The sequence below is a fragment of the Giraffa tippelskirchi genome, chromosome 10 (genome assembly GCF_054371585.1).
Source record: "Giraffa tippelskirchi isolate mGirTip1 chromosome 10, T2T-mGirTip1v1.2.pri, whole genome shotgun sequence".
In the NCBI taxonomy this organism is placed as follows: Eukaryota; Metazoa; Chordata; class Mammalia; order Artiodactyla; family Giraffidae; genus Giraffa; species Giraffa tippelskirchi.
In genome coordinates, this window is record NC_137284.1 from 56,968,369 (window position 1) to 57,207,174 (window position 238,806).

Genomic DNA, 238,806 nt, shown 5'->3' on the forward strand with positions numbered 1-238,806 from the left:
AAATTAGGGAATCAACAAATGTAATCTGGACATTAACAAAATAACAAGTTTTTTTTAAGCTATTACAGAAATGTTTCAAGATAAAAATTAAGTCACTCTTGTAAAGGTAAATCAGCAAACTTTATAATCAAAATCATATCTGTAGACTGAGATTCTATATTTTAAACTAGTAAATTAGGATATTTTCTTTCAAAAAGTGGTACTATGTCATATCTCAGTTTATTTGTCAATGTAGATGTCATATTCAATTCCTTCAAACACATTAGGTCTTTCAAATGTTTAGGTAGCTTTTATTAAATCATTGCTGCACAATAACAAATGATATTCCAGTTATTAGATTAGAAACAGAAGTTTGTGATGATTTTTGGTTGACAGCTTATTCCAAGAGACTCTAGCAAAGTTCTATAGCCTGCTATACACACACATACCTACACACACACACGCACACACACACACAAACACACACACACAACATATTCAGAATTACCTTACATATCTTCAAAGAGGTGAGTTCTCGTCCTGATTTCTTGGACGAATAGAAATTCATGTGACGAGATATATGTATATATTATCCATCACATTAATTTATTTGTGTATATTAATTTTGGGGATATAGAAAGCATTCAAATATTTCATATTATTTTGCCCTTTTTAAAGTGGCATAGACTTTACATAAAATCTTTGTTAGACATTTTAAAGATGCAGAGAAAAGTCATACTCTGTTTACCATTGGCAATGGAGGTTTTTTGCAAATACATACTGTGATGTAGGTAGCCAAAACATTATCTTCTGAGTTATAGAGTTACATGGGTACTTGCAAGACTAGGAAGTATATCAGGTATCATGGAAAATTGGAATCATGCCTAAATTCTCTCAGTTGACAAGGCATCTGACTTTCCAAGAGGGAGATATTGTGATTAGGTCCATAAGTCACCATTCAAAATGAGTGCTGAAACTGGTTAGAATTGTATGCCATATTAATTCACAAGCGATCAGCTGCCTTTGTGTCCGTCTTTTTAGAGGTCCAAACATTAGTAGCCAAGCATAAACAAAATGTTTCACTCAAATCCAGCACAAGCCATAGCAACTAGGGGCAATTTCCCTAAGAAGGGCATTTTAAGTGTTGTTCAGTCACTAAGTTGGGTCTGACTTTTTGCAACCCCATGGACTGCAGCACACCATGCTTCCAAGTCTTTCACCATCTCCAGGAGTTTGCTGAAACTCATGTCCATTGAGTCAGTGACGGCATCCAACCATCTCATTCGCTGTCGTCCACTTCTCCTCCTGCCTTCAATCTTTCCCAGCATCTGGGTCTTTTCCAATGAGTCAGCTCTTGGCATCAGATTACCAAAGTATTGGAGCTTCAGCTTCAGCATCAATCCTTCCAATGAATATTCAGGGTTGATTTCCCTTAGGATTGACCTCTTTGCTGCCCAAGGGACTCTCAAGAGTCTTCTCCAGCACCACAGTTTGAACGCATAAGTTCTTAAGCTCTCAGCCTTCATGGTCCAGTGCTCACATCTGTACATGACTACTGGAAAAACCATAGCTCTGACTGTATGGACCTTTGTTGGCAAAGCTATGTCTTTGCTTTTTAATATGCTATCTAGAATTATCATAGTTTTTCTTCCAAGAAGCAAGTGTATTTTAATTTCATGGCTGGAGTCACCATCCATAGTGATTTTGGAGCCCAAGAAATTTAAGTCTGCCACTGTTTCCATTTTTACCCCATCTATTTGCCATGAAGTGTACTATAGAGGGTATTTAATATTTCACAGCCTCTTGGTGAAAACAGAAGAGACACTGCAAGATTATTTGAAATTTTCTTTCAGATTCAAAACTAAGTGTATCTTGACTTTAAAAACTACTTGGACCCTTGATACAACTCTTTGAGAAACTCATTTAGATTATGTTCTGTGACTACTTGGTGTCATGAATATCCTTGAAGATCTGAAGTTAGTATATATTCTCTTCAGTAATCAATTGCAGTATCTTGGATTATAGGCATATAATTCCATCTTGGTAACAGTAACATCTTAGTTTCTCTAACACTTCATTAGGCCACTTCAAACAAGTTCTGATTTCAGAAGTCATAAATAATCTTTTGAAACCTTAAAATTTAACCAAAAAAGTCCTCAGTTTTATTTAATACATTCTGGAAGCATGTATTTATTCCTTTCAAACTCAGGTACTGATTTTGTTTGGAGGAGCAGCTTAACGCAATGCAGTAAGACAAATTGGGGCCTGGGAATAATTCTGGGTAGGACTTTTGCTCCCTAACCATGGAAATTCAGGCAAGTCACTTAACCTCTTGAGCCTTCAGTTTCTTATTCTGCAAAAATGCTCCCTCCTATTTCCTTTTCATATATTTTCACCTCTATTAATAGGTAAAAATAATCGTTTTTGGTTTTAGGGTTTAATGTCTCCTTTTTCTTCAGTTCAGTTCAGTTCAGTCACTCAGTCGTGTCCGACTCTTTGCCACCCCATGAATTGTAGCACGCCAGGCCTCTCTGTCCATCACCAACTCCCAGAGTCTACCCAAACCCATGTCCATCGAGTCAGTGATGCCATCCAACCATCTCATCCTCTGTCGTCCCCTTCTCCTCCTGCCCCCAATCCTACTCAGCATTAGGGTCTTTTCCAATGAGTCAACTCTTCGCATGAGGTGGCCAAAGTATTGGAGTTTCAGCTTCAACATCAGTCCTTCCAATGAACAGCCAGGATGGATCTCCTTTAGGATGGATTGATTGGATCTCCTTGCAGTCCAAGGGACTCTCAAGAGTCTTCTCCAACACCACAGTTCAAAAGCATCAATTCTTTGGCGCTCAGCTTTCTTCACCGTCCAACTCTCACATCCATACATGACCACTGGAAAAACCATAGCCTTGACTAGATGGACTTTTGTTGGCAAAGTAATGTCTCTGCTTTTAAATATGCTATCTAGGTTGGCCATAACCTTCCTTCCAAGGAGTAAGCGTTTTTTAATTTCATGGCTGCAATCACCATCAGCAGTGATTTTGGAGCCCATAGCTTAACCCTAATTGCAAAGGGTACTAGCTGCATTTGCAAAATAAGTTCAGTTGTATGTCCCAGAAATATCTGTCTTGTGATGACTCTGAAACTGTATATGGATTTCTGGCATTGTCCAAGTGTCATTTAGCAATTGCTTCATGGGGAGCCCAGGGAGCACCTGAGTGGGGAGTCGGGAAGGGGGAAGAGTTGGAGTTAGGACTACGGAGTCAAGCTAGGGCAGATTAGGGAGGGCCTTGAGTGACAGATTTAGGAATTTGAAGGTCCTTTTATTGTGCAGTAGGAAGTCATTTTATAATGGGATGACAGTGATAGTTGTGTTTTGGAAGGCTAATCTGACAGACTTCTAAGGACTAGAAGATAATGGAGAAGAATGAACGTGATATACAAATTGGAGTCTTCTGAAATCTTCAAAATGTAAGATAATAGGGGTATAATCGACCATGTGGGCGGTGGAAAAAGAAAAACTGGGAAGGAATCAAGATGCCCTGGGAAAGAAAGCACAACAGGGCATGTTCCTGATATATACGATGGAAGAGGTAAAGAGGAATTCAAAATGTCTTCAAGGTCTCAAGATGAAGAGACTAGAAGAAGAAGGTCATTAACTGAAGTAGAGATGCTTAGAAGTGTTACTCCTAGATGGAAGATTCTTGAGCATAGTTTTAGGCAGGTTGCATGACAAGTGATGGTGAAGCATGCTCAGTGGAAATGGTAGGTGAATGTCTTCTAATTAGGGAAGGAAAGCCATGAAGATAGTCATAGATGAAAGCTTTCTCTGAATAATTTTGAGATAACATTTTATTACCATAGGATCATGTATCTGGATACTCAGTGTTTTGTATTAAGTTTGGAAAAATTCAAGGGAATAATCAGTAAAATCCATGGTGTTTCTGTTTTACAAGAACTGCTTTTGAAAAATGAGAAAGATGTATACCTGTTTGTAAGGAATTACTGATAAGGCATTACTGATTCATTTTAAATCTGACTCATTTTTAAATGGCTTGTACAACAAAATACAGAATTCACCAGTGGGTGTGGTGCTTTAAAGAATAGGGTTGAAATTCAAAATACATTAATCATGTGGTATTGTTATTAAAGTATGTGTGACACACAAATAGGAATTAAGCACATAGGAAAACCCAAGACAATTGTACTATTGTGAAACACATAGTTCAAATATTTAACGAAAATCACTTGGTTAACTTAAATGAATTATATAGGATTTTGCAAATATCCATAGAATGGCAACTAGAATGACCAAACGTATTTCAGATAGACCTTATGAGAAAGGGATAAGGAAAAAGTATGTAATCCATAAGAGAAATGGCTAAAAACAAACTGTAATGTTCCTCCTCCTGAATTTAGGAGGAACCTTTTTTCCAAGACAATATAAAAGAGAAAAACCATTAAAAAAAAATACAGAATGTAAGGAATTGCCTCAAGTGCTGCTGCAGGTTTTGTGAAGTCAAGGTCTATTGATAGATACTGGCTTCTAAATGAGATGGCAGGCTGCATCTTACCAATTTGTGAAAGATCGAATAACGTGAAATGGCAATTACAGTATACTGGTTGAGGTGGGGGAAGGATGGGCTTCCCAGGCAGCACTAGTGGTAAAGAAACCCACCTGCTAATACAGGAGCCGCAGGAGCTGCGGGTTCGATTCCTGGGTCAGGAGTGGCAACCCACTCCAGTATTCTTGCCTGGAGAATCCCATGGACAGATGAGGCTGATGGGCTACAGTCCATGGGGTCACAGAGTCGGACCCAACTGAAGCGACTTGGCCGCTTAGTGGCAGCAGCAGGGGGGAAGGATGGAGAAAACTTCTCCAAATATGATTTGGCTACAGGTAGAACAATCTTTTGGAAATAGGTTGATATGATTACAAAACTCAAGATTCAAAAGCTGAGCTGAGTTATATGGGAGATTATCTAAAGGTGTTGATTTTCTGTCAGTGAAAATTCTTACACTTGGAGTGACAATAAAATGTTTCCTGAAAGACAAATAAAAATAATTTAATATCTCATTTGTTGTTCAGTCACTAAGTCATGTCCAGCTCTTTGCAACCACATGATTGGTGGATTAATCTTAACTTTCAATTTTAATACTTGGCCTTGACTAAGGAAGCTCTTCAGGACCATTTTTAATTTAGAAAGAGGGGCTTTGTCCAAAGGACATTCAATGGTAACTATGTAAGGAAAGGGCTTCCCTGGTGGCTCAGACAGTAAACAATCCGCCTGCAATGCGGGAGGCCTGGGTTCAATCCCTGGGTTCATTCAATCCCTGGGTTGGGAAAATCCCCTGGAGTAGGGCATGCAACCCACTCCACTATTCTTGCCCGGAGAACCCTCGTGGACAGAGGAGCCTGGTGGGCTACAGTCCATGGGATCACAAAGAGTTGGACACGACTGAGGCACAGCACAGCATTTAAGGTAATTCTCCATGATGGACCCTCATGATTCATTTCAATGAAATATTTTAAATTCTTTGGTTATAAATACTAAGTCTTTAAAATCCAGTGTGTTACACTTATAGCATATCTTAGTTCAGACAAGCCATATTTCATATGTTCAGTAGTCACATGTGGCTAATGGCTATCGTGTTGGACACCATGGCACCAGACGATCTCATCCAAGCCCTCACCTTAAAATGCCACCTATATGCTGATTATTTTCAAATCAATATTTCTTGCATGGACCTCTCTTCTGAACTCCAGACTCAGATAACCAGAGCTATACTTGACATTACTCCTCAAATACCTAATACATCTCTCTAATTTATCAAGTTCAAAACTGAACTCATGGTCTCCTCCAAATTTACTCTTCCCCATTTCAGTTATTGGCAACTCCATCATTTCAGTTACTCAGGACAAAAACATTAGAGTCAACTTTGACTCCTCTTTTTATCTCAAATTTCATATTCAATCTACAACTCCTGTGGCACTCTTAGTTCCATGTTTAAGATATACCCAGAATCTAATTCACTACCGCTACCATTGTCCAAACTCCTAGTATCTGTTGTCTAGATTATTGCAGTAGCATCCAAAATGATCCCCTATAGTCCGGTCTGCTCTTAGACAGAGGTCTTTTAATAACATAAGCCAGAACATTTCACCTATCTGCTCAAAATTCTCCAATGGCTCCCAGTCTCACTTAGTGTACAAGCCAGTCCTTAAGGACCTTCAGAACTCTACAGGATCTGGCCTCCTGTTACTTCTCTGATCTCATCTCCTACTGTTCTCCTCCTTGCTTACTCTACTCTAGCCACCCTTGCCTCCTGCTTTTATCAAGACAGTCATGATCTAGCTTCAGGATCTTTAGACTTGCAATATCCTCACCTTTCTCCATGGCTCATTCTCTCATTTCTTGCAATTCTTTGCTCAGATATCTTCTCAGGAAATGATGTGAATGAATGATATCACTTGAATAGTTGCCAGAAGGAAGTGTTTGAGCACTAGTGCCACATGTTTGCCCTTGTAACAGAAGTCAATATACAACTTTCAACATTTATTGAGCACCCATTGTATATTAATATAAGACAAACATGTATGATTGGCTGGTCTTAGTAATGGGAAACACTGAAATAATCTTATTCCTTTAAAAGATTCTTGAACATTTTCAGTGCATACTGGAACAAATATTTCTTGAATGGTTTCAGCACATAGTGGAACAAACAAGTGAATTCCTTAGTTACTGAAAAGCAGCATCTATTAACAAGCAGGAATATCTTGTCAGATATGATTGGCTGGTCTTAGTAATGGGAAACACTGAAATAATCTTATTCCTTTAAAAGATTCTTGAACATTTTCAGTGCATACTGGAACAAATATTTCTTGAATGGTTTCAGCACATAGTGGAACAAACAAGTGAATTCCTTAGTTACTGAAAAGCAGCATCTATTAACAAGCAGGAATATCTTGTCAGATATTATAGGGCTTCCTCCTCCTAGACAATCAGAACCTACAAACACAATCCCTCTGTCCGGGCAGTATTTAAATCACTGCACTATTAGAACACTTAGTTCCAGTCTTAGTTTTACTCTCAGCTAGCCGGGTGACAATAAATCATCTCTTTTATTGTTTGAATTATTTATTCCCATGATAAAATGCTTAATCTCATCCACTTCTCAATTCAGGTTAGGAAAACAGGGCGATATATACTTGGGTGTTACAAGCTGCCACAATTATGTATGCATTATGGGGTCTGAGAAAAAAAATATTTTTTTTAAATCTAAGAATTTCTAAACCAGGACTATTCAAAACTGGACTTCAGTTTGTGGTAGATTTAAGATCTTTACTTTTCTTCTTTTTCCTTTTTTTAATCCAATTTTCACTCAACACCACTTGTATGATTGAACACATAGCTTATTCCAGTTCACACATACTAGTTTTTCAGTCCAACCTAACCCAAAACAAAGGAGAAACATCATCAACCTGAGAAATCAAAAAGTGTAGTTAGTTGGTCCATCCTAGAAATAGATATGAAGGTAAGATGGTGGGGAGGAAAAAGGAAGTAATGAGGGAACACATGAAAATAAAGGAAGGAGAGTCATGCTAAATTTATTAAAATGTCTCAATTCAATCCAACAAGTGTTTATTGAGTGTGAAGCATTTCGCTGGTCTTTTTAGTAATGCCAAGGTGAGCAAGACAGTCTTTGCCATTAAGGAGTCGGGAGTAGGAGGTGAATTAAGAAGGGCTGCTCCTGCTGCTGTTAAGTCGTTTCAATCACGTCTGACACTGTGTGACTCCATAGATGGCAGCCCACCAGGCTCCGCCGTCCCTGGGATTCTCCAGGCAAGAATACTGGAGTGGGTTGCCATTTCCTTCTCCAATGCATGCATGCATGCATGCTAAGTCGCTTCAGTCGTGTCCGACTCTGTGCGACCCTGTGGACAGCAGCCCACCAGGCTCCTCCGTCCACAGGATTCTCTAGGCAAGAATACTGGAGTGGGTTGCCATTTCCTTCTCCAATAAAGAAGGGCACGAGTTATTAAAACATCATGCAGAGTACATAAAGGAAATACAGGGAGAAGAGAACTGACATTAAGGATATTTTAATATACCAGGGACAGTCACATATGTTAACAAGCCTTGCAAAACTTCCAGGTAAGCTAGAGGAGGATAGGTAACTTGTTCAAGGTCATTTAAGCGAAAAAGTCTATGCTGGCTTTGTCCTCAACCCAGGTTGCAAAGCCTAGGCTCCTTTCAGGACACCATAGCTAAGGGGAAGCTCCTAGGAGGCGTGGGAGGGGATTAAGTTAAGATTGGAGGGAACAAAGAGATCAGAAAAACTATTCAGGGCAGCGAGTGAGGTGGGCCTTGAAGATGAACAGGCGATTGGGCAGCCTCACGTGAGAAAAAAGGGAGGCACTTTCAGCTAAGGATGGAGTGAAGGCTACTGGCCGCCCTGCCAGTCCTCCGGGTTGACCAGTCAATCTAGGCTGAAAAACTGTCGTCCGGTGGGTCCCTTCCCCAATCCAACTCCCTCTTCGCCCCCGTCTTTTCCTTTGGGGGTTTTCAGCGTTCACCAATTTCACCGTTAGGCACCTGTATTTTCTCCTTTGCTTTGAAACTTGAAAAATCTCAAATGTTCTAAAAACGACCACTGAGTCCCTTGGACAACGGTGGGGGTCCGAACAGTGCCCCAGACACAGTCCCCTCTCCCCCACCTCCTCAGCCAGGGCGCCATCCGGCAGCGGCACTCGTCCTCGGGAAAGCGTGGTTTCCGCCAGGGGGCGCCGCGGGCGGTAGGCCGGGCGGGGGCCGCCGCAGCGGCGGCGGGGCCGAGGGGGGGCCGCGGGGGGGCCGCGGGGGGGCCGCGGCGGGGCGGGGCGGGGCGGGGCGGCCGGCGCACCTGCCCGGCGCGGCCGGACTCCCGGCGGCTGCGCGGATGACGTGTTCCCCCCGCCCGTCCCGCCGTGTGTTTACGTGGAGACGAAGATGGCGGCGGTGGTGACGACGCTGCCCGTGCGGCCTAGGGCGGCCAGCCAGTGAGCGCGCAGACTGGTTCCACTCCGGGAGGGGCGAGCGCCGGGCCCGGCCCTGCGCCCTGCGCCGCGGAGCTCGCGGTCCCACCCCCGTCGGAGCCGACCTTGCCTTTCTGTCCCCGACCCCCCTGCCTGTGTTCCCCCAGCCTTTCCCGCAGAAGCTATGGAGGACGAAGAGAGACGAAAGAAGCTGGAGGCTGGCAAAGCCAAGGTGAGAGAGCTGGAGGCCGCTCGGCCTGCGCTGGGAGGTGGTGGCTGCGGCGGGTTGGGAGGGGTCCTGCGAAGCGGAGGCCTCGGCTCAGCAAGCCCCGCGCGCTGCCTGGGACAGAGGTCCTGCGGCGTCTGCTTTTTCCCCTTGCCCTCGTCTCCCTTTTCTAATTGAAAAAGCCTGGTGATGCACTACCTAGCGGTTATTTCCGTGATGCCTGGGTGGTGTGGTTCCTTTCTCGTGAATGCCTAAATCCTCTCTTTTTACTGTATAAGCTGATATAGCTTGCTTCTGAATCTCCAACCTTTGACTTGTTTTGAGGGAGTTTTTTGGGTTGTGCAGACATTGTGCTTTTCGCGGGGGGGGTTGTGATTTGGGGCTCTTCTTTATTCGGCTGGGGATTTGTACGCTCATCATCGGCTTGGCTTTCTTAGGTGGCACGCTGGCACACTTGAGTGTGTGATTGGCCTGTGACAGCTGCCTCAGTCGTGGCTTGAGTATGCCACAAGTGCCAGCTGTGAACTTCGCTGTAGGGGCGTTTTTCGAAGCATGGCTTTGTATGTTTGTGTTTGGAGGTCTTTGTCATGGCATGCGCCTTGTATTGTGTGGAATGTTACTGCAGTCTGTGAATGGAACTTCTGGGGACGAAAGGGTCCATATTCTTAGCATCACCTGTAGAATTCTTGCTTTCTTGTCGAGTCCCTATCTTATATGTGTGTATGAAAAAGACTGTAAAGCAAACAATGGAAAAGATTTTATTATTCACTGAGTTTCATGAAAAATTTGACATAGACGAAATATAAATTAAATAGAATATTTCTTTTTAAAATTACGTGCTTGAGCATATTTTTTAACTGGCCAAAAGGACCCTTTCCTCCCTATAATGAAATTACAGTTTATAGACTGTATGTTGTTTTATTAGAGATGATTGTTCACAGTCGTACTTGTATCTCAATTAAATTATAATATAGTTTGACTGTTTCTTTTCCTCTTCATCTCCTCCCTCCAAATAAGCAAAACGAGACAGGGTCTGTGATTTCAGTAATCACTGAAGAACCACACTGCAGAGATACAATCGTAGATGCTTAACATACGTTTCTGAAATTAATATAAACATATAAACTAGCTCTGTATTATCTAAGGTCAAACCTTAAGTGTTTGTATCAGGTAGATTGTTATTTTAGGATCTATACACAGGGAAAGGAAATCAAGGCATCTTTAAGATCTCAAAGTTGCTTAGATTTCTGCAGTCTTGGGGTTCTGAGTACAATCTGTGAATCCAAGAAAGTGGAGGAAAAGTATGCACATCCTTCCAAAAGCATTGAAGTTCTAATTAGACGTTTGCTTGTTACCTCAGTATTTTTACTATCTGCCTCCAGAAGTATCTTTCCTAAGTATATATGAAGCAGTCCAAAAAACAGTTTACTTTGGACAACACCTCTCATAATAGAGGATTTATGTAAATTGCTTTGGTTTGGCAAAAAGGAATTCTAGTTTCTTTGTGTGTATGTGTGGTTTTTGTCTTTCAAACTTCTGCCTATGGGATAAAAATCTTCTCCTTTTAACATTCACTTTCATGTGAAAGATTATCTTCTAGAATTGAGCTGAATTTTTCTATTCAGAAATAAATTTGAGACATGTCAGGCAAGATATGTTTGCTAGAGCATTGGCACCAAAATATAAAAACACTGGGACAACCTTCAAAGACAATGTTAGGAGAATCACTTTCTAAACTATATTATTTAAGTATGATAGAATATTTTTCAGCCATTAAGGTTATGAAGACTGATAGGAGCATGGACAATAGGAACATGGACATCGAAAATAGTGTATATGTTACTTCTTTTGTATAAATGTATGCTTTTGTATTAGGACTTAAAATCTTTGGGTTGTGAGTGTAAGGTCGTTAAGCAAACCTGTGTCAAACTCCTGTTTTACACTAAGAGCTGGAAATACAGAGATGGTGACAGTCTGTTTTCTGAAGTTGCTCAAAGTTTAGCAGGACAGATACTGGGTAATAAGTACAGTGAAAAGAGGTGGTATTGTAGGATTTGTGGCAAATTGTTTCACTTGTTAAAATGTGTTAAATGTTGCTACCTCATTTTTAAGACTGTTTTACAAAGAAGGTTGTTGATATTGATATTTAATGCAATCTAGCCTGATACCTATCAAATAGTAAGTATGCAGTAAATATTTCCTTAGTGAATGCATGAGCAGAATGACTATGAGCTGTTAATGTGTGCTGCTTGACCAGCATGTTGTAATTTAATAACAGTAATTCAGAATTCTCTTCATTGGAAGTCTCATTGCTGGCATTAGAAGTCACTTAAAATAACCATTTCTAAAACTTTATTCAGATACTTGGTTCTCTAAATGTCTTGTTTGTTCATTGAATTTAAATACTGTATTTGCTAATCTAGTTTTACAGACCACAACTTGTAAATTTTCTTCTTGGTGTTTGGTAAACTATTCATTGGAAAACTACTTCCTTTCTGTATCTATAAATAATCATTTTTTAAATGACCTGTTGTGAATACAGTATAGTATACTTTATAAAGTGTGTTATACCAACCAAAATTCACAATGATAGGAGAATAAATTTGGTATGTGTGCTGTGCTTAGTCACTCAGTCGTGTCCGACTCTTTGCGACCCTCTGTCCATGGGGATTCTCCAGGCGATAATACTGGAGTGGGTAGCCATGCCCTCCTCCAGGTGATCTTCCCAACCCAGGGATCAAACCCAGGTCTCCCACATTGCAGGTGGATTCTTTACCATCTGAGCCACCAGGGAAGCCCAAATTTCTATATATGTAGCCATTAAAATAATTCTGCAGAAACGTTCTGATTTGGGGAAATGCCCACAAATAACACCAGATTGGTAAAAATGTTACCAAAAAAAGTATATATACAATCTTTATACATGAAGACACCTGAAAAAAAATGCGCCAAGATATAAATGATGGTTCTCTTAGGATGGTGGTTATAGGCAGTTTTAATTTCCTTTACACTTTTAGTATTTTCCACATTGTCTGCAGTATATTTCCTTTATGACCAGTAAAAATGTTTAAATGCCATTTTTAGAAACAATAAGAGCTTATCAAATATAGTATGTTGAAGAGAATGTTATATTGTTTGATCATTATTCAGAACAAGAAGATGAGGTTTCCCAAGGGCCCTTTCATTGGTGTAGTTCTGGAACTATAATTCTTATTCCAGTGCTGTTTCTGTTATGTAGTTGGGATCTCTATCATTAGACATTTATATATCTCCTTTCTGGCTTTGTAGATCTTATCCTTTTTCTCTGTCGATTGTCATTGCCATGAACATGCCTATCTTGCGTTACTCCATCTCACCTGCCTCCTCCCCTAATTTGCTGTTTTAGATTTGCTGTGACTGGAGGAACCAGTAACTGAGCTTGAGGGGGTGGTCTGTGATAACCAAGCCCTGATGGAGCCCTGTGAATGTGCTTTATGACAATTTCGTTCTGCTGCTACTTGTTGGTTTTTTTCATTTGCTGTTGGGTCCTCAGTTACTTCCTCAGTACTGATGTAGTAAGAAGCATGACCCATGAAGACATGAGACGTTACTGCATTAAGTAAATATTTTCAGAACCAGGCTAACCTCATTGCAAGGTGCTGTCAAGGACAGTGCTACACAGGCTGTCCTTGTGTTGATCCAGACTTCTAACTCCACTTTGAATGACTTCAGTTTTTTCCAAGTAAAATTATCTACAATTTTAGGTAAAAGAAAGTGTTGTAATATTAGCAAACAGAATTAGAGGACAGTTGTATATTTAGTATAAGATTACTTCTGCATATTCACAGTATGTATACTTTTTAACATTCTACTGGCAGAATTCTGTAAAACCAAAGTTTTTATCAGCTATTCAGCATTTTATATAATTGGCATTGTTGAATAGTTATAAAAATTTTTGCCTGTAGGATTCAGTAAGTAATAATTATATGATTGTTTAATGAGCATTTTCCATTTGAGAAATAGTGCCAGTTCTATACAAAAAGGACAGTGCTCTCTGCAAGTTGTATATTAGGTTATTGATAATAGGACTTTTCAATCATTATTTCCACTCTGATAGACAAAGTTAGTCATGGTGTATAACTGTTCTTTTTGCATATTTCAGACACTCCCCTCCACCACTAAGAACATTGCTCTCCATCCCTGTTTCTTTTATACTTTCTAGTTTTTTATTCTTATCAGGGACATAGCTTGCTTAGCTTTCAAAGTAGATACTGCAGTTTGATACCTTCAACATTTATTGTAAGAGTGGTGCATTATCTACGATTTAAAAACCAACTCATGACCTTTAGTGTTGAAAGAAAAAGCAAAACATGATTTTTAGTTTATGAGCTTTAAAGAGAGAATATGGAGGAAAGAATGGGCAGAACAGGTTTCTCGAAGTATATATTGAAGAGAGGTTTTGAAGGCTAATCCAGGGACATGGCAGGAACAGGGATAGAGCAGTGGTTGGGTAAAGAGCGTCAAGATCCGATGAAGAGAGACTTGGTAAGGAGGTATGTGGTGTCCTGTTAGTGAAACTGAAAGTTGAATAAGCTCATGAAAAAGAGGAAGTGAAAAAGACAGGATCTATCCAAGTGACTGGAATATGACAAGATTAGAGCAAAAATTGTTTTTAAACAAAACACTTCTTATTTTTATATATAAAAAGTTTGTAGTAAGAAACTATGACTGTAAAATATTTATCTGTTGTAGGCTACTGATTATTGAACTGTGAGTGAGTTTCTTCTAATACGAAAGCTAGAAAAGGTTCTCATGGTAAATTGTTGAACATTAAATGATAAGGAACGTTTTTTTATCTCAATTCAGTTATACTGAAATTGAAATTGGGTATCTTATTTCATTAGTTAGCATCTCTTTAAAAACTTTAATTTGGAAAGCTTCAGAATTTTTCAAAGTTTATTTATAAGCTTATAAAAGGGCTGTTTTGCATTTGAAACTTCTGTGTGTATTTATATGCTGTTTGTTGTACAAGAAAAGACATTTATTTGCTAATTTGTTCAACCAACATTTTTGAACGCCTACAGCTGCAGCTATGGACTTTTACTTGGCAAGCACTTATTTAAATTATGATGAATACTGTGACTTATTGTCTGTGGGAAAAATCCTGTCAGAGTCCATGACTCTCAACAGGTGTTTTGAAGAAAAAATCTGTTAATGACTGAGAGCTTTTTGAGTTCTTCTGGTGCTAGATATAAGAAGCTATGATTTTTCTTTTTTTTCTTTACTTGAGGTGGAAGTCATATAAAAATTAACCATCTTAAAACAATTCAGAGGCATTTAGTACATACACAGCATTGTGCAACTACAACTTCTGTTCAGTTCCAAAACATTTTTATCATCCCAGAATAAAGCCCTGTGTCCATTAAGAAGATGTGTCCATTAAGATATTCTTCATTCCCTTCTTCCCCCAGCCTCAAGCAGCTACCAGTCTGCTTTCCAGTTCAATAAGTTTACCTATTCTAGATATTTCATGTAAATGTAACCAGACTATTTGACCCCTGGTGCCTTTTTTTCACTTGGTGTAATGTTTTCAATGTGCATCAGTATTGTATATATCAGTTTTTCATTTCCTTTTATGGCTAAATAATATTCTGTTGTATGTATATACCACATTTTGTTTACTTATTCATCGATGGGCATTTAAGTTGTTTCTACCTTTTGGGTATTGTGAATAGTGCTCCTGTGAACATTCATATATAGTATTTGAGTACCAGTTTTCATTTCCCTTGGGTATATACCTAGGAGTACAATTTCTGAATCATATGGTAATTCTATGTTTTTGAGAAACCACCAAACTTTTTCCATAGTGGCTATACCCATTCCCAACAGCAGTGTAATAAGAATTCTAATTTCTCCATATCTTCACCAACACTTACTGTTTTCTAGTTTTTAAAAATTATGGCTATTCTAGCGGGTGGGAAGCGGCATCTCATTTTGCTTTTGCTTTTTAATTTCCTAGTGACTAAGAATGTTGAACATCTTTTCATGTGCTTATTGCCCATTTGTTTGTCTTCTTTGAAGTGTCTGTGCAAGTCCTTTGCCCATTTTTTAATAGGGCTGTTACCAACTTCTTTTGCATAATATTATTATTACTTGTATTTATATTACATATATATTTTTGTATACTGAGAGGGTGGAAGAGTGACAAGCATGCACTCGGGCAGGTGATAGAGACAGAGAGATACACATCTTCAGTAAGATTATCTTCCATCTTTTTTTTTTTAGGCCTTCTGCTCTCTGCCAAAATTTAAACTGGTCCTTCCTTTCAGTTCTTGGTTTGACTAGAGCATGATGCTAAAGTTTGAATTCTGTGTGGACCAGTGAGTAATTTCATTCTATGGCCAGCTGTTTAACAAGTGCATGCAGTTGGTCCAAGGGGCACCTGTTGGGTTTTTGGCTTCATCATTACCAATCCTTTTTCACTGTGGGAAAAAATAACCTAATCTTCTTTAGCAACAAAAAGATCTGCCATTTGCATATGTGAACACAATAGACTTGTACAGATATTTTACTAGCCTTAAGATATTTTTGTTATCATAGTGACTCCCCTTTTACTTCTAGAGTTTTTGTGGTCATGGTCACCAAAATATCACTTAGGATACTTAAAGCTCATTTAGGTATGTTGCATAAAGCTGTGGTTGATTTGCCCATGGATTTAGTGCTATTCAAAAATTTAGAATTGTTCCAGAAGTGATTTTGCCTAGGTTATTTATTTAAATCTATAGATTCTTTTGTACCATGAAAAATTCCTTTATCCCCTTTGTTCATGAACAGTGTGCTGTTTGTTTTCAGTTGCCATCAGGGTTATGATTCTTACTGTGGTTGCTATTCACTGAGATTCTTATGTGGTATAAAAGTTTCTCTCTAACTTTTTTTTTTTCCTTTTAAGAAATCATTTCTTAAAGCCCCTGGAGTGAGTTCTTTCCTTTTAAGAGATCATTTCTCAAAACCTCCAAATTATTATTTTTACTAATAAGAACTGTACTAAACTTTAATATTCAAAATCCTCATCTATAAAGATTTGAATTTATAAATTGTGTTAATTGAATTAGCTTCTCCAGTTACAGAGCTTTGAACAACTAACTGGGTATAAGGTCAAGAATCTCTTTCCTTCTTGATATTGAGCATACAGAATTTGTAAACAAAATTCCTTGTTTTCTAAGGATCATTCATCGTGGACTCTGATTAGACAGTATTTATTCCTCAGGGGTCTCACTATTTCAAGTTGATATTGCCTTACTGTTTCCCCAGGGAAAACAGGGACAGGGACCAATTATAACTAAAAATATTTGCTGGAAATTTCTATGAAATAATAGGTTTTGGCTGAAAGTTATAGAAACTTTTCAAAGATAATTTAAAATATTGGGTATATTTTAATGTAAAACCATCTGTATTTGCCAAACTGATATTTAATTTTTAATTTATATAAATTTCTCTCCTGGGTGTGGAGAAAAGGGAACCCTCTTACACTGTTGGTGGGAATGCAAACTAGTACAGCCACTATGGAGAACAGTGTGAAGATTCCTTAAAAAACTGAAAATAGAACTGCCATATGACCCAGCAATCCCACTGCTGGGCATACACACCGAGGAAACCAGAATTGAAAGAGACACATGTACCCCAGTGTTCATCGCGGCACTGTTGATAATAGCCAGACATGGAAGCAACTTAGATGTCCATCAGCAGACGGATGGATAAGGAAGCTGTGGTACATATACACAATGGAATATTACTCAGCCATTAAAAGAATACATTTGAATCAGTTCTAATGAGATGGATGAAACTGGAGCCCATTATACAGAGTGAAGTAAGCCAGAAAGAAAAACACCAATACAGTATGCTGCTGCTGCTGCTAAGTCGCGTCAGTCGTGTCCGACTCTGTGCGACCCCATAGACGGCAGCCCACCAGGCTCCTCCGTCCCTGGGATTCTCCAGGCAAGAACACTGGAGTGGGTTGCCATTTCCTCCTCCAGTGCATGAAAGTGAAAAGTGAAAGTGAAGTCGCTCAGTCGACTCTTCAAGACCTCATGGGCTGCAGCCTACTGGGCTCCTCCGTCCATGGGGTTTCCCAGGCAAGAGTACTGGAGTGGGGTGCCATTGCCTTCTCTGCCAATACGGTATACTAATGCATATATATGGAATTTGAAAGATGGCAACGATAACCCTATATGTGAGACAGAAAAAGAGACACAGATGCATAGAACAGTCTTATGGACTCTGTTGTAGAAGGTGAGGGTGGGACAATCTGAGAGAATAGCATTGAAACATGTATATTATCATATGTGAAACAGAATACCATTCCAGGTTTGTTGCATGAGACAAATGCTCAGGGCTGGGGCAATGGGATGACCTAGAGGGATGGGATGGGGAGGGAAGCGGGAGAGGGGTTCAGGATGGGGAACACATGTAAACCCATGGCTGATTCATGTCAATGTATGGCAAAAACCACTACAATATTGTAAAGTAATTAGCCTCCAACTAAAATAAATAAATTTGAAAAAATAAATTCCTCTCCTAATGAAAATATTAATAGATGTCTGGGCATTTTTACCCAGTGCACTTCCCTTTAACAAGAGAGCTCTCGTATAATGGAAATAAAAGCAAAAAGAAATTAATAGGATCTACTTAAACTCAAAAGGTTTTGCACAGCAAAGGAAATAAAACAAAAAGACAACCCACAGATTGGGAGAAAATATTTGCAAATGATGTGACTGACAAGGGATTAGTCTCCAAAATTTACAAACAGCTCATGATGCTTGAGTGAGTGAGTGAAAGTAGCTCGGTTGTGTCCGATTCTTTGCGACCCAGGCAAGAATACTTGAGTGGGTAGCTGTTCCCTTCTCCAGGGAATCTTCCCAACCCAGGGATTGAACCCAAGTCTCCCACATTGCAGACGGATTCTTACCAGCTGAGCCACCAGGGAAGCCCTCGTGATGCTTAGTAGCCTCAAAACAAACAGCCCAATCAACAAATGGGTGGAAGACCTAAATAGACATTTCTCCAAAGAAGACATACAGATGGCCAAGAGATACGTCAAAAGATGTTCAGAGTCACTAATTATTAGAGAAATGTAAATCAAACTACAATGAGATATCACCTCACACCAGCCAGAATGGCTGTCATCAAAAAATCCACAAACAGTAAATGCTGTAGAGGGCGTGAAGAGAAAGGAACCCTCCTACACTGTTGGTGGGTATGTAAATTGGTACAGCCACTATGGAGAACAGTATGGAGGTTCCTTAAAAAACTAAAATAGAGCTGCTATATGACCTTTCATGGCAAACAGATGGGGAAACAATGGAAACAGTGACAGACTTTATTTCGGGGGGCTCCAAAATTACTGCAGATAGTGACTGCAGCCATGAAAGTAAAAGACGCTTGTTCCTTGGAAGGAAAATTATGACCAACCTAGACAGCATATTAAAAAGCAGAGACATTACTTTGCCAACAAAGGTTCGTCTAGTCAAAGCTATGGTTTTTCCAGTAGTCATGTATGGATGTGAGAGTTGGACTATAAAGAAAGCTGAGTGTCAAAGAATGGATGCCTTTGAACTGTGGTGCTGGAGAAGACTCTTGAGAGTTCCTTGGACAGCAAGGAGATCCAACCAGTCCATCCTAAAGGAAATCAGTCTTGAATATTCATTGGAAGGACTGATGTTGAAGCTGAAACTCCAATAGTTTGGCCACCTGATGGGAAGAGCCAACTCATTGGAAAAGACCCTGATGCTGGGAAAGATTGAAGGCGGGAGGAGAAGGGGATGACAGAGGATGAGATGGTTGGATGGCATCACTGACTTAATGGACATGAGTTTGAGTAAACTCCAGGAGTTGGTGATGGACAGGGAGACCTGAGGTGCTACAGTCCATGGGGTCGTGAATAGTTGGACACGAGTGAGCAACTGAACTGAACTGAAGTATCTGCAGAGAAGACTGAGATGCAAACTATTTACAAAGCTAGGAGATGATGATGTCTGTGAAACTAAGGAAAGTGTTTCAAGTAAGGAGTGGCCGCTTGTCAAGAATGAGAAGTCAAGTGTGATGAAGACTTGAAAAGTAACCTTTAGCTCTAGCAATGGTTGGTGTGAGTAATTCAGGTTATTGTGAGATGGGGAATGAATGTGAATCAGGAAAGCATGGTGAATGCTACCTACTTTTTCAAAGGTTTTTTTTCCTTTTTTTGTAAAAAGCATTGTAATACTAGTGGTTATGAGCTTGGACTAGACCAGACAGTCTGGAATCAAATCTTGGCTCTGCAGTTTACTATCTTTGTGACTTTATGCAAGTTATTTAACCTCTCAGCACTGCTCTTTCCCATCTCTAAAACAAGAACAGTGATATTATCTGCATTGGGATTGTTGTGAGGATTCAGTTTACACATATAAAGCTTTTAGAACATTGTCAAATTAGAAGAACTTTACAGGAAGTATTAGCCATCATCAACATCATCATTCTCATGCTGGAGCATAGAGAATTAAACTGTATAGCAGAGAATTAGATTGGAGAAGTAGTCTGGGATCACATAATGAGGAGCCATATAAGTCAGCTGACAGAAGGTGGATTTTACTCTAAAAGTAGCCAGAAACTGTGAAAGAATGTGTATGTCACATGTTTAAGCTCTGAAGAGATTATTCATTTCCAGAAAATGTTATATGCCGTCTTCAGGTAGGTATGCTGCCACCAGGTGGCACGTATGTGTTATTGCTATACAGGTGAAGCAGTAAAACTGTGTGTGTGTGTTTTAATATGAAATATTAATTGATTCAAATAGCTAAATGTAAGCACCCTAATTCTAGCAGGGCACTTTCTTCCCCAAAACTGATGAATTATGTGAAGGAGAGAAAAAGAGGGTAATTGAAAAGATAGAAAGATTTCAAAGGAAGCTAAGAGAAGTATAGTTGGGCCTCATCTGAAACTGGAAAGCCGTTTGGAATCAGTGCATTCTGCCATCCCTTATTTCACTCTCATAATATCTGACACCCTTCTCCTTGCAAATCAACTTCCTCTCCTTGTACCTCAGTTTGTACAAGACAAAAAATTACAGGATGAATCCTCAGATCTGTTCTATTCAGTGGAATTGTTTTCCACGATGGACACTTAAAAGAAGAGGAAAAGAAAAATTATTTAAATAGTGTAACCAGATCAGTTCATAGAGTAAGCATCTAACTTAGCGGTTCCCAGACTTTGCTGCACAGTAGAAGCATCTGGAAAGCTTAAAACAATTTCAAAGCCTAAGTCACACTCCATCCCCAAATCAGAAAATCTGGGGTGCGAGCCAGGACTCACTATTTTATAAAGATCCTCAATATGCAATAAATTTTGGGTCCCACTGACATAGCTGCTTTGCGTGATTCTGCAAAACAAAGTTGATTATACATCATGAACTCTTATATGCCAGCTACTTAACTTGGTGTGCAACTAAAGAAGTGTGGATGATTTCATGTCAGAAGGAAAATCTGGCTTTGTTGATAGAGAAAAAAAATATTTCAGTCTGCAACATGATTAGTAGGTTGATACATAAATGTACTTTGTGAGTGATTTTAGGGATATTTATTTGATGATTGCTTTATGCACTGATTTTATTTTTTATTTATTATTATTATTATTTTTTAAAATAAATTTATTTATTTTAGTTGGGGGATAATTACTTTACAATATTGTAGTGGTTTTGCCATACATTGACATGAATCAGCCATTGGTTTACATGTGTTCCCCATCCTGAACCCCCCTCCCACCTCCCTCCCCATCCCATCCCTCTGGGTCATCCCATTGCCCCAGCCCTGAGCATTTGTCTCATGCATCAAACATGGAATGGTGTTCTGTTGCACATATGATAATATACATGTTTCAATGCTATTGTCCCAGAACGTCCCACCCTCACCTTCTCCCTCAGAGTCCATAAAATTGTTCTATGCATCTGTGTCTCTTATTCTGTCTCGCATATAGGGTTATTGTTACCATCTTTCAAATTCCATATATATGCATTAGTATACTGTATTGGTGTTTTTCTTTCTGGTTTACTTCACTCTGTATAATGGGCTCCAGTTTCATCCATCTCAATAGAACCGATTCAAATGTATTTTTTTTAATGGCTGAGTAATATTCCATTGTGTATATGTACCACAGCTTCCTTATCCATTCGTCTGCTGATGGACATCTAGGTTGCTTCCATGTCCTGGCTATTGTAAACAGTATGCACTGATTTTAAAATCCTTCAGTAAGATTCATCTCCTCCCTGTTAATTTCTAGACATCTTTTCTAATTCTTTGTTCTCTAATTCCAAGAGAAAAATCTCATCAACTGCCTCTTTTCTCATCAAATCAAGAGTGGGAGGACCAGCTGGGGTGTCCTGGGTGGTAGGGACTCTGAGCACTGGCCAGTTTCCTCAGCAGGAAATTCTGCATTCTTCAAAAATTCATAAATATGTTTCACCTACAAAAGAATACATGTAAAATATATGGATGAGAAAATGATTTTTTAAAAACTACCTGTCTCATACTACTGCAAACAGCCTCTAATGCCTGCCAAGGTGAGATCTAGGATTGAGTTCAAATCACACTGAAGATCCATTCCCACCCAATACTCAACTCTCTCCTGTGAGCAACATGGCTGTGGAGGAGTCCTTACTAGTTTTCAAGAAAAGCTTCAAGACACACAGGCACCTAATTTCCAGGATCAGGAGCAGAATACTAAAGGAGGACCCAGCAGGCCCCCAGTTCATCCCACCCTGAGCCCAGCACCAGGAAGGAGAAGGAAACTTCAAATCTTCATCATCACACTCTACACCAAGATTAAGGCAGAAGAACCTCAAGCAATGCACTGTGCGATGGTGGCTCCTGAAGCACAAGAAAGCAGGTGGCCTTGCTAGGACTAAGAGAGGGAACAAAATGAGAAACTGGAAGTTTTGATGAAAGATTCACACTTGAGAAAATGAAAATCTCATAAAGTTTTCCCTCCCCTTCTGTAATTTAGCCTCATTCTAGATAGACCTCAGTCAATGCCCTGATATTAATCCCGAGTAGTATCTAAATGAAATCATCGACCTGGCCAACAACTGAACAGTCATGGTAATTGATATGCATCCTAAGCTGGGCCAATAGTCGGTTCATTTCTCTTTCTGCAGCTGAAGGAAAATGCAGGATTTCCTCTGGGAGAACCAGAAAAAAATAAAAATAAAAAAAAATAATAAAAACTACCTGTATGCCTATCACCCAGTTTAAGGAATATGCACGTTTAAATACATCTGAAACCTTTCCCATCCTAATCTTACTCCCCGCCCCACCTCAGGTAATCACAATTCTGAATTTTCTTTATTAGTGCCTTGCTTTTCTGTACTACATATGTTTACTTGAACAGTGTATTAGTTTTGCTGTTTTTGAATTTAATGGTATTATAAGCAGTCAGATTTTCTTTTTGTTCAGTGTTACGCATACTATTCCATTATTAAGAATTTACCTCATTTAGCATTCACATACCAATGAGCATTTGGGCTGTTTGCAGTTTTTCTCACTGTTACAAACACTGGTGCTGTGTTAACTTGAGCTTGTTTTCTGATGCATAGCATGTGCCAAGGGCCGAGAGATATGCAGAGATCATAATCCCATGGTCCTTCAGGCCACAGAGAGTAGTGACTGTGTTGTGGAATGAGATGGGAAGAGGAAATAGAACCAAAGGCCGGCTGGTATTTGTATGTTTCTTGTGCACCCAGCTTCATCACAGATGAGCTCTGACATGTCCCTGGGAGCTGTTGGTGTGTACCGGATACCTGACAAGGTTGGGCATTGAAGTGACCAACTATGGCAGTTCTTTTATTTTTTTAAGTCGCTATTTCCTGCAAAAAATGTGCATATAAGAGAGATTAATAGTCCATTGTTGTTTTTCAGTCACTGAGTTGTGTCTGACTCTGTGACCGCATGGATGGCAGGACGCCAGGCTCCTCTTCCTTGGTTATCTCCCTGAAAGTGAAAGTTGCTAAGTATCTGACTCTTTGCAACCCCATGAACTATACAACCCATGGAATTCTCCAGGCCAGAATACTGAAGTGGGTAGCCTTTCCCTTCTCCAGGGGATCTTCCCAACCCAGGAATAGAACCCAGGTCTCCGTGTTGCAGGCAGATTCTTTACCAACTGAGCTATCAGGGAAGCCCCAGTTTGCTCAGATTCATGCCTGTTGAGTCAGTGACCATCTCACCATCTCATCCTCCGTCTCCCCCTTCTACTTTTTCCCTCAGTCTTTCTCAGTATTAGGTCTTTTCTAGTGAGTCGGCTTTTCGCTCAGGCGGCCAAAGTATTGGAGCTTCAGCTTCAGCATCAGTCCTTCTAATGAATATTCAGGGTTGATTTCCTTTAGGATTGACTGGTTTGATCTCCTTGCAGTCCAAGGGATTCTCAGGAGTCTTATCCAACACCCCAGTTCCAAACCATCAGTTCTTCAGCTCTCAGCCTTCTTTATGGTCCAACTCGCACATCCTTACATGACTACTGGAAAAACCATACCTTTGACTATGTGGCGTTTGTGGGCAAAGTAACGTCTCTGCTTTTTAATACGCTGCCTAGGTTTGTCATAACTATTCTTCCAAGGAGCAAACATCTTTTAATTTCATGGCTGCAGTCTCCATTATGCAGTGATTTTGGAGCCCAAGAAAATAAATTCTGTCATTGTTTCCCCATACTTTCATAACCTATAAGTAATTACTGTTGACAGTTTGTTTGTTCTTTGTTTCTGTGTATATTTTTAAACTTAACTTGTGTCATACTCTATATGTAATTTTGGCTTCTGTTCTCCCCCAACTTTATGTTGAGAGCATTCTCTCACATTAAATTTTTTGGGAAAACATTGTCTTTGTCAGCTGCATAATATTACTTGTATGATTGTACAGTAATGTAACCATGGACCTGATATATCAGTTTAGGTTTTTTTTTTTTAAGGAATAAACCTAAAATTATTGCTTATTGATGCCTCTGTTTTGTAAAAAAAAAAAAAAAAGTATCTTTTTTTTTTTTTTGATTCAACAGGTGTTTATTCTCTTATTGAGAATAAACACCTATGTACAAGCACTGTTCGAGACTTAGAGTAGCCTTTGATTTTGATGAAAATTCCTACCCTCCTGGAGCTATCTTCTGGTTATTTGTTCTGTGGTAATAATTTGACATCATATACTTCATATATATGAAGCCTAAACAGTATTTTCATAATTTTATACACTTAGAAGTTTGGTCTAAACTCTGTAATGTAATCATTCCACTTTTTATTCTATATCTTTTTTTTTCCATTTGGGATCATTTAGTGATAGATACTGTTTATTGAATTGCTTTTTCAAGCAATGGTTTAAAAATCTTATTATAATGTAGAATTGTAGTTTTTCTCTTGTATAATTAAGTGATAGTACAGGGAATAAGAAGTAAAAGAAACAATTGAAAAAATTTTTTCTAAAATAGACATTAAAAACTGAAAGAAATTTTATTGATCGACACATAGTTGATCTACAATGTTAGTTTCAAGTGTGCATCATAGAGATTCAATATTTTTATACTCCACTTAAAGTTATTGTAAAATCCCGGGTATACTCCTTGTGCTGTGCGGCACATCCTTGTCTCTTACCTATAGCAGTCTGTACGTTTTTTACCCCTACCCCTGTATCTGTTCCTCTCCCCTCTGGGAACCACTGGTTTGTTCTCTGCCTGTTTCTGTTTTGTTATATTCATCTGTTTGTTTTATTTTTTAGATTCCACATGTAAGTGATGGCATAGGGTATTCATCTATTTCTGACTTATTTCAGTAAGCATAACACCCTCTAGTCCATGCATGTTGTTGCAGATGGCAGAAGTTCATATTTTACGGCTCAGTAATATTCCAGTGTGTGTGTGTGTGTGTGTGTGTGTGTGTGTACACCATTTTCTTTAGCCAGTCTTCTGTTGATGGACACCAAGGTGGCTTCCATATATTGGTTGTTGTAAATAATGCTACTGAGAACATTGGGGTGCATGTATGTTTTTGAATTAGTGTTTTTGTTTTCTTAGGATATATCACTTAGGCGTAGAATTGCTGGATCATATGGTAAAACTGAAAGAGATTTTAAGAGATCCTTCTAGTTTCCTCTTCATTGTAAGTTGAAAAAGCTGAGTTCTCTTCATGATAAGTGGCTTGTCCAGTGTCATATAGCTAGCTTATTAGAGTCTGTATAGACACAGCAGTCCAGTACTTTATTATATGTAGTCTGTATTCTTTTTGAAATATTATTTGCATTCAAAAAAGTATCTGGGCCTACTATGTGGCAGACAGTGAAATATGGTAAAATGTTTAAAATTAAGATAACTTTTTAGGCTGCAGAATCTTTGTTCTTAGAATGAAAGTTTTCTAAAACTTTAAGAAAAATTCTGCACTGAATGAGGTTATAGGATGTAAATAAGACTGTTGGCTCCATAAGGTGAAGTTCTGTGGTCTTCTTCATATCTGATTTCCTCGGGTCTGTTTGGCACTGTTATTTTCCAACAGTTTGTATCTTTGTGATATTGTTGGAAAATATTCTTCAGAGCATCTTTAAACTGTCGCCTTTGTCCTCTTTGCTTTCAGTTGCCCTACTTCAGCTCTACATACAAATTGTCTTTCCATCAACTGTGTTAATCTTCTTCTTGTTTTCATAGTTAAGCCCGTGGAGTTTTGTTGTAATAGCTTCTACAGCATGCTTATGCAACATTCATTAAGGAATATCACAAAGATTAAAGACCATACTGACAAGTACAAATAGTCACCATAATTAGAATTAATGATTTTTTAAATTTTCTACAGTAAAAATATAGAAAATAACTCTACTTACAGCTGTTTTTGAAAACTAGAGAAGGTTGATAACATTTTTAAAACACTTTATAATCTTTTTGATGTGTGTATGTGGGGGGGTGTGTGTCTATTTTTCCCCTAGTGTTGTCAAAAAAGTATTTGTTGTTTTGGTAATTTCATTTGTTGAGTTGCTAAATCGTGTCTGACTCTGCGACCCTATGGACACTAGGCTCCTCTGTCGTCCACTTTCTCCTGGAGCTTGCTCAAATTTTTGTCCATTGAGTTGGTGATGCTATCTAACCATGTCATCTTCTGTTGCCCCTTCTCCTTTTGCCTTCAGTCTTTCCCAGCATCAGGGTCTTTTCCAGTGAGTCAGCTCTTTGTGTTACGTGGCCAAAATATTGGAGCTTCAGCTTTAACATCAGTCTTTCCAGTGAACATTCAGGGTTGATTTCTTTTAGGACTGACTGGTTTGATCTCCTTGCAGTCCAGGGGACTCCCAAGTCTCTTCCAGCATCACAGTTCAAAAGCATCAATTCTTTGGCATTCAGCCTTCTTTAGAGTCCAACTCTCATATCCATATATGACTACTGAAAAAGCCATAGCTTTGATTACGTGGACCTTTGTCAGCAAGGTGATGTCTTTGCTTTTTAATATGCTGTGTACGTTTGTCATAGCTTTCTTTCCAAGGAGCAGGCATCTTAATTTCATGGCTGCAGTCACTGTCCACAGTGATCTTGGAGCCCAAGAAGATAAAATCTGTCACTGCTTCCTCTTTTCCCCCCTTCTATTTGCCATGAAGTGGTGGGATCAGATGCCATGATATTAGTTTTTTGAATGTATAGTTTCAAGCCAGCTTTTCCATCCTCCTCTTTCACCCTCATCGGAAGGCTCTTTAGTTCCTCTTCACTTTCTACCATGTGAGTGGTATCATCTGCATGTCTGAGGTTGTTGCTGTTTCTCCTGGCAGTCTTGATTCCATCTTGTGATTCATCCAGCCTGGCATTTTGCCTGATGTGTTCTGCATATAAGTTAAATAAGCAGGGTGACAGTATACAACTTTACGTTCATAGAATCATAAAAAAAACGAGAATTCCAGAAAAACATCTACTTCTGCTTCACTGACTACTCTAAAGCATTTGACTGTGAATTACAACTGTGGAAAATTCAAGAGTTGGGAATACCAGACCACCTTACCTGTCTCCTGAGAAATCTGTATGCTAGTCAAGAAGCAGCAGTTGTTCATAGAACTAGACATGGAACAACTGACTGGTTCAAAATTAGGAAAGGAGTACAAGGCTGTATGTCACCTGCTTATTTTAAGTGTTTTTACATTTAATGACAAATGAAGGAAAAGAATGAATGCATGTAATACAAATTGGTATAATGGAAAGAATACTGGATTTGGAATCACATGTTTGTGTTCTATCTTGCTCCTTACTCTTGGAGAAGTAATTCATATTTGTCCTCAAATCTCAGCTTTCACATTCTTTTCTCAGTAAGATATTTCATGACTCCTCCCTGCATTCCCATACAAATGTTTTTTCTGTTTTAGACTTTCTTTAGTACTTACACTTTTTGTTCAGAACGCTTTCTGTCTCTTGAAATGATACATTTCTATATTTGTCTAGATTTGCTTATTTGTTCTTCCTCCTTGGATTACAATTCAGAGGAGTAGGGCTTGTATCCATTTCATCACTACCTCCTTTGCCTTTGGCACAGGGCAGACGTGATAGGCAGTCCATAAATATTTTTTAAGTAAATGAACTACTCACTACTGTCTATCATATGCCAAGTTATTTCCTTCACAGCTATAAAACTGCAACCTCGCCTCTTATAGAAAGCCTTCTTTGAGAAAATCAGGACAAGAGATGTTCCTATACTACCTCCTTATAGATATATAGGACTGTTGAGTGTGCAAAATTGTACACCAACTTTTCTCTTGTTTCTCACAACTCAGTGAAATATTAGGCTGCTGCTGCTAAGTCGCTTCAGTTGTGTCCGACTCTGTGTGACCCCATAGACGGCAGCCCACCAGGCTCCTCTGTCCCTGGGATTCTCCAGGCAAGAATACTGGAGTGGGTTGCCATTTCCTTCTGCAATGCATGCATGCATGCTAAGTCGCTTCAGTCGTGTCCAACTCTGTGTGACCTCATGGACAGCAGCCCACCAGGCTCCTCTGTCCACAGGATTCTCTATGCAAGAATACTGGCCTAGACTGAAAGATCCTACAGTTAGGACTGTATATTTTGACTTATATCTGACATAGTGCCTCGCACATACATATCTGACAAAGACTCAAAAAATAAAACAAGTTCCAATTAGTACTTTTTTTGAAGTGACATTTATAAAAACTTGGCATTTTTTTAACGGCATTTTAAAATCTCCTTGTTTTATTGAGAATATTCATTTATAAATAAAAATTGAGTTTATGGAATAAATTCTTATTCATTTTTATTTAGTCATTTATTCATGTTCTGGTTAGGGTAAGACATTTGCCTGAGATCCGAGTTAGTTTTGAAAGACAAGTGTATATGGACATAATCTCTTTCCAGTAAATCTTGCAGCTATTTCCATGCCTACATATGTTACCATTTTTATATTTGGCTTCCAGATGACAAACACAGATGGCTGTAGTCTGAATTTCCAGCATGTTTTAGAATAAATGTTTTTCCAGTAATATAAAGTGTATCATTTCAGTATCAGATGATTAGCAATTGAACAGAGTTTTTGATTTTTGCTTATCTGCCATTTTTCAAGTTTAAGATAAAAAATAACTTTGATAGCTATTTATGATGTGATCTTGTTTTCTTTCTCACATTTTTACAAAACAGAAGTTTTCCTAAAAGGATATTATGGGTATTATTTTTCTGAGAATTTAATTTTGTTGTTTGTTTGGTTTTTCTATTTGTTTTCTTTGGTGTAGTAGAGAGATTATTGTGAGAGGGAATATTTTGTGTTTTAATTCATTTAATTACCACTTTGAATTCTGAGACCATGGAACTTTTTTAGGTAGTGGAATCTTTTATATCATCTTAGAGGGAATATTTTATGTTTTAATTCATTTAATTACCACTTTGAATTCTGAGACCATGGAACTTTTTTAGGTAGTGGAATCTTTTATATCATCTTAGTTCTTAGGTTCTGTGGAACAGTGCTTAAAATGATTCCTTTAATGTTAACTTTTCTGTAAAAAAATGCATTACCTTTTTTTCACTCAACCTTTATTTATTGAGTACTGCTCTAGGTTTTGAATATATAGCAGTGAACAAAAGTTCTTACCTTCATGGAGTTTACCTTTTGGTTAATTGTGAAAAAATAATATGACTTCATTTAATCAATGACATAGACCTGAAACAGTGTTTGGTAATTTTTTGTCCTTAGACGTAATTAGTTCTAACACAGTAATAAAACTGTTTTAGTTTTTATTCCATATCTTTTATTAACTTTTTCACTAGGTTTATTTAATAATGGATACTGTTGTCTCAGACAGAGGTTTGTTTGGTTTTTTTAAATCTTTTTATAGTGCAGGATTTTAACAAAAATTTTCTATTGTTATGTATTTGTGAGTATAAACATTAAGTATAAATGTTATATATAACCCTACAGAGATGGAATTTTAAACAAAATCTTCATCTTCGTCCTGATAGCCTCTGCTGTCTGAATAAATTTTTAAATATCAAGAATGTCATTATTTACACATTTTTGCTTTTGCATTCTTTTTGAGGGATCCTTTTAAAATGATATGCCTAGACTTCTGATTCTATTTACAGATAATATATAATAGTGTTTCAGTTGGTTTATTTTTAAGAATGAATTTCCTATCCAAAGTAGTTTAAATGCATTCCAGCAGCTTAATAATGTACAAATAGAGGCAACTAGTCTTGCATCTGTTCCTTAAGCAGATAGCAGAATAACTGAATAGTTGCTAAACAGCTGGGGAAAAATTTTTAATGTGATGTATCTTTATGTTCTACAAGGTCAGCGATTAGATATTTCTCACTTATTAATTAGACATTTGTTAAGTAAATCAGTCAGTTCAGTTGCTCAGTCATGTCTGACTCTTTGCAACCCCATGAATCACAGCACACCAGGCCTGCCTGTCCATCACCAACTCCCGGAGTTTACCCAAACTCATGTCCGTCGAGTCGGTGATGCCATCCAGCCATCTCATCCTCTCTCGTCCCCTTCTCCTCCTGCCCACAATCCTTCCCAGCATCAGGGTCTTTTCCAGTGAGTCAGCTCTTTGCATCAGGTGGCCAAAGGATTGGAGTTTCAGCTTCAACATCAGTCCTTCCAATGAATACCCAGGACTGATCTCCTTTAGGACGGACTGGTTGGATCTTCTTGCAGTCCAAGGGACTCTCAAGAGTATTCTCCAACACCACAGTTCAAAAGCATCAATTCTTCGACGCTCAGCTTTCTTCACAGTCCAGCTCTCACATCCATACATGACCACTGAAAAAACCATAGCCTTGACTAGATGGACCTTTGTTGGCAAAGTAACATCTCTGCTTTTTAATATGCTGTCTAGGTTGGTCATAACTTTCCTTCCAAGGAGTAAGAGTCTTTTAATTTCATGGCTGCAATCACCATCTGCAGTGATTACTGATCTATTAACTTTTCTTTATCTACAGAAAACAAAAGTATAACATATGCTATATGTTATTCTAATATCTGTCGCATAATTTGATAGTTAATGATATCAACATTGTCAAGATTCCTTTAATACTTTATATCCTAAGACATTTACTGACCGTCTTTGTAATTGTTCTAATTTATATATTATATAAATTCATCTAAATTATATAAGTTCATATATATTATATATATTATATAAGTTCATCTATTTCCTCTTTTTAAGGCAAAAGGGCTTACACTTGTTCTTGTGCTTTTCTCTCAGAATGACTGAGTTCAAATTAAATTTAGGAAGTGGTAGTTAATAGTTGCTTCATATAAAATTTAGAAAATTTACTGCAGCAAAAAGGAAATTTCATGTGAGCATAAGGAAAAATAGCTATAATCTCTAGAGATAGACCAAAGTTGTTATGGTTATATTCTTCCAGTGTTTATCCATGCCTATATATATAATGTTATTAAAATTTAAGGTTGATATAATTGTTGAAGGCTGTGAGCCTGAGGCCTCTCTTACCTTTGTTAAAAGAGATGCACATAAGTTTCCTCTTACTAAAAAAGGTTGTTTTCTTATACCTACTGCTGTGTCATAAACATTTATTAATAATGATTTATATTAATATTTTAATATTAATAATGGTTTACATTGGTATTATTTTAATTAATCCAGTATTGGCCAAAGTGTGTAATCTATACTTCTGATTTAGATAGTGATGAGATATTTTAGGTGATATATTGTTGATCTAGTATTAAATAAATAACAGTAGATAGTATTGTTAAAAAAAAAGGTTGACTACTTTCCGGTTTCTTTAAATCTATCTGCTTATGACAAGCCAAAAGTCTGTCTGGTACTAGTAGATTCTTAGCACCCTCTAACACTTGTCTGTTTTTCTTAGAACCTTCAGCAATGTCTAGCTAAAATTTTAATAATATAGTTTTATTTTTTATTGTATTCATTTTTGTTTCTATTTTTTTTAATCAAATGAATTGTCTTTTAATTTATGTCAAGGATTCAAAGTCTCCTTTTAAAATAAATCTGAATAAGAAAAATACACTAGTTAAAAGATATTAAGTAAATGGTAAGTCTTGGTGGCAACTGGAATGTGGCAGAAACCGTGAAGATGGTGTGCAGATGATTAAGGGCTGGGAGGCACTATTGTTTGATACTATTTGATACTATTAGTACTGATAAAAATATTTATAATTTTTTCCCACTGTAAACAAGGCTGCATTGATCATTGTATATCTAAAGCTTTTTGTATGAAATAATTACATTTACTAGAATATGTAAGTAGAATTTGCAGAAATTCCACAGAGCAAATGCATTTAGATTTCCTGTATTTTCATATAATCTCATATCCAGAGATTATAGTTTTACTGAACAATGAATGAGGGCACCTGGTTTTTGTTCTTTTTATTCTCCCCAACTCTGGGCTAGTTTCTTTCTTTAGACGTGATATTTTCAGTTCTCAATATTTGAATGACATTCGTTCGGAAATACCTGCTTTCTTTGCAATTCAGCAGTCATTCTTATATTAAAGACAGTATCCATTGTCCTTTATTTTGTCATCATTTTAGTGATGGGTTGATCCTTAAAGAAAATGACTCCAAAGCTACTTTTTTGTTAGTGGTGATAAACAAAAATTATCTTTGACAATAATGATTTTTTTTTTTCCTGTAGCTTGCCCAGTTTCGACAAAGGAAAGCTCAGTCTGATGGGCAGAATCCTAAGAAGCAGAAAAAAAAGAGAAAAACTTCAAGCAGTAAACATGACATGTCAGCATACCATGCTGTAAACATTGAGCAATCACAGAGTGATGAGATGTGTGTAAATAGTTCTCAGAGATCAGGAGCAGCCGTGCCTCCTGAATCCACGATAACGAGAACTCTACACAGTGGAGAAATAGTTCGATGTGACCAGGTCTTCTCTGTTGAAGTGAGTATTCATCCGGATTTTTAAACACCAGCATTCTAAGTATAAAGTTACTGTAATAACATCACTCATTAGTATCCTGTGTGATTTTTGTGAGCTTGATTCAACACACATTTATTGAGCAACTGTAATATACCAAAGATTGAGCACGAAGGATACAAAGATAAATATGACAGTCTCCGTACTTTAGGAAGGTCAGTCTAGTGGGGAAGGTAGACGTAAGACAGGTTAAATAGTCTGATGAGAGCTGTGCTAACAACAATGCATATGGTGCCCTAAAGTGCCATGATTTGGGGGAATGCCCAAATTAGTCTTGTGTGTGTTACTTGGGAAAGTTTCCTGGAAGAGATAATAGAACCAGGTCTTGAAATGTGAGTTAAAATTAGCTAGAGGCAAAGAAGTAGGACAGACAGCCTCTGTGCTAAAGAATCAGCATTCTCAAAGACATGAAACAGTGTGATGTGTTTTGGAAGCCTTAAGTAGTTTAGCTTTAAATGGATATCCAAGTGACCCCGATAGGGTGGTGGTAAAGGTGAAGCAGGGGAGATTACACCTGGCCCGTAGGAAGTTTTCCTCAATAAATGCTAATTTTCTTCCCCCCATTAATGATGGAATTTCCAAGAATAAGGAGATGAGGGAGAGGTTAAGAGTGGATTGGGTGGTGGGTGGAATGGTGATACTCCAACTAAGACCGAACTTGAACTATGGGATGCTTAGGAGGAAGAGTGTTGGCCAAGGCATATGATGATTATAGTGTGGGTTGTGCGCTGGCATACTTAGCTGGAAATAGGATTTAGATGTATAGGCTTCAGTCAAGAGTCAGAGATGTCATAGATATTTGTTGTTCATCATAGAAGTGGCTCTTACTGAGTTTTTCCTGCTTAGAGTTTTTTGAGCATTTTGGATACATAGATGAATGTTTTTCATCAAATTTGGGAAGTTGTCAGTCATTATACCTTCAAATACTCTTTCTGACCCTTTCCTCTCCTTCTGCGTCTCCATTATGCATATGTTAGTACGTTTGGTATTGTTGCATAGATCTTTGACGATCTGTTCTTTTTACTTACTTGTTTAAAGTATTTACTTACTGGCTGCCTCGGGTCTTAGTTGTGTCACGCGGGCTTTCTTACTGTGGCATGCAGCTCTCCACTTGCATCACACGAACTCCAGGGTGCACGAGCTTGGTTGCCTCACAGCATGTGGGATCTCAGTTTCCCTGACCAGGGACTGAACCCACGTCCCCTCCATTGCAAGGTGGATTCTTAATCGCTGGACCACCAGGGAAGTCCCTGTTCTTTTTATAAAAAATTCTTTTTTTCCCCTCAAACTGGGTAATTTCAGTTGAACTTTTTTTGAAATTTGCTGCTGCTTCTTCCTCCTCAGATCTGCTGTTAAACCCCTCTAGTGAATTTTACTTTTCAGTTATTTTACTTTTAAATTCACAATTTCTGTTTGTTTTTTTATATGTTCTTTTTTCTTTAATATCCCGTTTAGTGAGGCATTGTTCTTATAATTTTCTTTAGTTTTTTAGGCATTGTTTCCTCCATTTATGTGACTTTTTAAGAAATATGTAACTTAAAATCTTTGTCTAGTAAGTGCAACATCTGTGTTTCCTTAGGGACAGTTTCTGCCGACTACTGTTTTTCTTGTGTATGGGCCATGTTTTCCTTTTTCTGTATAATTTTTTGTTGAAGTCTGGATCTTTTATGTAATAAAATATGACAACTGTAGTGCTTGATTTGATTTGAAGAATAGTTTCATTTTCTGCTGGACAAATCAATACATGGGCCCTTCCCTGGAATTTAGCGTTTCAAGTGCAGAGTGTCTTGTTCACCATTTGATCCTCAGCAGCACAGTTTTTAGTACACAATATGCATGTAATCAATAGTCCATTTAAAAGACTTTAGTGAGTGAACAAACCAAGAGGGCATACATCGTGAAAGTATATTAGATTTAAAAGAGGGCCGCGTAAGTCAGTTACAGGATTTTAGAATAGGAGTTAGCTTATTATTTCTGTTCCTGGCATCAGTTACTACATCAGCGAGGAGATGGACTTGAAACTTGGTCTTGAGAGCTGAGTAAAATTTCTCTAAGTGTAGGTGAGAAGGGAGACAGTGATGGTTCGTATTTGGTTGTTTATGGGTTTTGCATTCTTTGGTTGTTTAGTTGTTTTGTTTTGGGGTTTTTTTGCGGGGGGTCATTAGACAGATACTTTGTTATCTTTCGCCATTTTGAAGGAATACTCTTCAGAGTTCAGTGTGTATATAGATCATGTCTGTGATCTTTTTATTATTATTATTATTATTATTATTTTTATAAATTTATTTATTTTAGTTGGGGGCTAATTACTTTACAATATTGTAATAGTTTTTGCCATACATTGACATGAATCAGCCATGGGTTTACATGTGTTCCCCTTCCTGGACCCCTCACCCACCTCCCTCCCCATCCCATCCCTCTGGGTCATCCCATTGCCCCGGCCCTGAGCCCTTGTCTCATGCATCGAACATGGAATGGTGTTCTGTTTCACATATGATAATATACATGTTTCAATGCTGTTCTCCCAGAACGTCCCACCCTCACCTTCTCCCTCAGAGTCCATAAAATTGTTCCATGCATCTGTGTCTCTTATTCTGTCCCGCATATAGGGTTATCGTTACCATCTTTCAAATTCCATATATATGCTTCACTCTGTCTGCGATGTTTTTAGAATGCAGATTTCTAATTCAGCAGGTCTGGGTGGAACCCATGAGTCAAATTTTTTTTTAATTGAAGTATAGCTAATTTACAATGTTGTGTAGTTTCTGTTGTACAGCAAAGTGATTCAGTTATACATATATATTTGTGTATACTTTTTAATATTTTTTCCACTGTGGTTTATTCAGTTCAGTTCAGTCGCTCAGTCGTGTCCCACTCTTTGTGACCCCATGACTTGCAGCACGCCAGGCCTCTCTGTCCATCACCAACTCCCAGAGTCTACCCAAACCCATGTCCATCGAATCGGTGATGCCATCCAACCATCTCATCCTCTGTCATCCCCTTCTCCTCCTGCCCCCAATCCTACCCAGCATTAGGGTCTTTTCCAGTGAGTCAACTCTTCGCATGAGGTGGCCAAAGTATTGTAGTTTCAGCTTCAACATCAGTCCTTCCAATGACCACCCAGGATTGATGTCCTTTAGGATGGATTGATTGGATCTCCTTGCAGTCCAAGGGACTCTCAAGAATCTTCTCCAACACCACAGTTCAAAAGCATCAATTCTTCGGCTCTCAGCTTTCTTCACAGTCCAACTCTCACATCCATACATGACCACTGGAAAAACCATAGCCTTGACTAGATGGACTTTTGTTGGCAAAGTAATGTCTCTGCTTTTAAATATGCTATCTAGGTTGGCCATAACCTTCCTTCCAAGGAGTAAGCGTATTTTAATTTCATGGCTGCAATCACCATCAGCAGTGATTTTGGAGCCCCAAAAAATAAAATCTGATACTGTTTCCACTGTTTCCCCATCTATTTCCCATAAAGTGATGGGACCAGATGCCATGATCTTAGTTTTCTGAACGTTGAGCTTTAAGCCAACTTTTTCACTCTCCTCTTTCACTTTCATCAAGAGGCTCTTTAGTTCTTCTTCACTTTCTGCCATAAGGGTGGTGTCATCTGCATATCTGAGGTTATTGATATTTCTCCCAGCAATCTTGATTCCAGCTTGTGTTTCTTCCAGCCCAGCGTTTCTCATGATGTACTCTGCATATAAGTTAAATAAGCAGGGTGACAATATACAGCCTTGACGTACTCCTTTTCCTCTTTGGAACCAGTCTGTTGTTCCATGTCCAGTTCTAACTGTTGCTTCCTGACCTGCATACAGGTTTCTCAAGAGACAGGTCAGATGGTCTGGTATTCCCATCTCTTTCAGAATTTTCCACAGTTTATTGTGATCCACAGTCAAAGGGTTTGGCATAGTCAATAAAGCAGAAATAGATGTTTTTTTGGAACTCTCTCCCTTTTTCGATGATCCAGCGGATATTGGCAATTTGATCTCTGGTTCCTCTGCCTTTTCTGAAACCAGCTTGAACATCTGGAAGTTCACGGTTCACGTATTGCTGAAGCCTGGCTTGGAGAATTTTGAGCATTACTTTACTAGCATGTGAGATGAGTGCAATTGTGCGGTAATTTGAGCATTCTTATTACAAGGTAGAAAATATAGTTCTGTGTGCTACACAGTAGGACCTGTTTTTTATCTGTTTTGTATATAGTAGATTGTATCTGCTAATCTCAAACTTCTAATTTCTCCTGCCTTTTTTGGTAACCATGTTTGTTTTCTGTGTCTGTTTTGCTTGTTTGAGTTTGCTTCTGTTTTGTAAATAAGTTCATTTGTGTCATTTTTAAAGTGATATCATATGATTTTTGTCTTTCTCTGTTTGACTTACTTCTTTTGGTATGATAATCTCTAGGTGCATCCATGTTACTGCAAATGGTGTTATTTCATTTTTTATGGTTGAATAATATTCTGTTATCTGTGTATGTGTGTGTATATCAAATTCTTTATCCATTCTTCTGTTGATGGATACTTAGGTTGTTTCTGTGTCTTGGCTATTGTAAATAGTGCTGCTGGGAACATTAGGGATGCATGTATCTTTTTGAATTAGTGTTTTCTTCAGATATATGCCTGAGAGTGTGATTGCTGGATCATATAGTAATCATCTAAGTATTATGTTGGCTGTGGGTTTGTCATAAATAGCTTTGATTATGTTGACATCTGTTCCCTTTATACCAACTTTGATAAGAGTTTTTATCATGAATGGATATTGCACAAAAATAAACTCAAAATGGATAAAAGATCCTGAATATTAGATTGGGTACTATAAAACTGAGGAAAATGTAGGCAGAAATTGACATAGATTGTAGCAATATCTTTTTCAATCTGTTTCCTAGAGGAATGGAAATAAAAGCAAAAATAAGCAAATGGGACCTAATTAAGCACAGAAGCTTTTGCATAGCAAAGGAAACCATACACAAAACAAAATGACAAAATACAGAATGGGAGAAAATATTTGTAAATAATGTGACCAATAAGGGATTAATATCCAAAATTTATAAACAGCTCATTCTACTCTATCAAAAGACAAACAAACCAATTGAAAGCTAGGCAAGGGACTAAATAGACATTTCTCAAAGAAGATATACAGATGGCTAAGAGGCACATGAAAGGATGCTCAGCATCACTAATTATTAGAGAAATGTAAATCAAAGCTATAGTAAGATATCACCTCGTACTAGTCAGAATATAGCAAATTATAGTCACTAAGTCTATGAATCTGTTTCTGTTTTGTAAACAATTCATTTGTATCATTTTTTTTAGGTTCTACATAAAAGTGACATCATATGATATTTGTCTTTCTCTCACTTCACTTAGTATAATAATCTCCAGGTCCAGCAGTGTTGGCATAGATGGCATTATTTCTTTCTTCTTAGTGATTGAGTAATATTCCATTACATATATGTACTTTATTTTCTTGGGCTCCAAAATCACTGCAGATGGTGACTGCAGCCATGAAATTAAAAGACGCTTGCTCCTTGGAAGAAAAGCTATGACCAACCTAGACAGCATATTAAAAAGTAGAGACGTTACTTTGCCAACAAAGGTCTGTCTAGTCAAAGCTGTGGTTTTTCCAGTGGTCATGTGTGGATGTGAGAGTTGGACTATAAAGAAAGCTGAGCGCCAAAGAAGGGATGCTTTTGAACCATGGTGTTGGAGAAGACTCTTGAGAGTCTCTTGGACTGCAAGGAGGTCCAACCAGTCCATCCTAAAGGAAATCAGTCCTGAATATTCATTGGAAGGACTAATGCTGAAGCTAAAATTCCAATACTTTGGCCACTTGGTGCGAAGAACTGACTCATTTGGAAAACACCCTGATGCTGGGAAAGATTGAAGGCGGGAGGAGAAGGGGACGACAGAGGATGAGATGGTTGGATGGCATCACTGACTCGATGGACATGAATTTGAGTGTACTCTGGGAGTTGGTGATGGACAGGGAGGCCTGGTGTGCTGCGGTTCATGGGGTTGCAAAGAGTCGGACAAGACTGAGCAACTGAACTGACTGACCAGATCTTCTTTATTCATTCCTCTGTCAGTGGGCATTTAGATTGCTTCCATGTCTTGGCTGTTATCACTTCTAGTAAACATTGGAGTGTATGTATCCTTTGAACCATGGTTTTGTGCAGTTATATGCTCAGGAGTGGTATTATTGTATCTTAACGGTAGCTCTATTTTTAATTTTTTAAGGAACCTCCGTATGGTTCTCCATAGTATCTATACCAACTTACTTTCCCATAAACTGTATAGGAGGGTTCCTGTTTCTCCACACACTCTGCTACATTTTTTGTTTGTAGACTTTGTGATGATGGCCATTCTGACTAGTGTGAGAGGAAGCAATAGATAGAGAGTTTGGGAGAATAGATAGAGAGTTTGACACGTACACTCTGCTACATTTAAAATAGATAACCAACAAGGGCCTACTGTATAGCACAGGGAACTCCGCTCAATATTCTGTAATAACCTAAATGGGAAAGAACTTGAGAAAGAATGGATACGTCGGTTTGTATTAATATAACTCAATCACTTTGCTGTATATTTGAAACTAACACAACATTGTTAATCAACTATAATCCAATATAAAATAATAAAAAAAATTAAAAAAACAGAACAGATGTTGAATTATATCAGATGCTTTTTCTGCATCTGTTGATATGATCATACATTTTTTGTCTTTTTTCTGTGATGTGGTGTATCACATTAATTGATATGCGTCTGTTGAACCATCCTTGTGAATCTGGGATGAATCCACCTTAAACATGGTGCATGATCCTTTTTAATGTGTTAGTGGGTTTGGTTTGCTTGTTTTGTTGAGAATTTTTAAATTTATAATCATCAAAGATCAGTTCAGTTCAGTCACTCAGTCGTGTCCGACTCTTTGTAATGCCATGGGCTGAATAAAGCATGCCAGGCCTCCTTGTACGTCACCGACTAACGGAGTTTACCCAAACTCATGTCCATTGAATCGGTGATGCCATCCAACCATCTCATCTTCTGCCATCCCCTTCTCCTCCTGCCTTCAATCTTTCCCAGCATCAGGGTCTTTCCCAATGAGTCAGTTCTTTGCATCAGGTGGCCACAGTATTGGAGTTTCAGCTTCAACATCAGTCCTTCTAATTAACACCCAGGACTAATCTCCTTTAGGATGGACTGGTTGGATCTCCTTGCAGTCCAAGGGACTCTCAAGAGTCTTCTCCAACACCACAGTTCAAAAGCATCCATTCTTCAGTGCTCAGCTTTCTTTATATTCCAACTCTTACATCCAAACATGACAACTGGAAAAACCATAGCCTTGACTAGACGGACCTTTGTTGGCAAAGTAATGTCTCTGCTTTTTAATATGCTGTCTAGGTTGGTCAAACTTTTCTTCCAAAGAGCAAGCATCTTTTAATTTCATGGCTGCAGTCACCATCTGCAGTGATTTTGGAGCCCAAGAAAATAAAGTCAGCCACTATTTCCACTGTTTCCCCATCTATTTGACATGAAGTGATGGGACTGGCTGCCATGGTCTTAGTTTTTTGAATGTTGAGTTTTAAGGCAACCTTTTCACTCTCCTGTTTCACTTTCATCAGAAGGCTCTTGAGTTCTTCTCTTTCTGCCATAAGGGTGGTGTCATCTGCATATCTAAGGTTATTGATATTTCTCCCAGCAATCTTGATTCTAGCTTGTGCTTCATACAGCCCAGCATTTCTCATGATGTACTCTGCATATAAGTTAAATAAGCAGAGTGACAATAACAGCCTTGATGTGCTCCTTTTCCTATTTGGAACCAGTCTGTTGTTCCATGTCCAGTTCTAACTGTTGCTTCCTGACCTGCATACAGATTTCTCAAGAGGCAGGTCAGGTTTTTTGGTATTTCCATCTCTTGAAGAATTTTCCACAGTTTGTTGTAGTCCACACAATCAAAGGCTTTGGTGTAGTCAATAAAGCAGAAGTAGGTGTTTTCCTGAAACTCTTGCTTTTTCGATGCTCCAGTGGATGTTGGCAGTTTGATCTCTGGTTCCTCTGCCTTTTCTAAAACCAACTTGAACATCTGGAAGTTCATGGTTCACGTACTGTTGAAGCCTGGCTTGAAGAATTTTGAGCATTACTTTACTAGTGTGTGAGATGAGTGCAATTGTGCTGTTGTTTGAGCTTTCTTTGGGATTGGAATGAAAACTGACCTTTTCCAGTCCTGTGGCTGCTGCTGAGTTTTCCAAATTTGCTGGCGTATTGAGTGCAGCACTTTCACAGCATCTTTTAGGATTTTCAATAGCTCAGTTGGAATTTCATCATCTCCACTAGCTTTGTTTGTAGTAATGCTTCGTAAAGTGCACTTGACTTCACACTCCTAGATGTCTGGCTTTAGGTGAGTGACCACACCATCATGGTTGTCTGGGTCATTAAGATCTATTTTGTGTAATTCTTCTGTGTATTCTTGCCACCTCTTCTGAATCTCTTTTGCTTCTGTTAGGTCCTTACCATTTCTGTCCCTTATCATGTCCATCCTTGCATGCAGGATGATCTTGAGATCTCCAGTTTTCTTGAAGAAATCTCTAGTCTTTCTCATTCAATCATTTCCCTCTGTTTCTTTGCGATATTCACTTAAGAAGGCTTTCTTATCTCTCCTTGCTGTTTTCTGGAACTCTGCATTCAGTTGGGTATATCTTTCCCTTTCTACATTACCTTTCACTTCTCTTCTTTCCTCAGCTACTTGTAAAGCTTCCTCAGACAACCACTTTGCCGTCTTGCATTTCTTTTTTCTTTGGGATGGTTTTGGTCACTGCCTCCTGTACAGTGTTATGAACTTCTGTCCATAGTTCTTCAGGCATGCTATCTACCAGATCTAATCCCATGAATCTATTCATCATCTCCACTGTATAAGGGATTTGATTTAGATCATACCTCAATGGCTTAGTGGTCTTCCCTAGTTTCTTCAATTTAAGCCTGAATTCTGCAATAAGGAGCTCATGATCTGAGCCACAGTCAGCTCCAGCTCTTTTGCTGACTATATAGAGCTTCTGCACCTTTGGCTGCAAAGAACATGATCCATCTGGTTTCAGTATTGACCATCTGGTGATGCCATGTGTAGAGTTGTTTTGTTGGAGGAGAGTGTTTGGTATGACCAGTGTGTTCTCTTGACAAAATTCTTAGCCTTTGCCCCATACACCAAGGCCAAACTTGTACATTATTCTGGATATCTCTTGACTTGTTACTGCATTCCAGTTCCCTGTGATGAAAAGGACATCTTTTTTGGTGTTAGTTCTAGAAGGTCTGGTAGGTATTCATAGAACTGTTCAACTTCAGCTTCTTCGGCATCAGAGGTTGGAGCATAGACTTGGTTTACTGTGATGTTGGTTGGTTTGTCTTGGAAGTGAACCAAGATCATTCTGTCGTTTTTGAGGTTGCACTGAAGTACTGCATTTCAGATTCTTTTGTTGACTCTGGGGGTTACTCCATTTCTTCTAAGGGATTCTTGTCCACAGTAGTAGATATAATGGTCATGTTAATTAAATTCACTCATTCCCATCCATCTTAGTTCACTGATTCCTAAGATGTAGATATTCAATCTTAACCATTTCCTGCTTTATGTCAGCATATTGTTTAGTCTCCCTATAATCATTTTTTTCCCTTTTCCCTTTCTGTGAATGATTTTTAGTTTCATGCTGTTGTGATAAAAGAAAAGATGGAGTTGATATCTAATTTCATGCTGTTGTGATTACAAAAGATGCTTGATTCTGTCCTCTTAAATATGTTTAGGCTTTAGTTCAGTTCAGTTGCTCAGTCTTGTCTGACTCCTTGTAACCCCATGGGCTGCAGCACGCCAGCCTTCCCTGTCCATCACCAACTCCCAGAGCTTACTCAAACTCATGTCCATTGAGTTAGTGATGCCATCCAACCATCTCATCCTCTGTCATCCCCTTCTCCTCACACCTTCAATCTTTCCCAGCATCAGGGTCTTTTGAAATGAGTTGGTTCTTCTCATCAGGTGGCCAGAGTATTGGAGTTTCAGCTTCAGCATCAGTCCTTTCAATGAATGTTTAGGACTGATTTCCTTTAGGATGGACTGGTTGGATCTCCTTGCAGTTCAAGGGACTCTGTCCCTTGTCCAAGGTTACCATGTGTCTTAGTATGTGGTCTGTCCTAGAGAATGCTTATATGTGCTTAAAAAAGAATGTGTAGTCTGATTTTGGAGATGTAATGTCCTGAAAATATCAATTAAGGCTACTTGTTCTGTTGTGTCATTTATGATTTCTATTGTGTTTTGATTTTCTGCCTGGAAGATATGTCCATTGATGTCAGTGGGGCATTAAAGTCTTCTATTACATTCCATCAGTTTCTCCTTTTATGTATGTTAGTATTTTTTTATTTATTTCAGTGCTCCTATATTGAGTGCATGTATGGTTTGTATTTGTTGAATGAAAAAAGGAAATATCTAGGTCTCTTTTCTCACTTCTAAAATTAGATTCATAGACAGTGAAAGCAGTGAAAGTTTGGGTTTTCTCCTTGACTCTTCACAGTACTTCTAAGCTGAGGGAAGCTTGGAAAAGCCACTCACTTCTTACCCAAATACCAGGGATATAAGGATGAAGCAGAAATGTCTTAAAATTTTTTGTAACCTGCAACAGTGTTGTTAACAACAGAAGTTGGTAATTTTTTTCAAATTGTTACTATTTTTCTAGCACCAAGGTTGATGATTCTTTATCTTAAAGAAAACAAACTTTTTTGAGTAATACTTGAGGACTATTTTATTTAAAAGAAGTACAGGAATTAGAAGGATGATACCTTATTTGGTGCTCTTTCCTTAGAAATGATTTATAGTATGTCAAAAACCTTGTATGAGAGTGCATCTTGATACTTTTATACTTAGAAGATTGTGTAGTCATAAATTTTAGATGTTATTTAGCCATAGTGGTTCATAATCAGAATAGAATTTTTTAAAAATTGAGTAATTTTTTCTTGGTTTTTAGTGATATTTTTTGAGTTTTCTTTAATAAGTTACCAATAGTAATGGGCTAATAAAGTACAGTATTTGGAAGGGGAGTTTTAGAAAGACCTTAAATAATCAGTTTTTGCTTTCTTTTTTAGCCGGAAAGTGAAATTTCAACCACAGCTGATGATTATAGTTCAGAGGTAAGAATAAGTAGCATTGTGATTGACATTTTATATTTTTTAAAATGATTGCTGATTGTTAGTTTTTTATTACTTACAACTCACATGCTTTTATGATTTTATAAATATAATAAGAATTTACACCATATTATGGTGTAAATAACCTAGAGAACTTGAAGTTTATGTTTTTCTGAGTTTTTTTTCATATTATTAATTAAAGTCTTAAATCTCTTTGAATAACTTGGTCCTTAATTAGATGGAGATCTTGTTTTAGTTTCTAGGAAAGTGTTTGAAATTGAGTTTTGTTATAAGGTATCCATATTTAACACAGTAAACCTTTCATAATATAGGGTGTTTTATTTTGTGTAATGTTTTTACAAATACTTGAATTCTAGTTAATTATATAAATCCATTTATTGAAATTAATGGTGCAGTAGTGACTTTTAATTTAGGTGATATAGGCTAATGTGGGCATTGGGCACTTTAGGAGATACTTTCTTTATGTGTTAATAAATGTGGTGTTTATTGTTTTCCTTTAGATATGATTGTCATTTATTTTTGTTCCAATATTTGAGGATATGGAAAACTTTCTTACTCCAAATGGTTGAACAACTCAGTATATTCTATAAGTTTTTTTGTATGTATTTATTTGATAATTGCTTTACGGAATTTTGTTATTTTCTGTCAAACCTCGTATAAATTTTGATTTATCGTAGTTGTCTAACAGAAAAAAAAACCTTCATTTTTTAAATGAAATTATTACTGTTTTGGGTTGCTAATAGTAAGAACTGTTACATTGAAAACTGGGAATATATTTATTAGTGATTCTCATCAGGAAAATAACTAACCAATGTTAAATGAATAAATATTTTCCCAATTTAGGCTACATAAAGTTGCCTTTATGGGTAATATCTCAGTTTTAAATTACAGGTTGCAATTGAGAGAATCTGCCCTGTGACTTCAAATATGGATCTTAGATATGAAAACATTGCTTTCTCTTCTATAATACCTTACTTCTTAGAGCTTGTCTCTCAATTGAAAGTTTAAGATGGTTTGATGCTTGAACCACTGGAGACCTTGGGGCAACCTAGGATTCCACAAAGTGCATTTTTTTCTTTATCAGTTCAGTTCAGTCGCTCAGTCGTGTCTTTTTGTGACCCCATGAACTGCAGCATGCCAGGCCTCCCTGTCCATCATCAACTCTCAGAGTTTACTCAAACTCATGTCCATTGAGTCGGTGATGACATCCAACCATCTCATCCCCTGTCATCCCCTTCAGTCTTTCCCGGCATCAGGGTCTTTTCAGATGAGTCAGCTCTAGGCAGCAGGTGGCCAAAGTATTGGAGTTTCAGCTTCGACATCAGTCTTTCCAATGAATATTCAGGACTGATTTCCTGTAAGAAGGACTGGTTGGATCTCCTTGTAGTCCAAGGGACTCTCAAGAGTTTTCTCCAACACCACAGTTCAAAAACATCAATTCTTCTGCGCTGAGCTTTCTTTATACTCCAACTCTCACATCCATACATGACTACTGGAAAAACCATAGCCTTGACGAGACAGACCTTTGTTGGCAAAGTAATGTCTCTGCTTTTTTAATATGCTATCTAGGTTGGTCATAACTTTTCTTCCAAGGAGTAAGCATCTTTTAATTTCATGGCTGCAATCACCATCTGCAGTGATTCTTGGAGCCCAGAAAAATAAAGTGAGCCACTGTTTCCATTCTTTCCCCATCTATTTGCCATGAAGTGATGGCTATGACCTTAGTTTTGGACCAGATGCTATGATCTTAGTTTTCTGAATGTTGAGCTTTAAGGCAGCTTTTTCACTCTACTCTTTCACCTGCATCAAGAGGCTCTTTAGTTTTTCTTCACTTTCTGCCATAAGGGTGGTGTCATCTGCATATCTGAGGTTGTTGATATTTCTCCCAGCAATCTTGATTCCAGCTTGTGCTTCCTCCAGCCCAGCATTTCTCATGATGTACTCTGCATATAAGTTAAATAAGCAGGGTGACAATATACAGCCTTGATGTACTCCTTTCCCTATTTGGAACTAGTCTGTAGTTCCATGTCCAGTTCTAACTGTTGCTTCCTGATCTGCATACAGATTTCTCAAGAGGCAGATCAGGTTGTCTGGTATTCCCATCTCTTTCAGAATTTTCCACAGTTTTGCTGTGGTCCACACAACAAAGTCAAAGGGTTTGGCATAGTCAATAAAACAGAAATAGATGTTTTTCTGGAACTCTCTTGCTTTTTCGATGCTCCAGCGGATGTTGGCAATTTGATCTCTGGTTCCTCTGCCTTTTCTAAAACCAGCTTGAACATCTGGAAGTTCACAGTTCACATATTGTTGAAGCCTGGCTTGGAAAATTTTGAGCATTACTTTGCTAGCGTATGAGATGAGTGCAATTGTGTAGTAGTTTGAGCATTCTTTGGCATTGCCTTTCTTAGGGATTGGAATGAAAACTGACTTTTTCCAGTCCTATGGCCACTGCTGGTTTTCCGAATTTGCTGGCATATTGAATGCAACATGTTTACAGCATCATCTTTCAGGATTTGAAATAGCTCAACTGGAATTCCATCACTTCCACTAGCTTTATTTGTAGTGATACTTCCTAAGGCCCACTTGACTTCACATTCCAGGATGTCTGACTCTAGGTGAGTGATTACACCATCGTGATTATCTGTGTCATGAAGATCTATTTTGTACAGTTCTTCTGTGTATTCTTGCCACCTCTTCTTAATATCTTCTGCTTCTGTTAGGTCCATACCATTTCTGTCCTTTATTGAGCCCATTTTTACATGAAATGATCCCTTGGTATCTCTACTTTTCTTGAAGAGATCTCTATTTTCCCATTCTATTGTTTTCCTCTATTTCTTTGCGTTGATCACCGAGGAAGGCTTTCTTATCTCTCCTTGCTATTCTTTGAAACTCTGCATTGAAATGGGTATATCTTTCCTTTTCACTTCTCTTCTTTTCACGGCTATTTGTGTGGTCTCCTCAGATAGCATTTTGCTTTTTTGCATTTCTTTTTCTTGCAGATTGTCTTGATCCCTGTCTCCTGTACAGTGTCATGAACCTCCGTCCATAGTTCATCAGGCACTCTGTCTATCAGATCTAGTCCCTTAAATCTATATCTCCCTTCCACTGTATAATCGTAAGGGATTTGATTTAGGTCATACCTGAATGGACTAGTGGTTTTCCCTACTTTCTTCAATTTAAGTCTAAATTTGGCAATAAGAAGTTAATGATCCGAGCCACAGTCAGCTCCCGGTCTTGTTTTTGCTGACTGTATAGAGCTTCTCCATCTTTGAATGCAAAGAATGTAGTCAGTCTGATTTTGGTGTCGACCATCTGGTGATGCCCATGTGTAATCTTCTCTTGTGTTGTTGGAAGAGGGTGTTTGCTATGAGCAGTGTGTTCTTTTGGCAAAACTCTATTAGCCTTTGCCCTGTTTCATTCTGTACTCTAAGGCCAAATTTGCCTGTTACTCCAGGTGTTTCTTGACTTCCTGCTTTTGTATTCCAGTCCCCTATAATGAAAAGGACATCTTTTTTGGATGTTAATTCTAAAAGGTCTTGTAGGTCTTCATAGAACCATTCAACTTCAGCTTCTTCAGCGTTGCTGGTTGGGGCATAGACTTGGATTACCATGATAAGGAATTATTTGCCTTGGAAATGAATAGGTATCATCCTGTCATTTTTGAGATTGCATCCAAGTACTGCATTTCGGACTCTTGTTGACTGTGATGGCTACTCCATTTCTTCTAAGGGATTCTTGCCCACAGTAGTAGATATAATGGTCATCTGAGTTACATTCACCCATTCCATTCCATTTTAGGTCACTGATTCCTAAACTGTCAGTGTCACTCTTGCCATCTCCTGTTTGACCACTTCCAATTTGCCTTGATTCGTGGACGTAACATTCCAGGTTCCTATGCAATATTGCTCTTTACAGCATCAGACCTTGCTTCCATCACCTCTCACATCCACAGCTGGATGTTGTTTTTTCTTTATACCAAAGTGAATGTTTTATAATCCAAGTCATGACAGATCTGACCATCTAATACATGCCTGTGAAATTTGTTTAAAATTTGTATAGCCATTTTCTCATATTGGGATAAGAAAACAAAATTTAACTTTTATTAATATAGATTCAAAACTGAAGACATCAAAAATGTGATTTTCAAGTTCTTTATGAAAATCTAAATTAATAATATTGGAAATTCTTATTACTGTGAATTTTTGCCTAAATATTTTAAATTTAAAAAATTGGTGGGAATTATCATTAGGTCCAGAAAAGTTTATTGAAACTGTATATCTGATATCTAGTAAGTATGATGTGTTTCAAAGTTAGGTAAAAATAATTTTAAATGTAAGTTTTACAGATAAAAGAATATACTGACCATGTTTCAACAATAAGAACTATATTTTACATACATATATAGAAGTAATTTTATATATTTACATATGTATTACATAGGCCTTCCCTGGTGGCTCAGACAGTAAAGAATCTGCCTGCAATGTGGGAGACCTGGGTTCAATCCCTGGGTTGGGAAGATCCCCTTGAGGAGGGCATGGCAACCCACTCCAGTATTCTTGCCTGGAGAATCCCCATGAACCAAGGAGCCTGGCAGGCTACAGTCCATGGGGTCACAAATAGTCGAATACGACTGAGTGACTTAGCACACAGGTATTACATATTGTATATTTATATACATGAATATAAATTTGCACTCATCTCCCATGCTAGTAGGGTCATGCTTAAAATCTTGCATGCTAGGCTTCAGCATTGTGTGAACTAAAGAACTTCCAAATGTCCAAGCTGGGTTTAGAAAAGCAGAGGAACCAGAGATCAAATTGCCAACATTCGCTGGATCGCTGGATCGTAGAGAAAACAGGGGAATGTTACAAAAACATCTACATCTGTTTCATCGACTATGCTAAAGCCTTTGACTGTGTGGATCATAATAAACTGTGGAAAGCTCTTAAAGAGATGGGAATACCAGACATTCTTACCTGTCTCCCGAGAAACCTGTGTGCAGGTCAAGAAGCAACAGTTAGAACCCTGTGTGGAACAACTGATTAGTTGAGGATTGAGAAAGGAATATGCTAGTGCTGTCTGCTATCACCATGTTTATTTAACCTATACGCTGAGCACATCGTGAGAAATGCCAGGCTGGATGAGTTACAAGCTGGAATCAAGATAGGTGGGAGAAACATCAACAATCTCAGATATGTGGATGATACCACTCTAATGGCAGAAAGCAAAGAGGAACTAAAGATCCTCTTAATGAGGGTGAAGGAAGAGAATGAAAGAGCCAGCTTAAAACTAAATATTAAAGAACTAAGATCATGGCATCCAGCCCCATTACTTCATGGCAAATAGAAGGAGTAAAGGGGGAAACAGTAACAGATTTCCTCTTTTTCGTCTCTAAAATCACCGTGGATGGTGACTGTAGCCATGAAATCAGAAGACAATTGCTTCTCGGCAGGAAAGCTATGACAAACTTAGACAATGTGTTGAAAAGCAGAGACATCACTCTGCTGACAAATGTCCATATAGTCAAGGCTTTGTCTTCCCAGTGGTCATGTACAGTTGTGAGAGCTGGACTGTAAAGAAGGCAGAGTGCCCAAGTATTGATGCCTTTGGCTTGTGGTGGTGGAGAAGACTCTTGAGAGTCCCTTGGACTGCAAGGAGATCAAACCAGTCAATTTTAAGGGAAATCAACCCTGAATGTTCATTGGAAGGAGTGATGCTGAAGCTCCAGTATTTTGGTCACCTGATGAGAACAGCGAACTCTTTGGAAATGTTCCTGATGCTGGGAAAGATTGAGGGCAAAAGGAGAAGAGGGCATCAGAGGATGAGATGGCTGGATGGTGTCACTGATAGAGTGGTCATGAACTTGGACAAACTTCGGGAGATAGTGAGGGACAGGGAGGCCTGACGTGCTGTAGTCCGTGGTGTCTCAAGAGTGGGACACAACTGTGTGACTGAACAAAAGCAATATATATGAATAATTGTGCACATAATATACACCGATTCATACATATATTTTTTTTTAAACCAAATTTTCAGGAAAAGCTACTTTTACTATGTGACCAGTCCTCTGATACTTTTTCTGATGCTGATCACTAAAGCTCAATTAGGTGATGTATAATTTGAAAAAATTTAGTGATTTAGAAGTTTACATTGAAAGATAATTATCAAATAATCTGTGACAGATCTGAATCATAATCCTTTTAATATTATCCATTTGGGGCCTCAATTCATGATGGATTATACTTTGAAAAACATGTATTTTAATTTGTCTATAGAATATAGTAGAAAAATTAATAATCTGTGAAATATTTGATGATGTCATATCAAGATTGCTAAAATGGATACTGGCTTCAATCCATGATCCTCTGGACTAAGTTTGGGTCTCTAGCCAGTTGATTTAATAATATTGGACTGATCTGAACAAGATAGAATTTCAGGGAATTTCTAAGCCATATTCCCTGTGTTAGAAGACAGAAAAATCTTCAGTTTTATAAACTAAGGAATACGCAACATGGTAAATTTAATGCATTTCAGTAAAAAATAAACAAACCAAGGAATAAATCTCACATTATAATACTCTTCATATTAGAACTCTTAGAGATTACTTCTGAGTAATACCCCTCAAAAATGAAATTCCTTTTTAAGCAACACATACTGTTACTGCTACTGCTAAGTCGCTTCAGTCGTGTCCGACTCTGTGCGACCCCATAGACGGCAGCCCACCAGGCTCCCCCATCCCTGGGATTCTCCAGGCAAGAATACTGGAGTGGGTTGCCATTTCCTTCTCCAGTGCATGAAAGGGAAAAGTGAAAGTGAAGTCGCTCAGTCGTGTCCGACTCTTAGCGATCCCATGGACTGTAGCCTACCAGGCTCCTCCGTCCATGGGATTTTCCAGGCAAGAGTACTGGAGTGGGGTGCCATTGCCTTCTCCAAAGCAACACATAACTTCACTACAAATTACAGATTTGCAAAGTTTAATAATGTTGGCTGCTCTGGTTTGCATTTGATTAATTTTAAAATTTCAAAACTATGTAGTTTTAATCATAAGACACATAATTATCTTATATTTTGTCTAAATATCACTGTCGGTTTTCTTCTGCATAGGGAAATAAGGTGATATAAAAAGGCAGGGGCTTTGGAGCCCAGAAAGTGTGTGTTCAGATTTCTGATTTTTGAGCGGTTTGAAGCTGGATACCTCACTTAAACTATGAAATACAGTTTCGTTACCTGTAAAACGGTGGAAATAGTATCTATCTCACAGAGTTGTTTTGAGGGTTATGTGGTGATCTTAATATAATGTTTGATACATGAAAAACAATGCGCAAAAAAAATTTTTGTACAGTGCTTCAGTGGAAGTATCCTTTTCTTCACACTAAGTTTGTAAGAAACAAATGAATTTTTTTTAACAAATTATTCTCAGAAGCATTTCAGATTCCAATTATGTGTTTAATTAAAACTAGCTTGGAAATTTTATTTTGGTAGATACGGTATGTGCTTAATGTTCTTGGCTTCTATGATTAGTATTCCTCTTGGCTTAAAAAATGGATTCAGGTCTTGAAAGCATTAGTCAGATAATTTTATCCTATGACCTACCTAAGATCTGTTCTGTATTAAAATATATCCAGTTATGTGTACTAGCGAAATCAGGCTAAATGGAAAATACCCTTTTTACAAAATAATTCAAGTTATAGATAATCTTTTTGGTTCTTGGAGAAGGGACATTTCATATCTCAAGTACCATATTTACATAAAATATTTTTATTGATACCCTTTGAGCAGGGTTATTTGGGAAAAGTCGGAAATGCTACAGGCAATACATAGAGATAAAACAAGTAAATAAATATGCTTTGCTGTGTGTAGAAAGATGAAATGATAGGAGAGCATACAGTCTCATTATGGATTTCATTATTCAGATTCCATTATTCAGTACTTGTTAACCAAGTCATTTACATGACTCATGACATTTTTGAAATAACTGACTGGGATTGGAGACATAGACTATAGCCAGCCATTGAGTAATGTAAACTTAGCCTTTCAACTTTGACTTGGATTTCTTTCTTTCTTTTTTTTAACTTCACTATTTTTTAAATTTTCTCCCTGCCTGCCTCTGCTCTGTTATGGTATAATGGACAGTTTAAAAGTGTGTTTATTGAAGGTGTACAGTGTGGTGCTTGATACTTAACTTTGAATGAATGATCTTAAACTCCTTCGTTTCTTGGCTCTAATCCAAGAGTCAGCTAGGCACACTGAAGTCTTGTAATTTTTATAAACTTTTTGAACTCTCAGATACTATTTTGTATTAAAACATCCATTATTCAAATTTTTGTACATACGTCAGATTAAGTATAAGGATAAAGTATTAATCATTAATAAAAGATAAGTTATTCTTCTGTTTTTGAGCTGATGTTCACTGAAAAGTTTTTGTGTAAAGAACATTTTATAGTTATAAAATAAGAGTGGTCTTTCCTCTGATTTTTTCTGAATAGCAGTATTTTTAGGAAATAATACCCTATAGAACATTTTAAAATTTAGAATGCACCTGAGGTACTTTCCCAAATCTTCAGGTTGTCTACATAGGTGAAATAAATTGTGAATTCAATAAGACTATATTAGTATAACCTAAAGGTTAAATAATTTTGACAGATGCCACAGTGAAGAAGGACATTAAGAAAAGTTAGCATTTTTTAGTTGAGGGAGTCTGTTCATCTAATCTTCATGTTCAAGTTATTAATGTACTTTCATATTATGGTTTACAAAGTGTTGTTTTAAAAGGCTACTGTAAGAGGATGAGACAAATGCTCTACCCTCTAGGTACCAGTGAAGTAATTATCTAGATTAAAAAACATGATAATTTATTGCTATTAATGATCCTAATATTCTGAGGAGTGTTTCTGTTTTAACTTTGAAATAATAGTTTTAGTTTAGTTCTGGTGTATAACCTTTTATTATGCATTTACATGATACTAAATTTTTAAAAACTATTAATATTGACAGGATTTTTATATTTATTATAATAACACAATTAAGTTTTGAAAAGTCATGTAGTATTTTATGCATAGAAGCCAATGCATATGAGTAGCTCAAGTATAAAATGTGCTCAACTTAGAGAAGATTTAGGCTGAATGTTGGCTATGTAGTGTGTTTGTATATACCATTAAAATAAATAGATAACTAATTTATGTAATAGTGATATCATCATCATTTAAAGGAATATCCTTTGCTTAGTATGATATTTGAAAATAATCATAAAATCCATTTAATTACTCTGTTACCCTAAAGGAAAAGTTTTAGTAGACATTTATCAAAGTGCTTCATAACGGGTGGGGAGGAGGTGGAAGATGGGTTTAGAATGGGGGAGAAGTGTGTATACCTATGGCCAGTTCATGTTGATGTATGGCAAAACCCATCACAATACTGTAAAGCAATTATCCTCCAATTAAAATAAATAAACTTTAAAAAAATCAAGGAAAGCTAGTTGAAATTTAGATGAATTTAATTGAAAGTTATTGCAAGTGATTTTATTAATAATCTTAATAGAGTTAGTACTGCTGTGTTCTGATAGTTTTCACAAATTGCAATAATGTGTAGCCATAAAGGTGAATTTTTTTAAACTTTGGTTTTGTTTTCTGAAATTATCCTTGGCAAAAAAGCATAGGAATCAGACTTTATAGAGAACTCTTAATTAGGATCATCCCCTTTTATAGTGTTGTGATCCATATAAATCTAATCCTAATTCTAGGATATTCTATGTATTTCAGTATTAAAAGCTTCATAACTTGGATTCTGTTAACATAGAATGTGAAAAATTGAGATGTAAGCAAGAATGAAGTTCAGTTGTTTGCTGTTAGGGGGAAAGAAGGGATTATTGAGTAAATTAACTGATCTGAAATTAATCTGACTCCAGATCAGCCTCAGAGACCTATTCTGCCAACTTTCTTCCTCCTACCACAAAATGTCAGTGATAGAGGCATTTGTATTGTGGAGAGTCTCCACGTCTCTCAGAGTTGGCAAGGCTCTCATAGTAGGCCCAGGCGAAAGTTCTTGGGGGTTTTCTTAGCTCTTCATCTCCTCTTCCGTCTTCACTTGCTCGCCAGTAGACTTAGACCAGTAAACAATTTTACTTTTAAATGAATAGGGCTTTATCAAAAAACAATTATTTACATGATTTTAGGTGTTTTGTAGAGGAGGATCTAGGACAAAGAGAAACTGTGCTTAGAGCTTTAATTCACTTAAATGGAGATGTATATAGCACAGTGTCGTTTTCATTGTAAGCACTCAAATGTATGAGGAGTCAGTGGCATTTGAAAGTCATAACATCTTTTAGATGTTTAAATTTAATCACTATGTTTGTTTTTGCCAATGTGGCATTTTCCTTAGGCATAAGAAAAACATGAATACAGTTAGCACAAGTTAATTTTTAGCTTTAAATAAAAGTCTAAAATCATAATATTTCAGGAAATTGTTTTTGTACAGGTAAATGGTTGCAGTTTTGTGGTGAGAACAGGAAAGCCTACAAATTTATTAAGGGTACAGTATTTAAAACTACTTATGATACTAATGTTTTATTCTGTTTAAAACTGGTTACTAACAAAGCTTTTTCCTGCATGTACTTCTTTCTGTGTGTGATTTCTAAATGCTTTTAATGTGTAACAAAACAAAATTAGCCACCTTTTGTTATAAAACTCAGTTATAACAGAATTTGCAGATATCTTGTTTTTGCTCTTGTATTTATCACATTAACAACAAAGTAGGTTGTCATGCTGGTAAACTCCCAGGTGATGAGTGATGTTTTAAAGTGGACTTTGCTGTGGGATTCAGTTTTTGAATCTCTCTTCCTGAGAAAATGTTGCTAGTACTAAATTATTTAAAATCTGGGTTGGCGTAGGAAGAAGAATTTGGTGTTGATGATTCTTACTCTGAACATGGAGCACAGTACAATCAGACCCACCTAGAGATGATGGAAAATGAATTGGCTGGGAAACAACATGAGATTGAAGAACTCAACAGAGAACTAGAAGAAATGAGGGCTACCTATGGGACTGAAGGACTGAAGCAGGTGTGTTTACCTTATGTGGCTTTTGTTTTGTTACTCACAAAACAAAAATAGGAAATTTGAATGATAGTATAGATACATTCTTTAAAGATGGGGTTTTTAAATGGTGGCTTAGAGTCACCTCATGATATTTGTCCTTATATATATCATAAAAAGCATTGCTTAAAACTAGTCCATTAGTGGGAGAAGGCAATGGCACCCCACTCAGTACTCTTGCCTGAAAAATCCCATGGACAGAGGAGCCTGGTAGGCTACAGTCCATGGGGTCGCTAAGAGTCGGACACGACTGAGCGACTTCACTTTCACTTTTCCCTTTCATGCACTGGAGAAGGAAATGGCAACCCACTCCAGTATTCTTGCCTGGAGAATCCCAGGGACGGCGGAGCCTGGTGGGCTGCCGTCTCTGGGGTCGCACAGAGTCGGACACGACTGAAGCGACTTAGCAGCAGCAGCAGCAGCAGCAGTCCATTAGTAAGCATAAATATAATATAGATATTTTATTAAACTTTATGAGCTAGCTAGGATGAAATCACTTCAGTATGGATGGATGTTTTTGTAATCAGCCTGAGAGAAACTTATATTGTAAACCATGTCAATATATTATGACTTAAACTCATTAAACCTGTCAGCAGGTCTTTGTAGATAACTTTTTATAGTTAAAATGACATGTTAGTTTGTGGCAGTCAGTTATGAAAACAAGGTGAAATAAGACATTGATGAGGATGACAGAATATATTTCAGTTTCACCTTCTCTAGAAACAAGTAAGGCTTAAGCATGGCTATCATGGTAATACCTACAAACATTGGAGCATCCCTAAATAGAAAGACAGTTGTCCTTCCAGAAGTAGATATATGGGTAATTCAAATCTGATGTATTTTGTTCCCTAGTTCAGATAACCTTTTTAGAGTTGGTTTGGAAGTAAAACTAATTGTTGCAAGATAATAGCTTTCAAATATGGAAAAGATTGCTTACAAATTGTAATAATTCTGCCAATGCATTTTGAATATCTTATTTTTGAAGTTACCTGTACTAATATTTAATTTTGTTAAAGAAATAAGTGTAGCACTTTTTAAATTTTCACTGATGTCTTTTAGTTGCAAGAATTTGAAGCTGCCATTAAGCAGAGAGATGGCATCATAACCCAGCTCACTGCGAATTTACAACAGGCAAGAAGAGAAAAGGATGAGACAATGAGAGAATTTTTAGAGTTGACAGAGCAGAGCCAAAAATTACAGATTCAATTCCAGCATGTAAGTATTACTAATAGAAGAAAATTTATTAAATTTTTAATAATGAATTAAAAAACTTTTTCTCATATTTTCTAGAACGAATATAAATTTCTTTAAAAGTCTGTTTGCTTATTAATATATTATGTTGAAAAAACTAGTAAATATTTGTTATATTAACTAGAAATTTAATTCATACTTCTTGAGTGGTTTTATGCTATTAGTTTCTTTATACTTCTTCCTCATTTATATTTTAAAATCTTATAAGTTTGATAAGGTGAATTTTTGCAGAAATTAACCTGTAGTTACATCCTTTGTCTAAAGGATGTCCAAAGTCATACCCTGGTATGACTTTATTTTAGTTAAGTTCTGGAATGTAACTCGAATGTATTCCATTTACCTTTAATAAGATCCATAGGAAACTAGTTGTATTCATCAAGGTTTCTGATGATGAGCAACAGAAAATAGTTTGAGATAAGGGAAGAAGAATCTGTCAGCTTAGATAATGGAACCATACTCACCTGATCAGCTATGGAAGCATGTTGGCTGGAGTCTTAAACCTCTGAATCCAGCACAGTTCCCAGAGAGCAACTATGAGCCGAGCAACACCCACAAAGGATGTCCATTCCTTGGTGCACTTGTTTAAGAATGTAATATATTGGGGTTTCTTTATATTTTCAAGTTACAGGCTAGCGAAACTCTGAGAAACAGCACTCATAGTAGCACAGCTGCAGACTTACTACAAGCCAAGCAGCAGATCCTCACTCATCAGCAGCAGCTGGAAGAACAAGACCACCTATTAGAAGATTATCACAGAAAGAAAGAAGACTTCAAAATGCAAATTAGTTTCTTGCAAGAGAAAATTAGAGCATATGAAATGGTAAGTTTATTTTAAGGAAGTCAACCAGTGTACAGCAACTTAACAGTTAACTTTAAAGTTTTTTTTATCCAAGTGTTTATCTTTTTGTTATACACATGAATCACAAAGTTTCATAATTGGGAAAAGTTCTTTAAGTATGAAAAATAATTTATTTCAAAAGCAATTGGGAGCCTTCCAGTAATAGGTATTAAGATAATACTCATTACTGAGTTCTTCGAAAGTAATCAGCTTATGTTAAACTGAGTCCTCAGGAGAATCTATGTGTATAACCAGAACTTCTGTCCTTTTTTCTTTTTCATCTAAAGATGTTTCTACTCATTTTAGCCATGGTTATGTAATTCTATAAATATTTTCATGGCAAAATGAAATTTTATGGATTTTAGTTAGAAAAAGGGCTTCCCTGATGGCTCAACGGTGTAAGAATTGGCTTGCAATGCAGGAGACCTGGGTTCAATCTCTGGGTGGGGAAGATCCCCTGGAGGAGGAAATGACAACCCACTCCAGTATTCTTGCCTGGAAAATTCCATGGCAGAGGAGCCTGGCGGGCTACAGTCCATGAGGTTTCAGAGAGACAGACATGACTGAGCGACTGACACACACTTTAATTAGAAAAAAATACAGATTCTCTTTATTTGTGGTAGTTATGTGTTATAAAGTTGCCTGGAACACTTATTCAACAATTGATGCTCCCAGGGTGTGTGTGTATATACACATACACACACACATATATACACACACACGCACACACATACGCACAGATCATATAGATTTTTTTTTTACTCTTGCCACTGCATTTTATTTTTTAATTTTATTGAAGTATATTTGACTTACAACATTGTGCATATCATACAGATTATAATATTAAATCCTAAAAAGATTCTGGTAGATTATAGCTTGTTTAATTTTCAAAAGAGACATGAAAGTCAAAAATGTTAAGTGACTGGTCTAAAGGTATCACCCCCCTCCTCCTAATTGGGATTAAAACCCTATTGGGCTAGCTCAGAGCCAGAAATTTTTACAGTACATTACACTACTGCCTACCATCTCCATGCTCACGGTCTCCATCCTTGTTATCTCACCTGCTCATCTTCCTTGACATCGTCTAAGCTTGAATCATGCATGTCTAGCAGCTCAAATTTTTTACCACTCTGTGCATTTCTACAAATGACTGTGAGTATTGATTTTGGGGTTATCTGTATATTTAAACAAGTAGGCAAGTTCACACATTTGGAATCTTTGAATAATGAGGACAGACTATACATACAGTACAGTACTTTCTATAAGTTTAGGCAGTTCTTCTGCAAGATGTTGAGAAATTAGCACAACAAGACTACTGTTTGAATAACAGTAAAAGTATTAGGTAACATTTGTTTTTGTTTACTTGATATCAGGAAATGCTCAAAGCATCTTACACATATTATATTATCTCATTGAATCATCACAACAATCTTATGAGGTAAATACTATTATCACCCCCATTTTTCAGATGAGGAAGTTAAAGCAAGATGAAGTAAATTGCCCCAGGTATACAGGTAATACATTGGTAGAGCCAGCTTTCAAATATATGTAGTCTGATTCCAGAGACTCACTTAGGGAAATTAGAAATGTACAATTTTAAGATACTGAAATTACAAAATGAATATGCTTTAAAACCAAAGTAATTTAAAAATCACTATGTTGATGTTTATAGAACCCTTGTTTTGCATCAGCCTCTTGCAAGAGATTAGTTCAGTTCAGTTGCTCAGTTGTGTCCAACTCTTTGCGACCCCATGAATCGCAGCACGCCAGGCCTCCCTGTCCATCACCAACTCTCGGAGTTTACCCAAAGCCATGTCCATTGAGTTAGTGATGCCATCCAATCATCTCATCCTCTGTCGTCCCCTTCTCCTCCTGCCCCTAATCCTTCCCAGCATTAGGGTCTTTTCCAGTGAGTCAGCTCTTCACATGAGGTGGCCAAAGTATTGGAGTTTCAGCTTCAACATCAGTCCTTCCAGTGAACACCCAGGACTGATCTCCTTTAGGATGGACTGGTTGGATCTCCTTGCAGTCCAAGGGACTCTCAAGAGTCTTCTCCAACACCACAGTTCAAAAGCATCAATTCTGCAGCGCTCAGCTTTCTTCATTGTCCAACTCTTACATCCATACACGACCACTGGAAAAACCATAGCCTTGACTAGACGGACCTTTGTTGGCAAAGTAATGTCTCTGCTTTTAAATAAGCTATCTAGGTTGGTCATAACCTTCCTTTCAAGGAGTAAGCGTCTTTTAATTTCACGGCTGCAATCACCATCAGCAGTGATTTTGGAGCCCCAAAAACTAAAGTCTGACACTGTTTCCCCATCCATTTCCCAAGAAGTGATGGGACCAGATGCCATGATCTTAGTTTTCTGAACGTTGAGCTTTAAGCCAACTTTTTAATTCTCCTCTTTCACTTTCATCAAGAGGCTCTTTAGTTCTTCTTCACTTTCTGCCATAAGAGTGGTGTCATTTGCATATCTGAGGTTATTGATATTTCTCCCAGCAATCTTGATTCCAGCTTGTGCTTCTTCCAGCCCAGCGTTTCTCATGATGTACTCTGCATATAAGTTAAATAAGCAGGGTGACAATATACGGCCTTGATGTACTCCTTTTCCTATTTGGAACCAGTCTGTTGTTCCATGTCCAGTTCTAACTGTTGCTTCCTGACCTGCATACAGGTTTCTCAAGAGACAGATCAGATGGTCTGGTATTCCCATCTCTTTCAGAATTTTCCACAGTTTATTGTGATCCACACAGTCATAGGCTTTGGCATAGTCAATAAAGCAGAAGTAGATGTTTTTCTGGAACTCTCTTGCTTTTTCGATGATCCATCGGATGTTGACAATTTTGATCTCTGGTTCCTCTGCCTTTTCTAAAACCAACTTGAACATCTGGAAGTTCACGGTTCACGTATTGCTGAAGCCTGGCTTGGAGAATTTTGAGCATTACTTTACTAGCGTGTGAGATGAGTGCAATTGTGCTGTAGTTTGAGCATTCTTTGGCATTGCCTTTCTTTGGGATTGGAATGAAAACTGACCTTTTCCTGTCCTGTGGCCACTTCTGAGCTTTCCAGATTTGCTGGCATATTGAGTGCAGCACTTTCAAAGCATCATCTTTCAGGATTTGAAATAGCTCAACTGGAATTCTATCACCTCCACTAGCTTTGTTCGTAGTGATGCTTTCTAAGGCCCACTTGACTTCACATTCCAGGATGTCTGGCTCTAGGTGAGTGGTCACACCATTGTGATTACCTGGGTTGTGAAGATCTTTTTTGTACAGTTCTGTGTATTCTTGCTGTCTCTTCTTAATATCTTCTGCTTCTGTTAGGTCCATACTATTTCTGTCCTTTATTGAGCCCATCTTTGCATGAAATGTTTCCTTGGTATCTCTAATTTTCTTGACAAGATCTCTCGTCTTTCCCAATCTGTTGTTTTCCTCTATTTCTTTGCATTGATCGCTGAGGAAGGCTTTCTTATCTCTCCTTGCTATTCTCTGGAACTCTGCATTCAGATGGCAATATCGTTCCTTTCTCCTTTGCTTTTCGCTTCTCTTCTTTTCCCAGCTATTTGTAAGGCCTCCTCAGACAGCCATTTTGCTTTTTTGCATTTCTTTTCCATTGGCATGGTCTTGATCCCTGTCTCCTGTACAGTGTCACGAACCTCTGTCCATAGTTCATCAGGTGCTCTGTCTATCAGATCTTGTCCCTTAAATCTATTTCTCACTTCCACTGTATAATCATAAGGGACTTGATTTGGGTCATACCTGAATGGTCTATTGGTTATCCCTACTTTCTTCAATTTAAGTCTGAATTTGGCAATAAGGAGTCCATGATCTGAGCCACAGTCAGCTCCTGGTCTTGTTTTTGCTGGCTGTATAGAGCTTCTCCATCTTTGGCTGCAAAGAATATAATCAGTCTGATTTCGGTGTTGACCATCTGGTGATGTCCATGTGTAGAGTCTTCTCTTGTGTTGTTGGAAGAGGATGTTTGCTATGACCAGTGCGTTCTCTTGGCAAAATTCTATTAGCCTTTGCCCTGCTTCATTCGGTACTCCAAGGCCAAATTTTCCGGTTATGCCAGGTGTTTCCTGACTTCCTACTTTTGCATTCCAGTCCCCTATAATGAAAAGGACATCTTTTTGGGTGTTAGTTCTAAAAGGTCTTGTAGGTCTTCATAGAACTGTTCAACTTCAGCTTCTTCAGCGTTACTGGTCAGGGCATAGACTTGGATTACCATGATATTGAATGGTTTGCCTTGGAAACGAACAGAGATCATTCTGTCGTTTTTGAGATTGCATCCAAATACTGCATTTTGGACTCTTTTGTTGACCATGATGGCTATTCCATTTCTTCTAAGGGATTCCTGCCCACAGTAGTAGATATAATCGTCATCTGAGTTAAATTCACCCATTCCAGTCCATCTTAGTTTGCTGATTCCTAGAATGTCAGTGTTCACTCTTGCCATCTCCTGTTTGACCACTTCCAACTTGCCTTGATTCACGGACCTAACATTCCAGGTTCCTATGCAATATTGCTGTTTACAGCATCGGTCTTTGCTTCTATCACCAGTCACATCCACAGCTGGGTATAGTTTTTGCTTTGGCTCCATCCCATCATTCTTTCTGGAATTATTTCTCCACTGATCTCCAGTAGCATATTGGGCACCTACTGACCTGGGGAGTTCATCTTTCAGTGTCCTATCTTTTTGCCTTTTCATACTGTTCATGGGGTTCTCAAGGCAAGAATACCGAAGTGGTTTGCCATGCCCTTCTCCAGTGGACCACATTCTGTCAGACCTCTCCATCATGACCCATCTGTCTTGGGTGGCCCCACACGGCATGGCTTAGTTTCATTGAGATAGACGAGGCTGTGATCCGTGTGATCAGATTAGCTAGTTTTCTGTAGTTATAGTTTCAGTGTGTCTGCCCTCTGATGCCCTCTCAAAGCACCTACCATCTTACTTGGGTTTCTCTTACCTTGGACGTTGGGTATCTCTTCACTGCTGCTCCAGCATAGTGCAGCCATTGCTCCTTACCTTGGACAAGGGTTATGTACTCACGACGGCCCCTCCTGACCTTGAATGTGGAGTAACTCCTCTCGGCCCTCCTGTGCTCACGCAGCCGCCGTTCCTTGGACCTGGGGTTACTCCTCTCGGCCGCTGCCCCCGGCCTCCGGCCCGGGCTAGCTCCTCTCGGCCGCCTCCGGCCCGGGCTAGCTAGAGATAGTGATGCTTAAATGTGCTTTTTTCTTCACTAAAACTCATGGTATGCAAGGCACCCCAAAACAAGGCTAAGTATGGATAAAAAGTGTTTTGAAAATTCTGGATATGTCTGGCTTCATAAGGGAAGTGATTCAGGGTAGGCTTAGCAGGGAAGTGATATTTGAGGTAAGTCTATAAATTAGAACAGTTCCCTTTCATTGTATTTTGTTTTCTTCATAATTGGTGCAATATATGACACACAGCATCTCCTCAGTACTTATTTGGTAAACAGTGAATAAATTATAAATCTGAACTGGTAAGAGGACATTTTAAACAGTATGGAGTGTGCATAAAGACCGAGGTTGAACCATGTTAAAAATGTTTTATCAGCATCAAAAAATAGTTTGATTAGAAAACAATAGTCTTTGAAAATGAGTCTTTCCAGGAGGTGAGAAGAGAAAGGCAGTTTAGGCCTAGTAGACTGCCAGAAGGGAGTCTAGGCCAGGAGGCTCAATATCAGCAATAATGCCTGGTGACATTGATGGGGTATGTGATACCAAGCCAAAGCCGATTAGGCTGTGATAACCTCATATGTCCATCTCACAGTAGGAATGGCCATGCTTTTGGACTGAAATTCTTAATTGTGTTTACAGCAGCCCCCTACCTTGCTTTCTAGGTTAGGTGTGATTTTTCCCAGAGGGATTAGAAATGTCAAAATCTCCTCTACCTTGATTCTCTTTCCTGAACCATTCTTGAATGGGCACTACCACTATTTCCCTCTTAGACTTTGTTTTTCGCTAGGCTTTAGCATTCTTTTTTCTTTTAAGGTAAGTTAACACATCCATTTGAGGTGCCTTTAAGTCCTCTTGACCTGGGACTTTTGTCTTCTGAAGGTGATTTTAACTACTTAAGTATATTCTGATCTGTAAATTTCACTGTTTTTTCTTTCCTTGGGACTGCAGCCCTAACCACTCAGGCAAGTAAATGACCGAGACAGAACTTTGTCTCCAGGGCTTCTACTTGACTCTCTTATGCTGTGACACTTCTGTGCATGATTAGGGACATGCCTTGGCATGTGTTTTGGGTTTCGATTTATCTACAGTTCCAAAATGAAGTCCTAAATCAGAACAGGGGTAAAAAAAAATCTGTCTTGCTTTCAAATTTGTATTTACCCCCAAAATGTAGAATCAAATTGATATGCCCTAAATAGCATAATTGTCTTGCATGTCACTTGCAATTCAACCACTTAAGCATGGCATATCCCTGAACTTCTGATTCATTTAGCCTTAGGAGTGATGTTAAGGCTGATCTTTAGGAGCCTGTTTTTGTTGTTTTGCTGTTTTCATAGCACCTGCCCACCAAACCTTCAGGTCACTAAAATACTGTATGGGAGGAATGTTGATTTATTTTTAGGAATATCTCGGAACTGTAAAGAGTATGTAGTCCTCTTGCAATTACAAATACCAAATACTTAGAATGTTGATCAGTTAATAAGAAAGAAGAAAATACAATGGTTTAGACACATTTTGATCTTACTAAATTTTTTATTAAAACATTTAATCATAGCAATGCAAGAAAAATTTCTTACCCCCAAGAAGACCAACATTGCTATGATATTTGCTCATAGGTAGTGTTGGCTACACAAGGTCTGTGTCTCATTGATATAAGAAAAATGAAGGAGTGGGTTCAGCAGTTGCTTTTTATAGAATCATGTAAAAAGCAGTTTTCTATCAATTTTTTTGGTAATGGGGTTAAGGGGTATAAGTAACCAGAAACTAAAAATGCCATTTTTATGTTTTCATTTTTCTTTATAAAGGAACAGTATAAAAAAGTAGAAAACTCAAATAAAGAAATACAGGAAAAGGAAGCAGTCATTGAAGAATTAAATACAAAAATAATAGAAGAAGAAAAAAAAACTCTTGAGCTAAAGGATAAAGTAACAGCTGCTGATAAATTACTGGAAGAATTACAAGAGCAGGTTGTACAGAAGAACCAAGAGATAAAAAATATGAAATTAGAACTGACTAATTCCAAGCAAAAGGAAAGACAGTGTTCTGAAGAAATAAAACAATTAATGGGGACGGTTGAGGAACTTCAGAAGAAAAATCATAAAGACAGTCAATTTGAAATGGATATCCTACAAAGAGTGGAACAAGAAACAGAAAGAAAGTTGGAACAGCTCCGGGCAGAGCTGGATGAGATGTATGGGCAGCAGATAGTACAGATGAAACAAGAGCTAATAAAGCAACACATGTCACAGATAGACGAACTTAGAACACGACATAAGGGGGAACTGGAGAATGCTTTAAGATCACATCCAAGTATTGCAGTTAATGAAGATCAAATAAAGTTAATGAATATGGCAATAAATGAACTGAATATAAAATTGCAAGATACTAACTCTCAAAAGGAAAAACTCAAGGAAGAAATAGGAGTAATTTCAGGAGAAAAGTCTGCTCTCCAGAGACAGCTGGAAGACCTTTTTGAAGAACTGAGCTTTTCAAGGGACCAAATTCAGAGGGCCAGACAGACAATAGCAGAGCAAGAAAGTAAACTCAATGAAGCATACAAGTCCCTTAGTACAGTGGAAGATTTGAAAGCTGAGATTGTTTCTGCTTCTGAAGCCAGGAAAGAACTAGAATTAAAACACGAAGCAGAAGTTACAAATTATAAGATAAAGCTTGAAATGTTAGAAAGAGAAAAGAATGCTGTATTGGACAGAATGGCTGAATCACAGGAAGCTGAGCTGGAGAGGCTGAGGACACAGCTCCTGTTCAGTCATGAGGAAGAACTTTCCAAACTGAAGGAAGATTTGGAAATTGAACATAGAATAAATATTGAAAAGCTTAAAGATAACTTAGGCATTCACTATAAACAGCAGATAGATGGCTTACAGAATGAAATGAGTCAAAAGATAGAAACCATGCAGTTTGAAAAAGACAATTTGATAACTAAGCAGAACCAACTGATTTTGGAAATTTCAAAGCTAAAAGATTTACAGCAGTCCCTCGTGAATTCAAAATCAGAAGAAATGACCCTTCAGATCAACGAACTGCAAAAAGAAATCGAAATACTCAGACAAGAAGAAAAGGAAAAGGGTACACTTGAACAGGAAGTTCAAGAATTACAACTTAAAACTGAATTATTGGAGAAACAAATGAAGGAAAAAGAGGATGACCTTCAAGAAAAATTCGGACAACTTGAAGCAGAGAATAGCATTCTTAAAGATGAAAAGAAGGCCCTTGAAGACATGTTGAAAATACATACTCCTGTTAACCAAGAAGAAAGATTAACTTTCATAGACTCTGTTAAATCCCAATCCAAAGACTGTAGCTGGCAAAAAGAGATAGAAGTACTTACAGAGGAAAATGAGGACCTCAAAAAACAATGTATTCAGCTAACTGAAGAGATTGAAAAGCAAAAGAACACTTTTTCATTTGCTGAAAAAAATTTTGAAGTTAACTATCAGGAATTACAGGAGGATTATGCTTGCCTTCTCAAGGTAAAAAGCGATTTAGAAGACAGTAAAAATAAGCAAGAAGTAGAGTATGAAAGTAAGCTTAAAGCACTTAGTGAAGAGCTTCATCATTTGCAAAGAATAAACCCAAGTATAGTGAAAATGAAAAGTTCAGTCTTTGACGATGACAAGACTTTTATAGCAGAACCATTGGAAATTGGTGATGTTGTTGAGAAAGATACAACAGAACTTATGGAAAAACTTGAGGTAACTAAGCGAGAAAAATTAGAGCTGTCAGAGAGACTGTCTGATCTTTCTGAGCAATTAAAACAGAAACATGACGAGATAAGTTTTCTAACGGAAGAAGTTAAATCTTTAAAGCAAGATAAAGAGCAACTTTTATTGAGATGTGGAGAGCTAGAAATCATAATTGACCAAAGTAGGACAGAAAATGTAAATGTGCATGATGTCCATTTAAGCTCTTTGAAAGATGGAGTTTCAACAAGCAGGGATCCTGGAGGGTCAGTTCCTAAAATAAATAACGATTTTGATAAAGAACTAAAAATAATGGAGGTGAATAAAATTCCTTTTGAAAATACGACTCTCGAAAAAGAAAGCAAACAAGAACAGTTTTCTGCTCACTTGCCGTCAGTGACAAATAAATCACCACGTGGGACTACTGATCCAGGTGAAAACGATAAACTTCAGCAGGAGCTCAGCATACTTAAATCAGAACAGGTATGTTTACTTAACGTGTATACACTAAAGTGTTTTTCATACTGAAAGTTTTCATCTTCATCCAACATAAATTACCCTCCTTACAAGAGAATGAAAGTAAACCCTGTGATGTAATTCTCCCTTAAACCTATCATTTACATTTCTTTTATCTGTTTTTTGTTAAACCATGTTACATCTCTTTTAGTTAATCTACTCAGGAAATAGAACACATTTTCTTTGAAAAAGCAAGTTTAAATAACTTTGCTGAGAGTCAGAGCATTAAAATAATTATTTTGTAATATTTTGTTGCAATTCCAAAGATGGTTTCAGAGTTTCCTTTTGTATTGGTGTTTTCAAGGTTCACTGAAAATTAACTCTTAAAACTTTTTAGTACTTCATGTAGTTGTTCAATAGTTATGAAACTCTATTTCCCTGAGAAAAAGATATTGATTTAAATCCTAGTTTTCTCAGAGTCTTGTTATACTAAAGGGGGAAAAATATTAATTCTAAATACAATTAAAGAATACATATAATGAGTAATACTAGATCACTCCTGACAATTTATATTTGATAGACACTGAAATTAGAAATAGCAGGAAGACCCCACTGGGCACATTGTATAATGGGGTGCTAACTAGAGCTTTTTCTGTGTTTCTTCATTTCTAAACAAGTATTTATCGAGTCTCTTGCCAGGTAGGAATACAGTGGTGAACAAGAGTAAGAACTGGTTCTAACTCTCACAGAGCATATATTTTAGTGAGGGAGGCAGGTAGTAAATGAGGAAATAAGTAGAAGAGTTAAGAAATAGTGATGTTTTATAAAGAAAATAAAAGAGATAATGTGATAGAGAATGGTGGGTAGTCATTAAATAGGGTAGTCAGGAAAGGGGTCTAGGAAGAATTGACATTTGAACTGCCATCTGAATGACAGTGAGGAGTCTACCACAGCGAAATTAGAGCAACTGTGATGGCAGAGATAAGTTTGAGGAACAGAATAAAGACCTGTTTGGTTGAGTTTGAGGGAAAGAGAGTGGAAGAAAAAGAGTTTGAAGAAAGAAAAGACCAGATCTTGGAGAGCCTTACAGACTTTATAAGAAGCTGAAATTTTATTCTCTATATAGTAGGAAGCCCTTGGAAAGTTTTTTTCTTTCTACTTCTTAATAAATGTGCTCATAGTTATCTTATATCAAATTTTACATTTTAATAACCTAAATAGTTCTAATTACATAACTGTTAATGCTTTGTTAAATATCTGAAATTGTTTTCAAAATCATAATTGGGTTTAATTTTATCACTCCTAAAAATGTCAGAAGATCATTTAAAAAAATTTTTAAAGGCATTACTAGGAGAGGACCTAAATTTGAAGATGTCAAAATGGTCAGATTTTTCTCACTAAAACGTTTATTCTTTTCTAACTGAAGACACTTTCAGTGACATTTAGATACCATCTCCTTGACGTTAACTTCTGTAAAGTAAACAGAGGCAAATGCAAAAGCTGTCCCTGACACACTCATCACTGCCAAGACAAACCCCCTTAGTGATGGGGAGAACAGTGAGGTATGTGTTTATGGAAGGAAGCTCATGAAGAAATTGAGCAACAGTTTATACAACAGTAACATCAAAGAGCAATCTAAATGTGCTTAGAAATAATACTGCAGCCACAGAAATACTTCTACTAATTGGCTAATAAGCATGAAAAGATGCTTTCAACATTATAAATTAATATAACAATGAAATAGCATTTTATACCTATCAGTTTGACAAAAGAAGGTTCACAATAAGAAGTGTGATGAGGATGTGGGGAGATGAGTATTCACCTACATTATTAAATATATCAGTGTAAAATTGTGTAATTACATTAAAAAATTGTTAAAATCTAATATTGATGCAATACATTTCTACTGGCAGTGAATGTGGTCCCTAACCAGCAGTGTCAGCATCACTTGAAAACAGGTTAAAATTCAAATTCTGGGGCTCACACCAGGCCTCTTTAAGTAGAAGCTTGAGGGTAGGGGCCCAGAAAGCTGTTTTAATAAGCGCTCCAGGTAATTTTGATTTGGGCTACAGTTTTGAGAATCACTACAATTGAGAAGGGCTTCCCAGGTGGTGCTAGTGGTAACCTGCCTGTCAATGCAGGAGACACACACGGATTTGAGCCCTGAGTCAAGAAAATCCCCTTGAGGAGGGCATGGCAACCCACTCCAGTATTCTTGCCTGAAGAATCCCATGGACAGAGGAGCCTGGCGGGCTACAGTCTGTAGGTTTGCAAAGAGTCAGATATGACTGATGCGATTTAGCACACATGTGTGCTAGAGAAACACTCATATATGTACAAGGACATATATATAAGAATTTATTGCAGCACTTTTTGAAATATCTACAATTTGAAATAATCCATTTGATCTCCAAAAAGGAAATGAACAAATTGTAATATTCATATATACAGCATCAAGTTAAAATAAATTTATGTGTATCTACATGGAAAGATCTCAGAAGCATATTGAGTGAGAAGAGTAATTTGCAAAATAAATGCCATTTTGCACCATTTATGTAAATTCTTAAAAACGTAAAATATATGCTCTGTTTATAAATGGATTAAGAAATGAGCGTGTAAGAAGTGAACTGGATTTGCAGCAAATTTATGATCAAATTTATAATATGGTGGCCTCTGGGGAAGGAAGAATGAGAACATGGTAGAGTTTTATCTATATTTCGTTTCTAAACCAAAATAATAGGAGAGAAATGAATAAAAAAGGTAAAATGATTGTATTTATTACTTTGTGATATGTGTACTTAAGTGTTTATTTCAGTATTATTTGCATTTCTCTATATATGTTTATTAAAAGTCACTCAGTCATGTCTGACTCTTTGCAACCCCATGGACTCTCCAGGCCAGAATACTGGAGTGGGTAGCTGTTCCCTTTTCCAGGGGGTTTTCCCAACCCAGGAATCGAACCCAGGTCTCCTACGTTGCAGGTGGATTCTTTACCACCTGAGCCACCAGGGAAGCCCATATTTGTTTAAAAATGTTATTTTTGAACAAAAATGAAAGATCAGGCCAAGACGTTACCAAATATAAAACTTTACCATAAAGTTGAAGTGATGAAAGTATTGTGCTATTTTCCTTGAAAAAGTTGTACTATTTTCCTAGGTCAGTGCAGCAGATTGAGTGAGAAAATAATTTCATGTAAGAAAAGTGACATTTAATTATTTTCTCACTCAATTATACTTTACAATTTCATGTATCCCCCCCCTTGTAATGGGTATATGCAAAAATAAATTATTTGATTTGTCATTTAAAATTATTCTAACCTTCACATTAATTCACTTTAAGAATGATTTAAGGCTCCAGATGGAAGCCCAACGTATATGCCTGTCTCTGGTCTATTCAACTCATGTGGATCAGGTTCGCGAATATATGGAAAATGAAAAAGATAAAGCTCTTTGCAATCTTAAACAGGAGCTTATTTCTGCTCAAGAGGAAAAGATCAAGGAACTTCAGAAAATACACCAGCTAGAGCTACAGAGTATAAAAACACAAGAAACAGGTAAATGGTTTCTAACAAAATTCTAAGTAAGTAAGTAAGTATCAATTAGAGCCAGCTACTTTGTGATTCTGTTCTTGACTTAGACCCCATGGAGGAGTATGACTGGGTGTTCCCAGTTCTAGACTCATTTGTTCATACAATCATAGACTGTTCGTGTAAGTGCTTGAGAAGTCTAAAAATCACTGAATTATTTTTCCCAAGAAATCAACAGTCCTGTGGGAAAGCAATATAAAATAAACTCTTAGAAAACAATAGGAAATTTTCTATAATAGAAGAATGAACAGAAAGAATGGAGGGAGAGAAGAGAAAAGTCTAGTACTTCCTGGAAGAGTGAGGAAGTATGCAGGAGTAGGGAGGTTGGAATTTTAGGAAAAGATCTTGAGTCTTAAATTTAGAGATGTGAGAGACGACATCCATTTTGGAGAATTGATAGTTCAAGGTGTGTGCAAAAGTAGTGAGGGATAAATATTGTCAGAAGCTTGATCAGAAAAGGTTCTGATCGAAACATGTTTACTGTTTATGCTGTTGGTTGTAAGACCTAATGCAGGATTTCAAATAGAGTAACATAGTAAGATTTTTATTTTAAGATGACATCACTGGAGCAAATTAAGGGAGGTGATAAGTGGTGGACTCAATGGACATGAGTTTGAGTAAACTCCGGGAGTTGGTGATGGTCAGGGAAGCCTGGTGTGCTGCAGTCCATGGGGTCACAAAGAGTTGGACATGACTGAGCAACTGAACTGAACTGAACTGATAAGTGATGGAAAGACCAGTTAAGCAGCTTTAGCAGTTCTTCTGTTAACATTAAGATGTTGAGCTAAAATGTCATTGGGCATTGTAGAAGGAGGAAAAGTTTAAGAGTTAAAGAGGTGGGTTGTAGTCTGCAGTTAGTATTAGCAGTAAGGGGGAGGAATTGAGAATGATCCCTGCATGTCTGCTGCTGCTGCTGCTGCTGCTGCTAAGTCGCTTCAGTCGTGTCTAGTTTGAGTAATTGGATTGAGGGTGACTCCAGTCATGAGGAGGATGAGGAGTAGATTTGTGGGAAAAATAGTGTATTTAGCTTGGAACATTGAGTTAAAAATACTTGATGATTTTGAAAATGTGATACCTAGTATGCAACTGAAAATAAAGGCTGAAACCTAAGGGGGAAGTTTAAGTTCAAGGTAAAGATTTGTAAGTCAAGAGATCATTTGAGGCCAAGGACAAGAATGAGACATGTTGGAAGACTGTAGAGTGAGCAAAAAGACTAAGATGGCACTGTGTAAGCAACGATATTTAAGGAACCTTAAGTGGAAGACTAGTTGTGGTTAACTTTTATCATTAATAATTACTCAGTTATTCAATTAATTAGACTTTCTCTGTTCAAGCTATCTTTAGGCCTCCATTCTTGACAGATCTACCTTTATGAATGAGATGGTTCATAAGTTTGGAATTGTTCTTTTGAACAGTAGAGTTTAAAGCGTGGCTTAAATAAGAATATAATTCTTTTTCACTTCAGGAAAAAGGAGTTCTTTGTGTTTGAATTGAGTAAGATTTTAAGCATATGTTGTTTGTATTGGTATCCTCTTCAGATAGAATCTAGTTTTTCACACTACAAGTTAATTAGTGGGTCCATTAATGGGTAATGAAGTTAGTTCAGCGAGTAATGACCAGCTTTTTTTGTTTTTTTAATAATAGAGTAGAACAGAAAACATCGGAGTGCATAGGATGTAGAAAGAATAAAATTTGTGAAATTTTTGTTTCAGTTTTATATGGATGAATTTATGTAGGGTTATGCTGTGTGATACAGTTCTTGTATTGGATTGTAGTACAAAAAAATTGTAAATCACTTCTTTGTACCATTTTGTGGAATATAAATTGAAAATCCTACAAATTATCTTACACAGTTAACACTGAGCAGTACAAAATAACATTGAAAGAAATAAAGAACTTAGAACTAATCTTATCTCCAGGAAGCTTCCAGTTGATGTAAGTTTAATATGAAAATAATTTCTAAGTATGTAAATTGAACATTTTTAACGCGCTATCTATTCTATTAGGTGAAGTGAAGCCTTTACAAATGCTTATTGGAAAACTTCACAAGGCAGTATCTGAAGAATGTTCTCATTTTACACAGGTAAGATATTAGTTAAAAAGTACTTTTAGACAAGAAATGCTAAATTTTAAGTTATTACTATTTTGATTTAGCAGAATCATCCGAGTTACTTTTCCCTACAATCTTACTTCAGAACTGTATTTAGAAAATAGTTTTTAAGTTTAAAATAGGTATTTAAATGTTTTCCTGATAATCAGTTTGAAACAGAAGAAATTTAGGCAAATTATCTCAGTAGTAGATTCTATAGAAGATTTGCCTAATTTTAAAAAACAGACCAATAGAGCCTTAAGCAGGTCTGTTTCCTACTCCTGCCCACTTTGGTGGTTGAATGAATTTGATGACTTAGCTGGAGGTCTTGCACATGGCTAGTGAAACAGTATTTCACACTGTAGATTGCCAAATCTAAAAAGAAATTATACCAACTATAATCATATTTGTGAAGATCAGGTGAAACAGCACTTCTGTACCCCTGGTGGGAGTGTACCGTCTGGAGAAGCAGATTGTCAAGGTATATTTTTTAGTTTATGTACATCATACAGTCCAACATTTACTTCTATTTAGGTTCACATGTGTGCACAGCCAGATATGTTCATTGCAAGAGTGTCTTTGTTACATCAGTAAATCTCAAAAGAAAAAAGTATAAAAACATGCATGTTAGATAATCACCTCTGGGCAGAGAGGTGAATGAAATAGATAAGCAGTACTTAACGTAGAAATCTTCAAATCTGTATGTAATGTTCAATTTTTTAAAAATATGGATATAATATGACAAAATATTATTAGTATTTGTTATAGCTAGGTAATAGATGAACTTTTTTCTGCATATTTGAAATATTTCAAAATTTAACATACACGCCTAGGCTTGTCATAGCTTTCCATCTCAGCCAGTGTATTTATAATTTGAAGGGGTTGGGAGGGTGATATTAGTTGGGAATGTAAAGCTGCCTTACTGGTTCTAATTACCTATGGAATAGTTCAGAAACAGTATTCAAAAAAACAAACGAAACTCAAGAATATCCACACCAAGAGCCTCCACTCTGCCAACGGGTTCAGGCATTGCCCTTTCATAGCCATTGTTGATGGTCTATACATATAAAGTGGGCCCAAGTCATAATGTGTGTGTGTTAGTCACTCAGTCGTGTCCGACTCTTTGTGACCCCATGGACTTTAGCCACCAGGTTCCTCTATCCATGGAATTCTCCAGGCAAGAATAATGGAGTGGGCTGCCATTTCCTTCTCCAAAGTCATAGTAGTTCATTTATAAGCTGACTTTATATGTTTTTTCTTCTAATAATGTCTTTACCTGACCCCTAATCTCAAGTTGAAACATAAATCAGCTTGTTGTAATGGAGCCGTCCCTTGCAGTTCATCATGAATCTGATTTTGTCCCTAATCATTGATGTCACTATGGACTAGTTACTTCATCTTTCTGAGTCTTTTGCTTTATTTGTAAATTGGCTGGTCATTCAGGTTTCTACCAACCTGAATCAATTTATGATAAAATTCTACCTTAGAAACTATGTTGGAAATTTAATAAAGTCAATTAATAGTATAGTTTCACTTTTAGGCAAATCTCAAGAAATAGCAATAGTAAGCAAATTAGTTAGGCCTAGAAGTTGTTAATTGTTATTTCCAATTGCATGAGGTGCAAAGGTGAAACTTACTTAGAAACTTCTTTAGGCTTGTCAGATGATTATGTGGTATATGTTGTTTATAAGTGATGATAGAATTGTCAATTGTCCATTGCTCAGGAGAAAAACCAGAATAATATGTCAAACATTTTTTATTTTCTTCTGTGTATAAGCCATGAATAGTATTCTCTTGTGTTAAAGTCTATGAATATGATCTCCTACTTTACATATTATAATTTCTGTAGAATTTATACACTACTTTCTAGTCATCATTTTTAAACTTTTCACCTTTTTTCATGGGTAATTGACATTACGGAGGAAATATCTGTATAGAATCCATACTGAAAAGTGGTAAAGTACAGGATATATTCATTATTAGGAAAAAATAAAAATATTATAGTTTATGCATATATATTTGATATATATTATAGATAATGAGGGCTGTCATATTTTCCTGTTGTGAGAAGAATTCATGTCTTACGTGTGGAGAAAGAAAGATTTAGATTTGTTTATTCTTTTGCAGATTGATCTGATACATGGAAGTGTTTTCATACTGATTTTTCCTGTGACATTTTTTAACTGTGTTTTGCATATAGGAAATAATGTTTAATAATCTCTAGAGGCAGAAATCAAAACTTTAATTCCATAAAATACCTAATTTTATTGTCTGCAGACTTTTTGCAATGTTCATGGTGAACATTATACTCCTGCTTTAAAATGTGAAGTAAATGGAGAAGAGAAAGAGACTTCTGGTGTTCACACTTCTGAAAATCAAGAACTGGGATTGCAAGATTATAGATGTGAAGTCCAAGGTAATAAAGGCTTTACTACATTGTTGAACAGAGTATTTAATTTTCTTTTTTTTTTTAATTAGTTTATTTTCTTTTTTTTTTTAACTTTACGATATTGTATTTGTTTTGCCATACATTGACATGATAGAGTATTTATTTTTCTTAAAGGAATTGATGATAAACTATTTCCATTAATTCCTGATTTAATCACTTAGCTGATTTGAGTTTATCTTAGCATCTTTTTTCAGGTTCATGAAATCTTACCTTTACATTTTTAGTTTTACAATGCAGTAATTGTGATAAGAAGAAAACCAAAGCTGTCTACAAACTTTCTTGTCTCTTTATCCTCTGTTCCTCTATTTCCATCTTTTCCTCACTATAATCCTTAATTTTATACCATAGATCCAAACCTTTAAAAGTCATTGTATTTGTTGAATAAGTTTATGTCAGGAGTTTATTTTTATAAAAAGAATAAGAAGATATTCAGTTATCTTTCTTAATAGGAATCCTGTATTAGTTCATTTTTACTACTTGCAACCTCAGTTAACTTTTTGGTATTGAAACAGTATGGACCTAACAGAAGCAGAAGATATTAAGAAGAGATGGCAAGAATACACAGAAGAACTATACAAAAAAGATCTAATGACCCAGTTACCACGATGGTGTGATCACTCACCTACAGCAGACATCCTGGAATGCCAAGTCAATTGGGCCTTAGGAAGCATCACTGTGAACAAAGCTAGTGGAAGTGATGGAATTTTGGTTGAGCTATTTCATATCCTAAAAGATGATGCTGTTAAAGTGTTACACTCAATATGTCAGCAAATTTGGAAAACTCAGCATTGCCTACAGGACTGGAAAAGGTCAGTTTTCATTCCAGTGCCAAAGAAAGGCAATGCCAAAAAATGTTCAAACTACTGCACAATTGCACTCATCTCACATGCTAGCAAAGTAATGCTCAAAATTCTCCAAGCCAGGCTTCAACAGTACGTGAACCGAGAACTTCCAAATGTTCAAGCTGGATTTAGAAAAGGCAGAGGAACCAGAGATCAAATTGCCAATATCCATTAGATCATCGAAAAAGCAAGAGAGTTCCAGAAAAACATCTACTTCTGCTTCATTGACTATGCCGCTTCATTAACTATGCCAAAGCCTTTGACCATGTGGAACACAACAAACTGTGGAAAATTCTTCAAGAGATGGGAATAGCAGACCACCTGACCTGCCTCTTGAGAAACCTGTATGAAAATCAAGAAGCAGCAGTTAGAACTGGACATGGAACAACAGACTGGTTCCAAATTGGGAAAGGAGTACGTCAAGGCTGTATATTGCCACACTGCTTATTTAACTTATATGCAGAGTACATCATGAGAAATGCTGGGCTGGATGAAGTATAAACTGGAATCAAGATTGCTGGGAGAAATATCAATAACCTCAGATATGCGGATGACACCACCCTTATGGCAGAAAGTGAAGAACTAAAGAGCCTCTTGATGAAAGTGAAAGAAGAGAGTGAAAAGGCTGCCTTAAAACTCAACACTCAAAAAACAAAGATCATGGCAACTGGTCCCATCACTTCGTGGCAAATAGATAGGGAAACAATGGAAACAGTGACAGACTTTCTTTTCTTGGGCTCCAAAATCATTGCAGATGGTGACTGTAGCCATGATATTAAAAGATGCTTACTCTTTGGAGCAAAAGCTGTGACCAGCCTAGACAGCATACAACAGAGATATTACTTTGCTGACAAAGGTCCATCTAGTGAAAGTTACGGTTTTTCCAGTAGTTGTGTACGGATGTGAGAGTTGAACCATAAAGAAAGCTGAGCACTGAAAAATTGATGCTTTTGAACTGTGGTGTTGGAGAAGACTCTTGAGAGTCCCTTGGACTGCAAGGAGATCCAACCAGTCTATCCTAAAGGAAATCAGTCCTGGGTGTTAATTGGAAGGACTGATGCTGAAGCTGAAGCTCTAGTACTTTGGCCACCTAATGTAAAGAACTGACTCATAGGAAAAGACCCTGATGCTGAGAAAGATTGAAGGCATGAGGAGAAGGGGAGGACAGAGGATGAGATGGTTGGATGGCATCACTGACTTGATGGACATGAATTTGAGCAAGCTGTAGGAGTTGGTGATGGACAGGGAAGCCTGGCATGCCGCAGTCCATGGGTTTGCAAAGAGTCGGACACGACTGAGCGACTGAACTAACTGATCCCTTCACAAATAAAATGTTTCCTACCCATGTTCATTGGTATGAATAATGAACAAATGTGTACAAATTAATGAAGGCCAACAGAAGTTATTGTATTTTAATATAAAATTGGTATGAATAATGAACAAATGTGCACAAATTAATGAATGCCAACAGAAGTTATCGTATTTTAATATAAAATTGTTAATCTTTGTAGCATGTGTTCCACATTAATGACATTTTCATTACTAAATACATGAATTTTACTTCCAGCAGGCAGTTTTTTAAAAGTTATGAATAGATGAATAATGCTTATTGAAAGAAGCAGACTTTTACTGTAAGTGAAATTATTATAACTTTATCATTTAGATTTTCAAGAAAATATGCAAACTCTTCTCAGCAAAGCAGCAGAAGCATACAGCAGACTCGTGGTACTTCAATCACGATTAAGTAAAGTATGGAAAATGTATAATAATGTTTGCATTTCTTGTATTACCTGCTATTTTGTAAGTTACTTTATCAACCGAAAATTTATAAAATGAGTAAACATGAAAAGAAAATTAGGGGAAAGTGACATAATTTAGGGGAAAGTGACATATATTTATAGTATCAGTGAGCTGAAGGAATTCTGCAGTTTGAATACTCTTTACCCCTTTAGAGAGCTTTTGAAATCAAGATAAAGTTAAAATATATATAAAATGTCAAATTGCAAACTTTGTTAAACAGTTGCATTTAATTTGACATAATATTTTTTAAAGCAGTGAGTCTCTTTTAAAAAATAATAATAATTAGTTGTTTAGAACATAGCTAATTAGTTTCGCATCATGTTATGTATATTTAGAAATGTGTGCATAAAAAGCTATGTAAGAGAGTATAGAGGCATCATATAATTTATTAACTATTTCAGGAAAATGTCATATATTAGCAAAGATTAAGTATTATAATCCTCATGTTGTATGAAAAAAGTACCCAGAAAAATCTCTGTTTGCTTATTTGGGTACTTTTTGATGTCATTGTATTAAAACATTTGGGCAGATTTGAAAGATTTAATTGATTGAAAGTTATATTGCTTATGAGGGATACTCTGGCTAAAATTCTCTTTCTTTTTCCTCTTTCTCTTACCCTCCTCTTTTTCCCTTCTTTCTCCTTTCCCTCTTACTTTCTCTTTCTGTGCCATTAAAGCACAACCTTATTCAGTCTTTTCTAAAACATGTAAACCTATTTCAGTATCTTACAGATAACTTTGTAGGAGGACAGGTAGATAGGTTAAAAACCCTTCTTTAATTCTACCTTTCTCTACCATTGCTAGTTTTCTTTTTCCTTCCATTCATAGCTAGAATATTTAACCCTATTCAGAATCATCATACCACTTTCTTACCAATACCCTTCGTAGTCTAGATTTCTTGTTTTTCTGCTGCCCTTATGCTACCTCTTGAGACCTTTTTTCTCCACTCATGCTTGGGTTTCTGAGGGCTGCTAAAAAAATGAGATGGTGATATGGCTTGGTGACACTGCATAGTCATGGTCTCTGACTGTAGCTCACAATTCTTTTATGTGGTCATTCATTCTGTCATAGTCTCCTCAGTGGATGTTACCTAACTTTATAACTTCCCTAGCTGTAAAGTCATACTTTCCATGTCTACTCCCCTTTTTTTCCTTCGCAGATAGCCTTATTTCCCATTTTTCTGTGTTAAACCTAACAATATAAACTATCTCACCTTGCTACCTCTAGACCAATATGCATTTCTTTAAATGTGAAAATACCCTAATTTATTTTTCTCTGTCTCAGAAGAAGTTGTCCCTTTTCATAACCAAGGTTATCTTATTTTCTGTGCTTTTGTTAACATCCCCTTCCACCTCCTCTAAGATTGATAGCCTGTTTCTTCCATCCCTTCTGTATTTATTTTCAGGTTCTTTGTCTGTGTTTTTCTTGTTTCTGTCCTTCATTTGCCTGGCATATTCCTCTTGCCTCCACTATTCAGAATATAACCAATTTTCCCTGAATCCAGTACCTCCTTTGTGGTTCTCTTTCCTTCACTGTCATATTATTTGAAGGAAAGAAGAGACTGTAATCAGTTTCCCACCTCTTGCTGTCTCTTCTACCCACCTGTAAGCAAGCTCCCAGCTTATACTTCACTGAACTTTCTTTGGCAGAAGTTACCAGTGAATTCTTAATCATCAAATGTCCTTTCTGCTTTCTTACCTTCCTTCCTTGTTTTCTTTCTTTCTTTTAAAAATGTGTTGCTTTTCCTGATGACAGTACATAGTTGAAACTATTAAATAGTGTAGGAGAACAAGTAACTACAGTGATGTTTGTCATTTTGCCACTTTCCTTTGAAGACAGTGAGTGGTGAACAGTTTCTTTTGATGAATCACAGATGTCCCTTCCCTGGTGCTGGAGTGTGGGATCCTGCTCTGGAACACAAACACCCACACTCAACTCCTTAGTTCTCCCCAGACACTTCTTTCAGTTTCTTTTTAGAAAAACTTTTACCTGTCACCAGACTTCTGCCTGGCTGGGTCAGCAGCAAAGGCTGTGCTGTGATTAGTTAAAGGTTGATATATTTGTTTTCTGATCTCTGCCTGTCATTGATCTCTCTCTGAGCCTGGTGTCTTTCTACGGTTCTGCTAGGCAAGTTAACTGTCTCCTGTAACTGCGGCTCCCTTCAGGTGTGCTTTAGGCTGCTGTTTCCCTCTTCCTTCCTTGCTTAATCGCTATTCTGCCACCCTTTTCTGTTGAAATCTGTTGGTCTCTTTTATTTTTTGGTTTATTATGGATTTATCTTTTACAGATTCATTGTCATTTTAATTGAGTCATGGGGAAAGAGGAGAGGTGTATGTCAGAGATCATAAACGTAGATGCCTCCGTGAGTTCAGCTCATAAAATAAATGAAGAAGGCCAAGGTGAAAGCTGGGAAAGTGAAACCTGGAGAAAACATACTTCATTTAAAGGGGACAGAGGCTGCTCAGCTTCACGTGTTGTCACATGTAGGAATGGGGCCTAGTGTTTATTCTTTCAGTTCATCGATTTTATGATCGAATTTTATGTGAAGTCTTTTTGCCTTTTTAAATTTTGGGAAGAATCAAAAATAAAAAATATTTTTTTTTTCTAATTGGGAAGCAATTAGAAAAAAAAAATACAAGAAAAACTGTTTGGTACCCAAAAGAATACTTATTTAGCCAAGAATGAAAGTCAGATCTCTACGTTACCACCTTAGGTATAAACATGCTCAGTGTATCTTCAGCTAAGTAAGTAAGTAAGTGATAGTCGCTCAGTCGTGCCTGACTCTTTGCGACCCCATGGACTGCAGCCCATCAGACTCCTCTGTCCATGAGATTTTCCAGGCAAGGATACTGGAGTGGGTTGCCATTTCCTTCTCCAGGGGATCTTTCCAACCCAGGTATCAAACCCAGGTCTCCTGCACTGCAGGCAGATTCTTTACTGACTGAGCTACAAGGGGAAGCCCAATTTCTTAATTCTACTGTTTTTTTATTTTGTAGTACTAGCTCTTCCCTTAGAATATTTTCTTCCCTTAATTTATGTAACTTTAGTTCTGTGGCTTTTAAAGCCTTCATTGTGGGTTTTGCCCACCCACTTATAGTCACCAAGAATCTCTACTTGATCCACTAATTATGTTGTGTGCAGTTGTGACGACATGTGATATGTCCACTAGGCTAAACCCCACTAAATCCTTCAAAATCAGGAAGTCTTCTCTTGATTTTCATTTCCTCTTAGCACAGTACTTTGTTTAGCACATGGTAAAGGTTTACTGTACATTTGCTGAATGAATTGACAGTATTGAAAGGGAGAGCTGAAAACTGAAGTTTTCACCGGATGGGCTTTATTTTCTCTGGGAAGTCGGAGGCAAGATTCTTGTTTGAAATGTACATGGGGTTAAGAGTCAGGTAGAGGATTTGATAAAAGTAGTACCAACTGAAATGGCCTTCTTGGGAAATACATTTTATCCTGGCACTCACCTCCATCTACAGAATTCTTTGGTCACCTAGTATAGCAAATCCAAACTCGTACCTTGCTTTTAAGGTGCTCTTTCCTCTACGTCTATCTTCTTTATCTAGCATACACAATTGCCCCTCTCCTTCAGGACCGTTGTCTTTACCACTTCTAGCAGGTCACCCTTTCACGAATGCTCCTACTCTTCCTTCCTTGTAACCTTTCCTAATCATTGACCAAAATGATGGAGGCCCAAACCGAATTTCACTTCCTCCATCAGACCCATACCAGTCTTTCTTCTATTATAATCCTTTAGTCACATGTTATAGTTTAATGCATTGTTAATTATTTAATTTTACTTCCCCAATTAGTTGATAAATTCTCTGAGGGCAGAGGTACCATGCATATGTGTGTGTGCATTTTTTTCACTGATTTTATAGTCTTACTGTCCCTTGTCACAGTGCTCGCCACATAGTAGACTGAGTATTAAATATTTGAGGAATGACTAAAGTAATACACATACACATCTGACATATTGCTGCCTAGTTTTAATAGTTAAGGAAAGAAGCTGAGGTTTATCTGTTTTTGCTGTTTTCCTTCCTTTTGTATAAAGAGTAGCACACATTTGTCAGCTACCTGATTGTATGTAGGTTACTTTCAGAGATTAATAGCAGATATGTTATCAAGTATTCATAATATAAAATTTACTCTGTATGAATTGAAATTTCAAAGATTAAGTCATGTTTTAAATATTGTTATGAACATTATACCAAAATTCTGTGTGGCTCCTGTTTTTATAGTTAGATCAAATTCCTTCTGGATATGAAAGGACATTATATTTAGTAATATAATTTCAGTCCCTGTGAAGGGACTGTGATGTGAGTCACTGTGTCAGAGTGTGGAATAACTTGGAAGGGAAAATACCTATATCAGAATGGTACAGTTCTGGGTGATTTGGGGAGAAAAAAAAACTTTTTAAAGATGAAGTTGCTTTGTATAGTTTCCACAATCCTGAGTTATATATCTATGTCACTGCTTTTCTTCTGTTATTTTTCATAGATTAAGAGACAGCAGGCACGTGATATGAGACTTGAATTTGCAGAAGCGAACCTGCCAAAAAAGCAAACAGACTTTTTATCAACTCATCCTCAGATGACCAATTTGCAAGACATTGGTAAATTTGGATTATATACTATAATGTGGTTTTTCGTATCAAATGTTCAGTAATTTGACTTTTTACTTTAAAATCTGAGACAGCTTGGTGCCTTTGGCATTTCACTATAACCCTCTTTGGTCTCAGTTTTCTCATCTTTAAAATGAGAGGCTTGGACTATTTATGTCTTCCTACATCTTACATTCCCTGATTCTAAATTGTTTTCTATTTAAAGACATAAAATTGGTAGATGTGGTAGTATTGCTGCCATGAAGATAGAAAAAATGATCTTGAATTACATGATTCATGTTTTCTTACCATAAGTCTACATGAGTTTAAATTGATACCCGAGTTATACTATTAAAAAACATTATCTTTCAAAGAAGAATGAATATCTCCTACTTCAAAAAAGTGATTTTGGTATTTCATTAAGAAATTTATATTGAAATGTGTATTTTCTTCTATTCATGTAACTTAGATGTTAGTCATAAAAGCAAGTTATCTACGCTGCAAGATACTGAAAAAATGAAACAACTTGAAGAACAGGTTCAAGAATTAGAAAGCCTCGTATCCTCTTTGCAGCAGCAATTGAAAGAAACTGAAAAAAATTATGAGGAAAAGATTCATTCTTTGCAGGAAAGGCTTCAAGCTGTTAATGAGTCCACAGTTCATCCAAGGTATCCATTAACTTATAATTTCATTCAATAGTATTTGTAGTTTAGTAGCAATCATAATATGGTTGTTTTAAGAAAAAAATGTAACTTAAGCAACTTTGCTTGAAAGAGACGAGCTGTAGCATTGTCAAGAAATAAGAACAGGAGGTAATTCTTCATCTCTGAAATGTATGAAGTAAAGCTTAGTGTAAACCACATATATTTTATAATAGGAATATTAATTACAGCTTTATTTTATAAAGAGGCTCTTTGTTATGAATATGCTAAGTTAAACCATGTGGTGTGCACATGTTTGTTTTTTATTGTATGCTTAGTCTTTGCTACTTTGATATGGGCAATACACAAAGGATGTAAGATATGATCACTCCAGTCATAGCTGGACTTTCTCCACCTGGTTGCCTAATACTTGATTTACCACGTCCAAAATACCCACCCTGGATCTTCCCCTCAAAATCTGCTCCTTCTGCAGCCATCTGACTCCATCTGTGGTGACTCCCCTTTCAAACCACACTTCCAGTCTGTCAAGAAACCTGTTATCTCTATTTCCAAGACAAATCTAAACTGTACCACTTCTCACCAGGCCCCTAGTCCCTGCCATCATCATGTCTCACTTGGATTACTGCTTTTATCTTAACTCTTCCCTAGAGTCTGTTCTCTACACAGTACCAAAGCTTTGCTTTTAAAATTTAAGACAAGTCATGATATTCAAGTGCTATTCTGTCCTTACTGTGCCTTACCAGATCCTTACTTACTGGGTCCTATTTCTCTCTGACTCTATCTCCTGCTGCTTTGCTTGTGACTTACTACTGTAACGCCACATAATCTCCTCAAGATCTTCAAACTGTCGGGATGCTCCTGCTTTGTGAATTTCTCTTCTCATTGCTGTTCCTTCTACCTGGGTTGATCTTTCTCTAGGTTATTTGCATGCCCAACACATTCACCTCTTTGGGTCTTTACTGAGGTGTCATGTTCTCATGAGGCCTATCCTGATCACCCTATTTAAATTAAAATCATCCCTTAGAACTCGACACATGAGTTTCCTGTTTCGTTTTTCTATATTAATGTTATGTTATATATATTTTGTTGTTGTTCAGTTGCTAAGTTGTGTCGAACTCTTTGCGACCCCATGGACGTAGTCCACCAGGCTCCTCTGTCCATGGGACTTCCCAGGCAAGAATACTGGAGTGGGTTGCCATTTCCTTCTCCAGGGGATCTTCCCAACCCAGGGATCAAACCCACATCTCTTGCTTGGCAGGCAGATGCTTTACCACTGAGCCACCTGTGAAGTGTGTTTTATATATATATAACTATAAAGATAAGTGTATATGTATGTATATATGTGTATATATATATAGATAGATAGATAGGAGGAAAGGTTTATTTGTTTATATTATCAGTCCCCTGTGTTGGATTTCAAGCTTTATTAAGGGAATTTTTGTCTATGTAATTTCCTGTATTCCAAATCCTGTAATAATTCCCTACGAATAGTTGATGCTCAGTAAATATTTGTTAAAATGATTGAACAACTTATAATTTAGTTGGGAAATATGTTGTAGTATTTAACTAGCTCTATAAAGTCCTCAGAGTTTTACCTAACTTTGACTGGCTCTGCTGCTCTAGGACTGATGTCTCCATAGGTACTTGTTACTGAAACCTGAAGGCAGAGTTTTTGTGTTGTGTTGTGTGTGTGTGTTGAAGACAAACCACTGAGTTTCCTCACTTCTTTGGAAGCACTCTGTTTCTGCTGCTTTCATTCAGCGTCTGTATATAGGCTTTGGGATTGTTTATCCCACATTGGCACAGCCTTACAGAGCTTCCATTTTATTTGAGGTCATTGGTTCCCAAACTTTACGATGCATCAAAAACATTGGAGGTTTTTGAAATTTAATACTATTTTTCAACTACGTAAAATTGCAAATTACTGGATTTTACATTTGAAGCATGAGTAGATTCAATAGCTTTGACAAGATTCTGGTCATTTGTATTTATAACAAGATAATTCTGATGCAGGCAGTCCATAGATTGACATTTGGAAACTATTACTTTAGATTTTTTGATAATGAAAGAAAATAGGTGGATAGCAAGAACTCATAACCATTTAACGTATTTTAAGTAGTGATGTTTTAATTAGTGATGTTTTGTCTCCGAAGCATGAGGAAAAGGAAGAGCTCTGGAAGGATAGATCTACTTTGCGGTTCCTACACTTGGGCTTTTACCAGCTTATTTGTGCTTTTCAGAGTTTCTGAAATAATCAGTCAAAATGTATTAACAGTACCTTTCAACCAAAACCATTAGTTTTCTCTCAGACCCCACCATTGAAGTTTATTGACTGCCAGATTCTCTCCTATGAACATGTAAAATAGTTTAAGAAAAATAATTGTCATTCATTTAACAAATATTTGGTAATGTTATCCTCGAAGCCTCTTGGGGCAATAGTATGGAGTTTTAACAGCCATGGGCTTTAGAGTCAGACAAACCTGTATTTGACTCCTAGTTGGAACCTTGAGCCGCCATTTGATCTTAGGCAGATATTTAAACATGTCTAAGTAGTATGTGCTGCGCTCAGTCGTGTCCAAGTCTTTTTGACCCCATGGACTGCAGACCACCAGGCTCTTCTGTCCATGGGATTCTCCAACAAGAATATTGGAATGGTTGCCATTTCCATCTGCAAGGGATCTTCCTGACCCAGGGATTGGACTCACATCTTCTGCATTGGCAGGTGGATTCTTTACCACTGAGCCACCTCTTTGAAACCAGCGTCTAAGTAATATTGAGGATAAAAACTACCTTAAGACCATGAGGATTAAAAGAAACCATGACTGGAAAGTCAGTCAGTTCAGTTACTCAGTCGTGTTCAACTCTTTGCAACCCCATGGACTGCAGCATGCCAGGCTTCCCTGTCCATCACCAACTGCCAGAGCTTGCTCAAACTCGTGTGCATCAAGTTGGTGATCCCATCCAGCCATCTCATCCTCTGTCGTCCCCTTCTCCTCCTGCCTTCAATCTTTCCCAGCATTAGGGTCTTTTTCAAGGAGTCAGTTCTTCCCATCAGGTGGCCAAAGTATTGGAGCTTCTTCAGCTTCAGCATCAGTCTTTCCAATGAATATTCAGGACTGATTTCCTTTAGGATGGACTGGTTGGATCTCCTTGCAGTCCAAGGGACTCTCAAGAGTCTTCTCCAACACCACAGTTAAAAAGCATCAATTCTTCTGTGCTCAGCTTTCTTTATAGTCCAGCTGTCACATTCATACATGACTACTAGAAAATCCATAGCTTTAACTAGACATACCTTTGTTGGCAGAGTAATGTCTTTGCTTTTTAATATGCTGTCTAGGTTGATCATAGCTTTTCTTCCAAGGAGCAAGTGTCTTTTAATTTCATGTCTGCAGTCATCATCTGTAGTGATTTTGGAGCCCAAAAATATAAAATCTCTCACTGTTTCCATAGTTTCCCCATTTATTTACTATGAAGTGATGGGACTGGATGCTGTAATCTTAGTTTTCTGAATGTTGAGTTTTAAGCCAAGTTTTTCCCTCTTCTTTCACCTTCATCAAGAGGCTCTTTAGTTCCTCTTCACTTTCTGCCATAAGGGTGGTGTCATCTGCATTTCTGAGGTTATCGCTATTTCTCCCAGCAGTCTTAATTCCAGCTTGTGCTTCATCCAGCCTGGCATTTCACATGATATACTCTGCATATAAGTTAAATAAGCAGGGTGACAATATACAGCCTTGACATACTCCTTTCCCAATTTGAAACCAGTCCGTTGTTCCATGTCCAGTTTTAGCTATTGCTTCTTGACCTGCCTACAGGTTTCTCAGGAGGCAGGTAAGATGGTCTGATATTCATGTCTCTTGAAGAATTTTCCACCATTTGTTGTGATCTACAGAGTCAAAGTCTTTGGCGTAATCAATAAAGCAGAAGTAGATGTTTTTCTAGAACTCTCTTGCTTTTTTGATGATCCAGCGGATGTTGTCAATTGGATCTCTGGTTCTTCTGCCTCTTCTAAATCTAGCTTGAACATATGGTAGTTCTCGGTTCACGTAGTGTTGAAGCCTGGCTTGGAGAATTTTGTTAGCGTGTGAGATGAGTGCAATTGTGCAGTAGTTTGAACATTCTTTGGCATTTCCTTTCTTTGGGATTGGAATGAAAACCGCCTTTTCCAGTCCTGTGACTGGAAAGAGACTTGGATAAATGTTGTAGAGAAAACTTTAGATGTATATAAAGTGGCCCTTTACCTCAGGGGGCTTCCTTGGTAGCTCAGATAGTAAAGAATCCGCCTGCAATGCAGAGACCCCAGTTTGATTCCTGGGTTGGGAAGATCAGGAGAAGGGATAGGCTACCCACTCCAATATTCTGACCTGGAGAATTCCATGAACTGTATAGTCCCTGGGGTCACAAAGAGTCAGACACAACTGAGCAACTGACAGTTCACTTCACTTACCTCAAGGGACTTCAGTCTAATCACTGAAATAATGTTTATTCACAGAACAATAATTTTTTTAGTGATTGGGGAATATAACATGATACAGCCCAAGTGCTGGAATATAAAGCCTTGAGTTTGTGGCATTTTTCAGTGCCCATCGCTGCACATTTCTGTAATGATGCTTTTTGCAGTGGCCCCAGGGGAAATGGAAATAAAGGGACGAGTGTGAGATGTTGGGATGGAAGGAGTCTTAGGAGCAAAACAGAGGAAAGATGACCTGTATTGTTTGAGCTAGAGAATATGGAGGCTTATGGTGTGTTAATATAAGTAAAGAAATCATGCAGGTAGAAGGTTAGGACCTAAATTATAAGATGGAAACAGTGAATTTGATTTTAGCTAGTCTATTTTTTTGAATTTGGGATAAACATTCTCAAAGGCTATAAAGCTACAGAATTAAGTCATTGTGGACTCGGAGCTTTTTTTTTTTTTTTTTAGTTTGGGTCTCTGTAGCTGGATAAATAATCTGGGGGATCTTTCATGGGCTGTGAAAATGAGACATGAAGCAAAGGATCAGAAGAGTGTATGCAAGAAGCTATGAGGAAACAGATGAAATGATAAAAAAGATAAACTAACTAGGAAAGGGCAGAGAATAAAGACAAGAAAAATGAGTTTTTATGATAATTTAACATGAATATAGAAGATGTATAGGCAGTTCACAACAGAAGAAACTTTTGTGGCCAGTAGCACAAAGAATGCTAATTCTTCGTACATTTCTATTTGAAAGAATGTATAATCTCAAAAATAAAGACATACATCTTCTAAGAAAGTTTTAAGATCGTTGAGACTCTCTCATGTTGAAGTTTTGAGAAAATACTTAAATAGTATGATTATGGAATTAATGTAACTTTTTCAAATATGGCATTATGTTAAAATTTTAAAAATTAAAATTATAAGATTTTATCATGAAGAAACATCTGTAGATGTATGCAGAGATACATTTATGAGATCTCTATCGTGGCATTTGTAGTAGTGAACATTTGGAAGTGACCTAATACAAGACAGAATAAAGATGTCAATGAATACCAAAAGATACATGAATACATGAAAAACAAAAAATTTCAGAAATAGTTACGAATAAAATTAAGAATGTTTCTCACTGTCACTATGCCCCTATTCCACTAGAGGTAATCACTGTTACTTTTGATATGTATTCTTCCAGACTTTTTTCACTCTGCATGTGTGTGTAAATTTTTAATAAAAATGAGATTTTATAAACTTGCTTACTCAATAATAGCATAGGTAACTTTTAAAAAATATCTATACTTATAAACAGCTCCATGTCATACATTTGTAGTAAACTTTATAAAACGGCATAAAATTCAGGGATAATCTGTTAAATATTCATGTAATTCTGCTGCTTTACTTTTAAATGAAAAAATTAGTCAAAAATAATGAGTTACGTTACAATACCCCACTGCCCCAACACATTTTATGCATGCTGTAAATTTACTAACAGTAACATTCACACACAACACTAATCCTTTCATCCTCTTTTGTTTATATTTAGCTTCTCCATTGATTCAGTGGTAATTACTGAGTCTGATGCACAGAAAACAACGTACCCAGCAAGTTGTCTAGAACAGAACATTGATGGCACGACAGAGGTATTTTTAAACTGTTATGTACACTAATTGTATTTTTGTTACTATCATTTTTATGTCTGTGATTTAATAATTATCCAATAAATAGTTGCTGAGAATTAAGTATAGTAAAAATGAGAATAAAGATCCAGAAGAATATATAAGTGAAGAAATTTGATATACTGGAATGGGTTGCCATTGCCTCCTCCAGGAGATCTTCCCAACGCAGGGATTGAACCCGAGTCTCCTGCATTGGCAGGTGGTTTTTTTTACCATTAGTGCCACTTTGGAAGCCTGATGTACTTTCATAGCATAGGAAAAACAAAAAAAAAGTTAAGATTGAGAGGTTTTGCTGCTGCTGCTAAGTCGCTTCAGTCGTGTCCAACTCTATGCGACCCCATAGACAGCAGCCCACCAGGCTCCCCCGTCCCTGAGATTCTCCAGGCAAGAACACTGGAGTGGGTTGCCATTTCCTTCTCCAATGCATGAAAGTAAAAGTGAAAGTGAAGTCACTCAGTCTTAGCGACCCCATGGACTGCAGCCTACCAGGCTCCTCCATCCATGGGATTTTCCAGGCAAGAGTACTGGAGTGGGTTGCCATCGCCTTCTCCATGAGAGGTTTTATTTCCCCCTAAATATATTCTAGTTTAAAATTTGTCTTGTTTTATATAACATGGGCTGTATAGTGAGTTAATTTCAGTGCCCTGAACTTCACAAGAAATTAGTTTCAAAAAAGAGAAACAGCTTTTCTTCCTACCATGAGAAGTTAAACTAGACTCTCTCTAGAGTACTCTTTAGGAATTCCCAAAATTCAGTATGCTAGGGCTAGGACATCGGGTAAGGCTTTTTCAGCACAGGTCATACAGTATAGAAAAGTCCCTCATCTTTTCCAGTATATCTCGTCTAGCCAAACCACCTTTTGCCTCTCCTCAACACTGTGTATATTCCCAATTTGTGGCCACTTTTCCCAAATATAACTGTAAAACCCTGGACTTCATTCAGTAAATTTTTAGTTAAGTAGCATCTTTTTTCCCCCACTCAAGAACTGTACATTAGTAATTGTAAACATGCTTCTCCGTTGGCATTTTTGTTAACTTCACAATAGTAAGTACAATTAATTTAGTAGAATTATATAGTAGAATTTTTCACTAGAACTATTGCTTTTAATTGAGCAGCAATTTATTTACTTATTAAAGCTTTTAAGAAACTTTCTAAGAAATAGAAATCTTTTGAGAAAAGTTTAAAAATAAGTGTTGTGTAAATAAATATGTCATATTTGCTTTTGAATTTAGTATTCTGGTGAATTTGGAGTGAAAAAGGAAACAAATATGGTTAAGTTGCTGGAAAAACAGTACCAAGAACGATTAGAAGAAGAAGTAGCTAAGGTAAGTTTATAGTTTATTTGAAAGATAATATTGTTGTCTGTATTCCCTTTGAGCCTTAAAGCACTGGTTTTTGTTGTAAATTTTACACGTAGCTCCTTTAAGTTGTCAGATACTGTAACTATCCACAGTTGCCTTAGAATGGAATGTTGTGTGAATTTTTCTATGAGAAAAGCATTCTTCTCTTGATGTAGAATAGCAGTTAGAAACTTGTCAGAGTTATAAATTTATTACCTTGTGAGTAGTACCGTAGGAAGGAGTTTGGCCTTCCTTAAAGGTGGAGGATGTGATAGGAAATGAGAAAGGAAATGCTTGGTCTTTTATATTAATACATTAGTTTTGCCTACTTCGTCCCAGAGAAATAGTACATGTGTGCATGCTCAGTCACTCAGTGGTGTCTGACTCTCTGCGACCCCATGGACTGTAGCCTGCCAGGCTCCTCTGTCCATGGAATTTTCCAGGCAGGAATACTGAAGTGGGTTGCCATTTCCTCCTCCAGGAGTTCTCCCGACCCAGGGATCAAACTCACATCTCTTTGTCTCCTTTATTACCAGGCATATTCTTTACCACTGAGTCATCTGGAAAGTCTGTTTCCTGAAATATAGGGATTATTTAGGGATTGATGGAAGCCTGTACCCAACTTCATTCCTTCAGCCTTCTCCTGAGGGAAAAAGGCTGCTGTAGTCCACAGGAAAGGGAGCCTTGGGCTTTGTGGGAATCTTGGTGGAGGGAATTTTCACCTGCAGGCAATATGTATGACTGAAGATAATCACTCTCCTGATTACCACAAAGTAATGGATTCTGGAAAAGCTTGGCTCAGAAATGCATCTGGACCCCAGAAGGGAGATCAAGTGTGGTCTCCTGTAAGTGTGGGCTTCTTCCTCTGAGAGCCTTAAGGGGAGGTGAACAGGTAGACCGTGGCTTTCCTGAGCTTGACCTGGGGGGATGCATGGAGTCCAGGGGGCCACGAGGCTTCCTCCAGGTACCTCTTTAGGGGGCTTGCAGCCTGCTTGCTTCTGCACCACTGACCTAATAGGTAGAAACTGTGTCACCTTTCTCCGCTTAGGGAACCGCTGAACTTAGGGTACTGGATCCAAGTCCAAAGTAACCAACAAATAAAAAAGAGACGTGACTGTAATATTTTTGACTATAGATGCTCTTAGCTGCTATGCCCAGAACTATTCTTGTAAACTCCTGAATACCACATGTACTACCTACTATACCGTTATGATTCCATTTCTTTGTCTCTGAGTTCTCTTTTAAAATGCATATTCCTAATTGGGTTCTTGTTTTGGAATAGTTGGATTCTGAGTTTGTCTTGCTTGTTTTTTGTAGTATTTAAACTGTTCTAGTGTAAGGTCTTACTGGAGTATATGCATTTTAATGGAGGAGGAGGGATAGAATTTACAGGAAATGCATGAAGAATTAGATTAAACATAAATTAGATGAGGCAGTCAATACTCAAGGAAATATGTGGGCCATAAGGACCTACTCACTTCCATATTTGAATTGAATAATTTTGTTCAAAGTGAACAGTGAGGCACCGGGACTCCTCTGGCAGTCCAGTGGTTAAGACTTCTCCTTCCAGTGCAGGGGGCTCAGGTTCAAACCTTGGTCAAGGAGCTTGTATCTCACATGCCTTGTGGCCAAAACAAACAAACGAACAGAAAACAGAAACAACAATGTAACAAATTCAATAAAGACTTTTAAAATGGTCCATGTCAAAAAAACCTTTAAAAAAAAAAAAAAGTGAAGCACCATCACTTTTATACAGCTCTCACTATCTAGTTCTTTTAGAGTATTTCAGGGTTTTCTCTTTTACTTACCTCTTACATAAATTTCTCAAGTGAAATGTTTGTAGCAAGGCATCCTAGTATAGTAGTTAAGAATATGAGGTTTGGGATAGGATTAGATTTGCAGTCTTAGGAAAGTTACTTAACTATTCAGTCTCAGTTCCCTCTATGTTAAAAGAGGAGAATAATAGAAGTAATAGTAATTCTTGTGAAGATTCAATGAACTAATACATAAAAGGCACCTACCTGTTTTGTATTATATTGTTCAGTTGTTCAGTAGTGCCTGACCCTGCCACCACATGGACTGCAGCACACCAGGCTTCCCTGTCCTTCACCATTTCCTGGAGCTTGCTCAAACTCATGTCCATTGAGTCCGTGATGCCATCCAACCATCTCATCCTTTGTTGTCCCCTTTTCCGCCTACCTTCAATCTTTCCTAGCATCGGGGTCTTTTCCAGTGAGTCAGCTCTTCGCATCAGGTGGCCAAAGTATTGCAGCTTCAGCCTCAGCATCAGTCCTTCCAATGAATATTCAGGACTGATTTCCTTTAGGGTTGACTGGTTTGATCTCCTTGCAGTCCAACGGACTCCAAGAGTCTTCTCCAGCTCCCAACAGTTCAAAAACGTCAATTCTTTGGTGCTCAGCCTTCTTTATAGTCCAACTTTCACTACTGGAAAAACCATAGCTTCAACTATATGGACCTTTGTCGGCAAGTAATGTCTCTGCTTTTTAATATGCTATCTTGGTTTGTCATTGTTTTTCTTCCAAGGAGTAAGCATCTTTTAATTTCATGGCTGCAGTCACCATCTGCAGTGATTTTGGAGCCCAAGGAAATAAAGTTTGCCAGTGTTTCCATTGTTTCCCCATCTATTTGCCATGAAGTGATAGGACTGGATGCCATAAGACACCTAGAAGATAATAAAGACTCATAAATGACATCTTTTAAAGTAGTCTTACTGCTGTGATAATGGTGATGATACAGATATGTTTTGTGAAGCATCATTCATCAAGCTTATAGCAGATCACTAGAGTACAGGTCAGTGAAGACCATTCCAGAGGCAGCCAAGGTATTGAATTGGCCAAAAAGTTTATTCAGTTTTTCCATAACATCTTACAGAAAAACCCAAATGAACATTTTGGCCAACCCAATACTGTGATCCAAGAGACAACACATGATGGCCCAGCTTGATCCTAGAATAATATATGAAAAGTGAAAGTTGCTCAGTGGTGTCCTATACTTTGGGACCCAATGAGGAACCTGCCAGGCTCTTCTGTCCGTGGAATTCTTCAGGCAAGAATACTGGAGTGGGTAACCATTCTCTTTTCCAAGGGATCTTCCTGACCTAGGGAGCAAACCTGCGTCTTTTGCATTGCAGGCAGATTCTTTACTATCTGAGCCACCAGTGAAGCCCCAGAATAGGATAGATTGTTTGTATTAGTCACCAGAACAGATGGGGTTATGCTCAACCCTATAAGAAGTTAGAAAAATATTGAGAAACATTGTTTTAAAAGCACAGAGTATATAGAAGAAACCAGTAGAGGTAGTGATTGCTAACATAGATAACATTAGATTCAACCTGTGATTTGGGTATGTACTGCTGAAAAAATAGACAGTCATTAACATTTCATTTCACTGCCAAGCAGTATTCTGAGTGCAGGGTATAGCAGAAGAAAAATAGATGAAATCATTGCTCCTGTAGACCTTACGCCTATTGTTGTTGTTTAGTCGCTAAGTCATGTCCAACTCTTTTGTGTCCCCATGGACTCTAGCCTGCTAGGCTTCTCTGTCCATGGGCTTTCCCAGGTAAGAATACTGGAGTCGGTAGCCATTTCCTTCTCCGGGGGATCTTCCCAACCCAGGGATTGAACCCACAAGTCTTGTACTGGCAGGCGGATTCTTTACTAATGAGCCACCTGTGAAGCCCTGACCTTTTATCTAGTTGGTGCAAATAGACAATGTACAAGAGTAATAGATACTATGAAGAGAAAAACGAACCAAGGTAATAAGACTAGAAGATTCCATGGGGAGTGAGGTGGTTTTATTTTATATAGGGTAATCACAGAAGACCTCACTTTTGAACTGTCTTGAGGGGAGAGTCCAGATGAAAGTGAGGGAGTAAATCATGAAGTAAATCATGAAGTAAATCATTGGGCACCTTTTAAGAAAGTAGAATGCAAAAGAGAAAGTCAGCAGTTTTCCAGTGGATCTCTCCAAGAGGTATCCAAGGAGAACTGGCAAGAGTTTGAAAACCACCTACCCAACTGCCAGCATTGCCGAGTTGGAGGATGGTTTGATTCAGTCCTGCAGCCTTTGTATTCATGGGTTCCATTTGGAGAAATATTGTGAAACCTTGGTACAAATTTATTTCCTCAGCAGATGTAACTGGATATAGGAAGAGGAAATACAGGGAAAGAGGGGCAAGGACTTCCCCTTCAAGGGAAGATAGTACTGCAGATAGTAATTTGATCTAAGCAACTGGAAGAATGGAGGTACTGTTTACTTAGGTGTTAGATATAGGATGAAAACGAATACGAAGGAGTAGTTTTTGAAGAGAAGTGGGTGACTTAAGTATTCAAATTTTCATCCATTAAACAAAAAAGTCATTAAATGTGTAAATATAAGTGATGAGAAAATGATTGGACATATAAATCTAGAGTTCAGGAACTAAGATAAAACTCGACATGGAAATATGGTAGTATCTAGGGCCGTGTTTTTCAAACTGATATTATAACTTCTTTTTAAGGCATGAAATTAAATTTAGTTTGGTACAGGATTTTGATATTAATGGAAACATTTAATTATATAAAACACATAGACACACAAGAACTTGTGTGTGCTTTGGGTCACAGTATAAAATGTTTTATTTTTGTTGTTGTATGTGTATGTTTACCATGGTTGCGGTAAGAAATATTAAAAAATATTAATATAGTGAGTGTAAATAGAGCAGGGGTCTGGAAACAGCCCAGAGAAGGCCATTGTTTGAGGTCGGAGAAATGAGGAAGAACCAAGGAAATGAAGAAGTGGTAAATTAAATGTGGAAATGACAAAAGATTGCATCAGAGAAGCAAATGATGAAAGTTTATTGTTGAGAATGTATTAAACTTTGTCAGATGTTCCTGATAAAGGCTCGAAAGGTTGAAACTGCAAATTAACCATTGGATTTTACAGTGTGCAGTCATCGGTCACTTTCACAAGAACACATTTGATGGGATGGTAGAGACAAACTCTGATTAGATTTGATTTGAGAGAGACTGAAAGAGAAGAATGAAGAAATGAATTATTCTGAGTTGTTTTTAAAGAGGAGGAGAGAAGTACACAAAAGAGTGTACTTTTAAGGAAGCTAACTAAAGAGTGATGTGGGGAATCGAGTGGTAGATTGTTGTTGCTGTTTTGTTTTTGCTTAAGATGAAAGATACCACATTGTGTTTCTATGCTGATAGAAGCGATTGAGGAGAGAAGGAAAAAAAAATAGCTCATTTAAAGAGAGAGGGGAATAGTTGCTGTAGCAGTGTCCTTGAGTAGATGAGAAGAGTTGCAGATCCCCTGAAAAGCTGCCATTAGATCGAAGCATGGTAATTTAATTCATTGAAACAGGAAGGAAGGTAAGAATATTTGACTCATGATTCAGGTATGTTTTCAGATACAGTGTTTGGAGACTGGGGAAGTTCTTTTCTGATTACTTCTATTTTTCTCAGTAAAATAAAAAGCAAACACAGCACCTGAGAATGAGAAAGGAAGAGATGATGTTGGAGCTTTAAGGAGAAAGCAAAGGGCTAAGAGAAGGAATAAGAAATGGAAAAGACAAGGGAAATTGAGTAGAATCGCCCAGTATTACTAAGGGCTCATTTCAAGGATAGTGGTTAAGATTTTAAAGTAAGACCAGTCAGCTTGTTTTTTTCCTTTTTCTTCTCAGTTAAGTTCAGCTGCACAGGCACAGACTGCTGCTACTGCTAAGTCGCTTCAGTCGTGTCCAACTCTGTGCGACCCCATAGACGGCAGCCTACCAGGCTCTGCCATTCCTGGGATTCTCCAGGCAAGAACACTGGAGGGGGTTGCCATTTCCTTCTCCAGTGCATGAAAGTGAAAAGTGAAAGTGAAGTCGCTCAGTTGTGTCTGACTCTTCTCGACGCCATGGACTGCAGCCTACTAGGCTCCTCCATCCCTGGGATTTTCCAGGCAAGAGTACTGGAGTGGGGTGCCATTGCCTTCTCTGCAGGCACCGACTAGGCAGAGTTAATTGTAAACACAGGTGGAATTTGGTTAGATGGTGTGGTGAATAGAAAGGAGAGAATTACAAGGTGGTTAGTCTAGGCTTGGTTTTTATGTTTGTTTGTTTGTTTAGTTTCCAGAACACATGGTTCTTTTAATTATTTGTTATCCATTTCTAATCTAAATATGTATACAAAAGAAAGTGATCTTTATAATGACCAATTTTTTTAAAATTTCATTTGTGACTTAACATCTGATTAGATTTTTGCTTGAGCACCAAAGAACTGATGCTTTTGAAAATGGGTGTTGGAGGAGACTCTTGAGAGTCCCTTGTACTGCATGGAGATCAAACCAGTCAACCCTAAAGGAATCAGTCCTGAATATTCATTGGAAGGACTGACGCTGAACCTGAAGCTCCAATACTTTGGCCACCTGATACAAAGAGCCGACTCATTCTAAAAGACCCTAATGCTGAGAAAGATTGAAGGCAAAAGGAGAAGGGGGTGGCAGAGGATGAGATGGTTAGATAGCGTCACCAACTGAGTGAACATGAATTTTAGCAAACGCCAAGAGGTAGTGGAGGGTAGAGGAGCCTGGCGTTCTGTAGTCCATGGAGTCGCAAAGAGTCAGACACGACTTAGTGTCTGAACAGCAATAGTTGGTTCTCAAAGGCTTAGACTTCTCAGAGCCAAGGCTGCTGGTCACAATTTCTAGGTACCTATGGTGGGTGGAACTAAAGTAAGCAGAAATTAAGGATCATAGTTAAAGTGGAAAGTGAAATAGATTAGATTGAATTGTATCATCTTGTTTACCAATGATGCCAAAAGCTCAGCTTCTCTGTATACCGGTAATAAGTCAAATCTCAGAGTCAAAGTTTTCGTGAAATAGAAAAGGATAGCTTTATTGCTTTGCCAGGCAATGGGAGACAGAGTAGGCTCCTGCCCTCAAAAGCTATGTGTCCCAGACTGGGAGGATTTGATGCGGGGTTTATAGCAGTGGGGCTTCCCAGGTGGCACAGTGGCAAAGAATCCACCTGCCATGCAGGAGATGCTATTTATAGCAGTGCTTTCAGGGGTGGAGTTTCTGACAGGATGAGGGTGTGAGCTGCCTTGCACTCCCTTAATCTCTTCTCAGGTGGTTGGTCTCCTTATCTTGAAGAGCTTCTGGTCCCATTAACCAACCTGAGCTTGTTTCTTGGCTATTCCTTCCTTGACTAACAACTGTTCGAATCTGCCCTTTGGAACTCAGGGAAGGTCGTGGAGTCTGGAGTTTTGCCTACAGGAAATGGGGACCAAAAAAGCCTTCCATGCCCAGGAGCCCCACAGGGTCTCGCTCCATTTCACTGATCACACAGGCCAAGTGCTGTACTTCTGGGATTTACTGCAAGGAAATTGGAAAGAATATGTACGCTATGGTTAAAAAGATTCACAGTGGTGTTTAAAATAGCCTTAAGGATGAATTAGTCTGAATGTCCAATGTAGATAATTGATTAAGTACATTTATAGTACATCTGTATAATATGGAACTTTAAACCCATTTAAAATTATATAGAAATGTATTTCTTGATTTGAGATATTTACTATAGTTATGAAAACAGGTTATAGTATGACTAAGAAAAATGTTTTTCTGTATCTATTTATATCCATATCTAAATGTAAAGAAGAGGAATAAGATTTGGAAATGTATTTACTAAAGTGTTAATAGTGATATTTCTTGGAGGAGAGAGATATAAGGGCTTTTATTTCCTTTTTAATTTCTGTACCAAACATTTACTGCTGTTGTAGTAAGACAGAAGTTTTTATAATTGTTGATTTTAAAAAGGCAGGCAGTAAAACACTTTGATATTAGATTCATTATAAAACAGAGACACTTTATCTTCTTATCACTTTATGCTAAGATTTCTTTTGGTTTAAAAGCACGAGGCCATCTTTTTTACTAATTTATGTAGTTTTTAAGAGGAAACTTGCTTTTGTAATTCCTGCTAGTATTTACAGATCTAATCCTTTCTTGAACTGAATCCTTTTTGATTACTTTATTTCTTCAGGTCATTGTGTCGATGAGTATAGCATTTGCTCAGCAAACTGAACTGTCCAGAATATCTGGGGAAAAAGAAGATACTCCATCATCAGAAGCATCTACTCTCTGTCAGCAAGAGCATTACTTAAATGAAATGAAATTATCACAAGGTCAGACTGGTTTTCAGACTTTTGATGCAACAGACAGGAAATTTAAAGAAGAATTTAAACCACTTAGTAAGGAGTTAGGAGAGGATGGAAAGGAAATTCTGTTATCAAACAAGGATCATCTCGACGATATACTAGAATCAAAGGACCATGAACTGACTATTTCAGAAGAAATGTTCTCCAAAGATAGAACATTTATGGTCAGAGAATCTGTAAGTACGCTTCCTTGAGTATAAAAATTTATTTAAAAAATTGTGACTTTTCTCACTATAAAAATATTAACAGTGATGTTGCTTAATGGAGAAGATAAATATTCGATTCAGTCTTGACCTGTGACTTTTAAAGTGTATGAATAAATGGCTTAATATTATTATTAGATAAAACTGGTCGGATTCATAATATTTCTGTTTGTCTTATATACATTGTGCATGGTAAAACCTCACTGTAAGTTGTACGCACATTAGTTTTCAGTCAATTCAAATTATTATGCTATAATTTGGCAATATGTATGATAAAATATTTGCTTAATAGGATAATATCAGAAGGAAAGAGCTGCCCACTTAAGATAATTTAAAGCATTCTCCTGTGTATATACTAATACCCTTCACTTATTCATTAATGGAGGATCTGTACCTCAACTGTTTGTGCCTTTAACAGAACATAGTAAATGCTACTTCTTTTAAAATTATCTTAATTCAAATTTTTTATTAATATTCATGACAGGTGATGTCTTTTTAGAGACATATTCAGATAAAATTGTCAACTCTTTTTGAAGTACAAAACCTCTTTAACTTGCCAGCAACTGTTCAAGGCAGAATGATTTGTTTAAGAGTAGCTTTTCAGGACTTGTTGAAATCCAATAAGGTGTTGACTTCTTACAAGTTTGAGAAAGTGGAATATAAGGCTTTTATTTCCAAATAAACATTATTGAAGATTGTTTCTTATCAAGGGGTGCTCTACAGTACTCTGATGACCACAGCATAATATAAAGAGATAAAATTTCTCATTTTGTAAATTAAATTTTAAAATTGAATAATTCCATTTATATTATTTCCTCATAAAATGTCAAGAGGAATAATAGAGTTATTCATTACGAATAGGAGGAATCTTGAGTATCTTTCCTTATTCTTCTTCTCCCTTTGATTTAGACTATATCTAAAATAACTGATAGTTATTTTGCTTTTGGAGAACAGCATGTATAATAATAATCACCTTCACATTGATTTGAAATTATAAAGACAAATTTTTTAAATTATTTATGTTTTAGTTTAATAATGTGAAGTTTAAAATGACATGCTTTGTGGGGTTAGTATTAGAATTATTTTCATATGTATTTAAAAAAATCAGTGCTGACAGATTTCCACATAATGTTTCATTAACTATTATAGCTGCATGATGAGATTTTGGTATCAAGCATGGATGCTTCTAGACAACTGATGTTAAATGAAGAACAGTTGGAAGATATGAGGCAGGAACTTGTACGGCAGTACCAGGAACATCAACAGGCAACAGAGCTTTTAAGGCAGGCACACATGCGGCAGATGGAGAGACAGCGAGAAGACCAGGAACAGCTGCAAGAAGAGATCAAGAGGCTGAATAAACAGTTAGCTCAGGTATGGGACCAAGAGTCCCTTTCCTCCCCAATTAAAAAGCAGTGTTCTTTATAGAGCTTTTTTTTTAAAGTCAGAATTATTGCTGAGATCTGAATAAATACAAATATTTGACGTCAGGAACAGACTCTACCAGTACAAGAGAGTAAGATCCTGTTAGGGCGCCTAACTCAACCTTGGAGAGCACTCTCTCTACCGTTTGACTTACCTGCCTTTTTAGGCACTGAAAAAGTGATTGTAAGGCTGTTTGTTTTTAATCATTCCATTGAGTATATACGTGGCAAAAGTACTTTGGCAATTTGGGAAATTCTTTGTGCTGAGGTGCAGTTGATACTCAATTTTCCCATTTTTTATTTATAGATTTGTGAGTCTACCAGTTGGCATCTCCGTGGTTTACCTTTATCTATCTTTAATCTGTCTTTTTAATCGTGAATGGAAATCTGAAGTAGTATGTTTCTGGAACTTAATCCATGGAAACATCTCTTCTTGATTTGAGAAATGCAAATTTACATAATATTGTTAACCACTTTCTTAACTAAATTTACGTACTCCTTGGTAGTTGGGAACTGAATTCTTATCAATTGCTGTATGTATTATACTCACAAAATCATTGTAGAAAAGCAAGTATTTATGTAAAAGTTCCTATAAAAACAAATTTATTCAATTTATTTTGAAAAGTTAAGCTAAAACGAAAAACAGAGAACTCTTGAAATATACTTTCAGATATAGAATAATAGGAAAATTGGGAGTTGAACATAAGACATTTGGAAAAACTAATTTTGCTTTTCTTCATTGCATTTTGTGACTTGAAACTTCTGAATTTTCAATGCAAAACTGGCATATTAAAATAATATGAATTAAGCTGTAAAAATTCATGAATATTTAGGCCTAATTAGCTTTTTTTTAAGTTTCAAATTTTGCATTGAACTTGATACATGCTTTTAACCCCCTAATCATGGAATATGAATCAGGGTAGAACCAAGGCCTGTTGGTTCTAGCGGGTTAAAAGAAAATCTGCTTAATATTCCTGCCTTTCCCTTCTATCGCAAACAATATTCTCTCATGACCTTTTTTCTTATTTAGAGATCCTCAATAGATAATGAAAACCTGGTTTCAGAGAGAGAGAGGGTGCTTTTAGAGGAGCTGGAAGCACTAAAGCAGCTGTCTCTAGCTGGAAGAGAGAAGCTGTGTTGTGAGCTGTGCAACAGCAGTACGCAGACACAGGTAGTATGGACTTTGGCCCACCTAGGAGCAGTGGGCAGCAATGCAGTAGGATCTGTGTGTCTCTGTTGGTGGTGTGAAATGTATTTTTTTATAGGTCTGAGCTTAACATATTTGTGATTGTTTACATTGAAGGTAGGTGAAGTCAAGATGCTTTATGTTCCATTTAAGGTAATTCGGATCTGACAGTGATTTAGCAACAACTCTTGTTCACCAAGGAGCCCAGTAACCTAACAAAGTTTATTGTCACATTATAGCATGCCTTTTTTTGATAATGTTAATCTCCTGATAAAATATAGTTAAATATTATTTCAGATAGTATCTGTTTTGCACGCAGAGGTTTCTTTTTCACCTTATAACAATATAAGAATGACATGCTACTTCCAAGATGACAGGTTTCTTTCTGTCTTGTCCTGCCTACCTTTACGCAAACTTAAAACAGAACGGAAATGAAAACCAAGGAGAAGTTGAGGAACAGACCTTTAAAGAAAAGGTATTGGACAAAAAACCTGAAGAGGTGCCTCCTGAGATTGTGTCCAATGAAAGGTATACAGAATGTGTATTTTTTTCAATGTAAAGTGAATTAAAATAGTTGTTTTGGTGTTATAAACTTTGTCTTTATTTTTATCTCATACATCTATTTTATTTGTACATTGTACTCTATATGTAAAGAATGATCAGTTCCCTAACATTAAATAGACAATTTTTTAAAAAATCTCTTGTATATAACTTTATTGGCTATTGAGCATGCACTTAACTCAATAAATGGTAAGGCTAAGGTCATTTGGTTATTGAACCTTTCTTTATTAATTTTATTCTGCTCACATGTCATTTTTTATCCTAAAAAACAGAATTGTACATGTTAGTTTGTTCCTTCACTATTCAGACATGCATTCAGTAGAAGCCACCCCCTGGTTTATGACAAGAAAAAAAGATAAATGATTAAATATGATAGTATACATTCAACTTCTTTGATGCATTTACTGTATGACAGATGAGACTTTTTAATCTATATCCCACTTTTATGGAGGAATAAATTCATGATCTGATGTTAACAAAACTTTCCCTTACTTTGCTTTCATAGAGATTCATGTAAAAATGAGACTAGTTACCCCACATTAATATTAAGGATTTTAGGCACAATATTTTAAAATCTGTTTTGTTCAAATGAAAAGAATTTCTTTAATTTTAAATTAAAATTAATACCTACTAACTTAATTTCCTCCTTTTCCAATTTCTGTTACTGTCAACCCTCTGTGTCCTCCTAACCTCCTTCCTCAGCTTGCATGGAGGAATTTGGCCCCTAAGATTTTGGCTTCCCCATTGGATCATCAGTTTGGAACACAGTCAGTATGGAACTCAAACAAGAAAGACAGTGTACGAAAATTAGAGTTACCTTGGCAATATAAAATAAACAAAATGTTTATTTTATATTATTTATGTATAATTGGTATATTTTTAAAATTATACAGTGTTTATCTTTTAGGAATCTTTGTAGTGAGTGTTGATAAATGAGTATTCCTATTTATTTCTTTTTACCTTCCTTTTATTTTGAAGTATTTCTATTATGTAGGAATATTTTCAAATTATCCTAGCCCTGGGGTGTTTGAGGCTTGAACGAAACCTGAGAAAAAGTCAAAGAAATAAACCTTTTACTTACTTCCTACTAACTAAATTATTTAGAGTTTTATTTTTAATATCCTTCCTTATGTAACCAGAGAACTTGATCTCAGTGTAAAAATAGAACTGTCTTTTTCACTTGACAAATGCTGAAGGAAAACTGCTCCATTTATTACCTTGTCTTAAAATAGTCATGTCATGTGCCTGTGAAAACAAATAGCTGTTAACCTGTTTGCTGGTGATCTCCCACAATGTGAAGTTGAAGAGAAAGTGTCTTAAGTCAGAGGACCTTTTCCCATGAAAGTCTCTTATTTTGTCTATGTGTATTAAATGTATAGTTTGCCACCATAGTACCTTTGTTGAATTAAGCTATTAGGACAAGAGAGTTTAGTTATTCAGAAGATTAATCAGATAACCTTCTGAATCACCATTTATGGAAGTGTATTTCTTGACACATGAAGATGTTTGTGTTAAAGACAAAAGAAAGCTTGTAAAAAACACTTTGTCCAGGATAATCCCATTTTTGTTTTGTATATATATTCATGACAAATATATAGAATGCCTAGAATGCGTAGGCATTAATATGTTAACCATGATTATCTCTGAGTACTAAGATATTTTGGTAGGTGGGTAGGAGCATTTTCTAATTTCTTAAAATAACAATGTATTGTTTGTTAAAAAGAAGAGAAGGAGATGCACTATTAATTCCATTTGGTTGAAAATAGGTTCCTTCTGCTGACTGAAATGAGTATGGTGTGTGTAACTTGAGAAGTTTCTGTCTCTGGAGCAGATATAATAATCAGCAGCCTGAGGTTTTCAACCCTCTGGTGTTGGCAGATAGTGAAATTGTACTGTAGACCTTTATAAAAACAGGTCTCTGCCTATTTTAGTAATTTAGCCATATAGATCATCACCATTAAGTTGTAGAAGCACAAACATTTTTCCTGGTGGAACTTTTGAATATATTTTAGAATATGTTGTTCAAGATACAAAAAGATATTTTAAAGGTTAAAATATATAAGAGTAACCATGAATAGTCTTACCAGCTCAATAACTTGCTTGTGGTTAGGTATTGGGCACACTTTTTGAAACTTAATTTTTGCATCTCCCTAAAATTTTCTTCTAATTTAGAAGCTACTAGCTTAAAACTTTAGTTATTTGATTTCTTTCAGGTCAGTAAAATGCTGCACATTTTCAGAAATTAGTTGACTGTTTTCTTCTTTCTCAGAAGAAAACAAATTTTATAATTTAAAATAAATACAAAAAGCACTTCATTGTAGGTGCTACTGCATATTATTTTTAACAGGATCATGTGAAGTTTTACTTTTTAAGTCAGATGTTTTGTTAGTGTGTTTTTCTTTTGTAGACCTAAGTGTTTGCTTTAAAAAGATTAAACATTTTGATGAATGTTTCCTTACCTATACAGGTATGCACTCCAGAAAGCTAATAACAGACTTCTGAAGATCCTCTTAGAAGTTGTAAAGACAACAGCAGCTGTTGAAGAAACAATCGGTCGCCATGTCCTGGGTATTTTAGACAGATCTAGTAAAGGCCAGTCTTCTGCCAGCCTGATTTGGAGGCCAGAAGCAGAGCCACCAATAAAGTCTTGTGTCCATGAAGAACAGACAGGAGGTAAGTTTTATGTGCTGTTGAAACTATCATCATTATTTTCAGTAAATCTTGCTGAGTTCAAGCACATTATTAGTGAAAATATAGAAGAAAGAATACTCTTTTCCAGTAAAAATCCTCCAAACACAAATACACTAGAGCTAATCTCAAAACACCATTGTTTAGCATTTGCAAATGGATGTCTTAGAGTTGTCATTACACATACTCAGGGTTATTATTGTGCTACATAAATCAAAGGCTATTTAATTTCACCACCAATAAAAGAAAAATTTCATATCACCACTCAAGACTCTTACCAATATTTACGTGGTATAAGCAATGTCCTGAAACCACCCTCTAAAGGGGAAAGTTTTTGTCACATGGGGAAAGATAGAGTCCGGCCACTTGAACCAGAAGATCAAGGCCTTCCTTCACTGCCGTTCCATACCCCAGAACTTTTCCCCAGTTGGAGGTCAGGCATCTAAAAATAAAAATGCCAGTTATGCAATTTTTGAGAACATTCTGTTTTAAGTTTCATGTGGAAAAATGAGAAGAAATTATCCCACCTAGAGAAAGTTTGCTTAAATATGGGTTGGCCACTTAATGTTTCTAATGCAGAGAAAAGCTTGATTTGGAGTTTTAACTAAAATTGATTTTAAAAACTTAAGTTGAAAACTACTTTTAGTGAAGTCAGAGGTGAAATGATACTGTAACTTAAAATTTTCTTTTCATTTGTTTCAAACTTTGTAGAAATGTTTTTTTTTTTTAATTTCACTGTTTGTTAAGCTCTTAATCAAGGGCTGTTTGTTTTCTGCATATGAATCTTGATGTATAGAGAAGAATTAAGTAAAATTTTCTTGATCTCATTGTAAAAGTATTTATCATATCATGCTTTTTAAAAAACAATCATTTCATAAGCTAGTTTCACCTAACCATCTGGGAAAGGGGCATTTTGCTGTAAGACCTCCACCATATCCAAAAGACACTCTGAGGAATGTTCGGTACGTTACAGGAAGTTTTTTTGTTGTTGTTAGCAGTTCTCCTAGACTTTTCTCAAAGTGGTTGCTAAGGTGTTCGGCAAATGACATTTCTTAAAAGATAGCAAACTCACTTCCAGAGCAGTGCTCCCATAGTTATGAAAAGATATAAATTAGTAATTTGACTCACATGTAGAAGATTATGTTTACATTCCTTTTCTATGATAAAGCCGACCTAGAAGGACATCTGGTCTACTGGCCTACTTTCTTGCATATATATGAAGTCGCCTAGTCATGTCCAACTCTTCGCGACCCCATGGACTGTAGCCTACCAGGCTCCTCCATCCGTCCATGAGATTTTCCAGGCAAGAGTACTGGAGTGGGTTGCCATTTCCTTCTCCAGGGGGATCTTCCGGACTCAGGGATCGAGCCCGGGCCTCCCACATTGTAGGCAGACACTTTTACCGTCTGAGCCACCAGGGAAGTCACTTTCTTGCATAGTCCTCTAAATCTTTAAATATAAATATGTCTAGCTACTATTTTAAGATATCCAATAATAGAGTAGTTTTTCAGTATAAGTAGTTTTATCAGTTCAATTTTACAAACATTTATTGAAAATTTTTTTTTTTGCTCTCTGCTTCACAACAATTCTCAGTCCATTGAAGAAGGCACGGAAATTTCAATTCAAGGCAAAATAAAATCATGGTACTTAATGTTTTACTTAATACCATTTTCTACATGTTTGAATCTATTAAGCCTTTTAAAATAAATATTTAATTATCAATAGATTTTGAATGAATAATACTAAGACACAAGAGAAGAAATTAGACCCACTGTTAAGAAATATGGTATAAAGACTATTAAAGCAGAGATAAGAATTTTGCTGGTGTTAGAATGTATAATATCCATTAGTCAGTTTTTATGTTATTGTGTTGGTAGTGATGTGGTAGTCTTAGTAACAAAATTAGAAAGATCACTAGTATCATTTGAGGGCACTTAGATTCACTTTACATCTTGAAGGAAATACAGAATTTAAAGAATTTGTAATTTAAAACTGAGGAAAGTACAGTCTTTAAAATATTGATACTGTGTTGCATATGTAAGATTTTTTTCTGGTGTTTCTTCATATGTTTAATGGGAGTATTATTGCAAAAACTAAAATGAACTTCTAAAATAGTTCTTTTGTATCTTATTTAATATAACAAAAAGTTCAGTTTTAATCTGATTATAAAACAACTGGTGGTAGTGGTTTTGTTGCTAAGTCGTATCCTACTCTTGTGAGTCCATGGACTGTAGCCTACTGGGCTCCTCTGACCATGGAATTCTCCAGGCAAGAACACTGGAATGGGTTGCCATTTCCTTCTCCATAAACAACTCTTGCTCTTCAATTTTTATATATGACTTTTTGTTGTGGGTAGTAGCACTTGTAATCTCTTTGCAGTTCTCAAGTCTAAACTTGTTTAGATTTTAAACGTGTGTGGGCTCGTTCACTCTCTAAAAAAAAATAATTGACTTGCTAATGTTTGCTTCCTCATAAGAGCAACCTAGTTTATGAAAGTGAAGGGAAATTTTGAGCCATTGTGGAATTGCTTGAACTTGAGTGAGTATTAGACAAGTTCATAAACATGAGTTTCCTTAGGAGGTATTGAAAGGAAATGTCCTGTAGGCCTACACTGTGATGGTTTCATGGTAAAATACCTATACCTCCTCCTTAGAAGACCAGGGACTGAATCTTATTTGCTGCAGCGTTCTTTTTTTTTTTTTTTGAGCAATGCGATGTTATAGCAAGAATACTAGATTAGTACTGAGAAGGTCCTTCTAGCTCACTGTGGCCTTGGGCAAGTGTCTTACTCTCCTGAGGCTTCAGTTCAGTTTAGTCATATGTCAGGTACAAAAATCAGACTGGAACCAGTGGTTTCTAGTTGGAGCCCTTCAGGCCAGGGCAGGGGACTGCTCTATCCTATCACGGGCGCTGCTTAAACTGAGAAGCTGATTGCTCTCTCTATGGAATGAACATGGTTTAATCCACAGAATAAATGACTAAAGGCTTTTTGGATCACTGTCATCTACCATGGTTCAGATACAGGTCTGAGTGGTTGGCCAGTCTGAAATCATGATTCTGTTCATCAAATTGATCATTCAGTTTTTTTCCTTACCACTGATTCTTTCTTTATACCCTAAAACTTGCTGGTATCTTCATAATATTACAGAAAAAATGATTTTTCTCAACTTTGCCCTCTCCTGAAGATAATGCACAACAAATTCTATGAGAGATCAAACCAACTCTTGCTTCTAACAGCTTGGGTTTCTGTTTCTATAGTATCAAAGCCGCTCTCTCTGTGGACAACAGTGACCTTGCAGTTGTCAAATCCAGTAGCATCTCAGTTCTTGTCCTGTTTGCCTTTCTCGACAAACAGGATCATTGAAGTCTCTTTAAACTGTTCTCTCCTTGTCTCCTGGAACATCTCTCTCCTGTCTTTCTCTGAATTTTTTTTACAGAGATTTTTTCTTGGCTTATCCTATACAGAGATGCCAACTGTGTGTCCTTCTCTCACTACATATAGCTCCTGGAGTAAACGTGGCTACTTCCAAGGTTCACCTCTCACCTTTCTACAGATGACTCCCAACTTTCCAAAGTTAATGTCGTTCCTCCATGTAGCCCATTAGCACTTCGACTAATCATTTTTCATGCTTACTATACACACTTTCTCCTAGTTTTTTAGTATCTCTCTTAAAGACTCATCTGTCGTCTGAGAGTCATCTAAGCTGGAAAAACCCAGTCATCTCATACTGCTTTTCTGTCCTCATTGTCTTACACATTCCGTTTTTTCCAGCCTGTAACCAGGCCTCGTCCATCTTTATCATTTCTCATCTGGACAGTTGAAATAGCTCTCTAACCAGACTCTTCTTCCCTAACCCTTCCTTCTGCATTGATACAGTTTGCTTCCTGATTCATAGAATTGATACTCCTACTCAAAAAATTATTTACTTCCCCATTATGTATAACAAAGCCACCAGTTTCTTAAAATTTAAGGTCATTCACAACTTGGATCCAGCCTACTTTTAGCTACCTTTTCTCAGCTCTCTGTCCTACCTCATTCTTGCTTCTCCACATTCTTTCACTCCACAAAGCCTTGACTTATCGTCATGTCAGACCATCATTTTACTTCAGATTTGTTAAATTCTCTGTATCCATTAAAAGAAAATATCACTAGAATGCATTTAATCCCTCAGCTAAAGATGTGATATATGTATTTTTAGTTTTAGCACCAAAGAGTAAGCTGTTAATATTTCTTGCTTCATCAAAACTATCATTCATTTTTTAGGCTACATTAATTTTATTTAGTGACTTTGTAATATACATTGTACAATATCTGAACTCATTTTGAATTTGTCATTTTGAACTCATGAGTATTTATAAATTGTTAGTCCCTATTATCAATACATTCAGTTTTTATTTGATCACCGCCTCCTGTACAGTGTCATGAATCTCTGTCCATAGTTCTTCAGGCACTCTGTCTATCAGATCTAATCCTTTGAATCTATTTGTCTCTTCCACTTTATAGTCGTAAGGGATTTGATTTAAGTGATACCTGAATGGTCTAGTGGTTTTCCCTACTTTCTTCAATTTAAGTCTGAATTTGGCAATAAGGAGTTCATGATCTGAGCCACAGTCCACTCCCGGTCTTGTTTTTGCTGACTGTATAGAGCTTCTCCATCTTTGGCTGCAAAGAATATAATCAGTCTGATTTCGGTGTTGACCATCTGGTGATGTCCATGTGTAGAGTCTTCTCTTGTGTTGTTGGACGAGGGTGTTTGCTATGACCAGTGTGTTCTCTTGGCAAAGTTCTGTCAGCCTTTGCCCTGCTTCATTTTGCACTCCAAGGCCAAACTTGCCTGTTACTCCAGGTGTCTCTTGACTTCCTACTTTAAATGCTGTTAAAGTGTTGCACTCAGTGTGCCAGCAAATTTGGAAAACCCAGCAGTGGCCACAGAACTAGAAAACGTCAGTTTTCATTCCAATCCCAAAGAAAGGCAATGCCAAAGAATGTTCAAACTACTGCACAATTGCACTCATCTCACATGCTAGCAAAGTAATGCTCAAAATTCTCCAAGCAAGGCTTCAGCAGTACGTGAACCGAGAACTGGTTCAAGCTCCATTTAGAAAAAGCAGAGGAACCAGAGATCCAATTGACATCATCCATTGGATCATAGAAAAAGCAAGAGAGTTCCAGAAAAAACATCTACTTTTGCTTTATTAACTACACCAAAGCCTTTGACTGTAGATCACAACAAACTGTGGAAAATTCTTCCAAGAGATGGGAATACGAGACCGCCTTACTTGCCTCCTAAGAAGTCTGTATGCAGGTCAAGAAGCAACAGTTAGAACTGGACATGGAACAATGGACTGGTTCCAAATTGGGAAAGGAGTTCATCAAGGCTGTGTATTGTCCCCCTGCTTATTTAACTTATATGCAGAGTACATCATGTAAAATGCCGGGCTGGATGAAGCACAAGCTAGAGTCAAGATTGCCGGGAGAAATACCAGTAACCTCAGATATGCAGATGACACCACCCTTGTGGCAGAAGCTAAAAAGGATCTAAAGAGCCTCTTGATGAAAGTGAAAGAAGAGAGTGAAAAAGCTGGCTTAAAACTCAACATTCAGGAGATGAAGATCATGGCATCTGGTCCCATCACTTTATGGCAAATAGATGGGGAAACAATGGAAACACTGACAGACTTGATTTTCTTGGGCTCCAAAATCATTGCAGATGGTGACTGCAGCCATGAAATTAAAAGTTAATTTGTTAACTTTTGCTGAGCAACTAAGCACACAGCACATGTAATAGCAAGAATCAGACACGACTTAGTGACGAAACCACCACAACATAATAACCAAACATTTTAAGTCATTTTCTGGAATACAGTTTTGGATTCTTCAGCCAGTGACTTATACAGAGGAGGTACTTAGAGAATGTTCAATTGTGCTGATTTCAGATTTTGTATCTGAAACTGCATCTGATATTTTTACTGCATGAGATTGAGAGACTTCCATATGGCACCAGCTACTTTAGCAAGACATTTTAAAGAATAGCTCTTGTTCTCTTGGGTGATTGTGTCAAACTGAATATTTACTCCAAGTACCTTGGAAATTAAAATTTCTTCTGCTTTTTATTTGTTAACTTTGCACAGTTACTGATAAATATGTGCTACACGTTAATAAAAGAATAGATAGTTCCTCTTTAGGAAATTTCATTGTTCGATTGTAGCAAGCTGCCACAGATGAGTACAGTATTCCATGGAAGTGATAAATAACCTATGCTTTTATTTCAGTTTAGAGAAAACACTTCCAAAGCTTTGTCTTCTGCCCATGTAAACTCAGTTTTCTTTACATAAGAAAAAAGATTAGTGTGGAAACATAAGGCCACAGTTTAAATTAGAACTGTTTATTAGTCTAACCTCTTCCTGGTATGCGTGCTGCGTGCTCAGTTGCTTCAGTCGTGTCTGAATCTTTGCAACCCTATAGACCCATAGCCTTCCAGGTTCCTCTGTCCATGGGATGCTCCAGGTCTTGCCCTCCTCCAGGGGATCTTCCTGAACCCATGTCTCCTGTGTCTCCTGCGTTGCAGGCAGATTCTTTACCCACTGAGCCACCTGGGAGTAACCAGTTACAAAAAGGTCTTAGTCCCTTTTACTGTCTAGCCAAGCAGGTGATGCTGCCCAGTATAGTGCTTAGAAATCAAAATGTTTTCTCCATACAGAATCAAGCACTTCCATCTTTCCATACACTTGGAATATCCCATTGCACAGTGTTTTCCTTTTATGTTGTTGTTTAAATATTTGTTTTCTCATTACACTTTTGTGTAATGCCCTTGAGGGTAGGAACCACATCTTGCCACCTATATATCTCCATTACTTAGTAAACCCTACACGATGGGCATTTAGTAAATATCTATTGAAAGGTATTTTAAAATTTTTTATCAAAGGAAAACTACTAACTCTCTTAAGTATTAATTTATGCAAACCCCTATTAGCATAGCATTATTCTTCACATTCTTATACCTGGTAGGTCATCAAATAATACTACATTCTGAATTTGCCAATTTTGTTTTGTTACAGTGTTATCTTAATAACACTTTCATTCCAGTGATTTAAAGTTTTAATTTGATTTTATTTTGTAATTTTTGTTTTTACTGAAATGATTCATTATAATTGATTTATACCTTCAAAATAATTCTGATTACAGATGAATCTATACCCTCTTATTCTGGAAGTGACATACCAAGAAGTGACAGTAGCATGTGGTCCAAAGTAACTGAGGAAGGAACGGAGCTGTCACAGCGGCTTGTGAGGAGTGGCTTCACTGGACCTGAAATAGACCCTGAAAATGAAGAACTTATGCTGAATATCAGCTCTCGACTACAAGCAGCAGTTGAAAAACTCCTGGAAGCCATAAGTGAAACTAGTAGTCAGGTAACCTCCTTATATTGTTAATATACACTGAGTTTGAAGTAGGTTTTCTTTTAAGCTCAGAAACTACGACTAAATGTTTTCTCTCCTCTGTCTCACAGGAATCTAGTTTGGTTCCCCTTTAATAATTTGTTGTTTTTGTGACAACCGATAGTCTTCAAATGGTGAGGGTTAATATAATTTACTGATGGAATCTTAAATTCTAAAATTCAGTGTTTTAATTTTCAGATTTTTCTAGACTCTTACTACACATTACCTTTTTGACATCAAAAGAGGTTTTAACTTTACCATTGTATGAAATATTCCATTATAATATATATATTTATTTGAAGGAATAGCATAAGGAATCTCTAAAATAAACCATCTGCTCATACATGTCATAACAGTACTGTTAAATACAACAAATCAAGCCCACAACTCCTTCATGATTTTTGCATTCTTTTCACAAATATGATTAGAATACCTCACTTTACTACCTTTGTAGCTAATTAGAATGAGGAGCAGTTTCTACCTTAAAGTATTATTTTCATAGAACTTTCAAGAGTATATACCATTGTATTTATACCTTAACTTGCAGTTTCCTCGGTCTATAAAATCTTTACACCCTGTATTATAAGTGTCTCTTAAGTACTCTATGCAGAATTTTTTAAATTATTTGCTGTTTTAAAATGAAGAAATTTCACTTGTTTTTTAAATATTTAATTTACCTGTGGAATCATAGCTCTCTTGTTAATCAGATGAGTGCCTCATTGTCATCAGCTGCAGGGCCAGTATTATTAACATTTTTTCACTGATATCTTTATTCAGCGTTGTTCTAAATCTATGTGCATTTCAAACAAAAGATGAGAAGTTGAAAGAATATGTTTGATCTCTTTTTTCTGCTGATGTCTGGGCTCCATTGATGCCACTTTTTTTCTTCAAGAAATCATTCTGTTTCTGCAGCAGGATTGACTATTAGATGTATCAAGTTTGACAAATATTGTTGTTTATATTTTAATGCAAGATTCATTTATTTTTATGTTAAGTCAGTGATTATACACCATTTTTTGAGTCATCTCTTATTTAGTGACCATTGAAATAATTTGTTAACCACCTACTGTTTGGTTAACATCATTATCAGTCCATTATTCTTTTTTTTTTCCATCTTGGTAATTTGCTATTGGCATTAAACTAAGAAGGCATTATCAAAACAATATATATTTCCAGTGAAATATTTAACCTCCTAATAGTTTTTAGCTAATTAGAGTTTTCCTCAGATTCATTTTTCTTTGTTGGAATACAGTCTACATTTTCTTCTGTGACAGAGTATGGGCTCTATCTTTGAGAGCAGAAGAATCCTAACATTACCACACATTGCAGTGAAAATTTACTGATTGGCCAGTGGAATATATTGTTGTCATGTATCTACTGTTAAACTTCTGGATTGTTCCTTGATTGTCTGAACAAACTAAAGTACTCATCTGCAGTTAAGTAGGTCTCAGAAATGTTTTCATAGATAAATTCTGAAGATATAAATATGATATAGAAGAAACTGTTATGTTTGGGTAATTTTTTTGTTTTCCTGAAGCTTGCTTTACATAAGGATTGAAAAACCTTTATTTCAGTAACTCAGATTTTCCTGAGCCATCCACAAAGAACTAAAAAACGTGTGGTATTCCTGAAAACTCAAATCTTTGTATATTTACAAACAGAAAAGATGACTATTTACACAAAGAATGATAGGGGTCCCATCTTCATGGTAATCACAAATGATTTGTTTTTCATTCTCAACATCCTGAATGCTGTTAAGGAAACAGCATCAATTAAAACCAACCTCACTGTGTTATTAACTTGACAAGACATTAAATTATACTTTTGTATCAAAGAATTATGTTTATAGCTTTTTTCATCAGCCTCAGGTGTAGCCAACTCAAGCTCAAGCATTGAAATTATGAATGCAGCTACAATTTAAAAATACATGGTTTCTACTAAGTTTTGATATCTTTTGAAGTCTTTAACAAAATTAACGTAAGTGCTGGATTTGGCTTTCTTTTAGAATGCTTATGTGTAAGCCACTTAAACAACATGCTACTCTACTGAGTCAACTGCACCACGTTGAGCATTTTCAGCTGTTGTTTTTCAGCACTTCTAATGCTTGAATGCGTATGCATCATAATTATTTACTGTATTCTGTGAAAGTTGTGTAGTATAGATAATTCTGTACTGAATTTCCAAATGATCCTTCTTCTTTTTTTTTTTTTTTTTTTTGCTTATTTCAGCTGCATTGTTATTTAATTTCTGTATTTATCTTTTATGCCATGAAAACAGCTATTAATACTTTTCCTTTTTTGACCACTATTGAATACTTTGACCTTGATCTTGAGCTCTGTTAATACTTTTGCTACTACCTGATACCCATTGTAATTTATGGACAGTCTAGTTAATGCAATATATTTGGCATTTGACAAGCTCCATGGGTAAATAAACCAGGGTAAATAAATCAGAAGTGATGAGTGGTTGGACTTGTTCTTTCAGGCTACTGAAGAGAAACGTTCCCATAATCCATTAACACTGTCAACAGGCAAGTGTGGGATATCCACCTGAAGCACTCAGTTTCCCAGGCTAAGATTACAGCTTATCAAATAAGCTTATGTGACCAGGGCGGGCCCTTTGAGGTACATTAGGAGCCTGGTTATTCTCAATTTGTTAAGTACTAAAGCAGCGATATGTCATGTAGATTTTTTTGTATCTTTTTAGTTAAAATATCGCTGAACAGAGCATTCAAAGTGTAAATTCTCAGGCCCTGCCTGAGCCTTACTGAGTGATGGAGCCCCAAAACCTGTGTTTTCACAAGTCCTTTAGGTGACACCAGTACAGACTAAAGTTTGAGAACCACTGACCTAGAAATTATTATTATCATATCCACATTATTCTCACAGAATTCTGAAGTGTTCTACTAATAACCTATTATATAAAAAAATTGAAGTAGCTGTTGACATTTGATATAAAAATCAGATATTCTGTAGATGAATTACATTTTTAAGGCAGTGGGAATGGAAACTTTGAACATTTTTCTTGAAATTTAGTTCAGTTACTGCTTTTCCATGAGAGATGTTTAAAGACATTGACTTCATGATATTCTCATTAATAACTAAAATTATTTTGAACATGATGAATATTTTTACCAATTATTTTAACTCCAAAATAATGGATAGTTCTCTTCGTGAAATTACTAGTATTCCATTTCCCTTTTAAGGAAGCATTATTTGATTCTTCTTCATAATGGAATATTTCCCTTTTATCTTGGGTTGTTTTTTTTTTAACTTGTCATAAAAATCTGAAACAGAGCTGACACTGCTCACCTTTTTGCAGTGAAAGAGACTTTCAGGTAAATAGCTCTGCATAGGGTAACCTGAGACTAGAAAAAAAAGAGCAGCATCTGAATGTTTAGGGTGAGGTGAGAACAAGTAAAGCTTATTGAAGGGCTTGATGCTTTGAGAAGAGTCGCTCATTCATCACATTTATTGAGCACCTCGTATATAACAGTTGCTTTCCCGGATACTGGAGATACAGCATTGAACAAAGTGTACAAAGTCTCTAGTCTCATAGAGCTAACGATATACTGGTGGAGCCTGATGATAAATAAACATTGTATGCCAGATGGTGATACCTGCTGTGAAGAAAAATAAAATACGGGAGATAGAGCGTGATGAGGGGAGAGGACACTTTACACAGGAAAGTTAAGGACGACCTCTCTGATAATGTGATAGTCAAGCAGAGACAGCCAGTGGGTAAGTTGGGAAAGAATATTTCAGGCAAAGGAGTTAGTGAGTATAGGTCCTGAAGTGGTCCAGTGCTGGTTCTCTTTATGGTTGACAGAAGCCCATGCAGATGAAACAAGAAGAGTGGGGAAAGTATGGGAGCCAAGGTCAGAGTGATACCTGGGGACTGGATCACATGGAACTTGGAATTTAATTCATAATGAGATGTGGAGTCTTTGGGTACAATTTTTTAACTTGTTATTTTTAAGTAGTTTTATTTTTTATAATTTTAAAAAAAAATTTATTTATTCTTGGCTATGCTGGGTCTTTGTTGCTGCAAAGGCTTTTCTCTAGTTGTGGTGAGTAGGAGCTGCTCTCTCGTTTTGCCGTGCACAGGCTTCTCACTGTGATGGTTTCTCTTGTTGCAGAGCATGGGCTCTAGGGCGGACGGGCTTCAGTAGTTGCAGCACATGGGCACAGTACTTGCCATTGCCAGGCTCTAGTGCACAGGCTCAGTGGTTGTGGCTGAGTTGCTCCGCAGCATGTGAGACCTTCCCTGATCACGGATTGAACCCATGTCTCCTGCATTGGCAGGCAGACTCTTTAACCATTGAGCCATCAGGGAAGCCCTTGAAATAATTTTAGACTTGCAGAAAAGATGCAAAAATAGTACCAAGTGTTCCCATGTGCTTTTCACTCAACTTTCCCTAATGTTAACATCTTGTGTAACCGTACTATAATTATCAAAACTTAGAAATGAAAAGTGGTGCATCACTATAAACTATAAGCTGTTTGGATTTTACCAGTTTTCCCACTAGTGTCCTTTTCTGTTTGAGGATCTATTCCAGAGTCCCACCTTGCATTTATTGTCATGTCTTCTTCTCTAGACTGACTGTTCCTGAATCTTGCTTTGCCTTGCATGACCTTGACATTTGAGAAGAACTGGCCGGTTACTTTGTAGAATATCCCTCGATTTGATTTTGTCTGATATTTTCTCATGATTATATGAAGCTTATGAATTTAACAAGAATACCACAGGAGCAATGTGCCCTTCTCTGTGTATCAAATTTAAAGGAATGTATCTTATTACTAGTCCTGTTAATCTCAATCACTTTTGGTATCTGCTGGGTTTCTTCATTCTATTATTATTTTCCTCTTGTAATTAATAAATATTTGGGGGGAGGTACTTTGATACTATGCAAATATCCTGTTTCTCTTTAAACTTCCACCCACTAATCTTAGCATCCATTTGTAGATCTTGCCTGTACAGTTGTTACTGTGATGTTCTAGTGGTGATTTTCTATCATCATTCATCGTTCTTTATTTATTGATTGGAATTTTTCTGTAAGAGCTATTCACTCACATTTATTTTAACTAATCAGGCCTCGTATGGACTCATAGCTATTAATTTTTTCAATGGGTTCAGTTCAGTACAGTTCAGTTGCTCAGTTGTGTCCGACTCCTTGCTACCCAATGAACCACAGCCGCCAGGCCTCCCTGTCCATCACCAACTCCCGGAGTTTACCCAAACCCATGTCCATTGAGTCGGTGATGCCATCCAATCATCTCATCCTCTGTCGTCCCCTTCTCCTCTTGCCCTCAATGTTTCCCAGCATCAGGGTCTTTTCCAATGAGTCAGCTCTTGGCATTAGGTGGCCAAAGGATTGGAGTTTCAGCTTCAACATCAGTCCTTCCAATGAACACCCAGGACTAACCTCCTTTAGGGTGGACTGGTTGGATCTCCTTGCAGTCCAAGGGACTCTCAAGAGTCTTCTCCAACAGCACAGTTCAAAAGCATCAGTTCTTCTGCGCTCAGCTTTCTTTATAGTCCAACTCTTACATCCATAGATGACTACTGGAAGAACCATAGCCTTGACTAGGTGGACCTTTGTTGGCAAAGTCATGTCTCTGCTTTTTAATATGCTGTCTAGGTTGGTCATAACTTTCCTTCCAAGGAGTAAGCGTCTTCTAATTTCATGGCTGCAGTCACCATCTGCAGTGATTTTGGAGCCCAAAAAAATAGTCAGCCACTGTTTCCACTGTTTCCCCATCTATTTGCCATGAAGTGATGGGACCAGATACCATGATCTTAGTTTTCTGAATGTTGGTCTTTAAGCCAACTTTTTCACTCTCCTCTTTCACTTTCATCAAAAGGCTCTTTAGTTCTTCTTCACTTTCTGCCATAAGGGTGGTGTCATCTGCATATCTGTTCGTTTCTAAGGCAAACCATTCAATATCACGGTAATCCAAGTCTATGCCCCGACCAGTAATGCTGAAGAAGCTGAAGTTGAACAGTTTTATGAAGACCTCCAAGACCTTTTAGAACTAACACCCAAAAAAGATGTCCTTTTCATTATAGGGGACTGGAATGCAAAAGTAGGAAGTTAAGAAACACCTGGAGTAACAGGCAAATTTGGCCTTGGAGTACAGAATGAAGCAGGGCAAAGGCTAATAGAGTTTTGCCAAGAGAATGCACTGGTCATAGCAAACACCCTCTTCCTACAACACAAGAGAAGACTCTACACATGGACATCACCCGATGGTCAACACCAAAATCAGATTGATTATATCCTTTGCAGCCAAAGATGGAGAAGCTCTATACAGTCAGCAGAAACGAGACTAGGAGCTGACTGTGGCTCAGATCATGAACTCCTTATTGCCAAATTCAAACTTAAATTGAAGAAAGTAGGGAAAACCACTAGACCATTCAATGGGTTATCTATAATCAAATACTGTAATAGCTCTGTTCTAGCTTTGACATGAAGAAGTCTTTCAGGTTGGCTCTTGGGCACTTCCATGGTGCTTCCTCTCTGGAACATTTGCACTATCACAGTCTCCAGGCCCATCTTGTATTTTCCCCGCCCCAGCCCTAGAATCAACCCCTTCTCCAAGGAAGTTTTATTTCATTAGAAGTTCCCTTTATTAGAGAATGATACGTTAAAACCAAGACCTGGGTGCTGTATGTGCTTATTGTTAGTAAGGTGTCATGCTCCTCTCAGCAGACAGTTTGAAAAACAATTTGCATCTATTTTTTTCTGTATCTGTTTGTATATATAATAAAAGTATAAGTTCATTCTGATACCTCCAGTTCCCAACTACTACCACTACTACCACCGCATTCTTTCTACCCTTTCCCCTTTCCTTTGTAACTTTGTTCTCCAAAGATGAGAAACCAGGCTGTCATTATCTACAGTAGTTTTACTTATTTGTTAACCATGTATACCCATAAAGTAATTTCATACTCATATATACCCATAAAGTAATTTTGCAGTTGCTAACCTATACCCCTGGGAAAAACAGTTTTACTAACTAGAGTACAATATTTATGTATAGTACTTTTTTTGCTAAGATGGTTGGATGGCATCACCAACTCGATGGACATGAGTTTGAGCAAGCTCCAGAAGTCAGTGATGGACAGGGAAGCCTGGCGTGCTGCAGTCCATGAGGTCGCAAAGAGTTGAACGTGACTGAGCAACTGAACTGAACTGACTGACTTTTTTTGTCTTTAGCCTTACAGTAAAGAAAGTACTGTTTTTCAGAGTATTTCAGGTTAAATCTTTTCTCCCTGCCCCTGAAGTGTGGGTTTGTTGTTCATTTTTAATACAATTATTATCATTTGTTACAGATTTTATTCCATTTTGGGTTTTCTGACATTTTGGTTAATTTTTTTTAAATTTTACATACAATAAATTTCATTTTGTGTGTAGACCGTTCTTTTGGTTGCAACAGATGCATAGAGTTATGTAACTGCCACCACAAACATTATACAAAATAATTCCATCTCCCCCAAATTTCCTGGTGCTCCTCCATTCTTTTATAGTCAGCCCCTCCTCCACCTCCTGTTCTTGACAACTACTAGCCACTTTCTGTCCCTATAACTTTGCCTTTTCCAGAATGTCATAAATGAAATCATGCATTATGCATTCTTTGGGTCTGCTTTCATTGTCTTAACAAAATGCATGTAGGATTCATCTACGTGTGTTAATAGTTTGTCTCTTTGAGAGAGGAGGAGTATGAACCAGTTTGTTTACCCAAAGGACATATAGATTGTTTCCAGCTTTGGGTCATTAGAGATTTTTTCAGTAACTGATCTAACTTACATTTTTCAAAAAGATCACTTTGACCACCTTGTTAAATAGAGACTGAGGGGACGGAGGGGTGCAGTGCAGAAGCATAGAAACCAGAGAACTTGCCCAGGCTTATAAGTTAGGTGTAAGTTAGAAATTGAAGCCAGGCAGACTGACTTCAGAGTCCATGTTCTTGACTGGCACTTTTTCTGCCCTTTAGAAATGAAAGGAGTGAATCATTCTGTCAGTTACTGCTGACAGGTCAATTTACACCCTGAGGAGTGGATTCTGAAATCTAATGCAGGTGGTTGATGGTGGGTCGGTGGGGGGAATGCCTTGCTTACTTGACAAGAGCAATTTTAATGAAGTAATGAAAGTGAAATCGTAATTCAAGGGAAAATGAGTCTTTAAAGGAAAAGACTTACTAGTAGAAACTAAGTGCGTAGGTCAAGAAGAAAATTTGTGTCAAAGGGCATAGCATGTTGGCATAAGCCGGCACAATGTGTTTGAGGATAGTGGGTCGTTTTGTGTTAAGAACATCCAGGGTGGAATGTGGGGAGCAGAGGGTAGAAGGATTGCAGCGGTCAGCACAGTGTCCCTTGAGGGGTGAGTTGAAAAGTTTTAAGTTTATGCTGAAAAGTGTTGGGAATCACTGAAATATTTTTGGTAGAAAATACTCTCGAATTTGTTTTTTACAGGGATTTCCTCTGGTAGCAGTGTGGTGGATAGATGGGCAAGAAAAGAGTGAGGAGAGATGCTGAATGTGCAGAAACAGGAGACTCTTAAAATATTCCAAGTGAAAAGGGTAGAAATGAAGTTAGGGCAAGAGGGAAGTGATTTTAAAACTTGTAGGAAGTTGAATTTGATAGAAATTGGTGTGACGTTGGATGTAGGGGATAAGGAATGGAAGAGGAAAGAAACCACATGTAGATCCTTGACCAGCTCAGTTATTGGTGTTTTTCATTTACTGAGATGGGGGATACAAAAGAAATGAATAATGAGTGCAGTTTTAGAGTGCATAGAGGGAAAAGATACTCTCTAGAGTTTGGGAGACTAGATTGGAAGTTGGCATCACTTTTAAAGACATTTGAAATTATGGTTTTGAAGAGTGTAGAAAACTAAATTTTTGTGCTGGTAGTGTGCTGAGATTTAAAAGGGGATAAAAGTATATCAATCTACAAAAGAGATTGAGAGAATGAGCAAGGAAAATCAAGAGAATAATGTCTTTGTTTTGTTTTGTTTTTAGAGAATAGTGTCTTAAAAGCCAGATGAGGAGTGATTTTCTATAACTGTCAGATACCATGGAAAGGTAATGAATGCTGAGAATTTAGTGTCCATTGGATATTTCAGTATAGGTATCATCAGTGACCTTCATGAGAACAGTTTTGTGGAGTTGATAGAGGAGGAATTCACAATTCAGACAGTTACAGAAATGGAGTTGAAGAAATAGAGACAGCAATTTCATGACACCTGGCTGTGAAGAAGACAGGAGAACAGTTGAAAGGAGCAGGATGCTTTTTTTAAGGTTCAAATGTTTATATTGAGTATCCATGGAAAAGTAGAATATGCAGGTTGGAGGGGGTGGGCCGTGTGAAGCCAGATCCTTGGGGTGGGAGAGGATGGAATCCAGAACACAGGGGGAACATGTGGCCTTTGGGTCAGAGGGATTAAACTGCCTTTAAGATGGCGAGAGAGATTATTGTCTGCGATTGTGGCCTTTTTGTTGGGGGTTGGGGAGGAGTTTCACTGAAAACCCGCTATAGTATAAGTAAATATTTTCAAATATTCAAGGCTCTTTCTTTCCTGTTTTTTAAAAACTGGCTTCGTTTTATATGTTATATAACTTTACTGGAAAATCGTAATTAAGCCTTATACTTAGCTTTAAGTTTGGAGGCTGCTTTAGGTTCCATGGACTTCTCAGGTGGCTCAGATGGTGAAGAATCTGCCCGCAATGTGGGAGACCTGGGTTCAATCCCTGGGTTGGGAAGATCCCCTGGAGGAGGGCGTGGCAACCCACTCCAGTATTCTTGCCTGGAGAATCCCATGGACAGAGGAAGCTGGCAGGCTACAGTCCATGGGGTTGCAAAGAGTTAAATATATCTGAGCAACTAACATTTTCACTTTCACTTAGGTTCCATAGATGTATCTTGCTTTAATAAAATAATAAGTAATCATTTTCCTTATGAAGTATCAGGATATCTACCTTTATAGTCTGATTTCATAGTATCTATGAGGAGTGTTTTACTTTATGTATTTGATTTCACAGGTGATTTGCCCATGGTATGTCCAAATCCATATAATAATATATTTTCTGGGATGGATTTCACTTCTCTTTTGCCGAGACAGGCTACCATACATATATTCAGGCTTGTATTCAACCTATTATAGTTCCTATTGGTTAGGGTAACTTTGGTTTTGTTTTTTAATCATTTGTGTTAAAGTGTAGTCTTGGTTTGGTTTTGGTTTTTTGGCCATGCTGTGCAGCATGTGGGATCTTAGTTCCTTGGCCAGGATTGAACCAGTGCCCTCTGCTTTGGGAGCATGGCATCTTAACCACTGGACCACTGGGGAAGTCCCAGTTTGGGATAGGTCTTGTTGGACTAGGAATAAAAGTGCTGAGGGATTACTCTCAAGCCCTTAGAAAGTTAATCTTTTTAACCTTGTCTTTATTTAGTAGTCTCTTTGTGTTTCTGCAGAAAAGTTATCTGTGAGAGTGTGGTTTCAGATTTTTGATTTTTGTATCAAGTACAAATAGGAATCAGTCTGTTCTGTGGGAAATAGCCTTTTAGCATGAAAGTTTTATAGAAGGAAATGGCAACCCACTCCAGTACTCTTGCCTGGAAAATCCTGTGGACAGAGGAGCCTGGTAGGCTGCAGTCCATGGGGTCGCTAAGGGTCGGACACAACTGAGCGACTTCACTTTCACTTTCACTTTTGTAGAATCCAGAGGTACTGTTTAGAGCCGTAGGAGATTATTTACCAAGAGATTCCTTTAGGTGTTAGAAGAAAACAATGAATGAGGACTTTACTACCAAAGAATGATTTTTATTATAGGCAACTCTCATAAACTTATAAATAATCATTTTTTAGAATGATGGAACTTAAGGTACATGTTTCTATATTTTCTCCAAAAAGGAGCCTTTTTCTGAGGATGAAACAATAGTACTGTTAAGATTTTGTTTTGTCATTTTGTTATGACAAAAAAACAAAACATTTTGTTATGTTTTAAACATAAGCTGTGCTAAAGTGTTGAAATACCTTTGCTGTTAGGTGTTGCTCCTGTTGTGCATTTTATAAGCATCAGTCAGAGCTCTGTCAGGGTATTGTAGCCAGGATTTAGTCTCTCTATTAAATGACTTAGAAAAATAAAATAAATACAAAATAGAGCAACTGAAGTGTTTTTCAAATTGAGGAAAATATTTCTGGGGAAAAAAGTTAAATGGCTTGACGTTGTACAATTAAAGTAAAGCGAAACATAACTGTTCCACAAATTAATAGCCTTCAAACATATATTGCAAATCTTGATTACCTGAAACCAGGGAATAATGAGCTAGTCTAGATAATTAAAAGGGTGGCCTCTTAAAAATTGAAATTATTTTAACTGTTTTTGACTGCAAAAGGTGTTTTTTGCTTTCTAAAATTTCAAGAAAAAGAATATATTATTTGAATTATTCCAATTCAGGTAACCTCTTTGAACATCAGTATATGTAATAGACCATCCGTTAATAATGCTGTTTGGGGGAGAGCTGTTTGGCACTCTCTTACAAACATACTCTTATTTGAATTATTTTAATTCAGGGTCACCTTTCTGAACATGAATTATGCTATCAGTTAATGTACTCTTTTTGTGAGGGCTGTTTGCCCCATTCTAAGTCATCTTAATCTGCTGCTTTTTTGAGGTTTTTTTCTCCTAGTTTTTCTCATTTTTCTTTGTAGTTCTTGCCTTGACCTAAATGTTTCTATTTATAAAAGGAAATGTCTTACTTTCAGGGTTTTGGTTTTTTTTGTTTGTTTGTTTCAAATAAGAGAAATTAGACACCAGATTATCAAAGTAAACTGTAACTTGCAGAAGGAGCTGAGGAGTATTTTGAGAGGTGTTTGAAATGCCGAGCAAGGGTCCAGCCAGTTCATAAAGCTGAAAATCTAGGATATTGATGATTTTGTAACTGCTGAAGCCCCAAGAAAGTCAGATTTAGCTGCACCAGTGGTAGGGCTGGATCTCCCTCTGGTACAGACGTTAAGGTGTCTTCTCAAAACTGACTGGAGCCCTCACATAAGAAATCATAATAAGTAGGAATTTGTCATTGCCTTGTCTGCAATTCTAGGCAGCAGTGCTCCTCCCCCATCCCAAACCATATTGCTATAGATCCTGAGCTTTCTGTAGAAAATCTCATTTTCTCTGCCCTAATTATTAACCGACTGTGAAGGGTTTGGGTATTGACTTGTCTGAAGATATTTTGTGTAGTGAAAGTGGCATAAAAATGGGTTTTTGTTGATAGGCTTGGTTTAGTGTGGGTTTTTCCCATAGCAGATAAGGTTTTGTGAGTTAAGGATATTTAGTTACTGGGTAGAGAAAAGTCACCACAGTGAAAGGTTTTTCACTTATTTAAAACAACTTTCGTGTTGTTCAGCTTTTAAAATTCTGAGTAACTGGCTTATTCACTATTGTCGAGGTTTCTGAAGCTACCAGAGGGCCATTATATACAACTTGTGCTGTTAAGTCTTAGTCAGAGTTCATAGCGTAGCTTAAGTGGTATAATTTAAAAGAGGGTTTTTTTTTCCTTAACAACTACTGTGTAAATAATTCAGTGTAGAAATAGGTTATAACCGAACCATCTATATTTAGTTTTAATGACTGCTCAAAAGAACGAGTATTATTTTAAGGAAATATCAAAAGAAAATACTTAGTTTTCCAGAAAAAGTTACAGTTACTGGGTATAGTTGAAGAACTGATTGATAATGTGAATTCAGACCTTCTTGATTTTACATTTTTAAATTCAAACATTTTTTAATGGAATGGAAAAACACTAGCTTATCTTAGAAGCATTATAAACTTATCTAAATATCCTTTTCAGAGCTCTGACTGGAACTTGGATCCTGTTAGGCAGGCTTTTTTGTGGGCGTGTTAATTCAGATTCCACCTGTCAGTGTACCTATAGGTACAGACATTAAACCACACCCTCTGTTCTGACCTTTCCTCAGGGGACACTGACTAGAATCCTTTGGTTCAGCATGAGAGGCTATTTGAATAGCTCAGTTCAGAAGAGCATTGAATGAAGCAGCAAGAACAAGGGAAATAATGTTGCAACTGCGTTTCTTAAGACTGCTTCTATGGAGACTTCAAACTTGACTTTCCCTGCCAGGTTTTACTTGGAAGGCTTTTACTTCTACAGACAATTTGATAGTGAAAGCAGTTTTATTGCTTAGCTAATTAGACATTTATATTTTCATTCTTTCATTCTTCAACATTTTAGTCATTATTCTAATTAAAAACATGTTTACTTGCTTTTAGTTTTGTTTTTTTGTTTTTGTTTTGTTCTGGTTTCTTTGTTTTGTTTTGCTGAAGACTGGTGGAGACCTAGTTTTTCTTATTTGTGGGTTTTTTTTTCTTTTGTTGTTCAGTTGTATGAATTAATTTTTATGTTTATTTGATAGTGCTAAAGAAAATTTTTCATACTGCTGTGGTATATCTTTATAACGTAAACAGAACTTTTTAGTGTAGTGGAAAACTGGTAAAGCAAATGAGGAAAATTAGCAGCTACATCTTCTAGGATGGATTCTTACAAGACCTATTTGGCAACTGTCAAACTTAGTGACTCGTGGTTGGAAGAACAAGATGAAGACATTTATGAGGTTGAATCCCGTGTACCTTTACCACATCCTTTTCCTCTGTGTGAACATTTGGATGAAAATAACTCAGTAATTATTAATACTTCTATTTTTCATATTATTCATAAAAGAAATGGGCACATATTAAAACTTATTTCTAAAATTTCCCTGCCTACCCCTCCTTATTCAGTAAGTATAAAAATTTGTTTTTTTATAATTTTATGCTTTCAGTTTTTTATATATTTAGTGAGAAAAGCTATAATAATGAGAAATGAACTTTAAATGTCTTTGGTAAGGGTAAATGGAATAGAATCTTGTTTTCCTGTTGTTTGGTTCATTCATCCTGTAATGATTAATGTATTGAAGGGCAAAATTTCATCCACAAGCCCCAACTTGGCTATGTGTTTAATTCCGTAAAGCTAATGAGATAATATTTCAGTTCTGCCATGCCAGACAAGCTATTTAAAAAGATCCTGCTTGTCCTTGAGAATCTTACTTCTCTGTGTTTATGATGCCAATCCTTAGTAAAAGCAGGCTGGTTGTATTTGAGGGAATAGGCATTCTCATACCTAAAATAGCTAAGTGAATTGTCATTGAGCCAATCGTTTGGCATATTGGCTCTAGTTCCAGAAAAGAAAAAAGAAAGCCTGGATTCTAATTTCAGTTTTTTTGCTAACTGCCTAAGGAACTTATATTTAAAATGCCTACTAATCCTGTGAGAAAATACCTTTTTCTACTTTTTATGTGAAATGTATGTTATTAACAGTGTTAAGGGTATTTAGCATAGTTAGTCTTTCAGGTTCGTTTGACATTTAAATGTTGTAAATGATTTACTACAAGTTATTCGGCCCTTTTAATGACTTTCATGGCTTTAACCATATACTACCTTATATTTCAGATGCTTTCAGAATAGTTTCATTACCTCCCCTGAAGCTTTTATATATTAAAGTGACAAAATACTTACTAATTGTTTATAAGTACTTTTAATGTAGTTTTTGAATTATTTGAAAATATTGAATATGATATTTTTATATATTTCACATGATTAGGTATAGGTATTGTATAAATATTAGGAATAAACTGTACCTAACCTGGATAGAAGAGATTTTTTAACATTTAAAATGTTTAGATAAATATTTGAAGGAATCTCTTATTCCAATAAGATGTTGGTGCTGTCTGCTATAATAGATGAAATTTGTTTACTGGATCTACTGTATTTGAGTCCCTGCCAACTTTTTTGTTTTGCTTTGTAAAACTGAAGTTACTAATATTTCTTGTGGTTTTACAGTAATATTTAAATGCATCTTAATGAAATTTTATACCTTGTCAAGAGATAGAATATAGAAGCAAACTTTAAAATTTTTTCTAGAGGAAGTATTTATTTTGTTGTAAGTGTATTGTATTTGTATAGTAAATTTGAAGAAGAAAAAAACTTATATCCTAGTTAGTTTGAGCTGTGAACTCTTTTAGAGATTCATATATTTACAAGGTAGCCATTTTATAATGTACAGAATATATATTATATATATATACAATATATAATGTACAGAAAAAAATTACATGTGGAAGCAGTTGATTTCTTTTTAAAATATTGACTCTGACTATAAGTTCAGAAGCATGCTGTATATAATAAGTTCAGAAGCATGCTGTATATAAATAGTTCATATTTTATGGTCACTTTTTTAATATTAAAAATTAATATATACTGGTTATCCACATTAAAGGAAAATAATCTTTTGCCAGTCAAAAGTAAAAAATATATATATATGAATTTTTATCTTTGTTGAGGTAACAGCATATTACTAGAGATATTCTAGAAAATATTTTGTGATTAAAATATGTTTAATTTTCCATTATGACTCTTAAATGTATGTTCATATTATTTTCAAGTAATAAGTTATGGATGATATTTAAAACAAGGTTACACGCTGGTTGGATACTGATTTATCCAACAACAAAAGGTTACCACCAAAAGCCTTATTTAGTAACTCTAAAATCTGTTTGCTATGGTAAATTTTAAAATGCTGTGGTAAATTTTTTTTTAATTTAATAATGTTAATATTAAGTACTAGAAATATTTGAGCTCAGTTTTCCCCCTTATAGTTGTTTCAGTAAAAACAGAGAAAGCAGGTGCTAGCAGTAAGAAGCAATTTTTTCTGTTCAATAAAGTTAGAATACATCTCTTGTACACAGTTAATCTATCTACTGAATTGCACTATCTACTAATATAAGCATGCACTAGAAATATTAAATGACTACAGTTCAACAGTATATCTTTATTTTCATTAAAAAATTTTTTTTAAGCTTTAATGGAGATGGGCACTGGTATTCTTAACACTTGTCTTCCTTCATGTATACTTTCCCTCTTTGTTTAGCTGGAACATGCAAAAGTTACACAGACAGAATTGATGCGTGAGTCATTTAGACAGAAACAAGAAGTGACTGAGTCCCTTAAGTGCCAAGAAGAGCTGCGAGAGCGCCTTCATGAGGAGTCCAGGGCCAGAGAGCAGCTGGCTGTGGAGCTCAGTAAGGCTGAGGGTGAGTACCTTGCTGCTGGCTATTGAGGATGGAGAAATTTCAAGTCTAAAAATAGATTTTGGTGCAAGCCACGTTTGGAAACCAGCAATCTACTTTTAATTTCAAATGACCATTGAAAAATAGTTGTAGCTTGTCTTCAAAATTCCTCTAAGCATCTTTTAAAACTATATATCTATATAGCTTTTAATTATGAAAGTACTTAATAGAATTATATGAAAGTATTTAAAATTTTAGAAAATACAAAAGTGAATGATAGTGAGTTGTTACCATAATCCCTCCATCCTATGACAGCTCTTTTTATTTAAAGATGAGGGAACTGGAACAGAGATGCTAATAAATTGTTCGACGTCACCTTTAAGTGCTAATTCCAGGCTTTAAACCTCTGAAGCCCCATGCTATTTATATCGTACCATGCTGTTGTGGGTGTTAGTCTTCTAGAATCACTTAAAGTATCAACTTTCTCTAGTATATTTAAAATGTGATTCAGTTCATAGGCATTTGATTTATATTAAGCTTTCCAGGAACCTATCTGTTTAATAAAATATGTTACACCAACATGATGTTATAAATTAGCATAACAAGTAATAGAAAATTCAGAGAAATTTCATATTTAAACACAATGGCTAATAAGACTGTATTGAACATATTATAGTTGCTGCTATCATCAGCAGCAAATTCATTTAAGATTTTTAATAGGCTGAAATGATTTAAAATTTGCTGACAGTACACCTTTTTTATTTATATAAATATATAATAGTAAAATTTGAAATAATAATTGCATTCCTTGTTAATTTTATTTTCTAGGTGTCATTGATGGCTATGCAGATGAGAAAACACTTTTTGAAAGGCAAATTCAGGAAAAAACTGATATAATAGATCGTCTTGAGCAGGAGTTGTTATGTGCAGGTAATAGATTACAAGAACTAGAAGCAGAGCAACAGCAGATCCAAGAAGAAAGAGAATTAGTGTCGAGGCAGAAGGAGGCTATGAAAGCAGAGGCAGGCCCTGTTGAACAGCGTACGTATATCTCGACTTTATATGAAACATTCCTTAAAAGTTCAAGTTGACTTCTTTTTCCCCTTTCAGTGCCATGATTTATGTTTTATATAGGGATTGAAAAATAATAAGAAAATCTACCTTACTAGTAATTGTCTTACTGGCCAACCATGTGGAATCAGGTTTGGTTTTTTTTTTCTTTTTCCTTTAGCATATGTTAACAGGAAAGATAATTCTTTGTTTCTCCTCAAACCTCTGCCTAAAGAGAAAGCTGGATATAATGAAGCAGGATTTTTTTTAAGTTGTATGAGATTTAGTTCTTTTAACTGCAGAAAGGCAGCAAAATGTGTGCCTGGATTAACTAACTAAGAACGCTGATCGGGTACTAGTAGTGAGCAGATGGGGTGGATTTCAGCCTGCAAGATAATAGATTGAAACGGCTGTAAGAAGCAAGCTGGCATTTAGTTGAATATAAGCAGGAGTTCAAAGAATAAATAAGTTTACAGATAACCTCTAATCTTTTCTTAAATGAGAAATTAGGTAATTAGTGGTTTAAAAAATAGGTGTCAGTCTTTGTAACAATGGAACTTTAAATCCTTTTAGTCATATCCTTCCACTTTTATATTATGGCTTCCCTGGTAGCTCACTTGGTAAAGAATCTGCCTGCAGTGCAGGAGACCCCAGTTTGATTCCTGGATTGGGAAGATCCCCTAGAGAAGGGACGGTTACCCATTCCAGTATTCTGGCCTGGAGAATTCCATGGACTTTTTAGTCCTTGAGGTCGCAAAGAGTCAGACACAGCTGAGTGACTTTCTCTTTCACCTTTATATTATACATGCAGTTAGCATTATAAATGTATATTTTACTAATTAAATTTTATCAATTTAGAGATACACCATACATTCTCATAATATGGTGAAGCTTTTCTGGTTGCTCAAATTTGTTTAACACAGGTTTAGGGTTGGCATTTTTCAAGTGCAAAGTATGTGTATCATGCCTGTAAAATATTCAAGGAATATGGATACGTCTCAAAATGTAACCAGTGACAGTCAGTATGTTCAGCTTTTACTCCTAGTTGTTGTGTGTGTGTGTGTATGTATTACTCTGTTTTAGGAAATAGCTGACATGTAAATCACCATGTGTTGTTGTGTGTATGTGTTTTTTTCCTAACAGGACTAGTAGATGCTGCAGTCGATGCAGCGCCTGGAGCAGGTGTGTTTACACAGTTGCATGGCCATTGGGTGACCCTTGGATTTTTCAGTTAACTAACATATCTCTAATTTTGCTGCTGTGTTTCATACTTACAAGTTTGTCTCTTTAGCAACAAAAAAACTTTTCTTACAACCAAAATTTGGAGTTAAAAACTGAGAGTCATAGTGACCATCATCATATTATTCCCACAGAGCATAAGACTGTTTCAGTTTTTTCAAGAAAATGGATGAAATAGTGATAGGCAATATAAAATAAATTAAAACAGTTTTTTTCTTTAACGAATATATTAAGTTCTTACAACCAATGACTTTTCACAGTACTCTTTTCTAAATCAGTATATAAGATGATGGTATCAACAAGATCAGTGAAATTTAGTGAAGAGACTTTCTGGTTGATTACTTTTGTATTAACATCTAAATCAGTGTTGTTTTAAAAGGAAAGCTGCTTTCTGTAGATTCCTAATCCTGAGTACAGTGTTGACAGACCAGTTAGCGTAAAGACTCGAGTTATATTCATTCCATTTTCTTCATTAGAGAATTGTTTTACTTTGCTGTATAAAATTTATTATTGTATGATTAATAATAGCTAACACTTATATGTATATGTAGTGCTTACCATAGTCTAGGCACTGTTTTTCACACATTGGTGTATTAACTTATTTGATATATTATATATTAACTTATTGTGGGGAAATAACTCAGAGATCAGTACTGTTACTAATTCCCATTTGACATACAAGGAAATTGAAGGACATCATATTAAATGTCAGAAGCGGTAGAGTTAGGAGATTAACCCAGTCTTTGCACTTAAGCACCACACTGCCTCTGATACTTGTCAGTTTTCCCTTGATACACATACAAGTGAACATGTAAGACTAACTCAGGAATGTGGGTCAAATAAGGAGTAAGACTAACAGGAAACTCTGATTCTGGTTATATTTCTTTCCTGTAACTCTTACTTACCTTGGTTAAAGATTTACAGTATTTGATTTTCGTGTGTGTTGTGTATGCATATAAAAATGACTCTACAGATTTAGAATGGATTGATTTTTGCCTGAGGTGAGTTATTTCTGTGCTTGAATTTGGTTAGATTTTGCTCGTTTCCTTGTAGTGAAAGTGGACTTTGAGTGGGTCATTTGCTGTGTTCTTTTCACAGAAATATTGTTTTTAGTGATAGGGCATAATTCTTTTTGTTAATTCTGTTTGATTTTATTGATACTAGCTTGCTTACTTATATTGGAATATGTTATTTTGATATTTTCACATGAGTATTTTCCTTTTATACATGTTTTTGAAATAAAACTCAGCCCCTTAATTTCATGAAGTTAAAATCTGAACACAGTTATGGGTGATTTCCCTATCATAACATCATTAATTGTGACTTAATGTAGTATATTTTTGCATTCATGAACAGAATTATTACAGGAGACAGAAAAACTGATGAAGGAAAAACTAGAAGTACAGTGTCAAGCTGAAAAAGTGCGTGATGACCTTCAAAAACAAGTGAAAGCTTTAGAAATAGATGTTGAAGAACAAGTCAGTAGATTTATAGAACTGGAACAGGAAAAAAATGCTGAACTAATGGATTTAAGACAACAAAACCAAGCACTGGAAAAGCAGTTAGAAAAAATGAGAAAATTTTTGGATGTAAGTATTCTCAACTTTAATAATTTTTTCATTGGAATACTACTTGCTACTACTCTATGTTGTGGATTTTAAATTATGAAAAGACTTACATTGTAATATTTTTATCTATTTGTGTCATCTACTAATTCATTGAAAAGTATTATTTCAATTAAAAATTTTTATTATGCAGCTTTCAGAATTAAAAGCAGTACAAACAGATTATGAATAAGCCCTACCAGTTAGCCTTTCCAGATTCATAGTTAAGAAACTTGTCCTAGTCTTTTTCTTAACCAGTAGTCAGAGCAAGTAAGGATCCTAAGAGCTAGTTGTCCACCGTTTCACCTATAAAACGTATACACACAAGTAACAGTGTGCCCTGGAAGCGAAGAACTCGAACTGTTTTCATGCTGTCATTACTGTCTTCCAAAAAAGATGGTAAATCTCTAACTTCATGTGGATTTTCTTCTTTGGAGTTTCATTTAAGTCTTATGTTATCTTCACAGATCAGAGAATCAGATTCTAACATACTTTGTAATTTTAGGTATTAAAAAAAACCTAGATTAAAATGAAAAAAAAATGCATCTACAACACAATTTGTTCGACTTATTTTGCTTAAATAGTGGAAGTCCTCCTTTGTTCCAAAAAAGTAAATTCATTTTAAGGAGACCATTTTAATTGCATTTTGTATTCAACGTTACTTGAACTTTAAAAAATGTTGTGCTTCAGATAACATTTAAGTGCTTACATTTTTGCTGAAGAGCCCTAGGTTATGTATCATACAACAAGAGCCCTACCAGGCTATGTACCATGCAACAAGTGTTATCTTTTTAAACCTTTTTGGTTTGGAGCATTTCTGTGATCATCAGTTGTTCATCTTCAAACAGACAACTGTGCCTACAATTAAAGGGAAGCAAGGGAAATAATAACTTCAATAAATATTATTTCTTCAGTTACTATCATTATTAAACTTTAGGAGCAAGCTGTTGATAGAGAACACGAGAGAGATGTATTCCAACAGGAAATACAGAAACTAGAACAACAGCTTAAGGTCGTGCCTCGATTCCAGCCTATCAGTGAACACCAAACTAGAGAGGTAATGTTTTCATTGATACTGTCTTCCATACCTTAATTTGTATATTATGTATAAAATAGGATTCATATCTTAAAAAACTTGAAAGGAATTCTTTCTATTGTATATCCTTTTTCAAAATCAGAAACTTAAATATTACTTCAATATGAGAAAGTAAAGAAACCAAAGAAGTATAAAATAACCTATAACTCATTGTCATAAAATGTTATCTACAGTCTTATTTAACAAAAGGTATCTTTAAAAACAAAAAACCATATGGACTCTATGGGAGAGGGTGAGGGTGGGATGATATGGGAGAATGGCATTGAAGCATGGAAATTATCATATGTGAAACGAATCGCCAGTCCAGTTTCAACGCATGATACAGGGTGCTCGGGGCTGGTGCACCGGGATGACCTGGAGGGATGGGATGGGGAGGGAGGTGGAAGGGGGGTTCTGGAAGGGGCAAACATGTACACCCATGGTGGATTCATGTCGATGTATGGCAAAACAAATACAATATTGTAAAGTTAAAAAATAGAAAATAAACTAATTAATAATAATAATAATAATTTTAAATTGAAAAAATAAAAAAAAATAAAAATTCCATCCAGTAAGTAAAAAATAAAAATAAAAACAAAAAACCAGAAGGAATCTGATGTAGAACAGCCTTATCTACTGGAGCAGTAGAAAAGTTAGCAGTCCCCACAGAGTTGATAGTCATTCATCGTGTTCCTGACATATTCTTGATTTTGAAAAATAGCTGTGTGTTTGTTGAATCTCGAAAGAATATTCAAGCTCTAGAACTTAGTCATTTCCTACTACTTGTTTCCGTATATTTAAAAAGGGTGATCTGCCTCATTCATAAAACTTCAGGAAACTAACAAGAAAGTATGTGTTTGATTTTCTTCCAAAACATTGTGATCCATTTGTTTTCTCCTTATTTAGCCAGATCTGATTCTCTAGCTTCTGATTTTCTCAGGATCAAAACAAACAAACAAAAATCTAACTGTTAACAGTATACTGTGGCATTTTGCTATACCTGCTTTATTGTCTTCTCCTTTAACCTTACTTCAAATCTTAGTCCACCTTTTATTGTTCAAGCTTCCCCTCAGGCTTTATTAGTGTCCTTTCTCAACCTCTAATTGTAGGTAAGCTAGCATTTCTTTTAATGTTTTAAGGAAGAAGTGCCATTTTTAGATAATTTCCTCTAAGAATCTCACTGAAATAAGGTAGAGTTTATTTTCTTACCATCATATTTCTTTTTTTAATAAGCTTTCTCTCTTCATTTGACCAGAACTAATTTCACAAGCTATCTTATTGATCTTTCCTATATCCTTCCATCTGCTTCTTATCCGAATCACTTTTTCAGGGCACACGGATCCCTCGCACTGCCTGGTATCCTGATCCCTCTCCTAGGCTGGTGGAATGTGTGGGCTGAAAAGCTTTTTTCCAAGTAACTATATTAAAGGGCCCCAGTTCCCTTCTGTCCCTATGTTATTTTAGAACCACTGTATTATTATATGTGTTGATAAACCATTGGTGGAAAGAAAAGTATAATCCATGAAAGTTTTTTTAGGTCATTGTATCTCACATATGAATGTAATAAGTACTGTGTAAATTTGTTTTCTTTATTAGGTTTTAGTGTGTTTGTGCTATTTGAGCTTGCAATTCAACATTATTCAAAAATGCATTTATTTTTTCCTCCTAGCTAGAGAAAACCTTAGTCTTAACAGAACTCTCTTAAAAGAGTTGGTGAAAGCAATATTATTTCTCTTTAACTAGTGCTGCTTAGATGCACCAACTCAGAAAATGTTGCTATAGTTGGAGATGATAGTGCCATCCTTATGAAAAATAAAATTAAGCATAGTATCTAAAAAAATTTGAAAGGAGGATAGATTTATTACTAACATGCTTACATATTTTAACATTACAGTTTTTACTTATTATATTTCCAGGTTGAGCAGTTAACAAATCATCTGAAAGAAAAAACGGACAAGTGCAGTGAGCTTTTGCTGTCTAAAGAGCAGCTTCAGAGGGATATACAGGAGCGGAATGAAGAAATTGAGAAACTGGAGTTCAGAGTAAGGGAGCTGGAGCAAGCCTTACTCGTTAGTGCAGACACTTTTCAAAAGGTGTGACATTTTCTTTGGGTTAATTTTATCAAGTGTTTTAGTACAGATTACACTTAGTTACATGAACATCAGTTTATTTACATAAAAAAATTACTAAGGATTCTGTTGATATTATTGCATAATGTATCTGTATGTCTTCATTGACGTCATAACCATTTCTGTTTATTCTTTTCTCCAAATATCCCTTGCATACTGGGTCCTGATTAAGAAAGATTAATTAAGCCAGAAGACTTAATTACCCTTTTAAGCATTAATAAGATTCTAAAATAACAGCCAAGTGAAAATCTGTAGGCACCAGTTCAGGCTGATGCCCTGCCCCAGACTAAGAAGCAGTGAGATCTGTTCCTATTATGCTAAAGAAAAACAGTATAAGGAAATTTGGGAGGGGAGGAGATGAGGGGATAGCCTTCATTTTACCTGAGAAATGAATTTTAAGATTGTTAGGCATTCTTGTTCTAATTTATATAAAGTGCATTCAAGAGTGAATGTTTGATTAACTTTTGATTATTCACTAATGTAGACTACTTCTAATTCAAGAAATAGAATTTCTTCTTCTCCAATTAAAATGGATAATCAGGATTTAATGTCTGAAATTTTGAGAAAATTTTTATGTGTTTAAAGGTAGAGGACCGAAAACAGTTTGGAGCTGTAGAAGCTAAAGCAGAATTGTCTCTAGAAATACAATTGCAGGCAGAGCGAGATGCCATAGACAGAAAGGAAAAAGAGGTAAGTTTATTTTTAATGACAGAATGTGGCTTGAATTACTTTAGAAAATTTAATTTGATTAGAATGGAGTTTATGGTATGAAACCAAAGTATAGACTGTTTCTTAGCTCATTGCCTAAGTTGACGTTGAGGACAATGAACATTTGAACCAGTAAACTGGATTGAAGAAGAGGAGGCAAGTAGCCTTGACAGAGGAGGGAGTTTTGAGGACAAAAAGGTGGCCCGTTTGGTAGGTACGAATTAAATGAAGACGAGTGTAGAGAGAGAGAGACTAGTGTTAGGGCACAAGGAGGTATCTTCCTCCTGGCCTTGCCGTAGGCTTTGAATTACTGCTACTTTCCCGTGGAGTTTGTTTTTTCTAAAGTTATATTTCCCTGGGAGATAATAGTGCCTTTTAACAGTGTACTAATAAACATGTTCTTAATTCTATAAAGTTATGTTTTTCTGCTCCCTCCCTTCCCCCACACCAAGAAAACCAGAAGATGCACTTTTAAAATAGCCATCATTTTCAAGTCCTAATTATTTAAACCTTGTCTATCATCAGTTTTTCTCTAGCATATTGTACCTTACTATCTAGTTATAGCATATCATTTTAAATGTTTCAAAATTTTTAATTACATTTTTATCTCTTTCCATATAATTTTCTCAGAACATTTAATGTGTGTTTATTGAGTGTAAACAGTTTATAAATGTTAATGAGTACTTTGCAAAAAAGAAGATTGATTTAGATGTCACCTAAAACTATAGCTCAGAGAACTTGTAGTTTAGAGAATAAAAAAGTCACCTATATAAATAATGGAAATGATTATTTTCATGAAAATTATTATTTTCTCATTATCTCATAGTACTAACTAATGTTTGTCTAAGAGATTCTTATTTATTTTATTTTTTGGCTTTCATGTGAGTGACTGGGGACACTTTTGTTGACATATAACCACTTTTGTTATGTGTGCTTCAAAAAGAATTAACATGTAAAGATTTCTCTTACACTAAGTAATCAAATAGATGATCTGCTTTCTAAAAAGATGGGACTCCAAAACTGGTCACAAAGGCAGAAATAATTGATTAAATATAGTAAAATTTTATATTGTCATTTTAATTTTATTTAACACTACTTAACTGCTTAATTTCTTGAAGTAAGGATCCAATAACTGTCTCCTACTTACTTAGAATTATATTTATTGGAATTACTAGAGACCCTAGAGAGCTTCTATCAACTAGCTGCCAGTTTTTACAGATGAAACAGAGCCAGACTTGTTGAATGAGTAAAGAATTAAATTGACAGCTAACCTTGATCTACTCTAGTATTCGTGCCTGGAAAATCCCATGGACAGAGGAGCCTGGCGGGCAGCAGTCCATGGGGTCACAAAAGAGTCAGACATAAGTTAGTGACTAAACAACAAACTTGGTCTACTAATTTTGAATAACAGTGACAAGTGTTCTATCAGAACCCAGTCACTCAGTAACTGGAGACTGAAAGATAGGAATGTAAAATTGAAACATATCTTTTAATGAAAATAACTTCTTAAGCATTCTCTCCTGCACTAGACAAATGTTTTCAGATATCTGACAGTATAAACGTAAGGTGACTAGGTGTCGTTATATTTGAGATACTTCCCACTACTCTCATAGCCTAAATTTGTGTAAAACTTTTTTAAAAGTTTATTACAATATTTAGAAATGCAGAGTGAAAGAAAGAAAAGAAAACCTTAAAAGATATGGGTTTTAGGCTGTATAAGAGAAGGAGAATAATGTGGAGAGAAATAGAAGAATTTCTTTAAGAAAAAGACACTTTTAATATGATAGGTTTTAAATAGAGCAACTTAGCAGCAGCAGCAATGAGATCTAACTTAAAAATGACAATAATAAATAATAACAGTTAACTTTGTTATGGTCTGTGCTAGGAAGTGGTCGGTATTTTAATTAATGCCTTGTGTCTTTAACCCTTACACTTTCCCTGAGGATAGGTTCTTTTGGTGTTTCCACTTTATTCTTGAGTAAACCAGATCTTAATTAAGGTTAAGGAACTTGCTCATGGTCACACAGTAAGTGGCTGAACAAGAATTCCTCCTCGATTTCTCTGATTCTGGAGCTTTGTGATGCTGTACTGCCAAAACATCGGGGATGTTTTGCCTTGCTGATGAGAAATTATCATAGACAGTCATTCAGTATTTATTGAGTTGCCATGTGTAGAACATCACTGTCCAATTTTAAAACCAGCACCAATCTCAAGGAATCTTCTATCTAATGAGGATATATATATGTATGTGTGTGTTGAACTGTGCAGAGAAGACAATGGCACCCCACTCCAGTACTCTTGCCTGGAAAATCCCATGGACGGAGGAGCCTGGTGGGCTGCAGTCCATGGGGTCGCAAAGAGTCGGACACGACTGAAGCGACTTCACTTTCACTTTTCCCTTTCATGCACTGGAGAAGGAAATGGCAACCCACTCCAGTATTCTTGCCTGGAGAATCCCAGGGATGGCGGAGCCTGGTGGTCTGCCGTCTGTGGGGTCGCACAGAGTTGGACACGACTGAAGCGACTTAGCAGCAGCAGCAGCACTAGCTGGACTGTGATAAGTTGCTTCAGTCATGTCCGACTCTTTGCGACCCCATGGACTATAGCCCACCAGGCTCCTCTGTCCATAGGATTCTCCATGCACAAATACTGGAGTGAGTTGCCATGCCCTTCTCCAGGAGATCTTCCAGACCCAGGAATCTAACCTGTATCTCTTATGTGTCCTGCATTGGCAGGAGGGTTCTTTACCACTAGCACCACCTGGGAAGCATGTGTGTGTGTATAGCCCATGTGTGTGTACACATTTGAAAGAAAAAAATTCTTAAAACACAAATAGGTGCTAATTAATGTGATCCAGACAATCTAGATATCATTTGGTAGCTAAATTAAGCAAGGTTAAACCTAAAAACCTGCCATTCTATTTTTAAACCTTAATAATATTTTTCTGGTTCTTGCTTACCATAGCCTCAGTAATAAGACAGCCAGGGACCGAAATTGAAGTCTGGCTGAGAAGAGGAAAGAATGCCTCACAGTGTCATTTTGGGAATTGAAGTCTCTATTTTGATGCCTCAAGTTCAGCTGCTTATGATGGGAATGTTAGTGCTTTAGATGAGTGCTTCTGAAACTTGAAAGCGCTATGAATCCCCTTAGGGATCATTTTAAAATGAAGACCTTGATTTAGTAGGCCTGGGGTGAGGCTTGAGAATCTGTGCTTCAAACATGTTCCCATGTGATGCTTGTTCTCCTCCCAGGACTACACTTTGAATATTAAGGCTAAGAATTTGACTGTAAACTGTTTTATCAAAAAAGAAAGTAAGTATCAGGTGAGACAGGCAAGGGCAGCAATTTTAAGCTTAAATATCTATGTATATGTTGAAATAATACCTTGTCACCAAAAGTAGTCATAGAAGATAGAAGTGCAAATGTCATCTATTAGGTAACTTTGAAGAAGATATAATCATCACAATTTTCAGGAGACTAACCTGATAATTACATGTGTGCAAGTACTAACTATATTTCAGGTGTTATTACTGAGTTTAATACCAGTATTAAAATTATTTAAATTTAAGTCTTAGACATTAGTTATTAGAAGTAGGATAAATGATAGTTAAGAATGTCAGGTTCCAGAGGTAAACTCCTGAGGTTCAAAAGTGACTTCCACATACTAGCCTTGTGACTGCAGAACAAGGGACTGCTGTCTCAGTGACTCCCTTCCTCATCTCTGAAATGGAGATAATCCTAGTAAAGATGTATAAAGTCGTTACAGGGCTTTTAAAAAATAGTACATATAAAGCATATTATGCAGTGTCTTAACTAAATTGCCTGTAAGCATTAGTTGCTCAGTCACGTCCGACTCTTTGCAACCCCATGGGCTGTAGCCCGCCAGGGTCCTCTGTCCATGGAATTCTCCAGGCAGGAATATGGAGTGGGTTTCCATTCCTTTCTTCAGGGGATCTTCCTGGCCCAGGAATCTAACCTGAGTCTCCTGCATTGCAGGCAGATTCTTTACCATCTGAGCCATCAGGGAAGCTATAAATGATGGCTCTTTATTACTAATATAAATATGATTTCTGTTACAGAAATACTAGGTTAGAAGATTTTGAAGGTCTTTGCTTTGCTAATGCTAAGATATAATTCTGACTACATCTACTCAGTCACTCTGTCGTGTCCGACCCTTTGTTATGCCATGAACTGTGGCCTTACAGGCTCCTCTGTCCATGGAATTCTCCAGGCAAGAATACTGGAGTGGGTTGCCATTTCCTCCTCCATCTGACTACATGTTGGTGTGTAATCAATATGTGCCCCCTTTCAAGTTCTAAGATGATAAATGCTTTATAAGTATTCTCTGGGCCAACTGCCACTAAATGCTGCCCTTGTATCTTAGGTTGGTTTTAATGCAGCAGTTTTGATCATTAGATAAATAAACATTTGAAAATCCTTTCATTAAAAATGAACTAAGAACTTGCAAAGCATTGAGGTAAACAACTGTTCCTGTCCTCAAGCAAGCCCAATTTTTAAAATATAATTAGCTCTTACTATTCACCATTAGTTTCAATCTCTATATAACTATCAAAGAGCAGTTGCTTTACCATTAGTGGTAATCTGCACTCAGAGCTGAATTTTAGATGTCTTACGTATAGAAACACTCTAGTTTTCTCCTAAAATGGTTTTACTAACTTAGTCTGTAAGTTTCTGTATGTGAGACCTAAGTATCTCTTGGTCTTAGAGTCTCCCTCTGCTCCCTTCTGCCCAAATAAGGCTTGTGGCTCCCAAACCTTTTATGGGGTTAAGTATTAATAGGGACTAAATTGAGTTGGTCTCACTTGGTGGCTAAAATAACTGACTTAATTCTACAGCTTTCTTGAGCCTTTTTGATAGCAGTTAATTTAACACAAAATAAGATTTAAAATGTGGATTCTTTCCCTTCCTCTCATGACTCTTTTATGCTTTATCAGAAGATAATTTTTGGTAGGAAATGGCTCCTTGTAGCCTTCCTCTGAAGGACAGTTTGGGAAGGATAGTTTTAAAGTGTTTAGTTTGAAAATGTCTAGAAACCATGCAGTTATATCTGGCTTTGAGAAACCCCTTTCCTTTCATGGCTCACCTGTTTTAAGCATGTATACTGTAGAGCTTAATCCAGCACTCTTCATTCTCTCTTGACAAATAAACATCTATATGAACAGTTGTTTTTCTCTTTCCCTTTGATAATTTTGGTATAAAAGATCACAAACTTAGAAGAGCAGTTAGAACAGTTCAGAGAAGAACTGGAAAATAAGAATGAAGAAGTCCAGCAACTACATATGCAGTTAGAAATACAGAAAAAGGAATCTACTACCCGCCTACAAGAACTTGAACAAGAAAACAAATTATTTAAGGTAATTGCTTAAGGAAAACTTTGCCTCTAAATAATTCATTGTTTTTGTCTTGTATAGTCATAGTATTAAGCATTTGTTAATTCCAGCTGTTACATAATACTTAACAGAGGAATAATAGCTGAAAATGGATTTGCATAGAGTTTATCTTCAACCCATCATAAACGTTTGAATTCATCAGATATGAAAAATTTTGGAGACCTTTATCAAAACATTTTAAGATTTATTGATTTACAATAATTATATAGTAGCTCGGAACGTTTTGGGTGCTGTAGCTTGGTAAGAGTTAATTGACAGAATGTTCTAAAGATCACATGTAATGCTCTATCCAACTGGGATGGTTATCTTTGTTCCTAGGATGAAATGGAGAAACTGGTATTTATCATAAAGGAATCTGATGCTATCTCTACTCAGGACCAACATGCACTGTTTGGGAAATTTGCTCAAATAATGCAAGAAAAAGAGGTAGAAATTGACCGATTGAATGAGCAAATCATGAAACTTCAGCATCAACTTAAAATGACGACAGATAACAAGGTACACTAGTTTAAAATTACTATATGAAACTATTTAAATGAGAATTTTATTTTTTATTGAAGTAGTTGATTTACACTATGGTGTTAATTTCAGGTGTACAGCAAATAGATCCAGTTTTCTCCAGATTATTTTCCATTATAAGTTATTATTACAATATATTAAACAGAGTTCCCTGCATTATACAGTGAGCCTTTCATGCTTATCTTTTTTATGTATAATAATTTGTGTTGCTGTGAACATTGGGGTGCGTGTATCTTTTCAAATTAGACTTCTTGCCTTTTCTGGATATATGCCCAGGAGTAGGATTGCTGGATCATATAGTAGTTCTGTTTTCCTTTTTTAAGAAACCACCATACTGTTTTTCATAGTGGTTAAGCTAGAATTTTAAAGGGCAAAATAGTTATTTTTCAGTTTCTTTTTGAATGTAAAAACCAAATAAAACCTAATTCTCTTTTATCCATTAATTTTAATTGATTAAAACATATTAGTTTAACAAGCTATGTGTATTTGTATCCATTCCTAATATTGTCAAATGATCATAGTCAAATGATCATCATTTTTGATGTTTCATAGTTTCTGGTAACTCAGATTTCATCATATCATTCTAACCAAAATATTAAAAACTTCAAAATTCTTCTGTTTGAGTTTTTAAATAAGGTAATGGTATTTAAGCACAAACTGTTATAGACATTTATTTCAGTACTTTTCATCCTTTTCGATTAGAGTGTATTGATACTGACTATTTTACTTACAGGAAATCAGCTATTAAATGTATAAATTACTCTATATTTAATAATTTTCTGAAAGAAGTTCTAAATAAGGTCATTTTTGGTAAGACTTGTGGTCTATATTAAAATTAATTTAGTATTTCTGAGAAGTATATTATTTTTGTGTATGTGATCAACACTTTAAGATACTGCCCTAAAATAAAATTCCCCAAATATAAATACACAGTTATTATATATGTTGCTTTTTTGTTAACTGATAGGTTATTGAAGAAAAAAATGAACTTATAAGGGATCTTGAAACCCAGATAGAATGTTTGTTGAGTGATCAAGAACGTGTGAAGAAAAATAGAGAAGAAGAAATTGAGCAGTTGAATGAAGTGATTGACAAACTTCAACAGGAATTGGCACATATTGAACAAAAGACATCAGTGGTTGCTTATTCTCTCCCGGAAGAAGCAGATAGTTTAAAACATCAGTTGGATATGGTAACAGCTGAAAAACTGGCTTTGGAACAGCAAGTAGAAAACACTAATGAAGAAATGGCCTTGACGAAAAATGCACTTAAAGAAACCAATTTAAAAATGAACCAACTAACAGAAGAATTATGCAACTTAAAGAGAGAACGTGAAAATATTGAAAAAATCCATAGCATACCAGAGAAAAGTGTTAACATGGCTATAGACGACCTGAACAAAAACACACCAGGACTAGAAGTAGTCCTTCCTGAGGATGCTCTTCAACCCCTAGAAAATCAGACTTACCTCAATCCTTTTGAAGAAAACAGCAAAGTTTCCATAAGCAGCTTGGAAACAAAAGTGCTACAGCTCGAGAGCACTGTGAGTGCAAAGGACTTAGAACTTACCCAGTGTCATAAACAGATAAAGGACATGCAGGAGCAAGGCCAGGCTGAAAAAGAAGTGCTAAAAAAGGAGATTGTAAACCTACAGAATATACTTGAGGAAAAAGTTGCTGCTGCTCTTGTGAGTCAAGTCCAACTTGAAGCAGTTAAAGAATATGCAAAATTCTGGCAAGATAAACAATCAACTTCATCAGAACCTGAAAGAACAAATATACAGAATTTGACTCAACTAACAGGAAACGAAATGGAGTCAAATGTGTCAGCACTGACCTTGAGAATATCAGAATTAGAAAGCCAGGTGGTTGAAATGCAGACTAGTTTGATTTTAGAAAAAGAACAGATAGAAATTGCAGAAAAAAATGCTCTGGAAAAAGAAAAGAAGCTACTAGAACTGCAGAAGCTATTGGAGGACAACGAGAAAAAACAGGAAAGCAAAGAAAGGGAAAGAAGCCCTCCAGGAGATTTTGAAGTTCTCAAGGTTAGTGTGTGTTTGATCTTTTTCACTTAAATACCTTAAAAAACTCTTTTCCCTTTTCCTTAGAATTACTGCTAACTTATTAAATTCATACAGTGTTCTTTATATCTGGAAACTCCATATATAAAGGGTTTTTATAAAAAAAAAATTACTATTTTGTATAGTCATATTATTATCACTAGAATAATGGATACAAACTGTATTTTGTATAGTTTTAAAATCACAGTGTTTATTTTACTGCCATAGTCATTATGAGCAGTCGTAAGTAGAGCAGTCCCAAGAAACGTGGAAATGTTAAGTATAGCAAATGTCCTCTGGAACTTGTGTGGATTTTTTTCTTCTTTCTTCTAATATGCATGTTAAGTGTTATGATTCCTTTTACACAATGAAAAATATCAGAATATGTTAGTGTTCTAGTGCATTAATGTATGAGTGATAAATCATTCACTTGTATAGATTCTATACCTCTGTTAGATTTCATCCTTTCTTCTCTGAAAGTCTGTTTATGTAAAGTTCTGAAAGCATAGGTATTTCTTAGCGTAGGACAGATGTGGAAGGACTTTAATTTTCAGATTCTCACTTTACATATTTGTAATTTTGAGTAATGTGTAGTCTTATCTGAACACCAGAAATTAACTGATATATTAGGTTCCTATGAATATTTATTTGTCAGAGTAGTAATTCTTTCCATTTACTAGGCTTTTTCCTTCTAGCTAACTGAAACTATCAAAATTACTGTAAATAATATTTAAAATAGTAATGTGACTTTCCATATAATTAAAATATCTTCGTAAGATATTTTATTATTTCTTAATATCTAGGAAATATCTTAGTAACCACCTCATATCTTTTGAGGAAAGTGATATAAATATGAAAATTTTTTTGAATAGATAACTGAAACTATTTCATTAATTATAAAATTTTTTAGGATATATTCTAATGACATGATTTACCTTTCAGTCCCAAAAAATCATTCTTTTTTTTTTTGTACTAACTCAAGAATATAAAATGATGGTTCTGAAGAGTTTCCCTATTTGTTGAAAGAACATGGGTCATTTTAACCCCTTTAATCTGATAGGCAGTTGTTCCTGAAAAAGCTTTATTGAAATATTCATGTACCTTGAATTTGGCTTTTTTTGAAAATGACATGTTTGTGTTTTCCACTGCCATTCAGACAACTACTGAGCTGTTTCATACCAATGAAGAAAATGGATTTTTTGGTCAGCTTGAGACTGTTAGAGCAGAGTCAGCAGCTACCCAAGAAGAACTTGTCAGTTACAAAGAGAAGGCAGAAAAACTTCAAGAAGAGCTTTTGGTAAAATTAATAACATAGCTTCTATTTCTTCCTATTTTATTTCAAAGTGTATGTTCTCTTAATATGAAAACAATCCCAGATCTGTAACTTAACAGCTAGGGAAAAAAATCTTTCATAAATTTGATGAAGAGTTATTGTAAGTTTCTTTTCTCTCATCTTTCTTGTTTGGTTTTCCTTGGAATCTCTTTTAATCTTTTAGTCTCTTAAAAGGGGGATGCTTTTAATCTTCTAGTCTAGTTAATGAAGAAGGAGAATGAAGGATGTTAATCCCTGAGAACCAAAAGTAAGAGTCCGATAAAATGATTTCACTTCTGTGTTAATCTGTGACTCTACGTGTATGCAATTGTGTGTGAAAACTCTGTTTCTGAAATGTTTTCCCTGTTATTCCATGGAAAATGAGCATGAATTATACTCTCAACCCTAAATTCTACATGTGATATTTTTACTTGAATGTTCTAAACTGTCGTTTTATGTTTTAGGTAAAAGAAACATATACAGCATTTCTCCAGAAAGATTTAAGCCAAGTTAGGGATCAACTCAAAAAGGCAGAAGCAAAATTATCCTGCTTCTCAGAAAGAGAAGGTAATACTGAGGTACAAGAAGACAGAAAGGTCTGCACATTAGAGCCACTTCCTGTAAAAGTGGGTCAAAGCTCTGCATCCCAGACGGATAGGACCCTCAAAGTCACCAGCAGCAATGAGACTCCACAAGTTCTTGTTAGAAATGCAGGAATCCAGATTGACTTACGGAGTGAATGTTCATCAGAAGAAGTCACTGAAATAATTAATCAGTTTACTGAAAAGATTGAGCAGATGCAAGAACTACATGCTGCCGAAATTCTGGATATGGAATCCAGACATATTTCAGAAACTGAAACCTTGAAGAGAGATCACTATGTTGCTACCCAGTTACTGACAGAGGAATGTAGTACCTTGAAGGCAGTGATACAGTGTCTGAGATCTAAAGAGGTATTTCATAGTGTTTTTTTCCGACATTCTGTGGTTTGTTGTTTTTTTTTTTTCAAAATTTTATATTGTTAAGAGACAAAGTTGGGGTAATTTCTTCCTTATAATAAAACTACAGTTTAAAATCTTTCTTTTGTGTATAGTCAAACAATAATGTCCCACAAAGCTCCTATGCAGATTTAGAACCTGATGTTATCATTCCCTAATTTACTAATGTCTCTTATTATGGTAATATCCCTGAAGAAAAAAATTAAAGCCTTAGTGTAAACCATGGGTAGTTTTATTTATTGTGAAAGATGGGACATATTTGTTTGTTTAACAGCATTACAAAAAAAGTAAAATGTTCATTGGACCCTTTTTTAGTAAAGCAAAAAGTGTTTTATTTCTTTGTTTTCTCTGATTAGGGCTCCTCAATTCCTGAGTTAACACATTCTGATGCTTACCAAACTAGAGAAATATGTTCCAGTGGTAAGTTATATAAACTTCTGGAGTTTTTATAGTACTTACTTAAAAAAGCGTTTGTTTCTCTTTAATAGTCAATGGTTTTCTTTATTTTAGATTCTGGATCAGACTGGGGTCAAGGAATTTATCTTTCACAAAGTCAGGGATTTGACACTGCGTCAGAAGGCCGAGGAGAAGAAGGTGAAAGTTCAGGAGATTCATTTCCAAAGAAAATAAAGGTACTAAAAGACAGCCATCTTTCAGTAAAACTTAGCCAGTGTAGTTTCTATGTTGAACATAATAGTTTATTAGAAGTTAGTATAGAAGATCTTACTATATTAAGATCTCTCTGAAGAGAGAATTTCATAACTAGAAGGAAACTCACAGCTCTATTTAGTTTTATTTCTGTATTTTACAGATAATAGAGTATATTTAATGGTATAAAGATTTTTAAAAATTTCTATTCCTAATATTTTTGTTTGCCAAATTATTAAAGCAATCTCAAAGACTAGAACCTATCTTCTACATATTTCTTTTGGTCAAATTAGTGCCTGGTATTAAATCCAAGAAGAGCACATTAGATAAATAGAAAGAACTTACGGGATGAGACCTACGTAAGGGCATAGACAGTCTTCTGGGATTGGCTTACCCCTCCACAGGAAGAAAGCATTCAGTAATGGTAGGCTAGTGTTTCCTTTCTGCAGTGGCTTTTCTAAATCTGTCTAACTGGGATTTTTTGTTCATGTCTGACTTTATAGTTTTTGAAAAAGTCTGAATTCTGGCTTTTGTGTTACGGTTTCTAGGGATTACTGAGAGCTGTCCATAATGAAGGCATGCAGGTGCTCTCTCTCACTGAGTCTCCCTATAGTGATGGAGAAGACCATCCTGTTCAGCAGACTTCAGAATCTTGGCTGGAAGAGAGAAGAGCTTACCTCAGTACAATCTCATCTCTTAAGGATTTAATTACCAAAATGCAAGTGCAAAGAGAAGCCAAGGTACTCAAAGACTATTGTGCATCTAAGTAGCTTTATATGATTTTTATCAATAATAAGGCACTTGGCCAAATTAGCTGTTGTCTTTTATGATGTTTTTCACATAAATTTCTATGTATTATTTAAGTGCTCCAAGTTGCACACTTGAAAATAAATTTGTATCCTCTTAGATTTCCAGTGCTGGTTTTGGTTAGCAGACAAATATCATTTCTAGAACAGTTCTCAGCTTATTTGAAAACTAACTTGTTTTTTGTACTCTGCTAGGTTTATGATAGTTCTCAACCTGACGAGAGCTCCTCCGACTGGCGAGGTGAACTTCTGCTTGCTCTTCAGCAGGTTTTCTTAAGGGAGCGCAGTGTTTTACTAGCCGCATTTCAGACTGAGCTGACAGCTCTGGGTACCGGAGATGCGGTTGAATTATTAAACTGTTTGGAACAGAGAATACAAGAACAGGTAACAAAATGAGACTGTAAAAAATACTTTAAAACAAAGAATGCTTTTTAATAGTAATGAGAAAATGAGTTATTAGTTTTAGAGTAAATCTTAAGGTTAAAATTTTAACAGGAGCCACTAAGAATATTTAGGATAAAAAGTATTACTACAAATATTTTGTCTTATGTTAGAAAATAAGCAGGACTAAAAATTAATGACTTAATCATCCAATTTGGGATTTAGAAAAAGAGTAACAAAATAAGTCTAAATAAAACAGAAGGAATAAAATACCATCAGTTCTCTTTATTTGCAGTAGTAAGATTGGTAAAGCTGTTGTGAATATTGAGCCATTGCCAGCAGGGGAAAGCCTGTGAGTCCCTAGTGGTGACATTTTTGTCAAGCAGTCAATATATAATCTTGTTTTATGTGCATTTCTGCTTAAAGACACCCTATTGATTATATATTGTTGAAACATTAACATTGAACTCGTGGCCAACTACACTATAACTTAAACCTAAAACAAAACTTTCTAACACATGCATTTTCTCTGTAATGTATCTTTCAGCCTTGTTAGGCATACTAGACAATACTTTATGTCTATGCTTGGGAACCATTTTAAACAGCAAAATCATCAATAAAAAAGCACAAAAGTACCCAAAATATGGCACTAAATAGATGACAAAAAGGACACTTGTTTACAGTATAAGAAATAAAAGATGGCAAAATATCACCTTGCTCGATTTCCACTAGAAACATGTGAATGTGGCAATTTAAATTTCTTGCAGCTCTATGCACATGTTTGAGAATGACTGTTAAGAGCATCATAAGTATTGAATTTAGGGTCACAGATAAATTTTCATGAGTAGACAAATTCTTAAATATGTAATCCACAAATAATGAGGCTCAACTGTAATAAAGAAAAAAGAAATGAATGAAATGGATACACTGGTACAGTGGAGAGGATGAAAAGTTAAAAGCTGACTCTTTGAAAGGTAAATAAAATAGAGGCTTTTCTGGAGACTAAGTTAAGGAAAATGGTAAAACACCCTTTAAATTTTGGCCACAACATGAGGCATGTAGGATTTTAGTTCCCCGACCAGGGATCAAGGGGCTTCCCCAGTGGCTCAGCAGGTAAAGAATCCTGCAGTAGAGGAGACACAGGAGACATGGGTTTGATCCCTGCATCAGGAAGACACCCCCTGGAGAAGGAAACCACAACTCACTGTACTAGTCTTGTCTGAAAAATCCCGTGGACAGAGGAGCCAGGTGGGCTACAGTCCAAAGGGTCGCAGGGTCAGTTGGACACAGGTGAGTGACTAAGCACACAGACACACCAGGGACTGAGCCTGCACCCTCGGCAGTGGAGGGCAGAGTCTGCAACACTGGGCGCCAGCCAAGTCCCAAATGTAACTTTAAAAACAGTTGTCTACAGGAGCGTTAAATGAACAAATCCCTAAAAGTATACATACTACTAAAACTGATGAAAAAGTAGAAAATCTGAGTAGACCTATAACAAAGAGTTAAATTCGTAGTTTTAAAATTTTCACAAAGTAGAGCTCAGGATTAGATGGATTCACGAGTGAGTTCTCCCAAATGGGAAAGAAGTAATACTAGTTCTTCACAAACTCTTGCAAAATAAAGAAGGAAACACTTGCCAGCTCATTCCGTGAAGCCAGTATTGCTCTAACTCTAAAACCAGACAGAGCTATCACAAGAAAAGAAATCTACAAACCAAATACCTAGTGAGAATAGAATAGTCAGTGGAAAAAGGGACAGGTGTTAAAGTATATGCTCATGAAAGAAATAAAGAATATCCAATAAATATATGAAAAGATGCTCAAATAAAATGTGCTATATTATTCATAGCAGGGAATAGTATATGACATGGAAATGAGTGTGAAGTAGAGCTATGTGTGTCAGCCAGGATGGTTCACCAACATATTCAGTGAAAAAAGAAAAAATGAATACAGTATGATGCCGTTTATGTAAAGTTTTAAAACATGTAAGACAGAACTGTATATTTTTTAGGGTGTGTGTGTGTATGTAATGTATTACACAGAGTGCGTGAAAGTAACACCAGACTTAAAACCTAGTTATTTCTTGAGCAGATAGTGCAGAGGAGGGTGTGTTCACGGAGTTGTACACAAGGGACTTCAGCTGTGTAGGGTCTATTTCTTGGGCTAAGTACATGGGTGTTTATTATATTACTCATCATATTTTATCGTGTGTTTAAAGATTTTTGAAATAAATGCAAAGACTAATAATCTGAAAAGTAAATCCTAATGATCAGGAAGAGAAAATTAATAACTTTTCTCAAAATTTTAGCATGTCATTCTTCTTCAGACTTCCTGGTTTTTAATGTTATTGTCTTTACAACCCTCTTGACTTTTTTTTTTACAGGGTGTTGAGTATCAAGCAGCTATGGAATGCCTCCAGAAAGCAGACAGGAGGAGTTTGTTAGCTGAAATTCAGGCACTACATGCTCAAATGAATATTAAAGAAACAACTCTGAAAAGAGAACAAGAGATTGATCAGCCAAGCCAAGGTATGCTATATGACAGGCTCATATAGTGACATAAATAGATGAAAGAAACTGCTTCACTTTGTTTCCCTTCTTATTATTCAGTTAAAACACATTTCTTCTTAGTCACAGTTTTTCCTCATTCTCCTATCAGTATGTTCACCTGCATTAATTACTCTAGGGATTAAAGAGATATCCAGTTTGTTTTAAGATATATGTATAAAAGATACATATAGACACATGTATAATACTTAAAATATTTTTTAGAATTGAAATATATCGGTCTACATTAGGGTTTTCTTGCCAGGCAAAAACTCATACTCAGCTTTGCAAATGAGATAAAAAAAATGCTCAGTTATGCTATGCCAGCTAAGCTTATTGCTCCATCTTAAAAAAAAAAGCAATAGTTCTTAAAATTGGGAGGAGGTGGTGGTGATGGATGCTAGTGGTAAAGAACCTGACTGCCAGTACAGGAGACTTAAGAGACTCAGGTTCAATCCCTGGGTTGGGAAGATCCCCTGGAAGAGGGCATGGCAACCCACTCCAGTATTCTTGCCTGGAGAATCCCATTGATAGGGGAGCCTGGCAGGCTACAGTTTATGAAGTTGCAAAGAGTCAGACATGATTGAAGTGACTTGGCAGGTACAGCAGTGGTGGAAGTAAGGGGGTTATTGCTCAGTTGCAAGAGAAAAAAATGCTATGTGTGCCAAACAGGTTGGTAAGGATGTGCTTTAAAATAGCACAGGACTTTGCTTTTATCTCCTATGGCTGAGTGAAAGTTCTTCAGTTGTGTCCAACTCTTTGTACCCCACGGCCATAGCCTACGAAGCTCCTCTGTCCTAGGGATTTTCCAGGCAAGGATACTGGAGTGGGTAACCGTTCCCTTCTCCAGGGGATCTTCCCAACCAATGGATCAAACCCAAGTCTTCCACATTGCAGGCAGATTCTTTACCGTCTGAGCCAACAGGGAAGTCCTTTATCTCCTACAGAAGTTGAAATTGACTTTAGCTAGCTATGTGTGGAGAGAGAATGATGGTAACTCGTACAGAATACTTTAATCCAAGAGACAGAAATTTTCTGACATATAAACAGATTTTTGTTGTTTAGTCACTGTCCAACTCTTTTGCGACTCCTTATACTGTAACCCTCCAGGCTCCTCTGTCCATGGGATTCTCCAGACAAGAATATTGGGATGGGTTGCCATTTCCTTCTCCAGGGAATTTTCCCAACCCAGGGATCAAACCCACACCTCCTGCATTGGCAGGCAGATTCTTTACCACTGAATCACCTGAGAAGCCCATTATAAACAGATATATTTAATTTTAATTTAAAATGAGCTGGCATTGCCTTGATCAGGTTGTTTAGTTATTAAGCTCATTATCTTTCTTTGTTTTGAAGCTCTGTGTGAGGATAACCTAAAAGAAAAAGAAATCCTCAATGGAAGTAACCATTTCTTTTTTAAAACCTTTTTTGTATGTGCAAATTGTAACATATGTATAGAAAAGTGCAAAATACAAAAATATACAATATAAACACTGAAATATGTTCCTGTGGAAACCTCACCCATATCAAGTATTCCAGAAGCCCGCTTCTGCTACTCTGTAATGATATAGAACACATGTTCCTCTGTGGTACCCTAGAGGTTAACCATTATCCTGACTTTTTAACTGCCTTTTTATATATTCCTAAACCACATAAGTTTAAAATATTTCCTGCTCTTAAACTTTATCACTCTGATATAGTTTGTGTCTTATCTCTTTCACCTCTCCATAACATTCTTCTGAGTTACATTTATCTTTAGTTCATTTTTAGTATATAGAATTCTCTTGTGTGACTACTTTACAGTTTACATCAATTTATATATTCATTCTGTGGTTAAACATTGAGTTTATTTCTGCTTTCTAGCTGTTAAATTCAGTACTGTTCTGCACATTGTTATGCCATGTTTCTGATGCATTCTTGCATGAGTCTCATGGATACATATATTGCTAGGTCATAGAATATATAGATCTTCAGATTTATTAGATAATGTCAGACTCTTTACCAACATGGTCATATCAATTTGTGCACTTTCTAGCAGTATATGAAAGTTCTGTTGCTTCACATTTTTGCCAAAAGTTGATGATGTCAGCCCTTGATTGCCCGTCTAGTGGGTATACAGTGGATTGCTATTATGGTTTTAATTTACATTTCTCTAAGTTTGTCACATGATTATTGGCTAGGTGGATTTGTGCTGTTGTGATATGCTTGTTCAAATCTTTACTTTTCAAGAGGAGTATGTGTTCATTAGAGCTGATTTCTCTCAAAATCATTAGAAATTAAAGTGAAATCTGAATTTTCATATGTAGTGAGGATACATATCTTTGTTTTCATTTTGGTTTAATATACAGGTAGAAACACCTATACTTTTGCCTATTTTGAAATTTATATCAGTCTCACATTTGTCACTGAAAAGCTGAAGAATTTGAATATCTTAAAATACTTTAGATAAAATAGGTGTAATAAGGCCACAAATTAAATATATCCCTTATGTTTAGACATAGGATTAATTGAAGATTATTTTTGGAGAATTTATTGCTGTTACTTCATTTAAATAAATAGGACCCCGTTGAAAGCTTCGTTACTATCACATAGATATTTATTTATATATATAAATCCTGAGACTCGACTCCCTAAGAAATAGTTTCGAAAGCATAAATTAACATGAATAGTCTAAAGTCAATGTTATTCCTATCTCCTGACACCAGTAATATGACTTCTAATAAGAACTGGTGAGCTTTGATAAAATTGTTTTAAGTTAAAAATATACTTACAGTAGGGCTTCCCCTGTGCCTCAGTGGTAAGAAATCTGCCTGCCAGTGCAGGAACGCAGGTTTGATCCCTGGTGCAGGAAGATCCTGCATGCCTCAGCAACTAAGCCCGTGTGCTCTGGAACCTGGGAGCACGGTGACTGAAGCCCACGAGCCTAGAGACCATGCTCCGCAATAGGAGAAGCCATGGCAGTGAGAAACCTGAGCACCACAACCAGAGAACAGGGCCGCACAGCAACAAAGACCCGCACAGCCAAAAATAAATAAGGAAAAGTACATTTATGGTAGAATAGAGAAACAAAAAACCGAGTAAAAATCACCCTGGAATCTCCTGAATCCTAAAATAATGACTGTTAACACCCAGGAAATACGTCTTCAGACCTTTTCATTGTGCATGTATACATAGGTTTATGTTTTTTGTAAAGATGGATCCTGATAAATATTTCGTTACCTTTTTTTCACTTAGTATACTTAGAGATTTAAATATTTTACTTTGTTTTCTTGCAATACACGTGTAGCAAGGATTTTGTCTGTTTTTAAAGACAAAACCATGATCCAAACCTTTGGACTTCCCACTTCTGTTATAATGAAGTTCCTAGGGACTGCTGTGAAGGAGGGCTGAACAAAACCAGCAGGCATTGCTGAGCATTGTAGTTGGAGTCATAAGGTGACTCCTCCAGTACTTTGGCTATCAGAAACCATTGGAATTTTTTTGTGTGAGCTGTCGAAATTCTGAATGAACAAAAGAAGTTCCTATTTATGGTATTAAGTGAACTTTTTTTGTTTATTTCAAGTCTCTATCCAGTAATGAATTCTGTTAAACTTTTATCATCCTTATATGTTCATAGTTCTGCAATCTTGAGGACTTAGCACTATGAGGAAAATCTACATTATTCACGTATTTATATAAATTGCTAACTTCACAGGCTGTAATCATTTCACATTTGCTTTGTAATAATCTCCTAAATAACACGTCTGTTATTGTCAACAGAATATTTATAAACAAAGTACGAGTTGCTGGATCATATTCTAAATACTAACATTTTTTCGTGTAGAACTCTTCGAATATAATATGCAGCAGAAGCAGTCTCAAATGCTGGAGATGCAGGTGGAGCTCGGCAGCATGAAAGACAGAGCAACAGAGCTGCAGGAGCAGCTGAGCTCGGAGAAGATGGTGGTTGCCGAGCTGAAAAGTGAGCTTGCGCAGACTAAACTGGAACTGGAAACAACACTGAAGGCTCAGCACAAGCACCTCAAGGAGTTAGAGGCGTTCAGGTGTGCCCGACCGCGTGACTGTAAGCCTGTGTTACTAGCGAAGGGCTTGGACTAATTTTATCACGGACACTGTGCAGGTCTTACGAAGTGTGACATTATAGAGGATGTTGAAATAGCATGAACCTGTTATTTATACAAAAAACTACAGTGGAAAGGAAACACTACAGATTTTTCTAAATGATAAACTGAGGATTAGGTATTAGCATATTCTCTCCCTGGCTTCAGTTCTGTTTGAGACTTGTTGTTGTATAAGATACGTAAATTTGACCTTCATTTTACCATCAAGTAATGTGAAATGATATTTATGATCTCAATGGAATTCATGGTCTAGTTAGCTAAAATATGCAAAATTTTAGAAAGATAATGCTTTTAAAAAGGATAAATTTGTTGATGTAAATACTGTGATATTCTGCTTGCCAAGGGCACATTACAAGTATAGTCATTATTTTGAACATTTTCACACACACACAAATGATTATTATGTTCAATAAAAGTTAATGGAAATCCTTATTCCATTCAAACATTAAATTGTTTGCAATGGTACATAATAGCTAATAACTAATAGTTATATTACTAGCAACAGTTAATTGGAAGTGAACCACAGTGAAAAATCTTTAATCTTGATATGGTATATATTTTTCTGTTAGTTTATAATATGCCACCACAGTTCAGTGGAAGCTGTTCTCTGTCTCTCTCAACAGATACTTGGTCAGAGTAGTTTTATGACACTTCATTTGTCTCTCTGATTTAGGTTGGAAGTTAAAGATAAAACAGATGAAGTTCATTTGCTTAATGACACGTTAGCCAGTGAACAGAAGAAATCCAGAGAGCTCCAGTGGGCTTTGGAGAAAGAGAAAGCCAAGCAGGGACGCAGTGAAGAGCGGGATAAAGAAGAACTTGAGGTACTGTTTTCTGTATCTTTAAATGTCTGTGGAAGAATCCACAGTGATAGAAGAGAGACGTTCCTCTTCCTACAGTGTCCGCCTGACAGTCTTCATCAGGTGGAATAAATTGTTTACTATGTGTTGAATGTTACCTAAAGTGTTACTAGAAATTGCTAATAGTATGATCCTTTTTTTCTTCTGCACACAAGGATGCATAGAGACTCTTCTGCTACAGCATGTGTTTTAGGAATTTGAATTAGTGTATATACAATTTGATAAACACGGCAGTTGTATCTTTTTAGCCCAGAAGTGGTTTCAGTTCCTGTTTTCTCCTAGGAAAGGAGAGCAGTGGTACTTTTCTGCTAGCAAGAGCCCTTGCTACTGTGTGTTATGGAAACTTACAATGAGTCCCTTGCTGCTGGGCTCTCTCCCAGAGAGGCACACCCCAGCCTTGCACAGCTCACAGCAGGTCGTACTACATGCAGTGCCTTTTTAAGAGTTCCCCTTGAGCCCTTCTGTCTGCGTAAGCCCAGTACTTGCTAGCTCTGTGCTAAAAAAAACTATGCAGCCAGAATTTCTCTGCTCAGTGACTCATTTGTGTCCAACTGTTTGCAGACCCATCCGCTATAGCCTGCCAGGCTCCTCTGTCCATGCGATTTCCCTAGGAAGAATACTGGAGTGGGTTGTCATTTCCTACTCCAGGGATCTTCTGACCCAGGAATCAAACCCATGTCTCTTGTGTCTCCTGCATTGGCAGGCAGATTCTTTACCACTAGCACCACCTGGGAAGCCCAACCAGAATTTCTACCCTGCTACATTTGAGATTTTTTTTTTTCTAGGGTCCACCATGGTATTGTGAGCTTTCTGCCTAGCAAGGACATGTTATTTCTTCAGATATCAATATTTTTTATCATTACAGATGTTTATAGGTTTTGAGTAGTTTGTCCCCCTGCCTTCTCCATAAGCCCAATTATTTTTAGTTATGTGGCAATGTATGGGAAAATTCAAGGAGTTTCAGGAACTCCCATCACATTATATGATAAATACTTTTATTTTTAAAGGTTATTAATCTGCTTCATATTCATTAACCAGATATGATTAATGTTGGGAGAGAAAGTATTATTTAGCTTAACTCTCTTTTGTTGATATTCTTTGATGAAAATCAACTGGCTGTCCAAATAATTTTATACTCTAACTACTGAAAATATAAGTTAGTAAAATGGGTAATCAGTTCTTTACCAAATGGTACCTACCAACTTAGTATTAATAAAAGCACAATTGGCACAATTGTATACTTATGAAGTATTTTTGCTTATATTAACATGAACAAATTCTCAAATTCAACTTTCTCCTACAAGGATCTGAAGTTTTCACTTGAGGGTCAGAAACAAAGAAATATTCAACTAAGTCAACTTTTGGAACAACAGAAACAACAACTGAATGAATTACAGCAGAAGATAGAATCACAAAGAGTGCTCCACGATGCCCAGTTAGCTGAAGAACAAGGCCGCAACTTAGAGCTTCAAGTACTTCTTGAATCTGAGAAAGTTCGGATTCGGGAAATGAGTAGTACCCTGGATCGGGAGCGGGAATTACATGCACAGCTGCAGAGCAGCGATGATAGTGGGCAGCCTCGGCCATCCTTACCCTCAGAGGACCTCCTTAAAGAGCTTCAAAAACAGCTAGAGGAGAAACACAGTCGCATCGTAGAACTGTTAAATGAGACTGAGAAATATAAACTGGATTCTTTGCAAACAAGACAGCAAATGGAAAAGGATAGGCAGGTTCACAGAAAGACACTGCAGACAGAGCAGGAGGCCAACACAGAGGGACAAAAGAAGATGCACGAGCTTCAGTCCAAGGTGGAAGATCTTCAGCGCCAACTGGAAGAGAAAAGGCAACAAGTTTATAAGCTAGACCTGGAAGGAAAACGACTGCAAGGAATTATGCAGGAATTCCAGAAGCAAGAACTAGAACGAGAAGAAAAACGAGAAAGTAGAATTCTGTATCAGAATCTTAATGAGGTAAATTGACATTTTGTTTTAAAATATCTTTTAGAAGAATATTGCAGTCCTGTGATCATATGATTTTGATACTGGATTAAATGATGTACAATCACTTAAAAATCTATAGTTTATCTGGAATATAAACAGTAATTATGTTCTCTTAAGAAAGAATGTGATGTGCTCTTCGTGTTTCAATTTTCGTTTTTCTGTCCAAAATTTCTAGCCAACCACATGGAGTTTAACCAATGATCGAACCAGAAATTGGGTTCTCCAGCAGAAAATGGGAGAGAAAAAGGAATCAAGCTATCCTAAAATGATTGAAATGAACGGAGGAGGAACTGGCTATAATCATGAATTAGAAATAATCAGACAAAAACTTCAATGTGTGGCTTCAAAACTACAGCATCTAGCCCAGAAAGCCTCCAATAGGTTAGAATTTTCTGCCTAACTTTTGGAAATAGCATTCTTAGGCAAGCTGGGCAGAGTCTGTCCCTCACTAGTAGCTAGTGAAATTTTAAAGTTAATGCGTGCTTACATTAGAAGGTGATCTTTAACAGAACTCAAATACCTGAAACAATTCTCATAACACCCTGACTCAGGCAAAGAGAACACTTAATGTAAAGGAGAAAAAAGAGGTGAAGTAGTGTCACCTGACCTGTAATGTTTGTGTTAGCAACACTGCTCCTTGAGTTGATATGTTTTGACTTTTTGCCCTTTTTTTCTTTTTTGAAGACTACAGTTTGAAACAGCAGATGATGAAGATTTTGTTTGGGTTCAGGAAAATATTGATAGAATTGTTTTACAGCTACAAAAATTAACTGGCCAGCCAGGGGAAGAGGTAAGACTTTTTGAAAACACTTTTTAAAGTATTGAGAGCAGGGGGGTCCAAAAAGGGGAACACATGTAGACCCGTGGCTGATTCATGTCAATGTATGGCAAAAACTATTACAATATTGTAAAGTAATTAGCCCCCAACTAAAATAAATAAATTTATTAAAAAAAATAATAATAAAGTATTGAGAGCAAAGCTATAATGGAAATTACATGAATCATTTGATACTGGGACTGCCTTTTCTAAAAGAGTTTTTAGCGTTTCATTTATTTAAAATATTAGTAATGTTTGCCTTACCCCAACAGAATATAGTGAAAGTTTGAAGGGAAGCAATATTATCATTATTTAAAAATTATGGTGACCTCTGACTTACATTATGAAAAGTTTCTTGCAACAGTAGTCTGCCTTTACCCTCACCACTCGGTGACACCGTGTCAGGATGCTGCCCGTGTGCTCACAGTTGACAGATGTGGTGAATCTGTTCAGTCCCTGTAGTTCTTGGCTTCTTTATAGCATTTGATACTTTTGACCTCTTCCATTTAAAATACCCTCTTTCCTTACCTTTTGTGTTAATATTCTCTCATTTCTTCCATTTCTTTCATCATTCACCTTCATGAGTTCCTCTTCTTCCTATGCTCGTCCATTTTTTTCCTCTTACTGTGAAAGCTCATTCATTGCCAAAGCCTGAATTCTCAGGAGACTTAATTATTGAACAAATACTTATATTGGGCACCTAGTATGTGCCGTGTACTATATTGGGTTCTGAGGCTACGATGAACAAATCTGATAAAAATCTTACCCTTATGTAGCTTATCTTCTTGTGGACTGTGGTTCTAGTCTAGACCTTTGTCCTGTGGTCCAGGTTTATATTTTCAGTTATTTACGCAACACCTTTCTTAGGGAAACATATCCCATGGTGACCTCTTTAGGAACCTCACAGGCACAAACCAGACTGAGCATCATCTTCCTTTTCTCCTTCCTGTCCTAATACCACATTTCTGGTCAGGATATCACCCAGTATAGAGATTTGAAAGTCACCATAGATCACATTCCTTTACTCTTACGTGCCCACCCAAGCAGTCACTAGGTTCTGTCCCTGTGCCTTTAGTCATTGCCTGCATTCAGGCCTTCAGCATTCCTCACCTAGACTATGGGCAATAACTTCCTGATGTCACAGCTTAGCACCACAATCTTTCTTCTCTAATATACTTTACTTTGCAGAGTACTGTCGAAGGACTCTTTGTCACACATAAATTTTGTTTATGGCATGCTCCAGCCTCAAGCCTTTCATTGCTCTTCACTACCTACATTTAGATCTATCATCCATATAATGAAAGCAGCCTTTACGGTTAGTCTTAATAAGCATGTCTATAACTCCTTAAAGGTAACACACTCTCACTCAAGCCTTGTGCCTTTACACTTGCTGTTGTATCTACTTAATATGCCCTTCTTTCCTCCCTGATGAAGTCCTGGTTATTATTTAAGACTCAGCACAAGCCATGGTTCTTCATGAAATCTGTTGTTCTCAGTGAGTTCACATTTTATATGCATTATTCATAAACATTTGCGCTCGTATGACCTTACGCCATTTTGTCTTTTAGCCTACCTTAATGTCCCCAGGTACTTCTTGTGGCTCATTAACTGAAAGACTGCTAAGACAAAATACGGAGCTGACGGGACATATCAGCCAACTGACTGAAGAAAAGAATGATTTAAGAAACATGGTTATGAAGCTGGAGGAGCAAATCAGATGGTATCGACAGGCAGGAGCTGGCAGAGATTACGTACGTCTGTTTTTATCATGGCTGCATACTTAGCATTTGATTTGTAGTAGGATCATTAGAAAATTTTATAGGAATCATAGTAGCTGTTTATTTATTTATTTATCGGGAATCTTCTCTGCCAGATTCTGGGTTGTGTATGTTCAGAATGTCTAATATACACCCAGCCTTGCACATGAGAACACTGAGGTCAGTAGTCAAACCAAGACACATTTATCTTCAAAGCCGGGTAACTTCCTACCTATGGGCCAGTTGCAGACACATGTGAAGAAGTGTTCGAATGTGTGTTCTGCCTGTTCTTGTCGATTATTTATCACTCATTGTGTTCACAGCTCAAGTGAAAATGCTATTAAATTGCGGATTTCAGTCTAATAAACTACTTTGGGAATTTATTTTAATTTTTCCCATTTAAAAACTATAAAGTACTAAATTGCCAGCTCTGTTACCATCAGTATGAAGACAGGAAAGACCTGTAAGACTGGCTTTGTGGTCAGACACACGGTAACACATCCACACAGCTTCTGCAGAAACCTGCTTCCCTGTGTATATGCTGGATTTTCCCCCTACTTTTCCAGTGTAGTACTTTTGGAACAGGCTCAACATTTGGACCCAGATGGTCCATTTTGAAAGTCTACCCCCAAAAAACAACAACAGAAGGAATTCTCTGGCAGTCCAGTGGTCAGCACTTGGTGCTTTCACTGCCATGGCCCAGGTCCAGTCCCTGGTCAGGAAACTGAAGATCTCTCAGGCCCTATGGCGCAGCCAAAAAAAAGACTATGGACTTTTTTAGTTGAATGCTCTACTAACCTAAACATCTCTGGGTCCGGGCGTTCATAGGGATTTTTAGTTGTGAAGTTAATCTCCTCAGCAAGGCCATAAACTTAAAAGTTAATGTTGTTCTATTAGTCGCTCTGTCATGTTCAACTCTTTGCGACTCCATGGACTGTAGCCCTTCAAGCTCCTCTGTCCATGGAATTCTCCAGGCAAGAATACAGCAGTTGCCATTCCCGTCTCAGGGGATCTTCCTGACTCAGGGATTGAACCCAGCTCTCCCGCACTGCAGGCATATTCTTTACCATCTGAGCCTCCTAATGTCAGTTGAGATTGGCTTTGAACTTCTCCATCTGAGGTTGGAAAGCTGAATACTACTCTATATTGCCCATAGGGATACCTTTAATAAGTTAAATTCAGATTTTTCTTCAGAGACTTGTTCTTTAAAATCACATAAGTAGGCTCTGGCCTCTGCAGTCTTCTAGGTTTTCACTCAGTGGTGGCCCCAACATTGAAGCCATCATCACCTCAGAAAAAGAAGTCTGGAACAGAGAAAAACTGGCTCTCCAGAAATCCTTGAAGAGGGCAGAAGCTGAAGTGTACAAACTAAAAGCTGAGCTAAGGAATGAAGCTTTACTTCAGAATCTGAGCTCTGATTCTGAGCATGCCACTATAAAGGTAAGAGACATCCTCCAGCTAAACATACACTAAAGTCAGTCCTCTGCTTTTGCCTTATTTCATCTCTCACTAACCCTAATGGTCAGACTAAAGAATTTTAGGTCACACTGAGGTGGTCTCTCAGTCTGTCATGAATGAGGTCTCTGCTGCTGCTAAGTCGCTTCAGTTGTGTCCAACTCTGTGCGACCCCGTAGACGGCAGCCCACCAGGCTCCCCCGTCCCTGGGATTCTCCAGGCAAGAACACTGGAGTGGGTTGCCATTTCCTTCTCCAATGCATGAAAGTGAAAAGTGAAAGTGAAGTTGCTCAGTCGTGTCCGACTCTTAGCGACTCCATGGACTCCAGCCTATAAGGCCCCTCCACCCATGGGATTTTCCAGGCAAGAGTACTTACTGGAGTGGGGTGCCATTGCCTTCACCGAATGAGGTCTCTAGCTGGTCACAAAAAAACTGTGGTAAAGCATGCCCAGGATTGGGACCAGATTAAGCTCACAGAGGTCACAGAGGCAGCACCCTGAGCTCATGGTCCCAATTCCCACAGTCTCATCCCTAATAGAGCAACAGAAAGTTAGCTTTCCAACTCCATATAGAAGCTCCACTACTATCAATGTTAGAGGATCATGCTCTGTAACGGTAAGCCCTCTGAATAGCCTCTCATGACTCATAATGAATACTGTATTAATAGTACAACTACCTTAATCAGTTAAGTTAAAATCCAAAAAAAAAGAAAAGAAAATGTTTGTAATATTTATTCCAACTATGGCATGAATGTAAGTTTATGACTCTTAAAGAGACAGAAAACATTAACATTGAAAAAGTTAAATAAGTGATGATAATAATAAAAGTAGCTCTATACTATTAAAAAAAACTTAGGTTTTTTTTTTGCTAAGACAAAAATATTTGCATTAAATATGATTATAGGAGCTAAAAGTCATTGACTAAATGGGAGTGGAAGTATCAAGGTTTACCTTTACTTTTAACTTTGCTGGTAAAATAGAAAACAGTGATGTGGTACCAGCCATTCTACTCCTGCTACTTTTTAAAAATAAAGTCTAGATTATCTTCCCCTCCAGAACGGTTTGAATAATGTCTTTCTGTTTTTCTTCCTTTTAAACACAGAGAATTTATGGCAAATACCTGAGGGCAGAAAGTTTTCGGAAAGCTCTCATTTATCAGAAGAAATACCTGCTCCTGTTACTGGGTGGGTTCCAGGAGTGTGAGGAGGCCACCCTGGCTCTGCTGGCCCGCATGGGGGGACAGCCGGCCTTCACAGACCTGGAGGGGATCACCAACCGGCCGAAGGGCTTCACCAGGTTCCGGTCAGCCGTCAGAGTGTCCATGGCAATTTCCAGGTGAAGTACTCGAAAGAAAATGCATTCTGAGAAACTTAGTTATTTTTAGTCCTCTCTCTTTGCTCTGCCTCCTGTGCCCTGTATTCATACAGTAGGAGTCACTTGCCATCGCGAAAACATGCCTCCTTCGGGGCAGGTTTTCATCCTCTAGTCAGGGAGAGGTACTTTACATCATATCAGACAGACCCTACGAAAAGGGCCCTCCCAGAGGCAGCCAGACAGTGACTCAGCTGGAATATCCGGTCTGGGTGGTCTCTCTCTTTTTTTTTATCTAAATAAGCCCATGAACTAATTCAGACATATAAAGAAAAGAGATCACAAGAGAGAAAAATGTTTTTTGAAAAGTTACCTCAGCTGACATACCTTCATTTTCACTACAACCACAGCCCCTCCAACAGTCCAGCTGTAGAAATCCCTGGCCTGAGTCTGTGTTGGATTCTGCTGGGGCTTTTGTTGCTCCTTTTCTGGCCCCTCCAAGCTAGGCACTCCAGTGCTCACTCTGTATGTGGTTGAAATGGAGTCAGAAATCTGACTACCTTGACGACCCAGCCTACCGCTGCCCTCTCACCTAGTTGGATACACCCAGACACCTCGATACTTTGTCCTTGCTGCCCCTCCCTTTGCTTCTGTAGGAGCCAGACAGTCTCAAAGGACATTTTTTGTAAGTAGTATCCAATCCCATTGTATTCAGGTTACTCACAAGTACCTCAGAAGGCCACAGAGACAGAATAAGAGGTGGTATTAGTGTTTTTGTGTGCTGGGTACCATCTGCTGTCTTTCAGCTCCTCACTGCCCTTCTCAGCTGGCCTCCGCACTGCCAGGGCCTTACAGCCTGCAGACTGTGTCTCCCAGATGGCTTCCTGTCTGGTTCTGTATTTCTCAGCACTGGTACAAGAATTAGAGGGTTGGAGAAAGCAAAGAGCTTTCCTTCCTTTCATTCCCTTCATCACCTGGTACAGCCTATAAGTGCTAGGAGGTGCATTCACAAAGAAAAAAGACTTAATCCTCGAAGGCAGCTTACTTTCTCATGGGACAGAGCAATATGCACGTAACTCAGGAGGCACTAAGTAAGAGGTCGCAGGATTTCAAGGGTTCGGGAACGCTCCTTGAGAGCAAGTTACCGTTGAAGGACTTCACGCTGTCCCGGTCTTCTTCTTCTCTTGTATGTTCGTTGTATTTTGACCGTCCTAAAAACCGAGCCTCAAAACTAGTTGGAATAAGAAATCAAAACTGGGGCTCCATGAGCTCTTGGGGCCAGAATGGGGCAGGCAGCAACTTGCTAGAGCTGGGTTGTGACATAGCCACCCCCGTCCTTTTGAAGCCAGCCCTATATTTCATACCTGATTACATGGCCTCACCCTTCTTGCTTCCCCACTTGCTCTCACTGCCAATTTAAGGATCTTTCTGTTCTCTTTCCATCTCCTCTGCCCTTAGTCTCCATTCTTTCCTCCTCTTTTCATTTTTCCTCACCCTTTCTTTGCCCATCCAGTTTCCCTTTTCTGTTACATTTGCTCTTTGTCTCTTTGTGTCCCATGTACCTCTAAAGCCAGAATGTGGTACTGGCAGTGGGAGACCTCTGTGCCTCATGGAAAAGCCCCGTTCTGTTTCAGTTAGTTTTATCACAAACCAGGGGACATTTGCATAATATTAGCCACGTGATTATATTGAAATTTGATCTGCATTAATATTTAAATGTATGATTTGAATTCTGTGGAAAATGTGTGTCTATACTCTTTACACTATAGATGTTCTGTGAAATTTTCCATTGGAATCTTTTTTAGAATGAAATTTTTGGTTCGACGGTGGCATCGAGTCACAAGTTCTGGCTCCATCAATATTAACAGGGATGGCTTTGGATTGAATCCAGGTGAAGTCAAAATAGAATTTTTTCTTATGTTGGTGATTTCTCTAAAATTACTGCATATGTTATACCTTCCAAATAATGTGTTCTGGGACCTGTGTTGTCCAAAGACAGAGCCCTTAAAATGAACAAAGCTGAGGACCTTGGTGTTCGGAAGAGTAGTAACAGCTGATTTTTATGGCACACTTAGTTCACACTAGGCCCCGCTTTTTTCCATGTATTCTCACAATTCTGTGATGTAAGCACAGTTACGGATGAAAAACTGAGGCACAGAAAGCTTTTGTCATTTGCTGCAAATTACCCAGTAGGAAATGGTGGCCAGCATCGAACCCTAGCAGTCAACTCCAGAGGCCACTCTTTGTTCAGCTGCATTTAAGGCTCTGGTTCAAGACAGGATTGCTCTTACTCTATTATGTGGAAGTTTCGATTTGAAGTTTTCACAATTTAGCAATATTAAACAGGTTTCTGAGTTTACCAACAGGTGATATAAAAGTTAAAATTCCTTCTCTCTGTACTCAAACACTAGGGCTTCAGCACTTTAGGCAAAAGGAGGAGGTCAGAAGCTGGGAGCACAGAGCTATAGACACACCGCGTACCTGACATGTACTGGTAGTAGACCACCTTTCCATCTTCTGTGCAGAGACAGAAGAAATATATTTAGTACTCTATAAATGAAGTGTTTTTGAAACATGCATCCTGGTGGCTCAGGGGTAAAGAATCACCCTACTAACGCAGGAGACGCGGGTTCAATCCCTGTGTCAGGAAGATCCCCTGGAGAAGGGAATGGCAGCCCCCTCCAGTATTCTTGCCTGGAGAATTCCATGGACAGAGGAGCCTGGAGGGCTACAGTCCCTGGGGTCACAAAGAGTCAGACATGACTGAGCATATACACATACATCCTTATACTGAAGCAGCTGAAATTTGAACCATAATGAATTCTGTGTTGTAAGTTAGCCTGTCGTGGTTCCAGTTTTTTCCAATGAAAGTCAGTAGAATATAGAGTGATAAAAGGACTTAATATATATATTAATAACATTAATAGTCTAATATTTTTAATCCACATTGCCTTTTCTCTCATAACACACACATTCAGATACTCCTCACTTATAGAGTAAGAAAATAAAATACTCCATTTTCTTAGAGGTATAGTTCCAGATTATCAGAAATTCTAATGTTCAAAGGTAAAAAAAAATAAGCTATACTACTGTTTCTCTAGCAATTTCTCTTGGTATTTCTGTAGCAAGAATAATTGAAAATGATTATAAATAGGAGATAGTGTAGTATAGTGCAGTATAGTCAGTCTTTTGAACCTTATCTATTTTGTAGAAATTTTTCAAGGGCTTGGTATTTTTCTTTTCTTTACAAGGTACATTTTGGATTACTTTAGGTGCAGAGAAGACTGACACATTTTATCATTCTTCTGGCGGGCTGGAGCTCTATGGAGAACCGAGACATACTGCATATCGTTCAAGATCAGACCTGGACTATCCAAGGTCTCCTTTACCATTTCAAAATAGGTAAGAGTTTGATAAAATCTATACTAATGTTGTTGTTATTGTTCAGTCACTAAGTCATGTCCAACTCTTTGTGACTTCATAGACTGTAGCACACTAGGCTTCCCTGTCCTCCACTATCTCCTGGAGTTTGCTTAAACTCATGTCCATTGAGTTGGTGATGCCATCCAGCCACCTCATCCTCTGTCAGCCCGTTATCCTCCTACTCCCCAGTCTTTCCCAGCATTAGGGTCTTTTCCATTGAGTCACCTCTTTGCATCAGGTGGCCAAAGTATTGGTGCTTCAGCTTCAGCATCTGTCTTATACTAATAATTAACAGAGAATGAAGGACACTGTTAGGGCTTTGACTTCTTTGCAATGAAATAGCAAAACATGTCTTCAGTTATATATTGTTTACATAATCTAATGCCCAGAACCAAAAATAGTTTTTGAATTTGTAACTGGTTTCCAGGGGTAAAGGAAGCAGAGCTGATCAAGCGTTATTCAGTATATGTGCTGTGGCTAGACATTAAGAAAGGCATTAACTAAAATTGAGTCTTTGGAATTATGAAAAAAATCTCTGAAGCTTGAAGGAGAAGATGCATTTATACATATGCAGCCTTCATTGATTTTCTCTGCAACAGCAGTGTGCTGGACATTCTTTTGATGACTTAGTGGCTGCTTTGAATTTATTGACAAGTTTTTTCCTTAACACATGGCAGACTCAGAGGTGGGGGGATATATATAGATTGGGGAGTATACATGTGGTCTTTCTTTTGAGGGCAGGGTGGAGGTAGGTTGGTGAGTTACTTGCATTGTTTCTGAGTAATTTGGATTCATCTTCATCTTTTTAATCTCATAGATACCCAGGCCTTCCAGCTGATTTAAACCCTGGTTCCTTAGCATGTTCTCAGCTTCAGAATTATGATCCTGACAGAGCCCTGACAGATTATATCACTCGGCTAGAGGCACTACAAAGACGACTTGGAACTGTACAGTCAGGTACCCTCAGCTTAACCAAGTATTGGCAGCACCACAGTGCTAGATAGACCTGGAACTCTCTCTTGTTTTGAAGTTCTTTGACTATCCTCATTAGGCTAATCAAATTTTCTAGTTCAGTGCATGAGTTATCAGGCTACACTTTAGGAATTTAAGACAAAACAGGATTTATCACCCGGGATCCCACTGTTCCCCCCAAAAATCCCTGATCGTCCCATTGAGAAGATAAGGTGAAATGCACGATGAGCACCGATGTGCAGATACTCTGAAGCTTCCAGAGACTGCTGGAGGACTTGTTCCAAAGAAATCAGTTCTGAGGCATGCAGATAAGGTATAGGGAGGTGAGAGGAAGACACAGGTTCTTTCATCACTTAGTGCAGCTATAATATTTGCTCCGACCTTGTGCTTTTATGTATGATCTGAGGAACCCATCCCAGTCCAAAGACTGTAAGGATGACCTTTTATTTTTTCTCCTCAAAAACACACACACAAAATTTCATTCTTAGAAGTGGATTGTGAGAAAAACCTCTTTCCCTGTCTTCAGTTCACTCCTGATTCAAAGGTTTTGAATCCATTTTAATTTAATGAACTTTAAGTCAATTTTCATACACACACACACACACACACATATATTATATATATATATAACTATTATTAGAAACCCTTTTTTATGCTATTCCCACAAAATAGATAGGACTCATCACTGGTTATTTTTAGTAGTTTCTCTCTTCATATAAGAAATTGTCTAACTCAAACAACTTTTTGCTATAGGAAACTTTTATTATCATAGCTGGACTTTGTTGGTTTGAGCATCTAAATTTCACAAGATTTTGAAGAGCAAAATATTCTATATAGAACATTCAGCCTGCAGGGCACTTTACAGAAAATCTTAACATTAATCTCACTCAGCATGCTATGGAGCCGGTCACAGATGCTTTGAAATATATATATTCAAAATCTCTTTTTAAAACAATCAGGTTTGAATAAAACTTCTTGAGGAGAAAACAAAGCATTCTTTTTAATGATAGGGAATAATCTTCTGCCCATCATGAACTAGTTAGTCTAAGTCACAATCTGATTTGAAATCATTGAACTATCCTGTTCCTGTCTTATAGGTTCAACTCAGTTTCATGCTGGCATGAGAAGATAATCCTTTGAAACATCATGAATTGATTTTAAACAGATTTCCTTTTGTAATTCAATGGTTCTTTTGTGCTTTTGTATTGTGGATATTCACTGGGACCAATGCAAACACAGCTTATGATTGTATACAAAGCCCTTGCCAGCACATGAAAACAAACTGGAATTTGTACATATAAGCACTGTGTATGTATTCATGCACAATAATCATTCAATTACATGTATATTTGTGGAATGCTAATTTAAATGATTAAATTATAAACATTGTGTTATTTATCTAATGGGTGAAAAGATTAAACTTTTGGCATTATGATACAGTTGAATGTGTAGCTTGAGGTGTCCTGCACTTTTCTTATAAGGCTACTGAAGTTACATGTTTCTGCCTAATATATTTGCTTCTGGTGATGAAGACAGATAATATCACTTGTAGAGACCTATTTTTGTATAATGGTAGAAGTTTTGAATTTTATGGGGTATTTTGTCAAGTACTGAAATAAAAATGACTTCACCATTTTAACTACACTGTATTTGAACCTTCTTCATTTTTTTTTATAATTTAACATTTTATTACATTTTTATTAAAATTATATTTACAGCACATGCTCACTTCTACAAATTATAATGTTCACAAGAGCTTAGGATGCAAAGCTAATGTTGCCCCATCCTTCCTGCTGCAACCTTAAACTCAAGGATAGTTCTTGATATTTCTAATTCTTTTGATAGACAACAATTACAGCTCCAGTATGTGCTAATACCTTTAGTTCTGGACGTATCAACTCTCGATATATTGTACTCAGTATGGTCTATTGACTCTCCAATAAGACAGTTAACCTTTAATTTTCTAACACTGGGCTTCCTTTCCTTTCAATATTGATATTATAGCTAATTTTTTTTGTCTGCTGTGATTTTTTTTTTTTTTATATAACTTTAGAGACTATCTTAAACCTGTTTCTTTTCTTCACCAAGTTTTCATAGTAACTTTTGATTTTCCAGTTCAAAAGATGAGGATATTAAGGTTCCTGCTCCACCTCCCATGAAATCTCCTGAAGCCAAACTTTCCTATCATAGTGTCAAAGGTGTTAATATCTCCATGTATCTTACAATAAGCACCATATCTGCCATGTTTTTGTCCATAGCTTGACTTTAAAAATTGAAAATCAATAAAGCATCTCTAGCCTAAAAGCTATAGAAATGCTCTTCTATGTCTTTCCATAAATACTAGGATCTCACTTCTTTTTTTTAAGCCCATTTTTATATTATTTTATTTTTTCTCTATGCTTTCACTGCCCAGGGTCTAGGGCCAATTCCTGGTCAGAGAACTAAGACCCTGCAAGCTGCAAGATGCAGCTAAAAAGAACCTTCTTCATTTTTAACGAGCTTTAGTTTTCAGTGCATGTCTTAGTCTGTTCAGGCTGCTATAACAAAATACCATAGCCTGAGTGGTTTATTCAACAATAGAAATTTATCTCTCACAGTTCTGAAGGTTAGAAAGTGCAAGATCAAAGCACCAGCAGATTTGAGCAGATTTGCTATCTGGCATCTCTAAAGTCTCTCTTATGAGGGCACTAATCCCACTCGTGAGAGCTCCACCCCCCCCTTGACCTCATCACCTCCCCCACTTACAAATACCAACAAATTGGGGTTCACTTTCAACATACAAACCTGGAGAGACACAAGCATTCAGCCTATGGTAGTACATATCACCTTATTATTTATCTCAAATATGTAGGATTTAGAGATTCAGAAAGTTGTCCTAATTTTAGAAGTAAATATTACCGGGGTTTTTCTTTCTCCACATCGAGGAAGAGTTTTCCTATGTGCCTTTGTATCAACTTTAAGTCTACATACAGTGTTATTTAGAAGCCAAATGGGTATTTTTGTGATTAATCCATATTTACCTGATTATATAAATTTAGGGTTATTTGTATCCAAAGGTGTTTCCTCAAAGCCATGCCCAGAGATGATGCAAAATTTTACATTTTATTAACCATAGTGCAGCAGTTAAGCAGCATTCCTGCTATCCAATTCAAAGATGCTCTCATAGAGGTAATTGAGATCTCAATGTTATTTCTTTAAACTACTCATCCCTGACAACATGGCCACCACACTAAAACAGCAAGAAGAGTAGTATCTGATACTTAACTTCCAGAGGATTTTGTCTTAACATTAGATAGTTTACAATTTATATCAAGACAAACAGGCAATCTACATTCTTGGAAATTTCAAATTACCTAAATTTTCCATATTAGCAGCTAAGTTCCAATAAAGTGTTCTAGAAGTTAAAAATGTATTCTAAAACAGTTGAAGAGGGGAGCTCATGGGTAAAACCTTTTTTTGGCTAAGCACAGCTTTCCATTCAAGGTGATTCCACTCTTAAGGGAGAATGAGAAAAGAGTGAGTAGGTACTCGGATCAGTTTCACTCCCATTGTTTGCCCATCAGCATCCTTATAACATTAGGCCTCCACAGTCAGACTTGTTAATGCTTCTAAATAATTAGTCTGTACTTGAAAATTAAATTTTGTTAAATCTTATAACTATTCACTAAACATGAACCAGCCTTACCACAGAGTTTTAACTTTTTTGTGCCATGAACCTTTCTAGCAATCTCATGAAACTGTGGATACCTTCTCAAAAATAATGTTCTTTGGATGTGGACCATTTTTAAAATCTTTGAATTTATTACAGTATTGCTTCTGTTTTATGTTTTGGTCTTTCGGCCCCGAGGCATGCGGGATCTTAGCTCCCCAACCAGGGATCCAGCCTGCACCCCCTGCACTGGAAGGTGAGGTCTTAACCACTGGACCACCAGGAGAGTCCCCAGAATAATGTTTTTAAAAACATACAGTATATAGGGTTGCAAAGGAAACCAATTATATAGACATACTCAAACTTTAAAAAATTTTTGTGGTGAGTAAAGAAATAAGATCTAACAGACTTATAATACCATAATTTCAAAGTAGTGATAAAAGTTACAAGACATCTATAATGTGATATGAAAAGTATCTGATTTCTGTTTGCAGAATCATGGATACTGCTAATACTAATGTGGTTACCTAAATTCATGCATAAAGAAAATATTATGGTTTGAAATTAGTACAAATAAAGATGGCACTTTTTTTCCCATCCCAGTTCCTAGATTCCTGAATTTTCCTCATTGAACCACACACTTCACAATTATGAATACAGACTATATTCTCAAAGATAATTTAATGTGAAAAACTCAACAACACAGATTCTGCCTTCACAAATAGCTTAACATGAGACCTCTAACCTTTTAAACAGAACTGTAATATACACGTTATCACATCTCCAGTTATAATTTGAGTTGATTCTTAAATACAGGCTTCACAGAATTTGACCAGTGAGATACACTCCCAAGAAACCCTGCACTGTATTACCCTTGTCTTAAAGCCACAGTTCCTGATCTCAGGTTTTGTATTTAACAAGGAAAAAAAAAGCTTGTTAACCTAAATTAACAGAACTAGTCACAAAAACCCCTGATTAGATTCTAGAGAGGAAATGGAAATCACCTTGGGCCAAGGAGAACAAAACTTAAACTTCAAGGACTTTATTTTGGACTTCCACACAGATGGAACTATGTGGACCCAGCTACCAATTTATCAGGCAGATAAATATGTGATATTCGGTAATGAGATCAAATCACACAGGCAGTCTTTTGTATTAATTATTTTTTAGGAAATAGAAATAGTCATTGTCAGAAATCTGTTTCCTACGGACAGTGCTTCCAACTATTTCAAAGGCTATATTTTCCTACAATATAGCTCCATCATCACTAAATATCATCATACCAAACAATAGGATTCTCTTTTATCCAAGTCTTTAAATGTGAGTTTATTCCCTCCCCACCCATCCTTACATATACATACACTGCCCAATAAATGAATAAATAACCTAAGACTTCCAGATATTTCACTGGGCTTTTATACTTGGAGATCTAGTACATCTGAATACTCTGAACTTTCTCGCCAAGAGCTATGTATGCTCTTAATACCTGGAAATTGTGTCATTTAGAATCTGCCAGTTACCAAAGTTCCTCACCCCCAAACTAATAAGCTTGATTTCCTTAAAGAAAGCATATGAAGTATCCATCATAAAACTATTAGGAAATTTCTGAAATGCCATTGGATTTGATGGCACTGTTCAGTTAATACATAAAAACCATAAGTTGAAATAAACATTTAAAATTACAAACAAAAAAAAAAGTATACTGGGAGTTGTTTCATAAACTTCATTCTCTTCAATGCTTTCGCAGTTTACAGTGATGTTCACATTTTAGTTCCTTGCTGCCTTTTTCATTTTGATCTTCGTTTGTATCGGATAACTGGGTTTTCAGGGGTGTGAATCATAGTTGTATAATTCACAGTGGGAAAATACCCATCAATGAGATCAAATTCATATAAACGAAGCATAGTGGACCAAATTGTCTTGATTTGAACATAGGCAAAATTCTCCCCAATGCAACGATGACGCCCTATAAAAGAAAAAAATTTTCTGAAACGATTGAAATTCTTTCTCATCTCTTTGAGTCTGGAGTAATAAAATTTGTTTATCTATGGTTAATTAAAGGTGAAAAGCAGATATACAGATAGTAAAAAGACATATTCTTTTCATAACAGTGTAAGTAACCATAAAAATCCCAAGAGATTTTTAATGTCTGTTAGGGGAAACAGCACAGGGATATTATACAATGATTTTTCCAATTGTTTTTTTCCTGAAACCCAACATCTATCTAGGTTAAATACATGTAGTGTTTGAAACACACAATGGTAATAAAGTTTGGAGATATACTAGAATATTCTGAACTTCTCTCCCAAGAGACCTATAGTTAAAAGTTACTATGAACCTTCCAATCAAAACTTTAAACGCCATTTCAAATGATAAGGGAAAAAGGAATTCAATACACTGAAAATAGCAACACATCAAAATAGCAACACATGTCATATACATATAAAAACTGACAAGCTGATTCTAAAATACAGAGATATGCAAAGGACTAGATCTCCAAAGCAATCTTGAAAGAGAAGAACCATGTTGCAGGACTTATGACTTCAAATCTGACTTCAGTACTAAAGGTATCACAACCTCTGATAATGTGATTTGTAATAAATATATATTTAGTTTTCCATTCTTGGCCAGAGTCCTTCAAACCACTGGAATTTCTTAAGAGAGCAATAAAGATCAAGAGCCTTTTGTTATTCCCAAGCCCCTTTCAACCACAACTTGATTTTGCAAATGAGGTGACTTTTGGGGGTGAGGGTGGCACACCCAGAGAGGGCATGCAGCTGTGTACCCCTTCCTTCTGCTTTGCTGTGTGCTTCTCTTCAGTCAGGCTATTCCTGAGTTGTATACTTGTGCAGTAAGCCAGCAGTCCACCTGACCTGCCTCCTGAGAAATCTGTATGCAGGTCAAGAAGCAACACTTAGAATTGGACATGGAACAATAAACTGGTTCCAGATCAGGAAAGGAATACGTCAAGGCTGTATATTGTCACCCTGTTTATTTAACTTATATGCAGAGTACACCATGAGAAATGCTGGACTGGATGAAGCACAAACTGGAATCAAGATTGCCAGGAAAAATATCAATAACCTCAGATATGCAGATAACACCACCCTTATGGCAGAAAGCGAAGAACTAAAAAACCTCTTGATGAAAGAGAAAGAGGAGAGTGAAGAAGTTGGCTTAAAGCTCAACATTCAGAAAACTAAGATCATGGTATCTGGTCCCATCACTTCATGGCAAATACATGGGGAAACAATAGAAACAGTGACTTTATTTTCTTGGGCTCCAAAATCTTCAGATGGTGACTGCAGCCATGAGATTAAAAGACGCTTGCTCCTTGGGAAAAAAGTTATGACCAACCTAGACAGCTAATTAAAAAGCAGAGACATTACTTTGCCAACAAAAGTCTGTCTAGTCAAAGCTATGGTTTTTCTAGGAGTCATGTATGGACGTGAGAGTTGGACTACAAAGCTGAGCACCAAGGAATTGATGCTTTTGAACTGTGGTGTTGGAGAAGACTCTTAAGAATCCCTTGGAATGCAAGGAGATCCAGCCAGTCCATCCTAAAGGAAATCAGTCCTGAATATTCATTGGGAGGACTAATGCTGGAGCTGAAACTCCAATACTTTGGCCACCTGATGCAAAAAGACCCTGATGCTGGCAAAGATTGAAGGCAGGAGCAGAAGAGGATGACAGAGTATGAGATAGTTGGATGGCATCACTGACTCGATGGACATGAGTTTGAGTAAGCTCCAGGAGTTGGTGATGGACAGGGAGGCCTGGCGTGCTGCAGTCCATGGGGTTGTGAAGAGTCAGACATGACTGAGCAACTGAACTGACTGAAACCAGCAGTCAGTAAGCAAACTTCTTGGAGTTCTGTGAGCCATTCTAACAAATTATGGAAGCTCAAAGAGGGGATCTAGAGAACCTCAAGTTTACAGCCAGTTGGTTAGAACAGGTAACAACCTGGAATTGTAAATGGCATCTAAAGTGGTGGGGGAACTGAGCCCTTCACCAGTGAGGTTTGCACTAACCCCAGACAGAGGCCAGGTAAGTGTCAGTTTAGAAATGGTTCCTCTTTGGGGCAGAATTTGGGCTTGATAACTAATGCTCCTTCCAGCCGCTTGAACAATCTATGACTCTTTTATGTTATGTATATGGTATACCATTTTTGAGTTTCTTTAGTAAATAGTTACTAAGATCTAAAGTTTCCAAAGGACTTTATACTTTCATTTACATGAGGAAAAGATGACATGATAAACAAGTCATGTCACTTAAATGGTCTTTTTGGAAAAATCAAATAAGTCGTAGAATACAGTTTAATCTGTACAAAGTACCAATGACTAGAGAAATTACTGGAGGAACAGCAGTCAGCCTGCATTATTTTTGGATCTTAATCGAAATGCATAGGTTTGCACACTTACACACTACCTGTCCAAATTTCAGTTCAGTTCAGTCACTCAGTCATATCCAACTCTTTGGATATGACCCCATGGACTGCAGCACGCCAGGCCTCCCTGTCCATCACCAACTCCCAGAGCTTATTCAAACTCATGTCCATCGAGTCAGTGATGCCATCCAACCATCTCATCCTCTGTCGTCCCCTTCTCCTCCTGCCTTCAATCTTTCCCAGCATCAGGGTCTTTTCCAATGAGTCAGCTCTTCGCATCAGGTGGCCAAAGGATTGGAGTTTCAGCTTCAACATCAGTCCTTCCAATGAACACCCAACACCACAGTTCAAAGGCATCAATTCTTCGGTGCTCAGCTTTTTTTTATAGTCCAACTCACATCCATACATGACTACTGTCCAAATTTATAGAACGTTATAAGAATACATAGAGAACCAAAAAGCTCACTAACAATCCAGAAAAGCTTCCGTGCCATTACTCTTCTCTGAAATGCTGATTATCTCATATTTAGCTTGAAATGCCCAAATGGTGTGCTAACTTCAACGGTTCTTTAGAACAGAATTCACAAAGAGCTTTAAATAGCATGATAAGGGAAAACAGGGTAGGTACACTACAAAAATCAGAACTATAAAACTAGAGGGGTTACAAAGGTAATAGAACACTATATAAGGATTCACAGAACTATTTCCTTTAGTACAAATGAAATATTTTTTCCTTCCCCTTAAGGGGAAGATATTTGTAAATAAAATTCACATGGATTATTTAACAAATATGTTATCAGAACTAACATTTCAAATATGAAGTGTAATCATCTTACCAGCTCCAAATGGCACATAAGCAAACTTCTCTCCTGATGCTGGACTGTCCTCTAAGTAGCGATCAGGATTAAAGTCCAGACGCTCGACCCATGCGTCTTTAAGTCTCTGATTGACAGTAGGAGAAACACACACCTGATGTCCTGGAGGAATGGTATACCCTGCCACAGTCTACAAAGGAGAGCAATGCATTTCATTAGACAACGTCAACGGAGAAGGCTGTGGCACCCACTCCAGTCCTCTTGCCTGGAGAATCCCATGGATGGGGGAGCCTGGTGGGCTGCAGTCCCTGGAGTCAGACACGACTGAGCGACTTCACTTTCACTTTTCACTTTCTGCATTGGGAAAGGAAATGGCAACCAGTGTTCTTGCCTGGAGAATCCCAGGAACAGGGGAGCCTGGTGGGCTGCCATCTATGGGGTCGCATAGAGTCAGACATGACTGAAGCGACTTAGCAGCAGCAGCAGCAGATAACTTTAAAATATTCTACCAAATAATCAGATCATTGTATAATAAAGCACTAATATACATGAAATATACATATATTTTAAAACTGGATAGATAGGACAGTTAAAAATTATTTTAACTCAAGATGATTTCCATATGACACAACATTGGGATGGAAGGATATACACAAATTTTAAAAAATCATAATGCCATGAGGCTGGGGATGGGATTTCAAGAAGCCTTTCACAATCCAATTTACACAGTTCCACAGTTATAATTACTTATAACAACATATATGTTATTTTAAAAAACCAAGGAAAAAATACTTCCATTTTAAAAGCCCTAATTGTTGAAATGTAGGGAGATGGATGAGCATGTATACTGTCTGCAATTATGTAAAAATATTTATATATCTAGAATATGTAAAATTGAAAATTATGTACAAGTGATTATGTCTGTAAAAAATTCTCTTTGATATTACACTATTTCTTTTTGATAAATAAAACTGGGGGCCACAGAGGAAAAGCTCTAGCCAGGAGACTCACCAGAGGAGTTTTGGCCAGTCTCATCATGGTCATTATAGGAGGTCGAAGTCTTAATGTTTCTTTTATACAGCGATCGAGTAAATTGAGATCCTTGAGCTAAAAAGAGAAAAATTTTCCAAGTTTTACAAATATTTAACATACTGCAACAGGATACAAACAAGTTCAGAGTAGCTGAATAAAAACAGTTTTATTACTGTTGATGGTCAGCAAAGAAAAAGAAGGCAAGATAACAGATCACTACCATTGCATGGTAAGGACCTGCAAAAATTTACCCATCTAAAACATCAAAACATTAGCAAAAACCATCAATCTCAGCTTTTTCAAAACCTGTACACAAATGTTTATAGCAGCATTATTCATAGTATCCTAAAGGTAGAAACAATCCAAATGTCAATCAACTGATAAAGAGGTTAATAAAAGTGGTATAGCCACACGATGGAATATTATTTCACAATAAAGAAGACTAAAGTACTGATACATGCTACAACATGGATTAATCTTGAAAACACGCTAAGTGAAAGAAGCTAGTCACAAGAGACCACATACTGTATGATCCCATTCATATGAATGTCCAAATAGGCAAATACAAAGAGACAAAATACAGATTAGTGGTTGCCAGGGGCAGGGGAAATGGACTGCTCACGGCCCTGTTTTGGAAGTGGCGTAAACATTTTCAAAAGCAACTCTGATGATGGTTTCACAATTCTGAAAATATTTTTAAAAACCAGTGGATTATATACTTTAATAGGTGGATTTTATAGTATATAATTAGCTATCACTGTAAAAATTACTAAAACCAGGAATTAAAAGGAGACATCACTATTGACCTAATAGAAAAGAATGATAAGAGAATACTTTAACAACTGTTTGCCAACAAATTAGATAACCTAGATGAAACAAATTCCTAGAAAGACACAAACTGACAAAAACTAACTCAAAAAGAAATAGAACATATGAATAGATTTGTAAAAAGTGAAGACATTGAATTAGTAATCAAAAACTACCCACGAAGAAAGCACAGGCCTACATGGCTTCACTGGTTAATACTACCAGACATTTAAGAAAGCAGTAATACCAGTCCTTCACAAAGACTTCCTAAAAGGAAAAAGAGGAAGGAACGCTTCCAAACTCCTTCTCTGAGAACCAGTAATACCCTGATACCAAAATCTGTCAAAGACATAACAATAAAACTACAGCCCACTACCCCTGTGAATATAGTCCAAAAGTCCTCAACAAAATACCAGCAAACAGATCCAGGATTAGGACATTTCAGGGGAGGCTATGGGGAATTTTCTAAAAATAATCAATTTAATCTATAGCTTATAGAAGATCCCAAATTGTTCCCTTTAAAAATCAGCCACACACACTCAGTATCATAAGCAGCAATGAAACTGAAAATCCCACAAACCTGGTCATAACTCAGAGGAGGCAGATTCTCGCCACAGACTGTTTTCTGTTCTAAGAAACATTTTTCTTGAAGTGTTTTGTCTCTGGCCAAAAAGAAGCCCATCCAGGCACTGGTAGTTGAGGAAGTATGCTGCCCTGCCAAGAGCAGTCCAATAAGCATGCCGGCTATTTCATCATCCGTCAGAAGACGCCCATCCCTACAGAATGGACCACATACACAAATTTAACATTTACAGATGCACTTCATGCCCCAACCTTTACATAAAAATTAGTTCATTTTTTCTCTTGCATTTGCCCATCACAAGTCCACATTTTTTTCCCCCTTTAGAGAAGAGAGGCCAATAAAAAATATGACATTGATTACAAAGACTTCATTGCAGTTTACTAGCAAACTTTTCACATGCACAGTACTAAATTCCAGTAAGGTACAGGATCCCAGTAATTTATGTCTCATCCATTTAAGAAGTTCAAAGGTCACAGCTACTAATTTTTGCCAGTATTATTACTTTTTAAATGTACATATTATTTAACTATGTTTTTAATGTGGAATTTCCTGCTTCAGTTTAATATGTGATCCGAAGAGCTCTTACTTGTAAGTAGACTCTAGTAAAGTTTGGAGAATGTCATCAATTTTTTCTCCTGACTCTCTGCGTTTCTGGATTGCCTTGTAGAAAATATTCTTGATCTCCCGATGAGCTCTGTCCCTGCGTCTGTAATTCAAACATAAAGATGACTTTAAAAAATTAAGCAATACTTTCAGGCATCAATTGACAAAACTCAGAACCAAGAGAAAAAAAAAAGAATCCATGAAAATCTTATATTGTTAGGAATTTCTAAGGTCCTTAAGGACAGGAAATATGTTATACATATCCCTGATTCTGAACACACTACCTATGTTGTAACTGAAGACTCAAATGATTATTCCTTTACAACCATTTTCCATTTTAAAAGAAAGCAGAAATACACCTTTACATTAACATGAAATTCCAATTTTAAGCAAATTAATTCTTGAAGTGGACAGACTCACTCTGGTTCTTCTATAGGATTTAAGATTTGAATAACTCCCATTCCTCACTTGAACAGAGATGAATCAATAAAGGCTACTAATAGGCAAAACACTAAGCTACATGTCAAGTCCTATGAGCAGTGTTTCTCTGTATCACAGATGATCCTTTCCGTTAAGGAGATCATAACAGAGCTGACAAGGAGACAAAGAAAGGTATGAATACTTCAAAACAAAGAAACTTCACAATAAACTACAAATTAGTCAAATACTTTCAAGTGCTTAGAAGGCTGTATCACTTCTAGGTAGAGTTCAGGAACTTTCCTGAGTATAAGGAATATGTGGGATAAGTGGGTCTTAAAATATCAGGACAGACAAATTAACCTTTCTAAAATTGAAACTTAAATGAGCTCACTATGTAAAAAAAAATGTTGAATTCTTACAGAAGAAGGGAGGCGCATAATCTCACCCAATTTGTTTCTATATTTTTTATTTTTGTTAACGCAAAGCAAACCAATAGTACAGTAATTAAACAAAGTGAAATGAGCAAGCATCGTCTCTTTATCCATACCTGAAACTAGGCAGAGGGAGCCAGCCTGGCAAAAGCCAGGCTGCATGGCTAAAACCTCCATCCAAATCCGCATACAGTTGTGCCACCCTCTCGTTGAGTTGACTTCTGATTTCCTTTCCATGTAAACAATGGCTGGCTGTTAAAATTATGAGCTCAGAAAGAGCTTCAAACAAATCTAGAGGGAAAAAGATCATTCCCATTACTATTGCCAAAAATTCTTTTGAAATGTTGTTTTCTTAGAGATGCAAAAGTACTACGAAGGAAACGAGAATAAAAATTTAACTCATTAACCAACAAGATCCTATTCACACCATCGAAAAAAGCCTGTAGACAGGCTACAATAAAGACTAACCAAAGGCAGACTACCTCTTTGGATAGCCAAGATAGATGCCACAGAGGTAATTAAAACCTCACTCATACTCAAGAGCCCTTCATCTCAAAAAGATAAAAAGAAGATAAAAATGAATGTGGTTATCTGAGTTCCAGGTCACAGTATAATAAAGGTAATAAAAAGATTATTTAGTACATAAGGGGATTAAAAAGGTGCTTTCTAAGAAAGAGCAGTCCAAAGACTGAAGAATGATCAAAAAGATCAAAAGTGGTAAATTCATAAGTGGGAAAAAAAAACTGAAGTCTTGAAAAAGGCTTAAAAGAAAACTAACTAATCACCATCTTGTATATGCAAACATTTGAGACAGATGCATCAGGTAAGCACACCTGGATGACACTTTAAAAGTCATAACAATTACCCAGTCGATATCCTGTTCTTTAATTCCATGTTCACCAAACGAACTTCTAGTTATCATTTGGCTTTCCAATTAGATTGCCAATAAAGAGGAGTTCAGCAAATATTATGCTGTTCTTGGTCCCATAATTGCATCTCACTTGTATTTATTCAGTTAGCATTCTCATTTATACATCAGCTTCTTGTAGAATAGCAAGTATGTCACATAAAATTTAGGTCTATTAAATAAAACCAGGTTCCTGGACCTTTTATAGAAGCTGAAGACTAGACCCAGAATGTGATGACCTACATAGTAGTCTTAAGGCCCTGTAGACAGATGTTGCTTCCTGCTAGGACTATGGCAGTGGTTTCGATGGCAACACTTAACTGCAGTCCAATATAAAAACTGGATTCACAGAGTCCAAAGAATGTTATGTTACATTCAGTATATTCCCTACATAATGCGAGAAAGCACATAATATGTTTTTTAAAGATTTCTATTGGGGAACAGCTAAAATCGCTCTTTTGGTAGTACAGCAAGCTTATGTATTGAAACTCACATTTTTGTTGAAATAAATCATTCCAATACAACATTAGAAAAATAATGTATTACATATATAACTTAATCTTTTAGACTTCAATTTGCAGACATGGAGGGCAAATTTTTTTATTTTTTATATTATCTTAAAATGACCTTGAATTTAAGTTTTACATTTGGTTTATTTCAAAATTCAATCATGAATCGTTTTTATGTAATTCACACAATTGAGCTAAACAATATGCACATTAATTAAAATATTTTAAGATTTTGCTAAGTGAGCAGCAATAATTACTTCCTCTCAAGTCTTTTAACTCCATAACATGTTCATTTCATTAAATATAAGGTGGTTTTGCTTCCCAGGTAGTGTGAGTGATAAAGAGCCCGCCTGCCAATGCAGGAGACGTAATAGATGTGGATTCGATCCATGGATCAGGAAGATCCCCTGGAGGAGGGCATGGCAACCCACTCCAGTATTCTTGCCTGGAGAATCACTTGGACAGAGGAGCCTGGTGGGCTACAGTCCATGGGGTGGCAAAGAGTCAGACACGACTGAAGCAATTCAGCATGCATGCATGCAAGGTGGTTTTACATGTGTTGTAGTTTGCTCTTTACACACACACACACACACACACACACACACACACACACGCACACTCTTAAAATTTCTAGTCACAGAAAAGTAGACATATTAGGACAAATGAAAAACCAAAACATTGTGCTTACTTTTTTCTCCACTTTCTCCCCAACTTTCAAAGTATTCTTTTGTTTCTTTTTCAATTATAGAAACGTGCTGTCTAAAGTGGGCTATGTTAAGACCACTTTTCAACATTTTCTTCTGCTCCAAGAAAACCTTCAAAATATTAAGGGTATACAAGTATTAAAACACAGTTCTATTTTATCATGAGACTCATTGGGGTTATTATAACTCTTTAATACTCAAAGAAAGCAATCTTCTGAAAAATTGAAAATAAAGATAAAATAATTTTCTTCACCACACCAGATAAAATTTCATGCATATATCTGAAGTAACATGTAGTAGACACATGCTATGCAGGTCCAATACAAATGATAAATTAGGAACCCCACTTCTGGCCTTCCTTCCTATACATACATGCTTTTCCCCACTCTTGACTCCAAGGCTGCCTCCTCCTATTCCATTATATTCTAGTCTTCCAACCCAACCCAGATGCCAACACAATCTCCCAAAGGTCCATTATGCTTTGCTAATATTTTTATCCTCTTTCACACATTCTGCCATTTATTCCCAAACAAATATCATTACTCACTCACACTATCTTCCAAAAGTTTAATTAGAATGTAATACAGTGGGAATAAATTCACACTAAGACAATAAACCCTTTGGGGAAGTTCTATTTTAAGAATTTCCCCAAAGGGTTCATTTTAGATATATCCAACCAAAGGGATTAAACTAGGCTTTCGCTTTTTGTGTTAAGGAGAGCTGTTCATTCCCCCATACCTCCTCAATCCCCAGAAGCAACACTTAATGTCAATTCTCAGCTGCTACACTAGAGTACTGGGTAATGCATGGTACATTGATAGCCAGAGCCTGCACCAAGTAATTAAGCTAATTATTGGATCTGCATTTTATACCAAGTTGTAGCACTTAAATATTTGCCTTCCAGGGAGCAAAGAAATCACACAAACTTCTAAAACCAACAGCCTCTAGCTCAAAAGAGCTCTCATCCTAGAATTTCAGGTAGGAGATGGGGAAGTATTAATAGGAGGCTCTTCTGATGAAATGAGTTTTTCCTTCTTACTACCTCAAATCAAATGCTAACATGCTAAGTTCTCATTGATTCTATTAATATTGCTTTGCACAGGAAGCCCTTTAAAATTGTTTAGTCCACGCCAGCAGCTATAAAGCAAAATACCCATTCTCTGTCAGCTACCCTTGGTTTTCCTTCTTATAAATGTCTCCTGATTCTTCAGAGTTTTGAGGCAAGGAATAATCTCTTCTACACTTTAGCAGTACAGCTTACACTACTAGCTATAAATTGTATAGTGCAGATTTGTCTTTCTTCAAGCTAAAGGTGTCACCTACAGTATTAGGCACATCGTAGGCAACTCCCTTCCCAAACACAGGTGTTGTCAGACGGCTGTAGACATCCTCGGCATTCAAGTCTTCATTTTTACTATTAAAGAGCAGTGCAGCAGCGTCGCTCCCCAGCAGGTAGGTAAACGTCTTGCCCACCATGGTAAAACTAAATACAGGTCCATACTGAAGAGAGAAAAGTACCCATAGTGATGTTACCAAAAAATCTGCAAGCGCTGAGACACTCATCTTAAATAACAAAATAATACATTGTTGAAGATCAACACATTCACAAACCTTAATGCAATGCTTCCCCCCGTTTTTGTCCAAATGTATAATTATGTTCATCCAGTTCCAAACAAAACTTTCTATTCTGCTTTTTTCACTCCTTATATTGAAAATATTTTCTATCTTTCACAGACATCATATTAACTGTTCTTTCTATGGTTGATGTGTACATTTCTTATTTATTATAGATAATTATGTAATGAATATCTCTGAGAATATATTTTTTCCCTTTGATTAAAGGTAACTTTACAGGAGTAGCCAAAGAATGTGACCTTTCCTAAAGTCCTTCTATGTGAAGATACCAGAATTTTGTTTAGTTATGAATCTTACCACTATCTCACCAACACTGAATGATCTCATTTTTAATTTTTTGTTAACCTGGTTAAGTGCTAAATGCTTTGCTTTGCAGTTTTCTGATTTCTATTAAAGACTTCAGTTACTGGGGATACAATCATGAACAAAAATACTGTCTCCGACTCAAGAAACTCCAGTCTATTTAAAAAGATACAACTCAATAGAATAATCGCATTAACAAACATAAAATTACAAATGTGACAAGTTCTACACAAAGGAAAGCAACTCTTCGATGAGAGAACTGATAAACAGGACTAAAAAGAGAAAAAAGACATCAGAGCTGAGACCTAAAGCATGGGTAGGGGTAGCAGTTAGCCTGATAGCAGAGCATGTGCAGAGTTCTAAAGATAAAAGAAAAGGTAAGGATGTGATGAGGGTAGAGTCTATATAGTAGGGCCTGTACCATACAGAACTTTATAACCCACATTCAGGGAGTTGTATCCTTTCCTTGCAAGCAACGGAATGAGATGGAAGGTCTTAAACTGCATAGGAAAGATACTAATCTGTGCATATTTTAAAAGAAAGATCCCTCTGGCTCCTGGGTGGAGAGGAGGGAGGGATAGGAGCTGAAGGAAAGCCAGACAACCAGCGAGCCTGTTACAGGAACCTGATGATGAGCACTTGGGACAGCATAATGGAGAGGCAGTGGAGACAGAAGCAGAAGGATATGGAATTATTTTGAAGAGAAAATCTGCAGGCTTGGCAATGAATTGATGGATGGAGCAGGAAGTAGCAAGAGTGAATCCTAGGCTCCTAGTACATTGCAAAACTGGTAGAACAATGATGAGGAAAGTGAACAGGAAGGACAATCAGGATTGGAGAGAGAAAAATCAAAGGGTCAGATTTCTTAAATGTTTGATTTCAGGTGACTTTGAACAACTAAGAAAGAATCATGTGGGAGGTAGAGATCCAGGTCTGAAGACCAAAGAGACCTGAATCGGAGACTTTAATTTGGGTGTCATTTACATCTGGCTGGGCTTTCCAGGTGGCGTAGAGGTAAAGAATCCACCTGTCAATGCAGGAGATGTAGGTTCAATCCCTGGGTTGGGATGATCCCCTGGAGAAGGGAATGGCAACCCACTCCAGTATTCTTACTTGGGTAATTCCATGGACAGAGGAAGCTGGTGGGTTACAGTCCACGGGGTCACAAAGAGTCAGACACAACTGAGGGACTAACACTTTTAAACTTTCACTTCATGTGGCTAAAAACTGAAGCTGCAAGTAGAGACAAGATCAGCTAGGAAAGAATAAAGGCCAAGGACCAAACCTCAGTGAATCCCAACAGTAAATGGCCAAGCGTGAGCCCACAAATGAGTTAGGAAAGCAGCATTCACAGAAGCAGAAGAAAAAGTGAGAGAAGCCACATCTAAGGTGGGAGTGGTCATCACTGACAAATACAGCTAAGTTCACTATATTAGGACACAGTGCTCATTAGTGAAGGGGTTGAAAGACAGACTAGAGTGGACTAAAGAGTAAGTAAGGAGGAGGTGTGGAAATAGAGACTAAGTACAGAAACTTGCTGAAGAGGGAGGGACATGAAAAGGGGTTAGAAAATTCCACAGATGCATGGTTAAAAAAAAAAAAGGGTCAATTATTAATAGTATCCATGTTAACTGTGACCAGTGAATACAAAATTGAGGCCAGTGGTCTTTAAACTATAGTTGCCAGAACTAAATTTCCTCAGAGATAATCCCAGAACAGAGGAGAACATAACAAGGTCTCTAAGACCCCTCCAGCTCTTAATCCAGAGTAGCTCCAATTTTATCTGTTACCTGTACTAGGGATAAGCATAAGATTACATTTTTTTTTTAATATTCCACCATTTAAAAGAAAATTGGAAAGCACTAATTTCTTTTCCTTTAATGATTTGTAACACTTACCTTCTCATATGCATTTTCTAGGAATTCAATTGGACTTTTCCCAAATGCTATAGCATGTCCAAGGAATGGAACTGGAGAGAAAATGTATGGTGGACTTTTCTGCAAAAGAAAACAAACAAAGAAACTTCGAGTTTACATTTCCTATTATAAGACATTCAGTTTAGTTTCACAATTCAAAAAGAAAGAAAGAAACTTGTCCTTAATATTAAGAAGTTACCAAAAGATGAAGCACCAAAAGTAACTTCACAACAAGCAAACCGCAAAGACCTTGGAGAGAGCAGCTTTGGGAAAAAAGAGAAACTCAAAACCTGGAATAAGATAAATGACCAAACATCACAGTACTGCAGTTATACATGCTGAACACTTTCTAGAATATGCCCAGTATTATCAGTGGCTCTAGCCAACTTCCCTAACCATAAGTAAAAAAAAAACACTAAACTCAAACTATGGTTTCTTGAGCACTTATTTCTACTACCACTCACAATTTTAGTCCCCAAATCTTGCCTAAATCTTTAGTCCCACAATGGGGAAAGTTTAAGATGCTACATCCCTCAGTACGGTCAACAGAACACATTATCATGCTTCTCTCAAGGAATGATCTAGATCCATTCATTTTAAAGAGAGAGAAAATCAGTTCTAGCAGGAACATTTTTAGCACTCGCTATAAAAGGTACTTCTGGGCTTCCCACATAGCTCAGTGGTAAAGAATCAACCTGCCAAAGCAGGAGACATAGGTTCTGGCCAGGAAGATCACCTGGAGGAAATGACAACCCACTCCAGTATTCTTGCCTGGAGAATTCCATGGACAGAGGAGCCAGGCAGGCTACATACAGTCCATGGGGTTGCAGAGTTGGAGACAACTGAACCACTGAGCACGCGGGCTTAAAATGTACTTCGGATGCCCCAAAATGAGACTCACAGATTACAGCATCAAGTCTCCTGAAATCAAACGTGCAGTTATGAAAAAGGACAATAGTCCTCATATCTTTCGTAGTCTCAAAGAGAAAGGAGCTCTACAAACTCACTCTTTGGACAATAGCAGCAACAATCTTAAAATACTACAGTTGTCTTTCCAAAGATAACACTTCCTCAAAAATACCACACATTGGGAGGGGTGGGGGAGGGGAAGAACTGCCTCATGTCTGTTATAGGTCAAACAAAAATCATTTCAAAAACTACTTGGTCAATAGTTTGTCATTTCCACTGTTAGTAAAAAATGTATTCTATTGTCAATGCTACTTGGTTTGGCTAAAAACGCATTCATCACATACATTCAGGAAATAAAAACCAGTGGTCAGTAAAGGCTCTAAGTTAAAGAATCTGACATTTTATTAGCATCATAGAAAGGTCCCTGCAACACTCATCACGCTCACTCTACCAAACTGAACACATTCCTTTCCATACTGATATAAAATCGGCACTGGGGTAGCGACACAGCCCATAGAACACTGAACCACTCAAGGGTAGCCACCCCGGATGACGACCACCAGGGCCGAAGCTGCCCAAAACATCACCAACAGGGCCCCCACCAGGGCTGAAACACCCCTTACTGCGGCCGGTACCGTCATCCGGACGCTCAGGGCCACAGCCGCCACTCCGACCCTGGCCATTAGGGCTACCGGTAGTGCCTCGGTCAACAGAGCCATCACTAAGACCACAGTCGCGGCAAACACGACCCCAACAAGGACAAGGCACGCGACCGACATCGGGGCACCCAGAACCAAGCTCAGCAAGGTCAGGGCGGTCGCGACCGCCCGCGCCACCAAAATCGGGGCTGCTGCCACTCGACCCCCTCCCAACCCCAGCCTCCAGCGTGCCCGCCGCCACTGCCCGGCACCCCCGCGGTCCCAGCCCCTCGCTAGCTCTTCAGCCGCCCTGATCGCAGCGTCCCCCCACCAGAACCCCCAGGGGTGCGCGTACCGCCCCGGCCGGCAGAGGTGGGGCCAGGTGGCCAACCGCGAGGCGCAGCAGGTAGACCAGACTGAGCGTGAAGGCGCAGGCGACGAGCAGCATGGATAGGAGGTCGCCGCCCGTTACTCGCTCCATAGCCTGCCCCAGCACCGACCCGCCCGCTTGCAGTAAGTCCAGCATCACCATCCTGGTCGCCACCCCCGCGTCAGTTTGCCAGAGATGCTGGAGGCCGAGGTCGCCACGGCGCCTCCGAATCCACCGAGGAAGAGAAGCCGGCAGATGGGCGTTAGGAGGCGGCCCGGCCAGCAGGTCTCCTACTAAGCCCAGCCCCACCCCCTATAACTCCCAGCTCTTTCGCGCACCACCCTGTACTTCACAGAATGGGGCGGGGCCTGCATCTGGCCACGCCCCTTAAATAGAGTCCCCAGGCTGAGGTCTCCTTACGCCGAGAGAGAGAACCTGAAGAAGCAGGCTGCACCTGTGGCACCGGGAGTGCAGAGACAGAAGAGAAACATAGGCTTAAGAGGAGATCACCCCTAAGAATCGCGGGCCACCCGAACCTGTGTGGCCTGGGTGCGGGGCGCCAGGACACGGCACCGTGATGGGACGGGCGGAAGGATTTCAGGGAGAGGGCTGCGGCGTGGTGGCGGCGGCGGCGGCGCGCGTTCGGTGATTGCACCGCGCGCCGCTGAGGTGATCTCGGCTTATGTGGCGTCAGCGGGGCGGGTGTCTGGAGCGCCGCCCCCTGCCTGGGCACTCAGAGGCGCCCCACCTGAACCCTTTGGAGGGCCGCGTCCTGGGCGTTCGGAGAGTTCCAGATATCCGTGATAAAGGGAGATTGTGAAAGACGCCTTCCACACCCTGAAAGTTGGGACGCTGAGGTCAGTCCCATCTCACCTCAAATAAAACCAGTCTTGACAGGTATTCATATGCAAAGATAGAGGTAACAAGTCGTGTTATTGGGTGTTCTGCGTCTAACAGAAACAAATTTTGCAATCTAGGTTTATATGTTACAGGCCGTCGTGATCTGTTTGAGGCAATATTTCCCCCAAACGCCACATATTCTGGCTGTTTAGGACGAGACAGATTTTGAAACGGAAGTTCGGTCCTCCTGTTACACGCAACCTGAGCTCATCCACTCTTGTGGTTTCAAATAAACATGCGTGTAAAATGACCGCCAAGTGGAACCCTTCTGTTAGTTAACTGTCACCAGCCCCTGGCCAGATTCGTTGCTTTATACAGTCAACGTTAAGAGCTGGGTGCCGTGCTTGGCACTGGGAATACAACAGTTAATGAGAAAACTGCGAGGCCCTGTGGAAGGAGCAGTAAACAACAAGTTGCCTATTCTGACTCCTCTGTCTGGAGATCTCATGCTCGTATCAGATGAGTAACGGCCAAGTAAACTCATAAATCTTCACTTGCCTGGCTGCCAACCCGCTCCTCCCGTACTGCGTCTGTAGAAGGGGCACCAGTGGCCACCAAACTGCCCTCCTGCGCTGCTCATCACATCTCATCAGTCACCAGGTCCTGTAATTCCACCACCTGAAAAGTTGCTCCATTCTTGCCACTGCCTTGAGTCCGGCCCTGGTCATTGCTTGTCTGCATTACTGCAGTCATTGGCCGACTAGACCCTAGTCCTTGTCTTTAATCTACCCTCCACAAAGGCTACCATTTCTCCTGTCACTAAAGTTGTGTTGCAGTTGACTTCATCAGTTTCCTCTGTTACCAGATGAACTTAAGAATAGGGACCACGTCTTAACTGTTTTTATATTCTGCATTTATTCTTAATTCATAGCTGTTGACAAAGTGTGGTTCATGGCCTTCTGGGTATCCCCAGGACCCCTGGGGTGTCTGCAAAGTCAAAGCTCTTTATAATAATATGTGATTTACTCTTTTACTGCTGGAATTTGCAGTGATGGTGTCAAATCAGTCGTAAATAGAACTTCTGGGGCCTTAGCACAAATGGATAATAAGTGGCACCAAACTCTAGTAGTCATTATTCTTCACTGCCATGCACTTGCAGTAGAAAAACATTGCTTGCTTCACTTAAGAATGTTGTTGATGAAATTATAAGCATTCATTTTTTAAAAGGTATTTTAACTAGCTGCTTTCTTCGTGCCTGCATGCATGTTGAGACACTCTAAGGCACATCTGGCTCTTTGCGACCCCATGGACTGTGCCCTGCCAGGCTCCTCTCTGTCCATGGGATTCTCCAGGCAGGAATACTGGAGTGGGTTGACATTTCTTTCTCCAGGGGATCTTCCTGACCCAGGGATTGAACCTGTGTCCTGTATCTCCTGCATCAGCAGGCACGTTCTTTACCCACTGAGCCACCTGGGAAACCCCAGCTCCTTTTTCTGTGGAATGGTATTTGTGCTTGAAAGTACAAGTGACAGACTTTGGTCATTGAGGGTTGGGTATCTGACAGATGTTTTCTTGAAAATGAAGTCAGCCTCTCCTTTCAAGGAAAAACCACTGGCAGTATTTGTTGTCAATGATAAAATTAAAGCATTCAAATAAAAATTAAAAATTTTAGAAAACTTACACCTACCTATATGAACTTGACAACTTACCAATTCTTGAGACTTCTCTATAGAGGATATTTAGTAACAAGTGCTGTTTGTGTAATAAAATGTGTCTGCATATTGAATCTTTGTATAATTAAAAGAGCCCATATTTTCAAATGTCCAGTATGTAATATTGCAAGATTATGCATGAGTGAAACAGCCATTCAAAGAACAAGGGAACGCCCTCTCTTCACTGACCTAGCACTGTGCCCAGAAGTGCCCTCATTCTTGTCATGCCCCAGCAAAATGCACAGGAGTGTAAGAGACACAGGGAGAAGTGTCTCCCAACAATGCCTGCCCTTCTTTCTATAGCTCTTTGTTATGGACTGAATGTTTACGTGCCCCCAGAATTCTTACGTTAAAGCCCCAACCGCTAATGTGACTGTATTTGGAGATAAGACCTGTGGCAGAGATAAGGGTTAAATTAGATTGTAAGGTTGGGACCCTAACCTGATAGGGCTGATGTCCTTATAAGAAGATGAAGAGATGTCTGCCAGAGTCCTGCTCCAGCTAGTCCAGGGGTTCCCTCAGGATGGACGGTGTCGGCGGAGAAAATGATGCAGTCTCTCGCTCAAAGCACTGGGCTGCATGTTTATTTTAAGCATCAGGTTTTCTTTTATACTTTTACAAAAGCATTAGGTCAGAGATATGACATCTTCAGTTTCCCCTCACCCATATTTACTGTCTCCACAAATCATTGTTGTCCAGAGTTCCCTCTTAAGTGTCCTTGTGATAACATTGTAACTCAAGTTTGTCTCTGGGCTGTATATCACATTCCTCAGTTTATTTCTTATCTCTTTAAATCCTGTTATCCCCTAGTAACTTAAGCTCATCATCTCCTAAAAAGGCTTTTAGCTATTAGTATCTCTAAAATTCCTAGTTTCTATAAGCTATAGTAAAATATGCCAATACTACAACATACCTTAAACTTTTAGCTTCTAACTATTCTTAATTATTCCTAACCCCTAAACTCAGCAAACTTCTTTTGCCATAAACATTCCCCTTACGGGCAGGTTTCAGATAACAATGTTTCCCATGGGCTCAAGCTGCAGCCTGTGTGCTCATCCTGGAGCATTCTTTGTAAAGATCCTTGAACAAATGTCAATAGTTAACTTTATGGATTATGACACTCTTTCCAGCCAACTCAACCAGAGGAAGGAGAGGACAAGTCAGAATCACAAGACCTTACTCCTTCATCCTGGGACCATGCCTGCGGGATGAGGAGAGGGGGTTGGGGCCATGCCTCCATTTTGTCAGTAATGCCTATTGCAGCTCCCGACAGATGTCATCTGCTTGCTCTCTCCATTATGCGAGGACAGCATGGAAGGACACATCTGCAAGCCAGGAAGAGAGTTTCATCAGGAACCAGATCACCCTGTGTCTTGATCCTTAACTTCCTGGCCTCCAGAACTGTGAGAAATAAATTTCTATTGTTATACCCAATCGGTGGTATTTTGTTATGGCAGCCCATGCTGACTAATATACTTATCAGGACAATTCTCACCTACCCCACGCAGCCTGTTCTGGGATTATGATTTAGGTATTCCTGCTCTGTGTTCTCATAGTACTTTCTTTTTATCTCTATTATGACACACGTCACACTCTAGGTATTCAAACATTCACGTGAATATAAAAAAAAAAAATTACTGAGCTCTTACTATAGGCCAAAGCACTCACCTTGGTACTGGGTACAGAGTTGCAAATAAAAAGTCTTTCTTCTCATGGGGCCAATAAAGACATAAACTCAAGTTTGATACAAGCAAGGCAATTTGATTGAGAAAGACTTGGGGGGAAGGAGCTTCTTGTACTTTGGGGATCAGGGAAGACTTCATTAAGGAGGTAACACTTGAGCTGAGACCTGGATAGTGACAAGGGTAAGTTCATAAGAGAATCAAAAGGAAGAGTATTTTAGGCAGAAGGAACAGCAAGTGCAAAGGCCCTGAGTTAGGAATGTGCAAACTGGATGTTCAAGAAATAGAATAGATAGCAAATGTGACTGGGAATGGTGTGTGAAGGGCAGAAAGATAAGCACCATAACCAGAGAACTAGATATAGAGCTTTCAACTATGGTGTGTGGGATTTAATTTAAATTTTAAATATTTCAACATAGCAGTGTGATATTATGTGTTAATGTATGTTCAGGCAATTGCTACAATATGGAATTTAATTCTCAGGAGAGTCAGCTAGAGTTTGAATAAGAAAGGCCGTATCAGAGACAGCCACTAAAAACTAGATACCAGAGGCTTTCCTAATTTTCCTAATTTTCAGAGTGAAAGTTAGAAATGTGTTTTCATTGCTAAAATTATATATAGTATGTAAATATAGAATAAAATACTATATGGTTTTTTAACTGTAGAAATTAGTGACATTTTATATATATATATATATTGCGTTGGCTAAAATATTTGAGACACTCCTGAATATACAAATTCTCTCCAAAAAGCCCAACTTAAAAAATAGGCTGTCAGGGGACGTTTAACTTTAAGGAATCCAATATGTTGCACTTTTCTTCCTTTGTGTGCCATTTCTCAAGGATTCTCTCTTCCTTATCAGTTCCCATTCCAGAACGAGTAGAACTGCATGCAGTTCTCAGGACTGAGATCGTGAGAAAGGGTATATACTTGGATTCCTTTCAGTAACTTCCTTCCATGAGGACTGAGATCATGGAAAAGGGTATCTACTTGGATTCCTTTCAGTTACCCTGTTCCGTGATTTCGTTCAACATCAGTGACCTTGTATGTATTAGACTATCCATTTTGTTACAATTAATGACACTTCATCCTGTGTAATCATTTCACCAAAGATATATAAGCCTACATTTCTGCTAATAAAACACCCTTGCTGCACTAGAGACCTGGGTCCCCCGTGTCCTTCTTTCTCTCTTTCTTTTTGTCGACTCCAGTCTGGAAGGTCTGATGTTGAAGCTGAAACTCCAATACTTTGGCCACCTCATGCGAAGGGTTGACTCATTGGAAAAGACCCTAATGCTGGGTAGGATTGGGGGCGGGAGGAGAAGGGGACGACAGAGGATGAGATGGTTGGATGGCATCACCGACTCGATGAACATGGGTTTGGGTAGACTCTGGGAGTTGGTGATGGACAGAGAGGCCTGGCGTGCTGCAATTCATGGGGTGGCAAAGAGTCGGACACGACTGAGCGACTGAACTGAACTGAACTGAGTCCACCTGGTCCCAGTCTGATAAGACCACAAGTGGCGCCCGAACAGGGACTCAGGAATTCAAGGTGTTCAGGACGGAGTGACTGAGACCTATTGAGGTCAGGTATCTGAGGGGTTATGGGACAGAAGGCTGGAAAGGCTCACCATTTTTCTACTTTACTTCATTTCACGTCAGCATATAGAGGCTTATCTCCAAATGGTAGAAAACTATCTTGACTGTAATAATTGTAGTCATCTTACTCTTGCTGTTTGCTTTTTTATATCTATAATTATATAATGAATTTTCTATCTAAGAGGTTTGAGACATTTGAGTTACAAATGATTATTCAAGTTCCTATGATTCCCAACAGGCTCTTCCAGCTGTTGCGTGGGGCCCCTAGATCAGAGATCCTCAATGTGAGGATAAAGAAAATATATTGCCTCAACAAGTTAGAGTCTATACCCCTTTCCAACAGGAAAAAGTTACAAAATGATATCTCCACCCCTTTCCCTAACAACCATATTCTCCTAAAAGCAGGGGAAAAAATGAAAGAGTTAAAGCTTAAACAGACAATACAAGGCCCTATAAAGCAGAAGCAAACATTCTCACTCATGCTTTCCTTAAGCCTTATGAAGTAATATACCTTGCCAGAAAACTGACCTTTCTTTAGGTCCAGAACTAATGATTACTCAGCACAATGTCTTACTCATGAGAATGCTTTTCTTAGGCTCTATGTTAATGATTATAATTGTAACAAACCTTGCCTGGGAACTTGCATCTCCAGACTTGTACCCCTGATTACACAACAATATATCTTTCCCAGAGACATTATCTGGAACCTGTTCTCCCTGGCTAATCTTGTGCCAAAGTTATCTCAAAATATATGTCTTAGAAAAATCAGAAATGTCAAAGAGCTATAGCTTCAATTCATGAGACTAGGACTATTATTGATTATTTGAAGGCTTATCACTATACAAAAAAAAAAACTCAAAAAATACAAATATTAACTAAAACAATGGCTACTACTTTTAACAAGAAAATAAAAAATATTTTACGCATGAAGATTAAACCCATTTAAAAGAAAATTACCCTAAAAGACATACAATTAGGCCAAAAACTATCAATCTAAATATGATATTGAAAGAAGGCCTATTTCAAAAAACTCCAAGCTAAAGACTCCCCAGATCCGGACTTCAACAAACACCAGGGACAAACTCCATCTTTTCCCTCAAATAATCCCTTCTAAAATACCTACTGGACTTTTTGAATCCCTACCTCCACAAACTTGTGGCGTTTTATTTGGCTGATCTAACCTGACTTCTAAAAAAATTACTGTTCACCCTGAAATAATTGATTCAGATTATAAGGAAAAAAAATCAAATTATGATATCATCTCAGATACTATGAAAATTTAATTTAAAAAATAGATGAAATTACCCAATTACTTCTTTTACCTTATATTGCTATTAACTACTCTAATGATGTATAAACAAATAAATTAAAAAATACAGATCAAAAACAATCCTTATAGATGTCATTAATATCTAAATATGCCTGACCAAATATAAATATCAAAATTAATAATAAAAAATGTTTCTGGTCTCCTTGATACTAAATCTAACATCACTATTATTTCCAAACACTTATGACCTAAATCTTGGCCTATACAAAAAATTTCTTACCAAATTACAAAAATTTCTCAAACCAAAATACAAAAAATTTATCAAAATATTCAAATTTATCCTTATGAAAGACCAAAAGGCCAATCTGCTACATTACAACCTTATATAATAGATATACCCCTTAATCTAATAAAAAGAGATTTACTTATACAATAACAAACTCAAATATACATTCCACATTTTTCTTAGGGGCTACTGCTCATTTAACAAACACAACAATTATTAAAATAAGTTAAAATACAAACCTATTTAGACAAAACAATTACAAACTGCTAAAAAACTTATAGATACACAATTAAATTTAAAACATGTTAAAAAATCTTATTCCCCTTAAAACTCTCCCATTTTTGTTATAAAAAGAAATCTGACAAATGACATCTCTTGACAGATTTTTAAAAAGTTAACACATCTATAAAACCTATAGATACATTACAACCAAAAATCCCAACACCTACTATTATTCCTCAAAACTGACATATTATTATTATCAACTTACAAGATTGCTTTTTTAGTATACCTTTACATCCTCCAGTCCAAGAGAAATGTGCTTTCTCTCTTCCTTATCCTAATCACACCGGGCCTCATAAATAATACCAATAGACTATACTACCTCAAAAAATGATAAATTCTCCTACCATCTGTCAATATTATATAACCAAAGCCCCTAAACCTATAAAATAAAATTTCCTAACTATCTTATTATCCATTATATGAATACTATATTGTTCTCAGCTACATCTATTTTAAAAACTCAACACATGTTCAATATAATTCAACAATACTTAAAAGACTCTAGATTACTTATTGCCCCTAAAAAAATTCAAACCTTTATACCTTATCATTACTTAAGATTTATTATTAATAGACAACATATTATTCCCCAACTAACACAGATTCATATTGATAAATTATCAACTTTAAATGATTTTCAAAAACTTTTAAGAGATATTAATTAGATTGAGTCTTCCTTAGACATCACTAATTATCAACTGATTAATTTATTTAATACTTTAAAAAAAGATCCCAATTTAAATAACCCTCACTCATTATCCCAAAAGACACACAAAAAAACTTTATTAAATACACAATAAATTACAACAACAATTTCTTACACATATTAGACTTGATTTACCTCTAAAATTATTTGTACTCCCTTCTCTCCATTTCCCCACAGACCTTCTTGCTCAACTAAAACACCCAATAAAATAGATCTATACCCATTTTAGAAAGATAAAATCACTTACACCCTATCTTGATTTGATCACTCTAATTGTTATCAAGAAAAAAAACTAAAAACTTAATTGACTCCGATCCTCACAAAATTGTTATACCCATTGATAAATCTCAATTCAAAAACACATTACAAACTTCTACTGATTTCCAAATAATCTTTTAAAAATGTTTTAAATAGATTTCATTTCATTATCCTTCTAACAAACTTTAAAATTTCTTTAAAAATACTAAATTTATGATGTCGCACATCATCAACTCACAGCCTATACCTCAAACTGATGTTTTCTATATCAATGAGACTGAAAACACCAAAGCCTTATTCTGGTCTCTTAAAAAATATAAAGTCTTTTATACTAAATTACATTCTACTCAACAACATAAATTATATGCTCTTATTCAAGTTATCCACCTACATCCTTACCACATTAATATAATCTCTGGTTCCTTATATTCAATTTTTATATTAAAATATATAAAAACCTCCACTATAAACCTCCACTGTTATTCAAAAACTTTTTTTAAACTACAATCTATTATTTAAAAACACGCTTCTTCCATTTATATTACTCATATTCAAACACATTCCTACCTTCCTGGCCCTATGACTTATAATAATGAGCAAGCTAATAAACTCATTTCTTTTGCTATTCCTAAAAAAACAACATACCTTATTCATAATAATGCTGGCTCCTTACACCAAATATAAAAGATTCCATACCGCCAAACTAAAAAAATCATTAATAAATGCCCTACTTGTAAACCCTCTACCTTCAACCCATTACACAAGGTACCAATCCTCAAAGATTACAACCTAACAAATTATGACAAATAAATGTAACTCATTGCCCTGAACTCTCTCCTTTTTCTTTTTTACATGTCTGTATCAACACAAACTCCTCTTTTATCTTAGCCACACCTCTTCGAGGTAAAACTACACAACACATTATAACTCATCTATTAACTTATTTTGCTATAATAAAAGCTAATTCTATAAAAACAAACAATGGCCCTGCCTATATTTCTAAACATTTCAAACAATTTTTACAATCATTTTCTCTTACGCATATTGCAGATATTCCTTATAATCAACCAAACACATCACACACTAAAACTACAAATAAAAAAATTTTAAAAAGGGGAATACATAGGAACACTTCTATCTTCCTTATGCAGAACAGACTTTACTAAATGCCAATGCAATATATTCTTTAATCCTATAACTATTGTTAATACAGCTTTATTTGTTTTACATTTTTTAAACTTACCACAAAGAGATATTTTGACAAAAACAGAAAAACATTTCAAGAAACTGAAAGACACTTCTCCTCCTCTGCCCATTTGGTATCAAGATGGGCTGACTAAACAATGGAAATCTAGAAAATTAATATTACAGGAAAAAAGGTATGCTTATATTTCTTTCTCCAGATGGATCCTACGGAGTCATTTGGCTCCCTCTTCAGAAGATCTACCCCCGGGAAACCACCGACATTCAAGATAGAGAGAAAAAGGCAAAACCCCCAGAAAGAGGAAATTCCAATACAAGCCATGGTGGCTTTAGAGATTTCCAAAAAATGCTGCACTCGAAGTCATCTACCTCATGATCTCCCTACTTGGAGATAGATAAAAACCCTTACTAATCAAGCTGAAACTCTGGTTTCTCAACAGGGAATGCCTCGGAATCCAGAGAATATTTTTTTTTTTAATAAATTTATTTATTTTAGTTGGGGGCTAATTACTTTACAATATTGTAGTGGTTTTTGCCATACATTGACATGAATCAGCCATGGGTTTACATGTGTTCCCCATCCTGAACCCCCCTCACACCTCCCTTCCCATCCCATCCTGCTGGGTCATCCCATTGCCCCAGCCCTGAGCATTTGTCTCATGCATCGAACCTGGATTGGTGTTCTGTTTCACATATGATAATATACATGTTTCAATGCTATTCTCTCAGAACGTCCCACTCTCACCTTCTCCCTCTGAGTCCATAAGACTGTTCTATGCATCTGTGTCTCTTATTCTGTCTCGCATATAGGGTTATCATTGATGCTGCTGCTAAGTCGCTTCAGTCATGTCGGACTCTGCGCAACCCCATAGACGGCAGCCCACCAGGCTCCGCCGTCCCTGGGATTCTCCAGGCAAGAATACTGGAGTGGGTTGCCATTTCCTTCTCCAGTGCATGAAAGTGAAAAATGAAAGTAAAGTTGCTCAGTCGTGTCCGACTCTTAGCGACCCCATGGACTGCAGCCTACCAGGCTCCTCCATCCGTGGGATTTTCCAGGCAAGAGTACTGGAGTGGGGTGCCATTGCCTTCTCCGAGGGTTATCGTTACCATCTTTCAAATTCCATATATATATGCATTAGTATACTGTATTGGTGTTTTTCTTTCTGGCTTACTTCACTCTGTATAATGGGCTCCAGTTTCATCCATCTCAATAGAACTGATTCAAATGTATTCTTTTTAATGGCTGAGTAATATTCCATTGTGTATATGTACCACAGCTTCCTTATCCATTCGTCTGCTGATGGACATCTAGGTTGCTTCCATGTCCTGGCTATTGTAAACAGTGCTGCCATGAACATTGGGGTACACGTGTCTCTTTCATTTCTGGTTTCCTCGGTGTGTATGCCCAGCAGTGGGATTACTGGGTCATATGGCAGTTCTATTCCCAGTTTTTTAAGGAATCTCCACACTGTTCTCCATAGTGGCTGTACTAGCATAAAATATTTTTGTCGCTATGCTTGCTTTGCTTGCTTCTGCTTCTCCTGCTCAAGCTAAATTAATGAATCACACTTATTAGGCTTATATACCTGCTGCTGCTAAGTCGCTTCAGTCGTGTCCGACTCTGTGCGACCCCATAGACGGCAGCCCACCAGGCTCCCCCGTCCCTGGGATTCTCCAGGCAAGAACACTGGAGTGGGTTGCCATTTCCTTCTCCAGTGCATGAAAGTGAAAAGTGAAAGTGAAGTCACTCAGTCGTGTCCGACTTTGAGCGACCCCATGAACTGCAGCCTACCAGGCTCCTCCGTCCATGGGATTTTCCAGGCAACCCCCTTTTATTGCAGGTTATAATATAGACAGACATAAGACCAATCATATCCACTAATGACTCAATACATATGCCTCCTTCTTGGAGTCTGGAGGGGCCCTCACACCCTGAGGAAGAAGGGAAATTAATTAATATTTCTCTAGGTTATGAAATCCTTCCTTTATGCATGGGCCCAGCAGAATTATGCATAAACGTTAGCTGACAAACCTGGGCTTTCGTCCTGCCTCCAAAAAAGGACTTTCGGACATTGCTTGGATTATTTACTGCCCTTTCTTTTTATAAAAATCATGTCAACATTACTGAAACTCTAGGGAAAGGACAAAAAACATTATACAAAAGATTTACTTATAAGAACTTTAAATATATTTCTGTTCATTGGGACAGATGTCAAGCCAAATCCGGAAAATTGCCATTGATGGCCAATTACACTATTGTCGATTGGAGACCCCATGGTATGTGGTTATCTGACTGTTCAGATAATATTAATAGCACTAAATGTGATTATCCTACACAAGTAGCATAGAAGATTACCAATACTATGATGAAACTTTACCATGACAGAAGACTTCTTGGCTGACTTGACAATGAAATGACACCTCCTCGCCCTCAAATCATCCTTAATAAACTGATTGGGCCTAAACAATGAGACATTTGAAAGCTTGCTGTGAGCACCAAAGAACTTGTAACTTGGAATGAATATTTCAGAGATTAGTCATGGTTCTAGTCATTATTCCTTTCATTATAATCATTCATATTTTATACAAGCTTGTGTTCCCCTCCTTTTGTTGTAACTATAGAAAAATTGCAATTTAATAAGACTTTACATTCTATAACTTATATAAACTACAAATTATATACCTGTCTTAACTCCTCCATGTCTATAAAAAATAAATCCCTTCTGATTCTTCTATCTCAACATAACCTATGGTTGCCAATAGATCTCCAACGACCCTGGAAAAAAGGTCCCATGACCAGACTTGCTTCCCAGTTACTTACTAAATTTCTTCGATGATCTAAACGATTCATTGGATGGCTAATTTTTAACATTTTGGGATTAATAGCCATTTGCACTACTGCTGCTGTTGCCAGCATTGCCTTACAAACCTCAGTTCAAATACACAATTTTATCCAAAATTGGACTAAAGATGCTCATACTATGTGGACTGCTCAGGCTCAGATAAATGAAAAAGTTTAAGATGAAATACAGGATATGAAAATGGCCCTTCAACAGATTGGAAATCAATTAATAGATTTACAAAAACAAACTTTGCTAAAATATGATTGAAATTCTACTCAATTTTATATTACCCCTGTTCAGTTCGTCTATACTGCTTACAATTGAAAACAAATCAAATTTCATTTACAAGACTAACATGATAATGCTTCCTTAAATGTACAGTTATTACAAAAAGGAATCTTTGAAGCTGTCTCTAAAATCTAAAACCTATAAAACCTATAATCTAAACCTATAATCTAAAAACTTTAGTTGAACAGCTAACTGATCAACTATCTGAGCTGGACCCTCGAAAATGGTTACAAAATATTATACATAGTATTAAATCTGAAATTGTAACACTAATAATAGTCCTAATGATTATATATATACTATACCCATGCCTTTCAACTAAGATTAATCAAACTAAACAAACTCATTTGGTCAGAGCCTTGTTCACTAAAATATCTACAGTCACCCCCAATTATAAAAAATAATAAAAAAGGGAGAATTGTCAGGGGACGTTTAACTTTTGGGGAGGGAGGTGGGTGGGGGGTCCAGGAAGGGGAACACATGTAAACCCATGGCTGATTCATGTCAATGTATGGCAAAAACTACTACAATATTGTAAAGTAATTAGCCCCCAACTAAAATAAATAAATTTATAAAAAAAAAATCATAAAGTAAAGTGAAAAAAAAAAAAAAGGAATCCAATATGTTGCACTTTTCTTCCTTTGTGTGCCATTTCTCAAGGATTCTCTCTTCCTTATCAGTTCCCATTCCGAAACGAGTAGAACTGCATGCAATTCTCAGGACTGAGATCATGAGAAAGGGTGTATACTTGGATTCTTTTCAGTAACTCCCTTCCATGAGGACTGAGATCATGGAAAAGGGTATCTACTTGGATTCCTTTCAGTTACCCCCTTCCGTGATTTCTTTCAATATCAACAACCTTGTATGTATTAGACTATCCATTTTGTTACAATTAACAACACTCCATCCTGTGTAATCATTTCACCAAAGATCTATAAGCCTACATTTCTGCTAATAAAACACTCTTGCTCCACTAGAGACCTGGGTCCCCCATGTCCTTCTTTCTCTCTTTCTTTTTGTCGACTCCAGTCCACCTGGTCCCGGTCTGATAAAAAGACCACAATGGGCAAAGAACTTGAATAGATATTTCTTCAAAGAAGATATACAAATAGCCAATAAGCATATGAAAAAATGTTCACCATTACTAATCATTAGGTAAATGCAAATCAAGACCACAATGAAATACCACTTTATATCCATTAGAATGGCTGTTATAAAAATACAGAAAATAACAAGTCTTACCAAGGTAAGTGCACTCTTCTGCACTTCTGGTGAGCATATAAAATTGTGCAGTCATTTTGGAAAACAGCATGGTGATTCCTCAAAAAATTAGTCATAGAATTGCCATATGATCCAGCATTTATCCATGGTGATGCTAGTGCAGAAGGCACAAGAGATGCAGGTTCAATCCTGGTTTGGGAAGATCCCCTGGAGTAGGAAATGGCAACCTGCTCCAGTACTCTTGCCTGGAACATCCCATGGACAGAAGAGCCTGGTGGGCAACTGCCCATGGGGCTGCAAAGAGTTGGACAACTCTTTGGCTGCAAAGAGTTGGCTGAGCACACACACCATCAGCCAGCAATTTCACTTCTGGATATATATCCAAAAGAACTGAAAGTTGGGAAAAGGGAAAGGGAAAGGGAAGTCGCTCAGTCGTGTCCGACTCTTTGCGACCCCGTGGACTGTAGCCTACCAGGCTCCTCCGTCCATGGGATTCTCCAGGCAAGAATACTGGAGTGGTTTGCCATTTCCTTCTCCAGGGGATCTTCCCGATCCAGGGATTGAACCCAGGTCTCCCGCATTGGGGGCAGATGCTTTAACCTCTGAGCCACCAGGGAAGTCCAACTGAAAGTTTGGACTTGAACAAAAGTTTGTACACTCATGTTTATAGCTGTATTATTCACAAAAACCAAAGAGTGGAAGTAACTCAAATGTCTATCAATAGATAAACAAATAAACAAAATACAGCATAAATGCACAATGGAATATTGTTCAAGCTTAAAAGTGAATGAAATTTTGATATATGCTACAACATAGATGAACCCTGAAGACATTATGCTAAGTGAAATAAGCCTGACATAAAAAGACAAATATTGTATGATTCCATTTCTATGAGATACCTAGAGACAGAAAGTAGAATGGTGTTTCCAAGGGCTGAGGAGAAGGGCAAAGGGTTAATGGGTTTGAAGTTTCGGTATGGGATGATGAAAAAGTTCTGGAGGTGAATGGCAGCAACTGTTGCATAACAGTGTCAGTGTTCTTAATGCCACTTAAAAATGGTCAAGATGGTAAATTTTAGGTGTGCTTCACCACAGTTAAAAAAAATTCCATCCAGCCCTGTAGTCTCTTCTGTTAAGGATGACTCTCCAGCTCAATCCCACAACTGTTGTTTGTCTAGGTTGGAATTTGGAAGATTCTGGTTGCCTAAAACAGACTATCAGATTAGTCGAATCTTATCTCTAGTATGTTGTCACATTTGCGCCCAGTGTATCTTTCCCGAAAGGTGTGGTTAGCATATTAAAAAATGACAGAGCTGGGATTTCGTTGCACTTACAGATTACATAACTCTATGTCTGTGTGTATGCATGCGTGTGAGTGAGAGAGAATTGTCTTAAGACTTGCTTCATTGATAGAGTAAGGTTCTGGGGGAATGTAACTAACCCTCACTCACCTGAAACTGTTGTTGGCTACCATTGTCTACCAAAATCAAAACAACAAAAGTATTTCTGACAGTATTGGTATCCTGAACAAGATTATGTTCAGATAAATTTCAAAAGAAATGGCAACTCTAATTTCTGTAAGAAGCCAGACTCTGAAATTGGAAAAATAATACATACATGCTAGCCAATATGCGTTTGGGTATTTGTTCTATAAAGAATAGGGGATAGTTAGAAATAAACCCATGTACCTTACTGTCAAAAAGCTGGAGTAACTGGTAGTGAAAGCACTGTGCCAGCCTGACTTCGAGGAAGTTTTATCACCTCTTCTGCGTTTAGGTTGCGGTTAAAGATTTAATGAAGGAAGAAAGAACATTGCCATAGTTGAGGCTAGAAAGCAAAACATAAGTGGAAAGAGAATAATGTAGAGACGTGATAGTAGCAACATTCATCCTCAAGCAGAGCCATGCCTAGGGGTGTGAGGTAGTTATTTTCTGGAGGCTATCAGGAAGAATACAATAGTTAATAGAGTGAGAATTTGACAGAGGCACAAAGTTGCAAAATGAGGACATTAAAGTTTATGCAAGGCTCCAGTTACAAACTATAAAAAAATAATTTGCTCAAGGCAAGGAAAAGTAAGATAGAGGTTAGTTACCTGGAAGGAGGAGACATTTTCTGTTAATAGGGTGTATTTAGACCTTAGGCCAATCACCACCACATGGGAGACTGGGAAGAAGCTTAAACTAAGGGCCTCAAAATGAAGGAAGAAAACTTCAGTAAACTCATCCTGCTTTTTGATTCATGAAGGAAGCACTGGTCCAAAACCAATATTATAATTTTTTAAGCAAAGAGATGGAAAAGCATTCCAGGAATAATATACAAAGAAACTAGGATTTCTGCTTCTATTTAGGATGAGAAAACCACTTGAGGGCCTTGCCCCCATCTTAATTCCAAATTCCTGGAGAAAAAAAATTTCTAAAATCATAGCTTTCTTTTGAAACCGTTAGAGAACTGCGATCATAAGACAACCAAGCAGACTGAATTTAAGTATTGACAAACTCCTCTGAGGAGAAATGGAACTCTTGAACCATTTCAGTTTTGGGAGATCCAAAAAAAAAATTGGGACTTTTTCTCTGGGAGTTTCAAGAAAAACTAAGAGGCCACTATAGAAGCATGTAAGAAGTAATGTGCTAACATTGTTAAAATGAATTTCTGAAGGCCAAACTATTTTTTGGTCAAATATAACAGAAAATTCATCATGAGATGAGAAAATTTGAATTAAAATAAATATTAAAGGGAATTCTTTAGGCAGGAGGAAAATGATCTAGACAGAAGGATAGAATTGCAAGAAGGAATGAAGAACCCTGGGAGAAATAATTTGTATATATATGTGTATATATGCATACATATTGACTTTAAAAGCAATGATTATAAAGTTAGCCAATTTAAATATAGAATTAAAAATGCAACACAACAAATGAAGAGAGGAGAACATGCATTAAGAAGTTTTAGCTCTTTGTGTATTTTGCTATATGAATGTTGTGATTTCTAATGTAATCTGTAAAATAATAGCAATAAAATCAGTAGAAAAAATAATAAAATGATTGGTCAAATTAAGACAGGTCATGAGAATAAACACAAGAAGGTCAGACAAATGGAAAACATATAACAAGATGGCTGATATAAAACTAAATATATAGAGTGATGTCAGTGAAAATGGCAGTCAAAAATTCCTAGAATTCGCCCCTCTAAAATAACAAGAAAATAGACCTAAAATGTGTCTGAATCAATTTTTTGAGAGCTCTGAAAATTAATCAAGACCTGTCAGCAATCCATGGAACATTTATTAAAGAAAAGCAGCTGTATCTTGATAAGAACAGCAAAGCTTCAAGGATTTTTAACTTATTCTACTCCCATCCTCCTCCTGCAGTAGCTTTGAAAACTAACCACATGCATTTGTGAAGATAGCTATCTTAACAGCCACTGGTGGAAACAAAAGGATTTACATTGGTATAAACCCTATTAATATAGACTTAGGTGTAAATCTTCATGATCTTGGATTAGAAAATGGTTCCTTGTACAGTATGTATAAAGGATTGTGGTGCTACAGAAGACTCTTGAGAGTCCCTTGAACTGTAAGGAGATCAAACCAATCAATCCTGAAGGAAATCAACACTGAGTATTCATTGGAGGGACTGATGCTAAAACTCTTCAGAGCCCACCTCTCTCTATGGAAGTCTCTCCAAGGAACCTTCTCAACCCTTCCTCAGTCAGAATCATTCCCTGCTCCTGAGATGGTGCCAAAGGACCAAGGAGCTGGGGGAGTTCAGCTGCCCCACAAACTCAGGAAGACAGTTACGTGAACCTCTCTTTCTGTCAGACTGTCTGCCCTTGATCTACACTATAAAAGGGATAATTTGAAATTTTGATCAGGAGGTTGATATTCTTAGATCTGTGTTTTTAAAAGATAAATCTGGCAGCAAAATACAGTGTGCTCTGGGTGAGTCTATAGGATAGGACAGGAAACCCTTATGGGTGAGAGTTAAAGAATCTGCCTGCCAATGCAGGAGACGCAGGTTCGATAACTGGGTTGGGAAGATCCACTGGAGAAGGGAATGACTACCCACTCCCTTGGGAAGAGGAGCCTGGCAGGCTCCATGGGGTCTCACTGGGGAGGTCCTTGGGGTCACACAATAGTTGGACAAGACTGAGCAACTAAACAACAACAAATATGATAAAACATCTGTTTGAAAGGCTGTTGTAGCAGTCTGGCAAAAGATAAGAACTAGGCACAGTGAAAGTTGTGAAGTTCTGATGTTATCCAAATTTCTTCTCTCTCTCACTTCAGACTAAAGTTTTCCCAAGAAAATTTTCTGGTCTTTGTGTCTTTGAAAAGGAAGGATAGAGAACCTGCCTATGTCACTTAATTATTCTAGGTCTTACTTTTCTTATTTGTAAAATAATAGACAGTTTTCCAAGATCCTTCCTATTTTAATGTTCTATGGAAATACTTTGCTGCCAGTTGAGAATGTTAACCATCACACCAACCATGGGTAAAACAAATAATACTTCTGGATTCCTCACTTTTCACTGACTTAAGCTCGTGGGGGGCTACCTGAGTGACTCAGTGGTTGAGAATCCTCCTGCATTGCAGGAGACGTGGGTTTGATCCCAAGGTTGGAAAGATCCCCTGGAGAAGGAAATGGTAACCCACTCCAGTATTCTTGCCTGGGAAGTCCCATGGACAGAGGAGCCTGGCAGGCTATAGTCCATGCGGTCACAAAAGAGTTGGACACCACTTAGGGACTGAACGACAATAACAAGCTTGTGTGACCTGAGTCTCCAAGTGATTGAGAATACTCTAGACAGTGTACAGTTTTTATTAACTATATAAAATAAATTTCTATTTAAAAGATACAGGCACTTTGTGATGTGAGACCGAATTAAACACAGTACTTAAACACAGTACACATACAGCATTTTGGATTTAAACACCATGTATTTTATTGTCTTTGTTGTTGTTTTGGAAGTGCAACATGAAATGCTGCTTCCCAACTACAACACCTGTCTCCAGTCCTTCTCTATTTTTAAACTTTTCCCATAGTAACAGAAGTGCCTAAGGATTTATATTCTCTAAAAAAGCTGAGCGCCAAAGAATTGGTGTTTTTGAACTATGGTGTTGGAGATGACGAGAAGACTCTTGAGAGTCCCATGGACTGCAAGGAGATCCAACCAGTCAATCCTAAAGGAAATCAGTCCTGAATATTCATTGGAAGGACTGATGCTTAAGTTGAAACTCCATGATTTTGGCCACCTGATGTGAACAACTGACTCATTTGAAAAGATTCTGATGCTGGGAAAGATTGAAGGTGGGAGAAGAAGGAGATGAAAGAGGATGAGATAGTTGGATGGCATTACCAACTCGATGGACATGAGTTTGAGTAAGCTCCGGAAGTTGGTGAGGAACAGGGAAGCCTGGCGTGCTGCAGTCCATGGGATCGCAAAGAGTCAGACCCGACTGAGCAACTGAACTTAACTGAACTGAAGAATAGCTGTCTTTTTATCTGTATCTCTGAAGGGAGGGTAGAGAGACAACAGAACTAATACACAAAATAGTGTCTGTAATATTTTATTATGTTGACACTAGAGTGGTAGCCAAATTTATCATCTGTTAGGAATTCATAAAGAGACATGACATGCATTTCTCTTCTATCCAGTTTCAATTATATAAGTGCATCCTAAGTTCTCAGTTCTTATTCCAGATACACTGTTCAGAATTTAATTGCACATGAAAAAAGTTTTAAAGCTGTTATTTTGTCCATAATTTCATATGCTCCTATCATAGTTAGCGCCCGAGTTAGCTGATCTCTTAAAGCAGCAGTGGTTACTGACAAGTTGTTATTTTCCGTTTTCCACTTATCAAGTACTTGATGGACTCTCTCACTTAGTGAAACAGTGCTGGAAAAATTTTAAATAATAATTATTTTAATTATCAGTTAGGAACATGGTTTTAAATTGTATCAATATTGTATATCTAGGTTTTTGACCTAGTTTACCAGAGTGAAGTGAGGATTAAATTAACTGGTGAAGACAGTCTATATAAAAATTTAGCACAGAGTTTGACACATACATAGTAAGTGAATGTCAGTCCTATGCCAGCCCTTGTTACCTTGTACAAAATTGGCAATTCAGTTAACATTTGATTCTAAGAGAGATTTACTCAAGACCTCAATATGATTGTGGCCTATTTACTGTAGACCAGTACATTACTGCTCCAGCATTACATGCTTTATAATTTGATTTCATGACAACTCTCTTAGGTAAATCTACTTATTTTACTAGTGGAAAATTGAGGCATACAAAAGTTAGAGGACCTATCCAGGGTCACAAAACTAGTTGGGATTTAGAACCAACCAGTCTATCCTCAGAGTACTTGTTCTTAAACTACTGTAACCATATGGATCTCAAACATATAGTAAACTAAAATCAGTCTTTTATAACAAATTAGAGTTCATGTTAATATGAATGTTTCAGAAGCATGTAATATCAATATGATATAAACCATAACATGAGAATAAGCTTATATTACATTTTGTCATTTATACATACCTCAGTGCAGACTTATCACTTTCTGAGATTGTCAGGTTTAATTTTTGACACAAAAATTGAAAATTTGTTTCAGTAATATTCTTGGCAACTATCTTGAAGATCTTCGCTAGGATTTTCTCTACATTGGAACATAAAAGAAAATTTATGCCATCTGTTTTGAAAAACATACTCTATTTTGAGTTAATATTATAGCTAGGTTTTTACTTCTGTGCTGTTATACAATGTATATATCAAAAAAAAATTGAAAAATAAAGTACAGATACACTAACTAAAATTTGAGAAGATAACAAAATAGAAATTTGAACCACTTAGTCCATTTCTTCTAAATTCTGAATAACCCTAAACATAAATAACATAAATGTCAATTTCACATAAAATGTCTATTTAAAAGAATATCATAAGCAACTTCAAACTGATCATTAAACCCTTTAATTCTTTCAGGATTTGAAATGAATTTAACTCCTTCCTTCAGTTCTGGCTTTTTAATATGCTTCTTTGGGTGTTATCCTGAGAAACCAAGTTTAAAACTACTATAAATATAGTGTACATACACATATATATGCTTGTTTTATATTCACATCATTTATTTAATGAATGTTGGCTTAGATATAAGTAGAGTGTTTTTAGTTTTAAAAAAGCTATTAGCTAATATGAGCTAGATCCATCTTTGTGTTAACCAAGGTAATTTGAGAATTTTCAAAAACTAGAGATCTGCCACCCCTCTATAATAATTTCCAATATGTTCAGTGCTTTCTGTTTTAAAATATTTATCCATACTATTAATCACTCAGGCCAGATTGTATGTTAATGATATAATTGAAAATCCAGTCTCCTAAGTGAAATTTTAAGGAAGAGACCCCATGTTCCTTGTTAACTGCAGAATACATCTCCCATGATGACTTCCTCTTCAGTCTCTGTGGTGCCAAGCCTGCAGTATGAAGGCCCCATGGGAATAAAGAAAGGAGATAAATGACTTGAATTCTCTTATTTTTGCTGACTTTGATTTACTGTCATTGCCCGTTGAACTTTCCCTACAGAGGCTAGAACCACATGAACCTTCTATCCTCAGGAACTTGAGTAACAGAATATTAACAAGGAAGTTCAGTCATGTAACTTTACAGCCCTTCTCTAAAGTACTATAACCTAGCAATAATATAGATCCTTAGAAAGGCCTTCAAGCTTTGTTTTACAAAAGTAAACTTATCATTAAATATCCCCTTTTATGATAGCAGAACCAACTTGCATAGCAAGTTAGAGAAAACAACTACTGTGACTTTTTATTGCTTAGGCTCCTTCCATCAGTGAGGCCTTCTTCTCGCAAAATCTTCAGAAAGGTAACCATACATATTGTGGCTTACAGAAGACTGTGTATTTTTAGTGACCATCTCAACAGATTAAAGGATTATGCTGGTATAAGCCTCTTGATTACACAGACAGGGTACATAATAGAATGATTTGAGGGGATAGTTGTATACATTCTCTTTCCCCAAATCTGGATCATTAAATTGATTTGATACTTAAAAACTGCATTAAATTGGAGGACAAAAATCTGGATCTATTCTGAGGATTGACAGTGAGTGGCAAACTCGGAGTCCCAGGAAAAAGCTTAGATATTGGGAACCCAAACCCAGGGAAAGAATGAGACAGTGAAACTTCCATCCAAAGGCTTGGAGAAATCAGTCTCCATCTGGTGAAAGGGCATTTAAAGAAAATGGACCCGCTCTCTGAAGTAATCAGAGGAGTACTTAAGAACAGTGGGAACGAATATTGCCTAAGGATTGCAGACAGGTGATCGTATTGGGCCAAGAATTGACAGGCATCAGTGTAAACCTGATCTGTGAACTTCCTTCAAGGCCAAATACGACTTTTGGAACAACTGTATATGGTGATATAGTCCAGAACTGATAAAAAATTCAACATGTAGATGCTCTGAGTCTGGCCACAATCATGATGGCCGCAACCTCTTGAAGTGCATCAAGGCTAATAGATGGGAAGCAACTCATCTGTGACTTAAATATACCTGTTTTTCAATGGTTCAAATTGTAAAGACCTAGATTAAATAATCTGAATTATCAAAATAAACTCCTAGCCTTCAGAAAAGGGAAGATGATAAATACTTTAATGTCTTTGCTAGATCGAAAACCTCTGATTAAAGCAAATTATTTGTTAATATACACATACCAGAAAATGACTTGTAAGCTAGCTAGTCACTCACTCATCACCTACCATCTCTTTCATCTGCCCTCTGTAGATAGCGTGCAATAGTATACAATTGTTTTCCTTTACAGATTTCCATTGGTGGTCTCAGCAAAGGGTTATCATCAAAATTTATCTCCTTCAGTGAAAAAAGGTTGTAGATACCACTAGGCAGAACTGAAAGATTATTTCCTAGCAGAAAAAAAATTATAATTGAATTATATCCTTTTGTAAAGGAAAACTATGGAGACAAATAACAACCATGTAAAGGACAGGGAGGTCTGGCATGCTGCAGCCCATGGGGTCACGAAGAGTTGGACACAACTTGGCAACTGAACAACAACAATGGAAGGGCGTCTATTGTGTCTCACTGACACAGTGACGGAGGAGCCTCCCGGTGCTGGCAAATCTTAAGTTCTTACTGTTGTCCACATGCTAGGAGTGAAAAGGAGGATGTATAGAAACAGAGCAAGCATTCTTTTTTCTCATCGAGAATGACAAAATAAGATAGGAGGCTTTCCTCTTGCAATATGGTAATGGACTTTACAGAGTAAGTGTGATAGTACTTTTTTTCGGTAATTTTTTAAAATAAACTTTTTGTTTCCAGGAATTTCAGATTTACAGAAAAGTTGCAGAAATTGTATGGAGTTCCTGAATACTTTTCATCTAGTTTTAGTTTTCCCTGATGTTATCATCTCACATTATTATGGGTTTTTTTTGGCACATCATGCAGTGTGCAGGATCTTCAACCAGGAATTGAACCTGTGCCCTCTACAGTAGAAGCACAGAGTATTAACCACTGGACTACCAGGGAAGTCCCCTATTTACATTTTTAAATCCAAGAAGCTAACATTGACACAGTACTATTAAATAAGCTTTGGATGCTTTTGAATTTCATTATATTTCCATCAATGTCCTTTTTCTGTTCCAGTATCTATTCCAGGATAGCACACTGTATACAGGTATGTCCTACAGTCAGTGAGAATTCCTCAGCCTGCCCTTGTTTCTCAAGATCTGAATGGTTTTCTGAAGAACTGGTTAGGATTTTGAAGAATATTTCTTAATATGAGTTTATCTGATACATGTTTTCATAAATAGACTGGGGTTATAGGTTTTTGGAAAGAATACCACAGAGATTGAGGGCTCTCTTCACCTCAGGGATACCTGACATCCACAAGACATCACTGGCATGTTAACCTTGATCCCTTGGCTAAAATAGTGACTGCCAGGTTTCTGCAATGTAATATTTTGATTTTCTCCTTTCCATACTTTGTTCTTTAGAACTGGATTATTAAGTCTAGTCCATCCTCAAAGAGTGGAGAGTAAGCTCCACTTCCCTACATGTAATTTTTTTTAAAACCGCCTTAATCTATTGATAATATAAACTTGACGTAAAAAGTAAAACTGTGATAACTGACAAAGAATTTGTAATCATTTCAAGAGGAACTGGCCTAAAGTTTGCCGTATGGTTATGTTATTTTAGCCAAGAATAAAGGAACCTGGTTCCTTTTAGTGAAGAAATGTTTTAGAAACAAAGATCTGGGTACTAGGTTGCTCATTGTTTCTTGGAGTATGTGCTGCTTCTGACTTATGTATAGTCTCTCTCCCTCATATTACTAGCTCTGGGAAAACTAGTTTCCATGTCATAAAGGGGCTGACATGGCAGGGAACTCAATTCTGCTGCCAGTAGCCACATAAGTTTTGAAGCAAATCTGCTAGCCTTAATCAAGCCTGTCTGTAGCACCAACCAACAGGTTGGCTGCCATCTCATACAAGATTCTTAGACAGAGCAAGTCAACTAAACACCTTCTGGGTTCCTGACCCTCAGAAACTGTGTGAAATAAATATTTTATTAATTTGAGAAGCTAAATTTTGTGGAAATTTGTCACACAGCAATAGATAACTGATATAACAGCTACCAGCTAAAAGTACTAAACTGAGATCTAAGGAGCTGCCAACTGCAGGAGGAGTTTGCATTTTTAGTCCAGCAACTTAAGTGCCTGATGAAGCAACAATAGCAACCAGAACAAATATTAACTTTCTTTGGAGAGAGACAGAATTGATGATAGACTTCAGGATTCAAAACAGAGAAACAAGAAAGTGTGTGGCTCACTCCCAAGAGAAAAAAACTGACTCAATTGTTGTAGTTAACAATAAAAGAATTTTAAAGCAGCTAATACAATGAAGTTTAAGAATATAAAGAAAGATAGTCTCAAATGAATGAAAAAATGGGAAATCTTGGAGGAGAAATATAAACTATGAAAAGAAAAATGGCAGTTCTAGAACTGAAAAATTTAGTATCTGAAATTAAAAATTAATTGGACAGATGTAACAGAATAGAGATCATAGACAAGTTAGTAAACTTGAAGGCAGATCAATATGAGATGCTTAAAAGCTATGTGTGTATACACACACACACACAGTTTTAGGGATTTGTAAGATAATATGTAAAGGTAATTGGAATCTTACAAAGAAAAGAGAGAAAACGAAGCAGAAAAATTTTTTGAAGAAATAGATTAAAAATCCCCAATTTAGTAAAATATCCAGACCAGAAACAGCAAAATCCAAGCAGTACAAATAAACATGAAAACCACACCTAGAATGAATGTCACAGAAAGTTCAGAATAATCCTCTCAAAAAATCAGGTCCTCCACTTGAATCAACCAAAAGTTGGAAAGCAATGATAGAATCAGCTTTTTCAGAATTCTGGCATTTACTCCAGAATTTTACAGTTAGTAGGATACTGCTCAAGGAAGAAAAAGGCAGAAGAATTTTTGTAAGAAAGCACTGTGACTTTTTCACTCATCTTGCTACCACTCTCCATTTCCCAGGCAGCAACAGTCAAAGAGGGGGCTGGGGCAGCCTGCATTCCTGGTACAGCTTGCTGGTGTCAGAAAGCCAACATAGACTTTGTTCTTTTAATACTGTGGTTTTGCATTTTGACCTGTCTGCTGATTTCCTCATGGACTGGCACAGAGAATGACCTTTGTTTTGCTCCCCTGGCTCAGACTGGAGCTGAGCAGTTGGTGGCAGTTGATGTCCCGTGTAAAGACATACACTGTCCGTCTCCCACTCCCCCACAAGGGAGGGGGGCAAAGAACAGCAGACAAAGAAAGCAGCAAACAAATTCAAAAGCCCAGGAAGAAGGCTGAGGAGGAAGTTTCTTGGGGGAATTAGGGCTCAGAAGGGCCACAGTATATTCTGGGGAAGATGGAACGCAACAAGCATATTCAGAACTGGATACATGCCCAGAAGAAAACTGACAGAATCCTAGGCTTGCACCTGAGATGGATTTCTGAGCTTCACACAATCAGGAAAAGACTAAGACAGAGTCGTAGGTGGCCTGGCTCAGTGTTAAAGTACCCCAGCTTAGAGCTAAACTGCAAAGACTGGGAAAGTAGTATTTTATTTTATGGCTCTGGGTATTAAAGGACAGAAGAAGATATCCATACAAATACTAACCAAAGAGCTGGGGTGGTTTTAGTAATATCAGATAACAAAGACTTTAAGTCAATAACTGTTATAATAGACAAAGGACAGTATATATTGATAAGAGGATCATTACATCAAGAAGATATAACAATTAGAAGTATGTACATACCAAACAACAGAGCCCCAAAACATACTGGGCAAATATTGACAGGATTGAAGGGAAAATCTGGTGTTTTTACAATAAAAAATGGAAGCTTTAATTCCTCACTTCCAGTAATGGATACAACATTTAGACAAAAAGTCATTTAGGGGACTTGAACAGCACTATAAAGCAATTAAACCCAATAGATATACATATAACATTCCAACAGCAGAATCACGTTTTTCTCAAGTACACATAGAACATTCTCCATAATATTAAGGCTCAACACAAGTCTCATTAAGATTGATTCAAAAAAAGCCATACAGTATATCTTTTCTGACCACAGGGGAATGACACTACCAAAAATAATGGGAGGAAAACTGGAAAATTTACTAATTTAAGCAGCATGCCAAATTTAAGCTACCACTGTGTCAAAGGTGGAATCAAAAAGGAAATTATAAAATGCAACGATAAAATGAAAACACAATAACCAAAAATTATAGATGCAGCAGAAGCAGTGCTGAAGATTAAATCTATAGCTGAAAATACCAGCACTAAAAACGAATATCAGGGATTCCTCTGGTGGTCCAGTGGCTAAGACTCTGCACTCCCAATGCAGGGGGTCTGGGTTCAATCTCTGGTCAGGGAACTAGATCCCACAGGCCACAGCTAAGAGTTCACATGCTGAAACTAAAAAGAAAAGATCCCACATGCAACAACTGAGATCTCATGCAGTCAAATAAATAATAAAATTAAATTAAATTAAAAAAACGAATATCAATGTAATTACTTTATATATAAATTAACTAGAAAAATATAAGTAAATTAGCCCAAAACTATCAGGAGGAGGAGGAAATAAAGACTGCAGGCATGCTCAGTCAATCAGTTGTGTCCAACTCTTTGCAACCCCATGGACTGTAGCCCCCCAGGCTCCTCTGTCCATGGAATTTTCCAGGCAAGTATACTGAAGTAGGTTACTATTTCCTACTCCAGGGGATCTTCCTGACCCAGAGATCAAACCTACATCTCCTGCATCTCCTGTACTGGCAAGCAGATTCTTTACCACCAAGCCACTTGGGATTTTTTAGAGCATATATAAATGAAATAGAGAATCAATAGAATCAACAAAACCAAAAGATGGTTCTTTGAAAAGATCAACAAAATTGATAAACCTTTAGTTCAGTGGACTAAGGAAAAAGAAAGATTCAAATTACTAAAATCAGAAATGAAAGTAGAAACATTACTACTGATTCTACAGAAGTAAAAGATTATAGAGTACTACTACCATTATTATACCAGCAAACTGGATAATCTAGAGGAAATGTTTCTAGAGAAACACAAAACTTGCCAAGAATAAATCATGGAGAAAGAAGGAAAATATGAATAGATCTATGGCTAGAAAGAAGACAGAAGAAGTAATCAAATATCGTCCAACAAAGAAAAATCCTACACCTTGTGGCTTCACTGGTGAATTCTACCAAATATTTAAAGAACATCTAATGCCAATCCTCAAACTCTTCCAAAAAATTGAAGAGGACAGAACACTTCATAACTCATTTCATGAAGCTGCCATTACCCTGATACCAAAGCCAGAAAAAGACACTTCAGGAAATGAAAACTACAGATCAATATCCTTTTTGCACAAATCCTCAACAAAATAAGAGCAAATGAAATCTAGCAAAATATTAAAAGGACTATGCACCATTGTGAGGTGGGATTTATCTTGAAATGCAAGGATGGTACTATATGAGAAAATCAATCAGTGTAACATGATATTAAGAGAAAAAAACAAAAAAAGCTCATGATTCTCTCAATGATACAGAAAAGTCATTTGACAAAATTCAATACCATTTTGTTATTAAAAACAATTATATTTGTGTGTTTTTCTAATAATAGTCCTTCAAAACACATGAATAAAATTGATAATTAAAGCAAAAATCATACAAATTCCACAGTCCTACTTGTAGATTTTAATGCCTCTCCAAAGCAACTAACACAAGACAGTATACCAATAAAGACAGAATATTCTAACAAGATTATCAACCAGTACTTATATGATATTTATAAACACTGTACCTAACACTTGCAAAATATACTTTTTTAGAGTATGTGGTATGATTATCAAGGATGGAAAAAATGGGTAGAAAAAAGATATACACCAATTTTAGTACAGCGGTTACTTCTAGTTGGGTTGTTGTGTTTAGTTGCTAAGTCATGTCTGACTCTGCAACCGCATGGATGGTAGCCTACCAGCCTCCTCTGTCCATGGGATTTCCCAAGCAAGAATACTGGAGTGGATTGCCATTTTTTTCTCCAGGAGATCTTGCCTGCCCAGGGATTGAACCTGCGTCTCCTGCATTGACAGTGGATTCTTTACCAGTGAGCCACTTGCCCCTACTTCTAGTCTGGGGAGAAGTACAAAACAAGTTTCGATTCTGTTTTATTTCTTAACAGTCAAAAATATCTCAAGTATACATGTATCCCCTCTTATGGCTGATTCATGTTGAGGTTTGACAGAAAACAACGTTCTGTAAAGCAATTATCTTTCAATAAATAATTAAGTCAATTAAAAGAAAAGAATGAAAAAAAATCTCAAGTAACTGGTTCCTTATAGCTGAGAGTAACAACATAGGTGGTTTTTTCTGTAAGCTTGAAATACTTTATAATAAAAACTAAGAAAAATGCTAGTCTAGCTTTCAGAATTCTGATATTTTTAGAATGACTTACTTTTGTTGTTGTAATTGAAGTGATTTACTTTGTAAAAGACTTTAAGATATTAGATTACTATAGGGTGTAGGAGTAGGCTCAGGGTAGCCAGCAGGAAAGGAAAATAGAGAAAATGCTGACCTAAGGTTGTGTGTGGAGAGGGAGGGTGAGGTCAGGTTCACAAAGGGAAGAAATACTGAATGATTAGGTATAGACAGAAAAGACAGAAAAGAAATGAAAATATGTTCAGGTTCCCCAGCTAGATCATAACCTCTTTCAGGGAAGGAACTGGACTTTAGGCTTTGCTCTCATTTTTTGTATGTGCAGTAGCCATTTCCTTCCAATGGGCACTTAATACATGGTGTTGATTGTTTGCCATTCTGTTTTGTCACCAAAATTTGCAACCTAGAAACTAGAACTCAACTTATTGATAATGCTTATTGATTATACTTGACACTCACCACTCAAGTTTAGCTGCTGGAGAGCATTTAAAGAAAGAAAAGATGGTGGCAGATATCTTATTTGATTGTTGTCTGCATTTAGACTAACCAGACTTTTCAGTTCCCCTATATTTGTTGGCATCTCTCTGATTGCATTATTTGAGATATCAAGTCCTTTAAGTTTAGTCATATTAGACAGCTCTTCCGGAAGTCTTGTTAGCTGTAACAGAGGATAAACAATTATATTTTTAATAAATATTTCTATGATGAAAACTTTTTCTAAAATAAAAGAGAAGGAGAGATTTTTTTGTTGTTCCAAAAAAGGAGATATTTTCACTATGTCACAAAGTCTTTGTGATTCCCTTCCTTAATAAAACCCACAACAAATTGTGTAACATTCAAATATCTCCCCAGTCTGACCAATGATACCTATTCAACCCTGTGGCTTACTTACTACTTTTTTCACTCTCCCAACACTTGATGTCCAGTGCCACATTATCCCCTCTGTCCCTAAAGCTTACCCTGCTTTGATTTCTTCTCCCTGAAGTCTTTCTAAACTATTCTCTTCCATATTTGATCTCTTTACTCCTACTCTCATCAACATAGCTTTTTATTAACCCCTTGTGTATTCTCCTTAGATTTTTAATAACATAATATATGTTTTATAGTTGTTGTATACATATTCCCAATCATGATACATTTTGATTAAATGCTCAGGAAATTCCTTTGTAATTGACACACACAGTTTGGCAATGCAGCTTCAAATGAAAATTCCTAGTACAAAAAGTATTGCAAAGTAACAGGAATTAAGATACTCTGCTAAGGCAAAGAAGAAATATGCATCTTCAGAAAAAATAAGGTCATCACAAGTGGCCTCTGAAATAGAGGAAGCCCTGTGAGTGAAAAAAAGTGTTTTGAATATATGGGCCCCTCAAAAATAATCAGACAACAGGGTAAATACTGCATATTGAGCTCAGTGTTCTTCCATGTATAAAGGAAGCGTAATAGATGATCCTAACTTCAGGGAGATTAAAATTCAGTTTGGGAACAAAATGCATGCGTGCAATCTCCGTCACTTCAGTTGTGTCCAACTCTTTGCAACCCTGTGGACTGTAGCCTGATAGGCTCCTCTGTCCATGGGATTCTCCAGGCAAGAATACTGAGTTGCCGTGCCCTTCTCCAGGGGATCTTCCTGACCCAGGAACCAAACCCATATCTCTTCTCCTGCATTGGCAGGAGTGCCACCTGGGAAGCCCAAAATATACACATATGAAACAATCAGAAATCAGCACTAATCAATAAGTAATTCAGTGCCAAAATAATGTTTACAACAATATATAGAGAGAGAAGTTTAGGGAATGTATATCAGCATAAATGAGAGAACAAAATGAAGCTTCATGTAGCAGGTGGGACTCAAATGGCTTTTTGAGAATGAATAGGATTGTATAGAAGTTACAGGACACTCAGGCAAGACAAATATCATGCATAAAAATGACCAGTGAAAAGCTGACAAGTAAAGAGGTGATAGGAAGCAGAAGGAGAGATATTTAGAGAAGGACTATAGAAACAGCCTCTGGCAAGACTTGAAATTTGTGCCTATTGGGAGGAATCTGATCAACACAAATAGCTAGGTCTACAATTTGACATTCCTTCAAACAAATATTCCTGAACAACTTGCTCAGCATTTCTTAGAGGAAGTGCCTCAGAACTGTGTGATGAGAGAGCTACTCTGAAAGGAAAATTCCTGTTGGGCATCCTTCACTCAGCAAAATAAAAGCCCTGTAATTAACCTGATTCCTGTTCTTCAGATGACTGCTCAGTGAATATATGCTGTTATATAGATTAATCTTTTGAGTATATTACCTTCACCCCAAGAGGGTTATCAAAGTGATCTTTCCAATGATAGAGGATATTCCTTTTGAGAGGAGTTTTGATATATCATTTTTCTCATTTGGTGACCTTCAAACTGATGTTTTAATGATGTGGAATGGTGTCTTTGGCAACCATCCACCCATCCAAGGAATCTAGATTCCTAAGAATGGCCCTGTGAAATGAAGGCTGATAGTTTTGATGAGTCCTGAGAAAAGGAAGGAGACAGAATCAAAGAGAATAGCAGAAGTTTCCCAGAGTAGTCTAGGCATGAACTGAGCAATGAGCATTGCCAGGATGGAACCAGTGACACTGGAAAATCAGAGAGAGGATCCAACAGCTTTTTGAGAGGAAAAATGAAATTGCTTTGGTGTAAGATTCAGTATGACTGGTGATGGTTCCATGATTTCTAGATTGGCATGTCTGAAGAAAGTGACATCACAAACAGAAATAGGGAAATTTTGAAGGGAGTTGCATTAGAAAGAAAGGTGGGTTTGATTTTGGAGTTATATTGAGTTTGAGACAATAGAAGAATAGGAGAACAGAGAATATCCAGGGAATCTGTGGTACTAGCACACTGGTGAAAGATAAACTCCAGATATGTGGATCTGAGAGTTATGTGCATGCTGAGGTCTAGGAAGCAGTTAATAGAAAAGAGAAAATTAAAGACACAGCTTTGTAGATTTCCATAGTAAGATATAGGAAGAGAAAGTGAGAGCATTATAAATCAGCCAAGGAATTAGTTGATGATTATAGTACAGAACTAAAATGTGTCTTTTAGTATAAGAGAAACTTTTAAAATATAACATGTATTATTATTCATTCCATCTACTTAAGCAAGTATTTTCTGGAGCAGTCTTTCTGGAAAATGTATATATAGCAGATAGGTTTAAAAAGTCAAATAACTTTGGGAAATGTGGGTTATATCCATTGATCTGGCAGTTCTTTAGGGGAAATTCCATAGGGAAATAGTAAAACATGAAAAAGCTACATTTATGAAGAAGTTCATCATATTTATGATGATGAAAAATTAAAACATCACAGAATGCTTAACAACAGAGGATTAGTTACACATATCATGCATTGGTTATAATAATTATTGGGAAGATTATGTTATGGGTAAATTCTCATATGTTAAGTGAAAATAGAAGACTTTAAAATTGAGTATACAGTATTTCTACAATTGCTTATAAAATCATATAAATAAGAAAAAGCAAGAGTAAAAGTAAGTTGTATCAACATATGTCTAGTAGTTATATTCTGATGTTATGCTTGTGGAATTTATTTTTACTTCTTTTTTGTCAGTTTTCCAAATTTTCAATACTGTGTTTATGTTACATCCATAAGTTAAGTGAAAATAAATCTATAAATCTGTCACCTTTAATTACTCGCTATTTCATTTTAGTGAAATGTTTTCCTGTTAAACTCTTGTGTTGAAAAGTTTATTTGTAAGCCATGTTTGAGGTTAAAAAATAAAATATTTCAGCTAAATTAAACACACACACACTGCAGCTTAGATTCTGATCCCTTCAGCTCCCCCTTCCCCACAAAGCCCAAGCTATCTGTCTCTTACCTTTTTCCCATTTATCTGGCTTATATTCAACTCTTCCAGTGATTGAAGGTGGCAAAGTTCAATAGGAAAATATATAAATTGATTGCTTGAGATGTTTAATTTCTGGATTCCTTTTAAGTTACAGATCTCTGAAGGTATAGTCTGTATTTGGTTTTCTGAAAGATCAAGTACTCGCAAATTGTTTAAAGTACACACTTCTATGGGGAAAGTTTCCAACTTATTATAGCATAAAATAAGAACATGGAGTGATACCATGTTGGAAATAGATGGCGGAATTTTCCTTATTTTGTTTTTACCAAGATCCAGATATTCAAGATTAATAAGAGAACATAAGTGCTCAGAAAATATAAGGAGTTTGTTTTCATTAAATTCTAAATGAAGCAGTTGTTTATTGAAAGATATGTCTACAGGTATTTCTGAAATATAATTTCCATTGAAACTCAAATAATAAAGAGAATCTAAAGCACACAAACCTAGTGGAAAATACATTATTTTATTATAACTCAATTCAACTTTAGCTATGTTTTTGCAGTTTTTTATTTCAATGGGAAAATCTGTGATACAATTTCCTGAAAATTCTAGGCTGAACATATTATTAAGATGTGAAATATATTCAGGTATTTTCACTAGATAATTTCTGTTTATATGGAGTTTTCTTAAATTTTTAAGCTTATGGATGTTCTTAGGAAGTTCTGTTAATTTATTATCACTAAGACTAAGGCATTCCAACACTGCACAGTGGGAAATGTTCTCTGGCATGTCTTTCAATAAATTTTTATCAAGTATTAGAATCCTAAGTTCCTTAAAATTCTCAATTTTGTTTGAAATAACTTCCAATTTATTGTCTGTCAGTTGGAGTTCTTTCATTTTGAGCAATAAAAAAATTTCCACAGCCAAAAAGGTAAGTTTATTGTGATCCAGTAAAAGTTTTTCTAAATTTTTAAGCTCCTTAATTTCTTTTGGCAAACTGTTTATCAGGTTTCCAGTAAGATTTAGTGAAATTAACTTGGGAAGGAAGCACAAAGCTTTAGGAAATATTGTTAACTGATTATATTCCAGATTAAGAGCCCTCAAGTTTTTCAAACTAGACAGGGCATCTGGTATATGTCTTAACTTATTTTTAGCCAAATTTAAAATTTCCAAGTTTTTAAGACTTTCTAAGCCAGAAGGAAAATCCTCAATGCAATTGTTATTTAAAAATAGCTCTCTGATATTCCCAAGCTGTGATATTTCTTTAGGTATATGTGATATTTGGTTGTGACTGACATTTAATAGTTTTAAATTATGAAGCAACTGAATTTCAGATGGAAGTGTTGATAGCACATTTTTTTGTATGGATAGAATTTCAAGTCCTAGCATATCCCTTGAGTCTGCGCCTTTAAAACTTTTGATTTCATTCTCATCTAAATACAGATATTTTACATATTTGACTTTTAAAATGTCCTTAGGGAATTCTCGTAAACCCTTGGCTTTGAGGTTAATTGTAAAGTTATCTGATGGTAAGCCAGATCCTTCCTGATTTTCTTCAGAGAGTTGTGGACTAATTTTTCCTAATGCTTCATGAGATAGGGAGTCAACAAAAGCCTGATATTCAGCCCCCATCTCAGTTACTGATAATGATGAACTTTCTGAAATTCCAGTTTTTGACTGCAGGCTGTCATATGTAGTAATTGTTTCAGAAAATTGGAGAGTTTTCCTTTGTTCTTCATTTTTCTTAGACTTACTTCCAGAGGAGGATGTTGATGTATCATCACGTGTAGCTAATGTGTGATGCGTTTCATAAATTTGGCTGGAAGATGTCTCATCAGAATCTTCCTTTAACAAGTTTGATGTTTCTTTAGTAAGTCCAGATTCCTCCACTGACCGTGATCTAGATTCTTTTCTAAACCGACTAATGATATCCTCTAGCTCTTCTGAAGTACGCTTCTTTTCAGACATCTTATTTGTGGGTATATTTTATACCAATACAATATTGTAACTCAGTTATAATTTTCATGTTTAATTTTTTCCTCCGAACCTACAAAACAAATGTTGATGTTAAGAGATATAATAAAGATGTTAAAGTTACAAAAGAATTTTAATACAATAATTTTTATTCTGTAATGAATAATCTCATAATCATTAAAAAACATTTATAACTAATTAACATATATAATTACTGGCTAAAGACAGTTTATTGATTGGATGCATTTATCACATGATACTCTTAAAATCACATTAAGATTATAGAAAGGAATAAAAATATCAAAGAAAATGAGAAAGGACACATAAGGGAATGAAAGAACTCAAGTTTTTGGAAAACAGGGTGTAGCCAGTGACTCCCTCATGCCACATGTAGAGAGTATCATTCTCATTGTGGGTATGTTTACATATGGTAGATTTACATATGGTATTGAAGATCTTGCCCCAACAAATTCAATGCGTATGACAATTCTCCAATAGGTGAAAGTAAAATGTCTTAAGGAAGGAGGGATGTTTTCAATAAAAGTAAACTAGAGGTAAAACAGCCTTTTCAAGGACTAATGCCTGACTTTAAGTCTTTCGTGTAACTCTTGAGGAACCAGCGCAGCTAGGGAGCAACCTCCTCAAGAGGTTTGAATTCGACCTCTGTAGGTCCCTCTTTCAAGTTTATGGGTTTTAACAACCCAATCTGCATCCCTAGGGGTGGTAGCTACTTTTTATATTTATTGTCTCTGTTGCTGCAGTCTCACCTTTACCTTTTCAGTACTCCGATACTTGTCTATACAACTCCCTATATTAACAAATTATTATTATTATTATTAATTGAAATATGGTTGCTCTATAGTATTGTGATAGTTTCAGGTGTACAGCAAAGTGATTCAGTAATATTTTTGCAGATTATTTTCCACTATAGGTTATTACAAGATATTGAATATAGTTCCCCGTGTGATGCAGTAAATCCATGTTGCTTATCTATTTTATGTACAGTACTTTGTATCTGTTAGTCCCATACTCCTCTAATTTATCTCCCTCTACCACCTTTCCCGTTTGGTAACCATAAGTTTGTTTTTTGATGCCTGTGAGTCTATTTCTGTTTTGTATATATATTCATTTGTATTTTTTTTAGATTCCACATATAAGTGATACCATATAATACTTGTCTTTATCTGACTTGCTATTCTCTTGGTCCATCATGTTGCTGCAAAGGTGATATTTCATTCTTTTTTTATGGCTAAGTATTATTCCATCACACATACACACACACCGCATCTTCTCAAGGGAGTCATCTGTTGATGAGTTCCATGTCTTGGCTACTGTAAATAGTACTTCCATGAACACTGGAGTGTGTGTATCTTTTTAATTAGATTTTTCATCTTTTCCAGATATATACCCAGGAGTAGAATTGCTGGATTATGTGGTAGCTATTTTTTTTAAGACACCTCCATACTGTTTTTCATAGTGGCTGCACCAATTTAACTTCCCATCAACCGTGTAGAGGGTTTCCTTTTCTCCACATCCCCTCCAGCATTTATTATTTGTAGACGATGTCCATTCTGACTAATATGAAGTGCTACCTCATTGTGGTTCGGACTTGCATTTCTCTAATAATTAGAGATGTTGAGCATTTTTTATGCATCTGTATGTCTTCTCTGAATAAATGTCTATTTAGGCTTTCTGTTTTTTTTTTTTTTTTTTGGTTTGGTTGTTTTCTTCAATGTTGAGTTATATGAGCTGTTTGTATATTTTGGATATTAATCCTTTGTTGCATTATTCAAAAATATTCTCTCCCATTCTGTATGTTGCCTTTTCATTTTGTTGGTGGTTTCCTATGCTTTGCAAAAGCTCTAAGTTTGATTAGGTCCTGTTTGTTTATTTTTGCTTTTATTTCTTTTGCCTTGGGAGACTGATCTAAGAAAATATTACTATGATTTATGTCAGGATGTCTTGCCCATATTTAGTTCTAGGAATTTTATGGAATCATGTCTTATATTTAGTTCCTTAAACCATTGTGAGTTTAGTTTTGTATGTGGTGTGAGAGCGTGTCCTAATTTTATTGATTTACTTGTAGTTGTCCAGTTTTTCCAACATCACTTGTTAAAAGTCTTTTCTTCTTTGTATATTCTTATCTCCTTTGTAGTAGATTAATGGACTATAGGTGTGTGAGTTTGTTCCTGGGCTCTTTATTCTGTTCCATTGATCCATATGTCTGTTTTTGTGTCAGTACTGTGCTGTTTTGATTACTGTATATTTGTAGTATAGTCTAAAGTCTTGAAGGGTTATACCTCCAACTTTGTTCTTTTTCCTCAGGATTGCTTTGGCAATTCTAGGTCTTTTGTGGCTCCATATAAAATTTAGGATTATTTATTATATTTTGTGGAAAATGTCATGCGTATATTGATAGGGATTGCATTAAATCTGTTCTTTGCATTGTATGGCCATTTTAACAGTATTAATTCTTCCAATCCAAGACCATAGGGTATCTCTTGATTTCTTTGACTCACCTTCAATTTCCTTATCAATGTTTTGTAGTTTTCATTGTATAAATCTTTTCTGTTCTTGGCTAAGTTTATTCCTAGGTATTTCTTAAGTTATTTTTAAACAGGATTTTTTTTAGCTTTCTCTTTCTGGCATTTCACTGTTAGTGTAAAGAAATGCAACAGATTTATATATATTAATCTTATATTCTGCTACCTTGCTGAATTCACAGATTAGTTCTAATAATTTTAGTATGGAGAATTTAGGGTTCTCTATATAGATTATCATGACACCTGGAAATAGTGACAGTTTTGCCTCTTCATTTCCAATTTGTATGCCTTTTATTTCTTTTTCAAGCCTGATTGCTGTGGCTGGGACTTCTAATACTATAATGAATAGAAGTGGTGAGAGTGGGGTATCCTGCCTAGTTTCTGAATTTAGTAGAAAGGCTTTCAGCTTTTCACTATTGAATATTATGTTGACTGTGAGTTTTTCACAAATGGCTTTTATTATTTGAGATATGTTCCTCTCTACCCACTTTGATAAGAGTTGTTATCATGAATGGATATTGAATTTTGTCAAATGCTTTTTCTGCATCTATTGAGATGATCATGTGGTTTTTGTCTTTTCTTCTGTTGATGTGGTGTATCAACTGACTGATTTACATATGTTCAACTATCCTTGTGACCTTGTGTCGGGAAGATCCCTTGGAGAAGGAAATGGCAACCCACTCCAGTACTCTTGCCTAGAAAATCCCATGGGCAGAGGAGCCTGGTGGGCTGCTGTCCATGGGGTCGCAAAGAGTCGGACACGACTAAGTGACTTCACTTTCACTTTGTGACCCTGGAATGAATCTAACTTGATCATGGTGTATGATCCTTCTTATGTATTGTTGGATTCAGTTTCCTAATACTTGTTGATAATTTTTGCACCTATAGTCATCAAATATATGGACCTGTAACTTTTTTTGTTGTGTCTTTGTCTGGTTTTGGTATAGGGTAATAGTGACTTCATGGAATGAATTTCCCTCCTTTTCAGTTTTTTGGAATAATTTGTGAAGGATCAGTGTAAGATCTTTGTATGTTTGGTAAAATTCTTAAGTGAAGCTGTTCAGTCCTAGACTTTTTTTGCACAGAATTTTATTATGGATTATGTTTTACTTCTAGTGATAGGTCTGTTCAAATTATCTGTTTCTTTTTGACCCAGCTTTGGCAAGCTATGTTTCTAGAAATGGGCCCATTTCTTCTAGGTTTCCTAGCATATAACTATTCTTAATATTATTATTATTATTTGTATTGCTGTGGTATCAGTTGTTACTTCTCCTAATTTCTTATTTTGTTGAATTTGGGTTCCCTCTCTTTTCTTCTTGGTAAACCATTCAATATAATGGTGATCCAAGTCTATGCCCCGACCAGTAACACTGAAGAAGCTGAAGTTGAATGGTTCTATGAAGACCTACAACACCTTCTGGAACTAACACCCAAAAAAGATGTCCTTTTCTTTATAGGGGACTGGAATGCAAAAGTAGGAAGTCAAGAAACACCTAGAGGAACAGGGAAATTTGGCCTTGGAGTACAGAATGAAGCAGGGCAAAGGCTAATAGAGTTCTGCCAAGAGAACATTCTGGTCATGGCAAACACCCTCTTCCAACAACACAAGAGAAGACTCTACACATGGACATCACCAGATGGCCAACACTGAAATCAGATTGATTATAGTCTTTGCAGCCAGAGATGGAGAAACTCTATACAGTCAGCAAAAACAAGACCGGGAGTGGACTGTGGCTCAGATCATGAACTGCTTATTGCCAAATTCAGACTTAAATTGAAGAAAGTAGAGAAAACCACTAGACCACTCAGGTATGACCTAAATCAAATCCCTTACGATTATACAGTGGAAGTGGGAAATAGATTTAAGGGACTAGATCTGATAGACAGAGTGCCTGATGAACTATGGACAGAGGTTTGTGACATTATACAGGAGACAGAGATCAAGACCATCCCCAAAAAAGAAATGCAAAAAAGCAAAATGGCTGTCTAAGGAGGCCTTACAAATAGCCGGGAAAAGAAGCAAAAAACAAAGGAGAAAATGAAACATATACCCATTTGAATGCAGAGTTCTAAAGAATAGCAAGGAGAGATAAGAAATTCTTCCTCAGTGATCAGTGCAAACAAATAGAGGAAAACAATAGAACGGGACAAACTAGAGATCTCTTCAAGAAAATTAGAGATACCAAGGGAACATTTCATGCAAAGATGGGCTCAATAAAGGACAGAAATGGTATGGACCTAACAGAAGCAGAAGATATTAAGAAGAGGTGGCAAGAATACACAGAGGAACTGTACAAAAAAGATCTTCACAACCCAGATAATCATGATGGTGTGATCACTCATACTCACCTAGAGCCAGACATCCTGGAATGTGAAGTCAAGTGGGCCTTAGGTAGCATCATTATGAACAAAGCTAGTGGAGGGGATGTAATTCCAGTTGAGCTATTTCAAATCCTAAAAGATGATGCTGTGAAACTGCTGCCCTCAATATGTCAGCAAATTTGGAAAACGCAGCATTGGCCACAGGACTGGAAAAGGTCAGTTTTCATTCCAATCCCAAAGAAACGCAATGCCAAAGAATGCTCAAACTACCGCACAGTTGCACTCATCTCACATGCTAGTAAAGTAATGCTCAAAATTCCCCAAGACAGGCTTCAGCGATATGTGAACCGTGAACTTCCAGATGTTCAAGCTGGTTTTAGAAAAGGCAGAGGAACCAGAGATCAAATTGCCAACATCTGCTGGATCATCGAAAAAGCAAGAGAGTTCCAGAAAAATATCTATTCCTGCTACTGACTATGCCAAAGCCTTTGACTGTGTGGATCACAATAAACTGTGGAAAATTCTTCAAGAGATGGGAATACGAGACCACCTGATCTGCCTCTTGAGAAACCTGTATGCAGGTCAGGAAGCAACAGTTAGAATGGGACATGGAACAACAGACTGGTTCCAAATAGGAAAAGGAGTACATCAAGGCTGTATATTGTCACCCTGCTTATTTACCTTCTATGCAGAGTACATCATGAGAAACACTGGGCTGGAGGAAGCACAAGCTGGAATCAAGATTGCCAGGAGAAAAATCAATAACCTCTGATATGCAGATGACACCACCCTATGGCAGAAAGTGAAGAAGAACTAAAGAGCCTCTTGATGAAAGTGAAAGAGGAGAGGGAGAAAGTTGGCTTAAAGCTCAACATTCAGAAAACTAAGATCATGGCATCTGGTCCCATCACTTCATGGCAAATAGATGGGGAAACAGTGGAAACAGTGGCTGACTTTATATTTCTGGGCTCCAAAATCACTGCAGATGGTGATTGCAGCCATGAAATTAAAAGACGCTTGCTCCTTAGAAGGAAAGTTATGACCAACCTAGACACCATATTAAAAAGCAGAGACATTACTTTGCTAACAAAGGTCCATCTAGTCAAGGCTATGGTTTTTCCAGTAGTCATGTATGGATGTGAGAGTCGGACGGTGAAGAAAGCTGAGTGCCGAAGAGTTGATGCTTTTGAACTGCGGTGTTGGAGAAGACTCTTGAGAGTTCCTTGGACTGCAAGGAGATCCAACCAGTCCATCCCAAAGGAGATCAGTCCTAGGTGTTCATTGGAAGGACTGATGTTGAAGCTGAAACTCCAATACTTTAGCCACCTGATGTGAAGAGCTGACTCATTTGAAAAGACCCTGATGCTGGGAAAGATTGAGGGCAGGAGAAGTGGATGATAGAGGATGAGATGGCTGGATGGCATCACCAACTCAATGGACATGGGTTTGGGTGGACTCCGGGAGTTTGTGTTGGACAGGGAGGCCCGGTGTGCTTCGGTTCATGGGTCGCAAAGAGTCAGACATGACTGAGTGACTGAGCTGAACTGAACTGAAGTCTGACTAGAGGTTTGTAAATTTTTTTTATTTTTAAACACACACACACACACACAGCTCTTGGTATTATTGATTTTCTCTATTGTTTTATTTAATCTCTATTTTAATTATTTCACCTATGATGTTTATTATTTTCTTTCTCCTGCATTTCGGTTTTGTTTGTTGTTCTTTGTATAATTCTTTTAGGTGATTGGTGAAATAGTTTATTTGAGGTTTTTCTTATTTCTCGAGGTAGACTTGTATAATATGAACTCCCCTCTTAGAACTGCTTTTGGTGCATCTCAGAGATTTTGTAAGGTTGTTGTTTCATTTTTTTTTCCTTTTTTTGTCTCAAGGTATTTTCTGATTTCTTCTTTGATTTCATTGTTGACTCATTGGTTTTTTAGTAAAATGTTGTTTAGTTTTCATGCATTCATTCTTTTCCCATTTTTCTTTCTGTGGTTGATTTCTTGTATCATACCATTGTAGTCAGAAGAGATGCTTGAAATAATTTCTATCCTCTTAAATGTGTTGAGACTTGTTTTGTGACCTAGTATGTGATCCATTCTAGAGAATGTTTCATGTGCATTTGAAAAGAATGTGTATTCCACTTTTTTTGGTATATAGTGTACTATAGATATTAATTAAGTCCAACTGGTCTGCTGTATCATTTAGGACCTCTGTTGCCTTCTTGATTTTTTTGTCCAGATGATCTGTCCATTAATGTTCATGGAGTGCTATTGTTTTCTCCCTTTATGTCTGTTAGTATTTGTTTTATATATTTATGTGCTCCTATATTGAGTGCATATATGTCAATGAGTGTAATATCCTCTTGTTGTATTGATCCATTTATCATTATATAATATCCTTATTTATCTTTTTTATGACTTTTGTTTTAAACTCTATTTTGTTTGATTTGAGTATTGCTACCTCTGCTTTCTTATAATTTCCATTTGCTTTGCATCAAACATATTTTCCCATTCCCTCACTTTTATTCTTTGTGTGTCTTTCACCCTGGATTGAGTGTCTTGTTGGTGGCATATTGTAGATTCTTATTTCTTTAATCCAATCTGCTACTGTATGTCATTTGATTGGAGCACTTATTCCATTGTCACTGAAAGTAACTATTGGTAGGTATGTACTTATTGCCATTTTAAACTTTGTTTTTGTAGTTTGCTTATTTCTTCTTCTTTTTGTTTTTATTTTTGTGGTTTGATGATTTTCTTTTGTAGTATGCTTAAGTTCCTTCTTTTTTGGTTTTTGTGAATCTGTTGTGTGTTTGATTTGTGGTTAATCTAGTTTTCACGTATGTTGACCCATGATTATACCCACTTGGTTTAAACTGACAGTTATACAAGTTCAAAGAAATTCTAAAAATCTAACTTTTATACTTCTTTCCCCACACACTGCAGTTTTGATGTCTTGCTTCATATCTTCATGCTCATCCTTTTGCTGTTTATTATAAGTTATAATCACTTTTACAAAAAGTTTTTGTTTGTTTTTTAAACTATATACTGGTTTATTTAAATATCCTCAAGTCTTTTATTCATTTGCCTTTCTTATCATAATTTTCCATTTCCTATAGATTCTTGCTTCTTTTCTATTCAGAGAAGACCCTTCAGTATTTCTTTTAGGGTAGGTTTAGTATTACTGAATTCTTTTAGTTTTAGCTTACCTGTGAATTTTTTTTTATTTCACCTTCTATTTTAAATGATAATCTTGCTGGACAGACTAGTTTAGTTTACAGTATTTCCCTCTCATGATGACTTTGAATACATTATGCCACTCCCTTCTGGCCTGCAAAGTTTCTGCAGAGAAATCAGTTGATAGTCTTATGAGAGTTCCCTTATAACTTAATCTTTATTTTTCTCTTTCTGCTTTCAGAATCCTCTCTTTAACTTTTGCCATTTTAATTATGATGTGTCTTGCTGCAGATCTGTTTGGGTTCATATTGTTTTGGATTCTCTGTGTTTCCTGTACTCGAATATCTATTTCCTTCTTTACGTTTGGAAAATTTTCAGCCATAATTTCTCCCAATACCTTTTCGATCCCTGCTTTTTTGTCTCTTTTCCTTTGGGAAGTCCTACTAAGTTTAAGTTAGCACACTTTATATTATCACATAGATCCCATATAGTGCTATCAACAGCATGATTTCTATTATTCTATTTTGCAGATCACTTATTTGTTTTTCTTTGTCATATAGTGCTATTCATTGCTTCTAGATTGGTTTTTATTTCAGCAATTGAATTGTTTGATTGACTCATCTTTATAGTTTTTAGTTCATTGTTACAGTGAGCTACATTTTTATCAATAACCTTTCTTAATTTCTTTGGCATTTTTTATTGCCTGCTTTTTGAACTCAGGGTCTGATAGACTATTGAGGTCTGTCCATCATTTTTTTCAGGGGATTTCTCTTGTTCTTTTGATTAAAAGTAGTTTCTCTGCTTTTTCATTTTACTTAACTCTAAGTCTCTCAGAATTTAGGAGAAATAGTTATCTACTGTGGTCTTAAAGGGGTGTTTTTATGGAAGATCATCCCTGTGAATACTGTGTGTTTTCAATATATTTGGTGTAAAGGTTGGTTTTGGTAAAGATAACAACCATGTCTTTCTTCAGCGTATGCTGGGTGTTATCCCTTGCTAGGGAGTCCGATTGATGTTGTGTTTAGAGATTGTGCTGGATGTGAAGTGGGGCTTCCTCTGTGGCTGTCACTGCCCTATTAGGGGTGGGATCTGCTCCCCAGTTGTTGGAGTAGAAGCTCTGAGGGCCCAGTTTGGTCAGACTCCATTGCCCTTGTTTGTGTGCCTTGCTCCAAAGGAGATGATTGCTAAAGCAAGGGAGGCACATGTGGTCACAGCAAACCTATGCCCTGCCTGTGTAGGCAGCTGCAGTTCCACACAGAAGAAATCCAAGGTTGCATCCCTTTCTCTGTTGAGTTTGTCCCAAATCTAGTGCAAGGCTATAGTGTGCAGTAGCCTGGTGCTAGGGTCAGGGTATTAGAGCTGCAAGAACTAAGGCGGCTCTGCAACTGCCTAGGCTCTGGAGTGCCTCTGTGGCAGTCTTCTCCCAGGATCTGTCTGCTCCAGATCTATAAATTCAGTAAAATTGTTATCAAAACCCTAAACTTATTTTTGTGGAACTTGACAAGCTGATTTTTAAAACTGCTTGGACAAACACAGGGCCAAGAATAGTTATGACACTCTTTAAAGGAGGAAAATCAGGTGGAAGGACATGCTTGTTGGATATCAAGACTCATTATGAAGCCACAGCAATTAAGGAGATATGGAATTGGTACAAGAATATACAAATAGATCAGTAGAAAATATCCAAGTCCCAGAAACAGACATTTAATTATGACATACAGATACTTGATTTATGAAAAAGATGGGACTTTATAGTGTTGGGGAAAAGCTGGTCTTTTCAATAATGATGCTAGGACAACTGGACAACTATTTAACTAGAAAATATGAAAGATATATCCAGAATGTAGCAAAGAGAGATAAGGAGATGGAAATTATAAGTCAGCACATGGAAAATGTAATGGACTAACATATATCTAATTAGAGTTTCAAAAGGAAAAAGTGAAGACAATGAAGCAAAAGCAATATTTTAAAAATAATGAGGGCTTCCCTGGTGGCTCAGTGGTAAAGAATTCACCTGCCAACGCAGGTTCGATCCCTGGTCTGGGAAAATTTCACATGCTGCAGAGCAGCTAAGCCCGTGCACCACAACTACTGAGCCTGTGCTCTAGAGCTCGGAAGCCACAACTACTGAGCCATGTGCCACAACTACCGAAGCCCTTGCACCTAGAGCTCATGCTCTGCAACAAGAGAAGCCACGACAATGAGAAGCCCCCACACTACAACTGGAGAGTAGCCCCCACTCGCAACAACTAGAGAAAAAGCCTGTGCAGCAACAAAAACCCAGAACAGCCAAAAATAAATAAATAAAATTATGAAAAAATTAAAAATAATGGCTAAGAATGTTCCAGAACTGATGAAAAATATTAATCCACAGATCCATGATGTACAACAATACCCAAAACAGAATAAATAAAAAGCTTTATCCTGAAACTACACAACATTATAAACAATGAAAATATCATGAGAGCAATCAGATGGGAGGGAACACTTAACAAAAAGGAATAACAAAATGAGAAAAGAATTCCTAGCAACTTTGGTGAAAGTCACCATCAATGTAGAATTGAGTATCCAGTCTAAATATATTGATAATCAAATAGATGAATGGAAAAAGGAAGCAATTTGTAAAAAAAAAGAAACAAAACTTAATTGTTCTTTATGTAAGCTGACTCTAAAGTATAAGATCACAGAAAGGTTGACATTAAGAAGATGAGACCCATGCATATATGGAGCTTCATCTATGACAAAGATGGCATTAAGAGTAATGGGGAAAGAATGGCTTTTGATTCTGGGTCAACTGGGTCAGCACACAGAAAGAAAAAGATTTTTGACCCCTATTTTGCCATCCACAAAAATCAATCTTAGGTGGACTACGGATTTAAATGTGAAAAGTAAAACACTAAGACTTTCAAGTAGATGCTATTAAGATGATGTCTTCATGTTATGAGAATGGAGAATGAATTCTTTTTACTATTACTTTTTATATTGAAGTATAGTTGATTTACACTATTGTTTTAGTTTTAAGTCTACAACAAAGTGATTTGGTTATACACATGTATATATTCTTTTTAAAAATTCTTTTCCATTATAATTTATCACAAAATATTGAATATAGTTCCCTGTGCTATGCAGTGAATCCTTACTGTTTATCATAATGTATTATTTTGGTTAAAGGAGAATGAATTCTTAAGTGGACAGAAAAAGCATTGTTTGTGATAGTAATAGATTGGCAATAACATAGATGTCCATAATAGGAGATATATTAAATTATATTATTTCCATGCTTAGATCTAACTTCAATAGAACCATAACCACACCAGACTGGATTAGTGTTTAATCAGTACACTTTTGGCTTTTGCTTTAACTGAGTGTTAGTGAAGTGAGTGGAGAAGGCAATGGCACCCCACTCCAGTACTCTTGCGTGGAGAATCCCATGGATGGAGGAGCCTGGTGGGCTACAGTCCATGGGGTCGCTAAGAGTTGGACACGACTGAGCAACTTCACTTTCACTTTTCCCTTTCATGCACTGGAGAAGGAAATGGCAACCCACTCCAGTGTTCTTGCCTGGAGAACCCCAGGGACGGCGGAGCCTGGTGGGCTGCCGTCTGTGGGGTTGCATAGAGTCGGACATGACTGAAGCGACTTAGCAGCAGCAGCAGCAGTGAAGTGAATGATTCGCTCAGTCATGTCCAGCTCTTTGCAACCCCATGTACTAGAGCCTGCCAGGCTCCTCTGTCCATGGAATTCTCCAGGCAAGAATACTGGAGTGGGTAACCATTCCCTTCTCCAGGGGATCTTCCTGACCCTGGGATCAAACCCAGGTCTCCTGCATTGCAGGCAGATTCTTTACCATTTGAGTCACCTATCTGCTCACTTAACTTTAACACCTGAGTATTAAAGGTTATTAAAATGTCCTTGTCCAAATGATTTCTACTTAAAGTTTCTCAAAATGTATGGCTTAAGGCTTTAACTATAATTTCAGTTATGGCTGAGCCCAAGTAATTTCGTCTATAATTTTCTATTTCTACAATGTGTTTTGTCACATTGTAGGAGAAAAACCACCTGATTGGAGCTGGGCCTTTGGCTGGAGGAACCAGTCAGTCTGCAGCAAGAGAACGAAGGGAATAAATCCTCAATCTCACTCTCCACTTATCTTCTGCTGCTGTTCCCACTGGCTGAACCCAGGGGAAGCCAAAGAGCATAAGAAACACTTGAAGATGTCCATATAGTTCAGCCCCCAGGGCAGAAAGCAGAATCAGAAATTTCAAAAGGGTCATAAATGTTTCCTAACTCTGTATGTCCACCAAGTAGTAGAATCTGTTTCCCTACCTCTTGAATCTCAGGTTGGCCATGTGACTTATTTTTGGATAATGGAGCATTAGCAAACATGACGCAAGCAGAGTTTTGACAGATATTGGAACTTACAAACTGGCTTCTCAACAGTTCTTGAGACCCCCTACCTAAGTGAAGAAGTCTGGGCTCGTCTATTGGATGATGAGAGACATTTGACTTGTCACTCCAGCTTTTAACCAGCCAATACTCCAAAGCAGAGTGACCCACCTGACCACAGATTCGTGGGGGAGCCTTGCCAGGGCTATCAGAGGAACTGTTCAGCTGACCCAACTCTGAACGGCTAACCCAGAATTGTGAGTGAAGTGCAAGGAATTCCCTGGCAGTCCAGTGGTTAGGACCTCACTCTCACTGCTGAGGGCCTGGGTTTAATCCCTGGTTGGGAAACTAAGATCCCACAAGCTGTTTACATTGCCAGATCAATTTCAAGATAAGCATATCAAGTTCCATAAAATTTCTTGCTTGTACTTCAATAAGTATTGAATTAAATTTGTAAATTAATTTGGGAAAGAACTGGTGTATTTATGTCATTAAGTCTTCCTAGTTAATAATGTGATATAGCTCTATTTCTATTGGGAATGATATCTGTTTCCTGTTTTTTCTTTCAGTTTTTAAAATATTGGTATATAGGAACACTACTAATCTTTGTATGTTGATTTTGTATCCAGCGTTTTGACTGGGCTCTCTTATTAGTTCTAATAACTTTACACATTCTCCTGGATATTCTATAGGGACAATATCATAAATACTGGCAATTTTTGTTTCTCCTTTTCCACTTCTCTGACTCTTGTTTATTCTTATGGTCTTAATACATTTGCTAAGCCCTTCAGCACCATGTGGAGAAATGACAGCCGCTATCTGTCTTATTTCTTTAACCTGCTAATGTGGTATATTACATTAAGAGATTTTCTTTATTGAACATGTGGCATTTCTTGGATAAATCAAACTTGGTCATGATAGATTACTTTTTCTGAATTAAATGTAACATTTACTCAGAACTTTTATGCTTTTAAGAGTAATTTTGCTAACAGTTTCCCTATTTTGTACTGTTCTTGTCCAATTTTACTGTCAAGGTTATACCATGCTCGTAAAACAAACTGGGTAGCATACAAATTATCTGCTTCTTAAAGCATTTTGAATATTATAGGAATAATCTATTCCCTGAAGGTTCTGCAAAATTTGCTTCTTGATCGCTCATGCATTTGATTTAATGGTTATTGACTTGTCCAAATTTTCTTTTTCTTCTTGAGACATGTGGGGGAGTAACTGACTTCTCTTGACTTCAGGTTTCCATGTGGAAGAAACGCTACTCATGCAATGCCCTTGGCCTTGAGTCCCCTCTGCTATACCTCCTCTATAGACAAGACGAGAGTTGGATGACAGATGAACTCAGATCCTTTTGGGAACTGGGCGAGCTATAGACCATATGGTCACCAAGAGTCAGACACGACTGAAGCAACTTAGCACGCAAACACGCGGTTGTCTTCCATAAAATAAGAGCACTACATAACTGCTGGGGGAGCCAAGGTTGTCCATCTGTGTGATGACAAACTAATCATGTCGAATTCATTGGTGAGTTGTTACAAGTTCACTTAGCTGCACACGAAAACCACTACCTCTAAACTGCTTTACCAGTAATAATTGTGTTACTTGACTCTTTTCTACCTGGTTATAGTTAATGATAAAGAACTTGGGAGGGGGAAAAAGAGTGTAGTTCTTTGCCATAATTTGCAACATCTGGTTCATTGGCTGAACATTTTGAAAAATAAATGCAACTAGAGAAATTAAGACTCTGGGGTGATGAGGGTTCATGTTTTATAGCTTTAGAGTTTTGACTTTGGTATTTTATAGCAGCCCAGATTGTGCAGTTGGCTTTTGTGGGGATAGCTTCCTCAAGTGGCTTTAGTTTTTGTGCTTTAGTAAGCATGGCAGACCTGGGGTCATGATGTTGATGGGTCATCATGGTTTGTGGTAGTTGTATTCTCAGGTTTCTGGCTGTTTTTCTGAAAAAGGGTTGGTTTTTTGTTTTCATTGTGGTAAAATATACATAAAATTTATCAGTTTAATCATTTTAAAGTGTACAGTTGGTAGCATTACGTACATTTACATTGCTGTGAGTAACAAAAGGGTTGTTTTTAAAAGATACAGAATTGGACAAGGGTTGCTTGCTCTGCTCTCCATGTGAAGGTACCTACAGATTGACCATGAATACTGCACTCAGTTTGGACTGGTATTGGAGGAGAAACTGACTCAGAAATGAGATGTGTGTGTGTGTGAATATATTCATATACACACACATATATACACATATCAGGGAGTTAGAACAAGCCAAAGGAAGATTAGATGCTGGAGAAGCAACTATGATGTCCCTTTCTTAGAGATAACCAATGATGAATATCATACATTTTTGAAAAAACAAAATGAGACCATGCATCATCATCCAGTATGGTAGCTAGTAACCTCATGTGGCTATTTCAGTTTAGGTTTAATTAAATTAAGATTTCACTCCTTAGTCATACTGGCCACATTTCAAGTGCTGAGAAGCCACTGACTGACTACCTTAGGTGCTGACTCCCTTACTGAACAGTACAGATAGGAAACATTTACATTGTCACAGAATAGAAATCATAGTTAACATACCATGATTTTCCATCAAATATTTGAAAGTTTACCCTTCATGCCTGAAAAATATCCCACTGAAGGATGTGCCATCAATTATTTGACCATTCCTATGTGAATATTTTTAAGACTGACACACACAGCTAAATGACATTCTAAAAAGCTATAAGATATAGTCTCCTCTCATTATCACAAGCACTGAGAATTTCATCTTAAAATAAATATCGCCAATTTGATAGGCAAAAATAGATCCCAACTTCTGTCATCCTAAATATTAATTAGCTGAACAGTGACCCAATGTAATTTGTTACAGAGCTGAAAGACACAGTGCAGCTTGGACAAATTACTTCCTAGACTATGAAAATAGCGACATGCGTCAGGATGCACACGTGCTCAAAGTGGGTATCCCAGGGACATGGAACAAAGGGAGGACATGCAGAACTGCAGGTGTTGAGGGGAAACGGAGAGGGAGATAACCTGGATTTGGCTTAGAGGGTCGCTGATGTAAAGTTTGAGAGCTTCGCGTCACCTGGAGTCTTCCCGTGGCGAGTGGTGGGACGGGTCGAATGCCAAGAGTCCGGCGGCGGATGCGCCTGCTGTTTGGCTCGGACGCAAGCCTGGCCCGCGGCGACAGTGGCCCGGCGCCTGGGCTCCGCCACGCCTGCGCGTTTGTGAGCTGGCCCCGGGTCACATGAGAACCCCTGGAGGGGACGCGCGCGGCCGTCGCCGCGTGCAGAGCAGAGAAGGCGCGTCTGGGTCCTCAGCTTGAGCACCGGCCTTTCCCAGGGAGACAGGGGTTCTGATTTAGTGGGTCGGCGGCTGCCCTGGCTTCTGATTCTAAGGAGCAGCTGGAGTAGAAAGTCACTAGGTAGGGCTTGGCCCTCAGAGGTTACCACACGCTAATCTGCTCGGGTTCAACTTCACGGAGAGTCGTGCTCTGAGGTGCTGCTCCCCAATCTGGTTTTCGTGCCTGCAGGGTAAATGGCAGTTGATACGTGGGGGGCGGGGGCGGGGGCGGGGGGGAGGGCAATGGCATTTAGTAACATGGAGGACACAGCTTGTCACCAAACCATCTCATTTGATTTGACCAAACTGCTTCGTGGAGTCCACCCTCTTCCGTTTCGGTTACTCCCAGGCCATTCTTCAGGCTGGACTAGGCTCCCATACCATGAACCAGGCTGAAGGTGAGCGACTGGAGCTCTGGATAACGGAGTATGCTCAACTCCAGGAGGTGGCGACTGCACCTGTG

At 37.1% G+C, this 238,806-nt stretch overlaps 3 protein-coding genes across 16 annotated transcripts; 1 reads left to right on the forward strand and 2 right to left on the reverse strand.

The window, feature by feature from the left end:
- Positions 1 to 8,956: 8,956 nt before the first annotated feature.
- AKAP9 (A-kinase anchoring protein 9) lies at positions 8,957 to 168,531 on the forward strand. Of its 5 annotated transcripts, XM_081531341.1 has the most exons (51): positions 8,957 to 9,224; positions 32,348 to 32,602; positions 43,759 to 43,803; positions 54,295 to 54,348; positions 54,707 to 54,877; positions 55,970 to 56,125; positions 56,784 to 56,981; positions 64,013 to 66,391; positions 69,704 to 69,917; positions 71,957 to 72,033; positions 74,317 to 74,455; positions 76,994 to 77,055; positions 81,636 to 81,750; positions 82,208 to 82,406; positions 88,394 to 88,490; positions 89,759 to 89,851; positions 97,896 to 98,246; positions 99,423 to 99,647; positions 100,728 to 100,868; positions 101,308 to 101,411; positions 103,912 to 104,117; positions 111,319 to 111,545; positions 127,554 to 127,716; positions 128,521 to 128,733; positions 129,886 to 129,924; positions 131,338 to 131,570; positions 132,523 to 132,642; positions 134,577 to 134,753; positions 135,375 to 135,479; positions 140,720 to 140,872; positions 141,227 to 141,406; positions 142,395 to 143,471; positions 144,643 to 144,783; positions 145,263 to 145,751; positions 146,153 to 146,216; positions 146,307 to 146,428; positions 146,993 to 147,184; positions 147,446 to 147,634; positions 150,014 to 150,158; positions 154,000 to 154,219; positions 154,971 to 155,121; positions 156,462 to 157,127; positions 157,333 to 157,538; positions 157,842 to 157,947; positions 159,543 to 159,725; positions 160,971 to 161,171; positions 162,289 to 162,521; positions 164,303 to 164,388; positions 165,749 to 165,899; positions 166,738 to 166,877; positions 167,990 to 168,531. In XM_081531341.1, exons 1-51 carry the CDS (start codon positions 9,177 to 9,179, stop codon positions 168,022 to 168,024), a joined length of 11,736 nt encoding a protein of 3,911 aa, XP_081387467.1. In that variant the 5' UTR covers positions 8,957 to 9,176; the 3' UTR covers positions 168,025 to 168,531. The 5 variants fall into 5 exon arrangements, with proteins under 5 accessions (XP_081387467.1, XP_081387468.1, XP_081387469.1 ...); XM_081531342.1 differs by lacking the exon at positions 129,886 to 129,924 and having other exon boundaries at positions 76,994 to 77,079; XM_081531343.1 differs by lacking the exon at positions 129,886 to 129,924 and having other exon boundaries at positions 76,994 to 77,079; positions 165,770 to 165,899.
- A 2,674-nt stretch (positions 168,532 to 171,205) lies between these two features.
- CYP51A1 (cytochrome P450 family 51 subfamily A member 1) lies at positions 171,206 to 188,196 on the reverse strand. 3 transcript variants are annotated; one of them, XR_014066061.1, is made up of 10 exons: positions 187,496 to 187,826; positions 185,576 to 185,674; positions 183,063 to 183,239; positions 181,724 to 181,850; positions 179,736 to 179,910; positions 178,752 to 178,871; positions 178,159 to 178,358; positions 176,755 to 176,850; positions 175,765 to 175,933; positions 171,206 to 172,507 (listed from the first exon to the last, which is right to left on the reverse strand). XR_014066061.1 is itself a non-coding variant. In XM_081531378.1 (10 exons), exons 3-10 carry the CDS (start codon positions 183,213 to 183,215, stop codon positions 172,329 to 172,331), a joined length of 1,215 nt encoding a protein of 404 aa, XP_081387504.1. In that variant the 5' UTR covers positions 183,216 to 183,239; positions 185,576 to 185,674; positions 188,047 to 188,196; the 3' UTR covers positions 171,206 to 172,328. The 3 variants fall into 3 exon arrangements, 2 of the variants coding, with proteins under 2 accessions (XP_081387504.1, XP_081387503.1); XM_081531378.1 differs by lacking the exon at positions 187,496 to 187,826 and adding an exon at positions 188,047 to 188,196 and having other exon boundaries at positions 178,163 to 178,358; XM_081531377.1 differs by having other exon boundaries at positions 178,163 to 178,358.
- Positions 188,197 to 207,252: 19,056 nt separating this feature from the next.
- On the reverse strand, positions 207,253 to 238,186 carry LRRD1 (leucine rich repeats and death domain containing 1). 8 transcript variants are annotated; one of them, XM_081531363.1, is made up of 7 exons: positions 238,087 to 238,186; positions 222,331 to 222,623; positions 220,607 to 220,761; positions 217,186 to 217,384; positions 210,475 to 210,636; positions 208,249 to 208,366; positions 207,253 to 207,597 (listed from the first exon to the last, which is right to left on the reverse strand). In XM_081531363.1, exons 2-7 carry the CDS (start codon positions 222,542 to 222,544, stop codon positions 207,411 to 207,413), a joined length of 1,035 nt encoding a protein of 344 aa, XP_081387489.1. In that variant the 5' UTR covers positions 222,545 to 222,623; positions 238,087 to 238,186; the 3' UTR covers positions 207,253 to 207,410. The 8 variants fall into 8 exon arrangements, with proteins under 8 accessions (XP_081387489.1, XP_081387490.1, XP_081387491.1 ...); XM_081531364.1 differs by having other exon boundaries at positions 238,035 to 238,186; XM_081531365.1 differs by lacking the exon at positions 222,331 to 222,623.
- Positions 238,187 to 238,806: the final 620 nt, after the last annotated feature.

What these genes read in the sequence shown, in the direction of transcription:
- AKAP9 (XM_081531341.1), top strand. Translation starts at nt 9,177, where the DNA reads ATGGAGGACGAAGAGAGACGAAAGAAGCTGGAGGCTGGCAAAGCCAAG. An exon ending in CTGATGATTATAGTTCAGAG is followed by an intron (nt 43,804 to 54,294) that starts GTAAGAATAAGT and finishes GTTTTTGTACAG; the next exon opens with GTAAATGGTTGCAGTTTTGT. An exon ending in GGAGCTCAGTAAGGCTGAGG is followed by an intron (nt 127,717 to 128,520) that starts GTGAGTACCTTG and finishes TTTATTTTCTAG; the next exon opens with GTGTCATTGATGGCTATGCA.
- CYP51A1 (XM_081531377.1), bottom strand. Translation starts at nt 187,672, where the DNA reads ATGGTGATGCTGGACTTACTGCAAGCGGGCGGGTCGGTGCTGGGGCAG. An exon ending in CTCCCTCTGCCTAGTTTCAG is followed by an intron (nt 178,872 to 179,735) that starts GTATGGATAAAG and finishes TTTGAATTACAG; the next exon opens with ACGCAGGGACAGAGCTCATC. An exon ending in TTACTAGAGTCTACTTACAA is followed by an intron (nt 178,359 to 178,751) that starts GTAAGAGCTCTT and finishes TCCATTCTGTAG; the next exon opens with GGATGGGCGTCTTCTGACGG.
- LRRD1 (XM_081531361.1), bottom strand. Translation starts at nt 222,544, where the DNA reads ATGTCTGAAAAGAAGCGTACTTCAGAAGAGCTAGAGGATATCATTAGT. An exon ending in GCCAGATAAATGGGAAAAAG is followed by an intron (nt 217,385 to 220,606) that starts GTAAGAGACAGA and finishes CCTCTGTTACAG; the next exon opens with CTAACAAGACTTCCGGAAGA. An exon ending in GAGGGCAGATGAAAGAGATG is followed by an intron (nt 208,367 to 210,474) that starts GTAGGTGATGAG and finishes GTTCCAATGTAG; the next exon opens with AGAAAATCCTAGCGAAGATC.